The sequence below is a fragment of the Hemiscyllium ocellatum genome, chromosome 33 (genome assembly GCF_020745735.1).
Source record: "Hemiscyllium ocellatum isolate sHemOce1 chromosome 33, sHemOce1.pat.X.cur, whole genome shotgun sequence".
In the NCBI taxonomy this organism is placed as follows: domain Eukaryota; kingdom Metazoa; phylum Chordata; class Chondrichthyes; order Orectolobiformes; family Hemiscylliidae; genus Hemiscyllium; species Hemiscyllium ocellatum.
Genome location: NC_083433.1, coordinates 3,728,157 through 3,980,791, shown reverse-complemented (window position 1 = coordinate 3,980,791; position 252,635 = coordinate 3,728,157). Strand labels below are relative to the sequence as shown.

The window sequence follows — 252,635 nt, the reverse complement described above, 5'->3', positions numbered from 1 at the left end:
GGGTGTGTGTGGGGGGTGTGGGTGTGTGTGGGGGGTGTGGGTGTGTGTGGGGGATGTGGGTGTGGGGGTGGGTGTGGGTGTGGGGGGGTGTGGGGGTGGGTGTGTGTGGGGGGGTGGGTGTGGGGGGTGTGGGTGTGGGGGTGGGTGTGTGTGGGGGGTGTGGGTGTGGGGGTGGGTGTGTGTGGGGGGTGTGGGGGTGGGTGTGTGTGGGGGGTGTGGGGGTGGGTGTGTGTGGGGGGTGTGGGGGTGGGTGTGTGTGGGGGGTGTGGGGGTGGGGGTGTGTGTGTGTGTGGGGGGTGTGGGTGTGGGGGTGGGTGTGTGTGGGGGGTGTGGGTGTGGGGGTGGGTGTGTGTGGGGGGTGTGGGTGTGGGGGTGGGTGTGGGGGTGGGTGTGTGTGGGGGGTGTGGGTGTGGGGGTGTGGGTGTGGGGGTGTGTGTGTGTGGGGGGTGTGGGGGTGGGTGTGTGTGGGGGGTGTGGGGGTGGGTGTGTGTGGGGGGTGTGGGGGTGGGTGTGTGTGGGGGGTGTGGGGGTGGGTGTGTGTGGGGGGTGTGGGGGTGGGGGTGTGTGTGTGTGTGGGGGTGGGGGTGTGTGTGTGTGGGGGGGGGGTGTGGGTGTGGGGGTGGGTGTGTGTGGGGGTGGGTGTGTGTGTGTGTGGGGGGGGTGTGGGTGTGGGGGTGGGTGTGTGTGGGGGTGGGTGTGTGTGTGTGTGTGGGGGGTGTGGGTGTGGGGGTGGGTGTGTGTGGGGGGTGTGGGGGTGGGGGTGTGTGTGTGTGTGGGGGTGGGGGTGTGTGTGTGTGGGGGGGGTGTGGGTGTGGGGGTGGGTGTGTGTGGGGGTGGGTGTGTGTGTGTGTGGGGGGTGTGGGTGTGGGGGTGGGTGTGTGTGGGGGGTGTGTGTGTGTGTGGGGGGGGTGTGTGTGTGGGGGGGTGTGGGTGGGTGTGTGTGTGGGGGGGGTGTGGGTGTGTGTGTGGGGGGGGTGTGGGTGTGTGTGGGGGGGGGTGTGGGTGTGTGTGGGGGGGGTGTGGGTGGGTGTGTGTGTGGGGGGGGTGTGGGTGTGTGTGTGGGGGGGGTGTGGGTGTGTGTGTGTGGGGGGGGTGTGGGTGTGTGTGTGTGTGGGGGGGGTGTGGGTGTGTGTGTGGGGGGGGTGTGGGTGTGTGTGTGGGGGGGGGGTGGGTGTGTGTGTGTGGGGGGGTGGGTGTGTGTGTGTGTGGGGGGGTGGGTGTGTGTGTGTGTGTGGGGGTGTGTGTGTGTGTGTGTGTGGGAGGGGTGTGTGTGTGTGTGTGTGTGGGAGGGGTGTGTGTGTGTGTGTGTGGGAGGGGTGTGTGTGTGTGTGTGTGGGAGGGGTGTGTGTGTGTGTGTGGGAGGGGTGTGTGTGTGTGTGTGTGGGGGGTGTGGGGGTGTGTGTGTGGGGGGGGTGTGGGTGTGTGTGTGTGTGGGGGGGGTGTGGGTGTGTGTGTGTGTGGGGGGGGGTGGGGGTGTGTGTGTGTGGGGGTGTGGGGGTGCGTGTGTGGGTGGGTGTGTTTCTCTCACCCATCTTGAATGCATTTGTGAAATCACAAAAGGATATGACAGGAGGGTGTCCTTTGCTTGTTTCCCCTCCCAATCTGTTGCCTGGATAATTTTCCAACCTTCAGTATTTATCCAGATTTCCTTTTGAATGGAGCTCCTATGAACTTAAACATTTTCAGACAGTGCATTTTCTCAATGACATTAATCTGTGTCCTGACCCTTCTATCATTAGAAACAGTTTCTCCTTATTTCAAACAATGCATGGTTTTGAACATGTTAAATATTCCTGGTCTAAGGAGAACCGTCCCAGCTTCCTGAATCCCTCAAGACACCCAAAGTCCCTCGACCCTGGAACCACTCTGTTAAATCTCCCCTACGTCCTTGCTAAAGCCTAGCAGCTTCTCAAATCTGACCCGATGTTCCAACAAAGACCTAACCAGCGATTCATAAAGATTTAGCATATCCTCCTTATCTCTCCTCTCACTTCAAACACTCTGTCCCCATCTCTCCCTGCCCCAAAGCCTTTGTTTTCATAACAGTCAATGTGATTCAGACATTGGTCTAGAGCCTGGAGGGAAATCACTTTCACATCAAATTACTCATTTTTTAATTTATTGAGCAAAAAAAAATTAAAGTACTGACTATGAAAAGCAAAATGATCATTAGTTTCAGCAGAAAAGCTGTAAACAATTGTTGATTCACAAGTGTGAGATCAGTTGTTGAGATGAATTTGATCAGCAAGTTTGTAGGGATGGGGGCTAATCCAGATTTACTCATTTTTAACATCCCTTCCCCACTGGTAAAGATTGAAGCAACGATTAAGACAGTTCTACAAACAATTTTGTGTTCCTCCCTGCCTGTGGGTTTCAGAGTAAGACTGTCCTATCAGACTGATTGTGAGATCACAGACTAAAGGAGCGAGAGCGGTCTGTATTTCTTTTCTAAAAAATATGAAGAGAAACATAACTAAACTGTTGCAAAATACTTCAGAAAACAAAACCCTAATTTGCTGATTCAGGATAAGGTGTAAATATTCCTGTTCAGCACTGGGACTTGAATTCAAACACAGCCCGGGAAGTAATGGAAATCAATTAAATTATTTTTTTTCAGTGTATTTTTGTTAACCAGTTGCTAAGCCGGTAGGAATTGGAGGACAAATAAAGGTGAGAAGCAAAATAACTTTGGACAAAACCATATTTCAAGGTAATTGACATTAAAGAGAGATGAGACTTTCTTCCAGTGCACTATGTTGGTGTGACTTGGGCAGGTGAAGCAGATTTAATAGGGACTTTGACAAAGATGAACTGAATAAATAATTGCAAGGGAGATTGGGTTTTGTAGGGCTGAAGAGGAACACTAGACAGCAGGACCATTTGGCTTGTTCAGAGAGCCAGTACCAACAATAGACTGAATGCCCCCCTCACCCCCTAAACTATAAGATAGTCCATCCATCAAGTTCAGGCAAGGGAATGGGATAATCTTCACTGCTCCCTAAAAGTAACACCACAATCACACCAAAAAAATGGATACTGGGATTTGGACACAGAATGGGTCAGGGAGGCTGAGTTGGGGAGATTGCATCCCCTTGCAGTGACTTGGACAGGAGGTGGACACTGCCTCTGTGTACCTGCCAACAAAATATCAAGGGACAAAGGAGACTCACAAAGAGAACCTCTGGGATTTCTACAGAATGTTTCTCAGACACTCAAAGTTCCAAAACACTCACCAGTTGTGGTTCTGCTCGCCGAGCTGGAAGTTTTTGCTGCAAACGTTTCGTTCCCTGGCTAGGGAACATCATCAGTGCTGTTGGAGCCTCGTGTGAAGCGCTTCAGGGAACGAAACGTTTGCAGCAAAAACTTCCAGCTCGGCGAGCAGAACCACAACAACGGATACCCGAGCTACAAATCTTCAATCAGATTTTACTCACCAGACAATGAAATACTATTGAAGGTGTAGTCGCTGTTATGAACTATAGATTAGGCAGTTAATGTCTGTGCTCCATCTCCCACACCCAGCACATCTGACCAGAAGGTCTGTATTTATTGATGTGGTTTGAGGGATATTCATCAGGACTCAGAGGAGAATTCCCTCCAATCACACAATTTGTGTCGTAAAATATTACAATTCCACTTGTGAGGCAAGGGGACACCTCAGAAAAACAAGAAAGGTCAACATATCTGATAGTTCAGCACTGACCCTCCAACAGCGCGGCGCTCCCTCAGCACTGACCCTCCGACAGTGCAGCGCTCCCTCAGCACTGACCCTCCGACAGCGCGGCGCTCCCTCAGCACTGACCCTCCGACAGTGTAGCGCTCCCTCAGCACTGACCCTCCGACAGCGCGGCGCTCCCTCAGCACTGACCCTCCGACAGCGCGGCGCTCCCTCAGCACTGACCCTCCAACAGTGTTTCTGGAACTTGTACCTGATCCATCAGAAAGCAAAACACTGGGGATGCTGGAAATCTGAAACCAACTCTCAGAATGCTGGACAAACTCAGCAGGTCTGGTCCCAGCAGTGGAGAGAGAAGCAGAGTTAACGTTTTGAGTCCAGTATAACACTTTGTCAGGACGGAGTCAGCAGTGTTCTGTGCTCTAAAGAAAAACAATTGGACTCGAAACCTTAACTCTGTCTCTCACTCCACAGATGCTGCCAGACCTGCTGAGTTTATGAAATTTGCCTGGTTTATGGATTGCTAGTCCACTGAACAACCCCTCACCTCTGCTAGAACAAAAGAAATAGGAGCGGGAGTAGGCCATTCTGCCCCTCAAACCTGTCCCACCATTCTGGATGATCTCGCCAACACCACCTCCCCACATTGTCCTTTATGTCATAAATATCTAGAAATCCATTCAACTCTTTCTTGAGGATACTGAACTTCCCCATGTCTCTGGGGCAGATGGTTCCACAGACCACCATCCTTTCTGAGCAGAGAAATCCCTCCTCATCTCAGTCCAAAATGGCCTGGGCTGGAGAAAGACAGTTTGAAATGTATACCTCATGGTCACAGGAGCGCAGCAACAGATGAGATCCCCAGGGCCTGAAACTGGCTGTGATTGTGGTCTTGTGATTTCTCAACCTTTCCCTGAGCTAACTTCAGACAGAGGAGCTCTGTTCCTTAAAATAAATACCTATGAGAGAGCCATCGGCCTGGAATTCAGACCAGTTACTTGGATGGTCTTTTATAAACTGGCTGCAAACTTTACCGTTTGCGGTATATAACATCACCCAAATAGAATTATAGCCCTGTTACTCCCTCCGATGGTATCTGTTATTTTAATAAAAAGTTACGGTTTATTTTATGCATGCAGACAGCACTGAGGCCTAGAGAGAGGGCCCATATGGGTGGAGGCAGCAAGGGATCGAGACTGGAACAGCCACACACAGCACTGGGGCTCGCAGATCGCGGGCAGAATGTCCTTGCAAAAATATGTTTGATGGCAGAGGGCCAGGGAATTAGTACGGTGTCAGTAATCACTGTGATGCTCTGTTCTCATAAGTTTCTAGTTAAGCCACACACACACACACACAGGTCGCTGTTTATTTAAATTTAAGTCAAAGCTACATTCTTCCTGCCCTCAATGTGTTTATTCCACATATTTTTAAAAGTGTCCCCCTCCCAGTTTCCCTCCCCACCCTGTCGCTCCGTGCAACAGTCTGTACGTCCTCACTAAATGGGGCCTGTTCTCCTGAGCGATCTGAGTGGGGATGGGGGTGGGGGGGGAGGGAGGGGGGTTCTCCGCAGTGAACGGGGCCAGGATTTACGGCTCAGCCAACGCCACCAGCGTCAGACCAGCCGGGGATCGTTTACATGGAGCTGGTTGTGGGATCCTGCTGTGTACAAACAGTCTGCTGCCGTCACCACATCACACAACACTGACTGTGTGTCCAGAAACATTGTGTTGTCGTCTGTGCTCTGGGACATTCCGAGGCTGTGAAAGATGGCGAAAAAATGAGAGGGGGGGTCGATGAAAAAGTTTAATTGCTTGCACATTGGTGAACACCCAGCCTCTGAAATTTCCTCCCTAACCTCCCAGTCCACCCCAATTTCATGCCCTCCCCCGACCCCGTTAAGATGCTCCTATAAGATTGGCCAAGCTTTTGGCGGTGGGACTGAATATTTCCTGCTGTGTCTCAGTGTTACACTCTGCTCCTGAGAAGCACCTTGGGCCATTGGAATAGAGGGGGTTCTATATAAATGCAAGTCATTGTTGTTTTCATCACACCATCCAATCAGTTCAGTTGCTGCAAACACTTTTGCACAGATGGGGTTAAGCCTTATTAAGCATTTGCAGAATGGTTACGCACTGCAGTAATTGTCATAATGTCTGAATATTTTAGACAGAGCTGGGGATGAGTGAGCAACGATTCTCACACACACTTACTGGGATGGGGTGGGGGTGGGGGCGGGGGTGTGATGCCTTGTTGGTGGGTCTGTTACATTTCAGGCACTGAAAAACAAATCACCGTCTTCACCGCCCTGACCCAGCAGGACAGCCATGTATCAGAACCAACTGGCAACCACCTGATCCACGTCCCAAGCCAATGAAACAAGCAGTGACAGCTCCAGACAGAACACTGCAAAACCACAGGCCAACTTCAACTCAATCACAACCCATCCCCATAAACACCAGGCCTTACTGGGACAATGTGAGATCAAGCCATCCCAATGTATTCATTGGGTAAAATGTCTGGGAGAAAACGCCGAATAAAGTACTGACGGAGGGTCAGTGCTGAGGGAGTGCCGCTCTGTCGGAGGGTCAGTGCTGAGGGAGTGCCGCACTGTCGGAGAGTCAGTGCTGAGGGAGTGGGTACTGTCGGAGGGTCAGTGCTGAGGGAGTGCCGCACTGTCGGAGGGTCAGTGCTGAGGGAGTGCCGCATTGTCGGAGGGTCAGTGCTGAGGGAATGCCACACTGTCGGAGGGTCAGTGCTGAGGGAGTGCCGCACTGTCGGAGGGTCAGTGCTGAGGGAGCGCCACACTGTCGGAGGGTCAGTGCTGAGGGAATGCTGCACTGTCGGAGGGTCAGTGCTGAGGGAGTGCCGCACTGTCGGAGGGTCAGTGCTGAGGGAGTGCTGCACTGTCGGAGGGTCAGTGCTGAGGGAATGCTGCACTGTCGGAGGGTCAGTGCTGAGGGAGGGCCGCACTGTCGGAGAGTCAGTGCTGAGGGAGTGGGTACTGTCGGAGGGTCAGTGCTGAGGGAGTGCCGCACTGTCGGAGAGTTAGTGCTGAGGGAATGCCACACTGTCGGAGGGTCAGTGCTGAGGGAGTGCCGCACTGTCGGAGGGTCAGTGCTGAGGGAGCGCCGCACTGTCGGAGGGTCAGTGCTGAGGGAGTGCCGCACTGTCGGAGGGTCAGTGCTGAGGGAGGGCCGCACTGTCGGAGAGTCAGTGCTGAGGGAGTGGGTACTGTCGGAGGGTCAGTGCTGAGGTAGTGCCACACTGTCGGAGGGTCAGTGCTGAGGGAGTGCCGCATTGTCGGAGGGTCAGTGCTGAGGGAATGCCACACTGTCGGAGGGTCAGTGCTGAGGGAGTGCTGCACTGTCGGAGGGTCAGTGCTGAGGGAGCGCCACACTGTCGGAGGGTCAGTGCTGAGGGAATGCTGCACTGTCGGAGGGTCAGTGCTGAGGGAGTGCCGCACTGTCGGAGGGTCAGTGCTGAGGGAGCGCCGCACTGTCGGAGGGTCAGTGCTGAGGGAATGCTGCTCTGTCGGAGGGTCAGTGCTGAGGGAGGGCCACACTGTCGGAGGGTCAGTGCTGAGGGAATGCTGCACTGTTGGAGGGTCAGTGCTGAGGGAGTGCTGCACTGTCGGAGGGTCAGTGCTGAGGGAGCGCCGCACTGTCGGAGGGTCAGTGCTGAGGGAATGCTGCACTGTCGGAGGGTCAGTGCTGAGGGAGGGCCGCACTGTCGGAGGGTCAGTGCTGAGGGAATGCTGCACTGTCGGAGGGTCAGTGCTGAGGGAGTGCCGCACTGTCGGAGGGTCAGTGCTGAGGGAGTGCTGCACTGTCGGAGGGTCAGTGCTGAGGGAATGCTGCACTGTCGGAGGGTCAGTGCTGAGGGAGGGCCGCACTGTCGGAGAGTCAGTGCTGAGGGAGTGGGTACTGTCGGAGGGTCAGTGCTGAGGGAGTGCCGCACTGTCGGAGGGTCAGTGCTGAGGGAATGCCACACTGTCGGAGGGTCAGTGCTGAGGGAGTGCCGCACTGTCGGAGGGTCAGTGCTGAGGGAGCGCCGCACTGTCGGAGGGTCAGTGCTGAGGGAGTGCCGCACTGTCGGAGGGTCAGTGCTGAGGGAGGGCCGCACTGTCGGAGAGTCAGTGCTGAGGGAGTGGGTACTGTCGGAGGGTCAGTGCTGAGGTAGTGCCACACTGTCGGAGGGTCAGTGCTGAGGGAGTGCCGCATTGTCGGAGGGTCAGTGCTGAGGGAATGCCACACTGTCGGAGGGTCAGTGCTGAGGGAGTGCTGCACTGTCGGAGGGTCAGTGCTGAGGGAGCGCCACACTGTCGGAGGGTCAGTGCTGAGGGAATGCTGCACTGTCGGAGGGTCAGTGCTGAGGGAGTGCCGCACTGTCGGAGGGTCAGTGCTGAGGGAGCGCCGCACTGTCGGAGGGTCAGTGCTGAGGGAATGCTGCTCTGTCGGAGGGTCAGTGCTGAGGGAGGGCCACACTGTCGGAGGGTCAGTGCTGAGGGAATGCTGCACTGTTGGAGGGTCAGTGCTGAGGGAGTGCTGCACTGTCGGAGGGTCAGTGCTGAGGGAGGGCCGCACTGTCGGAGGGTCAGTGCTGAGGGAATGCTGCACTGTCGGAGGGTCAGTGCTGAGGGAGTGCCGCACTGTCGGAGGGTCAGTGCTGAGGGAGTGCCGCACTGTCGGAGGGTCAGTGCTGAGGGAGCGCCGCACTGTCGGAGGGTCAGTGCTGAGGGAATGCTGCTCTGTCGGAGGGTCAGTGCTGAGGGAGGGCCACACTGTCGGAGGGTCAGTGCTGAGGGAATGCTGCACTGTTGGAGGGTCAGTGCTGAGGGAGTGCTGCACTGTCGGAGGGTCAGTGCTGAGGGAGGGCCGCACTGTCGGAGGGTCAGTGCTGAGGGAATGCTGCACTGTCGGAGGGTCAGTGCTGAGGGAGGGCCGCACTGTCGGAGGATCAGGTCAGTGAAATAGAGTCATATCAGACTTGAAATTTTATCTCTGTATTTTCTCCACAGGTGTTGCCAGACCTGCTGAGCTCCTCCAGCACTTTCTGGTTTTATTTCCAATTTCAGCATCTGGAGTATTTTGTTTTTACTTGAGAGTAAAGGAATTATCTTGCTGAGGCACTTCCTCAGGCAGTAGTGTTGGTCTGAAATCACATGGAGGGCCAGACCAGGTAAGGATGGTGGTGCTTACACAGCATTAATGAACCAGACGGATTCTGAAAGACAGTCTGACAGCCAGCTCCCAGTGATGCTGCCATCTCAGTCTCCCAGTGAGGTACAGAATTTCAAATTCCCAATATTTTGTTAAAGTTTTCCAAATGTACAGGACAGGATTTGAACCATTCAGTCTCAGCCCAATAACACAACACACTGTGGGTAATACCTGCTCCCAGTATCTGAGTTTACTCAGGGATCTATGAGCAACACCCAACAATGAAACTAAATCCCAAAATGGTTATGGAATATTGTCACATTATCCCTTGTCCCACAGACCGCCAGGGGGTGAACTGATGGGATGGAGGCAAATTGGGGTGGGAAGGCATTGTGGAAGGGTCAGGGTTGGGGTTTGAGGGTGGGTGGGATTGATGGAGAAGGATGGGAGGGGATTGAGGGAGAGTGTTGAGAGGTGGGAGGAAGTCGGGATGGAAGGATGTTGAGAGATCAAGGGGAGTCGGGGTGGGAGGGTGTTGAGGGATGGAGTTGGGGTGGGGAGGGGTTGGGGATGGAGGGTGTTGAGGGATGGAGTTGGGTGGGGGGGTTGAGGGATGGAGGGTGTTGAGGGATGGAGTTGAGGTGGGGAGGGGTTGGGGATGGAGGGTGTTGAGGGATGGAGTTGGGTGGGGGGGTTGAGGGATGGAGGGTGTTGAGGGATGGAGTTGGGTGGGGGGGTTGAGGGATGGAGGGTGTTGAGGGATGGAGTTGAGGTGGGGAGGGGTTGAGGGATGGAGGGTGTTGAGGGATAGAGTTGGGTGGGGGGGTTGAGGGATGGAGGCTGTTGAGGGATGGAGTTGGGGTGGGGAGGGGTTGAGGGATGGAGGGTGTTGAGGGATGGAGTTGGGATTGTGGAGAGGTGAGGAGAGTCAGGTTGGGAGGGGGTTTGGGGAGAGCAGGAAGGGGCTGTGGGAGAGTGGGAAGGGATGAAGGGTTTGTGGTACAGAGTCAAGGTGGGAGGGGTTGCTGGAAGATGAGGGTGCTGAGGGAGGGTAGGGGTGAGTCATGGTGGGAGGAGCCTGAGGGTGGTGGGGTTGGGTGTGAAGTCAGGGTGAGGGGGTGTAGGGTCAGGTTGGGAGAGGGCTGAGGGAGGGTAGTTGGGGTGTGGAGTCAGGGTGAGGGTATTGGGGAGGTGTAGGGTCAGGGTGAGGGTATTGGGGAGGTGTAGGGTCAGGGTGAGAGGGGCTGTGTTGGAAGGGGGAGCGGTGTGTTCCTGCCATGTCTGTCCCATTCCCAGCTGAACATGAGTGTGCAATTCAGCGGCAAACCCCTGCGATTGGGGTGAACAAAGAGCTCATTGAGAAAGCTGTGCTGTGGTCAGGAGGGACTGCAGTCTTAACTGTGTACTTACACAATGAGCTGCCTTATCCCAGCAAATCCCACATCAGTAATGTGATTACAGGATTTCAGAATAACCAGGTTAGTTACAATGTCGCTTCGGCACGGATTAACCCCTTCATTGCTCAGCCTGGGAGGAGAACCTGTGGGAATATTGACGGAGCCCCTCACTGCTCTCTCTCTCTCTCTCTCTCTGTCCAGCCAACCTTTCCCGGAAGCTCCTTTCTGAAGCTCGCTGATGTTACACTGAGCTCTGTGTGTGTCAGGCCTGAATGTCTGCTCTCCACCTGTCAGTCCAGGAAATGGGTCCCACTGAGCTGTGCAACCACAGGAGTCAGCAGATGCCTTAACCTGGGAGGTTGTCCGGTTGGGGTGGGTCTTGGCACGCTCACTGGGTAGAGATCGACTGAAGGGCCCCCATCCTTGTCTTCCTCTCCCTTCCCAATCCTGGGGGCAACTGAGGTCAAGTACTGCTGGCCTGGTGCTAACTTTGAAATTCGCCAAGCCTGCACAGTAAATCCAACCTTACAGATATAAGGGTACATGGAAGAAGTTACCGTCAGTCAGACTGAGGGTGAAAGTGTGAAATTCTGAATGGGGAGAGAGAGAACCATAGAATAGAATCCCTATCCCTGAATGCAGGCCATTCAGCCTATCAAGTCCCTATTGACCCCTCCAAAGAGGATCCCGCCCGGACACACTTCCCCAGTCTATCCCTGTAAACCCTGTATTTCCCAGGGACAATCCACCCGAACCTCCACATAGAACATTCCAGCGCAGTACAGGCCCTTCGGCCCTCAATGTTTCGCCGACCTGTGGAACCAATCTGATGCCCATCTAACCAACACTATTCCATTCTCGTCCATATGTTTACCTATTGACCACTTAAATGTCCTTAAAGTTGACAAGTCTACTATTGTTCCATGCCCCTACTACTGTCTGAGGAAAGAAACTATCTTTGACATCTGTCCTAATATCTAATTTCCCTCAATTTAAAGCTATGTCTCCTCGTGCTAGCCATCACCATCTGAGGAAAAAGGCTCTCCCTGTCCACCCTATCTAACCCTCTGATTATTATATGTCTCTGTTAAGTCACCTCTCAACCTTCTTCACTCCAACGAAAACAGCCTCAAGTCCCTCAGCCTTTCCTCAGAAGACCCTCCCACCATACCAGGCAACATCCTGGTAAATCTCCTCTGAACCCTTTCTAATGCTTCCACATCCTTCCTATAATGCGGTGACCAGATCTGTACACAATACTCAAAGTGCAGCCACACCAATTTTGTACAGCTGCAACATGACCTCATGGCTCCGAAACTCAATCCCTCTCCCAATAAAACCTAACATGCCTTCTTAACAACACTAGCAACCTTAGGTGGCAAACTTCAGGGGTCTCTGCACATAGACACCGAGATCTCTCTGCTCATCTACAGTACCAACAATCTTACCATTAGCCCAGGACTCTGCATTCCTGTTGCTCCTTCCAAAGTGAATCACCTCACACTTTTCCACATTTAAATTCCATTTGCCACCTCTCAGCCCAGTCTGCAGCTTATCAATGTCCCTCTGTAGCCTGCAACATCCTTCTGCACTGCTCATAATTCCACGAGCCTTGGTGTCATCTGCAAATTTACTAACCCATCCTTCTCTACCCTCATTCAGGTCAGTTATAAAAATAACAAACAGCAGTGACCCCAAAATAGATCCTTGCGGTACCCCACTAGTAACTGAACTCCAGGATGAACATTTCCCATCAGCCACCAACCCCTGTCTTCTTTCAGCTAGCCAATTTCTGATCCAAACTGCTAAATCACCCTCAATCTCATGCCTCTGTATTTTGTGCAATAGCCTACCATGGGGAACATTATCAAACACCTTACTGAAATCCATACACACCACATCAACTGCTTTATTCTCATCCACCTGTTTAGTCACCTTCTCAAAGAACTGAGTAAGGTTAGTGAGGCTTGACCTACCCTTCACAAAACCATGTTGACTATCCCGAATCAACTTATTCCTGTCTAGATGATTATAAATCCTATCTCTTGTAATCCTTTCCAACACTTTACCCACAACTGAAGTAATGCTCACTGGTCTATAATTACCAGGAATGTCTCTACTCCCCTTCTTGAACAAGGGGACAACATTTGCTAACCTCCTATCTTCTGACACTATTCCTATGGACAATGACGACATAAAGATCAAAGCCAAAGTCTCAGCAATCTCCTCCCAGGCTTCCCAGAGAATCCAAGGATAAATCCCATCGGGCCCAGGAGACTTATGTATCTTCAAACTTTCCAGAATTACTAACTCCTCCTCCTTATGAACTTCAATCGTATCTCGTCTAATAGCCTGCATCTCAGTATTCTCCTCAACAATATTGTCTATTTCCTATGTGAATACTGACGAAAAATATTCATTTAGCACCTCTCCTATCTCCTCGGACTCCATGCACAACTTCCCACTACTCTCCTTGACTGGCCCTAATCTTACTCTAGTCATTTTTTAAATTCCTGACGTACCTATAGAAAGCTTTAGGGTTTTCCTTGATCCTATCTTCCAAAGACTTCTCATGTCCCCTCCTGCTTCTTCTTAGCTCTCTCTTTAGGTCCTTCCTGGCTAACTTATAACTCTCAGGCAGCCTGAGTCTTCAAGTCTCATCTTTACATAAGCCTCCTTCTTCCTCTTGACAAGAGATTCTTATCATCTTTGGACTGTGGGAGGAAATCAGAGCACCCAGAGTAAACCCACACAGACACAGGGAGAACGTGTAAACTCAACACAGACAGTTGCCCGAGGATGGAATCAAACCTGGGTCCCTGGTGCCAAAGGGCAGCAGTGCTATCCCAGACAGAGAGAGAGAGAGTGTTTGGTTCTGGAATCTTCCGTATATGACAGTTGCGATAGATCCAAACAGGAATTCAAGAGAAAGGTTGGGACGCAGAGAGTGGGGAGAAGGTGGACCTCTCACCCACGGGAAGTGGTGATGAGTTAAACTGCTGCATTTAAGAGGAAGCTGGATAAAGACGAGGAAGAAAGGACAATGTGATGTGGGGGAGATGAAGAGGGGCTGGAGCTTAAACATCAGTACAGAGCATTTAGGCCGAAGGATCTGTTTCCTTATTGTATGACTCTATGATACTGTCACTGTATTCATCTCCTAAACTGGGTGTCACCTGGTGCATCCCCATTCCAACTCCATTAGTCAGCATAGAACAGCAGGGCCGAATGGTCTGACATGGTGTTCAGAATGAAGGCTGAAACTTTAACATGCACAGCCTCCAGGGAAACACCTCAAACTCTTCAAAGTGAGTAACTACAATTTGAATTTCTCATGGTCAATCTGTTCTTGAGTATCGGGGGCTCAAGGCTTACGGGGAGAAAGTGGGCGAATGAGGTTGAGAAACTTGTCGGCCATGATTGAAGGTGCAGCAGCCCTTCAATGGGCTGAATGGTGTTATTTCTGTTCCTTTGTCCTTGGGTCCAATACGCCCCTATACCTCATTGGAATACTCTGAGGAGTAACAGTGTTCATTTCCAGGCACTTTCAGTCAGATTAACTGGCCTTACACAGGGTACAGCACCAATTCATCAGGAATAGAAGGAGGGATGGGGTTAAATGAGGAAGTGCACCAACTGGTTTGTGTCCTCTGGAGTTTATAAAGCCAAGTAATCATCTGGGCACAATTTCGAAAGGACAACAGGGCAGAGCAAGAGAAATAATCTACTCTAGCTGGGGAATCCAAAACAAAGCGGCACGGTGGCACAGTGGTTAGCACTGCTGCCTCACAGCCTGAGACCCGGGTTCAATTCCCGACTCAGGCGACTGACTGTGTGGAGTTTGCACGTTCTCCCCGTGTCTGCGTGGGTTTCCTCCGGGTGCTCCGGTTTCCTCCCACAGTCCAAAGATGTGCGGGTCAGGTGAATTGGCCATGCTAAAATTGCCCGTAGTGTTAGGTAAGGGGTAAATGTAGGGGTATGGGTGGGTTGCGCTTCAGCGGGTCGGTGTGGACTTGTTGGGCCGAAGGGCCTGTTTCCACACTGTAAGTAATCTAATCTAATCTAATCAAAAAAAAAGGACAGCTAATACACTGAGGGGAGGATGGGGGCTCATGTGCAGGGTGAACACTAGCACAGAGCAAGAGGGCCAAATGGCTTGCTGTAGTATTTGCAGGGATTTATTGAAAAGTGAAAGGAGATGGAATTTTAAAACTCGGTGAAGATGTTTCCATGTGAAATCAGGGAAGTAATTTATCTTAACACAAAGTGCAATGTCATGGTAACCTGAGCTTGAAGGACTGCGTGTTTATGGGAGTTATTCCGTCAGGCTCAGCCAATAAAGTGTCCACAGCCTGGGCATTAAAACTGAAGATACATAATTTCACCTGTTTTTAAAAAGTCTTGAAACCTGTTCCTTTAGAGTGTGTCAAAACGAAGACTTGTATTTCATACCCTCAGGACCATCCTAGTGCAGTCACTGTCAGAACGTGGGAAACACAGCAGCTTTACTGTGCAAGGTTCCACACACACACACACACACACACATACACACACACTCACACTCACACACACTCTCACACTCACTCACACACACACGCACACACTCTCATACACGTGCACACTCACACACACTCTCACACATGCACACATACACACACACTCTCACACTCACTCACACACACACTCACACTCACTCACACACACGCACTCTCTCACACACACACATGCACTCTCACACACACGCACTCTCACACACACACTCTCACACTCACTCACACACACGCACTCACACACGCACACACACATACTCACTCTCACACACACTCACACTCATATGCACTCTCTCATACACACGCACACACAGACACGCTTACACTCACGCACACACGTACTTACACACTCACATACACTCTCACTCACACACATTACATACACACACATACTCACACACACACATACTCTCTCTCTCTCACACACATTCTCTCTCTTATACACACATTCTCTCACACACTCTCTCACACACACCTTCACTCACTCACACACACAAACACACTCTCACACACACTCCCATACACACTCTCTCACTCACACATACACACTCACACATATGCACTCAGTCTCACTCTCACTCACACATGCACTCTTAAACTCACTCTCACACAGATGCTCTCACACACACGCTCTCACTCTCACATGCAAACACATACATGCTCACACACACACAGATGCTCACACACATATGTATGCACGCATTCTCACATATGCACACACAAACACACTCACACCCTCACACACACCAATGGCATCGTGACTGGGTCACCTGTTGAGATCTTACTGAGTGGCCCATTTCAGATGGTCAACAGATCACTCTGGATTAACCCATGGGGCCATTCCACCCAGATATTATCTGAGTAGAATCTTGGATTAGGGGGTCAAACCCACAATCTTTTGGCTTGGATGAAAGTGCTTTATTCACCAAAGTATAGCCGATCCCTTTTCCTCAAGAGATACAGCCTAATCCGTGCGAGATGCCCAACTCGGAAGTGCTCCTCTCTCTCTGGAAGGATGTGGAGGAGGGATCCACCTTTTCAGAGACTCCTGAAGCTGGATGTAAAAGGCCAGGCAACTGCCCTTTGAATTTGGCAGGTCCTTCAGAAACAGCTCATTCCATTTCAAATGACATAGAATATTACAGCACAGAAACAGGCCATTCAGCCCAACTAGTCCTCGTAATTATGCTCCATGCAATCCTCCTTCCATCACCCTTGTGTGTTTTTTTCCTTATGGGTTTATCTGATTTCCTCTTCAATGTCCCTCGGTTATTCTCCCTGAGGGGGGGAGCGCTCCACATTCCCATTGCACAATCCGCCATACCCCCTGACCCTCTGTCACCTTCAGCCATTCCCCCCCCACCGTTCCCCAAACGGTTAAATTGAGCTGAGATTTGGTCAGGTACATCCCGGCGATGAGGGAACTGTCACTGTGTCTGACATCAATCCTCTCTCTCTGAGTTCTCCCTCACAGATGGGAAGTGTAAGAGATATTTCCAATTGATAGAGGCAGCATGGGTATCAGTGGGAGATGGAACAATGGCTGGTTTTATGAAGCTGTGTGCCTGATATCCCTGGGAAGCCCCTGCAGCCAACTTCTCTCCCGCTCTCCGAAAGGAAATTGGGTGTTTCCATGACAACCAACTCAAGTCCCCTGGAGCACAATGCACCGCCTGTGACACACCAGGGAAGAAAGAAAGTCACCAACAAAAGGAAAGGAGTAAACAATCTGGGGACGGGATCGCTGAGGTGATGTCGTGTTTGCTGCTAAACCATTCGAGCAGGTGGGAGGGGAGATATTAAACCCGAGAACGATACAGCACAGAATGAGGCCACTCTGCTCACAGCGCTGGGGCTGGCCCTTCCCATGAGCCAGCCAATCAGCTGCATCCCTGCGAATCACACCTTTTCAAATATCTAATCCAATTACCTTTCAATCATTCCTGTTCAATCTGATTCTGATATCCCTTCGGGAACTGCGTTCCAGATTGTAAATATATTTTCAAATCCAGACCATATTGTCATCTCCCCCTCAGTTTTTTTTAACAACTATCTTAAGTCTGTATTTTCTTAAAGTCAGAGTCATAGCGGTGTGCAGAACGGAAATAGACCCTTCAGTCCAACTTGTCCATGCTGACCAGATATCCTAAATTAATCTAGTTCTATTTGCCAGCAATTGGCTGAGGTCCCTATAAACCCTTCCTATTCATATACATTTAGATACCTTTTAAATGTTGTAATTGTACCAGCCTCCACCAGCCTCTGGCAGCTCATTCCATACACACACCACCCTCTGTGTGAAAAAGTTGCCCCTTAGGTCCCTTTTAAATCTTGGCCCTCACACCTTAAACCTATGCCCTCCAGGTCTGGACTCCCCTACCCTGGGGGAAAAAAAACACTTTGGCTATTAACCTTGCCTTCATCAGTCAGGGCTTTGAGTGTAAAAGATCTGTCATGTTGCAGCTGTGGGCAGTGCTGGTCACCCACACTATAGGAAGGATGTAGAGGCTTCGGAGATGCTGCAGAGGAGGTTTCCCAGGATGTTGCCTGGATTGGAGCCTATTCACTATAAGAAGAGGTTGGATGCACTAAAATTGTCTTCACCAGAGAGTCAGAGGCTGAGGGGCGATCTGTCGTAGTAAATAAAATTGTGAGGGACACGAACAGGGTGGACAGTCAGAGTCTTTTTTTCCCAGGGGTGAACTGTCAAATACTAGGGGGCATAGCTTTAAGGTGGGGGGGGGGGGGGGGGAGTTTGAAGGAGATGTGCGAGACAAGGTTTTTACACAGGGTTCAGTAGGTGCCTGGAATGTTCTACCAGGGAGGTGGTAGATACACATACAATAGCAATGTTTCAGAGATATTTAGACAGACACATGTAGAGGTAGGGAATAGAGAGACATAGGTAAAAACAATGACTGCAGATGCTGGAAACCAGATTCTGGATCAGTGGTGCTGGAAGAGCACAGCAGTTCAGGCAGCATCCGAGGAGCAGTAAAATCGACAAAAGCCCTTCATCAGAAATAAAATATAGCCCATGTGCAGGCAGATGGGATTAGTTTACAACGGCTTCATGGCCAGCAGAGACATGGTGGGCCGAAGGGCCTATTCCTGTGCTGTACCGTTCTATGTTCTGTACAAATGGGTTGATGAAGCAAAGCTGTTTTCATTTGTGACCAAAACCAGGCTGAGGCCATAAATACAAATAAATCCAACACAGAATTCCATAGAAACAGCTTTGCCCAGAGAGTGGTGAGGGAATATGCAATGCACTACCTTAAAGAATAGTGAGGCAAATATAAAGATCCCCTCCATTAGGTGGGGGCATTAGATGGAGCAGAGTGAGATTTGTATGGTGCATAAATATATAGTCGAGATCAATTGGGCTGAATGGCCTGTTTCTGTGTGGCAAGTAATAAGATGATAAGAAATAGGAGCTGGAATAGGCCATTCAGCCCCTTGAGCTTGTTCAGCTATTCAATAGGGTCATGGCTGAACCAACACTCCTCAAGTCCACTTTCCTGTCCTTTCCCCGTAACCCTTCATTTCCCTCCTGATCAAGAATCGATCTCAGCCTTAAATATACACGAGGCCTCTGCCCCCACAGCTCTCTCGGTGACAAGGAGTTCCAAAGACTCTGAATCCTCTGACAGAAGAGATTCCTCCTCAGCTCAGCCTTAAATTGGTGCCCCTTTATTCTGAGACTGTGCCCGCTGCTCTGAGCCTCTCCCCTGATGGGAAACACCCTCTCAGCATCCACCCCGTCAAACCCCTTCAGACTCCGAGATGTTTCAATGGGATCACCTCCCATTCTTCGAAACTCCAGTGAATAGAATCCCAACCTGTTTAGCCTTTGGTCACCATACAGTCCCTCTTGACCCTAATGTGTAATGCTTCACAATATTTTGACACACCAGTTTCTCCTGTCTTCTCACCTGAGTTTAATACCTCTCCATATTGGAAATGTATCCTTAAGCTACTGGACAATTTCAATAAGCTTCATATCGAACAGCATTTGCCATCAACCTGCCCATCCTCTCTAAGAGCCTTGACATACGTTACAATCTGATCACCCTCCACAGGATCTGTCACTGGCAATTTGATGCCAATGAGTCAGTAACTACACCTCAGTCACAACCTGTGTATTGTAGTCAGTGCACCCAATGTGGCCTACTCAACACTGGAGAAACCAAACGCAGACTGGGTGACCACTTTGTGGAATACCTCCACTACATGCGCAAGCATGACACTGACCTTTGTGTAGCCAGTCATTTTAACACAGCCTGCTGCTTACGCCCACAGATCTGTCCTCGGCACGCTGCAGTGCTCCAGTGAATCCCAGCACAAACTGGAGGAACAACATCTCGCCTTCAGGCAAGGCACTTTACAGCCTTCTGGAGTTAATACTGAGCTCAACACCTTCAAATTGTGAACCCACTCCTTCCCTTTCTTTTAGGTTTCCTTGTTACATTCTCTGTCACCATGTCCTCCCCCCACACTAGTGGGACTGTCTGTCCTTCCCGGTCTGATAGGAGGCACGCCCATTGTTCTGCCATTCTCACATTCTGATCACTTCATCTGAACTATCACCAGCCTTTCTCGCCAGTACTCCATCCACACACACTCCCCCCCCCCACCCCCCAGCCCTGCACAGCATAAAATGCTGCCCCCTCCACACTTCACATCAGCTCTGATGAAGAGTCACCCAGACTCGAAACGTGAGTTTGCTCTCTCTCCATGGACGCTGCCTGACCCGCTGTGATCTCCAGTGGTTTTTGGTTCTCTCAATCATCGGTACTGCTCCAATACAGATCTAAGTGCAATCTCACTCACCAACTATTTCCCTCACCCTGCGCTGCTGACTTTGTCATTAATATTTTTCGGACACTAAATTTTTCAGAACCCATACAAACCACATAGAGATGTACAGCATGGAAACAGACCCTTCGGACCAACCCATCCATGCCGACCAGATATCCCAACCCAATCTAGTCCCACCTGCCAGCACCATGCCCATATCCCTCCAAACCCTTCCTATTCATATACCCATCCAAATGCCTCTTAAATGTTGCAATTGTACCAGCCTCCACCACTTCCTCTGGCAGCTCATTCCATACACGTACCACCCTCTGTGTGAAAACGTTGCCCCTTAGGTCTCTTTTATATCTTTCCCATCTCACTTCTGTTGTTTACAGAGAGACTCCCTTTAAACTATTTAACAATTCTCCTGGGTTAAATAAGAGTGAATTGGTCAATCAATGTTTTGGGCAGGGGCCCTTCATCTGCAATCCATTCCTAATGAAGGGCTCCTGCCCAAAACGCTGATTTTCCTGCTCCTCGGATGCTGCCTGACCTGCTGTGCTTTTCCAGCACCACTCTGATCTTGACTCTGATCTCCAGCATCTGCAGTCCTGAATTGGTGTGCATCATTTATTAAATGATAGTGGCACCACAACTAAGAAAGCACTTTCGGTGTACTGTACTTTCCCAAGGCACTTCACATGAACGTTATCAAAACAAAATTTGATATTCGCATTTCCAAATATAAGTATCTGTCTTTTCTTTATACCAACGGCATATATTTTTGTTCTAGGCTGGGTTTAGTTTGGCACCTCGTGGTTCATGTTGACTCGACAAAGTTCAGGTTGGGCAATTTTTTTCTAAAGGATGAGGTGAATGTGAGCAAAGTGTCTATTTCTGGTTGTGATGGTTCAGAAAATAATGTTGGCCAGGATGCAGGGAGACGTCCCTGTTCCCACACAGTACCACAGAACCCAGAGCACCAACCTGAACCAACAGCAGCCAACATACCTGCTTTAACCACTTATCTGTCGAAAGACATCTCACCTCAGAACAAAGTCCAAGTCCTGAAGTGGGGATTGAACTCCAGGCCATCTGACTCCAAGGGTGACAATGCTACTAACCTGGTCACACAGCTCCAGCTTGTCAGCATTTATCTATTCAGTCAGTATTGGAAACACAGAACCAGGAGGGAGCCATTCAGCCCCTCAAACCTATCCCACTATTCAATGAGATCATGGCTGATCTGTGGCCTAACTCTATACACCTTGGGTCCATCTCCCTTAATACCCCTGCTTAACAAAACCAAAACTAGCTTAGATTTAAAATTAACTCACCTAGCATCAACTGCCATTTGAGGAGAGAGTTCTGAAATTCTCCGACACTGTGGGTGTAGAAATACTTCCTAAAGTCTCTCCTGAATTCTCTGGCCTTAACCTTTAGACTATGACTCATTGTTCTAGAATCACAAACTAGTGGAAATAGATTATCTGCCCTGTCTTTTCCTGCTAATGTGGTGAAGACCCCTTAACCTGCAAAATCTTAGAGAGGGGCCTCAGTCTGGCTTATTCACAGTGCCCAGAGAGGGATTTCCTCAGTTCAAACAGGAAGATTCCCCATATCTGACTCCCAAAACCCCAAGAGACTGCTGCTGACCAGGAGCCTTCATGGACCAGGATGCGTTAATTCTCAGAGTCATAGAAAAGTACAGCACAGAAACAGATCCTTCGGTCCAACTCGTCCATGCCGACCAGATATCCCTAACCTAATCTAGTCTCATTTGCCAGCATTTAGCCCATATTCCTCTAAACCCTTCCTATTCATATACCCATCCTTTTAATTGTACCAGCCTCCACCACTTCCTCTGGCAGCTCATTCCATACACGTGTGAAAAAGTTGCCCCTCAGGTCTCTTTTATATCTTTCCCCTCTCACCCTAAACCTATGCCCTCTAGTTCTGGACTCCCCCAGCCCAGGGAAAAGACTTTGTCTATTTATCCTATCCATGCCCCTCATGATTTTACTCAATTCAACACATTCTGCATCACAGGTTTCTGTGAAGAAGTGACATGAGGACCATATCGATGTGCAGTGGCAGTGTCCTGACCCCTGGACAGGAAGTCCCAGCGCCCCAGAGGTGTGCAATTACATCTCCAAACAGGCTGATTAAGACTATAAGACATAGGAGTGGAAGTAAGGCCATTCGGCCCATCGAGTCCACTCCGCCATTCAATCATGGCTGATGGGCATTTCAACTCCACTTACCAGCGTTCTCCCCGTAGCCCTTAATTCCTTGAGATTATAGAGCCCTTAATTCCTCGAAAAATAGATTATTTTTAAAAAATGAAGTGACACTGAAGTTATGATACCAAAATGCAAAATCTCTCATTTAGTAAAGCATTGACAAGATCCCACATGGTAGACTGGTCGAGAAGATTAAGACACCTGGGATTTGCAGTGAGTTGGTAGTTTGATATAATGTTGGCTTGGTCATAGAAAACAGAGGGTAGTTGTGGAGGGATGCTTTTCTGATTGGAGTTCTGTGACCAATGGTGTTCTGCAAGGGTCAGTGCTGGGGTTGCTGTTGTTTGTAATATATATGAATGATTCGGATAGTTTGCAGACAACAAAAGGTTTGGTGGAGTTGTGGATTGTGAGGAAGGTTGTTAAAGAATACAGTAAGATATAGATCAGTTGGGTGGAGAAATGCCAGATGGAAACCAAGCTCATTCCAAGTGTTCCATCTCAGCGATCACCTTCTCCTTCTGTCTTTCTCACAGACTCTGGGTACTGGAGAAATGTCACTGGACCCGAAATGTTAACTCTGATTTCTCTCCACAGATACTGCTGGATTTCTGATTTCCAACAGCTGTGGTTCTTTGTTGTTTTTTTGTTTAGTGATCTGGTGAATGGTGTTCGAACCCTCAGGTGAAGTTCACATTACCTCTAAAACACGTTGTTTGACATTGATTTCCCATTCGATTCTAGTCTTTGGGGATTTGGAGAGAGCAGCACACCACTGGGTCTGAGTGCATGCTTTCTCTGAGCATGCAGCCAGTTGTGGTTCAAGGGGCAACACTCTCACATGAGTCAGAGGTTCAATCCCGCTCCAGAACATCCAGGATAACACGCCCAGTGCCTGAAGAAGTAGAATCATAAAGTTTTACAGGACAGGAGGCCATTCGACCCATCATGTCTGTACCAGCTCCTGAGCTACCCAGCTAGCCCCACTCTCCAGCCTTATCTCCATAGCCCTCTAACTTCATTCCTTTCAGCCATATATCCAGCTCTCTTTTGAAACCTCCCATGGAATCCCCCTCCCCCACTCTCCCAGGCAGCACATTCCAAATCCCAACATCTCTCGGAGTAAGGAAGCTTCTCTTCATCTCACTCTGAGCTCTCTTGCTGACAATCTAGAAATTGGGTCCCCCATGTTACTGACATACCAACTGGCAGAAACAGAACACCCTCCTTTAACCTGTCGAAACTGATCATCATTTGGAACACCTCAATAAGGTCACTTCTTAATCTTCTCCGCCCCAAGGAGAAGAAGCCTAAATCTCTCTAATCTTTCCTTGTATCTAAAATCCCTCATTCCTGGGACCATTCTGGTATCTCCCCCTAGTACAATCTCCAGGGTTTTAACATCCTTCCTTTACTAAGTGCCCAGAACGGAGCACAATTCTCCAAATGTGGCCTGACTGTTGATTTGTAGAGATGTACTACCACACCCTTGTTTTTATACCCTACGCCTCTATTTATAAACCCTGTGAGGATCCTATAAGCCTTTATAACAACTGTTTCAGCTTGCCTGGTCAGCTTGAACCCAGAGGTCCCCCTGCTCCAGTACTCCCCTCAGAGTTGGATCATCGAGCCTGTATTGTCTCTCAGAGTTGGGTCATCGAGCCTGTATTGTCTCTCGGAGTTGGATCATCGAGCCTGTATTGTCTCTCGGAGTTGGATCATCGAGCCTGTATTGTCTCTCGGAGTTGGATCATCGAGCCTGTATTGTCTCTCAGAGTTGGATCATTGAGCCTGTATTGTCTCTCTGTGTTTCTGCTCCCAGCATGTACCACCTCACGTTTCTCTGCATTGAAATCCATCGGCCAGGAGTCTGCCCATTTGACCTGTACTGTTGGAAGGGCCACTTTTTTGGGTTTGACCTTAATCTGCCATCTCAGGTGGATTTAGAAGATCACAAGGTCAAAACTTCAAATAAGAGCAAGGGAGATGTCCCCAGTGTTCTGACCAATACATGTTTCCCAATCAACACCCACAAAAATAAAATCTCTGATCACTGTCTCACTGATGTCTACAATTTTATTATCATACATCCAATATTACAATAGTGGTCACACTTCGAAAAGTCTTTCCAAAGAAGAGAGTTTGGGAAAGGCACAACGGAAATACAATTTTACGTCAATTCTCAGAGCATCAGAGGGGTCACATTCACCACACAAACTGCTGAGGTTCAAAAAGGAAGTTCAATTAGATTGAGTGGTTCTAAACCGGGAAAGATTGGTGAATATATCATCATAAAATATAGACAAGAAAGCAAAAGGCCCTCAGCCAATCACAATCCCAGGTACAGAGAAAATGTCTGCCAGATTCCAGCAGTTTAACATTGTGTCCACTTGAGGGCGCCCACATTAACAACTCGCCAATGGTTTTTAATTTGAAATAGCTGATTCAGTCTCAAATAAATACTCCTCTTCGATCATACTCAAATCGAAAGGTAACAGTGTGTTCCCCTGACAGCACAGGGTTAGACACAGAGTAAAGCTCCCTCTGCACTATCCCCAGGGTAGGGATAGCGTGATGCCAGTGTACTGGATACACTCTGTTGTTCCTTGTCCTTCCTTGGTCCCTGGGTCTGCCCGAGACTGCCCACTTGTGGCAAATTAACAGCCAGCTCTGCTCCCTTTTGAATTTGGAGCCACACATTTAACATCGAGTCTCTCAAACATGGCACAGAATTCAGAAGCCCTGACAGTTCAGAGGAACGTTTATTTTACAAAAATTCACAGTAAAAACATAAAGAACATTCAAACACAAAGAAGGTGGAAAGTGCCCCAGCAGCGAGTGTGGGTCAATCTGCAATGATCAATTCATCCACTCCCCAGTCCTCGTAGCTACCGTCTGGCAGGTACCTTCGGATAATGATTGGAATTTTCCGTGCTCTGGGAAAAACGAGAGATCTGAATTGACACAACTGGTTCTCACTCAGCTTGTGAAATAGCTGCAGATGACCCATTTATAGCCGACATCGTTGGATAACAGTGTTTATGGTTATGGAAGGAAATGTGCAGTAATATTGTTACTGAGGGTGGCTCTTAGAGTCATAGAAATGTACAGCACAGAGACAGACCTTTCAGTCCAGCTCGTCCATGCCGACCAGATATCCTAAACTAACCTAGTCCCACTTGCCAGCCCTTGGCCCATATCCCTCCAAACCCTTCCTGTCCATGTACCCGCCCAGATGCCTTTTAAATGTTGTAATTGTACCAGCCACCACCACTTCCTCTGGCAGCTCATTCCATACACACACCCTCTGCATGAAAAATTTGCCACTTAGGTCCATTTTAAACAGTAACAGAATATTTAAAACTGTTATCAGAATCACAAACTCTGAGGGGAATAAGGAGAAACCACTTCAAATAGCAGAAAGGTCGTTCAGGGACGCAGACTGAAAGGAGTTGGCAAGGGCTGGCTGAGGTGTTCTTGCAAAACGGAGCTGTCTCAAACAGCAGTGGAAGAAGATTCAGTCGGAACTTTTCCAAAGCAGCTTGGATAATTTATTTGAAGAGAAGGTGCTGCAAGCTGACAGCGATGAGCAGGATGGAAACGGGACAAATATGATCACTTAGGTCTGGCCCGAATGGGCTCCTTCAGTGCTCGCTGATCCTGTGAGCATCGCTACCATTGTGAGGAGAGGAAACTGCAGATTTGTAACCAGGTTATTTAATCTGATAATGGTGTAAGGTTCTAGAAGGAATGGTAGCCCAGGGCAGTGGGATCATACCCAGCCCTCCTCCAAATTTCAGACCTCTGGGGTATTTGTGTCTGAACCAGAAGGGCTGCAGTTTCCAAAGTGCAGCCCCACCTGATGGCTGGAACTCCGCTAAAACCACGTGCCAAGTCTGAGGTGTGAACCTGAAACCTTCCATTCTGAAAGCTGCAGCCATTCAGCCCATCCTGCTTGTACCAGCTCTTTGAGTGAGCAATCAAATTCCTCCCTGAAGCAGCCTGCTGTTATTTTTTTGTGTGAAGCAACTGCACACATAGTGCAGCCTCATGGTCAGGGTCTAACCTCAGGCAGGGGGAGGCACAGCTGAGGAAGGCCATTGGTATCCTGAGCTACTCACACCCAGAAACCAGGAGAGGCTTCGAGGAAGTGACTGATCCTCTCAAAATGGCATGGAACAACGTTGTTATTATGGTAGATACAAGATCAAGGGAACTTAATGTGTAGCTTTAAACCAGGACTCTCGCAGCTACTTTTCTCATTTGTATTTGTCAGATAACTCAATGTTAAGGTTGCAAAGGAAGGCAGGTCTCATTTGAGCCAAGGAGGTGAGGGGCAGATATGACAGAGATGGTTAAAATAATCTATGGTTTTGATATGATAAACTATAATTATAGATTGTTTACCAGTGACAGAGAACATGAGGTTAAGTCATTGCAAAAGAATGAAAGGGGAGATGACAATTGATATGTTTACACAGCACATTGCTGTGGTCTGGGACAGTGTTTGAAAGCGGGTTGCAGGCAGGGTCAATACCCTTTTCAATGGCTCTGGGATAGATACTCAAAACTGGATTAAATTTATCGAGCAATAGGGAAGATGAAGTGGAACAAATTGATGAGTAACCTCTGGGACACAATGGGCCGGATGGTCTCCATGCTGTCACATTTCATTCCCCTCAAGCCTCATGAGACAACTTAAGAAGACCAAACCAGTTAAGACCAGACAATTTAAAGTCAATACAAGGTAAGGTGAGCCAGCCAGAGTGAACGCCCCAGACTAATGCTCACTGCAGACAGACAAACTTAAACTTAATAAACATTTGGAATAAAAAGCTAGTCCAATGGTGGCCGTGTAACAATTGTCATTGTTGTGTAAACATGGTTCATGGGTCCTGCACTGGTGCTGTTACTTACTTCAGCTCCTTCATTGCAATCTGCAAGGGGTCTGTCTCTCCTTCCAGCTCCACCATGACTGGTGCACACATCCTGTGGAGAGACAGAGAGAGAGGGAGTGAGAAGAGGGAAAGGGAGGGAGTGAGTGAGTGAGAGAGAGAGAGAGAGAGGGAGGGAGTGAAAGAGGCAGAGAGAGTGAGAGAGAGGGAAAGGGAGGAAGTGAGAGTGAGAAAGAGTGAGAGAGGGGGAAAGGGAGGAAGTGAGAGGGGGGAAGTGAGAAAGTGAATGAGAGAGAGAGTGAGAGAGAGAGACAGACAGAGAGAGAGAGTGAGAGAGACTAAGGAATCGCAGGTTGCTCAGTTTCTGCATCTTTTAGTAGCTCTGAGCTGGCAAGAATGTCCATGAAACATCAGAGGAGAGCAATTCATCACATCAAAGACCAGACCATCACCTCGAACCATTCTCACCATTCACCTTGATCAGAGCTGACATCCACCTATCCATTTGATAGCACCCATCATGACCCGAACCTTTTCAGCTCAAACACTCACCGATTTCCACTCCTCTGTCCCTGATATCCCTCTCAAATGATTTGTCTCTATCTTTCAGGTTATGACCTGTCGTCATCATAAGTCTCCAAGTCCTGCCATATAGTTGTGCCTCAAACAGACTCTTAACAGATTCTGAGCACTTTTTATTTTGTTTATATCCAGAAGTGCTCTTGGGGTGGCTCAGTGGTTAGCACCAGGGTGCTCCAGTTTCCTCCCACAGTCCAAGGATGTGCAGGTTTGGGTGAATTGGCCATGCAAAATTGCCTATAGTGTTCAGAGATGTGTAGGTTAGGTGCATTAGTCAGGGGGAAATGTGAAGTAACAGGGTAGGGGAATGGGTCTGGGTGGGTTACTCTTCGGAGGGTCAGTGTGAACTTGTTGGACTGAAGGGCCTGTTTCCACACTGTAGGGAATCTATGAACAGATTCCATGTCCAACTAAACAGTTATTTTTACCATCACCAAATCAGCTGCAGTTTATTTTGTCATCTATTAATCACCATGAGTGAATCACCAATTATTTCCAATTAATTAGTTTACTTGCAAAACCTGTAAAAGGCAAGGCAGATGACCAAAGGTGATGGAGATGGAGGAGACTGAGGTATGTACCTTACTGTGGGAGCTAGCTGTATGCCAATTGGTGGCTGAGATTCCTATATTCCAACAATAACTAATTACATCCAAAAGGCACTTTGTTAGCCGTACAGTGCTCTGGGATGTGCCATGGTTGTGGAAAGTGGTGCAGAAATGCCTGTACAGCAGCTCAACATCATCCAGCACAAAGCAGCTGCTGAATTGGAAACACACACACACCCCTACTCCCTCCCCTGCCGACACTCAGGAGTATCAGTGCGTACCGGTTACAAGATGCACTGCAGAAACTCATCAACGATCCTCAGACAGCACCTTCCAAACCCACGACCATATCCATCCAGAAAGACAAGGGCAGTAGGTAAATGGGAATGTTGCCATCCCCCCTGCAAGTTCCCCTCCAAGCCATTCACCATCCTGACTTGGAAATATATCGCCGTTCCTTCACTGTCACTGGGTCCCTCCCTAAGGGCATTGTGGGTCTACCCACAGCAGGTGGGCTGCAGCGGTTCAAGAAAGCAGTTCACCCCCACCTTCTCAAGGGGCAACGAGGGACTGGGCAATAAATACTGGGCCCAACCAGACATGTCCACGTCCTGTGACTGAATAAAGAAAAAGAAAGTTCACCACTAGCTCAGGAACAATGGCCTGGGTGTACTCACGCAATCTGAAGGGCACGTGTGCCCAGTACACGGGCTCGCTCATACTTGGTCATGTATGCCGTCGTGATCCTTTTCTGATTGGCCTGTTGGCCATCTGTTGCGGGAAGAATCTCCACATTCTCGCGGTCTTCCTGAAAGCAGACCGGGGAAATGAGAGGTTAGTTACGGTCATACAGCACACACACACACACACACACACACACACACACACACACACACACACACACACACACACACACACACACACACACACATTCAGAGCTGGGAGTAGGAGCTGTCTCTGCAGCCTCTCTGCCAGACAACCTGACCATCCAGTTCAACTTCATTAAGACAGGGAAGCGGTGAGAGGTGCACCACTGCGTGTTGCTGTTGGATGAAAGATGACCCTCAAGCTGTGCCCAAAACCTCAATCAAACAGATGGTTTTAAGGGAGATTGTAATGAAGGAGAGATGTCGAGACAGGGAGGGAATCCGAGAGACAGGGAGGGAATTCGAGAGACAGGGAGGGAGTTCGAGAGACAGGGAGGGAATCCGAGAGTTTGGGGTCCAGGTAGTTGAAGGCACAACTGCAAATGTGGCGGCATGGTGGCACAGTGGTTAGCACTGCTACCTCACAGCGCCTGAGACCCGGGTTCAATTCCCGACTCAGGCGACTGACTGTGTGGAGTTCGCATGTTCTTCCAGTGTCTGCGTGGGTTTCCTCCCACAGTCCAAAGATGTGCGGGTCAGGTGAATTGGCCATGCTAAATTGCCCGTAGAGTTAGGTAAGGGGTAAATGTAGGGGTATGGGTGGGTTGCGCTTTGGCGGGTCGGTGTGGACTTGTTGGGCCGAAGGGCCTGTTTCCACACTGTAAGTAATCTAATCTAAAAATGGTAGAGTGCTGGAAGTTGGGAACAGGAGGTATGCAGTGATCTGGGAAGGGGCTGTAGGACCAGAGGGAGACAGGGAGGAGTGAGAGAGAATCGAGAGAAAGCTTCTCTGTTGGAACGATGTAGTACGGAGGGGAATATTGCAGGTCGGGCAGCATCCAAGGAACAGGAAACTCGACGTTTCGGGCATAAGCCCTTCATCAGGAATGGTGAAGATTCCTGAATCAGATTCTGGAAGTGTCGACTCTCCTGCTCCTTGGATGCTGCCCGACCTGCTGCGCTTTTCCAGCAACACATTTCCGGCTCCGATCTCCAGCATCTGCAGACCTCACTCTTTACTCGGAGGGGAATGTTGTCTGTTCCAGGCACCCACCTCCTCGGCATTGTCCAGATCATCCATTCCTTCATCTTCATCCGCATCGTCAAAGTCATCTCCATCAAAACTAGAATAAAGGAGAAACAGGTTAAAATGCCCCGGCCCAGAGCGGCCCCTCACACTGCACCAGGGCCCTGCCACTGTGACCCATCCAGCACCAGGGGAGACCATGCGGCCCATCAACACTGGCTCTGAACCTCCAGCTCATCCCCCCTCCCCACCCCCAGCACCAGGGACAGGGACATGGGCTGGGGGGGGGGGGGGGGTCACTGAGCTGGTGCTGATGGGACAGCTCACTTCAACCACAGGGACTCAGCCCGGGCGGAGGGGGGCGCTCACAGCGGGAGGTGCAGGGACTCAGCCCGGGCGGAGGGGGGCGCTCACAGCGGGAGGTGCAGGGACTCAGCCCGGGCGGAGGGGGGCGCTCACAGCGGGAGGTGCAGGGACTCAGCCCGGGCGGAGGGGGGCGCTCGGAGCGGGAGGTGCAGGGACTCAGCCCGGGCGGAGGGGGGCGCTCACAGCGGGAGGTGCAGGGACTCAGCCCGGGCGGAGGGGGGCGCTCACAGCGGGAGGTGCAGGGACTCAGCCCGGGCGGAGGGGGGCGCTGGGAGCGGGACGCCTCAGCTGCTGTCCGTTGGCCTCGGTCGGTGTGTTCACGGAGGTGCTGGTAGATTGAGGTGGGGGAGGGGAGAAGGCGGCGGCGGCGGCCCCCAGGGTGAGCGGGCGGTGTGTCGGTGTGTGTCTGGGGCTTTGTGCTGGAGGCAGCGCGCTCTCGGCGGTCACTAACTTGTCCTCGTTGTCCGACATGATGGCGGCTGCTGCAGTGCAGACTGAGTGGGCCTGAGGAAGGTCCTTCCGGTTCAAGGGTTAACCAGCCGACGTCATCGCGTGGTGCGTGGAGCACCGCCATCTTTGATACTGGCGCCGCGGTCTGCCTGCCTTTCCATTCTGAGAGATTTTGTTTGTTATTCCAGCAAATAATCCCACATTAACATTGTTCAGGACGTTAAGTGAACCATCTTGTTGTTTTAAGAAGAATATGGGTGTACCATTGTGATGCCAAGTGCTGGAAGATGGGATCAGAATGGTTAAGTGGAACTTTTTGACCAGCACATAACTCGAGGGGCCGAAGGGCCTCCTTCTGGGCTGTGAACCTCTGCCGTTATATCGTGACCCACACTGAATAAAAGGTAGTCATTCTAAGGTGTTTGTTTGCAGCTAGTGTTGGGGGAGAGCTGACCCCTGAGCCGCCATATTTGATAAAGGCGGCAGTGACCAGGTGACACTCTACAACTTCAGCACAATGTGGGAAATGGAAAGTGGAGTCGCCTCAATCACTGAATGTAGAGCAGCCTGGGCGGCCCGGATGGTTTCCTCCTTTTGTCTTACGTTGCTCATCCAGCACTGCACCCCAAACATTATCGATCATTTCCCTGCTCCTTGGATGCTGCCTGACCTGCTGCGCTTTTCCAGCATCACATTTTCAGCTCTGATCTCCAGCATCTGCAGACCTCACTTTTTACACTTTTGTTTGGACAGCCTGTCGGACTTTTAAATGAGCGAAAGATAACTGTCCCACAAAGCCTGCACATTATACGGAAAATCCACACGATCTGCAACCTCATTCTTCACGTTAAAGCATTCAAATCAATGACAAAGGGGAGCACGGTTTATGGATGAGAGCTGGAACTAATGGAATATTCACATATACTGTTTTAAAGGAATATAAATGGGGGAAAAAGAACTTAGCGCTGCTTAAGTTGATAAATACTTTGTCATTTAAAACAGGAGCTACAATACAGCTTTGATTAGCTGCACATTGGTAGGCTTTCCTTAATTGGTCAGAGTACTGACTACAGGAATTGGGAGGTCACATTGCGCCTGTGCAGGACATTGGTTAGAGTAAAAAGTGAGGACTGCAGATCAGAGCTGAAAATGTGTTGCTGGAAAAGCGCAGCAGGTCAGGCAGCATCCAAAGAACAGGAAATTCGACGCTTTGGGCCAGAGCCCTTCATCAGGAACGGGCTAAGATAAAAGGTAGGGAGGAGGGACTTGGGGGAGGGGCGATGGAGATGTGATAGGTGGAAGGAGGTCAAGGTGAGGGTGATAGGCCGGAGTGGGGTGGGGGCGGAGAGGTCAGGAAGAAGATTGCAGGTTAGGAGGGCGGTGCTGAGTTGAGGGAACCAACTGAGACAAGGTGGGGGGAGGGGAAATGAGGAAACTGGAGAAATCGGAGTTCATCCCTTGTGGTTGGAGGGTTCCCAGGCGGAAGATGAGGCGCTCCTCCTCCAGCCGTCGTGTTGTTATGGTCTGGCGATGGAGGAGTCCAAGGACCTGCATGTCCTCGGTGGAGTGGGAGGGAGAGTTAAAGTGTTGAGCCACAGGGTGGTTGGGTTGGTTGGTCCAGGCGTCCCAGAGGTATTCCCTGAAGCGTTCCGCAAGTAGGCGGCCCGTCTCCCGAATGTAGAGGAGGCCACATCGGGTGCAGCGGATGCAATAGATGATGTGTGTGGAGGTACAGGTGAACTTGTGGTGGATATGGAAGGATCCCTTGGGGCCTTGGAGGGAAGTGAGGGAGGAGGTGTGGGCGCAAGTTTTACATTTCCTGCGGTTGCAGGGGAAGGTGCCGGGAGTGGAGGTTGGGTTGGTGGGGGGTGTGGACCTGACGAGGGAGTCACGAAGGGAGTGGTCTTTGCGGAACACTGATAGGGGAGGGAAATATATTCCTGGTGGTGGGGTCCGTTTGGAGGTGGCGGAAATGACGGCGGATGATACGCTGTATACGGAGGTTGGTGGGGTGGTAGGCGAGAACCAGTGGGGTTCTGTCTTGGTGGCGGTTGGAGGAGCGGGGCTCAAGGACGGAGGAGATGTGGTGGAGGGCATCGTCGATCAAGTCTGGGGGGAATCTGCGGTCCTTGAAGAAGGAGGCCATCTGGGCTGTGCGGTGTTGGAACTGGTCCTCCTGGGAGCAGATGCGCCGGAGACGAAGGAATTGGGAATATGGGATGGAATTTTTACAGGGGGCAGGGTGGGAGGAGGTGTAGTCCAGGTAGCTGTGGGAGTCAGTCGGTTTATAGTAGATGTCTATGTTGAGTCGGTCGCCTGAGATAGAAATGGAAAGGTCTAGGAAGGGGAGGGAAGAGTCTGAGACAGTCCAGGTGAATTTGAGGTCGGGATGGAAGGTGTTGGTAAAGTTGATGAACTGTTCAACCTCAGGACATTGGTTAGGCCACTATCGGAAAGATGTTGTGAAACTTGAAAGGGTTCAGAAAAGATGTACAAGGATGTTGCCAGGGTTAGAGGATTGGAGTTCTAGGGAGAAACTGAACAGGCTGGGGCTGCTTTTCCTGGAGCATCAGAGGCTGAGGTTTATAAAATTATGAGGGACAGGGTATTTTTCCCTGGGATCAGGGAGTCCAGAACTAGAGGGCATAGGTTTAGGATAAGAGGGGCAAAGATATAAAAGACACCCAAGGGGCAATGTTTTCACACACAGGATGATATGTGTATGGAATAAGCTGCCAGAGGATGTGGTGGAGGCTGGTACAATTGCAACATTTTAGAGGCATTTGGATGGGTATACAAATATAATCAATTAAAATCTTGTTTGTCCAGTAGTGAACTCCTGAAGGTGGCATTTAGCCAGAATATCAGTGTTCCTGCTCCGCAGATGGTGCCTGACCTGCTGTGCTTTTCCAGCACCACTCTGATCTTGACTCTAATCTCCAGCAGCTGCAGTCCTCACTTCTGCCTGTGGTGAACTTAGTCAAGGCTAATAAGTTTCAGTGAAAGGGAAACATATTAAAAACTATTCCAGGAGAGACAATGGATAGTGAGATAGTTTAACCAGGCAAAGATTTGTTGATCAGTAATTCCAGTGAAACCAAGTGGGGAAAATTCCATTCTCCAGTGAGAGTCAATTTTCATTAACAAGCCAAACTTGCTGCAGAATGCTCTACAGTGCTCCGCCATCTAAGTATGTCAGGTATTTAATACTCAGCACATTCGTATCAAGACATTCACAATATGTACACTCCATTTGTTGTAACATCAGGGGAAACACTAAGCAGAAGCCAGGGAAATCGAATCCCTTGAAACTGCACCATACTTCTGGTCACTTCTATTGCTATTAGTAAAGGTCTGAACTGTTTCAAAGTAATATGCTCCTCTTTAGTCATAGTGTACCTGCCTGCCTCCAAAAATCTTAATTCCCTGGCCTATTGTACATTTCCTCCTTAGCCCAGCATTGGTGACTGTGTTGGGATGTTTACATTAAAGAATACTATATAAATGCATGCTGGCAGCCATCGAGGCCCATGACCCACAACCCCCTCAAATAATTTTACCTCGGGATTTGCCTTGTTACATCGGAACTCTGTGTTGCTATCCACGTTTTGACCAGTTACTCAGACTGTTTTTGTCAAAGGCACATTTAGAAATGCATGTTACAGTTAAATATGATAATGGTCAGTGAGAAAATGGGAACACAAAAGAATGTAATAATTTTAACTGCATGAGAGAGGGGGAGAAAGTGAGGACTGTAGGTGCTGGAGATCAGTGTCAAAGAATGTGGTGCTGGAAAAGCACAGCAGGTCAGGCAGCATCAGAGGAGCAGGACAATCGATATTTCAGGCATAAGCTCTTCATCAGCCCTTCCTGATGAAGGGCTCATGCCCAAAACATCGATTCTCCTGCTCCTCAGATGTTGCCTGACTGGTTGTGCTTTTCCAGCACCACAGTCTTCGACTTTTAACTGTAGGAGTTGAATTATGCAGACGGTTGTCTAACAGGCTCCACATATACTTTTGAAGGATAGTCCATAGATGAGGGATGATGTACAATAATCATTTAGCAAAAGGAAGACTGGTCTAATCACCAAATAACATACATCTGCAAATTTATTATGCACCCTAACAATTTGATCAGATTTTGAGAAAGGCATATGCAAAGTCCACAGAAGTACAGCCTTTACATTAAAGATGGGAAGTCCACTGTTCAACCAACAAATAAATCTCCAGGACTTGCATCTTTGTCACACTTTTGGCTAGAAACTAAACTGAACCAGACTAGTTATTCAATACCAAAGCCAAAGTCACTAATACTCCTGGCTTGTCTTGGACGACACTCTTAAAATGTTCCCACGCTAATTTACTGCTTTGCCTGACCCAAATTTCCTAACAAGGCCTCTTGCATTCAACAGGTTTAGATTAGATTACTTACAGTGTGGAAACAGGCCCTTCGGCTCAACAAGTCCACACCAACCCGCCAAAGCGCAACCCACCCATACCCCTTACCTAACACTACAGGCAATTTAGCATGGCCAATTCACCTGACCCGCACATCTTTGGACTGTGGGAGGAAACCGGAGCACCCGGAGGAAACCCACGCAGACACGGGGAGAACGTGCAAACTCCAGTCAGTCGCCTGAGTCGGGAACTGAACCCGGGTCCCTGGCGCTGTGAGGCAGCAGTGCTAACCACTGTGCCACCATGCCACCCTGGTGATGCTATCAGCATATTTTTCTGTAGTTCAGACATTTCTGTTAGGAAAGTGGCACCCTAGAGGGGTAAAGTTTAAAAGTTTTTCTATTCCAATTTCTTTCCACAGTTTACAAGTTAGTCCTGGGATTCTATTCACCATCTATTGCATGGCAAATCTAGATTGATATTTTTGCTGAGCTTTCTTGTTGATCAATAAAAGACCCACTCTAGTTCAGAACACCAAAACCATTTTATCACAGCAAAATGCCTTATTAGTGAAACCCCCATACTGAAAATAAACCAAGATGAGTCAATAAGTTTCTTTACTCAATGTCATCCCTCTTCGGTCATGATTGACCCTCTCCAAGATGGCCTTTCTTTCATGGGCCAAAGTTCCTGAAGCCAAATCTAAGTTGCCCCTGATGGAACCCAAGACTTCTCCTCCAGTGCCTGGTTCAATTTCACACACACTGCTACTACTTGAGGGGCAGTTGGAATAACTGAACATTGCTGTCTCTGAGCAACTCGGTGAAGATTCTAATCAGCACCAAAGAGTGCCAACTCTGGCTTGAAATATCCCTGGAGAACTTGTCATGTCTCCTCCCTCCAACTGCTCCAACCCACACACTGACCACTGGTCACCCAACATACCAACTGTTGCAATCCCAAACCTTCAGCGAGTCAATCAGAAATGGAATATTACCCAATGTGACTATTCTTTACCATCAAACAGCCTTTCTTTCCTATATGTTTATGGTTAAGAATTTTTAAAAATGCTCACTTTTGTTTTCTTTCTGGGTGACACTCCCAGCAGTGCCCTGGAGATTAATCTTCAATTCCTGCCAGCTCCAGGACAACCCTGGAGGATTGATAACCCCAAATGTATGGTGCAATTCATCTCCAAAATGTGTAAAAAAAACACAAGACACCAGAGGTAATGCTTAGCAGCCAAACACAACATGTTTATTCTTTTTTTCAAGAAAAATTATGTAGTCCACTGAAGCAACTGTGTTGCACAATTACAATCACATCTTTAAAACAAACCACGGATAAAAGCAAATTTCAAAATTCTTTATATATATACCTATTAGAACAACTTTTTGTTTTTCAGTTTCAATGAAATGACAGACTTTAATATTTTGCTCTGATATATAAAAGAAATTCACCCTTATTATTCCAGCGACGGGGATACAGTACCAGCTATGGCCAGACCAAGAAATGGAAACTCTCCAGCTTATTTTGTACAAACTACATAGAGCAACACAATTTGTTAATGAACCAGTGATTTTGTTTTTTCTCTCTTATTAAGTACCTATCCTGGTTACAGAATGCATAGTTCTCAGATTTTCTTTTTTCTAATTAAAAGGCAATGGCTCCCACTAATGGGATATTCTTCTCTCTCCCTCCTCCCCCCTCCCTCCCACCCCTCCAGCTGTGGTTAAAAAGTCAGTATCCTTTTAAACAAATTTTTGCAGGTCATTTTTTGTTTTAAATGATGAAATACATTCATTTTCTTTGATACATGCTAGTCTTGTGTGTCTCTCTCTCACTCACTGTTATAATTTGTTTATAGATTATTGCGTTGTCACTGGGATTGTGGAAAACCTTGGCCTCGAACTGTGAAAGCAACATCTAGCTATACAAATCTAGATCCTGCCTTCCCAAATGTAGAATGCTGAGTGTTCATACAACCAGATTTGTATAATACTGGGGTGACATTTTAGTATTCCTGATCAATGCTGATAGTGATAGGAGCAATTTTAAATGATGAATTAGGAGCATTATAAAGTGTATTGGCTTAAGAAAGATTTATTTTTCCTATAGTGTATTGGCACCAATACGCTAAGTAATCCTAGTGACAACAGTGCATTTTATACATACATATATAAATCACACAGATATATATATATATATATAAAAAAATCTTTCCTTCTGAAATCTTTCACACCCACTTCCCTGCGAAACTACACACCGTCACAAAACCTACCTTCAACCCAGAAGAAAAGGAGTTTGGATGACAAGATAATTTTGCACAAAGCCCCGTCAACCACTGTGCCAGGCAGGGCAGGTGTGTTCACAGAACAGCAAATGGCATCAAGTTCATCCTCATCTCCTACCGAATCCCAGCACCAAACCCCCACCCCTCCCTCCCCGAAAAGATGGATTAGTGAGTTACCCATGGCAACCCAATGCGTGGACTGGCTCAAAATGAATTGAGAACTTCTCACCCAGCACTGACAGGTCAGTTGAGGCTATAGGCAATTTCAAGGTCACTGCCACCATGCCTGGGGAGCCAGGCATCCCACTGCGTGTGCTACAGGTTTGCCATGCCGAAATTCAACAATACAAGAAGCAACAATCTGATAGCACCAATACTGAACTGGTACCGGGGCAGGCACGGTAGGAAGTCAGATATCCAAATAACAAACAGACCAATTATCCCGAACACCGAGTTCCATATATTTTTTTTTCTTCAAAACCTATCAAAATACGCACATGCTTAATGTAAGACATATCAGCAAAATCCTCTGCAAATGTTCTAAATTGCTTATTATATAACATTAGGATTCATTTATAAAAACAGAATTCGAGAAATCCTTGGAACCACAGAATTTAAGTTTTTTTTAATATATATAATTCACAGTACTTTCAGAGTAAGTTTTTTAAATCATCTTTTCCTTCTCGGTTGCCAAATTCTACCCTAGATGAGTGATAACATTGTAAAGGTTTATATACAGATCACTTATCTGAACTGACTGCAACTGAAAAAAAATTTCAACTTCTCCTGAGCAGTTCCGATATGCTGCCTCCTTACTGCACTGCGTATAACTGACTGCTGCACCAATACCCAACTAAGGCTGAAATCCCAGACAAGACCATTCTGCAACTTTGAGGGGAGGGAGTCGATTTAACTCCCTGCCATATAGTCCAGTTTCATTGATAATTTCTTACCCCAGTTTACGAGGCAATAAATGTTCCATGGTAACATACACCCTGTAAACTCCAGCAAAGAAGTGTTATTGTTGAATGTCATCATGGTGCAGCAACATAATTTTTTCTTAAAAATCACTGAGTCACAGCAATTGAATCAGGCAAGTGTAAACAGTGTAATTCAATCACCTCCCTCATGCCCCCCACCCCAATCCACAATGGTTTTTTAATGCCTCTATGTACAAGACAGAACCCCACAATGGGTCCAGGCAAAATGCAGCTCATTTTGTACACAAAGTTAATGTGTAGAGAGGCAAGACTGGGGTGGGTGGGTCAAGAGAAGACTGGGGCAGGGGAGGATGAGGCAAGGGTGACTTCATCAGATCAACCGGTCTTAAATCAATCCAAATATCATGTAAACAAAAAAAGTATTATGATGCAGTGAAGCAGAGGGAAGAGGGAGCAGACAGCTACATCCTGGGGACAGCGCAAACAGAGGCTGGAGGCCCTCGCACACTATTGTCAGCACCTTGTCAAAATAATACACACACAACCAAAGTTAAAACCCTAAATTAACATGGGTTAACAACAGCACTGAAACAACATGCGCGGGCGCGCGCACACACACACACAGAGGAATTTCACTTTCTATATTTGGTGCTGAGCTGGTGAACTTAGAAGATACATAGGACAAAAACTTTTACAAAAAAAAAACAATTTTATGACATTCCTTCTCTCGGGCATGATTCAACTCAGAGAGAGAGAGAGAGAGAGAGAGAGAGAGAGAGAGAGAGAGAGAGAAAGACAAATACCTACTCAAAAGTACAGCACGCACCCATCCTACAATTCTGAGTTTAAACTGCCACAAAGGGGAAAAAGTGGAATTGCAAGGAGCAAGATACACATCACATGCAATTAAAACGGAATTTTTTTTTTACAAGTTTGAGTCACCTCTCTGCTCTAACAAAATTCTTAATACTTAACACAAAAAAACTCTTCCTTAATATACACTAAAGATATTGTGCAATATAATACACTTTTAGATCAATGAAATTCGAAGTTTTGTTTTTAGAAAACGATACTGCTTTAAAGGAAATTTCCAAAGCAAAGCCAATTGTTGACTCTGAAAAAGGGAGAATGATTGAGTAGAGGCATAGCTATTACACCCTCAGATGCTGATACATTTAAAATAATGTTATTGTGAAGGGGGAGCTGAAGGACAGTCAAGGCAGACGGCAGAATGTTTTTTTTGTTACTTTACAGCTTTCCACACAACTCCCAACAATGTTATCAAAATTCTCATTTTTGTGTTCGGTTTACCAAATAGTAAACAAACAATGAATATACTTTGCAGTGCTGACAGAAGGAATATCCTGACAGAACACAGCTATGACCTGGATCATTTGATATTGTCTTTAGCAGAAGTTAGCAACCAATCAACAATTCTCAGTCACAACTGTTGATTCAGTTTAGTAAGACATACACTTGTTCAAAAGGCAGAGATTCTCATCACAAATTACCAAAGTGCGATATTCTTTGAAAATCCAAACGGTCAAAGTCAGAAATAAATCAAGGAATCAGGCTGTACAATGGCACTGTTCCCATTAGAAAGATGTGGTATCTGATCCCAACATAACTCCAAATACTCTAACTTAGTTAGGTCTCGAGTTCTCTCTCTTTCTCCCACCGCAACACGCATTAAAAAGGAACCAATTTAAAAGCAATAGTTATGATTGACACTACAACCAATTACAAAAGTGCACACACATTAACTGAAATACTTACAACTGTGCAATCAAACTCTCAGCAGCACATTGCATTCACCTTGAAGGCTTAGCACAGCTCTGGTGCCTAACCAGGATGGTAACCATGCAGTTCCTAACGTTGGCTCTCTGGGCAACATTCTCCTTGCCAGTTACTTCCACATTCCAATCAATGCTACCCCAACAGCCTATGCAACCAGGAACAATACATCATGACTAATCAACTTCCAGAGTACATTTGGAGCACTCTTGTTTTAGAGATTGGAATGAGACTTCAACTTCATTTAGGGATCTCACCCCTCCACTAACAGTACTGTTTTTGATATCAAGGCATAAAACTACCCTCTTCAAATGGGAAATAAATACAACACTGGCTCGTGAATGCTCGTGCTGTGGCCCTACACCATTTAAAATCAATAAATACGACATTAAAAAACGTAAATGCTAAAACTGTACTTTATCAAAATGCAGTTCAGGGACTATAGCCTACCTGATTGATAAGACAAAAACAAGGACCTGAAGTGCTGAGTGCCCTTTGAAGGCACGCCTACATTTTAAATTGGTCCAATTCAAAGTCTATGGGTCTCCAAGGGAAATTGAATGCAAGGCGAATGAGGGTCCAATGACCCTTTAAAGTCAGTCAATAATATGCACTGGGATCATTTGAAAAGTTTGGACGTTTAATCAGTAACATGGAATTAGCTTTTTTTCATTATTTAGTTTCAGGGAAATGGAAAGCTTGCAGCAAAAGATCTGCCCAAAAAGTGCTCAGCAACCAAGTGTGTGTGTGTAATTTTGGCCTTTGGTTGTTGCGATTACAGTCAGCTACAAAGTTCCAGTGAGAAAGGTAGAGCACCAGTGTCACAAAGGGACCAGGACAGTAGGGACACCAAAGGAGGGCAAAACGTGGATCATGGGAAGATCAAGAGACTAGCATTCAAACATGAAAAATAAAATTTGATGAAAAGTATAAAGCAAAGCCATATCAATTGCAGAAAATAACATTTTCCAAGTAGACAGTAACTTTAAAATATAGCATGATAGCTACAATGTAAATAATGGTACTGCACGCTAAAAAAACAAATTGTTATGATACAAGCCAAATTCCTGATGGACTTCAAAATACCTTTTCATCAACTATGCAGACACCACACTGGATCTTTCCACCCCTGAATTTCTCCCAGGGCCTTTGTGTCCTGAAGGTTCCTCCACATTCAAAGATCTGAGAAAGGCAGGAAGCTCACTGTCACCCATTTCCTAACAGCCAGATACCCCACGCCTTCCAAGAAACATGGGCATTGCTTCAGGAGCTGACATTACAGATATCGGATTTGAAAAAGCATCCTTCATGCCCCATTCCTAACGCACCTGTCAGTAACCAGTGTTCTGGGGTCATGGTGCAGTGATCTGCATAGATCAAATTAATGTTACTTATGTAATAGAGAGATTGCCATCAATCTGGGATCAGAACTCCGAATAGGGCTAAATTGCAGAAAAACCTACCAGAATACAAAAGAATTTACAGAATCACTACAAAGAATAAATATAATAAAAAAGCAGCCTTGAAATGTATAGCTGATTTAGTTCACATCTGAAAAAAAAAACAAGAATGCATTTTTCGTTTCCATACTGAAATATTAACCTTTCCTTTTCTTTAAATTGCAAATGGATCACCTGATTTTTGTCATACCTTCTTTCCTAATAGTGTATTTCCAGTCTTTTCTTACTTTATCTTTAGTAACAACCAAACAAAACTGACCTCTGCCTGGTTCCAACAGACTGCACACAGACTACTGGCATACATGTAATCAGGCAGTTTGTCTCCCTATCCCCAGTCCTCAAGATGCTTTGTACAGCTGTAAGTCTGGTTTCTCCTGGGACTGGGACTGTAAAACGTGTCTGCAAGATCACTTTGGGGTTATCAGCAGAATTTAAACCTATTCCAGTTGGTAAAATGTGCCCGGGAAGGGCGCCTCAATTCACACCGTCATACTCCAGTACCCTACAAGCACAACCAATGGTTATATGTTACATTAATTTAAGCTGGCTTTACTGCACAATGACTTATCTTCCACGAGAGACTTGCACCCAGTCAGGAACACCTCTCAATTCGCACCATACTTCCTCATACCAGTTGTCCATAGTATCAACTATTTTATGGTACTTAAAATTTCATGAGAACAAATTTTACTTTAATAAAATCTTTGTAATGGAAGATTCAAATCATTAAGTTACTTCCCAGACATCGTTCATGAAGGGGAAATCCTGAACAAATGTTATTCTGCAAAGTGGTATAAAATTATTACATAATGCATCTTTATATTTTATTTAAATTCCCCACAGTGAAGGAGGACTCTAGGTTGGCTCCTACTTCTGCCAAACAAGGGTTTTGGATCAAACTGAAATATTAGGGAGTATTACAGGCATTAGTGCAAAGTCCCAGAACTCTGCTGTTAAAAGGCCCCCCCATTTTAATTGGCATGATTCAACATTAACCAGTGGCAGTAGATAAAGCAGCAGCAACAGCACAACACAGCGCGAGGTCCACAACTTGGTAGAAACTAGCGATCCTCCCATGCAACTCTCTGAAGTCCCATCTTTCTGAAACACTGCAGGCATGGGGAAAAAAAAAGCAGTGACTGAACAGCTTGAGAAACTACTTGCAGTTCTTTTGACCAGGTCCTGTGAATATCACAGGAAATGGCCCTGTCAAGATGGAACGGCTCAAACTGGTGAGGGGAATGGGGTAGATAAAAACATTGTGCTTACATCAGAATTGTCCTGCTTACTTTCATTAATATTCTGCCTGAAAATAAAACTTCTTAGACATTTTGCTCAGAAGCTGGAAATGGACCAATGTATGTATACATAGAACACTGAATGCCCTGCAGACTGGTCCCAAATCCAGATTGGATTTCAGAACCAGCTTGCCTGAAGATTCAGACAAAAAAGCAGATGTACACAGCCTTGAGTGGACATTTACACCCAGAGTCCAATATTTTAACAAAATTGTCAAGTTAGTAAATGATCCTTGGCATGTTGAGAAAGAATTGGTAGGACACCTCAGTTCTGCCACATCCCACCAGCATAACAAGAATTGCTCTTGCCAGATCAGGCAGAATACACATTAACTTTTGTGGAAGCATATTGCTTGTAATCCAAATATTCTAACAGGACTGCAATGAGGTATTACCATTTAAGTAGATTTCTAGTTATTAGACAGAATTGGAACCGGTGCAACAAAGACTGAAAAGTCTAAATCTCAGAGTCAGACATTAGCTTTTTAATTCCCTCTTTATTTAAAAAAAACATTTTGGGAACTGGCTTTTCCCCTAAAAATTCCTGAGAACTTTAAATTTTAGGAGGAAAAAATTATAGAAGCAGAACAAAATAAAAATGCTAATTAAATTAGAAACAAAACACTGTCAAATGCTCCCAGAGTTACTCCATCTAAAAATACAAAACACATATTTTTGGTCTTTTTAATCCTGTTTGATGGAAGAACGGTTCAACTTTTCTTTTGATTTCTGACTTTTCTATGCCTTGGAAAGAGAATTTATAGGACTGTGCCAACAATATTTGGAAACAAGATTTTTTTTGAAAATCAGTACAGTTCACTTGAATTGCTTAGCTTCCACAAACGTAACTTCTCCAAAACAAAATGTGAACAAAGTGCGATGAATAATGAGTAAATTTCCTTCCTAATCCATCTCATTTTAGATTAGTCAATACAAACACTGCCTCAGTCAATAAACAGAGCAAAAACAAATTTGCAGCTTTTGGTGACTATTACCACATCCACCCGTCTCCTCTATTGGACAGGGTCTGGGCAGCTGGGTCAGATACAGCACTCAACACTAAAATAGAGTATATCCCTGTTCCACCAAACTCAATTGTTACCAGTCTGTTCAATCTGAAACTGGTCATCTCGTTTTAAAAATGCAAAACTCTTCAAAGTATTGGACTCAATAATTCTCGACACAGCCCTAAAGGTTATGTAAACAGGACAAGGCCAAACACATTTGGGCATCTCCCTAATGTTCAAGATTTAACTCCACAAAGTGCTGGAAGAAGACGAAGCACACAGGAGTGAACACGTGTATGGGTTGGTGTGCATATACACACGTCAACAAAACGAGGGAGGTGGGTAGTGTGTATATGATTGGGGTGGGGCATGGCAAATGCAAAATGACCGCAAGTCTGGGTGAACAGGGGAAATGTGAACTGGTTGGCTAATTGAATACAATCCAAAACACAATTAAAGCAGCAATTTCTAATTGCAGCCACTTCTGGTCACTTAATAGATGTGACACTGACGTGGTTCCAAATCCAATCTCTTCAGCAGTTAAAGACGAATGATGAAAGATGTCAAATCTCCCACTCCTTCCTCCCAACGCAAGTCATTGCTTATTTTCCATGTTCACCCCCTCCTCCATCCCACTGCCATACTACATTGCTTTAAGAAAAATTCAACACCTACAGCAAAACAATGAGGACAATTCTTAAAAAATTAAAACAGAAAAAGGTGCAATACTTAGAACAGCATTAAAAACTTTTTTCATATAGTTTCCTAAACAAGTCAATGATTTTCTTACTAGTTTTCACCCAAGTGGGTTTAAACAAGGGGAAAAGAAGGAAAACACACTTTTTAAACTGAACAACATTTGTAAGTAAACGTTTATAATCTTTCATATAGTGATCGACCAGTGAACAAAGGTACTGTCCCTTCTCTTTGTATTCGGTAATTATCTACTTTTAAATGGGACCCAGTACCAGCCGGTGCAGCAGCAGAACTGTGAATATTCTGCTGCCCATTGAGGTGCGCATTGTCTGACTCAGCAAGTGTGTAAACGTGTGCAGGTATAAAGGGTGTGTGTCAGTCCCCAGTGTCTTTGTACACACAATTCAACTGATCAAGTGATTAATTTCAGTGTAGCCTCACGCAATCAACAAGGTCACCAGTAGGCTAGGTCAGTGATAAAGTTATTAATGGAGGAATTCACAGGAGACAGACGCACATACCCTTTCATAATATGCACCTGACTTAACATTTTAAAGAAATACACTTTCAACATCTTTGCTTTATATTTTAAATTGGACCTTTTGTTCGATGTCAGTCACACCAGATCTGTGAAGAGCCTTGGATATGGCCCCTTTGTGCCATGTGTAACATGGCTCCACACAGAAATGCAGACATGTTCTTACATATGGTGTAAACAGTATGTTAAAGCTATTCCTACAAATTCTGATATAACCTTATCCAAGATTTACAGAAATAAAATGTTTGCATACTTCAGATCAGCAAGTATACAGAATGGCCACAAACTGGCTCACTATTACAGATGGATTTTAATCAAAGAAATAAAATGATGGTTTCACTGAAAGGAATGAGTTACATCCAGCAAGGGTCATTATAAGCTGCAAAGCAAGCTCGTTCCCAGAGCTTCCTTTGACTCCAAAATCCCTGTGCAGTTACAGAGAAGCTCTTTTTAAAGAGTGGAGATGCCAGAGACTGTGGGATGTAAACAGCTGGCTGTAAACCAGTATTGCAAACTTACAACAATGAGAGTTTGTGGGAAGCTACCAGCCATTTTGTGAAAGTGTCAATTTACAGGCAGTATGGATGAACATAGGAAGGCTCAAGCCAGCCAAGCTGATTGGATAGCTACATCTAAAATTAAAAAACACAAAAACATATACAAAAGGAGGGAGGACTATATCCATAGGAGTTATTTTTATTACATTACGGCAATACCTTCATTGGATTAGCTAAGTGTTTTGAATACCTCAAGGGGGTGAAGGTGGGGGAAATGACTGACCCACCATGAACCCCCAGTTTACAAAATGATAAAGCTTGTTACAGTACACAATGTAAGTCCCCCCAACACTTTGGAACTGAGTGCAACACGTAAATTTAACTTGAAAACTTCTACACTAATTTTTCTAACCTACGTTATTTTTAAGTGCTTATGTCATTTGAGTGTAGCAGTTTGAGGGCAGCACATTGCCCACTTAAGGAAAAAAAATACTATTGCGTTGCTAAATAATAGCGCGTGATAAACTACTGACAGCACAAGATCAGTTAGCTGCAGCGATAGTGATAAGATGACACCGTCAAATGCGGCAACATCATCACAGCATGTTTTAGGGATGTGCTGTGATATAACTGGATGTGTAAAAATTTACTATTGAAAAATATAATAAGCAGACTTTAAATAGAGCACAAAATAAGTAGCATAGTAGTGAAGGGCTAGGAGCATCTTAATTATCAACTGATATTAGTTAAGACAACTTTTGGTTGGATGAGGGAGGCAATGGAGGAGGGAAGTGGAATAGTATCGCCTTGTAGTAAAGACAGCAAATTTCTGTGGAGCAATAACACTAATTCAGCCCGAAGCCTTAAATCAAAGCAGCTCTGATGTAAATACAGCTCTCCACTCATCGTTTGGAAGATGGACTTAATGCTGAAAAACTTGCTCTTCTTCTTCCCCCCCCACCTCTCCACTGCCCCTACTGAAGGCATTTAGTTCTGCTGAGTCATTGCTTCAGCAGCCACCTTCTCTCTCCCAAAAAGCTATTATTTATCCAGGACCCTAGACATTCAGTATTGGTAGGATATTCAACCACAGAGGGCAGGCATTTCAACTGAGCCCAACCCTGTCTCCACCCACAGCTAGTATGTACAAACCCACTGACGAGGGTTATTGGATAGGGATCACAAATGAGAATCTTGGACAATTTTTTCTACCATCCCTCCTGCCAAGCTTTTGAGGGGGGAGCGAGGTGGGACAGGGACATTAAGATTAATAGCAACCCTTACACCATTGCTGCCTTTTGTGGCCTAGATAAACTAAATCAGCACAGACCAGAAATCAAACCTGAAACACACTCTGATCTGTGAGATTTGGTATTAACCCTGATTGTGCCTTTATTTATTAGGAAGCAGTTGGAGAATTTTGTGCTAAGGTTCCTCTTCCGCCACATGATGCATGCGTGATATTAATACATACAATGCCTAGTGAAAGGCAGGTGCATATGGTGTGTAAAGGGTACATGGCTGGTACTGGTGCATAATAATGTCCTATAACATGTACATAAGCAACCACTAGGTTCAGTATCTGTCCTGGTCAATCACTAGCCTTAATACATGAGGTTCTGTCGCGTCTCCGCTATTGCATGTTAGAGGACGGAAACGTGCCCAGTGCAAAAAAAAAGTTTTAAAAAGCCTGTTTTGTGTATTCAGTAAATGTCCTGTTGCAACAACTTCTCAATACAGGGGGCGGGGGGGGGGGGGAAATCATGTAAGGAAAAACTATACTACTATTTTTAAAAAAAACTTATTTATTTTTGATGGTAAAGTGTACTTCACATTTTTAATGTTGGCGTTCATGATTCAAGTATTTTGAAGTGTGATATGTTTTTTGTTTTTTTTGTTTTTTGTTTTTTTTTGATTAAAAAAAAGTAGCCGAAAATTAGGAGGGAGGTGTCTATGTGCACAAAAGAGACTGTGGATGACCCCCTTAATTTGTTTCACTTTTTTCTTTTTTTTCTCCTTTTTTTTAAACTTGTTTTGAAACTTATTGCAGTTTGAAAAAAAACACATTAGTGCTGCTGTTCAAAAAAGTTCACGAGGTCACAGGTCAAAGGTTGAAAGCTTAAAAGTTCAAATTGAATCAGCCCCTCCGCCCAGGAGGTCACCAGGTAGTAGGGGGGCCGGACTGCCCATTCGGTGCGAATCATCGGAATTCGGGGCTCCCCACAAGCTTGCCGTGTAGCTTGGGGTTGCCCAAAGTGAGGCTCCTGCCAGGTTCCCGCTACCCCTGCCCACTCCTCCGGCACTGTTCCACTGTCCCAGGCCAGACCGCCCGCCAAACGAGTGAAGGCTGCTCCCAACTGGATCCATCTGGCTCTGTCCTGTCTCCAGTGTCTGCCAGCCTGGGGATGGTGTTGATAACTGACCTTGTGCAAAATAGCGGTTGACTTCCTCTTCACTGACGAACTCAGCAAGGATGGTAGTGTTCCCCAACACACACCTGAAAGAAAATATTAAAAAAACTGAGGTCAGAATTACACGTGGCTTGTGGAATTTAGGAACATTGGCCACTTAGAGCCCCTCAAACCTGTAAACATCAAGATCTGCAAGCTACTGTCTTTCCTGCCTTTGTGTCATATGCAATTTTATTGTGTTTTTATTTAGAAGGGAAGCAATAAGAAAGAGAAACTCAGAAAATGAGAGAAATATTCAGCATTAAAACTATTTCAGATGTTATCTGGTGTGCTGCCAGCACTTCCATTTATTATTTTTTTCTTTTCCACTAATTTTTCTTACCTCTTCATCTGGAAATAGGATTTTAATTGAGATCAACATCAACCTTTTAATTTGCATAATCAAGAACTTAGGAGCTGTGAACCCTCACAAGCATTTGAGATTTGGTCATCTCACTCAAGAGAAGTAGCAAGGTAAGATCATTCAAACAAGGAAGGTTCACACAAAGTCACTAAAGGTTTCAGTAGATCTAACTCATGTTGAATATTGCCTCAAGGACACTGGAATCGCAACAACAGCTATTGTCCAAAGTTGAAAAGCAACCATTCTGCTGAAGAGTGAGAATCAAGACATAATGCTGTACATAATGTACCACATGTATCTGGAAGAAAAGAGACGGGACTGTGTTTCAAACTCTATTGAAAATGCACCAAGCAGTTTTAAGCTGCATGTTTTATTTCAGACAATGGCTGATCTGTTGTAGATTACCAGAATTTTCTCCATTCACTCCAGATTACCAGTATTGATAGCTAACAAAGAACAATCTTTTTTAATTTCTGCTAACAGTTCACACACGGGTCTGCTAATTTAGATAAAGATGACCCTGGGAACATTGTTTTGTCAAAATGTTTTGTTTCTCTAAACAGAAGTTTGAAAGGAGGCCTACTTTTAGCAGTTTGAGACTGCTCACACCTTCCTGACTAGAGAACAGTGCCACTGGGTAGGGGGCCATAAGTGGAGGGAGCCATTAAGGAAGAACCATGTCCATATCAAAGCCAGGAACTCACATGTGCAGCGCAGTCTGGGCCTTGATAGCCTCTTGCTTGGTGCTGTATCGGACCAGTGCAGTGCCGTGTGTCAGGTTCAGGTGGAATGTTATCAGCGGGCCATGCTGCATGCAGATTGTTCGCAGGGTGGAGCCATCGATCTAAGAAGAAGTATGTTTAACTTGTTTAGGCAATTATTTTTAAAAACTTGTTTTCCACATACTGAGCCCAGTTAGGGTAAGAATTGTCCAAGTAACTATTCTGTTATATCTAGTTCGACTATAATTACAGTCTATTCTACCTCAGGGACATCACTGTCAAATCACATTTCTCCCCCAGTCCCTTACTCTACTTCCCTCTTCAATCAAAAGATGCTGGGGCCAAATGCCACTATGAATATTATGGGCCTGGAGGTCAAACACAGACCAATGGTCTCAATATCACACTGTGCAGGACATTTATCAAGTCATCCATCAAAAGTGTTTTAAATGTTTGATCATTAAAACAATTCTTAGATCAATGGTATCAGTCAACAAACAATAGAGGTTTCACTTGCACTTCAATAAGGCCTATCCTTTTATCAAAGAAGTCTTTTCTGCTTTGCAACCTGTATTGTCATTAGTTTTGTTTTAATTGATCTTAAAAGAAACATCTTTCTCATGCATTTGCAATTTGTTTCTTAAAAAACAATTCATGACAGAAAGGTCATTAAGAAGCTCAACGCTTTAATATATAAACATTAATTGCCCCCTGTTCAATCATCAAGAGGTTTCTTCTGCATTTCTCAGTATGAAGGGATACCATTCTTTGGGAACACCCGGCCACAACAGGAAGTATGGAAAGGAACCAGAGAAAGGAATACCAATGCTCAAGGCCAAGGACCAATTCCGGAAACATCTGCCAAATGTGTGGTCAGAGATGCAGCTCTAGGATCGGGCTCATCAGCCACCCAAGGACCCACAGAATCCATGACTAGTGACACAGAATTTCCTAGGTGGACAATCATACCCATTAGTGAGTGACTGATGATGATGATCTTCTGTAGTTCTATTTATTTCAGACTTTTGGTACAAAGAGCTTTGCTTTAATCTAGCAATATGAACTGCTTTTATTATTAGGACAAGCAACTTCCAGACTGTCGCTATTAAACAATATTTATTTTGTCATCACTCTACCAATGATGATATCGGGCAAGCATAACACATTATGGAGGCTTCAAATTGCCAGCTCAATACTGTATAACTTAACTGTCCTATTAAGAACAAACTTAACGGAATCCTAAAATATTTCTCCAGCTCTCTGTCTTGTCTTAAATTGCTTCCTTTTTGTTATGCTTTATTTAGGAAGCCAACCACAGCACTACATGACACTGCTCCCCACAAGTTTGCCTTCATGCAACAACAGAGAGAGATTTATTAGCAGTGAAGAGATCTCCTACTCTTGTCCATTTATTGAAAATGCATTTGTTTACACATCAAACTGGATGTTAACTATTATATTTTGCCCAAATCCTGACAGAACTGCAAACACAGCAGGAATTTTAAGTACCTTTGTGATATGCTTCTCATAAATAATCATTTTATAGAATTCCTGTACCTGTGGAGTGAGATTATGAAGAAGAAGCCAGGAGCTGACCCGAACAGATCCACCCGAACTGCCATCACCCCAGTTTGAACCTAAAGAGAAAAGGGAGAAAATTAAGCGTGTTTTCAAAAAGCTGTTTTCCTTCAGAAAAAAACTAGTCACTCAATGACCCTGTCAAGTGATTGATGGGAGCTCATAATTTGACACAGAATTCCAAAGCCCAGATTGAAAGGCATTAACAAGATTAAAGAGTGCCAAAGGACATCGACGTAAATCAGGAGTGCGATTAGTTAATGCTAAACATAAGAAAAAACATAACCATAACATTTTCTCATCCTCAGCATACCGCAAAGTGCTCTTCAGCCTTTAAAATGCAGTCCCAAAGTGGTTCCCAGCTAATTAATTACTTCCAAAGTGCAGTTTTGCTACATGTGAAAATGAAACAGCCAATTCAAATGCAGCAACATATCACAGATATCAACGAGCAAAGCAGTAAATCTGTTCTGGAAGTATTGACTGAGGAATCTTCTGATTTTTTACCAACATCACCTTTTAAGTCCACCTGAGGGTTTTACGTGTGATCCAAATAACAACACCTCTGGTCATGCACCACTCCCTCAAATACTGCATTAAAGGTTCAACATAGATGTACTCATCATTCTGACCACCAGGCGCATACGGACTGGGGCCAAGATGGTAGTGTTACAGGAGTGTCTTTTTTCTTTAGGGAATATAATCTGTTCACTGATCCAAAGTCTAACATTTCCTCTTAATGGCTATACAATCGCTAACATCATATATGATTGTGTCTGTGTGTGTGTGTGTGTGTGTGTGTGTGTGTGTGTGTCTGTGTGTGTGTGTGTGTCTGTGTGTGTGTGTGTGTCTGTGTGTGTGTGTGTGTCTGTGTGTGTGTGTGTGTCTGTGTGTGTGTGTGTGTCTGTGTGTGTGTGTGTGTCTGTGTGTGTGTGTGTGTGTCTGTGTGTGTGTGTATGGGGCGGGGTGAGGGAGGTGGGGAGAAAAGATGTGGTAGACAACAGAATGAGATGAAATACATACAATAGCAGGGTACATACTCAGGGCATATCGCGAGTCCTGCACACCCCACCCTCTGCTGAAACGGGGTGCACCACTACCCCAAAGAGATGACGGGGGCTTCTGATTGGTCAGTCCAGGTGGTGGTCGAGTTGGCGGGTTAGTGTTTTTAGATGACATCTGATTCTTCCACATCCTGGGATGTCCGATTGGATCTGGAGACCACGTTGACTTGAAGTCGTTGAACTTGGCTGCAGGAATATGGATCAAACCCAGTCAAAACAAGAACAAGAAATGGTGAGACTGGGTTATGATGGGATCTCTGAACACATGAAATACTACACAATACTGAAAATATTTTCACTGAAGGTTCAGGTACAAGAAAGAAAGTCTTGATTTTGGCCCTTTCAAATAAAGTGATTTAGAAACTTGTTTAGAAAGTTGATGATATCTTGACTAAAGATTTGCCATGATGGTGAGTGAAAATCAAGTCTTTGGAAGAAAGAACACTTGCATGGACTATTACAAAAATTCATAAAGCTTAAGTGCAAAGGGATCTGGGAGTGCTAGTACAGGATTTTCTAAAGGTTGACTTGCAGGTGGAGTCTGTGGTTAAGAAAGCAAATGTAATGTTGTCATTTAGCTCAAGAGTGTTAGAATGTAAAAGCAGTGTGCGCTACTGAGACTTTATAAAGCTTTGGTTCGACCCCATTTAGAATACTGTGCCCAGTTTTTGGCCCCGCACCTCAGGCAGGACATACTGGCACTGAAACATGTCCAGCAGAGATTCACACAGATTATTCCTGGAATGGTAGACCTAACATACGATGAACGGCTGAGTATCCTGGGATTGTATTTGTTAAAGTTTAGAAGGTTATGGAGAGATCTAATAAAAACTTACAAGATGATGTATGGCTTAGAAAGGGCGGACGTTGGAAAACTGTTAAGCACAGCCTTAGAATTAGAGGGGGTCAATTTAGAACATAAATGAGGAGGCATGCCTTCAGCCAGAGTGTGGTGGGCCTGTGGAATTCATTGCCACAGAGCACAGTGGAGGCAGGGACATTAGATGCCTTCAAGGCAGCGATTGATAATTCCTTGCGAGATTAAGAATTTAAGGGATACGGGGAGAGTGCGGGTAAGTGGCGCTGAAATGCCCAGTAATGATTGAATGGTGGAGTGGACTCGATGGACCGAATGGCCTTACTTCCACTCCTATTTCTTATGGTCTTATAGTTTTAGGTCAGACAAGGTAGAAGGGCAAGGAACAAGTGAACTAACCAAACATTGTATAAACATCCAAAACAGGAGAAGTAAACCATTTGGCCCTCTCGAGCCTGTTCCATCATTCAAATAAGGTTATGGGCAATTGGTTTGTGTTTTGAATTTAGATATGTCTTTGCTAACATTTGATGCTCTTGCCTAAGTAGCATCTAAATCTGTCTTAAGAAATGTTCAAAGACACTGCTTCGACTTCCTTCTAAGACACAGCAAAACTCAAATTGCTTTGCAATGCTGAAGAAAGACAAAGTAGTTGAATGAAACAGGAACAAATGGGAAGGGAGAAGATAGGCAGAAAGATTAAAGGAACATAGGCCCTGATTTTCTGATGAGTAGACAGCTGTTTCTGCAACATAAATGGGAGTTGAGTATCAGGATTAAGCAGAATCCTGACGAAACAGACTGAGGGAATTACTGGCAAATTTAAGACTCCGATGGACAATTCTCCTACGCTTCGGCTCCCCTAGAAGTATCATTGAAATTCAAGAATTCAGTGGGGTTCCGCTGTGAACATTTTTTTAAAAATACCATAGGAGAATTGCCACTCTCTTTGTGTAGCTGAACCAAGGAGATACTATTTACTTATTTGATCTTATTCCGATTGCGCAAATCTGTGTCAGTAACTAGATTAAGAACTTCACTGGTCATGTTTTTCAAGTTTTGATATGTTAAAAGTGTTGGATAAATGCATGTTTAATGACCTTTTAGGAAAAGCCATCTGTAGCAAGCTTCATATCACACAAGATGGATAAAGGTAAGTAACTTGGTCTTGTTCTCCAACAGTTCTTCCAATAACTGTTATTGGAGGTACACAGTGCACTCTGAAAATAAAGTTCAGGCAGTGAGTGATTTAATGCACGCCCCTACCTGAAGTGCTCTGTACGGTGCTGTAGGAGCTGTTTGAGGCACTATAGGACCAGGCACCGGGTGAAGGCAGCGAGGTGTTCAGGGAGGAACTGGACCCTGTGACAGACAAGAGAGATCAACCTTAACTCTCAGCTTAATTCTGCAACGGCAATACAAAAAGACAGGCTTCTAACAACCAGGGCTTTGCTTCAATGGTCAACAGTTTCAAGCAGAGACAGTATAGAAATTTCACATACTACTTTCACACGAATTACAATCATCATGCAGAATTAATGACTGCTCTTTGATACGTGTCGTACGTACCCAAGAAAGGTGACCAGCAACATCATTCTTTCAGACTATTCTTATTTTTCTACTCCACCAGATGGGACTTAAAACCACCAATGAGATACTTTGTCATAGAGTCAATCACTAAGCGCTTCTGTTACGTTTCCTTCGGCATTTATAGTGGCTTGTCTCTGCCACCCGCTGCAGTGGCCGGTGTATTGGGTCCAGGTCGATGTGTTTGTTAATAGAATCTGTGGATGAGTGCCATGCCTCTAGGAATTCCCTGGCTGTTCTCTGTTTGGCTTGCGCTATAATAGTAGTGCTGTCCCAGTCGAATTCATGTTGTTTGTCGTCTGTGTGTGTGGCTACTAAGGATAGCTGGTTGTGTCGTTTCGTGGCTAATTGGTGTTTGTGGATGTGGATCATTAGCGGTCTTCCTGTTTGTCCTATGTAGTGTTTTGTGCAGTCCTTGCATGTGTACAAAATCCCATGCAAGGACTGCACAAAACACTACATAGGACAAACAGGAAGACAGCTCACAACCCGCATCCATGAACACCAACTAGCCATGAAACGACACGACCAGCTACACACACAGACAAACAACATGAATTCGACTGGGACAACGCTGTTTGGCTTGCACTACGATAGTAGAGAACAGCCAGGGAATTCCTAGAGGCATGGCACTCATCCATAGATTCTATTAACAAACACACTGACCTGGACTCAATATACCGGCCACTGCAGCGGACAGCAACTGACAACCGGAAGCGGCAGAGACAAGCCACTATAAATGCCGAAGGAAACATGACAGAAGCGCTTCACAGGAGGCTCCCAAGCACTGAGGATGTCACCTAGAAAGGGGACGAAACGTTTGCAATAAAAACTCCCAGCTCGGCGAACGGCGGCACGGTGGCACAGTGGTTAGCACTGCTGCCTCACAGCGCCTGTAGACCCGGGTTCAATTCCCGACTCAGGCGACTGACTGTGTGGAGTTTGCACGTTCTCCCCGTGTCTGCGTGGGTTTCCTCCGGGTGCTCCGGTTTCCTCCCACAGTCACAAAGATGTGCGGGTCAGGTGAGCTTGGCAATTTAGCTTGGCCAATTAAGTGTTAGGTAAGGGGTAAATGTAGGGGTATGGGTGGGTTGCGCTTCGGCGGGTCGGTGTGGACTTGTTGGGCCGAAGGGCCTGTTTCCACACTGTAAGTCTAATCTAAAAGAACCACAACAACGAGCACCCGAGCTACAAATCTTCTCACAAACTTTGAGTCAATCACTAAATTTAGACACTTCCAAGCTCATATACACTTAAATCCAATAAATTGCCAAATAAAATTTCTCCCCAATGCGACATCACAGAATCAGGTAATGATGGTACTGGTTTTACAAAGTGCAAGAAATTATTAAAATGTCCGACATTATAAGGCTGAGGGGTGAACTTATAGAAGTTTATAAAATCATGAATGGGTGAATTGCCAAGTTTATTCTGGGCGGGGGCAAAACTAGAGGGCATAAGTTTAAATCTTTTCCTTTTCACCTTTGAACAGGGACCTGAGGGATAACTTTTTTTTAAACACAGAGGTTGGTGTATGTATGGAATGAACATCTAAAAGGCACCTGTTCAGCACAGACAAGTTGGACCGCAGGGTCCGTTTCTGTGGTTTTGTTCGCCAAGCTGGGAAGTTGACTTGCAAATGTTTGGTCCCGTCTGGGTGACATCCTCAGTACTTCGGAGCCTCCAGTGAAACGCTGCTGTACTGTCTCTTCTGGAATTTATTTGGTTCTGTTCCTGCTGCTTCTGGTTGCTGTTGTGTGTAGTAGTAGTTGGTATTTTGGGTCTGGGTCCATGCATGGAGACAGTGGATGATTACCATGCTTTTAGAAATTCTGCAGCTGTCCTGAGTTTAGCTTGTCCTATGGTCATTGTGCTGTCCCCTTTGAATTTGTGAGTGTGAGTGTGAGTGTGAGTGTGAGTGTGAGTGAGTGTGAGAGTGTGAGTGTGAGTGAGAGAGAGAGAGAGAAAACTCAGGATAGCTGGTTGTAGCAGGAGAGTACAGCAGTGCTTCACAGGTGACTCCAAAGCACCAAAGATGTCACCTGGATAGGGGACAAAACATCTGCAAATCAACTTCCCAGCTCAGCTAATACCCACAACTACAACAACCAGCACCAAAGTTATAAATCGTTATGCAAACCATGGTCTGTTTCTATGCTGTACATTATGACATTAAAGCTGTAGTTTATTGCCAGTACCAAACATATGTTAGCGTTCTCACAAGCACAGTTGCCAGCTTGAACAATTATAAGGCACTTCATTGCCTCTTTCAACTTAAGCTCAGTGTTGTCATCTCTGTACTATCACTAAGGATGCAAAGTTGTACCATGCAAGATGGAAAGTGCCCTTGCCACAAGATGCACTGACTAATCTCTGTGGAAAGTTGAAAAAATACTGCAGTCTTGGTAAAAAAGGGACAATTGAGTTAATTATTCCTACACTAGCAATCCTAAAATATATTCCAAAACAGGAATTATTGAATGAAGAGAGACAATGCAAGGATTACTGGATCCCAAAGAAGTTTTCCAGCCATTAATTTAAAGCAAAACTAAAAATTCAAAACTGACTTATCTTCTGTCAGCCACATACCTGTGCTCCTGTCCCTGAGAAGTTGGTGTTCTGAGTCCGGGGATGGGGGTGCTGCAGAGCTGTTTATCATGCTCGCTGGCGTCGCATACGGGTCAGATTCAGGGTCAATGTTTTGAAAACCCTTCCATGGCTCCCCAGGGCGGAATTCTGAAACCAAAACAAGTTGACATCACTATTCTTCTCACAATGAGTTGGATGCAGCATGTGAGGAACCAATCAAGACTGACCATCTATTTAACACCACCTTCCTATACGAAACATATCCAATGGATCTAGGGATAAATGTCTAGAAGTTTACCAATCTCTGTCTCTTGATAACTCAATGAAGGGCTTCCCATGTGGGGCAAAGAATTTGAAAAACTCACTGCCCTTAGTGAAGAAATTCCTCATTTCAGTCTTAATGGTATTTCTCTTATTCCAAACCTTGTTTTGAAATGCCTCACTCAGGAGAAATATCCTTTCTGTATCTACCCTTGAGTCCTGTAAGAATTGCATATGTTTCAATGAAGTCACTACTTATTCTTCTAAACTCTGGAGAACACAGGCTAATCGCTCAATCTTTACTCACAGGACAAGCCTGCCATCCAGGAATTAATCCAGTGAAACTGGATTGCAATTCATTTGTGGCATATGTATCCTTCCTTAGGTAGGACTAGAGCAGACCACACTACTCTGGGTGCAGTCTCACCAAGGCTGAAGTTCCAGTCAGACGACTTTGCCTGTACTCAAATCCTGTTCCAATACCATTTGCCTTTCTAATTGCGTACTGCATTTGCAAGTTCACCTTCAGTGACTTATCAACAGGAAGTCCTTTAGACATCAACATTTCCCACACATTCAACATTTAAGAAATGATCAGCATTTGTGAAGAACTTCCACATTTTTCTATATTACTTTCTATCTGCCATGTTAACGTCCGCTCAACCTATCTAAATTCCCTGCAAGTTTATTTGTACCCTCTTCACAATTCTTCAAGTTTGTGTCATCAGTGAATTTGGATATATTACATTTAATCCCACAGCCAGATCATAGATATTAGATTGTAAACAGCTGGGGCCTGAACAAAGACTCAAATTACTCCAAGTCAGAGCCTGCCAACCAGAGAATGATCTCTTCATTCTGATTTGGTTTTTGTCTCTTATTCAATTTTTAATTCATGCCAGTATATTCTCCCTCATGCCAGATGCTCTAATTTTGTTGACTAACTTCTTGTATGGGAGCTTACTGGAACCATTTTGCAAATCCAAACATCCTCCATCCACTGGCTCTCCTTATTCATTCTGTTAGGTGCATCCTCAAAAACAAAACTCTGACTTGTCAAAATGATTTGCTCTTCATAAATCCAAGTTGATTAGGGTTTGTGTAAAGATTTGTAGCTCAAGTGCTAAATGCCATAATTGTGGTTATGTTCACCGAGCTGGGAGGTTGATGAGCAGACATTTTGTCCCGGCTCGATGACACCTTTAGTGCTTTGGAGCCTCCTGTGAAGCACTGCTGTACTGTGTCTAGACAAAGACACACATTAACCTCCCAGCTCAGTGAACACATTCACAAACTATGGCATGTTGGTTACACCCAAACCTTTTTTTTTTTTTAAAAAAATGTTGAATTATCACTTCCTTTATAACATAATCCAACCATGCCTTACTACTACTGTAGACAATAGATTTGTCGTTCCTAACTTTATTTCTCTCTCCTTTCTCATATACTGCTATCTTCTAACATGTTCGAACTGTTGCAGAAATTTGTAAGGTGACCACCAATGGAATCCACTGTCTCTACAGCCAATTCTTTCAATAGTCTGAGATTGAAATCATCAGGCCCAGGGGATTTAACAACTTTCAGGCTTGTTAATTTCTCTATTAGCTTTCAAAATAAAAATAATGGTAATTTATTTCAGTTCTTTGTTCTTGTTAATAATTTTGTTTTCTAATATTTCTGGGAGGATTTTTCTATCTTCTTCCGTAGAGACTGTTTAGTTCTGCCATTCCCTTCTCTGCCTGTAACGGTTTATATTTTCCTTTCCAAATCCTTTCCTCTTCATGTTCTTCAAAATATCTGTTGAAGCTTTTATAAGTTTCTCAAGAGTTTACTTTCATATTCTAACTTCCCTTTGTTTTGGATTTCCTGTGCATATTTCTATAATACTCCCAATCCTCAGGCTTATTACGTTTTGGCAACTATATTAGCTCATGAGGATGACAGGCTCACTGACTGGACAGCACTTCATTGCCCATCCCTAATTGGTCTGGTGAAGGTGGTGTGCTGTCTTCTTGAACTTTGCATTCTGCTTGGCATCCACAATGCTCTGAGAGGTGGACTGCCAGGGTTTTGACTCAGACACTGAAGGAACGGTGATCTTGTTCCAGATCAGGATGTTGAATGGTTGAGAGGGGCTCTTGTGGGCAGGGTGGTGTTCCCAAGTACCTGTTGCCTCTCTAGGTTGTAGGAATTGTGGGTTTGGAAAATACTGTCTAAAGAGCCTTGCTGAATTTCTGCAGTGCATCTATAAATGGTAGGTTTTGCCACAACTGAGAGTCCGTGGTGGAGGCAGCAAATGTTTGTCGATGCGGTGTCAATCAAGCAGACATTGTTCTAAATGGTATCAGCTTCCTGAATGTTATTGGAGCTGCACTTCATCCAGTTAAGTAGGAAACATTCCATCACACTCCAAACTTTGCCTTGAGGTGATTGATAGAATTTGCGATGAGATTACCAAAACGCCCTTTCCCCACTGCACAATACTGAGTTAAAATAACCCATTCTCTAACTGGTTTCTCAATTTATTTATATATTTCATGTATTTATCCTCTAGATATTAGTGTTAATTAGGTTCATCCCGTCCATATGCTGATTGAATTACCCCGATTACTTAATACCCTTGTTATGTGCACCTCAAGTTTCCTGACTTATACCATGCCCTACATTACTACTTTGTTCTGGTGTCCCATAAACAACTATCAAAGTTTGCTTCCCTATAGGGGAACCAATATGATTCTACATCCTGATCTTTCAATCAAAGATCTTCCAAAACCAAATATATTGATCTTATCCTTCAGTAACAGCACTATCCCAAGTCCATTCCCCCAACCTTCTTCAACGTCATATACTCTTAAAATATTCAACTTCCAGCTTTAGTCACCCTGTAGCCACAACTCTAAGGCCAATCAGATCACACCATGTCTATTTATAACGTTAAGAAACGGAAATCCCATTTAACCAACATCTGAGAGTTTGTTTTTGAGGATATAATGAGCATAGGAGATCAGCTGAAGCTGCTCGATATATTTAGATTTTCAGAAAGCATTTGATGTAGTCCAACACGTTAGTAAACAAGATTACAGAACACGGGATTCTTTCGCAGGAGAAGAAATACAATGGTATGGATTGAGAACTGGTAACAAGACAGAAAACAGATTAGGAATAAATGAGTCACTTTACAGGTTGGCAAGCTGTGATTAGTAGGGCACTGCAAGGATATGTGTTTAAATCACAGCTATTCACGATCCATATCGATGATTTGTATGATGTGATTAAAAGCAACATGTCCAAGTTGGGAGACAACAAAACTGGCTGGAGTTGAGGGGACAATGTAAATGCGCATATTGGGAATTTGGAGAGACTAAATGAATGGGCAAATTTTGATGGATAGGATTCAGTGTGGAGAAACGCGAGGTTAACTGCTTTGGTAGGTGGACCAAAATACTGGAACGTGTTGATGTGTCTTGGGAGTCCATCTTTGAGACTTGCCAAAAGTTAACAGAGCACCAGTGAGACCACACTTAGCGTTTTATGTGCACTATTGGGCTCATCTACGGAGAGACATATTCGTCATACAGGGAGTGCAACAAATTCCTGGGATGGACTGATTGTCTGCCTTATAAGGGAAGATTAAATAAGCTGGACCTAGGTTCTAGGGTTGAGAAGAATGAGGGGTGATCACAATCAAACATTCAAAATTCTTAAAGGGATCACAGGTTGGATGCAGGAAGGATATTTGCCCTTGTTGGGTGATCTAAAACCAGGAGATACACCTTGGCAAAATTTAGAATAAAGGAAAAAATAATTTAGGGCTCCGATGAGAAGGAACTCCTTCACTCTGTGGCAAGTCCTTGGAATCCTCTATCCCAGGGGGCCGTGGACTGTCAGTGGTTCAGCATTTTCAATACAGATTGATAGATTTCTACATATTAAAAACATCAAGGAATACAAGGGTAATGTAGTCAAACAGTAGTGAAATAGAAGAGCAGACATGATCACAGCGAATGGTGGCGTGGACACAAAAGCTGAGGGTCTACTCCTGCTCCTATGACTTATGTATTTCCATTTGTGATATTAATCTTTATTGCAAATGCTGCATGCATTCAGATAAAGTGCCTTTATTTTTACCTTAACATTTTTCAATATTAACTCTTTCCCATATTGACATTTATAGCTATGACTTTCCATTTCTGTTTGCACTTTCCTTCCTGTCTTTCCTATCTGAATTTCCTGTCAGGTTCTTATCTTCCTGCAAAACCAGTGTAAACCATTTCCAAAAAGCACTTAGCAAATCTCCCCATGAAGGTATTGGCCTCAGTTCTGCCACAGCTTAATTCAATCTTCCTAGTACAGGTCATACCTACCCAAAACCATTCCCAATGCCTCAGAAATCCAAAACCTTCCCTTTTGCACCAGCCATATATTCACTTACTCTACCATCCTATTTCTGTACTCAACAGCATGTGGCACTGGAATTAATCCTGAGATTAAAGCCTTTGAAGTTCTTTTTAAATCTCTTTTCTAGTTCTCTAAAATTTGCTTTCAGGATCTCATCCCTCTGTTGACTTGTGGATCCTCATAATAACTATTCCTCAGGCTAATTCTCTAGTTCTGAAGGAGCACTGCATTGATTGAGATGCCTGATTTCTCATTCATCTATCATAATTTAGCTTCAGGAGCTGTTCCCCTAGAATTGATTTCTTTTGAGAGCGCTGAGGAACCCAGACAGGGCAAGCGCTGAATTCAGTTCATGTTGTTTAGAAACACCATTTTTCAACTAAACCCAAACTTTTTTTTTCAAATCAGTACATAAAGTAGTTCTGACCTGGAGGCCAACTGGAGCTGCTGGAACCATTTGAGAGCTTCGGGGTGGACCAGTTATCACTTGCAGGACCCGAATGACTGGCCAAAGAGTCACCGGCTATCATTTCATAATAGGGCAAACTATCTCGAGACTTTGGTGGTGCCATGCTGCTCGAAATAGCACCTGCAATAAAAAAGAGGTACAAGAGCAATACACAGATTATTTAGCTGGGTGATCAGAGCTCAAGTGAACCTCTAGTGAAAGCATATATTTGAAATGGTCAAGGGAAGACATGACAAAGCTGAACAAATCCCTACAATACAATGAGAAGTATTATAATTTGATATGGTACAAGTTAGACATTTAACAATGGTGTCTGACACTGCTCAAATTCACAAGTCTAAAGCAGAATCCCCCAGACATCTTCCTATTTGCAATGAAGCATTTTCTCCTGCTCCCAGAAGTCCCCAAAACACAACTAAGATCAGTTCACCTTGTCTCAATTGATTCCGAGGCACATCCTAATCAAATATCCTGATACCCATCAAAAACACACACAACCATTGCAACTTGGAAGCCTGACGTTAACTAGTTCCTAAATGTTCTTGACAAATACTGAGGTTTAGAGCATTTGAAAGAGAAAATAATGTAAATAACACTGACCAAATATCAATTTGAGGATTAAAAGGCAAAATAAAAGAAACAAAGGAAAATTAAAATGTAACTGTTACTAAAAACAGAGTCTTCATTTGAAACAGATTGAAAAAAGGAAGCATGTGGAAGATGGCACCCGTTTTCTGTGCATTAAAGCCCCATACTGGTTTTGGATAGTTACCGTTTTTGAGGGGGTTGTGATCGGGTGGCGGAGTGGCAGGTGAAAGACCCTCCATAGTTGTCCATTGCTTAAGCCGAGATTGCTGAGACTGAGGTTCCTTCATTCCTACAATACTGTTGACGTCTAATTGGTTTACGTTCATATTTGAACCCAGACCTGCAAGTCAAAAGACATTTTGGTACTGTTCACCCAAAATCCATGGGCTATACAAATGGTTTGTGTTCAGAATAAATTTGAAAAAACCAAGATCATCTGATAAGACTCACCCATTGGGTAACCCGGCTGAAGCTGTCCTTTGGTCTGGAAGTCTGGAAGGCCAGAGGGAAGAGAATTAGGCACAACGTTATCCAGGTGCTGCTTGGGTATGCCAGGGTGTGACGGTGAGTGTTTCATCCCAGGGGTGTTATGTCGGTGTTGTTGCTGTTGCTGCTGCTGCAGAGCACTTACAATACGGGCAAGCTGAGAAAAAAAGACCACACAAGTGAGTGTTACAGGTAACTTGAGCATTTCAATCTGAGTAACCTAGCGTGTTCCCCACACTCCATTCTTGAATGTGAGATGTTTTAATAACTGAATGGAAAACAGAGTTGGGAAAAGTTTTCAAGATGGCACCTATAGTGACATACCACAGGGATCAGTGCTGGGGTCACAATTATTTACAATATGTAATGAATTGGACAAAGAAAGTCCATGTACTGTTAGCCAAGCTTGTGGTCAACACAAAAATAGGTGTGAAGACAAGTGGTGAAGATGACACAAAGTATGCATCGGGATAATGGACAAGTGAGCAGTCAAAAACTGGGTAGCTGGAATACAATAAGGAATTGTGAGGTTTTGCACCTTGGCAGGAAGGATTAGGAGTTGAATACAATTTAATTAAAGAAAGACTGCAGAAAACTATGGAAGATGGATGTGGGAGTTCTCATCCATGAATCACAAAAACCTATCATCCAAATTCAACAGGTAATGTGAAAGGCAACTGGAAATCTTGGTCTCTATTTCAAAGGGAATGGAGTACAAGAGTAGGAGAGTTTTGCTCAACCAATACAAGGCACTAGCTGGCTAACAGCTATAATACAGTGAACAGTTTTGTGCCCCTTACCTAGGGAAGGTTATTCCCCCTCTTTCCCTCACTGTTCTCACAAAACTCTCAAACCTCCTGTTGATGCTCACTCTACAAACTCCCATGAGATGAATGTTCACTTAGGCAAGGGCATCTTTAGAATAAGGGAAGGAGGGAAAGAAAGGTGAGCATTTTATAAACTAGTTTTGAAATGTGTATAACTAACTTTTCATATATTAACACCTATTTAAAAACTCTGCATCATCTGATTGTAAGCTTGGAAATATGTTGAGGTACCGCCAGGGTCGCTGGGACAAAATCCTGGAATTCCCTTCCTAACAGCATAGCGGGTTTACCTACACCAAGTGAACTGCAAAGGTTCAAGGCAGCAGCTCATAGGCACTTTCTCCAGGGCAAGTGCAGCTGCACAATAAATGCTGCCCCAGCCATATCCCTTAAACAACTTTAAGAAAGTTTCCATTTCACTGTTCCCCAAACATAAAAATTAAATTTCCACTTATTAAAAGCATCAAGCAACACAAGGGTAGTGTAGTGAAACAGTACTGAAAAAGATCAGATATGATCATACCAAATGGTGGAGTGGACACAAAAGCTGAGGGTCTAGTGCTGCTCCTATTTCTTGTGTATTTCCATTTGTGATATTAATCTTTATTGCAAATGCTACATGAATTCAGATAAAGCACTTTTTTTCCCCTTAACATTCTTCCATATTAACTCTTCTATATTGACATCAGTAGCCATGACCTTCCATTTTTGTTTGCACTTTTCTTCCCGTCTTTCCTATCTGAATTTCCTATCAGATTCTTATCTTCCTGCAAAACTACAAATTAAATTCCCTGTTAGACTTCACCATGAATAGCCCATAGCAAGCAAGGGAATCACAACAGTAAAATTCAACATGTGAGATCAGTATTTAAACCTTTTAAACTGTCTCCAATTAATTGTCAGTGAGCAGAATGCATTCAACCTGCTATTCCTTGTGGATTTAACAAAGTAACACGAACAGAGGAGGGTCAGTGATAAATTTGAAGGGTTATCAAACACACTATAATGCAAAAGGACAAATGTGTATGAGTGTGCCTGGAGGCAGGACTGCTGATACCGGCCTCAATCCCCTCGCCTGAAGTTGTTCTGCATCCAGGTAGATGTATAAAGGGAAATGCAGTTGATTCGCTCTGCTGTTCATCCTGCCTTTCTGTGCCGCATGTCTGTCTGTTGTTTACACCAAGGAATGTATGAATTAGGCTGGAAATCAATGTGGGTGGTGAAACTTCACCACATTGCTATGCAATACCAAGCACTGGTGCAAATAAGACCAATGAAGGAAAGAGTAGATGAATTTTGATATCTTGCATTTGCAATTCTTTTCATTTTGCCAAGTGACCATCTGACCTGAATCACCACAACAGGGCAATCACTCAGATTTGCATGTATCCAGTAGGTGTTGTTTGGTTTTCACCAGTGTGCACATCTAAATTATTTATTTCACTTTTATATATTTTGAAAGTAGTAAATAAATTACCAAATTAAGTTGCTCTGCAACTACTTTAGCTCATTCTTTAAAAGTTAACTAAATTACTGATAATTGCCCACTCAGGTTTATTAAGTTAAAAAGAGGGCACAGGAGCTAACATTGGAGCCAACTAGCTTGTGAAAAAATCCAGAGTGGGATCAACAGGCATCCACAACAGTATGTGGTAACTGCATTCATGGGTAAAAATATTCAACAGGTTCTAAAAATCCAGCTGAATACGGTCACTCCAAGGCTCAACCGAAGAGCAGCAATGATGCCCCAGTAATACCAGTGTTATTTGTGGATTTGACTATTCAGCACTCTACGCTCAAAAGCAGTGACAGTAAGTATCAATAAAGGGAGATGAATTTAAAAATCTCCAGTAATGGAACAAGCATTAATGTCATTTTCTAAACTACTTTTATAAATAAAACAAAACAGTAAGAACGTCAGCATATCGCAGATTCCTAATTTTAAGCATCATTCATACCTGCTGCTCTTGCTGTTGTCGGACAGCAGCGGAGAGCTTTCGTTGGTTCTGCAGCACTTGCTGCTGTTGTTGCTGAATCAAGAGCTGATAAGCCTGTGTAGATGGACAAGATGCTAATGTGAAATGGGCAACAAGTCAGAGTAAAGGCCAGATTCTCTAAGCAATTAAGTTTACTTTGTATTCTCATCAAGGTCCAACTCAGGATGAAAGGTGTATGGAATAAATTGCCTCTTGCAAAATTTAATGAAGCAGGGCTATTTGGCCATGAAGTTAACCACGTCTGCATCTACCACGCTTCAGACATTTTTGACACTACTAGATATGGGCAAAAGTGGAGACACTTTTGATAAAATAATAATTGCTTCACCCAAAGCAGAAAACTCAATTACACGAAGCCATGAACTGAAATACAGATGTGCTCTGCACAGCTTTAACAACATGCTGCAATCATAGGAGAACTTTCACCCTTCAGAATGTCCATCAGCATTGCAATTGTTCTGCATTAACAGGCTAAGTCACACGGAGACTAAACTGAATCAACAAAACTAGTTGACACTGCAACATCATGCTGGAAGAACGTTACTTACCAATTGGAGCTGTGGGAGTTGAGGGAGTTGACTAAGCATAGCTATTTGTTGAGGGGATAACTGAGGACCAAGGCTAAATAGGGCTGGGTTCAGGGCACCATTCGGAGCAGTATGCTTCAACATGGAGGCAGGAACCTACAAAATAAGGAATCCACTTAGCACATTGGTATATTAAAAAGTAGTTATCGCCATTGCAATTTTCTAATCTTGATCGATTTCTCACCAGCATTTTTTGATGCTTCTCAGAAGTGAGGCTACTAATGCTCTCTGCTGAAGCAAGGAGCACATTTTAAACTCTATGGTAAAGAATGTATATTAATAATTGAGAGATGCCAGATAGGCAAAAATTTTCAGCAATTATCATTCAACAAATGATTAAGTAACAAAATTATTTCCAGTTACAGTAACCCAATAATTCAAACAAGTATCCATTGTGAAGTATAGGCCATTCACCTGGGTTGGATTGGAATCTTTATTCAAAAGCTGATATACTCTCTTGAAACTCAAACCCCATCTCCCCCCTCACACTCTATCACCTAAACAAAAATACAAGAGCAGATACAGAAAATACTGAGCTCAGACATAAGCATTGGTTACATACCTGAGGAGGGGGTAGGAACTGTGGAGGCACTTGAGCCCGAAGGTTAGGCTGGGATGAATTCATGGGTTGCACTTGAGGTGTATGCACACCCCTGGATTGTGCTGTGCTACCGCCAAATAAACCATGATTGCCATTCTATGCGAGTGAGAGAGATCGAGAAAAAACAGTAAAGTAATTAAATTTTATTCCAGTGATTGCTTTCGTTTATCACTTAACAAATTCAATGAACCAGGAAGGAAGTCATCACAGGACGCAGTCATTACTGCAATCTTTGCAACTGGTCTCCAAATTCAGTTTACTAGACAACAGAGGAACAGCCTGTATCACAAAAGGTAGTTAAAGAACTAAAGGAAATGTGTTTTTACAGCAAACCTCCACTTATCAAATATGGGTCACAGACACTCAAGTTGGATATACAAATGGCCATTTGGTCCATTATACCGCCTAGTTTCCAAACTGGACTATCTAATTGGCTTATGTGGTTTGTATTTGTCTACCAAGTGCTTACCTAGTTGTTTCCTAAATGCTACAAGCGATTCAGCTTTGAAAGCTGCCTGCACCTACTATGCATTAATCACCATTCTGCACTGGCTTTCTCACCTCTTTTGCAATGGTGGATTGGTTCTACAGTGGACTAGCAGTGTGTTCCATCTGGGCACCTGGCAGGTGAGTGCCAAAATGACAGGCATGTTCCCCTACTGTTGACCCTCTCACGAGCAAAGATTCAGTAAAAAGCCAGAACCTTCTTTGGCTGACCACACTGGCCTGTATTCTCTACTGATCAGTCGGTGTGCTGCCAGAATAGAGGCACCACCACCCTATGAAAGAACTATAAAAAAAGTGTTTCATCCCACCAAGGTATGCTTTGGGGATAACAGTCAATACCAGACTGCTAGATTTTTTTATCCATGGCATAAGTGGAATGGAAATTCTACAAATCCATCATTTAACTTTATGGTCACCTCAGTAAAAGCATCTCTGCTGCAGTAACAGGAATGAGCTATTAAACAGTTGAGAAGAACACAGGTCTCAGGACTGCCGTCTTGCTAGAACGTTTCTAACAGTTTACAACTGTGAACCTCCATCTAGGGAAATGAGGAAACGTAAGGGGTAAATTTACTTCAAGAGAAATTTCTCATTCCCACTATAAGCCTATCAAAACTGGTGTATGAAGATCAATGGAAAATTTGAATGACATTTAGCCCTGAAAGAAATGCACAGATTTAAACCTTTGCATCATTGCAATAAGGAAAATTCAATTCTGCTAGCCCTATAAACAGTAAATCTAGTCACTAGACAATATTTAATGGCACAGTACAAGCCTGTGGAGCACTGTCAGACAGCATATCAAATGTGTTTGTTGTAAATATTTAAGGTTTTTTCTTCTAATTAGTGATCATGAAGTAGTTGTCTTCAACCTTTATCTGCCTATCATGATTGATATAGCTCTAATATAGGAACTCCTGAACTAGTTCAGAGAAGAGAGAGACAGTGACATTAAACCAAAGTCTAACTTGTGTAAAAGGGGTCGAAGAGGTGAAGGTTTAAAATGCTACATAAATTATCAATAACCTTACTCATTAGTGCATCACTTTTGCAATATATAGCAACATGCAGCCAGGAAAAGACACTTAGATTTGCTTGCTTAGAATGGAACTGATTGCACAATGCCACAATATTCCAGTTGGAAGACACATTCAGAATGCAACCCTTACGTGTCTAGCGTTTATATTTTGCATGTTAAGACCAGAGCCGATGCAGCCGAGACTGGCGGTGGGTAGAGCAGTGCCCGAGGGAGACAGCTTGCAGCTCGGAGGGGGGGAGAAGGGCGAGTTAGGTGCCTCATCAGACAGGCACCCATCTTGATTGGAGAAAGGCAAAGTCAGCTGAAGGAGGGTTAGCCAATCAGCATGCAGTTGGGGAGGAAAGGAAGGGAAAAACAGACAAGAAAACAGCACAAAGATGAGTTGAGGGAAGGACAAGAAGAAATATCAAAAAATGAGAAGAGAAAGCAGTTAGGCGTCACACACACATACAGGTAGTGCCTTTTATGTCAAACTTTTATGTATATCATCAACTCGGTACAGAAATCATGTAGTGTTCAAGAATTCTGGATCAATTTTCCTCATTACAGCAAGAATCCAAAATTACACAAATGAACCTTTCCAATATGTCATGCACATAAACTCAGAGCTCTATGTTACAGATGAGCAATGAATCAACTATTTAGCAGACAGGTTATAAAGAATCATACACGTACACAATGATCACATGCTTAACAGTCATAGCTTACTCAAAGTATTTACACCAACAGAATTCAATACTGTCTGAATTTGCCACCATTCACCAAAACTCAGTTAGGGTCAGAGAGTTAAACCGAAATGATTAAAAACCTAATCTGATAATCTTACTAATTTGTGCAATCTGCTTGCAATATTTAGAAAAGTGCTGGTAGGAGAACATTCAGATTTGTTTGGCTAGAACTGACCAGATCATGAATTCAATCTTAATAAGAGAAAGAGGGGAAAGAGGAGATGAGAAACTGGGGGAAAAAAAATCCAGATTCTCCATCTTTGGACAGAATTTACAACTAAATTTGCAGAAACTGATTTGGAAATGACACGGTCTAAAATTAAAACTAATGTCACATTAAATGGAACAAAAAGAAATTCTAATCGATTTGGCTCAGTATTTGCCTGCCTCTGAACCAAGAGACCTATGGACTAAAGTGATAAACTATATTAAAGTCCTAATTGAGATGCTGCACTGCAAAGTTGCTTTCCATTTAATGCGATCGGTTTCTCTCTGTTCCAGTAGGGTTCAGGTAAATATTAAAGATCCCGCAGAATGATTTGAACAGCAATAGTGTTGTTCTGTTTTTCTAGTCAATACTTCCTCTCACTCAACAACTATTAGAGAAAAAATAATAGAAGGGAAAACAAATTATTGACTGCCTGTCTATTCCAGTATATTTCAGACATCCATCTTATCAACTTCTGCTTTTTTGAAAAATTCGGGTGATGTTGACTTCACTGACTGGGCCAGCATTTATTGTCCATCCTTAGTTGCCCTCGAGAAGGTGGTGATAAACTGCCTTATTGAAGCACTGTAACCCATTAAAACGTCGGTGCAAATCAACAATGTTGGTCAGGACTGAGCTCCAGGATTTTGGCCCAGTGACACTAAAGGAATGGTGGTAACATTTTCAAGACAGGATGGTGAATGGCAAGGTGGTGGTGTCCACTTGTGTCATTTATTCTCTTCTGCCTTCTATCCTACCACAAATCGCTCTTTTATGACACCGCCTCCCCTCCCATTCATACACTGTGCTGGCTCCATTCTTGCTTACAGCCTATTACAGCTAAGATTGTTACTCACTCCACAGATGCTGTTTGACCTGATTATTTCTGCATATGTATCTCTTTTTATTAGAAATAGATTATGTTGACTTCTATTCACTGCAGCCTCTGAAAATCATTACTGTGTATAATATGGCTGCTCCTTTAACTATATTAGACAGTCAATACATTTCAAAGAAAACTTTAGGATATTTCAGAAAGTAGTGAGGTACTCTATGGATGTGTATGACTAAATACATGACAACCTTGCAGCACAGCCTTCACCTTCTCAAAATAGGGTCCACTGTCTGCAGTGGGCGAGTCTTTGGAATTTGGTGGCCGGAATCCTGATCGATCCTTCCTCATCATTCCATTGTAATCCATGTTCATTCCCCGTTTGTCAGATTCCAGCTTTTTGTCAGATAGACCAACTAGAAGGACAAAAGGCAGGTTTTAATGATGGTCACCAAACCACTTCCTCTCAGTCAGAAGCAAGAGTAAACGAGTGTTTTTCTGTGTGCATGTACAAGCCATTCTGCTATAACGGGAATTTAGTCAACGCGAATTCATTGTCATGCAATTGACAAATTTGGTACACTTTCTAAAGTACAAATTTTTTAAAAAGCTTTGGCCATAACATGATTGCATCACCAACACTTTCTAAAGTGCGAGTTTTCTTTAATGCGGGGTTGCATAAGAACACAACAATCGCGTTATAGAAGAACAACCCGTATGTAAATCGAGACAGTCGCTATTAACCCACATGGTGTTGTAGCGCAGGTAAAAGGAACTATCAAAAAGGAGAGCTCACTGCTAGCTTCTGGTTAATGATATATGTTATACAACATGACTAGAAACTCTTAAGCACCTTTTCATGCTGTGTGCCAGAATGGATGGTTGCAGATGTGTTAACAAAAATACTCTGGACTGATTAAGCAAAATCTACCTCAATAGCCATTCCCATGACCCCTGCTGGAAACAGGATACGCGCGGAAATGGGAGGGAAGAGGAAGCATTAAAAATGAGATTCTATACTTTCTATGATAAAAATATTCATAACACAAGCAATCTAGAGAAATGTCATCGAATTGAATGTTGACATCTCATCTGCAGGGAAAAGATTGATGTATTGTATTATTGAGTGGCGCCAAATGGTGAAAAAAAATCTTTCACGAAGGAGGGCAGGCATAGGCATCGATTCCCAACCTCAGCACCTTAAATCACTATTAGAATACAAGGAAAGTTTTCTAAAAGCAGTTATAAAGCACATCAACTGCCCAAAATAATCCAACTTCATTCTGTTTAGCACTCACCAACAGCTAAGTCCATTTTGTTACCAACACCATCTTCTGAAGGCTCCCTCTGTGAATGAAACATAACTTGAAATAACAATTAAAAGAATAAACTATTAAAATGAGTTTGGTGGTGCCAGGTCATTACTTTATTTCTTTTAATTACAACATAAGCACCTCCAAACCCATGCACTTTCTTTTGTTTTTAAAGTAACCCAAAAGCAGATTTCTTTTGACAAATTCTAGTCACTGACAAGTTATCTTCCCAGCTTCATTACTTTAAAGGTTTTGGTACATCAGTCAAATGCAGCATTCTCCCTCAAATTACTATACTAGGAACAAGCCAAGCTGCATTAACAAGAAAAAGCAACTTCAACAAAATTATGTATTGAAATTCAGGACAGAAAATAAAAACTACAGACACCACAATGGTTTTATGTTCTGGTTCTGTTCGCCGAGCTGGAAGTTTTTGCTGCAAACGTTTCGTTCCCTCACTAGGGAACATCATCAGTGCTATTGGAGCCTCCTGTGAAGCGCTGCTTTGATGTTTCTTCCGGTATTTATAGTGGTTTGTTCTTGCCGCTTCCGGGTGTCAGTTTCAGCTGTAGTGGTTTGTATATGGGGTCCAGGTCCATGTGTCTGTTAATGGAGTTTGTGGATGAATGCCATGCCTCTAGGAATTCCCTGGCTGTTCTCTGTCTGGCTTGTCCTATGATGGTAGTGTTTTCCCAGTCAAATTCATGTTCCTGGTTGTCTGAGTGTATGGCTACTAGGGATAGCTGGTCGTGTCGTTTTGTGGCTAGCTGATGTTCGTGGATGCGGATTGTTAGCTGTCTTCCTGTTTGTCCTATATAGTGTTTTGTGCAGTCCTTGCATGGTATTTTGTAAACTACGTTAGTTTGGCTCGTGCTGGCTATTGGGTCCTTTGTTCTAGTGAGTTGTTGTCGGAGCGTGGATGTTGGCTTGTGTGCTGTTATGAGTCCTAAGGGTCGCAGTAGTCTGGCCGTCAGTTCTGAGACGCTCCTGACGTGTGGTAGTGTGGCTAGTCCTTTTGGTTGTGGCATGTCCTCGTTCCGTGGTCTATCTCTTAGGCATCTGTTGATAAAGTTGCGTGGGTATCTGTTTTTGGCGAATACCTTGTATAGGTGTTCCTCTTCCTCTTTTCGCAGTTCTGGTGTACTGCAGTGTGTTGTGGCTCTTTTGAATAGTGTCCTGATGCAGCTTCGTTTGTGTGTGTTGGGGTGGTTACTTTCATAGTTTAGGACTTGGTCTGTGTATGTTGGTTTCCCGTGTACCCTTGTGGTGAATTCTCCGTTGGGTGTTCTCTCTACTAACACGTCTAGGAATGGGAGTTGGCTATCCTTTTCCTCTTCTCTCGTGAATCGTATTCCTGTGAGTGTGGCGTTGATAATTCGGTGTGTTTTTTCTATTTCTGTGTTTTTGATGATTACAAAGGTGTCATCGACGTATCTGATCCAGAGTTTGGGTTGGATTTGTCGTAGGGCTGTATGTTCTAACCTTTGCATAACTGCCTCTGCTATGAGTCCCGAGATTGGTGATCCCATGGGTGTTCCATTGATTTGTTCGTATATCTGATTGTTGAATGTAAAGTGTGTGGTGAGGCACAGGTCTAGTAGTTTAAGTATGCCGTCCTTGTTGATAGGTTCGGCCTCCTGTGTTCTGTTATGTATGTCCAGTAGGTTGGCTATTGTTTCTCTGGCTAGGGTTTTGTCAATTGATGTGAACAGTGCCGTCACGTTGAATGATACCATGGTTTCTTCTTTGTCTATGTGTGTATTCCTGATGATGTCCAAGTCCTAAACTATGAAAGTAACCACCCCAACACACACAAACGAAGCTGCATCAGGACACTATTCAAAAGAGCCACAACACACTGCAGTACACCAGAACTGCGAAAAGAGGAAGAGGAACACCTATACAAGGTATTCGCCAAAAACGGATACCCACGCAACTTTATCACCAGATGCCTAAGAGATAGACCACGGAACGAGGACATGCCACAACCAAAAGGACTAGCCACACTACCACACGTCAGGAGCGTCTCAGAACTGACGGCCAGACTACTGCGACCCTTAGGACTCATAACAGCACACAAGCCAACATCCACGCTCCGACAACAACTCACTAGAACAAAGGACCCAATAGCCAGCACGAGCCAAACTAACGTAGTTTACAAAATACCATGCAAGGACTGCACAAAACACTATATAGGACAAACAGGAAGACAGCTAACAATCCGCATCCACGAACATCAGCTAGCCACAAAACGACACGACCAGCTATCCCTAGTAGCCATACACTCAGACAACCAGGAACATGAATTTGACTGGGAAAACACTACCATCATAGGACAAGCCAGACAGAGAACAGCCAGGGAATTCCTAGAGGCATGGCATTCATCCACAAACTCCATTAACAGACACATGGACCTGGACCCCATATACAAACCACTACAGCTGAAACTGACACCCGGAAGCGGCAAGAACAAACCACTATAAATACCGGAAGAAACATCAAAGCAGCGCTTCACAGGAGGCTCCAATAGCACTGATGATGTTCCCTAGCCAGGGAACGAAACGTTTGCAGCATAAACTTCCAGCTCGGCGAACAGAACCACAACAATGGACACCCGAGCTACAAATCTTCAACCAGACTTTAGGTTTTATGTTCACCACTTCTCAGTTTCCCTCCCCACAGTAACCTCCAGCTGAAAATCTCCCCCAGTGACTTAGGTCCTCAGCGTTTTTGTTCTCAATTACAACCCTCTCAACCCACTGAACTCAAATGCTGAAAGTTATAACTAACCGCTACAAACAAATATCTTCCAAAAGTTAGTTTTACATAATAAATTATCAATCTCCAAAAGTTAATACGGCCATTATATTATTGTTCTTCAGAAACCATTAAAGCACAGTATAAGATTACATATTGCAATTAACTTTATTTTTAAAGATAACAAAATGATTGTCTTGAGATTTAAGAAATAAATATCACCCAGTATAACACGTTGCAGCCTGTGAACTTCAACTCAAGAACATGAAACAGCACACACAACTGCAGATCACATTATAATCAATGTCACACTTTCCTCATTACTCAGTCTTGTGACACAAAACATGACAGTGGTATATAACAATTAAATTAACTACAATGAAAACCCTCACCATCAATTCACTCATTTTGTTTATTTTTAAACTGCACAATTACTGATTATTTCTACATGTACCCAATTGATCATTTTGTGATGTGTACCACCAGGATAAGATTCTGGAGGGTACAGTTTTAATGTTGGTGACGACAATAATAAAGACAGCATATTTAGCACAGCAGTCACAAAGTATGTTATATATTAAAGCCTCTAACTACTTCTATATACTGCTAGCATTGAAAAATATATCCGACTAGGAATAGTTCACATTATCAACATGCCTTAATTTTTGCAAAAGGAAATAAAAGAGAAGTGCATTCTCAGTCACTTCTAAATGGCTCACTGATAGCTCCATTTATAATGGTGAGACCTCATCTGGATCATTTTGGATGATACCAGTCACTGTACTTATGAAAGAATGTTAATGCTTTGGAAGCAGTTCAGAGAAGGTTTACTGGACTAATCCCTGAAATGAACGGATTATTTTATGAGGAATGCCGGACAGGCTATGTCTGTATCCTCTGGAGTTTAGAAGAGTCAGAGGTGATTTAGTTGAAACACACAAGATCCTGAGGGGATCTGATCAGAAGAATGTTGAAAACAAGTTTCCTCTTGTGGAACAATCTAGAACTAAGGGTGAGTTTAAAAATAAGGGGGCACCCAATTAAAACAGATGAGGAAGCATTTTATTCTCTCAGAGAACAATGTCTTTAGATTTCCCTTTCTTAAAAGGTAGCAGATGCAAAATCTTTCATTTTTCTTAAGGCAGAGGATTCATAGGGACTATGCAGAAATATAGAATTGGAGTTAAAAGTCAGGTCAGTCATAATATACTGAATGGTAAAATGTGCTCAAAGGGCTGAGTGGCCTACCCTTGTATTGTATTGCATTACAAGCAAAGCATGTTAGTCATGTAATGTCAGAGTACACCTTTCTGTCACAAGGCTTAGAGTAATAAGGTTAGTCAGCAGCAGGCTTAATGTGATAAATTTAAGTAACAATTCAGGTAAATTGATTCTCCAGTGTGTTTAGTAAAGCTGTTCTTACCAGTAATCCCATTTTGGAAAATTGCGTAGAGAGAGGATTTATCCATGTGTCATTGTTTCCACCTTTCATGGAGCCCTGAAGGAGAGATTCTGATTACACTTCATGGTGGCGAAAATGCTGAATGGCCTTTCCTATTTAGATGCTGACAGACATGCTAAACATTACAACATTTGCTAAACTTTCTTCACATGATTTAAAAGAAATCTATGTATATTTCATTTCCAACCCATCCAGCTGATATGAACCCATGTAAACTAAAGCCTCACCACCCCATTCCACGGGATAGCATAAATCAACACTGCAAAGTCATACCTTCTGCTTAATTTCATGGATTATGTTATGAAAAAAACTGACTTCATGATTTGTTAATTTTTTTTTAAAAAAGTTTCCTTTTTTCACTAGAAAAAAGAAAGTCACTACAAAATCGACAAATGGGAATAATACTTGCATGAATGAGCATTATCAAATGCTCTATTAGGTGACACTGTACATTTGTACAAATGCTCCCCTATTTTTCATCACAATCAATTCGCAATTAGACTGTAATCATCCAGTATCAAAACATAATTTAATCAATCATGTCTGAGAGGTGGTTTTCCCTGCCAGCCAGGTATGTAGCTAATCCCATGCTCTACTTGCTCCGCCTTCCCCACAAAATTACCTTCTTCAAAGTATTCCATTTTAAACAGATTCAACTTCAATAGTTATTTGAGTGTTTTCACCATGGTCTTACAAACTTAATATACATCACTCAAAATTTCCCTTTTAATTATTCTGTGTCTGTGTTTAATCTGTGCCAACTAGTATTGTTTAGCTCATTAGGATTCTGCAGACTTTAAAGTATATACAGAAAATCAGCAGTTAACATTTGTAGCCTCACCAAAAATAGCCATGACTTGTTGTAAACTCTTGTACATGGTGACAGAATATGCTGCACACTCAAATGGCTAGAGAATGACAATATATCCAAGCATAGTTCCCAAAAGGAACGATTGGGATTCTTATTTCTGAGGCTATGCTCAGGAATGCCCACACTGAAGTAGTTCTGATCTATCCAGTTAGACTTTCCACGTGTCTTTCTTCTTTAACTGTGTTCATCTTCATCTCTATTTCTTTTTGTGTTTGATGTATCCAAAACCAACAAACTGCCATAGTTCCTTCATCAGGCTATTCCTTATTCCCTGTCGATTCAAACTGAGATACTACTTTGCAGATTGACCACCATTTGATATTCTCACCATATCCTAGGATCCATACTCAATTCCATGCCATGTGAACTTGACCTGCCTTGGCAGAAACAAATTCAGTACTTTATGTTAAAGCTGTTTTGTTCCACATTTCCATTTCAGGGATGTTATAACTTTTAATCCCTGGAATCGTTCCACAGTCTAAGGGTCTTCGAGTACATTTTGTCTTCTGATGCTAATTACCTCAATTTACTTTGTCTCATTAGCAGCGAGGTTACCCTTTCTTTCTGGTATGCAAATTGCATCTTTAAAATGTGAAGACAGTCACAAAGGACTGGATCATACCTCTTTGTTGAGCTAAAGATAGATCTGGGTCCAGTTCTGGGAAGATACTATTAAACTGGAGAGGGTTCAAAACAGATTTAGCAGAAAGTTGCCAGGAATGGAGAGATTGAGTTACAAAGAAAGGTTGGTTAGGCTGGGACTTTTTTCATTGGTGTGTAGGAGGTTGACAGGCAACCAAATGGAAGTTTATATTATAATGCGGGATAGAGAGAGTGTTAATGGCAGCTGTCGTTTCCTGAGGATGGGGGATGGGGGATGGGGGATTTCATGACCGGGGACACATTTTTAAAAGTTATGGAAAGAAAGATTTTCAAACAACATGAGGGAAATTTTTTGCAAAGAAGGTGGTTTGCATGTGGAACAAACATCCTGAGGAAGTGGTGGATGTGGGTATGATTACAACATTTAAAAGACATTTGGATAAGTACATGAATAGGACAGGTTTTGAGGAATATGGGTCCAGCAGCTGGCAGGTAGGACTAGTTTAGTTTGAGAGTACGTTCGGCATGGACTGGTTGGACCGAAGGATCCGTTTCTGTGCTGTGTGACTTTACAGCATTTTAGAACTGATGTTGTGTAGCCCCCAGCATGCAAGCATTTTCCTTGACCAACTGTGATACCCACAATGTGCCATTTAATACCACTAAAACTGAATGACCAACAGCAAAAGGGTAAACAAGGGTAACCCCATGTACGGTATCCATTGCTCTCGATATGGTCTCCTCTACATTGGGGAGACAGGATGCCAACTCGCGGAACGTTTCAGGGAACATCTCTGGGAGACCAAACAGCCTCACAGCCCTGTGGCTGACTATCCCAAGGACATGCCAAGTCCTGGGCTGCCTCCACCGTCAAATCCAAGCCACCCAACACCTGAAGGAAGAACACCTTGGGACCCTCCAAAAACACATCAAACATAGATTTCACCAGTTTCTTCATTTCCCCTCCCCACATCCCATCCCAGATCCAACCCTCCAACTCGAACTGTCCTACTTTCCATCCTCCTTCTCACATCCCCCTCACCCTTCCCTCTAACCATCACCATCTTCTCCCATTACCATCTACCTATCGCGTTCCCAGCTACCATGCCCCCAGCCCACTTCCACCCTCCCATTTATCTCTCAGCCCTCTTTTCCAAACCCTCCCCCCTAAATTCCTTATGCCTGAAAAGTCGATTCGTCAGCTCCTCCGATACCACCTGACCTGTGTTTTTCCAGCACCACACCTTTTGATTATGAAATGGTTTCAGCAAGATTGCCTCATCAAGTATTACCAAACAATCACTAAGAGCCGATTTAAATACACCATGGACGATAAAAGCAGCTGTAATACTAGGACCTGGTGGTACTGGTAATATGTAGAAGTGAGTAAAATACCCTATGCAGTTTCAACAATATTCTTCAGATCTATTCTCAAGAAAGCTTATACTAATGACATGACAACCTGGGTGATCTAATTAATAGTTGTAAAAAACTTTAACGTGTTTGCTGGGAGGCATATTCTAAGTGGAGAAACTAGAAATAGGGTTTATAATCGAATAAGTGGTTGATCATTCAAGACTGAGGTAAGAAATTTCTCTACACGAGAGAACGGTGCTTGGATATGTTGTTGAGACAACGAGGTTTTGCTTCACTGAGGGAATCAACGGAAATGGATAAGGAAGGATATGAAGTTGTTGTAGATGTTTAGTTATTTCATTGAGTCAGTTTAGGAAAGAGGGCATGCTGTCCTACCTATAATGCTATGTCTTATGTTTACTACAACAGTATGTCATTCCTAGTTTTCCGTGATTCCTAAGTGAGGCAGACAAATCAATTTAATGCTGATTAATTTGAACTACATGCAGTGGTGTGCTTACAACCCACAACTGAGGGGCTGTTGAGGTACAGTGGTAATGTCAAAACCTCCGGACTAAAAGGTCTAGGCTCAAGACTCATCCCTTCCAGAGGTGTGACATAACATGTCTGAACAGGTTGATTAAAAATATTTACAACCCACTACTGTATTAAAAACTATGCAAAAGGAGCATTCTTCTTGCCAGAGAGGGAACTGTCGAGTTCACTGGTTTGGGCTGCACTCTCAACACCAGGTCTCAAGTGAAAACCATGATGGCAATGTACTGCAATTCATCTATTTCCCTCCCAGCTTAAAGTGGTACGAAGTCTACAGAACTCTTGCTGAAACCATAATTGCCCACATTTTATAAGTACTTCTGGAGTGAACTAGTCACACCAATTTAAAACAATACGGAGTCACTGGCATACGGGGAGGGAAAGACTGTTCAAATGAGAACATCTATGTAAGTAATCCTTACAAATTAGTTATCATAAAAATCTGTACTGCTTCAATTTCTGATAAAGATTCAAAATGTTCAGGAAAGCCAGGTACATTCACATTGCTGCTAGCATTTAATTAAAATAAAGTGTATGGCGATACATTGTTTTGTAAAATTTATGAATGCAGGCAAAGGAACAAATAACTTCTATATATTGCAAGCATGCACAAGAAACAAATGCTCATAGCTAGAATTCCCCATAGGGACCATGACTAACTTGTTGTATTCTGTTGGAACTGTACCTTCTGAAAAAGTGCTGATTCTAGTCAACAAATGCTTCCATTCAGGTGGTACTAGTCTTTAGGCAACATTGTGTAATTTCCTAGACAGTTCAGTTACAAATTCTTCTGATGATTTATCCCAAGGTTCATTCAGAATCCTTGCCCTCAAAAAACACTGTACCAGGTCAGTTTTCTAGATATGCAAGTGAACAACTGCGAGCACTGAAATGCAAAATACAACTTGGAAATACAAAACAGGTCAACGTATGAAGAAGAAAGCAACATGATTTCAGGTGAGATGCTGGGAGTTCTGATGGGTCCATACTTGAAATGCTAACCAACCTTTCTCTTGCAGATACAGACTGAGCTGGTGTGCCTCCAAAATTGCTCTGTCTGTATTTTTTCTGTCTGCATGACTATTTTTGTCAGGTCAAAATTCAGATCCTATCAAACAGGCATTTGGCAAGTTTACACCTGTTAAGCTATACCATACCTGAAACTGCAGAAATAGCCACACAACAAATTGCCATGTCAGAAAATGACAGAGGTCAACTCAGCCTTCATCTAGACATTGGACTTGAACAAGTTTCCTAGTAGCTGGAGAAAGGTAACTCACTATCATCTTAAGTTTACTAAAATTTTGCCATGCCTACCTTATGAATTTTCTTTCCACTAGAGGTCCAGTTAGTTGAGTTGTAGGGTGAACTACTCTCCTGAGTTCCAGCACTATTCCACAGGCCAATTGAACCATCTTCTTCTTCTTCCCAGCTTGGGGGGCGGGTACTTGCTACAGTAGGTCGATCACCACCACCCCATCCATCTTGCATAGCTTTTGAACCTGAAGAAAAAGATTATTTCAGCATGGACTTGCCCAAATCAAGTGGAATAAAAGCCTCTCAAAATCTACTATAGAAATACAACTCTGGTCAGTTAGTCATTCAAAGTGATGAATAACAGGTGCAGAGTAGGGTGGCTAATGGTCTGAGCGGAGTTCAGCTGATGACAAAAATAATGAGGAGGAAGAAAGGAAAAATGAGCGAAAAGAACTTGCTCTGCTGCATGAACTACTTATAATCTTCTTTTTAAAAAATCAACTAGGAAAACATGCTTTTAAAATATTAAGTCAGTACTTTAAATTTAGTACTTTTATTTTCAAGAAAGGAATGTTATCAGAAATTCCTAGCCTCAGTGATGTAATTAGGTTACTCATTCAAAATGAGCTGACAGTCGGATTCTGAAACCCACTGAAAAATAATCAAGACAATATAAATGGATAGGAGAAAGTGAGGACTACAGATGCTGGAGATCGAAGCTGAAAAATGTGTTGCTGGAAAAGCGCAGCAGGTCAGGCAGCATCCAAGGAGCAGGAGAATCGATGTTTCGGGCATAAGCCCTTCTTCAGGAATCCAATTATGTATATCAATATAAATGGATAGGAAGGTAACCTCTTGCTTTCTGAAAGCAGAGGGATTCTAGAAATCTCCAGTTTGAAAGTCGTGCTTTGAAAATATGGCAACTTTTAATTGATCAAAATTACCTTTTTGCAAGTGATAAAATTTGACTAGGTATTGCTGGACTTGAAGACTATTTTACATAAATGGTTTCTGCTACTTGAGTGCCTCATGCACATGAAATAAATATGACTTGGCTCTAATCTTTCAATGTTACAGTCAGATGATAAATGGTGTTTTACATCCAATAGATAATTAGTGCACTTCATGAGGAAAAAGACATCATCACTTTTTCATAGAAAATCCTGCTACCACGTGAGAAATACCATATCCAAACTCCACCAAAAGGAAGAAAAGTACAACAACACAATACTATAATGTGCCTTGAAATCTAACTTTGCATCCTCTCCAATGGACTCGAAATAATTTAATGGTTTCGGGGAGTTTCTGTAAAATGGTTTACTTAGTGATCAGCCAACATGGCGTTGCTTTGATAAGACAATTCAATGTTACGGAATAACAAACAAAATCCAATGCAACCCTGATCTAGTATCTTTAAAATAAAGAGTTTCTGCTCCAGAAACAGCAGTGTTTGGAATCTTCAAGAACCAACTTAAAGATAGTTTAAGATTGGCAAATCATGAGTTCATTGAAAAGAAGGTTTTCAATTGCTGAAAGGTGTTCCTTGGTATTTGTCCTCTAGTCAGCTTAAAATCTTTTGGCATTTGAGGGGTTTTTGACCATTCTGATGGGACTGCAGGTTTTCTCTTGCTCCCTCATGCCACCACACTTGCACCAAGCATGAAACAGAGTGAGGAGAAAAATCCTCCAGCACCAAATATTTGTGAATATTTTACGAGAATTGACAACCATGTCAAGGATGCTGGGTGGGAAGTATAACTGAAATCGGTCAAAATGTGTATTACCATGCACACACACTGCCTTTTGAGTGAAGTGTTCTGCATTGGTTAGCTGAGATGCAGAGATACAAACTTAACTCCATATTCTTATCTCTCAGTAATGCCAATCAGCCAACACAACAAAAAGTCATCAGCATCCCTTATCTGAAAATGTGTGAAAGCAAGCAAACAAGATTTGCGTCTCACTATTGTTGTCACTCCTATGTACATTTCCTTCAGTCTTGTGGCATATTATCATACATAATTTAATCATTCTAGTAGTCTTTGAACCTATCGGACCACCTGTTACTTTTCTCTTTCCCTTCATCTTAACTGCCTCTAAGTATCTAAAATTATGATCTGAAATGTTTTCAGGTTCTGACAGAAGGTCATTGAACTAAAAGAGCAATTTTGCTTCTCTCTCTAGATGCTGTCTAAATTTCCATCAGTTTATGTTCACATTTCTAATTTCCAGCATTGGCAATATTGTGCTGCATGTGAAAATCTAAGGTTTAGTTGGTGCTGCACATTTGACCTCAAGAAATTAGGAAGAAAGCCACCAACTACCTCAAAAGTTAAACATCACACAACATCAGGTTATAGTCCAACAGGTTTATTTGGAAACACTAGCTTTCAGAGCGCTGCTCCTTCACACAATCACCTGAAGGTGCAGTGCTCTGAAAGCTAGTGCTTCCAAATAAACCTGTTGGACTATAACCTGGTATTGCGTGACTTTTAACTACAAAGTCACCCAAGTCCAATGCCGGTGTCACCAAATCATGGCCAACTACCTCAGACAGAGACAATTCAACCGGCATTATCTGATCTTAAAGTTCAGCACTATGCTAAACTACGAAACTTCATGAACTTTGAAGCTGATGACAAGTGAGTTATTTATTCTCATCAATCACATTTCACTCAAGTGAATGATTTAACTTTTTAAGTTGGACAGCTATTGCAGATGTCATTAGGAAACAGTGATCTTTTTTAAAAATATATCATTTTGTTCATGATTATTGGACTGAATTTTAAGAATTTTGACCTTCAGCTTAAAAATGGTATCATCAAATAAATTAAGAATGAAAAAAGTCGTCAGAATTTGTCCAGTTTCTTGCTCTAGTTCATTGGCTTGATGAATCAGCTGGTAAAGTGTACGAAGATCAGGCAGAAGCAAGTAGTGTCTTCACTGCAATGCCCAATTGATAAATTCAGGTTCATTAACTGAGGAACAGACGCTTGCACAAGCTACCATATATATGTTGGTAAGCACTTTTATTCAGAAGATGTCTGAAAAAAAAACTTTGATGAACTGGACAATAATCAGGTGGCTGATTCTCTCAACCCTGCAGTCATTACCCTCAAGCTGAGGGAGAATCAATGAGAACAACAGGGATGGTGAGTGTCTATAATACTACATTCAAGACTATGTGGCTCTGGAGAAGAGGAAAGAATACTAGAGAGGAAGCAATGGGAAGATCATGCATGGCAGAGGCTTATTTGCAACTCTCATTTTAACTGGGCTCGGATTGCTGCAGAATGCCAATGTTCAGGAACCCAATACCCATGGCCGCATGCACCAATAAATGCAACAGAAAGGTCCAGTTTTGCAATGGTCAGCATTGGTATGGCAGGCAAACATCTTAATAAACAAATCCACCACCCTTTATTTTGGTGGCTTTGAACATCAAAAGTTATAAGCAACATAAAGAATATCAGATGACTACAACTAAGACAGCAAGCTGTGTTACTAAAGATTACAAAGTTTTCATAAACCAAAGACATCAGAAATAATTTGATAGAGCTTTGCTCAAACTGAGCAAATTATCAAATAAAACTGGCTTGAATGAAATTAAAAACTTTAATTAAAAACTATTTATGGAAGATATGCATTTTGACTTAAGACTGCTGGTTGTTATAAATAATGTAAAACCACAACCTCCGTAAAGAATCCAGAGATTCCTCTCCTAGCAAAAGGAGTGAAGTCTGTAGAGCACAAAGATACCTTTGTCTGTGTTTGGACATCAACTTGGACTTCCTGCCATCAGTCTGTGCCTGCTGCCAACATCTTGTGGGGCAGCAACTCAATTCAAAAAAGGGACTGAATATGGAAGAGTGCATCACTCACAGGGGAAATGCATTTTCTCTGATCCCCATATGACAAATTTTGACTGTCAAAATTAGAACAGCAGCCCTATCACCAGCTGTCAAAGAAGTAGATAGTCTATTTTGATGGCCTCTTTATGAAAAGATGGAAGATTACTTTAAGATGGCAACTGAAGAAGGAAAATACAGGCAACAGGTTGAATGGTCTGAGTTGTTAAAAGTGCAGGAATGATTAGCTGGGTCATGTAATTAATCAGAGATGAAAGTGAGAGCTTGTAAAACCAATCAACTTTCTGAAATCTTACACCATTATCCGTGGGGATATGTGCGATGTTACTGGGTACCTAAATTAGTTAGTTAGGTGCAGGCTCCAAATTAGGGGAAATTTGACAAAAAGTAATTGACCTGGGTTGATAACTCTGGAATCTTCAGCATTTCTCTTTGTTTTCCTGCATTATTTCTTCACTGGCAACAAATACTTGAACAGAGGGCCCATAACACCAAATTAATGTTCTTCTCTCTTAAAAGTTTTTGGGAGGCGCAGACCGAATTGGCTATCCTTCATCCAGATAATAAACAGCTACTTTTCTGAAATACAATTCCAGCTTAAGGCATTCCCAAGTGGAGGTCATGGATTATAGTGACAAATTTTCTCTTCAGTTTTCCAAGGGGACACAGCCAACTCACATTCAACAGCTACTGCACTGGGAAAAATTCGTCAACTCAGAACAAGGCATGGTTCAAACAGAGAATTTGCCTGGTTCAAATAGCATTGATTTCACACCAACTACTTTGGCACCTGGGGGCGATCCTGGATATAAATGACTCAGTGTAAAGGACCTCAAGATCCATCACACTGAAGCCCAAATAGATAAGACCATGAGACACAAGCAGAAATTAGGCCATTTAGCCCATCAAATCTGCTCTGCTATTCAATCATGGTTGACAAGTTTCTCAACCCCATCCTCCCACTTTCTCCCTGTAACCCTTGATACTCAAGAATCTCGGTCTTAAAATATACTCAATGACCCGGCCTCCAAACCTCTCTGTGGCAACGAATTCCATAGATTCACCACTCTCTGGCTGAAGGCATTTCTCATCTTTATTCTAAAAGCTCTTCCCTTCCCCTCTCGGATCCTAGTCTCTCCTACCAATGGAAACTACTTCTCAACACCTACTCTAGCCAGGCCATTTATTATTCTGTATGTTTCAATTAGATCTGCCCTCATCCTTCTAAAGCTCCATTGAGTTTAAACCCAGAGTACTCAGACGTTCCTCATATTTTAAGCTTTTCATTTCGGGGACCATTCTCGTGAACCTCCCCTGAACATGCTCCAAGGCCAGTATATCATTCCCGAGATATGGGATCCAAACGTGCACACAATATTCCAAATGTGGTCTGACCAGAGCCTTATAGACCCTCAGAAGTACATCCCTGCTTTTATATTTGAGTCCCCTCAAAATAGATGCCGCCATTGAATTTGCCTTTCTAACTACTGATTCAACCTACAAGTTTTCCTTGAGAGAATCCTGGACTAGAACTCCCAAGTCTCTTTGCACTTCAGACTTCTGAATTTTCTCCCCATTTAGAAAATAGTCCATGTCTCTGTTCTTCCTACCAAAGTGTATGATCTCACATTTTACCACATTGTACTCCATCTGCCACTTCTTTGCCCACTCTCCTGACCTGTCCAAATTGTTCTGCAGCCTCAATGCTACCTGCCCCTCTATCTATCTTTGTATCATCTGCAAACTTAGCCCGAATGCCCTCAGTTCCTTCATCCAGATTATTAATGTATAAAGTGAAAAGTTGTGATCCCAATACTGAGCCTTACAGAACACCACTTGTCACTGGCTGCCATCCTGAGAAGGACACTTTTATCCCCACTCTCTACTTTCTGCCAGACTATCCATGCTAGCACCTTGCCTCTAACATCATGGGCCCTTATCTTACTCAGTAGCCTCCTGTGCAGTACCTTATCAAAATGCCGTCTTTATGTCGAGGTAGATAACATCCATTGGTTCTCCTTAGTATAACCTGTTCATTTCATCAACTGCTAGAATCCTTTGATGAAGTAATCATGCTGATTTTGCCCTATTTTACCATATACTTCCAAGTATTCAGAAGTCTCATTCTTCACTATGAATTCCAGGATCTTACCCATGATAGAGGTTAGGCTGATCAGTCTGTAATTTTCTATCTTTTGCCTTATTCCCTTTTTAAACAAGCGTGTCACATTAGCGATTTTCCAGTCCTCTGGGATCCCGGATTCTAGTGATTCCTGAAAGATCACCACTAATGCCTCCACTCTCTTCAGCTATCTCACTTCGAACTCTGGGGTGTAGTCCATCTGGTCCAGGAGATTTATCCATCTTCAGGCCAGTTTTTCCTAGTACTTTCCCCTTGGTAATGATCAGTATTCTCAGCTCTGCCCCCTCACTCCCTTGAAATTTTGGGATATTACTCATGTCTTCCACCATGAAGATTGATACGAAGTAATCATTCACATCCTCAGCCAGTTCCTTGTTCCCCACTACTACATCTTCAGTGTCATTTTTCAATGGCCCAATGTCCACTTTTGCCTCTTTTCTGCCCTTAACTCTTAACAGCCTTCCTTTATATTGTTGGCTAGCTTACCTTACCCTCATTTAATCTTCTCCCTTTTTTTTTTAAATTGCCCTCTGCTGGTCCTTGTAAGCTTCCCAATCCTCTGGATAATGGTGGTTTTGAATGGGGAGTTAAGTTTAGTACCGCAGTATCTTCCCATTCTTCAGTCATCATGAGGAAGTATTTAAAAATGTAATTTATAAAGCAAAAAATGGTAAAATTTAGAAGATGGGTTATGCTTTCTCTCATCTCTGGACTGGTCCTACAGTTGTAGGCAATTCTTCTGTACCACATCCAAATAATCACACTACTTGCAAATCTGATAGCAAGTACGAGCAGGTTATTCACTCACAATGTGTACTCCAGCTAATGCTGATCCTGCTTCCTCTCTATAGTCTACACATGCATGAACTTTCCAAAGAGAGTAATTAGATAAAGATCTGACATGGAATTTCTGATCAAGCTTCCAATCCTTTGTTAAATCACTTAATCTAAATAAACACAGACTGTACAACTTTGTATCATCAGATTATTAAGTAACATTTTTTACATCTGTACATACTCCTATAACTGTACAATGGACAAATAATAGAGCATCTTACCAGAACTTGATGTGGAACCTCGCCCTGTAACCACATTGGCTGCATTCTGCTCCCGTGGCGCCGGTCCACTTCCAGAGCTCTCACTTTGGGAGTTCTTGTCCCACAGATTCACATTCTTATAGTTGTAGCTGTTGGGATCACCCCAGGCTGAGGTGCCATCATCGATCTCCATTTTTCGGGAGATGGACTGTGGTGAAGGTTCTTCCCATCCAGTAGGTTCTTCTTCCTTTGGCACAACTGGGATGGGTGCAGGTGGCACAGAGGCTGAGCCCCAGCCAGGTCCTGATTGCCGACTCCCTGCAGAGTTTGTGCCCCAAGAGCCAGAGACATCTTGTTGTTTATTCCAATTATTGGCAGCTGTTTTTGATGGCTCACCCCATCCCTGGTGTCGTGTTGGATCCTCCCACCCACTTCTCTGGTTTGAATTAGAGTTACCACCACCCCAAGATCCTACTTCACCACGTCCACTATCGCCCCACCTGGAGTTTGAACTATCCCATCCACCTGCTTTTGGTTGTTCAGCTGGTTGTCCACTTCCGTCACCCCAACCATTGTTGGGGGACCAACCTTGAGTTGGTTGCTGTCTTGCACCCCAACCAGGTTCCTTGATCCTAGGCGCATCATTCCATGACGGTGCCTTCTCTTCTGGTGTTCCACCTCCCCAACCTTGACTATTTTTTGGGTCCACCCATCCACTTGGACTATCAGACTCCATGTTTGAAGACTGTGGAGCATCTCCCCACCCAGAGTTGCAGTGACTGCTTTGACTGGATGCTTCACCCCAGCCCCCTGAGTTAGTGCTCTGAGTGGTGGTGCTCTCCCACCCTTCTGTTCCTCTGTCAGTGCGCCTCTCATTCCTTGGTGACTCCTGCACATCCCAGACTGTGTTCTGTTTAATCTGAGTTTGGCCCCACCCAGTATTTGACAACACTCTAGGATCCAGATCAGACCTACTTATCACAGACTGTATTACCTCCTCCTGGTCAAGGGGATCAGTCTTGTTTAAGCGCCGACCTCCTGGGTGGTTTTCTGAGCCCCCCCTTTTGTTGTTGCTTCGACTACCAGAATCACTCCCAGTGGAACTAGAGGCCTTCACCCAGTTGGAATTTTGGGAGTTCTCTCCTTGGTTTTCTGGGAGGGGATTTACCCTATGATTGTCCCAACCGCCTGTGCCACAATTCTGTTCATTAGGAGTGCCACTCCACTCCCCTTCTGAGCGATTATCAGTCCCTGGCTGTTGCCCCCACAAACCCTGAGCACCACTTGATGCTGTTCTGTTCCCTTTGCCCCAATTTTTTGCTTTGTTGGGGTCTTGCGCCTCAGAGTCCCAAGATCCACTATTACTATCCCATGATTCAGTTCTTGATCTATTCACCAGTAACTGTTTCAAACCAGAGCCAGCCTTTGCTGTATCATCACTGTTGCGTCCACTATTGCCATCAGCTCCTGTACCATTTTGTCCAGAAATTGAATCAGTTCCAGAAGATCCCCAAACTGTATTCCAAGACCCCCCTGTTCCCCGTCCCTCCATAGTTCCTCTAATACTGCCTTCGGATGAGGCTTCAGTGCTCACAGATTGATTCAATACCAAGGGGTTTCCCAAACCCATTCCCATGGGCATGTTCCAGGTCCCATTTCCTGTTGTATCAGACACTCCCTTATTTTGCAAAGGGTTCCCGGTGCTCTGTGAGTTTGCATTCAAAGAGTTAGTGTCGCCATTATTTGGTCCATCAGTGTTAAGAGCTTGAGGCTGTTCTCCAACAGAAGCATTCCATGTAACACCCGCATTTTCCGTTTTTGACTTATTTGCCCAGGCGCTTGCAGAAGTACCATCCTGATCCCTAGGGCTTTGACCTACTGCACTGAGTTGTGCACTGGAGCTTGAAACATCAGTCTCCAAAGTCCCTTTTCCAGAATTGCCCTCCTGACCCAACACTGGCCAGGCTGATGGGTTGATATTTGGGTTCAAAGTCAACCCAAGGCCAGCTCCATCAGGGTTGCTCAAGTTTTTCCAATTGTTAAGTCCGTCTTTGCTCTCCGAAGAGATGGAAGATGCGTGACTGGGTTTAGGCACGAGGCCCATGTTCCAGGCCCCCAATTTACATTCATTCTTTCCGCTCCCAGCAGCAAACTGGTTTGCAGCTCCTTTGCAGCTCCTGGCAGCGCCACTTCCTGGTGGCAGGCTCTTCTCGGAGCCAAAGTTTGAGGCACCTTCGTTGTCTACGTGTTCCGAAGCCGACTCAGAGTCCCTGCCTGTGATGCAAGGCCAAGCCTCCATATCAGACCCGTCTACGATTAACTTATCCCAGCCGTGGTTGAGGTCAGTGCTGGACGATCCAGAACCCCAAGCAGAATTTGCATAATTTGAACCAGCACCCCCAGGGTTAGTGTCTGCAAAAAGAAGCAAATTATGAATAGAGATCCACTTAAGGGAACATTTTAAAACTTCAAGTTTATATTTGAATACAGAACATAACAATGTAGTACAAGCCCTTTTGGCCCACGATTTTGCACCGACCTGTGGAATCAATCTGTGAAGTCCATCTAGCCTACAGTATTCCATTTTCGTCCATATGTTTATCCAATGACCATTTAAATGCCCTAAAAGTTGGTGAGTATACTACTGTTGCAGGCAGCGCGTTCCATATCCCGACTACTGAGTGAGAAACTACCTCTATCACCCCTCAATTTAAAGCTATATCCCCTCATACTAGCCATCACCACCTGAGGAAAAAGGCTCTCACTGTCCATCCTATCTAACCCTGTGATTATATGCTTCGAGTTAATTTATTAGTGGGATATCACAAGGAACTATATTTTGGGTCCACTGTTATTTGTTATTTTATATAAATGACCTGGATGAGGGCATAGAAGGATGAGTTAGTAAATTTGCGGATGACACTATGGTCCGCAGAGTTGTGGATTGTGATGAAGGTTGTTGTAGGTTACAAAGGGACATACTGCTGCAAATGTGTTGCTGGTCAAAGCACAGCAGGCCAGGCAGCATCTCAGGAATAGAGAATTTGACGTTTCGAGCATAAGCCCTTCATCAGTTTACAAAGGGACATAGATAAGCTGCAGAGTTGCGCTGAGAGGTGGCAATTGCAGTTTAATGCAGAAAAAGGGTGAGGTGATTCACTTTGGAAGGAGCAACAGGAATGCAAAGTACTGGGCTAATGGTAAGATTCTCGGTAGTCTGGATGAGAAGAGAGATCTATATCCAGATACACTGATCTATGAAAGTTGCCACCCATGTTGATAGGGTTAATGCAGCATATGGTGTGTAGGCTTTTATTGATAGAGGGATTGAATTTTGGAACCATGCAGTCATGCTGCAGCTGGACAAAACTCTGGTGCGGCCACATTCGGAGTATTGCACACAGTTCTGGTCACCGTATTATAGAAAGGATGCAGAAGCCTTGGAAAGGGTTCAGAGGAAATTTACTAGGATGTTGCCTGGTATGAAGGGAAGGTCTTACGAGGAAAGGCTGAGGGGCTTGAGGCTGTTTGGGAGGGATTTTCAAACTCATTTCTCAGTGACATTCAAACAACATTGAATATTTTACCCATTGGTAATGTAAAAAAGATGAGCAATAGTTAAATTTACAATTTTCTCCAGGTGTTTAAAGAGAAAATGGTATCAGAGCATTAATAATCGCTGGTATACTAACTCACTAGATTCCACTTGCCGTGATCTAGGCTGATGTCAATTAACCAACTTGGAAATTGAAAGCTAGTCTTGGTAATGGTGACCATGAAACGATCAATGTTGTAAAAACCCCTGTGGTTTGCTAATGTCCGATAGGGAAATATACTTGTTCCTTCTCGACCTGGCCTGGATCTGATTCTTACCTGCCCTTTGAAATGGCCTAAAGAACAACTCAGTTCCAGGGTAATTAGCAATGAGCAAACAGCAACAACCACATCAAGACAATTTAAAAATTCAAAAAGCCGTAATATGAAATATTTCAGTGGGTGAATAAGGCAAAGAACATGGTCTGTAGCTGTGGTGAGTTATGGAGACTAAATGGTCACTAGCTAGGCCGTAGCACTCTGCTCAGAGACAAGGCCAGCAGTTGCAGCAAGGTGGGTGCTGCTACAAATGATCTCAAAATGTACACAAAGCAAAAAACTTTAAGCTTCCCACTCATAATTACTATTTAACTTAAGGCTCTTTGCTACTATTCATTCGCCTTTGCTGGAGAATGAACATTAGCTAAAGATAGAGTCCAGCTTGTTTGCACGAAACCTGTTGCCTATTTTCTAAGGATCTGTATCCCTCTGCTCCCTTCCCATTCATGTATCTGTCTAGACACATCTTAAACTGATGCTATCATGCCCGCCTCTACCACCTCCACTGGCAACGTGTGCCAGGCACCCACCACCCTCTGCTGAAAAAAAACTTTCCATGCAAATCTCCCCTAAACCTTTTCTTCTCACTTTGAACTCATGACCCATATTAATTGAGTCCCCCCACGCTGTGGAAAAAGCTTCTTGCTATCCACCCTGTCTATACCGCTCATGATTTTCTAGACTCCCATCAGGTCCCTCCTCAACCTCCATCCTTCTAATGAAAATAATCCTAATCTACTCAACCGGTCTTGATATTTAGTGCCCTCCATACCAGGCAATATCTTCTGAACTCTCTCCAAAGCATCCGCATCCTTTTGATAATGTAGTGAACCAGAACTGTATGCAGTATTCCAAATGTGGCCAAACCAAAGTCATTTACAACTGTAACATGACCAGCCCATTCTTGTACTCAATACCCCTCTTGATGAAGGAAAGCATGCCGTATGCCTTCTTGACCACTCAATTGACTTGCATTGCCACCTTCAGGGAACAATGGACCTGAACACCCAGATATCTCTGTACATCAATTTCCGCCCAAACTTAAACTTGCTAATCAGACTACCTATACATTCCTCCAAATAATTTATGGACATCACAAACAGTGGTCCCTGCACGAATCCCTGTGGAACATCACTGAGAAACTCCCTTTCACTACTACGGTCTCCTGTTGCCCAGCCAGTTCTTTATCCATCTACAAGTGATGGCACCTCCATACCTTTTGGAGGGAAAAAATCTGCAAGTGTATACATTGTTTCTTGCAATGTCACAAGATGTGAAAATATGACCTAGACTTTCCATCCCCTGCTGCAGAAGTTGCAATCCCATCAGATGAGGAAACTGAACTTTTGTATTGTTCTTTTAATTCAGTATTTAAATTGCCCCCTCTCATCCCACGATCATACTCGCAAAATAACATGAGCCGCCTCACAGAATTCAAAAGAAAAAGAGGCTGCACAGTGTCTTTCAAGACAAAAGTGGTCATTTTGCAAATGGAAAACTAGCAAATAACAAATCTAAACTCATCTTTTCCATTAGCGTAGGTTTTTGTTTTAGATTTCTCCACAAAACCTTTAAAGGGAACTCTACTTACCCACTGGTGTACTGCCGTGCTGCAGTGGACAGTTGGGTTGCGTCAATGGTTGTGCAGCGCCAGGGTTTGATCCTGGCAACCCAGGAGGCCCCGCCCCACCTCCAAGAAGCCCACAGGAAGGTGGAGGGGGCTGACCACGTTTTAGTAACACTTTGTGCTCGTGCTGGCGAAATCGAGGAGGCACCTCACGGGGCAGATAGCGGGCGGCGTTCTGTGGCTGGCCGTTGGTGGCCACCGCCCTTTTGGCATTGTTACCACCGTTGGCGGCTGGTGTTGGAACGCTGCCAACTGGGGTGGCAGTTGGAGGCTGGCTTAGGCTTGGCTTCGTCGCTTCGGGCACTAGGGAAATAAAATAGATAACAATTAGTAATTAGGAAAAAAATTCCAGGTATATTAAAAAAAGGGGGGTGGGGGAAGAGAGGGAGACGATTCATTTTATTTTATTTGTGTTATGCACAGCAGTAAAACTCCTTCATGTTTTATCAAATATGATGAAATGTACAGAAAAGTTGGCTCATTGAATTTAAATTTTACTCATGAAGGCAGCAATTGACAAAAGGGCAATGTAGCAATATCGATAATAAGTTAAATAAAATCTCAAAGTATTACAGAATTTGAAATTGCTAAAGAAAGTCAAGAGCAAACAAAAGGGTAATCTAAAGGCAGCAACATACAAGACAAATCTTCTGTTTCTTCACTTGTTCCAGTTTCATCCCTTGTGCTTTAATTCAACTGCCTTCCATTCCAAAAATGTGCCCTCCTGTCTCCCTTGAACCCCACGCCTGTAATTGCTTAAACCTGTAACATCTCTAATCTTTTCCAGTTCTGATGCAAAGGTTAGAATACTAAAACACTTTCTTCACAGATGCAGATTAACCTAAAAGTTTCCAGAATTTACAGCTTTTGTTTGGCATAAATTTGGTTCTGTTGGTAACACTTATGCTTTAGAGGATTCAGTTTTTATATCTCACTTCAGGGTCAAAAGTCACATGACACCCAGTTATACTCCAACAGGTTTATTTGAAATCACAAGCTTTCACAGTGCTACTTCATCATCAGGTGAATTGCCTAGTCCAACACTGGCACCTTCACATCATGGATACCTCACTTCAGGATTTGAACACAAAATCTAGACCAATACTTCAGATTGCTGAGGGAGTTCTGCACCGCCAGAAACACAGCATTTCTGGTACAACACTAAATTAAAGTGTCGTCAATCTGTTCATTTGAATATGAAATACTCTATAATACTACTGAAACAGCAGAGTTATGGTCGATCATAAATGACATACCAAATGACATACATCATGGATCATTAAAACGGTCATTTATCTCATTTTAACGAAGTGGGTCTTTTTTAGATGCAAACTAGCCTGATGTTCTGCAAGTCACTATACTTCAGAAATAGTTCATGTGCTTTGGAAGTGCTCAGTCTTGTACTACACCTCTTAGCTGGACTCCACTAAACTTTGTAAATGGTATTTTTAAGTTTGGTACATCATACAAAGCTATGTAAATTCACAAATTAAAACTTCATCCAGACTATTAGTCTAGCCAAGACACGAAGTGTTTGAGTAGACAAACCAGTGAAACTCATCTGCAAGATTACCAGAGTATTTCCAATATTTGCAATTCCAAATTTTCATATTGTGCTATTCTGGCTGGGTTTCTTTAGAATTCTTTTACCACTTTGAACAGTATGGAGTGTGATGTGGAGAACACATTTGAATACAAGTCTAATTCATTTAGAAAGAGAATTGTGTAAAATACTTACAATAATGTAACAGTTTTAAGAGCTGAGGAGGAAAGAGTTCCAGTGGTTGCATTCTGCTAAATGCTGCCTAACAAGATGTTAAAGTAATCCATTTGGGCAAATAATTTATGGATTAGCAGCCAAAACCATGAAAAATGAGATCACCAATCTGAGTCTAAAAGTGCAAGCATGGTTATCAATAACACTCAAAGAGGCCAAACCATTTTATGATTGATTGATTTTCTTTTCCTGAGATTTCAGAATGTGGGTTGAAATCCAAAACCGTGATAATACCAGAGCGTAAACTCAGATGTTGCAGAGCTTGACAGCAAAAAGGTGGTGATTGGACATAAATCAGCAAATGCTGAGAATACCTCAAATGGGTCTAGAAATCACAGAAAACAGTATTTCAAAAAGGAACAAACCCCTCTCTTCTATTCCATTGCTAATTGACATTACATCGACAATTTTCCTTCTCTCTCAAATTTCCAATGATGGTTTCCTTTTAATCTTTGTAAACATCCTCTTTTTTTTTCACTCAATACCAGTGAATGAGCTGCTCCCATGCCTTTAATTAACACCACTCTGAATCAACCCTAACTTGTAAAACAGCATTACAGAAACTACTCTGTCCAATAATCCTGGCCCTTCTCTTGCAACAGCAGCCCCATATTCCAAAAGACATACCCATATTTAGCCAGTTCAAAGTGAATTGGAAGTATGGCAGCATTCTAGAAACTTTGGTAACGTTCTAAGGATCTGGATTCAAATCCAACTACAGCAGAGCGTGGAACTTTAATTCTAGATTATTGTTGAACTAAAGATGCCATGATCACTATGAAACCATGTCAATTTCCAAAAAAAACAAAAAGTGGTTCACTTAATACCCTTTAGGAAGCAAAGTTGCTGTTCTTCTGGCCTACATATGATTCAAGACTCCAGCAATGTGAATAACCCTTTCCTGCCCTCTAGAATAGCCTCGCAAGCCATTCGGTTGGTAAGAACTGCAAAAAGTCTCAAGAAAATTAGATCATCTGACATCAACAAAGAACCCCTTGGTGGAGAGATCAATAACTGGAGGTATGGATTTAAGCTAAGAAGCAGGAGGTTTAGAGGGTATGTGGGGAAAGAGTTTTCTTTTACAGGGTGGTGGGAATCTAGAACTCATGGCCTGCAAGGGCTGCAGAGGCAGAAACTCTCTATTTTAGTACTCAGACGTACACTTGCAATGCCAAGGAAAACAAGGTTATGGGCCAAGTGTTGGAAAAATTGTTTAGAAGAGTTAGGTGATTGATTTGACCAGCACAGACACGATGGACTGAAGGACCTTTTTCTCTACTATGGACCTCTATGACTCTTAGACATATGATTGGACAACAGCAAACCCAGCCCAGCAGACCCTACAAAAATCATCCTTACCAACGTGATGGCAAAATCTCATGGGGCAATCAAGCAATAGCTTGACAGTTATACTTACAGAATTATATATTATAAACCATATACCAGACAAGAGGACAGGCGCAACAGAAGTGACGGCAAATTGGTATACAGTTAGAGGGAATTGCCCCAGAAGTCTTTGACACTAACTCTGGATCAACTTCCCCTATATGTGGCATGGCTATTCTGTGGTCTAACTCACACTGATTGACAAGCTGGTGTATTAACTTCCACATGAGAAAATTGCCACTTTGCATGGATTTGGAGGCCCACACAGGAGAAATTAAGTTAGGGAAAAATGTTGCTCCAGACTTCATCGTATCATGTCACACATGGGCAAAGAACCCACCTGCTTATTACCAAGTACCATCCCCCTGCCCCTCAGCTGATAAAATCAGTACTCCTCCACACTGAACACCACTTGGAGGAGGCACAGAGTGTGTTAAGGGGGCAGAATGTACTCTGGATGGGAGATTTCAATGTCCATCACCAACAGTGGCCCAGCAGTGCCCATTATTGACAAATTGGTTGAGTCCTGAAAAACACTGCTGTTACACTGGATCTGCAGCAGATGGTGAGGGGAAAAATATATTTGAGGTAAAAACAATGACTGCAGATGCTGGAAACCAGATTCTGGATTAGTGGTGCTGGAAGAGCACAGCAGTTCAGGCAGCATCCAAGGTGCAGCGAAATCGATGTTTCGGGCAAAAGCCCTTCATCAGGCTTTTGCCCGAAACATCGATTTCGCTGCACCTTGGATGCTGCCTGAACTGCTGTGCTCTTCCAGCACCACTAATCCAGAATCCAAAAATATATTTGACTCTATCCTCACCAACTTGCCTGCCATAGATTTATCAGTTCGCTACAGTCGAGCAAAAATGACCATTCACAGCCCTTCTGGAGATAAAGTCCAGTCTTCACATGGAGAATACCTTGCATCATGTAATGAGGCATGATCACTGCAGTAAGTGGGATTGACTTCAAACAGATCCACCAACACAAGTCTGGGTATCCATGAGGCACAGTGGGCCATCACCTACAACACAACTGTACTCCAACAACTCCATCTGCAAACCTATTGGCACATCATATCACCCACTATCAAGGTAGGGAATCAAAAACAAACTACTGGCCAAACTCGGTGGGTCAGGCAGCAAATCCGCATGCATGTCAATTTTTTTTTGGGGGGGGGTGTGCGGTGTAGTGTCTGCATGTGCAGGAGAGGAGAGAGAAAGCAGCAAGTGAGTGCATTGCTGGTAACAGAGTGCAGGGAAAGAAATACGAAAGTGGTAGCAGTCAAGGGCATCATTGGTAACCATCTTCGAGTAAAAAGTGAGGTCTGCAGATGCTGGAGATCAGAGCTGAAAATGTGTTGCTGGTTAAAGCGCAGCAGGTCAGGCAGCATCCAAGGAACAGGAAATTCGACGTTTCGGGCAAAAGCCCTTCATCAGGATTCCTGATGAAGGGCTTTTGCCCGAAACGTCGAATTTCCTGTTCCTTTGATGCTGCCTGACCTGCTGCGCTTTAACCAGCAATACATTTTCAGATCATTGGTAACCAGCCAAGACAGAAGAAAAGCTGAATAAGTGTTAATGAGAACTGAGCACGAGAGAGAATGGTTCATGCTGTGCTGAAAGCAATCTCTGTCATGGCAGGACCAAGTGTAGGGGTAGTTTTAAAAAGAAATGTAGAGGGATGGAATTAGGCTCTAAAATCATTGAACTCAATGTTGAGACAGAGAGGCTAGGGGACCTTGATTCTGTCCTTCCACTTTTTAACCTGACTTTACACCCAGTCCTGTTTTGACAATGGGTTGCTTTTAGCACAGCCAACCCATTCTCTCCTCTCATTACCACTTGTTCAGTTTCTCTTCTGTCTTGACCTATTACCAATAATCCACTTGCTTACTTACTCTGATCTCTCTCTTACTGGGCTGCATCTCCACTTATCTGCTCCCCAACCCCCCAGCAACACCTTCAGCATAAATACTTTTTTTCTAGCTGTTATCAGTTCTGACAGTGTCATCAGACTCAAAACATTAACTAGATTAGATTACCTACAGTATGGAAACAGGCCCTTCGGCCCAACAAGTCTACAGCGACCCTCCGAAGAGCAACCCACCCAGACTCATTCCCCTACATTTATCCCTGACACTGTGGGCAATTTAGCATGGCCAATTCACCTAACCTGCACATCTTTGTGACTGTGGGAGGAAACCAGAGCACCCGGAGGAAACCCACTCAGACACAGGGAGAATGTGCAAACTCCACACAGATAGTTGCCCGGGGTGGGAACTGAACCCAGGTCCCTGGCGCTGTGAGGCAGCAGTGCTAACCACTGAGCCACTCTTCATCGCTTTATCTCCACTGATGCTGCCACATCGGAGTTTTGCCAGCAATTTTGGTTTTTGTTTCAGATCTCCAACATCCATAATCCTTTGTTTTACTGAGGTAGATAATCAACCCTGGTTCAAAGAAAAGTGTAGGAGTACATGTCAGGAGTAGCACCATGCATACCTAAAAATGAGGGGAAGGCACAAAATGGACTAACTTGCACACAAGAAAGCACAAGCAACAAGTTATATGGACAAGGTCATAGAATTTCACATCAATGGGTTAGATCTAAGCTCTGCAGTCCTGTCACATCCAATTGCGACTGATGGTGGAAAATTAAACTCTGGAAGTGGGTCCACAAAAGCTCAAATGATGGCGGAAACCAGTATACTAGTACAAAAAATAATGCTGAAGCATTTGCAACAACCCTGAGCAAGAAGTATGTGAGAATCCATCGCAGCCTCCTCCAGAGATTCCCTGTATCACAAATACCAATCTTGGCCAATTTAATACACTTCACACGATAGTAAACACAGTTGGAGGCAATGTAACATACTGCAAAGGCTCTAGGCCCTAGCAACAACATTGAAGTAGTGTTCCAAAACTTGACATGCCCTGAGCTGATCTGTTCCAGTACAGTTACAACACTGGCATCAAACAACATTGTGCAAAATTACCCACTTATGTCCTGTACACAAACCATAGGACAAATGCAACCTGGTCAATTAGTGCCCCATCAGTGTACTCTTGACCATCAGTAAACAGGTGGACTGTGCATCATCAACAGTGCTACTAAACAGTGCTTCTCAGCAATAAACTGCTCCTGACACACAGTTTGAGTTTAGACAGGGCCGGTCAGTTCCCCAACTCCTTATGGTCTTCGTTCAACAATGGACCAAAAAAAAAAGCTGAATTCTAGAAGCAAATGAGAACGATTGCCCTTCACATCAAGATATTTGACTCAGTACATCAAGGAGTCCTAGCAGTTGATGGGAATCAAAAGGGAAATTGTCCATTGGCCAAAAAGAAAAAACTGTTGCAATTGTGGGTGGGTCAGTCTTTTCAGCTCCAAGACATTTGTACTGGTGTTCCTCACGGTAGTGTCCTAGTCCTAACCACCTTCAATCAGCTATCACATGGCTTCAATAACCACCTTTCATAAGGTCCGAAGTGAGGATTTTCACTAATAACTGCATAATGTTCAGCAACATTCACTTCTCAGATACTCAAGCAGTCCTGTCCAAACACTAAGATCAGATCAACATCTGGAATTGGACTGATAAGTGGCAAGTAATACCGGAATCACACAAGTGCCAGGCAATGATTAGAATCTAACCATCATCCTTTGTCATTCAATAGCATCACTGTCACTTAATTCCACAAAGTTCCCTACATCAATGGACTGCAGCTGTTCGAAAAGGCAGCTCACCAACACCTCTCAATGGCAACCAGGGACAGACAATAAAACTGGGGGGGTGGAGTGTTGCGATAATGTCTCAGCTTCAACTCGAGAAGTGGAATAAGCAATGGGTAAAGAGTTGAGAAAATAAAGCTAAAATCCTCAGCTGTCTCTAATAGATTCCCAGGCAGCAAGCTTCACAGTACTAAAAGTCATACAAGGAAAACGGGAGAATTCTGTTTTACTCATACACTTCTGCACGATAGCTGGAATCACAGTGAAGAGAAAAAAATGCACCATAAGTCAGAGCTCCCAAGAGAGAAAACATAAGTCAAAGTGATGCAAGGTTCCTCAGAATCACTGCCCGCAAAAAGCCCTAGAAGGTTCAACAGCACAGCTCCTGTTTGTCTCTCAGATAATGACTGATCTATTCTGGTTTCTGATATTACTTCAGATTTCCAGCATGAGATTTTAATTTACTCTTAGTAAACCAATTACATTTACTTATATGAGGTGTCACTCTGGTATTGAGGGTTGCTAACAATTCTCACTGCAAACCACAGCACAGTCAAGCCTACAGATTAAGAGACAGATACTTTATCATCTTGAGATCCAAGGTGTTCGGTGCTGACTATGACAGATTTTCAGCTAAGACCAAGGGAACGGCTTGTAACAACAGGGTTTGTTATAATGAGGGCAGACTGAACTTTGACACCGTTCCAAGTGTAAAATAACACTGCGTTGCTGTACTTCATTCACTGATGTAGGACAGTGGTTGATTGTAATACTAGCCATATTGTTGAATGACTGCAAACAAAAATTGTCTATTTGAAATCTTACATGTCCTTTATACTCATATTATGGACGCCTAATTGCACATACTTGGTTTTATAGGATTTAAAATAAGTCTTTTTAAACTCTCAACCTGGTAATACAGGTCTACTTTTACCTCTTGGTTATTTATGAAAAGACTAAGAAAAGATCGTCAGGTCCAACATTAAACAAGTGCAACCTTGCATATTTTTAAAAACTTGTTATTTCTTTTTTGATGGTGATGAGATGAAAGAATGTGCACCCAAGTCAGGAATAAATCTCGGAAATACCAATCCAGCATTCTAAGGAAGGTTCTAAAAGTCCAGACCAACAATTAATCAGACACAAGGCCAACTCCAAGAAAAGGTGGATGAAATAACTGAGACAAGTGGCAAGCACAGTTTCTTTCCTCACAGTAAAGTAGTTTTGGCTCATGATAGCCTTTCAATATTTTTTGTACAAATGCGCATATTTAAAAGGACAGGATATACAGATGCCTATATCTAGAATCAAAACAGAGCAATGCAGCTTATGTAAGTCACACAAGAATAGTGTGCAGCTGAGACATTGGAAGTCTGACAGTATCTCAATAAAGAGTTCCTTCAAGAGAGCGCGGGAGATGTTTGGCTGAGGGGGGGGCCTCCTCTTTTGAAAAGAATCTTGCAGTGTTTTTCAAAAACAGTGCATTCCTGCCAAATTTTACTCACCACTTGAGGCCCTGACTCCTTCATTGCACCAAAGCCAAAAATATGGGTCTCACTGTAGTCAACAGGCAGGATAGAGGAGGTTTTAAAAAAATTATACACACAGCCTAGGACACTACATTACACTGGACTGCATTTCCATGCTGGTTTTTAAAAAAAAAGGCTGCTGCGATGGTGCCCTCTGATGGCCATGTGACATGCCAGAAATTTGGCAATAATTCCTTGCTGGAAGCAAAATTCCCTCATCTCAGTTCCCAGAGAACATTCCTTTAAAATAAAGGAATGAAAGTTTAAAGTGTTTACACTACAGGAATCCAAATAGATTGGTTCAGATAACAAGGAAAATACAACCCTATGGTTTCTTGAGGTTTAGTAGGCAATTCCTCTGATCATTTGGTTTAGCTGCATAGTCTTACAATCACTCACACACCTGGGAAACAGGACAGAAACCAGCAGGAAACAGAGGGAGGTTCCAGAGAGGTTTAAACATGACAGTTCCTATATATGCTTAAGGACTCAGTTTGGTTACATTGTTTTTCATTCACTCCAATGCATGGTGTGCTTATTTATATACATGCATGTACATACACATCAATAAGCATAAAAATAAATTGTTTGAACTTGGTAAAAAAGACGACAAGGTGGTCCCTTACCTTTGGTTTTTTGTTCTGTAACCTGAAAGAGAAAAAAAAACAATTTGGTATCGGTTCCGAGTGACAAATCTACATCAGCAGCAAGATCCTATTCCAGTCTGCCTCAAAATCATCAATTCCACACTGGCTCAGCAATATTATTTTTATTATTTCAGCAGGCTAGAGCTGGGAGTGGAAAGGGAGAGAAAGAGAACTATGAATCATTAAAGTCTTCAGCCACCACTAATAGCCCTCAAAAATTAACAATCCAGAGTTCAGCTAATTTGCAAACTGGTGGGAATGAAATTAGTTAGTCCTGGTGCTCTGCTATTGAAGACATTGTACTTATTGCATTTATTCTGCCTACATTCTAAAAGCATAAATTTTCTGCGTTAGCCTTTAACAGGGTCAAGGGAAATGAGACCAAATTGAAAATTCAAAATTAGAAAAGGTGGCATATGGCAGCTGTCAAAATTGTCATACATCTGAGAAGTTAGAGATATGACAGGATAGATGTTCCTTGTTAGGTCCACACTGCCCACCAACCCACCCTCCACTCCTGGCACCTTCCCTTGTCACTGCAAGTGCAAAACCCGCACCCACACCGCCACCCAAGGCCGCAAAGGATCGTTCCACATCTGAAAGATTTACCTGTACTTCAACACAAGTCATTTACTGTGTCCATTACTCTCGATGTGGTCTCCTCTACTTTGGAGAGACAGGAGGCCAACTTGCAGAACATTTCCGAGAACATTTCTGGGATAACACCGAACAACCCCACCACCCTGTGGACGAGCACTTTTACTATCATAGGGCAAGCCAGACAGAGAACAGCAAGGGAATTCCTAGAGGCATGGCATTCATCCACAAACTCCATCAACAAACACATCGACCTGGACCCAATATACCAACCACTACAGCGGACAACTGAAACTGACACCCGGAAGCGGCAAGGACAGACCACTATAAATATCGGAAGAAACATCAAAGAAGCGTTTCGCAGGAGGCTCCACAGCACTGATGATGTCTCCTAGCCAGGGGACGAAACGTTTGCAACTAAAACCTCCAGCTTGGCGAACAGAACCACTACAACTTTAACTCCCCCTTCCACTCCACCAAGGACATGCAAGTCCTGGGCTTCCTCAACCACCCAACTCTAGCCACCCAAGGTCTGGAGGAAAAACACCTCTCCTTCCTCCTTGGGACCCTCCAACCACATGGGATCAATATGGATTTCACCAGTTTCCACATTTCCCCTCCCCTCACCTTATCCCAGATCCAACCTTAATTAAATTAGATTCAATTCCCTACAGTATGGAAACAGGCCCTTCGGCCCAACCAGTCCACATCGACCCTCCGAACAGTGACCCTCCGAACAGTAACCCACCCAGACCCACTTCCCTCCGACTAATACACTTAATACTATGGGCAATTTAACATGGCCAATTCACCTGACCTGCACATCTTTGGACAGTGGGAGGAAACTGGAGCACCCGGAGGAAACACACACAGACACAGGGAGAACGTGCAAACTCCGCACAGACTGTTGCCTAAGGCTTGGCACTGCCCTCTTGAACTGTCCTACCTGCCCATCTTTCTTCCTACCTATCCATTACACCCCCACCATCAGCCACCTATCGCATTCCCAGCTATCTCCACTCCATTTATCTCTCAGCCAGCACCACACTCTTCGACTCCGATCTTCAGTATTTGCAGGCCTCATTTTCTCAGAGATATTCCTGGGTAATGAACTACAGAATCAGCGTTCCTGGTTATTCAATCACTTGCCAAATTGTTAAGCTTCAAGACAACATCAAGGCAAAACCGTCTTCACCCAATGCAGAGTTCACTAAAGCAGCAAGGGAATCATTATAAAACATATACTGATAACAAAGAAAAACTTGCAGAGCCAACCCCAAAGGTTGTCATGGGCTTAAGTGCATAGGTACAACAAAGGTTACTTAAAATGTACTTCATTTTTGCAGAACCCTGATTTTTTTTTAAGCAAACCCACAGCGTGTGTAAATAGAACTGCAGAAGGTAAAGTGTTATTGGAGATCTTAACCAGTACCACTATGTCTAGTTATTGCAAACACCATTGTGTTCCAAATACAGAAGTGTATGAGTTTAAAAATGGATGAAGTTGAAGGCAGCTTTGTTCGGATCTTGCGCTCTCACTTTTAAGCTGGAAGAAACAAAGTCAGCTAACCACAGTTCAGCTGTTGCCATCATTACGGATTTGGTGTCAAAACATTCAAGTTAAATGCAGACACACTTCATAATGGAACAGTAAAAACTCTTCTTCCACCATTCACCTGCACCAAGCACACAGATTCTTCACAGATCAGTCCAGCAAACAACCTGCTGTCCCACTCAGTTTTTTTTCAACGGGAGTCTCATCCGGAACCTCTTTTAGTAAAATTTAATATGTCAGAATGTTTTTATACAAGTACATCATAGCTAATAATCTAGCCACGATACATCACTGCAGCTAAATATCTGGTGTCAAGGTCAACTACTATTTACTGGTTAAAAAATTAATCCAACGTAGTTTGTTTTCAGAATTTATATAGAAATCAGATATTTAATACTTCAGATGTCTGTGTAGCAGGTAGGTTAGCAAAGATAAAATTGTATTCACAAATACTCTCCGCCTCACGTTTCACAAAAATGGATCAGCAGACTACTATGAGTAGGACACAAACAAATGGAAAAGTGAAGAGAAGATTCATTAGAATGTCACCAGATATGGAAAGGGCTCCATTTGAAAAAAAATGATTAAAGATGTGGGTGATTATGGAGTGAACCTAAAATGAGAAAATAATACTAACTGGTTGGAAAGGGTACAAATTTAAGCTATTAACAAAATGCTTAGAGAAATAATATGAAATCATTTCCACAGACAACTAAAGTAGCTTCTCAACATCATTAGAAAGTTAGATAATTGAGAACAACGTTGAGTATAGGGATTAGGCGGATGTCAGATTACACACGTTAAACTTGCAGAAAAATGCAAAAGAGAAATCTGATGGACTGACTGTCCTTTTAGGACTGGGAAGCAGGAACAATCCATCCAAGTAAGGAATTTATCTTCACCAAAGGGTCACTGACCTACTCCTCAACTACATGCGGGACTGGTCATATTTTGGAGCAAATAGCTAACATGGATTCAGTTCCAGCATTTGAAAATGCTACTGACATGTAAGGCTAGCCCATACTGAAGCTCTGAAACAATATATGCACAATATAATTAACGTAAAATACTTCCAGTCAGGAAGACCCACAGCACCCCCCTTGAACTATCCAGAATGAGGAAGCAGACATTGCAGCCTTAATCTTGCATCAGAAAGTGGGAAATGAGCTTCCAAAAAACAGTAAATAAAAAACCTAAAAACACCATGTAATGAAAATAAGTTTCTTTGTATAGGCACAGTAAACCAATGACCCTGATTATGATACACAGAGTGAGTGAACGTCTTTGTTCACCTCATTTCATGTCTTTTTTTGTTGCAGAACGGAAGACCAACTAAGTCATTATGTACTACATTTTGGCATTAGGGGTTCAAACTACACAATAAATTATATCAATGCATTTCTGAATGGAGTCTTCAAAAGACAAAACTGGAAAAAAAATATATATAAATTGTGCTTAAATTTGGCCAAAACAACAATGATTATAATTACTTGCCATGCAGGCAGCTCCCAATTATCTAATTTCTCTCAACATGCTTAATCTCTCCTACATTATAATCTTCACCACCCATACAGAACATTTAAGTGAAAAATACAAATTCTGGGGCACTGATTTAACAATATGCAAAACCAATTGGACATAGCCAAACAATCTCATATGTCAATCCAACCTGGTTTGTTAAAAGGAAGAGTTTTCCCATCCTAATACAAGATGAATGCCAAAAATGATAAAGAAATTAATGTAGAAAGCACAAAGGCTAGAAGCAAAAAGTGCTCATTGCTCATGAGATTACATTAGACTCATTATTGTGGTGGACTGTAAACAGTCAAGATCCAACACCTTTACCCACCTCCCTGACCCTAAATTTCACAACAATGAATAACGCTGCCTGAACACTAACTGTGTAGTAGGAAGCATCCATGCTCTGAAAAATGTGTTGCTAGAAAAGCACAGGAGGTCAGGCAGCATCCAAGGAGGAGAATCGACGTTTCGGGCATAAGACCTTCTTTATGCTCGAAACGTCGATTCTCCTGCTCCTTGGATGCTGCCCGACCTGCTGCGCTTTTCCAGCAACACACATATTTCAGCTCTGATCTCCAGCATCTGCAATCCTCACTTTCTCCTAGCATCCATGCTCTGTCTTACCATGATACCTTGTGATCAACAACATATTACCAGCATGAAACTTTGTATGTTTTAACTTTGGGTTATGCGGTCAGAGGGAGGAGAAAGACAGTACAAATACACAAATATAGAAGATAGGTGCAGGAGTAGGCCATTCTGCCCTTTGAGCCTGCATCACCATTCAATATAATCACGTGTAATCACGCAATCTCAGTATCCCATTCCTGCCCTCTCTCCACACCCCTTGAACCCTCTAGCTACAAAGACCACATCTAGCTCCCTCCTGAACATATCTAATGAACTGGTCCCAACAGTTTCCTGTGGGAGAGAATTCCAGAGTCACAACTGAGTGATGAAATTCTTCCTCATCTCCGTACTGAATGGCTTACCCCTTATTCTGGATTTCCCCAACATTGGGAACATTATTCCCACATCTACCCTGTAAAATCCTGAAGGGACTAGACATGTTTCTATGAGATCACTCCTCATTCTTGTAAAAACAACAGGTTTTGTACTCTACTTAAATTAGAAATAAACAGAGTTTGGAAGTTGTACTTCATATTCCATATTTTCTTTTTATGAAGCAGCATGATAATCGACATCGACAGCTCCTTTCAGGAAAAGAAAAGAGGGGGCCCCTTGTAAAATGAAGTACCAGTCCAAAATTACTGAGTTCAGTATTCCTTCTAGCTGTCATGGAAACATGAAAACTTGGCTGTTACAAGTTTCCATCGACCCAATGAATGAAAAGACTACCTGGCTAACTTTTACAAACCCACCCACTCCCACAGCTATCTGGACCACGCCACCTCCTGTAAAAAAACGCTATCCCTTATTCCCAATTCCTCAGTCTCCGCTGCATCTGTTCCCACAGGAGGACCAGTTCCACCACAGAACACACCACAGATAGCTTCCTTCTTAGAGGACCGCAACTTCCCATCCCACATAGTCGATGATGCTCCCACTACGTTTCATCCACTTCCTGCACCTCGGCCCTCAAACTCCATCCCTACAACCGCAACAAGGACAGAACCCTCCTGGCCTCACCTTCCATCCTACCAAACTCCGTATACATCGCATCATTCTCTGCCTTTTCCACCAGAGATATAATTCCCTCCCCAGTCGTATTTGCGTTCCGTAAAGACCATTCTCTCTGTGACTCTTGTCAGGTCCACACCCCCCAATAACCCACCCTCCCCTGCTGGCACCTTCCCCTGCCACACAGGAATTGTAAAACCTGCACCCACACCACCTCCCTCACCACCATCCAATGCCCTAAAGGAGCCTTCCACATCCAGAGTTTTACCTACATTTCCACACATCATTTACTATATCTGTTGCTCCCTATGCGGTCTCCTCTACACTGGGGAGACGTGACAGCACTTCAGAGAACATCTCCGGGACACCGGCTCCAACCAACCCCACCACCCTATGGCCGAACACTTCAACTCCCCTCCCACTGCGCCAAGGACATGCACTGGGCCTCCTCCGTCACCACTCCCTAACCACCCGACGCCTGAAGGAAGAACGCTTCATCTCCCACCTCGGGACCCTCCAACCCCAGGGCATCATTGTGGATTCCATCAGTTTCCTCATTGCTCCTCTCCACCCGCCCCCCCCCCACCTTATCCCAGTTCCAACCTTCCAACTAAGCACCGCCCTCATGCCCGACATATCTGCCCATCTTCCTTCCCACCTACCCCCTCCACCCACCTATCATTACCCCCACCTCCATTTACCCATCGCACTCTCCGCTACATTCCCCCTCCTATTTATCTATCCACCCCACTTGGCTCATAGCTTCATTCCTAATGAAGGGCTTTTGCCCAAAACATCAATTCTCCTGCTCCTCAGATGCTGCCTGACCTGCTGTGCTTTTCCAGCACCACAATCTCGCCAAGGTGTTGCCAAAAAGCTCATCCACATATAGATCATTGCTAGAGTAAACAGTCCATATTTGACTGAGTTTAAAGATGATTCTTCAATTCTTCCCACCTTCGAACGAAAGGCAGCACCAACTTGGAATGTTGTGGGCCACTATCTCTGATGAGCCATAAAACAGCCAGAGGAGACAGAAGTGACTACTGGTAGTGACCAGTCAGCCACTAACATTCATAAAAACGGTTCCAGACCTATAACAGACTAGAGACTAGAGACTGCCTATTTACATGTTCTCCCCAAGTCTGCATGAGTTTTCACCAGGTGCTTCAGTTTCCTCCCAAAGTCTGAAGATATGCAGCTTAGGTGGATTGGCCATGGTAAATGCAGGAATAGGGCAGTGGCCTGCATGAGGCCTCTTCAGAGGGTCAGTACAGATGTGATAGGCTGAATGGCCTCTTTCAACACTGTAGGGATTCTATGCCCGACAAACTGGCTCACAGTTCAACCAAGATCAGAAATAACCTGGATTTGAAAGTTGGAAAGCGCACCTTTGGCAAGGTAGAAGTAAGCAACTGCTATGTAGCTAAATGGAGTTCATGCTTTTAGGAGGTAAAAGGTATGAGCAATATCAAGAAAAATTTGCAACATTTACAAGATATTTATTGGAAATAATAGCAATACTGGGAGAGAGGAAAGTAACGATTTGCATTCTGCACAAATCTGATTACAGAACCCAGGCGTCAATAAGGCTTGTGCACTTTTAGCATTAGCAGCTGTCTTGAGGACAGCAGGTAACTTTGAATACTGACAATGTGAAAATGCACTGAAGTTCCACTCAGTCACCTTTGACTATCAAGATGTTTTTATATAGAACTCTCATGAATTTTAAATGGTACAGCAGAGCCTACACAGGATGGACTGACCGATCTAAGGAGAAGGTCACTGTGCTGAATTAGTTATTTGAATGCATTCTCTAATGCCATGTACATTCTTGCCCATTTCATTTCAAGGAGTTTGTCTCTTATTCCACTTCTTTACACTCAAATTTATGGCTCCAATTTCCCAGATCTTTTGTCAATATTCAAATCAATGCACAAGAGGGTTCTAAAGAAACTCCTGGATTTAGAAATCTGCACTAAACAAGGAAAACGATTGAGCCAACTAGCTGATTTCAGAGGTAGCGAAATGCATATATAGCTTGCCCCAATGACATGCTCAGCCCATCAAGCATTTCCCAGTGGACCAATGTAACTCTTTTCAATCCTGTGAGCATAATTTTCTGTGTAATGCTTAAATTGTTAAATTAAGTAAGAACAGTTTGCTTTGTTTTCCTTGCCCATTAGGAATGGAGATAGCAACTTCAATTATTTTCATCCAGTCTTATAACTAGCAGACAAATGAGACTTATGGCCCATCAGTCAAAACCATGTCAGCCCATATCAACACGTTGAAAAGCCAAAGCTTATATGGCTGCACCACTCCTCCCTGCAAACGTGACAAAGATTAAATACAAGAAAAAAGGGTTCAACATCTTTTGCGAGTTGGATTTAAATAGGTGCCAATCATCTTCGGTCTGCTGTATAAAACAGACATCATACCAATATGTTTAAGAATGTAAACACTGCTCAAGTCATTGTGCACATAGTTTAACTCAGTTCTTATGATATCAATACATACTGTAGTATAAGTCATTTTTCTGGCACTTCTCTGCCCTGAAGGCACGGATTTTTATTGAAACTCAATTACTCCAATGCTGAACCTTTTTCAATACCATGCTCAAATGTCGACATTACATGCATAGGTGGCACCATGAACATCAACAACTTTTCATCAAGACCTAAGTTCACAAAGTTCTAAGAAACAGGAGCAGCAGTAAGCCTTTCAAGCCTGATCACTAAGAACAAGACAGTAGGACGTATCGGTTCTCGGTATGCCACTGATAACTACATGGAATATGAACTGCAATTTCTTTTGCAGAGTTACTGGACTCAAAACATCAACTATTTCCCTCTCCACAGATGCTGCAAGACCTACCAAGTTGTTGTGGTTATGTTCACCGAGCTGGGAATTTGTGTTGCAGATGTTTCGTCCCCTGTCTAGGTGACATCCTCAGTGCTTGGGAGCCTCCTGTGAAGTGCTTCTGTGATCTTTCCTCCGGCATTTGTAGTGGTTTGAATCTGTCGCTTCTGGTTGTCAGTTCCAACTGTCCGTTGCAATGGCCAGTATATTGGGTCCAGATCGATGCGTTTATTGATTGAATCTGTGGATGAGTGCCATCCCTCTAGGAATTCCCTGGCTGTTCTGTTTGGCTTGTCCTATAATAGCAGTGTTGTCCCAGTCGAATTCATGTTGCTTGTCATCTATGTGTGTGGCTACTAAGGATAGCTGGTCATGTCGTTTCGTGGCTAGTTGGTGTTCATAGATGCAGATCGTTAGCGGTCATCCTGTTTGTCCTATGTAGTGTTTTGTGCAGTTCTTGCATGGGATTTTGTACACTACGTTGATTTTGCTCATGCTGGGTATCAGGTCCTTCATTCTGGTGAGTTGTTGTCTGAGAGTGGCTGTTGGTTTGTGTGCTGTTATGAGTCCTAGTGGTCGCAGTAGTCTGGCTGTCAGTTCGGAAATGCTCCTGATGTATGGTAGTGTGGCTAGTCCTTTGGGTTATGGCATGTCCTCGTTCCGTTGCCTTTCCCCTTTAAGAAACCCTTTTAAGGGAAAGAGCATTTCCAAACTGACAGCCATACTACTGCGACCACTAGGACTCATAACAGCACATAAACCAACAGCCACTCTCAGACAACTCACCAGAACGAAGGACCCAATACCCAGCATGAGCAAAACCAATGTAGTGTACAAAATCCCACGCAAGGACTGCACAAAACACTACAGAGGACAAACAGGATGACCACTAATGATCCGTGTCCATGAACACCAACTAGCCACGAAACGACACGATCAGCTATCCTTAGTAGCCATACATGCAGATGACAAGCAACATGAATTCGACTGGGACAACATGACGGTTATAGGACAAGCCAAACAATAAACAGCCAGGGAATTCCTAGAGGGATGGCACTCATCCACAGATTCAAATCAATAAGCATATCGATCTGGACCCAATATACCGACCACTGCAACGGACGGTTGGAACTGTCAACCAGAAGCGACAGATTCAAACCACTACAAATGCCGGAGGAAAGATCACAGAAGCGCTTCACAGGAGGCCCCAAGCACTGAGGATGTCACCTAGACAGGGGAAGAAACGTCTGCAACAGAAATTCCCAGCTCAGCGAACGGAACCACAACAACGAGCACCCGAGCTACAAATCTTCTCACAAACTCTGAAGACCTACCAAGTTTCTCTCGCACTTTGTTTTTATTTTTAGATTCCCAGCATCCATAGTATTTCATATTTGAACACCCAAATGACAGTCACCAATTTCTGAAAGCTGAACAATTCCAGCTTGCCCTGAATGCCCAACAGTTGTAGCTTGTCACAGCTAGATCTGTCCACACTCTTCGCCCTCATACATCATAGTGGAGAGCTGATCCCAACCCCAGCCAATGCAATTTAAAAAAAAAACACAGCAGGGATCACAGATAGTAATTAGAAGTGGACATTTAATACTGCATCTGTCACTATAAATTCAGCAATAAATAGAAAGTCAATCAGATGTACCTGACCTGTATAACTCATTGGATAAGATCACAATCCTGCCCCTTTGCTTAGGGGCAGGAAGTGGACCTTCTGGTCAACCTAAACACATTACAGAGATTACAATAAACACACCCCTTCTGATTACACGACAATAGATTACTCTCCAATGCCTGAGAGACAAGTGTTGCATTGCAAACACCAACCTCAGTGTCACAGGTTGTGATGCAAGGTGATATACTTGGAATATAAAATTTATTTTCAAGTTTGGACTTTGAACTTACAGCATGTGGGTTTTGCATCGATGTGTAGGCTGAATGATTAACTTGTCAGTATTTCTGGAGCCAGTTCTATTTTATTTATCAGAATGTATGAGAGACAGGGAGAGCGAGAGAGTTTGTTCCTGAAGTAATAACAGAAATGCGTTTGTCTGTGTGTTTTACCATTGGATGGAATAAACACAAAGAAATCACTGGTTTTTGATCTTGGGTTAGGTCCATAACTTTGAAAGCTCTTCTTTTCAGTTTGCAGAAGTCCCAAAAATTAAATTTAAGAAACAGTTTCTCCTGGTGAAAGGATTTAGTTTAGAACTGTTAAGAAAATGGTGATTGGAGTGCAAGAATGTTAGTTTGAAACTCCAGACCAGAAGTGCTTGGTTAAGGCCCTGAGTGGGATATTTGAAGCGGAGAAAGCTTCAGTTATGTGAGCAATTCAAGGAAGAGCCGTTCAAATGCTCAAAACCAGGAGTGGAAAGAAACAGATAAGTCAAAATTTGCAGATTTGGATATGCTAAAGAAGGGAGATCTCGCTCTGGTGTTAACAGTACTGTAAAGTGAGTGTTGGAATGGATGGGATGGTACTTAACCATATATTTCATAACTATACAAATTGCGTTGTATGTAAACAGTTCGATTTATTTTTCTTTCTGCTTAATAAACTTATCTTTAAAATCAACCTGCAGCATTGTATATTTGTGTTACAGTATAAGTCTACTTTAAAGTGATCTATGAAGTCGGATTTCAATCAGAAATCACATGTGCCCAATAGCTATTTTAGATGGAATCATAAAAGGTACATAGTTTCCTTACTTGGATTAGAAAAGATACTCCCAATTTCAAGTGAAGGAGAACATAATCATTTGATTTGGGAGGGGACAAATTTAAAAACTGCAGGCAGGAACATGAGAATCATGGGGAAGGAAACTTACAATGAATTTGTGCTATGGAGAAGCAGATCAGGAGAAAAAGGACTGGATTACATGTACAAGAACAGATAGACATAGCTGACATTAATTTGCTAGCAATAGATGGGAAATCCATCAGGGGAAAAAGAAATATATGGCCCTGAACAGTGCCTCAGGAAATAATCTAATTATCAAGTAACCCACACAGAGGCACCACAGGACTTAAGACTAAGCAACTGTCTGGAGGCAAAAGAGTCAGGAAACTCCATGCTAAGAACAGCCAAATTGCAATGGAGCTGAAAATTAGGAATAGGATGGAAAAATGGCCAACTACAATAGAAAAAGTCAACTTGGGACAGGCATTCTTGTAAGGATCAGGAGCAAAGTCAGGCACCATGAGTGGATAAGACAATTTGAGGAGAAAAACAATTTAAAAGTCGAAAAAAACTATACACAAAGCATAGAACAGATACAGAGCTGAAAAAAGATAAAAGATAAAGATCTTAGCCTGCCTGGCACATTCTCCTCATTCCTGATGAAGGGCGCTGGCCCGAAACGTCGAATTTCCTGTTCCTTGGATGCTGCCTGACCTGCTGTGTTTTAACCAGCAACACATTTTCAGCTCTGATCTCCAGCATCTGCAGACCTCACTTTTTACTCGAAGATAGAACAGATACAGACCACTTCAAAAAAGGAAGTTAACAGGGAAAAGACTAATAAAAATACTTAGTAATAAAGCAAAAATAAATTGCTCTCAAGATTTAAAAACAGTTCAAGTAATTTTGTGACTAGAAACATGATAAAAGGTAAAAGGAGGTTAAGAAGCCAGTGAATGACTAATATAGAAATTGAAGCTTATGTAAGAAAGGTTAAAAAGTAATATCAAGCTCTGTAAATATATTCACAGAAAGCAGACAATTAAGGAGATGATAGGGCTCACATAACACCAGTCTTTTAAAAGGAATATAGAGTGCCAAAAAAAAAGCTGGTGAGCCACCCAGTGTTGGTGAGGTAGTAGAGCATTAGAAGGCACCCTGAAAAGGTCATTAAACACTGGTGTTCAGCTAAGGGATAGTATGGAGTTACTGGGAGAGAGAACCTACCCTGCAGAATCTCAACCTTGTAAAGGCAGATATCTGTGCATTTCAACAAAGTATTTAAGGGACTTGAAAATAAACAGGAAAATGGAGTGGAGGCAGGACATCAGCCATGACAAATTAAAAAAGCAGAACACAATCAAAAAGGATGGTGAGGCCTACTAATGCACTTATTTCTTGCATTCACAAGTATTCAATTAACAAGGTTGGAAAGCACAAATAATGGCAAATATTAGAGACAGACAGAAAATGATTGAAGTAGAAACAGCAAATAGAACTCTGATCATGACCCACAATAAGTAGCCAGGTCATTTCTGTTTACAGCATAAAAATAATTGGTCGCAGCTCAAGGGAATTAGTATGGTGCAATAAATGTTGAACTTGCCAGTAATGCTCACATCTCGTGAACAAATAGGAAAAGATGTTGGGGCTGAAGCCAGAAATATTTAATTTGCAGTGACACTAAATTGGGAAGAAATAGTCATCCAAATAATAAGATTTGCTCACCACATAAAGGATTCCAGATAGGTCAGGCAATGGCCCATAGAGTGGCAAACTACAATTAATAAATAAACACAAAGCAATGCTCCGGATAGGTAAAACGGACATCAGCAACAGTAACTAAATGGTTATCTACAAATCGACTCAACATAAGATGAAATGAAAGCGCAGGTGATCAGCTCCCTTAAATTAACTGTGCAGTGATCAGTAACATGACTGAAAGTAAAGGTTAAAAGATGTACAGAGGGACAGAGCACAAATCCTAAGAGGTAATAGAGTCTCTGCAGAAAGCATGGCTAATTCTGGAGTTCTGCATACATTTCTGTTTACCCTTTACTGTAGTAAAGTTACCCAGACGCAAGAACTAGTACAGGAAAGGGCAAATAAAAATGCTGATCTTATATTCAAGCCAGTGATTATACATTTAGGACAGAATCCTGAGAACGGACGGTTCCTCAGGGTATAAAGAGTCAGGACTTCAAATAATACTTTAAGGATTGCCACACACTCCAGAAACAGGGATCGTGGATTCTAGGTGAAAAAGAGGAAAGAAAATAGTTGAGATTGAACAAAGGGTGGCTAATATGATGAATGGGAGGTTGTGGGAGACTGTGCAGAAACTTTAAGAGCAATTCAGACAATTATTTGAAGGAGTAAGTAACAAAAATAAATAATTTGTGGGACTAATCAGGTGGATTGTAGAATTGTTTGATCCTACACCCTTAATGCTGTGCTATCAAATTTTATCCATCTGGACTAGTATAGTATAAGAAAAAAACGTACAGAAATAGTAATGCAAACTAGCACTACTTTATTGACAGATGCAAGCGATTTGTTACAAAATGTGTGTACATATCAGCGAAAAGGAGCAGACATGCAGTCTCACCTTCTGAGTGGCGTCTTTCTTTTTCTTGTCCTCTTTTTTCCTTTTCTTTTCTTCCATTAACTGTTCTTCCTTTTCTTCTTCCTTCTCTCTGTAAAGAAACGCACAAAAAAAGAACCTTGACTTTATTAAAGCAGGAACAAGTATTCAAAATGGGGGAAAAATAAATCAGAAAAGGCTGGAATTACAAAGCAGGACTGTCAACACTGGAAACTGAAAGGTTAATCTGTCTTTTCTCTTTGCAGATTCTAAGGAACCAGCTGCGTGCATCTAAATTTTCACTGAGGTTTTCCATCACAAATTCACCATCAGAAGAATTATTAGGTACTGGACTAGAAGCAGCCGTAATTAATTTTAATAATTCTCTTGATTAAGTCAGTGGTCAATTTCTTCATAATTGCTTGGAAAGGGTAAATATTATTTTACAGAAAATTCCACTGGTATGACACAGTGAAAAAAAAATTAGCCAAGAAGGGGCCCAACCTACACAAATATTTGCTCCAAGTTAACCTTGTGAAGCAAAGCTCCACTAAATCATTACAAAGACACAATTTAGTTAGCTTGCAGTTTCTATTGTCAAAAGTAGCATAGCGTAGGAGTTACTTGCAGCGCCCTAATCCCCAACCTGTGCCCATGACAGGCTTGCTGCTTCATGAGTATATGGGCTGCCATTTGACTCACGTACCTGTGGGATATTGCAAGAATGGGATTCAGTGCTGCTCTTCTAGCTGTCAAGTGAGAAAAAGCCAGGGAATGCTATTAGAAGCCATGCAGTAAACAAATGGGATTTATTAAAAATAAAGAACCAAAGTATTAATGACACATAGAAACAAGAAAAGGCCATTCAGCCCTTCAAACACCCTGCTAAGTTAGATCATGGCTGATTTGCCACTCAAATTTTATTTACATGCTCTAGCTCCATAACCTTGATAGCCCTTTTACACATACTGTGATGTGACAAGAGTTTCAGACTCACTTCTGTTCATGGATGCCACCTCAGAATAAGCAGCACTCATTTAGAGCAGAGAATCAGGCTACAGTGTATGTTAACATTCCACACAGCCAAAAACTAACACCTTCTGGGTCAAGGATGTGCTTGCTACTAATTGAACCAAATTCAACAGGAGGGGAAAAGGAGGGGAAAAGAAATTAAAACAACGTTGTTATATTCTATAGCTTTTGTTTACAGAGAAGGGTTATTCTTGATATCAATGTGTTTTGAACAATAAGTACTACGTCCCTTCCCCTTAAAATGAGGCTTGTAAATGTGATGAAAGGTTGAATACTCAATTTGTTAACATGCCTTATTCCAAAGGATGGCAAACTTGCTGTATGTTACCAGAATTTACTGTTTTTATTTAAAGTCAATTAATTTGCTTAAACTAGCTAAATAGTCTACAGACACAGTATTCTTAGAGGGATGAGGCTCAAACAGAACAGGCGGTGGGATTTTCTAATGTACTATGCTATTCACATCTGCATCTCAGACTGTTAACAGATGTTTGGCTGGCTCCATTTTTCTATTACCTTGATGACTAACTGGTTTGTTCAATGGATCAGCTATTTTATAAGCGTTTCAATTTCTTCTAAATCAATACTTTCAGGGTTTTTACAATTCACTCCAGATAAATGAAATATATATATAATTCATGGCAACATCAGATCCAAATTACAAACTTTATTTCAGTTTAAGATTATACATTCAGATCCAAAAACAGAAACGCTGAAGCAGGTCAAGGATGTCCAAAGCATTGCACTATCTTCCCAGATTTGTCACACTTCATAAGTGACTCGAGGCAAAGGCAAATTTTTAAAAGGGCTAGTGACATTGAATGTCTGGAGTCAAATATAGCTCAGACCAGGTAAGGACAGTCGTCTTCTTTCCCTGGCAGACGTTAGTGAGTCAGAGGAGTCTTTATAACAATTAGCAATGGCGTTGTGGCACAATTATTCAGATGAGTTTTCATCTCCAGATGTATTGAGCAGCTCACACCCTAACCCCAAACATCCAAACTTAAAAGGTGTCACCAAAGTGTAGTGTGTTTATAGCGAAATTCCTCCATTTGTTATAAGAATTTCATTGAGCCTGTCAATTTCCGCGCTCAATGGTGAAGCATGTTTTTCTTTGATCCAAATACTTTCCGCCAATTACATTCCATCAAAAGGATAGGTGCTACTTAAACAGTACAATGCATTGACACAATTTTTGATCTTGGTATTCTTTTAAATTATCACTATTTTCCAATTTAAATAATTTTGCAACTTTTTCTGTCACTACAGTTGAGGCCCGAGCCATTAAATGAATTTGCAAAGATTCACTTTTCTGAACGTGTGGAACTGCAGCTATCCCAGGCTCTTAAACAATCTCCAATTCACATAACTATCTTTGCTCAAGGAGGGAAATTAATTCAGGTTGTATCAAACCAGATGCAAGCTGGTACAACCCCAATGAAAGTAATAACCCACAATTCAGTACTAATTGCCAATCTTACTCAGGAGACATATGGATAGTATTACAACACTGAGTAAACCCCCTGCTTAATTTATACCAGCAACACAGAAAAGATTTATTTTGTGCAATAATCTGAAAATTCGAGAGGCCAAGAACTAGTTAAAAAAGTAACAACTTTATTTCTTAAAATATAACCGAGAATAATTAACTAACAACTATTTACAACTCCTTCCTCTAACCTATCTTTTACTTTCCCTTCTATAATACTAGTCAGATAACATCCACGGTTAGGATTTACTAAATAATTCAAATTTCAAAACTAGACAGTTGTCAAACCTTCTCTCTATACGTTCCTCTGTAGACTTACTCTCCAGGTCAGTGTTCATGTTTTTCTCTGTGCAAACTCTTTCTCTAGACAGATAACTCAGAGTTTGACTAGCAGCCTACATCTGATCTTTTGGCAGTTCTCCCCTCAATTGTTCAATTTTTCCCAATCTTCTACCTCCAAAGCATCAGATTGTGTTATTGGCTTTTAATATTGTTAATATACTAAATTCAAACTTGATTAGAGTTTGCTATTTTCCAGGGTATAATTTAAACTAATTCGCCTAATTCAAACTTGTTTTTTTGTCTCCAGGCAACTAGCTACTGGACCAAAAGGATACATTGTATATTGTTTAGAACACTACAGGTAGTTCTGCTAGCTTTTAAAAAGGTACAGTACACCCACAACTTCATAACAATGGCTGGTATGGAAAATTCAAGTGTCACAATAACTGAAGTTGTGGTGAAAGTAAGTTACTGGACCAGAGCAGAGTGGTTTTCACTCTACATTAAATTTGGTCAGACAATCTCGGCAGTGTCACTGGTCTAGCAATCTAGAGGCCCAGTCTGGGGTAATGGGTTCAAATTCCTTCACAATAGCTGGTGGAATTTAAATTCAATAAATAAATCTGGAGTTGAAAACTCATCTTAATAATTGTGCCAAGAAATCATTGCTAATTGTCATAAAGACTCCTATGACTCACAAACATCCGACAGGAAAAGAAGTCTACTGTCCTTAGCTGGTCTGAGCTACATGTGACTCCAAACTCTCAATGTCACTAGCCCTTCATTGCCCTGTGAAATAGTTTAGCTAGCTACTCAGTTCAAGAGCAACTGGGATGGATAACAAATGCTAGCCTTGCCGATGATGCCTATAGCCCAAGAAAGAATTAAAAGCCTGATTTGGCAACGATACCAGATACACAAAGCAGGAAAGTGCTGCTGTATTTTAGTAATGGTCCTCAATTTGGGGAATGAAAAATTTGACTACTATTTATTTCTTCCTTCAAAAATAAACACTCGCCTTTTCATTACTGCCTATATCAGCGAGTGCCGGATATAGGGACACAGGGACTTTAGTACTCAGCATTTCCAGCTGGTAACACGCAATAAGAATGGCTTACATGAATCTGCTTTGTAAGTTGCAGAAAAAAAGCTGCTGCGATAGCAGTTCAGTGAAGCGTTTGTACACGAGACAGACATCACAGCATAGTAAATATAAAAGGGATGCTTTATTTCACACCATTGCTGTTACAATGAATCTTACTGAGTAGGTCTGGTTTAAATAAATGTTTTGTGCAATGACAATACGTTGCAGATAGTAGCATACTTGCAACATTGAAATGCACCTGTTTGAGAAACAAACTCATTCATCCACAGCAAAAGAACAGCTTCTGTTCTATTACTGAAACCTCACCTTCATCTCAAATTTCTCAGCACCTTAAACTCTCGTGCGCATGACTGGAGCAAGGGAACCGAAGAATGAGAGGTGGCTGCAAAAATGTTACTGAGTGTAGACTGCGTTGCATAGTTAGAAAACGGCAAGGGCTTTACACTAGCTCTGGTGATACAGGCTACTAGTTTTGTGGTGTGAACTTTAAGCAAGATAAACAAGAGTCTGTAATAGGTGCATCCTGAAACATGCATCAAAAACATCAACCTGTAGTTACACAGGTAAAGAACTAATATTCATTTGCTTATCAACGAGAACTTGAATAATAGAGTGGGAAATCACAACTCAGTTTTATCAAAGATATAATGAACACCATAACTGCACCCCTCTGAAAGATCAGCCAACATACGAGGTGAAGAATATTAACAGGCACATCTTGTCTTTATGATTCAGCCATAATGGCTATTTGCTCAAGTATACAACACCTAGTAAAGAACTACTACAATTAAACAACGTGGAAGTGTGTGCTATTGTACAGAAATGTTTTTACAACTAAAGCTTCCATATTGCAATATCATTGGTTAAAAACAGAACATTACATTTTTCTAGTTTTCATTTTACTTAAAATTTGGCTATATACAGGTCACTGTACTCTCAAAGCTGAAAATGTATTGCTGGAAAAGTGCAGCAGGTCAGGCAGCATCCAAGGAGCAGGAGAATCGACGTTTCGGGCATGAGCTCTTCTTCAGAAGAAGGGCTGAAACGTAGATTCTCCTGCTCGTTGGATGCTGCCTGACCTGCTGCGCTTTTCCAGCAACACATTTTCAGCTCTGATCTCCAGCATCTGCATCCTCACTTTCTCTTACTGTACTCTCAAATGCAGGAAACAAGTTGAAGTGGTAACAGGTTAGAGGGTTTCTGATAATGTGATAAGGTATGATGCAATACTTTGAATTGAGACACGCAAATCCGTTTCTGAACGCTTCAGCCTCCCTGACATAATTTGTCTCTCTTATCCTGTGTACACATGCTGCGAACAGATGGTCTTTTCCCGAAAATAACAGCAAGTACTTTGGATTTCGAAAAAAAAATGCTCTTTGCAACTTGGGAGATAATCAAAGTTAATGGGCTGACAAAAGAAGAGGCTGTTTTGAATCAATCTTGCAGCATAAGATTCTACGACATAAAATGTGTATTTGCATCAGCTTGACAATATCCATTTTGCTATGGAGAAGGTATTTACACTTTTCAATGGAGCCTAGGTCTGCATTATGTTAACATCTCACATTAATGCTGTAAAGCACTCCAATTTGTCATCGGTCAGGCTCAAACAGGGTAGACCAATGCACAGTATGGCATTTATTTCTGCACTCGAGTGTCACAGCAATTCCTCCCCATGTTAAAGAAGAGAATCAAAAATTGGGTTCCACATCATATCCAGCAAAGGAAGGCGACTTCAGTTGTTGGAGTTCAATCACCTCAAGCCCATGACATCGCTCCAGAAGGGTCACTCAACCTGAAACATCAACTCTGATTTCCCTCCACAAATGCTGCTCGACCTGCTGAGTTTTTCCAGCAATTTGTTATTGTCATCACTACAGAAGTTTCAGTTAAAAATCACAACACCAGGATATAGTCCAACAGGTTTAATTGGAAGCACACTAGGTTTCGGAGCGACGTTCCTTCATCAGGTGATTGCCGGCATCTCCAAATCATGAAGTTTCTCAGAACAGTATCCTAGATCCAACATCTTCCTTCCATAAAATCAGAAGAGGATATGTTCATGATGAACACACAATATTGAGTTTCATTCACAACTCCTCAGACATCAAAGCATTCTCTGCTCATATGCAACAAGACCTTGACAGGGAGGCTGGTGCGCGAGTTTCCCTCTGATTCTCACACCATTCTAACTTGGAACCATAACACAGTTCCTACACAGTCATTACATTAAAATCCTGAAACTCCCAAATCACTGTCTCTACGCTACATGGACTGCAGCTGTTCAAGGTGGCAGCTCCTTATATCTTCTCAAGTGAAATAAACGCTGAGCAACACTGATGAAAGAGTGTATTTTTGGAAAATATTTCAGCACAGGACATCAAAATTGGGACAATGTGGAAGACAGGAATGTGCAATATAAATTGCAAATGGATTATTATTAACATTGTAACCCACAAAGGGATTTTTGTGCCTATTGCATCTACTGGATAGCACCCACTGAGCCATGACAGGTACAGAATGAAGGCAATCCAAATTAACCTGCTTATGCAAGCAATTACCTGTAAGAACAAACAGAAGAGCTGAATACCTGTGAAAAAAGTGATAATCCTTGAAAGCATTTGACCAAACTGAGAAATAGGTGAAAGTTCTTTATGGTGTCATCCCATTGCCCCCTCAGTTGAAGCAAAACGCTCAGGGACACAATATAGTCTTAACTCCTTCATCTTTAGTCCGGGCCCTGGAGGGAAGAGAGAACGATTGCCCAAATGTGGGGACATGAGTTCACGGTCTTCTCTGGAATAATTCGATTAGATTAGATTACTTCCAGAGTGGAAACAGGCCCTTCGGCCTAACAAGTCCACACCGACCCTCTGTATAGCAACCCACCCAGACCCTTTGCCTTACATTTACTCCTTCACCTAATACTATGGCAATTTAGCATAGCCAATTCACCTAACCTGCACATCTTTGGACTGTGGGAGGAAACTGGAGGACACTGAGCAAACCCACCCACCCCGGACACGGCGGGGGCGGGTTGAGGAATACACACAGACAGTTGCCTGAATCAGGAATTGAACCCGCATCTCTGGCGTTGTGAGGCAGCAGTGCTAACCACTGTGCCATGCTCAGCTGAACCTCTTGTTTCACAAAACTCAGGCCTCGACTCTTTCCCTACCTGCTCATACACAATGCACATTCTCAGTGGCACATGATAATGTCTCTAACCTCTCAGACAGGAGTCCTGGATTCAAATCTCAAATGCTGCAGAGGTGCATCATAACATCTCTGAACAAGTTGATTAGAAAATGCATATCAAAAAATCGTTTTACTGTCTGGAGTCATACCACAAGGGTTATCAGAGCTCTTTTGGGAAAGTGGTGGAGACCCTATCAGTGAGCAGAAGGACTGGGTTCAAGTACCACTTGATCGAGAGTTATATCACAACACACCCAGACAGGTTGATTAAAAATATCTACACAATATAAACTACATTATCTTCTTCATCATTCTGTTAAGGATTCGTGTGGTACAGTGGTAATGCCCCTTCTATTAAGCCCAGGTTCATGTCCAATCTGAACCATTTCTGAACAGGTTAATTAGAAAATCTCATAGTATACAAAGATAGATGGTTATGGGCACTGGACGTCACTCAGGCACATGGCGTGGTGTTGAATCACATTACTTACCTCTAGAACAGATGGGTCTTTAACCTGGGCCTCCTAGCCCAGAAAGGGCACTACCACTGTACCACAGCAGCCTTTAGCTCTTTATGATAGCTATTTTCCAATCAGCTTGTGCAAAAGCAAAAATAGGAATTGCTTGAAAAACTCAGCAGGTCCAGCATCATTTGTAGAGAGAAAGCAGCATTAACGTTTTGAGTGCAGTGACTTCTTTAGAACGTAATTCAGAGATGTTAACACAAACCTCTGGAGTGTGTTACTTTAGTAAGACATTCACCAAGGTTCCTCGTGGGAGATTGGTTAGCACGGTTTAGATCTCATGGAATACAGGGAGAACTAGCCATTTGGATACAGAACTGGCAGGAGGCAAAGGGTGGTGGTGGAAGGTTGCTTTTCAGACTTGAGGCCTGTGACCAGTGGAGTACCACAAAAATCAGTATTGGATCCAATGGCTTTTCGTCATTTATATAAATGATTTGGATGTGAAACTTAGGAGTTATAATTAGTAAATTTGCAAAATACACCAAAATTGGAGGTGTAGTGGACATCCAAGGAGGTCACCACAGAGGACAATGGGATCTTGATCAGATGGACCAATGGGCTGAGGAGACACAGATGAAGTTCAATTTAGATAAATGCAAGGTGCGGCAGTTTTAAAAGGCAAATCAGAGTCAGATTTATACATTTAATGGTAATGTCCCGGAGAAGTGTTGTTGAACAAAGACCTTGGAGTGCAGGTTCATAGCTCCTTGAAAGTGGAATCACAGGTAGATAGGTTAGTGAAGGCAGAGTTTGATATGTTTTCTTTTATTGGTCAGAGCATTGAGTATAGGAGTTGGGAGGTCATGTTGCGACTGTACAGGACGTTGGTTAGGCTGCTTTTGGAATATTGCATGCAAACTCTGGTCTCCTTCCTATCGGAAAGATGCTGCGAAACTTGAGAGGTCTGAACAGATTTACAAGGACGTCGCCGGGGTTGGAGGATTTGAGCTCTAGGGAAAGGATGGCTAGGTTGGGGCTGTTTTCCCTGGAGCTTTAGAGGCGGAGGGGTGAACTTATAGAGGTTTGTAAAATCATGAGGGGCATAGATAGGATAAATAGACAAGGTTTTTTCCCTGGGATGGGAGAGTCCAGAACTAGAGAGCACAGGTTTCGGGAGAGAGGGGAAAGATAAACAAGGGACCTAAAGGGCAACTTTTTCACTCAGAAGGTGGTGTGTGTATGGAATGAGCTGCCAGAGGAAGTGGTGGAGGCTGGTACAATTACAACATTTAAAAGGCATCTGGATGGGTCTATGAATAGGAAGGGTTTAGAGGGATATGGGCCAAGTGCTGGCAAATGGGACTAGATTAGGTTGGGATGACTGGTTGGCATGGATGAGTTGGACATCTCTACGACTCTGACGGGACTGGAGCCTGGATCTGTTGGTTCAGAGTAGGTACATAACCATTGCACAAGGGCTTCTAGTTCTTTGTGGTAGGTATTTTTAATCATCAACTTTTTAAGGAATGTGATTACAGGTCTCTGGAACAGGTGGGAATTGAACATGGGCCTTTTGGCTCAGACATAAGGGTGCTACCACCATGCCACAAAATGGTCCCCCTCCACAAAATGGCAATACCCTGAACCCAATGAGCTTCAACTGCCTTCTTTCCACCATAAGGTTAGAGATGAGCACATTCATTAAGACTGCTGAATACCACACCCCCAGAGATGACAAAAGAGACTATTCCTGCATGTAGCAAGACATGCTGAGTGGTAAGTGACATTTATGTCATACAAGTTATGGACAATGATCATCTCCAAAGCAGAATCTAATAATCAGCCCTTGACATTCAATACTGTTTCTATGTTCAAAACCCCTATGGTTGCACTAGCAACTTTGTAACTGATCAAGGAACATAGGCATTGTGGCTACAACAAGTCAGAGGCTGTGTTTCTGCGACAGGTAACTCTCCTCCTGACTCCCCCAATGACTTACCACTGTCTACAAGAGTCAGGACTATAATGGTCAACTCTCCACTTGCCAAGATGAACACAGTTCCAACTATACTCCACAGCACCCAAACATTTGATCAGCTCTCCAAGCCCCACCTTCAACATTCATTTCCTCAACCATCATCACACCAAGCTGCAAGGTATCCCACCCATATAAAAAAAATGCCAAAAGGCAACAGACTTCTTTAACAGTATCTTCCAAACTAGCGACTTCTATCACCTGCAAGGAAACAGGTAGAAGAGCATGGGAAAACAACCACATTCTGCCAATAAAATGCAACAGCCATTCCTTAAAGTGGTTCAAAATTCAGCAAGTCCCTATTGAGCATCACTATGGAAACATCTTCACAGCATGGAATCTACTAGTTGAAGGTGGGAGCTTACCATCAGCTCAAGGGCAATTAAAAGATGGGTAATAAATTTGGCCTTTCCAACAATGACCATAAATAGTTAATGAATTTACAAATCTCCACTATGTTATATATAGTGATTATTTTTTGGGGGGGTAGAAGAGGGAGAATGCAATAGTGCATGGCTACAAGTTTAATACTGTTTGCAGAATACATCATTTAGAACTTGAATCAATTTGCACGTAATCACTATTTTTTAAATAATCACAACCAATTCCCATCTTGTTCAGAATTATCATAGAATAAATAGACATAAGCTTAACAATTTACCTAACACAGAAGCTGCAAATGTGTTGCTGGTCAAAGCACAGCAGGTTAGGCAGCATCTCAGGAATAGAGAATTCGACGTTTCGAGCATAAGCCCTTCATCAGGAATAAGAGAGAGAGAGCCAAGCAGGCTGAGATAAAAGGTAGGGAGGAGAGAGGGACTCACTGAAATCCTTGTAGAGGGAGGAAGAGAGCTTCTTCAAGGAAGGCATCCTTGTAAGAGGATTCGCAGTAGGTTAAAATCTTCAAGTAAAAAATGAGGTCTGCAGATGCTGGAGATCACAGCTGCAAATGTGTTGCTGGTCAAAGCACAGCAGGTTAGGCAGCATCTCAGGAATAGAGAATTCGACGTTTCGAGCATAAGCCCTTCATCAGGAATAAGAGAGAGAGAGCCAAGCAGGCTGAGATAAAAGGTAGGGAGGAGAGAGGGACTCACTGAAATCCTTGTAGAGGGAGGAAGAGCGCTTCTTCAAGGAAGGCATTTTTTACCTAACACAGAAGCTCTTGATAATTTAAGATATGCATAGCACTACCAAATCCAAGTAAAATCTTGGGCAGGTTACTGCATGCAATTTTCTGAAAAAAATCTTTCCTGGATGACAGAATACACTAGATCAATATGTTCAAATCCTAGACAGGCAGGATGAACCGCTTCATTTAGCGGAAGAACTTCAAGTAGAATAAAACTAAAACAGTCCTGATCCTGATCAAAACTGAAGAGTACTTACATCAGAAAACTATACTGAACATTGAAACTCAATTCAACAAACTTACAGTTAAGGAACCAGAACAGAGAATAATAAACAGCTAATGGAAATGGTCTAGTGATGTGAAAGATTATGTCCATTAGGACTTGCTATCATGGCTTAAAATCAAACATTCTACTGTATCGAACAATAGCTGTACTAGCACCATAAAAATGAAATCCCCGCTTCAATCAGGATAACAGAAGGAAAGGCCTGGAAATAGGGTATTTTCTTATGCTCTTGCAGCAGAGTGACTCGAAGTTTTCTCAACGTGAAATAAAAACATTTAATCTCCCAAATACATTTATACTGTGATACTTCAGTTCTTCATCTCAATCTATATCTGCCACCAGAAGACCCTCATCTTGTACAAATCAAAATTTTTGCTGAAAGTACATTGCAAGTTCTGAGGGAAAGGAATCTACAATTGCACTTTGATGCTTTCAGTAGTTCAGGAGGACATGGTACAAGAATTACCCCATTAAAACCTACAATACGAACTGAAAAAAAACTACAATTATAAGCCAAGCCATTTTACTAATACCAGACTGTTAGTACTAAGAAAATAGAAAAATTGCAGCACCCGCAATCTCTAAACAATAAATATCCTAGTTCAAGCCAGTAACTAGTTGTGTTATTGATCTATCTTCAATAATTTGCCACCCTCATTCCCATCAAAAGTGCACCTTTTACTGACAGGATCGCAGCCACAAGACTCCCAAAAACTAGAGAATTGACAGCAATTTTATATTTAGGTTCTGCCTCTCATTAGATTAGATTACTTAGTGTGGAAACAGGCCGTTCGGCCCAACAAGTCCACACTGACCCTCCGAAGAGCAACCCGCCCAGAACCAATCCCTACATTAACCCCTTCACTTAACACCACGGCAATTTTAGCATGGTCAATTCACCTAACCTACACATCTTTGCACTGTGGGAGGAAACCCACACAGACATGGGGAGAATGTGCAAACTTCACACAGACAGTTGCCTGAGGCAGGAGTTGAACCCAGGTCTCTGGCACTGTGATGCAGCAGTGCTAACCACTGTGCCACCCAGAAGTCAACTCTCAATGTAAAAGGACAGTGGCAAGTAATTGTCTTCAATTAACCAATGGGCTACAGAGCTAGGACAATTCCATGAAGTCACTGAATACAAAAAGAAAATACAGATCATCTTTTTTATTTCAATAAACACCATTATATACTCACATGGTCAAACATCATTATTTCACACATGAAGAGGACCTAAGTTACAGGAAGTCCAACATGAGCACAGTCACCAATAGTGTCCGGGACTTCTGCCACTTTGAAAGCTCTCTGCCGAGAAATTTGAGCATGAATATCAGCAAGACCTTGGGAAGTGAGCAGCCAAATGAAGTTCAATCCTGATCCCACCTGCTGACAACTTTTCTAAAGGGTGAAAATGGGTGATAAGCGAGAGCCGATTTCTCTTGTCTCGTCACAAAAACACTGATGTCAACCACCTCCACAGATAAGGTCAGATAGCTCAGCAGAGATTGGACTGAAATCCCATATCAGGTACAGCATTTACCAATGATGCCATCAAGGAACTAAGTAATTTAGGAATTCAAGTTCCATTGTTAACACAATCAAGCAATGAACACCTGCTTTAACACAGCAGAGATTTAACAAATAGAGATACTCATGCATCATAGAGGAAATCAAATTCTGCAGTGTGCCAACTAGTAGAGAACCAGAAGAGGATTTCTGGATTGAAGAATATTATCCTGTTTTAATGGACACTAGGTTATCACACAATCTTGACAATCTTGGATTATAGTCACAATAAATTTTTCAACCAGCACATTTGAAAACTCTTAGTAACAAAAATGAATGGAAAACAAACAAACAGTTACACTGGGGAAAAAGAACTCCATTTCTCAACATAAATTTTGAAAAATCTCATTTTTACCCCACAGATTTCAGTTGAATACTTCAGTTGTAATATTAGCAGAGGAAAGCTGAATAGGTTCATGATTTTCCTTAGCCTATCTCATTGGAGGAATGAAGCTAGGGCAGTGAATAGATGTCATTTTCACAATTACCTTTCACTAGATAATATGAATATTAATCCATGGCCAATTTTTCCATTACAGAATGAATGGACTTTGAATGAAATGACAGTGCTCCTGCATATGAGCAGACAAATTAGGAGCAGAAAGAGGCCGTGCATTGGCTTGAGCTGATTCCACCATAAGATCATGGCTAACATGATTATACCATGTTCCTACCTAGCCTCCAATAAACAAAACTAGTTGCTTAACAAGCATCTATCTACATCAGCCTTAAAAACATCCAAAGATGCTGCTTTAAATATTTTTTGAGAAATTAAGCTCCAAACACTCAACTCTATGGGAAGATATTCTCCTCACTGGTCTAAAATAGGCAAACTCTCATTTTGAAATAATGACTACTAGTTCCAGATTCCTGCCACAGCAGGAAAATCTCCTCTCCGTATCAACCCTGTCAAGACTCTTTAGGGTATTATATGCTTCTATCAAGTTAACTCTCTTCTGAATTCCAACAAATACTAAACTGGTCTGGCGAACCTTCTCTCATTTAAAATAAAAAACACCCCACTCCAGGTATTAGTCCGGTAAACCTTCACTGAATTGTTCCCAATGCTCTTACATCCTTCTGTAAATAAAGAGACAATATTAAACACAGTACCTTATGACATTATACTATACACACTGCTCCAGATATGATCTCACCAATGTCCTTTATATAAAACTTTGGTTTGCCATAATAAAGTGATAAAATACATTTAATTACTTGCTGTAACTAGTTTGATATTAACTTTTTTAAAAAAGTTACATCATGAATAATTGGCCTTTTTCCCTAACTGTTACACATCTATTCTGTGAATTGCAATTCCAAAATATCATAAAACAACTATTGACCTTCTATTATCCTAATTTGTCAATTCATTTTAACTACATCTGAATGACTTCAAAATTGTCCTGTTGTATTTAAAAATATAAGTATCAGACTCTCTCTTCTCTCCCCCCTAACTGAATGCAAAATTCAATCATATTATAATCACTGTTACCCAAGGTCACCTTCACCACGAGGTCAGTGATTTGTCTCCTCACATGTGCTATAAGCTAGGTCACTGGCCCATTCCAGAATGCGTTGCTCCAAGGAACTACTCTAAATATATTCTGTGAACTCCTCACTGAGGCTATCATTGTCCATGTGATTTTTTTTCCAATCCAGATGTTTAAAATGATTAAAATCTTCCATGATCATCACCATAGCTTAGAGTCATAGAGATGTACAGCATGGAAAGAAACCCTTTGGTTCAACTCATCCATGCCGACCAGCTATCCCAACCCAATCTAGTCCCACCTGCGAGCACCTGGCCCATATCCCGCCAAACCCTTCCTATTCATATATCCATCCAAATGCCTCTTAAATGTTGCAATTGTACCAGCCTCCACCACTTCCTCTGGCAGCTCATTCCATACACGTACCACCCTCTGCGTGAAAAAGTTGCCCCTTGGGTCCCTTTTATATCTTTCCCCTCTCACCCTAAACTTATGCCCTCTAGTTCTGGACTCCCCTACCCCAGGGATAAGACTTTGTCTATTTATCCTATTCATGCCCCTCATGATTTTGTAAACCTCTATAAGGTCACCCCTCAGTCTCTGACACTCCAGGGAAAATAGTCCCAGCCTGTTCAGCTTCTCCCTATTGCTCAAGTCCTCCAACCCTGACAACATCCTTATAAATCTTTTCTGAATCTTTGCAAGTTTCACAACATCCACATGCTGACAAGCTCCTATTATTTCTTCTTTATACTCCGTCCCACTGCCTTGTTGCTGTTAGGGCACCTGTCAAAGTGATTTCTTGCCATTATCATTTTTCATCTTTACTCACACTGCTTCTACACCCCAGTTTTATGAACTTAGGTCACTCCTTTCTAAAATGCTAAAACCATCATTAATTAACAGAGCCATCGTTCCACCTTTCCAAGCTTCCTATTACTCCTAAATGTCACATATTCTTGAATATTCAGATTCCAATTCTGTCGCCATGTCCCTGCAATGCCCATCAAACTGTACTCATGTTATTCGTGCTTGCTCACCCATTTGATTTCAAATGCTACATGCATTCAGATAAAGCAGCAGATAAAGATTTTTATCCTTTACTTGGAAATCTCCAGTCTTACCTGTTGATTTGCTCAGGTTTGAACTGATTATCCCTTCCGGTCTTAGATGTGAACGTAGAAAGCACAATTAGTAAGTTTGCACATGATACAAAATGGCATTGTTGATAGTGAGGAGAATGGTCTGAGAATGTCTGATATTGATCAGTTGGTGCATTGGGCAGAGCAATGGAAGATGGAATTTAATCCTAATTAAGTGTGACGTCATGCATTATTGAACACCCACTAAGGACATACACAACAAAGGCTGTGTCTCTCGGGAGCACTGGAGAACAAAGGAACCTGGGCATATATATCCATACACCTCTGAAGGCGTGAGCACAGGTAGACAAGGTGGTTAAAAAAATGCATAAGGAATGCTTGCCTTCATTAGCCAGAGCACAAGATGTAGGAGCAAGGAAGACATCTTACAAATTTATAAAGCATTGGTCAGGATGGAATGCGGTGTTCGGTTTGGGTCACCATGCTATCAGAAGGCCTGATGCACTTGAGGGTGTAGAGGATATTCACCAGGACTTTGCCAACTGACTTATACAAAACTAAGAGACAGTCAGGAGTCCGTGAGAATTTTTACCCAATGGCAGATGTGTCTAAGACCAGATGGCATAAATTTAAGTTGGAGTAATAAATGGTTAAAGGAGATTTGAAAAATAGGTTTTTCAGAGAGGGTGACAAAAATACAGAATGCGCTGCCTAATGGGGTGGTGGACACAGCTGTTTTTGCAACATTTAAGTAGCACTTGGATGATCACTTAAAATGCCAGGACATAGTATGGTATGGACCAAGTGCAGCGAAATGCTGTTTGTTGGTGAGCATAGACATGATGGACCAAAGGGCCTGTATCTATGCTGCATAACTCTACCACAGTCTATCATTTCTCATGTTAATTGTCTTTCTAGCATACTCTCTACTCTCGATTTATCAAATCTTCCCAAATTCAATTTCTTGACCCTACTATTTAACTTAAATCCTCTTTACTTTCTTAATTATGTAGCTCACTGGAATTCCAGTTGGTTCAGATGTAGACCATCCCAATAATATAGCCACCAGTTTCTGCAGTAATAGTGCCAGTGCCTCACGCACAAGAACCCACTTTTACCTCATCAATCTTTGAGCTGTACAATAATTGCTCTAATCTTATTTGCCTGGTGCTAATTTGTACATGGCCCAGGCAATAATCCAGAGATTACCATCATTGAGATTTTGCTGCTTAATTTAAGTCAAGCTCCTTACACTAGTTACTGGAAACTCTTCCAGCATCTATAATAGCTAATACCAACATGAACCATCGCAACTGGATCCCCAGTCACAGTGCAGGCCCTTCAAGAGCTTGGCCTCAGGAAGGCAAAATGATCTTCATAACTCTCTCTTTTGTAGTATATATTGCTATATACTGAATATAGCAAAAATGTACTTAACCTGGGCAGACCGTAATTCAGTTCAGGCATAAGTAGTTCTTCTATAACCTGATAGTTACATTCCTGTGCGACCTAGTATTATAGAAAAATCAAGCTTTAGAAACAGCGCTTAGTGTTGGCGATGTAATCTTGTTACAGCCAATACGTTCTAAAATTTCCACACTTTTTCTAAAGTGTCCCCAATTGCATAATAGCAAATTCACATTAACAAAACGGGCATTACAGTAGAAACACCTTATCTCGACAATTAATGTTAAAAATCAGACAACACCACGTTATAGTCTAACAGGTTTAATTGGAAGCACCCTAGCTTTGGGAGCGTCGCTCCTTCATCAGGTGATAGCCTGATGAAAGACTATCACCTGATGAAGGAGCGACGCTCTGAAAGCTAGGGTGCTTCCAATTTAACCTGTTGGACTATAACCTGGTGTGTTGTGATTTTTAACTTTGTACACCCCAGTCCAACACCGGCATCTCCAAATCATGTCTACAATTAAAGATTGACTAAAGGAAACAATACAAGGAGGCAATGAAAATAGCCTCAAATTTGTGAGAACACAGAGCATTTGACCTGAAAATTAAAAGGCATTCTAAATGGATCATTTCTCTGATTCACAACATTAGGAAGCCAAGTCAATAAAGTCTACCGGGTTAGCCTTTGGCTAGATGCCACTGAGCTCAGTGGGAACCCTTTCCACTCGTGAATACTTCCCAACCTTATTTCCAAAACTCTATAATATAAAGCATATAGCCAGAAAGGAGTCAAAAATTCCAAATTCATTACTCATCATGGAATCGATTAAAATAATTGTGGAAGGGAAAGCCTGAAAAGGGAACATTGTTAGAAAATTGGGGTCAATATCAGTGCAAACAATTATAATCCCCTCAGTCCATGCTAACTGATTTGTGATCTATCCCAACCAGGGTGACCAATAATACTTTACTACTACTTTGGCCAACATCAGCTAATTCAGCTTGGACCAAGAATCAAACTTGTGACCTCCATGGCATGCTGCACTCTCTATGATGGAATGGCCAGTCACATCAATGGAGCAAAATGGTTGCTGCAGCTTCACTGCAATTGTACTCTGCATAGTTTTTCGAAGTATTTGTTCTTTATACCTGCGTAAAGCCCCTCAGGTTGCATGCACCAGGGAACGCCTGGTGTTAAAAGTAAATGTATGTTGTAACTATAACTGGTAATGGCATGTGAAGGGAGGCCCATTTTCTGTATTCGAAGAAACCAAGCTGTAATGCACTCCAAGTATATTCAAATTTAAAACTCATGTATTTTTATAAATGTTATGATTAAAGTATATTTTTGAAAACAGTTGAGCTTTAATTATCGCACATTACGAACACATTATCTAAACAATGACACTTCATTTCCCTTTACAAATGAGTTTCTAACAATGAAGAACCTTATTCTGGATCAGGTTTTTCTTTCTTTTTGGTAATCTCTACTGCAATTGAAGAATTCCACTTCTGCAGAACGAAAAGCCAGAACCAGACCACATAATTGTGTGAGCAAATTTTTGAACCATGTTTTGTTGCAACAGCAAAACTTTCGGTAGACGGCATTACCCTGTTCAACTACAGTCCACAGCAAAGAAAGTTATATATAGCAGCCTGAACCCAGCTGCTCCAGTTAGGAAAGTGTTGCAGCAATGCAACAGAAGCTGAGACAAGATGACACTGCACCTTAAGTAATATCCAAATTTAGATTCCTCCAAAAAGTCAAAATGCATAGTTTGCGTACATTGGTAGTGAGAACATTACGTTGAGTGTCAATTTTTGCCTATTATTTCAAGGTTTAATTCAAAGGATTTTCCTGTAAAAAGAAAATTACTGTTCAAAAAACATTTTTCTGGCACAGATCTTGGAGTCATAGTCTCCAAACAGGATTCAAACCCTGAATGACTGGAAAATGGATTACTGTGACAGCAAACAAACAATTTGTGAATCTTTTGGCAGAAACAGTCCAGCCAGACCCCAGAAGAAAAATCACCATCATAAATATTTCAATGTTACACTGGTGTGTGGAAACTGTCCGAATGTATCTGTTTGAGTTTTGAAAAATAGCCAGTAGCACAATAACGTATTGTCCTGGAGTTGCGTTTGAACAAATATTATGAGCTGTATAAAAATAGGTTGAAGCAATGAGTTGTTGGTCGATGACTGATGATACTATGAAAGAGAAAACAGTAAAGGTGAACTAAAAGTTAAACATATCAAACATTTACAACCGATGTGACTTTCCCCATTTGCACATTCCTAGATCAGCATCACCACAGAATCAGGATTTCAATTTACAGAACCATATCAAGGTTTTCTAAAAGCACATCCTTCTGGTTACATTTAGTTTCGGTGGCACAGTGGTTAGCACTGCTGCCTCACAGCGCCTGTAGACCTGGGTTCAATTCCTGACTCAGGCGACTGACTGTGTGGAGTTTGCACGTTCTCCCCGTGTCTGCGTGGGTTTCCTCCGGGTGCTCCGGTTTCCTCCCACAGTCCAAAGATGTGCGGGTCAGGTGAATTGGCCAAGCTAAATTGCCCGTAGTGTTAGGTAAGGGGTAAATGTAGGGGTAGGGGTATGGGTGGGTTGCGCTTCGGCGGGTCGGTGTGGACTTGTTGGGCCGAAGGGCCTGTTTCCACACTGTAAAGTCTAATCTAAAAAAAAGTTCACAACTGTTTACACAAAGGTACTATTAAAATGCATGCTGGCAAAGAGACATCACTGTATCACAAGAAATTTCAGAGTTTAACAGACTTCTAACATTCCACAAAAGCTTCCATAATAGGTTAAAATTACACCACAACAGGCGGAGGTAAAGCAAAGACATCAGTTTTAGCACAAACATCCCACAGACAAGTCGCGCACAAAAGAAAAAAGAATCAAAGAAAGCAATGTTATTTTGCTTTAAAAATCAAATATTCACATTGCAAAAATCTCTCAATTTTATAACAGTAGTTCTTCACATTATCTAGCAAAGTTAAGGATAAGAGCAGATGGGTACTGAGTTGACTGCATCGATATTCCTTTCTACTCCCTCTTTCCACCAAAACAAATCTCTCTAGAATGTTTTCCTGGGTTACAGTAACTTCGAATAGATGCCAGAATTTTTAATCAAATTGCAATCATCTCCTCCTTGTTCTCACTAAACAGAAATTGTAACAGTAATCGCTAAACAGTGATCAGGAACACAATACTCAGTCCTCCCTGCTCACCAACCAGCACACCCACTCTCCCCAGCTTGGGTATTCTGAGCAGGTTGTTACTTTGACTTCAATTAGTTGAGCTAGCCTGGCACAAATTGGAAAATGGACTCAAACTCCTTCCAACTATACGACTCAGAGCTTGCTCATAACTAGAATGTTCATCAAGATACAATTGCATTTATATAGATCAAAACATGAAAACAAGCATTCTATACATTTTGGCTTCATTCATATTTTATGAAGTTCTCTCATAAAACTAGTCATTTGCTCAGATAACAACAGTATTCACTTAAGAAATAAATGGGATATTCAGACAACACATGATACTGGCACCATTGTTGAGCAAATGGAAAGCTGTCTGCACAGTAAGGTGGATATAATTTTTGTTGTACTAATTACCTTTACGATTTATGATATAAATAATAGGTGGGTGAGAGTTAAGGGCAATAAAAGTAACCATTCAAAGCTTTTCTTACAAAGATGTGCTATCAGAATACATTCAAAGTTTGGGAGAAGATTTGTAGCTCGGGGGTTCATGTTGAACACCAACTAGCCACGAAACGACACGACCAGCTATCCTTAGTAGCCACATACGCAGATGACAAGCAACATGAATTCGACTAGGACAACACGACTGTTATAGGACAAGCCAAACAGAACAGCCAGGGAATTCCTAGAGGCATGGCACTCATCCACAGATTCAATCAATAAGCACATCGACCTGGACCCAATATACCGACCACTGCAGCGGACAGCTGAAAGCTGACAACCGGAAGCAGCTGATTCAAACCACTACAAATGTCGGAGGAAAGATCACAGAAGCACCTCACAGGAGGCTCACAAGCACTGAGGGCATCACCTAGACAGGGGACGAAACGTCTGCAACACAGATTCCCAGCTCGGCGAACACAATCACATGGCTGTTTTCGACACATCTCTTCCCACCTGCCAATATTCTCTCAAAGAATCTTTGTTGCTGGTTACTGTAGTTTAAATTACCACTGTTACAAAGGAATTTGAGATGCCAAACTGCACAGTAAACCAGGACTTGAATAAAACACAATTTTTACTAAAATATTGAGAGCAAAGGTCATCGCATTCCACTGATCTTTTAACGTTCACTCGAGTACAGCTTACTTGCAAATAAATATAATTAACTCCCAGTTTGTGCTGAATCAGCTGGTCTCAGTCAACAAGGCAGACAGAACACTGCAGCAAGGCCAAGATTAAGAGGGACTAAATAAGTAACAGCCATTGCCCCCATTACTGTAAGACGTTTGCAACTGACTTTACACTAATTAGTTCTGGAAAAAATCACATGCTTAGGTACCTAGTGCCCTGCTCACGGATCCCAACTAGTTTCACAAAAAGATTTTGCACTTGGGTGAGGCAACAATACTGTAAATATCTTTAAAATCATAACATGGAAAATTATTTATAATTTCATAAACCAAGAGAAAAAAGTTGTCATGTGAATTTCAGCCAAAATTGCTCTTTTAAGAGTAACCATGCTACCCTGATGAGATTAGATAACTAATCTGTACAAAGAAAGCACCTATATTCACTGAGATGGTAAAGGTCATGATTTAGTGAGGGTGGTTGGAGGAATACACATTCGTAGAACTTATTTGTTCTTAAAAAAGTGATTCGCCCCATTTCCCATAACATCTTTATAGGAATACCATTTCAAAAGAACATAACTACAATGATGCCCCCGCCAATGATAGCTAAGCAAATATTTAAAGACATCTGATGCAAAAAAGTGTATAAACTCCCAAAGAGGATACTCAAGTAAAGTGCAACTTTACTTGTTTGAAAATCAAAAAGGTACAGAAGTCTAACACAGAATGTAACAGAAGCCCAAGAAAACAAAAAGCAACAAATCTTAGCATTAGCACATTACTAAAAAGCAGAGACGAGACAGAATCCAGTCCAATAAATATACATTACAGAGAGTGGGGCTAAGGTTGGTATAATTAAAGATAAGTGGACCTAGACTCCAAGTTTACATGTCAACAATGGGAGCAATCTTCAATGCAGGTATGGGCTAAGAAAGCCACCCCCTTGAAACAAAATTGTTTCCAAGACCTCTTAAGAGTCTACCTGTGTAACATTTGTCTAAAATATTTTTTAAAATAAGAAAAGTTTCCCAGGGGTTGAAGCAGTTACAATCCAACTCCAAAGCCCAACTCAAATTTCAACTGGCAACACAGGCGGAGGTAAATACAGACACTTTTTCAGGTCACTGCTTTTATGTAGCAGCCACATCCTGGAACACTTGACACTAAGACATTTCCTGCTCATATTGAAACAATTAAAGCTATGACTCGTAGAAGTAAAACTGAAAAGAAAAAAATCCAGCAGTGTACTTCGATAATTTCTTCCTTCAATTTACTTAACTGTAAAGATTTTGACTAGGGAGGTAAAGATGCCTAAAGTTTGATACTGAAGTAGTAATCTAGGTCATGGGTTTCACACACATTTATGAAATGGAGTTCAGTAACCCTGATATTTTGTAGAAAAAACAAATTACATAACTAGAATGTTAGTTAGTTACAGTTAGCACACTTCTCCAAACAACAAGGTTTTTGGTTCAGGTCTTACTTCACAGGTCCAGCTCAAAGACTCAGGTGCTCCAGTGCAGCAGAAGGAAAATTGCAACGTTGGGGGGTGCTAGAAATGTTAGCTAAGGTCCTAGAGTGAATGTATAAGATCCCACAGCATTATTCTGAAGAGGAGTAGGGAAGCAATCTGCAGTATCTTGGTCAATATGTGTCCCACAAAACAATTTTAGAAACATTATTTATCGTTAATACATTGCAGTTTATGGGAGTTTGCTGAGTGAAAAATCAACTGCCATCTACACTATCAAGCGTATTTCATTAGCTGTAAGGACTTTGGATGGTCACGTAGAGAGCTTTATAAATGTGGCTCTTTATCCAACAAAGAGCTATTACCTCCATCTATAATGATCTTAGCGCTGACTCCATCTCTTGCTACTTTAATTATTATACCCCACATGGTAACAAATATCAAATACAGAAACATCACTTCATCTGGTGACTTGGCTCCAGCTCATAATACATCAGCTACGTGTTTCTTCTGAAATAAAGTGACCAGATTTTAACATCTACAAAATCCTCTGCAGTGTAGTGGCATTGATGGGTGTGAGGGCTGATCCAGAGCAAAAGTGACCTTGCTCCATTTTAATCAAATTCAACTTCTGAAAGATAAGTAACAAACCCAAACTTCAACCGAGAAGTTTAAACCTATCTAATTTCCTTCAGAAACCGCCAGTGCAGCAGAAACAGGAAATGATAGATAGTTAATCCACAGCAAACACAATACTTTTGTGTGCAATGTTCAAGCAGAATGACAGCTTAAAACTGCATTTCTATTTTACCATCAATGCTTAAGATCGCCTCTTTCATTTAACTGCTATAACATGTGCAGTATCACATTTTGTAGCTCATGTTAACCACATTTGTTTTAATTACATTTACACAAACTATTTTCCTGTGAAACCATTTCCAAAGCCTATTTTTCAAGCATCAATCCACCTGTTAGAAACAAACCTGCCTGTAGCCAGTCTCAGACTGACGTACCCACATCAAGCCATCCTATACTGTTTCGTTATAACATATTTCCACTCAGCAGCCATTCAATTTATCCACCCCTCCCTTCTTCTAATAAATGGACCTGGACAATTGCCAGCTTCCCCTCACCTCTCTGCATGAAAGCAGCTCTTCTTTTTACCCACCTTCTTTTAATGATGGCTCTACAAGGCACTGCTACACACAGTCTCTCATTCACCCACTCAGATGTGCAAACAACCAAATCAGCAGAGGTGCAGAATAAAATGGCAGTAAGCAGATACAGCCGATCAGGGAGAGAGAAAAATGCTGCATCAGCTCAAACAGGAGGACAGAGTTAGAAAACATAAAGCCAAGCGACTACATTGTGTTAAGTGGCAGAGATGTATACATAGGAGATGCTTGCTTAGCAACCCATTTTAAACAATTTCAGATGTATAAGAGCTGTAGTAGTCACACAGCAGCTTACATAAACCCCAGGATTTTAAAAAATATCCATCATTCATAACACAAACTGCCATAGTCAAGCTGAGATTTTTTTTTGTTTAAAATTTCAATTGTATCCCTTTTAGCATCAAGGTTTTGTCCCTCATTAGGGTACAACGTCATAGGCACCAACCACCCACTGTTACCTTGATATGTTGCTGTCCTTTACCTGCAAACTTGAGTGCGCAAAGCAGCCTATTTTAAGTATGGAGGAAATCACAGCCAAGTTCAATGCTGTCCTCAGCCAGCTTGTATGCACACACAGTGTAGCAGGAGCCAGTGAGCTCAAGGGAAGGAACCTTGGCTTATTTCCACCATCCTTTTTTTAAATCAGCTATTGGAGCTAACCAAATCATGGTCTCGAGCAAAATTCTCATCCAATCACAGAATTCCAGATTAGCTAAAAAGTTTGCAGTTGTTAATGATACCCTCTCCTTCTACTGAACTTTTAAATTATCTGCCTGTCTCCCATTTCAATACAATATTTTAAAATTCATTTTATTTGTTTCCTGCTACAGAGAATGTGTATCGGGTATGAGCAGATAGGGAAAGAGTTAAGTTTAGCGAAATGAGGTTCAGCTGAACATGACTCCGATCAGATAAGAACTTGCAGTTAACAATGGGATGCTGGAGGTAAGGGCAATGGGTTAACAAGATGGAAAAGCATTCATCATGTAGAGCCATTTAACAATATTAGAAGCATTCAGTACATAAGCTCAGTTTAACAAGCTGAAAAGTATGCATTATGTGAAGCCAGTTAAGGTTAAGAATATTCATTGTGTAACAGCAGATGGCTTAATCTTTACTGTTGATGCTTGTGACTGTAACGGTCACTCAATCAATATATATGTTGCCTTATCTGGATGCTCCTCTCTGTAAAATGGCTGTAATTAATAAGAAATTATTCCAGAGAAGATTGTGAACTCATGTCCCTGTGCTCATGGGCAATCGTTCTCTCTCCCTCCAGGGTCCGTAATGAAGATGAAGGAGATAAAACTATACTGTGTCACTCAGCATTTTGTTTCGACGGTGGGGGCGGGGGGGAAACAGAACACTATTACTGGCTCTGCCTTTTCATGATCAGTGCAACATACTCTCTCTGGTTTCTTGTTCCTAAAATATCTACAAAACAGATTATTTTACAAAAATAGTTATAGTCAGGAACAACAGCACAAAAGAAAATGCAACTTCTTGGCATTATTAAAAGAAACACAGTAATTATTAAAAAGAAAGATAGAAAGAGACAAACCAGGAATCCTCAGGCCAGACAATCAACCTCAGTGGTGGTAACGTTATTAACAAAGAAAATTTACAGCCCAGGAACATGCCCTTTGGCCCTCCAAGCAACAGCTGATCCAAATCCACTGTCTAAACCTATGGCCCAATTCCTAAGCATCCATATCCCTCGATTCCCCACCCACTCATGCATCTGCCCAAGCACATCTTAACTGAATTTACCGTGCCTGCCTCTACTGACAACGCATTCCAGACACCTACCACCCTCTGTGTAAAGTACTTCCCACCTATATCCTCAAACTTTTCTCTCCTCACCTTGAACAAGTGACCTCTCATTATTGAATCCCTCACCCTGGGAAAAAGCTCATCTCTATATACTCTGCCTATACCCTTCATGCTTTTGTAGACCTCAATCAGGTCCCCCCTTATCTCCTTTTTTCTAATGAAAAGAATCCTAATCTACTCAACCTCTCTTCATAGCTAGCACCTTCCATACCAGACAACATCCTCATAAACCTTCTCTGCACCCTCTCCAAAGCGTCCAAGTTCTTTTGGTAACGTGGCAACCAGAATTGTTCACAGAATTCTAAATGCGGCCGAAACTAAAGTCCTGTACAATTTTAACATGACCTGCCAGCTCTATTACTCAATACCCCGTCTGATGAAGGCAAGCATACCATATGCTTTCTTGACAACTCTATCCAACTATGCAGCCACCTTCAGGGTACAATGGCCATGAACTCCCAGATCTCTCTGCTCATCAACTTTTCCCAATGCTCTTCCATTTAGAGTATAGTTCACTCTAGAATTCAACCTTCCAAAATGCACACCTCACATCTGCCTGGAAGACCTTCCAGAACGCATCACATTTACCTGAATTAGAAAGAATTCTGAGAGACAGATTATCTACGCTTGGAGAGGTACTGATTAACCAGGGATAGTCATCATGGGCAAGGGAAGACAATATTTGGTAAGTTTGGTACAGGAACATTTCTGTAACTGGAAGTGTGCTTCCTGTAGAGTTACACAGGGCTTAGTGTTTGGGACTTTACAGTGTTATTTGAACTTTAATGTAGCAAGGTACAATCAAGAAATTTGCAGATGGTACAAAATTCAGTATATCGATAAAGTGTGAGGAAGGGAGCCATAAACTGCAAGAGGATATTAACAGCCTGATCAGTTGGGCAGAGCAGCATGTGCTAACAAGACAAGGGATTAGACTATCAATGGTAGGGCCCTGGAAAGTACTGGACTTCAGAGACTTTGGTGTCTACATCTACAGATTTTTGAAGGTAGCAGGGCAGGGAGAGAAGGTGGTTAAGAAAGGATATGGGATATTTTCTTTTATTAGCTGAAGTACAAGGAAGTTAGGGTGGAACTGATAACATACACATTAGATCACAGTTGAAAGTATTGCACACAGCTCTGGTCAATACATGATAGGAAGGATGCGACAGCATTACAAAGGGTGCAAAGCAGAACTACCAGAATGCTGTCTGTTTTGGTGGGTCTGATCTTCAAGGAAAAATTATTAAATCTGGGGTTCTTTTCCACAGAGCCGCAAAAGTTGAGAGGGGGCATGGTAGAGATGTGCAAGGTTATGAAAGGCATTGTGTGTGGATAAGAAGGCACTTTTTCCAGCAATACAGGAGTCAATAATCAAGGGCATAGATTTAAGGTACAAGTTAGAATGCCCAGAGGACAGTTGAGAAGACGTTTTCAGTCAAGGGTGGACAGATTCTGGAACTTTTTAACCTGAAAAGGTGGGTAGAGTCAAAACGTCTCACATTTAGGCAGTACATAGATATTCATTTGCCTTGCCATAGCCTCCAGGGCTACGAGCTAAAAGCTGGAGAACAAGGTTAGCAGAAAACAGGACTGATCTTTGTTGACCACTGCAGGTAGAATGGGTGAAGTGGCTTTGTGCTTTAGCCATGCAGTAGATTTTTACCGTTTATTTTTAAAAAGCTTGCCTTGAAGAGGGTCAAAAGGAGGAAGAAGATCCAACTTTAGTCTGTTTTCTTTTTAAAAATTACATGGACTTCAACGATAGAGTCATAGGGATGTACAGCATGGAAAGAGACCCCTCTGTCCAACTCGTCCATGTCGACCAGATACCGCAAACCAATCTAGTCTCACTTGCCAGCACCCTGCCCATATCCCTCCAAACCCTTCCTATTCATATACCTACCCAAATGCCTTTTAAATGTTGCATTTGTACTAGCCTCCACGACCTCCTCTGGCAGCTTATTCCATACACACACCACCCTCTGTGCGAAAACATTGCCTCTACGTCTCTTTTATATCTTTCCCCTCTCACCCTAAACCTATGCCCTCTAGTTCTGGACTCCCCCACCACAGGGTAAAGATTTTGCCTATTTATCCTATCCATGCCCCTCATGATTTTGTAAACCTCTATAAGGTCACCCCTCAACCTCCAACGCTACATGGAAAACAGCCCCAGCCTGTTCAGCCTCGCCCTATAGCTCAATTCCTCCAACCCTGGTAACATCCTTATAAATATCTTTTCTGAACCCTTTCAAGTTTCATAACATCTTTACAATAGGAAGGAGACCAGAATTGCACGCAATAGTCCAACAGTAGCCTAAACCAATGTCCTGTACAGACGTAACATGACCTCCCAACTCCTGTACTCGATACTCTGACCAAGAAAGGAAACCATATCAAACGCCTTCTTTACTATCCTATCTACCTGCGACTTCACTTTCAAGGAACTATGAACCTGCAATTAGTGTAATTCAGTTTAGAATCATTCACAGCTCTCTTACTAATTTTAAGGAAATTCCATGCTGTTTATAAGATACAGTAACAAAATGAGCTTTAAAAACCAATTATTTGATTCTATGCCCTAAGTATTAAACATGTGCCATCCTCTACACCCTTTCAGAGCATGTATTAATTGATTGCTAGCTATTCCATTCTCACCTGTCTGAAGGTAAACAGCAGGCAGAATTGTTGGCCCATGAAATGAATTTTGCTGGTTTCAGTTGGTCAAACACCAACTTCCCTGCTTCTAATTTCTTCATTTTCTGGATTTCTGAATAATTCGACTGGAATCAATTACAAATGAAATGTCTAGCTAATAGAACTTTTTTTTTGGTAAGTATTGTTGCAAAAATCACAGTTCGAAATAGTGCTGTCAAACCGAGGTTGTGAACGTACAGTTTGGATTTTTAGAAGTTCACAACCTCGTAAAATTGAGAACTTAATCCAGTATGATCCATTTTGATTTCAACACTGAAAACAGAGGGAAACAAAGCAATACGCAGGACAGCACATTAGAAGCAGCAAGAGAAGAAAGTTCACTAATTAAAAAAAAGAGCAAGAAGCTCATACAACAGATTGAAGTTTATGTCAAGACTGAGAACATTTTAAATCTGGACCATGGCAAAGTGCCTAGATGTTATCAGCTGAATTTCAGTATAACTTCCATGTCCAGGATTCATTTATGCTGCTTTAATTTACATTCAATGGCATCTGCACTCTCGAACACACCAGACTGAGATATTAAGGGATTAATTTACTCTGTGACCTTCAAGAAATTGGATGTCCTACCTGTAGGGTGACATGTTTCTCTATCTTGCAGGTACCATGTTAAAAAAAAAATTATATTGTCATCTCCTATTATTCAGAGTAAAAAATTTGCATTATCATCCCCTGTTCAGAATCATAAGAACATTGCAGTTAGAATTCTGACTACTCCCTGAAGTCTAAAAAACTATTTACACCAGATCTTGCTATTAAAGAATAATCTAAATTACATTGTTTCTGGATATTATCAGGTCACTGCATTATGTCTTGAGTGGCATGTAACTGTGGGTTGTCTGGTGGGCATTAATGACTGCAATGAGAGATTTTGTATAAAGGAAGAACTGTTCCTTGTTTAGAGCAACCTCCCGACATGGCTTCGCAACCGTTGCAAAGCCGTATTAAGGGTTCTTCCAAAGCTTGTACTTGCTTAATAAATTTTGGCTGTTCACAGAAGTTGGCATATTGCAGCTGCATCACGTATGTAAGAATCACAAGAAAAAATACCTAACAAGACCAGTAATCAACTGTTCTGCTCTACGTAATTTACAATATAAAAGTAATTAAATGCAATTCAAAAATTACCACAAAATAAGGAAAACAAGTGATAAATAAAAGAAACTCTTTGCTAGCCAGATATTGGGAGCTTACTGAAACATGGACTCCAATGTATTCATGAAACCAAATCAAAACCATGCCACTTTTATAACCACTCTCCCTTGAACAAAGTAGAAGGAAGTGTTTAGGGGCTATTTGCTCCTGTTGATGGCCAGTAACCAGTATTACCACAAATAGTGTTACAATCGAAATTCACATATAATTGTGGTTCTGATATGTTGATTCGTTTACAAGTCAAGGAAGCATAAGATATGAGATTTAAGTTTTTGGACCCAAAACTACAGATTTTGTTTTGCTATTGGACCATCCCTGATTTGAAAAAAATGGAGGGAGTCAGTATTGGCAGAGAATTATTTTACTTTGAAGTTGTTTACTCAACAGAACGCGAGTTATCCAAAGGGATGCTTACTGTGCTAAAGGACCCAAGGTGGTCAGGAGCTGAACTGCTGGAGACAAATGCAGATGATAATTTATTTACATATTAAGGTTATAACAATCTGGCATATACTGCGTGAAAGGGGAGTGGAAGCAGATTCAAAAGCAACTTCCACAAGTAACTGTTTAGATACTTGGTTGGCAAAATGTTTCAGGTCTACTGGGAATGAACAAGTAGTGAAACTAATTCAGCAGCTGTTTCAAAGAACTGGCATGAACAAGGCGAATAGCCTCCAGAGATAATCTTAAAAATTACAATGGCTCTCTTGATGGTTGAGATTAAATGTACATCTCATTTCAGCTTCGGTCACTGATCTTAGCCAAAGCTAAAGCTGACCTCAATATTACCTGGCTTGGGATTACGAGAGAAATATGGCATAATTTCTGCAGTTACTTCTCTCTGGCAGAGATGTGCATGGCTCTGGACACTGTAGGAGTACAGATCTGGGCTCAGCTGTAATGCCAGCATGACAATGAACCAACAGCACGCTACCTTTGTTCTCACATACAGGAGTACAATTCTAAGCAAAAATAATAAACATTCCTGAAATGTACACTAGACAGTAATAAATCAAATCAAATGCTAAATTTTATCTCAGCCGTGTTACTTGTGTTTTCTGGCTATTATTTGTGTCAGAATAGTCCTTATATGACCTTTACAAACGTCAACGAGTATTTACTAATATAGCATATTCCTGTCTAAACAGCTGGATAATAGATATTGCCTGGATAGTCTGCACAAATGGAGAATACATGGCAGGATGGGTGCAATAAGTTCCCTAATCTCAAACTTTACATAACGATAGAATTAGGTATCCACAACTATTTGGAGTAACTATGCCCAATTCTTTACTAGATCACAAATTAATTACATTACAAATAATATTAAGATACATGGACGGTGTTATACTTGCATACGCAGAGATGGTAAGGCTGATAAGATTTCCCCCCCCCGGCACAAACAAGGTGGAGGTGGGCACAGTCTCTCAGTACGAATGTTATTCCTTGCTGACTTTCTTCCCAAGATCCTTCATTCCAATATTTCAGCTGTACCTTCTACACCATTGCAGTTTCTCAGCCTGAAGTTGCTTAGCTGTAAAAGTTTCTAATTTTATTCTGTTAGCCACATTCACATGGAAGTTGGTGAAGATAGAATCATACAACATGAAAACAGACCTTCAGCCTAACTTGTCCATGCTGACCACGTTTCCTAAACTGAACTGGTCCCATATCCCTCGAAAACTTTCCCACCCATACACCTATCCACAATAGCTTTTAAATGTTGTAATTGTACTCGCCTCTACCAGTTCCCATATACATATACCACCTTGTGTGAAAAGGGCTTAGGCCCCTTTTAAGTCTTTCCTTTCTCATCTTGAATCAAAGTCTTCTAGTCTTGGGCATCCCACTCTGGGGCAAAGACCTTGGCTAATCACCTTATCTCTGTCCTTCATGATTTTATAAACATCTATAAAGGTCATCCCTCAGCCTCTTACGCTCCAGGGAAAGATGTCTGAGCATATCCAGCCTCAAACCTTCTAATCTTTGTAACATCCTTGTAAATCTTCTTTGCACTCTTCTCAGTTTAATAGCAGGTCAAAGCGAATTATAAGGCCAGACGTGGCTTTACCAATGTTTTGTGCAGCCATGGACTTGAAACCCCAACTTCTTCACTCAATGCTCTTCTGACCAATGAAGGTAAATATGCCAAATGCCTTCTTCAACACCATCCACCTGTGACACCATTTTCAAGGAATTACATACCTTCACCCTTATGTCTCACTGCTCGGCAACACTCCTCAGGGAGTTACTATTAACTGTGAAGGTTCTGCCCTGGTTTGTCTTATCAAAATGCAACACCTCAAATTAAACTCCATCCATCAGTCCTCGGCCCACAGTGGCCCAGTTGATCAAGATTCTGTTTCTACACTTAGATAACCTTCTTACCCATCCATAAATTTTAGTGTCATCCACAAACTTACTAACCATGCCTCCTATATTCACATCCAAAATCATTTATATAAACAAACAACCAACTGTGGACTCAGCACCGATCCTACATCTGAAAAACAACCCTCTACCACCACCCTGTTCATTCACTCATTTCATTTAGGTTCCTTATCAATAGATTAGATTCCCCTACAATGTAGAAACAGGCCCTTCGGCCCAACAAATCCACACTGACCCTCCGAAGAGTTACTCATCCAGAATCATTTCTCTGACTAATGCACCTCACACTATGGACAATATTGGAATGGCCAATTCACCTAACCTGCACATCTTTGGACTGTGGGAGGAAACTGGAGCACCCAGAGGAAAACCACGCAGACACGGGGAGAACGTGCAAAATCCACACAGACAGTCGCCCGAGGCTGGAATCGAACCCAGGTCCCTAGCGCTGTGAGGCAGCAGTGCTAACCACTGAGCTACCGTGCTGCCCTAAATAGGTAAGATAACAAATGCACCTCATTTAATTCAAACGCAAGTCCGAGACAAAAGCACACAGGCTAACTTAATATGCATTTTTAAAAATATACCAATCATGTATATTCTCGTTCTGAAAACAAGCTGATCTTTATTTGTGTAAGTTATTAATTTCTGTTATGATCACACAATGAGCATTTCTGTACAAAAAGCATTATTTCGTTCAATGTAATTTCAGCCTACGAACTCTAAAGTTCACTCAGAACATTCAGATTAGAATGTTTAGATTACTTAGTGTGGAAACTGGCCCTTCAGCCCAACAAGTCCACACTGACCCGCCAAAGCACAACCCACCCAGACCCATTCCCTGACATTTACCCCTTCACCTAACACTATGGGCAATTTAGTGTGGCCAATCCGCCTAACCTGCACATTTTTGGATTGTGGGAGGAAACCGGAGCACCCGGAGGAAACCCACGCAGTCACAGGGAGAACGTGCAAACTCCACACAGAGAGTCGCGTGAGGCGGGAACTGAACCCGGGTCTCTGGCGCTGTGAGGCAGCAGTGCTAACCACTGTGCCACCGTGCTGTCCATAATGTCTCAGATATGCAGCTATAGTCAGCGCTAAAAAAAATTATGAGCCAATTGTTGGTGCTGGCATTTCAGCTTCACAGACCTACTTCTCAGCTGGGCAATTCTGATTCAGACCAAAAGACAGTTTAGTCTCAGAGTTGATCACAATGGAACCTAACACTAGCAAATTTGTGCGCCCTGGTTCCTTCCCTCATGCCTTCAATATTGAGAGTGCAGTTCTCTCGTCTGTTTTCGCCGCTGCTTTCTCAAGGCCCCTGCAATCTAATCCAGCATCAGCAGAACAAACTGGTTTGAGACATAGTTCCAACAGGCTACCCCTCATCAGTGCTATTTCATGCCTTTTTACCCCTCTCCAACCATACATAACTGCATTTGCTGTCGCTGCTTTCATACTAATCAACTGACTTGATCAGTGAAGATCTGATAATACAAGACCACGCAATCTGTGCAAAAGTGATGCTAAGGTGCAAAATTGGTACTGATGCTCATTCACAAAGGAGAAACCAGCTTCCACATATATGACAGAGGGAGTAGATTTCTAGTCTAATCTGCAATATAAATCTAGGGGGGCAATGGTTCCTCAAAAATAGGAAATCAAAAAACAAACAAACAGATGCAAACAGCTCAATCAGCATTCAAGCAAACAGCACTGACGTCCCAGACTTCGTTGCCAGGCACAAATGGCCTAAGAAACAACCCACTGTAAACTGAAAATTCCACACATGCCATAAATGATATGATTTAAAAAGCAGATCCCTGTAAACTACTGTGTGCATAACTGTGACTATGGTATTACATTTCCTACACACACCATTCAAACAAAAACATTTCACCTCATCACATTTATCCCCAATGAAACAAACATCTACATCTACCCACATTGGATTTATTTTTAAAAGCACATTGCACAATTTTATATATTTCACTTACAGTTGATTGATACCATCAAAAATCTGAGTTTTGAGTGAAGCTCTTTCAAGTTTGGATGGTACCTGACACTAGACTTTGAGCCCTCAAAGTGAAATTCTAGAAGAACCTGGAGTTAATTCCCCCATCCCAAACACTGATTCACTTTAGAAGGGCAGCACTACAAAGCTATTCTTAAAACTTGCTAACATAAAATAAAAAGTATTCTGAACGAATCTGAGAGACAGCATGGTGGACACTGATTACAATTACTGGTTAGTCAAAGCAAAAGTGTAGATTAGAGTGGTGCTAGAAAAGCACAGCAGGTCAGGCAGCATCCGAGAAGCAGGAAAAATCAACGTTTCGGGCAAAAGCCCTTCATCACCAGCTCCATTCCTGATGAAGGACTTTTGCCCGAAACGTCGATTTTCCTGCTCTTCAGATGCTGCTTGACCTGCTGTGCTTTTCCAGCACCACTCTAATCTGAACTGTGGTTTCCAGCATCTGCAGTCGTCACTTCTGCCTATTGTAAAGCTAAAGTCCTGCCATAAGGAGACAGTCCCCTCCCTCTATAAAGAAATCACTTTCGCTATTATTGCGACTATCTCTGAGCAACTAAGGGCAGGCAGATTAAAGCACTCCATATAACTATTTACACGAGCCTATGATTTCTCAATTGCAGGCAACTGCTCTTATCTATTAGGCCATTTGCAATATTGTTTACTGTGGAGAGGTGGAGGGGGGTGGTGGTTGGGAAGTCCTCAGAGCGCATGACAGCCGGAAACAAGGCATACCGTACTTTACATGGCCTTCAAAAAAAAACTTAGTATACACATTTCACAGTGGCAGTTACAGGAAATTAAAGTCCACTGTGAACTTGCTCATTTGCACAAAGAATCAAGAGTCTGCCAGCCGTGCTCACATCTATGGCTTTTAGAGTTATACGGCTCGGCAGCCAGTTAAACATGGTAGCAGCTTTTGGAGTCACTGTCTGTTAAATCAATTCTTTTAAAAAGAAAACCTGGCTGCTCCACTCAAAATCAATCCGGTTTAAAATTCCGCCTATTAACAGCTTTTCAGCGCTGAATTGCAACAAATCCCTTGCAATCACAATAAGCTAGTTTCCCGCAGTGCTTTAAGTAAGTTTAACCAGTTACTCGGCCGTTTACAAGAAATGCAATTGGTTAGAAATCGTCCTTACCCGTCAAAAAAAAAACAAACCTCTCTCCGCAGCCAAATGACGGTTGCAAGGGCAATCCTTCCTTTGCTGCCTCACCGTTTAATTCAAGAGCTCATAAACAGCAGTTGAGAGCCAACTGCTTCGAAAAAAATAACTTGGCGTTCACAGGTCTGTCGCGGTAGACTTGATCGAAAATGCATCAGTAGCTAATTTGCAGCATGGCTGCATTTCGCTAAATTTTCAACCTCGTTGACTTTTGCAAAGGAACAGCATCTTTAAACTTTAAAGCCACCATCTTTTTTTTCCCTCCCCTCCCACCCGTCTGCATAAAATGGCTGTGGCTTTTTTTTTAAAAAATTAGGTTCCATCCCCTTTGCTCCCTGCAGCCAGACACAGTCTAAACAGTGTTTTGGGGCGGGGGAGAAAGGAAGAGAAAGAGTTTCTTTTCTACAAAAAAACCCCACAGAAACAAGATTCAACCACAAACCTCATAAAGTGCAACAGTGCAAGAATCCAGCAAGTTGAGGCATTCGAGGCAAAATCAAAGATGAGAAAATTAAGCAAAAAAAACTGATTATTTTCCTTCTTTTTTTTAAAAAACAACGTTCAAAAGCCAGTAGAGACTGTGTCGGCCATTTTGGCAGGAACTTGGGAGCCAGCTTCTGTGGGAAGCTTTTATTTGTGACCTTCAGAGAGAGGCTCTCATGTGATCGCTGGTCCCGTCAGTCAAACCGGGAGGGAGGAGGAGGACGCTCAACTCCACCTTCTCCGACAGCACAGGAACTCCAATAGGGAGGCTGCATGTTCTAGCAAGCAGCAGAACCCCGCAAAGTTAATCCCTTTGCGTACAGCACCAGAGCACCCTGCAACTTAGCAACGTCATTAACTCTTTTACCACCGTCCTGCTGCAATCGGGCTGTTCACTGGATAGGCAGCAGCAATTTCTTTCAGCCTGCAGTGCACCACAGACACAAGTGAACTTTCCCCATTGTCTGGTCTGTACACGATGTGAATTAGCAGCAACAACTTTTGTGCTGTTCACAATACTATGTTCAAGCGGAAGGTTCTAGGGGACGCTAGTGTTGAAGGCCCTTTTCCCAGCGTGCTACAATGAAAGGAAAACGCCTCATTTGTAAATCTCTCTTTAGATCAACACCGACTGTATTTTTTCCCTTTTCATGAAATCTGAATGCTGCACGCAAAACTAGACCCATTTTGCCAACATTGAATTACGAACTAGCATCCTCCCAATTTCATCCTTGATGAATAAAGGATGCAAAGGTTCACCAGGCTAATACCAAGCATGGAGGGTTTGTCTTGAAGACTAAAATAGGTAGGAACTGTACTAATTTCCTATCTGTGGATTGCACCTTTGCTGTGATGAACAGGTTTGTGCATTCCTTTGATCACAACAGCAATACCATTAAGGGTTATTGACTCCTGGCAAAGCAATCCATGATGGTAACATTGGTGTAAGATACTCATGTGGCATGAACGGCTGCAAGGGCAGACGAAAGCTGAAGCAATGGGGAGATCTTCTAGGAGAAAGTGAGGACTGCAGATGCTGGAGATCAGAGCTGAAAATGTGTTGCTGGCAAAGGGCTGAAGAAGGGCTCATGCCTGAAATGTCGATTCTCCTGCTCCTTGGATGTTGCCTGACTTGCTGTGCTTTTCCAGCAACACATTTTCAGCAATGGGGAGATCCCCAAATGTTGCCTTGTCACTGGGACTGGATCCAACTGCTGTCAAAAACTAATCTGTCTGATGTGCAACAGCATTTCACATTTAAAAATGCCCTACACAAGGCATCAACTCCTCACCCACACACAGCACAAACATTTCAGTAAGAGTAGACAGGGACAGGATTAAGAGATCTGAAAACCCTTAGCTTCAGGCTGGCACCAAGGCGATGGAGTTTGACTCAGTCCTTTCACTCTTCGAATAGGAATAGGAGAGGGTTTTGGAATCTTTCTTTACAACTGAGCAGGCCTCTTCAGATTCCATTCTGCTCTCTCCACACAGAAGGGACGTGAAGATTCTGACATCACAATCTGGAAACACTTGCCAAATTTGTCAAAGTCATACATACGTATAGCACAGAAACAGACTCTTCGGTTCAACTCGTCACGCTGACCAGATATCCCAGATGTCTACTGCCTAATCTTGAAGAAGTTCTCCTCTCGCTACTCCCAGTCACAAGCCTCCAACTCGGCACTGCCTTTCTGATCTGTCCTTCACTTCCTCCTTTGACCTATCACCTTCACCCACCTATCGCTTTCCCAGCTACCTCCCATTAATCTCTCAGCCCCGACCCATAAGCCTCATTCCTGATAAAGGGCTTATGCCCGAAACAACATTTCTCCTTGCTCCTAGGATGCCGCCTGAACGGCTGTGCTTTTCCAGCACCACACTCTCGACTCTGATCTCCAGCATCTGCAGTCCTCACTTCCTCCTGACCAGATTTCCCATTTGCCAGTATCCAGCCCAAATCCCTCCAAACCCTTCCTATTCATATACCCTTTTAAATGTTGTAATTGTACCAGCCTCTGCCACTTCCTCTGGCAGCTCATTCCATACACGCACCACCCTCTGCGTGAAAAAGTTGCCCTTTTATATCTTTCCCCTCTCACCCTAAACCTATGCCCTCTAGTTCTGAACTCCCCCAACCTAAGGAAAAGACATTGTCTATTTGTCCTATCCATGTCCCTCAAAACTTAATAAAAAACTTCTATAAGGTCACCCCTCAGCTTCTGATGCTTCAGGGAAAATACCCCTTGCCTATTCAACCTCTCCCTGTAGCTCAAATCCTCCAACCTGGCAACATCCTTGTAAATCTTTTCTGAACCCTTTTAAAAGTTTCACAACAACATCCTTCCAATAGGAAGGAAAACAGAACTGCACGCAATATTCCAATAGTGGCCTAACCAATGTCCTTCACAGACACAACAGAACCTCCCAACCCCTAAACGCAATGCTCTGACCAATAAAGGAAAGCAGACCAAACGCAGTCTTCACTATCCTATCTATCTGCGACTCCACTTTCAAGGAGCTATGAACCTGCACTCCAAGGTCTCTTTGTTCTGCAACACTCCCTAGAACCTTACCTTTAAGTGTAAACGTCCTGCTAAGATTTGCTTTCCCAAAATGCAACACCTCACATTTATCTGAATTAAACTCCATCTGCTACTCCTCAACCCATTAGCCCATCTGATCAAGATCCCGTTGTAATCTGAGGAAACCCGGTGTCCACTACACTTCTAATTTTAGTGTCATCTGCAAACTTACTAACTGTACCTCCTATGTTCACATCCAAATCATTTATATAAATGATGAAAAGCAGTGGACCCAGAATGGATCCTTGTTGCACTTCACTGGTCAGAGGCCTCCAGTCTGAAAAACTCCACCACTACCTTCTATCTTCGAGACAGTTCTGTATCCAAATGGCTAGTTCCTCCTGTATTCCATGAGATCTAACCTTGCTAATCAGTCTCCCATGGGGAACCTTGCCAAATGCCTTACTAAAGTCCATATCAATCACATCCACCGTTCTGCCCTCATCAGTCTTTTTTGTTACCTCTTCAAAAAACTCAAATCAAGTTCATGAGACATGATTTCCCACGCACAAATCCACATTGACTATCCCTAATCAGTCCTTACCTTTCCAAATATATTTAAATCTTGTCCGTCAGGATTCCCTCCAGCAACCTGCCCACCACTGATGTCAAGCTCACCCATCTATAGTTCCCTGACTTGTCCTTACCACCTTTCCTAAACAGTGGGACCGCGTTAGCCAACCTCCAGTCTTCTGGCACCTCACCTGTGGCTATTGATAATACAAATATCTCAGTAAGAGGCCCAGCAATCACCTCTCCAGCTTCCCACAGAGTTCTAGGGTATCAAGTCCTGGGGAGTTATTTACCGTTATGCATTTTAAGACATCCAGCACAACCTCCTCTGTAATATGGACATTTTTCAAGACGTCATCATCCATTTCCCTACATTCTATATAGAGTCATAGAAAGGTACAGCACAGAAACAGACCCTTCGGGCCAACTTGTCCATGCTGACCAGATATCCCAACCCAATCTAGTCCCAACAGCCAACATCCGACCCATACCCCTCCAAACCCTTCCTATTCATATACCCATCCAAATGCCTTTTAAATGTTGCAATTGTACTAGCCTCCACCACTTCCTCTGGCAGATCATTCCATACACACACCACCCTCTGCATGAAAAAGTTGCCCCTTAGGTCTCTTATATCTTTCCCCGCTCACCCTAAACCTATGCCCTCTAGTTTTGGACTCCCCCACACCAGGGAAAAGACTTTGCCTATTTATCCTATCCATGTCCCTCATGATTTCGTAAACCTCTATAAAATCAACCCTCAGCCTCTGACACTCCAGGGAAAACAGCCCCAGCCTATTCGACCTCTCCCTATAGCTCAAATCCTCCAACCCTGGCAACATCCTTGTTATTCTTTTCTGAACCCTTTTAGGTTTCACAGCATCTTCCATAGGAAGGAAATCAGAATTGCACGTAATGTTCCAACTGTGGCTTAACCAATGCCATGTACAGTCGTAACATGACCTCCCAACTCCTGTCTTCAATACTCTGACCAATAAAGGAAAGCATACCAAATGCCACCCATCTACCTGCGACTCCACTTTCAAGGAGCTATGAACCTACACTCCAAGATCTCTTTGTTCAGCAACACTCCTTAGGACTTATACATTTAATGGGAAGGTCCTGCTAAGATTTGCTTTCCCAAAATGAGCACCTCGCATTTATCTAAATTAAACTCCATCTGCCAGTTCTCAGCCCATTGGCCCATCTGATCAAAATCTCATTGTAATCGGAGGTAACCTTCTTCACTGTCCACTACACCTCCAATTTTGGTGTCATCAGCAAACTTACTAACTTTACCTCTTACGCTCCCATCCAAATCAATTATATAAATGATGAAAAATAGTGGACCCAGCACCGATCCTTGTGGCACTCCACTGGTCACAGGCCTCCAGACTGAAAAACAACCCTCCATCACCACCCTCTGTCTTCTACATTTGAGCCAGCTCTGTATCCAAATAGCAAGTTCTCCTTGTATTTCACAAGTCTCCCATGGGGAACCTTGTCAAATCCCTTATTGAAGTCCATATAGATCACATCTACCACTCTGCCCTCATCAATCATCTTTGTTACTTCTTCAAAAAACTCAATCAAGTTTGAGAGACATGATTTCCCACGCTCTTCCATGCCATTTTCCACAGTCAACACTGATGCAAAATACTCATTTAATATCTCCCCCACCTCCTGCGGCTCCATACAAAGGCCACCTTGCTGATCTTTTGAGGACCATATTCTCTCCAGCTTTTCCTTTCACCCTAACAGGAATATACTGTCTCTGGACACTCTATCTCATTTCTGAAGGCTTCCCATTTTCCAGCCTTCCCTTTACCTGCGAACATCTGCCTCCAAATCAGCTTTTGAAAGTTCTTGCCTGATACTATCAAAATTAGCCTTCCTACAATTTAGAGGTCGGAGGTGCAACTCTAAAGATCAGGCTCATCAGCCATGGAGGGATCCACAGAACCCATTACCAATGACATGGAATTTCCTATGTGGAGAATCATACTGTTAGCGAGTGATTGCCAATGAAGACACACACTCTGCCATTTAGGAGAATGCGGCAACACTATTGAAACATTTCAGATTCTATGGGGTCTTAACAGTATACAACAGAAATGTTGTTTCCTCCTGTGGGACAGCCTAGAACAAGGAGGCATAATCTCAGAAATATGAGGTCACACATTTAAAACAGAAAATAGGGAATTTCTTCTCTCAAAGAACAGTGACTCTGTGGAGCTCTTTACTGCAGAGGCGAGTTGAGACAGGGTCATTAAGTACAGTCAGTTCTTCTGTAACATGATGGTTGCATTCTTGTGCAACCCTGCATTATAGAAAAATCATGCTTTAGAAACAGCATTTAAAATGTTGGCACTGTAATTGCATCATAGCCAACATGTTTAGAAAGTTCGTGCTTTCGAAACAGCGGCCTGCCCACCCCATTCATCAATCGCGTTACAGCGAATTTGCACTGACGAAATATGCATTCAAGGTTTTAAGTCAGTATGGGAATCAGGGTTATAGGAAAAAGACAAGAAAGCGAAGTTGAAGATTATCAAATCAGTCGTGATCTCATTGAGTGGAAATGCAGATTCTATGGGCTGATTGGCCTACTTCTGCTCCTACATCTTATGGTTATCGCGATGTGAAGTTGTGGCCACAATCAGATCAATCATGATCAGCCATTAAATGGCAGAGCAAGTTAGAGAGACTAAATTGCCAATGCCTGTTCCTAATTGTATGTTTATACATTCATCAGAAATGAGCACCCTTAAAAAAAGTAAACAATGCTTGACTTAAGTTTCCAACATAATATTGAACCTTATTTTGTCATGATCAATATTTCCCAAATACTCCCCCATTCTGATATCCTCCACTTGGCTTGCCTCAATTTTTAGGTCCAGTTCCAGCACTGATCTTCCCTGGTGGCCTGGAAATATACTGTTTCAAGAAGTTCTCTTGCACTCATTGTAGGATTTTCCCCTCTTCCCTGCCCCGCCGCCGCCCCCCCCCCCCCCCCCACGTCCTATTTTTCCCCAAACTACCCTTGGGTAATCAAAAACCACCAACTATCACAATCCTACTTGTCCTGCAGATTTCCATAATCTACCTATAAATGCACTCTTCTACTTTCTCTCGACTATTTGGAGGTCTATAATAAATACCTAAATAGGTCATTGCTCCCATCCCATCTCTCACCTTCAACCATTTGGTTTCTAATTCCGGAACTGCACCTTGTGCAAGGGTTATGATATTTTCTTTGATCAAGACTGCTCCCTTTTTACTCTTTCTGATTCTACTAAAAACCTGGTAACCTGCAATATTAAGTATCCAATGCTGTTCTGGCTTGAGCCACATGTCTGTCAATGCTACTCTGTCACATTCACCTGGAGCAATTTCAGTTTCCAGTTGCCCAATTCTATTCACTATACTCTGGGCATTTACATACTAAACAACTATTTAACTCTGCCCTTATCTCTTTGTGGCCCATTGGAAGGTGACTATTTATGGTCACTACCAACACTCAAGCTTTCCCTCACTTCTTTTTCCCTGTTCTCCATCTTCTCTCTTTTGCCCCCACTGGAACTTACAATAAAAGAAAGGGCCACCACTCTGACTTACTAGTTTAAATCTAGCCCTAGTACACTATTACACTCTCAGCTAGGAGATTAGTTCCATTCCTACTCAGGTGAAGCCCATCTCTTCTCAACAGTTTCCTCCTTTCCCATATGTGATCCCAATGTTCCAAAAATCTAAACCTCTCCTACACCATGCCTCAGACCACATATTTACTTCGCTGATCTGCCTTTGCCTAAAATGGGAAGCTCCTGGCACAGGTTGTAGTCCTAAGATTACCACCCTAGAGGTCGTGTTTCAGCCTACTCCCTTGAAACGGATCCTGCAAGATCTCCAAGCTGTCTCGCCTTATGTCACTGGTTCCCACATAAACCACAACCATTTGTTACTAATCTTTCTATAAGTTTATCCAGCTGCTCAATTATATCCTGAACCCTTGCACCCAGGAGGCAACGGACCATAGGGCACTCACAACCTTGGATGCAAACTAGGCTATTTATCCCTTGAACTGATATCACTTTTCTAGAATGCAAACCAGCCTTCCCCCCCCTTTTCCCAGAGTGTCCTTAGACATTATGGCACTGTATTTTTCCCCTAGAATCCTGTCGCTCACTGCACAGGCATTTAAAATTTCATGTCTGCTAGCTTAAAATCCTGGGTTTCCTGGATATGTGACCTCTTTTCCTTTTGGTGAATGGTCAGTCACTCACCTGCCATCTTTACACTCTGCATGCCTATCACTATGTGGAGTGATCACTCTCTGGTACAGCTATTCCAGAAACTTCTCTCCTCTTCACTGGGCACCAGGGTGCTCCGGTTTCCGCCCACAGTCCAAAAATGTGCAGGTTAAGTGAATTGGCCATGCTAAATTTCCCTTAGTGTTAGGTGCAGGGGTAAATGTAGGGGAATGGGTCTGGGTGGGTGCACTTCGGCGAGTCGGTGTGGATTCATTGGGCCGAAAAGCCTGTTTCCACACTAAGTAATGTAATGTAATCTAAAACATGTTGTCCAGGGGCTGCTACCCTCTGGCATTTCATGCAAATGTGACTGTCCTGATGTCTTGTGGATCAAAAATTGCTCACATTTTATATGCCCACACACACCATAAGCAGACCATTTTGAATGATGGAGATGACAACAGTGGGCTGAAAAGATGTAGATTGCACCGGTCTCTATTTTCTCTGGGCCCTCTTAGCCAGTGACCTTTCTGTTCATCACTTCTTCTGATATATCTTCAAATGGTGGGTTACCAGAGGTCCTGGCCATTGATGGATTTCACCCAGCTGTCTGAAATCTCAAATCTTTGCTTCACATGCTCTTCTAGCAGCAACATAGTCAATGAGCAGATCATGATCAGATGACAATGTGATGAACATTGTTTAGCCACCACAAACATTGTTAGTTTAGTAATATTTGCACGTTCATTGAATTAGCATGTTTTAAGACCTCAGAATCAGTGATCTTCTTCCCAACAAAAGTTACCGAGGGAACATCAGAATCAGTGAAAGTAGAAACTTTTCACCTGTGTCATATGTTGTCTAGGCCTTGCTACTATAGATTAGTGCACAGAGGACACAAGCTTAGGAGGCTCAGAGTTTGGAGTTTGCCATCAAATTAATGTTTCACACTCAATTTTCATTTTGATATCAGGGTAGACTCTCAAATATTTAATATGATTTATGTTTTGCAATGAAAATGTGTTCAAAGACTATCAAAATAGAGAAAATCTCACTGAAACTAGTTCCAAAAAAAAAGACTGTTTCCTTCTACTGAAAATCTGAAAGAAAGACTGACAGACCACCTTCCTCTGCAAACGAGTACAATCAGAGGATTCTTGCATTTGAGAGTTAGAGCATGAGTGGAAACAACTTTGAGGCAGAGAATTGCTCTGGCAGGAAGTTTGGTGGATAAATGTGAAAGAATATGGAAACTCAGGAGAATTGTAACCACACTTGTGGTCCACCTAACACCTACAATTCCTCAAAACCTTAAGCCTTGTTATATATTTACATATTGAACCTCACTCGGTGATTGTTTTCTTTTAGTTACCCACAATGTACCCAATTTTATAGCTCATGATAATAATTTTTTCTAAACATACCAACTGATAATAGGTTAGTTTCCAAAATGATGACATTTCGTACATGCTGCAAGACAATGCCATAACATGACATTAAGTATCAAGGTTTACAATTCATTGTGACCACAAACAAAGCAAATATGCCCCTACATTTGGAATTGGTAAACTCGAAGATACCTAGTTTGAAACTGTTGGCTACAAACCAGCAGTAATCCTGTTGAAATTAATCTGTTAAGCCATCTCCAGCTGGCTTGAAATTTTAAAATCACATCCAGAGGGTTGCAAGTTTCTGACATGGGTCTTTATACAACAGAACAGGCCGATTTTCAATCATCAGGATGTCCTGTGGGAGATTGGGTTCCAAAGTGCAGGATTTACTTCTTTCTCTTTTGTCCGTGCTGATGATTAGATTAGATTACTTACAGTGTGGAAACAGGCCCTACGGCCCAACAAGCCCACACCGACCCTCCGAAGAGCAACCCACCCAGACCCATTCCCCTACATTTACCCCTTCACCTAACACTGTGGGCAATTTTAGCATGACCAATTCACCTAACCTGCACATTTTTGGACTGTGCCATTTAACAGTTGAGAAAACAGGACTCTTTTGGACACATAAGCAAAACAACAGAGCTTATGCCTGAAACGTCGACTCTCCTGCTCTTCAGACACTGCGTGATGTGCTGTGCTTTTCCAGAGCCACATCTTTTGTCTCAGATCTCCAGCATCTGCAGTCCTCACTTTCTCCAATACAATCCACAAAGTTGATTTTGCAGGAGTTGCATCTGAATGCTTGTGGTGGTGGTTTCAACAAGGACATTAGCCTTAGTTCAACAAACCTCCTATTGAATCTGGAGAATGTGACTGATGCATTTTTTTATTTATTCATTTTGTGCGACATTGGCATTTATCCCTGTCCCTAGTTGCCCCTTGAGAAGGTGGGGGTGAGCTGCTTTCTTGAACCACTGCAATCCACCTGCTGTGGGTTGGCCTGCAATGCCCTTAGGGAGGGAATTCCAGGATCTTGATCCAGCGACACTGAAGAATGCCGATATATTTCCAAGTCAGGATGGTGAGTGGCTTGGAGGCGAACTTGAAATTGGTGATGTCCCCATATATCTGCTGCCCTTGTCCTTCGAGATAAAAGTGGTCGTGGATTTAGAAAGTGCTGTCTGTGGTGAATTTCTGCAGTGCATCTTGTACACACTGCCACTACTAAGCGTCAGCAGTGTATGCAATGCCAATCAAACGGGCTGCTTTGTCCCGGGTCATGTCAAGCTTCACGAGTGTTGTTGAGGCTGCACTCATCCAGGCAATTGGGGAATATTCCATTTCACTCTTGACTTGGGCCTTGTAGATGATGGATAGACTTTCAGGATTCAGAAGAGGAGTTAATCATTGCAGTGCTCCTAGCCTCTGACCTGTTCTTGTAGCCACTGCATTTATGTGGTGAGTCCAGTTGGATTTCTGATCAATGAAAACTCCCAGGATGTTGATAGTGGGGGATTCAGTGATGGTAACACCATTGAATGTTAAGGGGCAGTGGTTACATTGTCTCTTATTAGTGATAATCATACTCTGGCATTTGTGTGAATGCTACTTACCACTTCTCAGCCCAGGCCTGGATATTGTCCAGACCTTATTGCATTTGGGCACTACTGTTTCAGAGTCTGAGGTGTCGTGACTGGTGCTGACCATGGTGCAATCATCAGCAAACATCCCCACTTCCGACTTTATGATGCAGGGAAGGCATTCTGATAGAATTTCTCTAGTTCGTCTCATTGATACACTGTACTTTGACGTGATGACAAGTGTCTGTTCATAAAGTTGTTCAGTGCCTTTGTTGTCAAACAATTACTGCCATAGTTTGTAGAAGCCTACTAGGCACAGCTGACCCAGCGTTGAACCTCCTCATCGATGCTGGCTTTTGACAGAAGTGACAGCCAAGATATGACAAGTGGTCAACTTATTCCCAAGTCACTCCTTAATTATATATGGAGGTAGAACATTTGGCTGACCAGGTGTGGATTTGAGAGTTTTGTTTTATGAACATTGAAGGATAGTCTAAGTCTCTTGTATGCAGAATTGAAAAGATTAAGAGCAGCTTGCAAACCTTTTGCAAAGTGGGCTGCTGTACTGCAGTCATCCACAAACAGTTGATCACATATTTAGTGGTCAGTTTAGTTTTGGCAACGAGGCAAGTGGGGTTAAAAAGTTTTCCATCCAGACAGTATTAATGATGACAGAGGGTTGATCTTTGATGTGGTGAATAGCCACTTCATAGGTAAATAGTAAATAGGACTGGAGTTAATAACTGATCAAATTATTGCTTCTAATGATTATCTTAACATACCATAAAAGCAACTTAAATATGCATAAAGTTGTAGTGATTGGAACGACATTGGCCAAGTGGTTCTCAGGATACATAAGTTCATAAGATATAGGAAAGAATTAGGCCATTTGGCCCATTGAGTCTGCTCCGCCATTCGATCATAACTGATATGCTCCTCACCCCCATTTTCCTGCTTTCTCTCCATATCCCTTCAATTCACTATCAATTAAACATCTGTCTAATTCCTCCTTAAATTTACTCACTGTTCCAACATCCACCACACTTTGACATAGCAAATTCCACAGATTCATAACCCTTTGAGAGTTGTAGTTTCTCCTCAACTCTGTTTTAAATTTGCTACCCCTTATCCTAAGACAAAACCTTTCATCCTAGAATGCCCTACAAGAGGAAGCAACTGCTCCATTTTTATTTTATTCACATCTTTTATCATTTTGGATACCCCAATTTGATTTCACCTCAATCTAAATTCCAGACTGTATAGGCCTAAACTGTTCAATCGTTCTTCATACGAGAAACCCCTCATCTCTGGAATCAATCTAGTGAACCTCCTCTGAACTGCCTCCAATGCCACTACATCTTTCCTCAAATAGGGGACCAAAACTGTGCAGTGCGGTCTCACCAATGCCTTGCAAAATTGCAACAATACTTCCTTACCGTTATGTTCCATTCCTTTAGCTATAAAAGCCAATATTCCATTCACTTTCTTTATTATCTGCTGTACCTGCACGCTAGTTTTCTGTGACTGAAACAAGTACCTGCATTGGAGCATTCCAAAGTCTCTCCTCATTTAGATAATAGGTCGCCTTCCCATTTTTCTGATCAAAATGCATGACTTCACACTTATCCAGATTAAATGCTATCTGCCATATTTCGGCACACTCTCCCAACTTATCTACATCCATTTGTAAGGTTATTATTTCCTCATTGCAATTTACCATGCTGCTTATTTTTTGTGTCATCTGCAAATTTGGCAAGAGAGCCTTATATCCCTGTATCCAACTCATTCATAGGAGCTCCTTGATTGGGGCTGTTAACCTGGTCCAATTAGGGAGTCCTGAATGACATATAAACAGGAGCTTCAGGGATGTGTGCACTACAGGATCAACATCATATGCTGTACACGTGTAGGTAACGGGTGACTTGGTGATGGGATACCAGCCTTCATGAAGTTATTTCAAAATCCTTTGTCAGAAGGCCAGTTGGACAATGACTGGGTTCATTACTCAATGAGATAGCTCTTCATCATCAACCAATAACATTTTCTTTCCCATAGCTGATATTTTTATTATAAAAACATTGAAAGGATTTAAATACCAACCATGACTTTTCTTTCAGCCGCTGTTCGCAGCAATGCCCGAATTTAAAGTTCCTGGTGAATACAGGACAAATGTGGAGTGTAGCAACCCCCACAGATGCATGCTTTTCAGGATTGAGATTGAAAGAGCAGAGTTTAATGAATCAAGGGGTCATGATTACCTCCTCATATAGACAAACAGGTAACAATGGTTGCTATTGTGTTTAGCCAGGCAGACCATAAAGCCACACTTTCAATTTCGGTTGGAAATTCTGTAATTTTCCCTCAAAGGCCTTCACCTAGACACAGGACAACAAAAAATAAATTCATTGCAAGTTACCAATTTTTATCAGATTATCCAGTGGTACCAGCCAGATAAAGCATACAGATTCAAAGATTGTCTCCGTTCTTCCAAAAGGTAACCAGTGATAAATGCTCATGAACACAGTGAGAGCTTGAAAAATTGAAAAACTTGAAACGGTGAAAATTGGGCATCTTCGGCACCAAGAGAAAATAAGCTGTGTTTCTATATAATTGGCTCATTAACCTACCATATCCTTGACATATTGCCTGTCCCTATTGCTCACAAGAAAAATGGTGGTGGTGCATTTTCTTGAATCAATGAGTGGTCCAGATACACAGTGTACTAAGGAAGAAGTTCCAGGATACGGACAACAGTGATGAAAGAGCAGCCTATATTTTTTCAAATCAGGATGACAGGCTTGGAGAAGAACCTGTAGGTAGTGTTTTTCAATATACATTTTGGTCCAGTAGGTGGTAAAAATGAAGCCCATTTTACAAATGGTACACACTTCTGCCACCGTATACTAGTAATATAGTGTAATGAATGCTTCATGTTCAAAGTTTGTGCGAAGATTTGTAACTCGGGTGCTTGTTGTAGTGGTTCTGTTCACCGAGCTGGAAGTTTTTGTTGCAAACGTTTCGTCCCCTGGCTAGGAGACATCATCAGTGCTCTTTTCGCAGTTCTGGTGAATTCACCACAAGGGTACACAGGAAAACAACACACACAGAGCAAGTCCTAAACTATGAAAGTAACCACCCCAACACACACAAACGAAGCTGCATCAGGACACTATTCAAAAGAGCTACAACACACTGCAGTACACCAGAACTGCGAAAAGAGGAAGAGGAACACCTATACAAGGTATTCGCCAAAAACGGATACCCACGCAACTTTATCAACAGATGCCTAAGAGATAGACCACGGAACGAGGACATGCCACAACCAAAAGGACTAGCCACACTACCATACATCAGGAGCGTTTCAGAACTGACAGCCAGACTACTGCGACCCCTAGGACTCATAACGGCACACAAACCAACAGCCACGCTCAGACAACAACTCACTAGAACAAAGGAGCCAATACCCAACATGAGCAAAACTAATGTAGTTTATAAAAAACCATGCAAGGTCTGCACAAAACACTATATAGGACAAACAGGAAGACAGCTAACAATCCGCATACATGAACACCAACTAGCCACGAAACGACACGACCAGCTATCCCTAGTAGCCACACACTCAGACAACAAGCAACATGAATTCGACTGGGAAAACACTACTATCATAGGGCAAGCCAGACAGAGAACAGCCAGGGAATTCCTAGAGGCATGGCATTCATCCACAAACTCCATCAACAGACACATCGACCTGGACCCAATATACCAATCACTACAGCAGACAGCTGAAACTGACACCTGGAAGCAGCAAGGACAGACCACTATAAATGCCGGAAGAAACATCAAAGAAGCGCTTCGCAGAAGGCTCCAGAGCACTGATGATGTCTCCTAGCCAGGGGACGAAACGTTTGCAACAAAAACTTCCAGCTCGGCGAACAGAACCACTACAGAATGCTTCATGTGTTGGATAGGTTACCAGTCAGATAAATTGGCAGTCTTCAGTCAATTTAATTCACTCCACACAAAATCAAGAAATAGTTGGAGGCAGTGAGTGCTGCAAAGGCTACCAGCAACTGACAACATTCTAATAATAGTGCTGAAACCTTGTGCTCCAGAACTGGCTGCACCCAAAGTCAAGCTGTTCCAGTACAGCTACAACACATCTACCTAAAAATACGGAAAATTGCTAGATATGTTCTACACATAAAATGCAGGTCTAATCCAACCTAGCCAATTACCACCCCATCAGTCTACTCTCGATCATCAGTAAAGTGATGGAAGGGATCAACAGTGCTAACAAGCAGCACCTGCTCAGCAATAACCTGTTTGCTGACACCCAGTTTGGGTTCCATGAGGACCACTCAGCTCCTACCCTCATTAAAGTCTTATTCAAACATGGACAAAAGAATTTCAGGGGTGAGGTGAGAGCGACAGCCCAAGATATCAATGTCATTTTTGACTGAGTGAGGCATTAAGGAGCCCTAGCAAAACTGGAATCCACCGCTCTGCCTTAATCAATCCTCTTCATTACTTTTTCAAAAAACTCCAGTTCTTGAGACATGATTTCACAAGCACAAAGCCATGATGACTATCCCTAATCAGTTCTTGCCTTTCCAAATATATGTACATCCTGTCCCTCAGGATTCCCTCTAACAACTTGCCCACCACTGATGTCAGGCTCACAAGTCTACAGTTCCCTGGCTTTTCCTTACCACCTTTCTTGAAGAGTGGCACCACGTTAGCCAACCTCCAATCTTCGGCACTTCACCTGTGACTATCTATGATACAAATACCTCAGCATGGGGCACTGCAATCACTTCACTTGCTTCCCAAGAGTTCTAGGGTACACCTGATCAGGTCCTGGGGATTTAACCACTTTTATGCACTTTAAGACATCGAGCACCACCTCCTCTATAATATGGACATTTTTCAAGCTGTCACTATTTATTTCCCCACATCTCTGTAGGGAATGTACAGCACGGAAGTAGACCCTTCGGTCCAACTCATCCATGCCGACCAAATATCCCAAACTAATCTAGTCCCATTTGAGAGCACTTGGCCAACATCCTTCTAAACTGTTCAGATTCATATACCCTTCCAGATGCCTTTTAAATGCTGTAATTGTAATAGCCTCCACCACTTCCTCTGGCAGCTCATTCCATACACTCACCACCCTCTGTGTGAAAATGTTGACCCTTAGGTCCCTTTTATCTGTTTCCCCTCTCACCCTAATCCTATGCCCTCTAGTTCTGGACTCTCCTACCCCTGGGAAGAGACTGTCTATTTATCCTATCCTTCATGATTTTATAAACCTCTAAGGTCACTCCTCAGCCTCCGACGCTCCAGGAAAAACAGCACCAGCCTAGTCAACCTCTTCCTAGAGCTCAAATCCTCCAAACCTGGCAACATCCTTGTGAATCTTTTCTGAACCCTTTCAAGTTTCACTGTTCCATGTCCTTCTCCACAGTAAACACTGGTGCAAAATATTTGTTTAGTATCTCCCCCATCTCCTGTGTTAACACACACAGGCTGCCCTGTTGATTCTCTCGCTAGTTACCCTTTTGTCCTTAATATATTTATAAAATCCAATCTACATGTACTTCAGTAAAGCATTCAACAAGGTTTCTCATGTTGGACTGGTTAACAAGGTTAGATCACATGGAATACAGGAAGAACTAGCCATTTGAATACAGAACTGGATTGAAGGTAGAAGACAGAAGGTAGTGGTGGAGGGTTGTTTTTCAGACTGGAGGCCTGTGACCAGTGGCGTGTGCCACAAGGATCGGTGCGAGGTTCACTGTTTTTCGTAATTTATACAACTGATTTGGATGTGAACATAGGAGGTATAGTTAGGAAGTCTGCAGATGACACCAAAATTGGAGGTGTAGCGGACAGCGAAGAAGGTTACCTCAGAGTACAATGGGATCTTGACCAGATGGGCCAATGGGCTGAGGAGTGGCAGATGGAGTTTAATTTAGATATGCATGAGGTGCCGCATTTTAGAAAGGCAAATCAGAACAGAACTTGTACACTTCGGTAAGATCCTGGGGAGTGTTGCTGAACAAAGAGACCTTGAAGTGCAAGTTCATAGTTCCTTGAAAGTGGAGTTGCAGGTAGCTAAGATAGTGAAGGCAGCATTTGGCATTCTTTCCTTTATTCGAGAGAGTTGGAGTATAGGAGTTGGGAGGTCATGTTGCGACTGTACATTAGTTAGGCCACTTTTGAAATTCTGGTCTCTCTCCTGTCAGAAGGATGCTGCGAAACTTGAAAGGGTTCAGAAAAGATTTACAAGGATGTTGCCAAGGTTGGAAGATTTGAACCACAAAGAGAGAACCACAAAGAAAATGTGGCCATTTTCCCTGGAGCATCAGAAGCTGAGAGACCTTACAGAGGTTTATAAAATCATGAGGGGCATGGATCGGATAAATAGACAAGATCTTTCCCCCGGACTGGGGGAGTCCTGAACCAGAGGGCATAGGTTTAGTGTGAGAGGGAAAAAATCTGAAAGGGACCTAAGGGGCAAATTTTCATGCAGAGGGAGATGCGCGTATATAATGAGCTGCTAAAGGTGGTGGTGGAGGCTGTTCCAATTACAACATTTAGAAGGCATCTGGATGGGTTGGTGGATAGGAAGGGTTTAAATGGATATGGACCAAGTGCTAGCAAACGGGACTAGATTATGTTAGGCTAGGCTATCTGGTCGGCATGGATGTGTTGGACCAAAGGGTCTGTTTCCGTATTGTACATCTCTATGACAACGGAGTCAATGGGACTTGGAGAAAACATTCTGATGGTTGGAGTCATACCTGGCACAAAGGAAGATGGTTTTGGCTGTTGAAAGTCAGTCATCTCAGCTCCAGGAATTCTCTACAGGAATTCCTCAGGGTACTCTCTGAGGCCTAACCACCTTCGGCTGCTTCATTAATGACCTTCCCTCCATTACAAGGTCAGAAGTAGGGATGTTCACCAATGACTGCATGATGTTCAGCACCATTCACAACTCCTCAGATACAATCCATGTATGAATGCAACAAATGCAGGACAATATCCAGGCTTCGGCTGAAAAGTGGCAAGTCACTTGCATGCCACACAAATGCTAGGCAATGACACCACCAATAAGACAATCTAACTATTGCACGTTGATAGTTCCATTCAATGGCACTAACATCATGGAATCCCCTATTAACATCCTGGGGGTTGCCACTGACCCGAAACTGAACTGAACTCACCATATAAATAAATAGTTACAAGAACAAGTCAGAGGCTAGGAATTCTGCAGTGTGAACTCACTTTCTGACTCCTTACAAAGCACAAGTCAGAAGTGTAATTCACGAAGCTACTTACCACGCAATACAAAGCAGTGCATTTGATAATATAGATACGATGCCATTCAGTCACTCCACCACCAATTCTTGTACCATCTGCTAGATGGAGATAGTGAGGACAGCAGATGTTGTAGAGACAGAGTCAAGAAGCATGGTGCTGGACGAAGCCCAGAAGGTCAGGCAGCATTCAAGCAGCAGGAAAGTCTACATTTCAAAGGGCCCAGCCCAAATCGCCAACTCTCCTGCTCTTTGGATGCTGCCTGGTCTGCTGCACTTTTCCAGAGCCACTCTGACATCATCTACAAGATGCACTGCAGCAAGTCAAAGATGCTTAGCTAGCACCTTCCACGACCACTTCCATCCAGAAGGATGAGGGCAGCGGATTATGGGACCACCACCAGCTGCAAATTCCTCTCCAAGTCACTTACATCCTGTCTTGAGAGGTACAATCGCCACTCCTTCACTGTTGACAGGTCAAATTCCTGAAATTCCCTAAGGTAACTGTGGGTTTACCTACAGCACACAGACTGCGCGTTTCAATGAGGCAACACACCAAAACCTTCTCAATGGGCAGACAATAAATGCTGACATAGGTAGTGATGCCTGCATCCTAGAGTTAATTTTAAAAAGTTGCTGTGTCATGGACAATATTGAACATTGTTTGACTGGATTACACTCATGTGGACAGAATCCAAATATTCTATTACACTCCTGATTTATACTTTGTAAATGATGAAAAAGTTTAGGGAGTCAGGTGGTGAGAGTTACTAGTCACAATCCGATTTTTTTTGTAGCCTCTCTACATATACAGAGAGAAAGTGAGGACTGCAGATGCTAGAGATCAGGGCTGAAAATGTGTTGCTGGAAAAGCGCAGCAAGTCAGGCAGCATCCAAGGAGCAGGAGAATCGACGTTTCGGGCATAAGCCCTTCTTCAGGAAGGGCTCATTCCTGAAGGGCTCATGCCCAAAACGTCGACTCTCCTGTTCCTTGGATGCTGCCTGACCTGCTGCGCGTCTCTACATATACAGTCAATCAAGTTGTTTCTGGTCAACTGTGACCTTCAGGATTGATGTTGAGGGCTCGGTGAGGCTTATGCCTTTAAATATCATGGGGTAGTGGTTTGACAATGTGGAGATAGTCAAAAATTATACGAAACCAGGTTATAGTCCAACAAGTGTATTTGAAACCGGAAGCTTTCAGAGCCCCTGCTCCTTCCTCAGGTAGCTAGAGAGATCACAACTGACACAGAATTTCTAAGTAAAAGATTCAAAGGGTCATCCAACTTATGTGAACGTATTGAACGTACCTCCACAATTTGGATATAGTCCTTGCCTGGTAACTGTATACCATGAATGTTACATGCCAGTTACCAGCGCAAAACTCACTGCTTTTGAGCCTAAAGTGCTTCATCATCTAAGAAATATTGTCCGTTTCCACATGAAAAATCAAAAAGAAATTACAACTCGAAGATAGCATTGTTGAAACCAGGAAGCAAAGGAAATTACATTCCACAGAAAGTGAAAATATAAAATGAACTTCATTTAATCCAAAGCAGCGCATCAATCCACTATGTTCAAGGTTGGATACATACACAGAATAATCATGCAGTGCTGAACAAAATTAATTGTGCAAAATCAATTGCAAAGTTGAGTATCACCCTCAACATCCAAAAGGTTAAATGTTAAAAAATGTTGTTTTTCTTGGCAAAACTAATTCACAAAATGCTCTACAATTTTTCTGCCTCTTCTACTAAACAGTAGAAATTGGCAAGAAAACAATATGTCCAGTATTACACATTTCAGGGTTAAGAGAATTATAAGATGTTACATTCGAACACAAGATGTTCTGTGCTATTTTTGTTTAACCTTACAGTATATAGAACGTTTTAGGAACAGGAAAAGTCCATTACGGTCAAACATGACTAGGTTCTTATTAAAACCTCAGCTAACCATTTTCTTACAACATCCTAACTCCTTCCTTTGCAAAAAAAAGTACCTGTCTCTTGAATCCATGTGAATGATCTGGTTTGGTGACCTTCCTTAAGCTCAAATGTTCACCCAAATTTCCCCTCACATCACCAACATAACTCGTTTTGAAATTTTTGATGTCTAGGATTTTTCCCCTTCAGAAAACAATCAGCCTGAACAACCTCACCAAACAACCCAACAGCCATGTGATTTTATCACTTCAGGTCTGAACAGACATCAAATGCTCTACATCAACCAGTAAACACAACTTTCACTCAGTTTCTAAGACCCTTAATACCTTGCCTTTAACTCTTCACAAGCAGGGCTGAAGAAAGGTTATACTTGACAGAAGTTGGAAAACTGCAGAATGCACGTTCACAAAAGCTGCAATCCAAGAAACAAACAGGGGGCATGATTGTGAGCTGAAGATGTTAAACTCCCAAAGGGTGTAATGTGCCAAACTGAAAGATTAGGTGCTGTTCCTTGAGCTTTGAACAGCATAAGTGGTCAGGGATAAAAATAAGAATATGGGGCAATAGCAGTAACATTCATGACACAAATGTCCGGTTATTACTATTTCCAACATTTAAACTATCTCCCCATGATGTTCAATGCCATTGAAAAATCGCAGAATCCCCACAATCAAAATCCTGGGGATTACCATTGACCAGACACACAAACAGCCAATGATCACAGAAAAAGCTCAAAATAAGAAGTAACCTATTTAAGACTGAGATGAGGAGGAATTTCTTCCCTCAGGTGAAGACGACTCTTTGGAAATCTTCACCCATAGGACTACAGAGTTTCAGTTGAGTATACTCAAGATAGAAAGATAGATTTCAGGATATTGAAGTTAAGGTCATGGGGACAATGAAGAAAAATGGCAGGGAAGCAGAAGATAACCATGATCCAGTTGAATGGTGAAACAGACCCAAGGTGTTTAATGGTCTTCTCCTGCTCCTATTTCCAATGTTCTTAAGGAACAAAGCAGGATAAGATAGAGAAATTAGCCAGACGACCAGAAACTCAAAGTCATGCATGCAGACTGAACGGAGTTCTTCTCAATTTGCATTTGGTCACTCTAAAGTAAAAAGGGCTTCATCAGCAGCAGTGAATACAGTAAAAGTAAATTGTGTTTCACTGAGAAAGAGCATCTGGGGCCTTGGATAGTGAGAGTGGGAATGTAAAAGGTAAAGGGCAGATGCTGCATCTCCCTCATTTGTACTGAAAAGGTGAGGCAGGAGAGGTAAGAAAACGATCGAGGAATGGACCAGAATGCTGTAGCGGGAATGGTCCCATTCAAATGTCGAAAGGTAAGAGAAGGATGCATTTTGCACGGCCAGAATTAGAGCCAGCTGTTTGACATCAAGCTCTTGGAAACCTTACTCAAGTATGACCAGCTCCTTGCTCCTTTAAGATGTTTAGCAAGACTGGCTAGTGCTTGCTACATAGGACAAACAGCCAGGAATCTACAAAGCCTTTAAATGCTTCTACAGCAATCCTTTCATATCAGTAATCTCCTAGGAAAGGAAAAAAAGGAGTGTTTTGTCAGTTGTAGCCTTGAAAGAGGCCATGCAAAATAAGGGCAAAACAATTCCCTCCTGATAGCTACTTGGCTGCCTATGAAAAGAGTTTCAAGTATTCTGTTCCTTTCTCACATAGGTATTTAATGAGGTGACAAGTGAACACTCTCTCCAAGAAACTCATCAATTTGCAAATGCTTTCATCCTCCTTCGCTGCACTGATTACTCATTACTAAACAGTGATATACTCATCTGTCAGTAAGACATCAAGAATTCAAAGTTGAATAGCCTTTTCATTAGCATCGGTCAAATGTTTTGTGAAAACAAATAAGTTTTGTTAAAATAAAAATCTGAAATAAAAATATATTGGCAACGTACAGTACCTGGTGAACATGGCTGCATGCCAATCAGGATTATAGGTGGTCCAAATAGAAAATTAAAAAGGCCAGAACAGATTTAAACTTCGGAACTTTGAACAGTAGAGAAGCGCTTCCCAAACTTTTTCCCAACACGACCCCATTTTGAGGTTTGAAAGGTCTCATGACCCCTCAGTGAGTGATGGAAGAGGTGGAGAAATACTTGGGGGAGGGTATCGGCCATTGCTGTCATGAAGTTCGCAACACCTAAATTTTAAGCTGGTAATGCCACTTGGTATTCTGATCTCTACTTTGAAAGGTCGTGCAGTGGAGTCTGGAAAGGGCATTGTAAAATTTTGATTTTTCACAGTACTGCTACAGAATTACTCACCGTCCCTTGATTTAGTGTTATCCATCATTGGACCAAATTGTGTCAACAGTGCTTGGATACCAGTTCGTGCTCCAATTCCTTGCATGCAGAGCAATGCCAGAAAGGTCAGTAATCAGAGGACAGGTTTCAGTACATAATGCATAGAAGAAAAAGCCATTCAGCCTAATTGGAGTATAGCAGCACTTAATCTTCACATAAATCACCACCTCTTCTCATCCTATTAACATATGAATCTATTCTTTTCTTACTCATATATACTTAATTAACTTTCTTTTAGATGTCTCCAAAAACTGACATATACTGTTCCCTCAATTGCTAGCAAAAGTTTCTGCTGTATTCAGTTCTTATTTTTTTAGTGAGCATCTTATTTAGTTTAATTCTGCTCCACAAATTTAAATATTGCATCAGTCCACATCAATCCTTGGCCTAGAGAGTGGTTATATCTATTGGAGCTCTAAGTCATTTTAATAAGGATTGGTAAAATAACTCAAAGCAAAATGAAAGAACACCAACAGTGAGTTATAACGATGCAGAACACACTGTCTGAAAGGACTATGGAAGCAACTTCAATTGTGAACATTCAAAGGGGATTAATAAATATTCAAAGGGTAAAACCCTACATAAATTCTGTGTCCTATGATCCTGTCCCACTAGCTACCCGACAAAGGAGCAGCACTCTGAAAGCTTATACTTTCAAATACAGAGGAACCTCAATTATCTGGCATTCGATTATCCGGCAAGAGCACAAGGTCCCATTGCTTGGCTAAACTAAGTTATCCAGCATTTGATTATGAGGTTATGTGATTTTGAACTTTATTATAAAACTAATTTTATAAATGCTTTTTCAAAGAGCTGGCATGGTGGATAAAATGACCCTTCAGAGATGCATCCTTCTATGACTTTTTAAAAGATGCACATGTATGGAAGTCCACTTTAATATAAGACAGTGCACAACAGCAATAAATCATTTTAAATTGTTGCAGAATAATTGAACTTGGGAATCTCAGCTGCCAAAACTTACATTTTAACAACTCACTGCTTTTAACATCTCATCTACAAAGAAACATCTGTGACCTCACCTATGCAATTCAAGGCATTGTGCCCAGGAGAATTCACTCATCTATTTTAACCACCATTACACTGGCATAACTGGTTTACTGAGGGTAAGGTTTCCTCGGGTTCGCTGTTCAATTAGTAATTGAGTGTGGAAGAATGTTCCTGCATTTTTCTACCCAAAGTCTTATACCTGTAAATGTTGCCCCTTTGCAGCTGAGAAGAGAGAAAATTATAATTTCTATATTTTCAACTGGGGAAAACAGTTGGGATAAGAGTTTTCAGGTAGGACTGTAAACGTCAAGAAGATTGTATAAATACAATAGAAATAAGGAAATAAAAAAATAAATTGTGGCTAATTGGAAGTTAAGCAGAATACCTTATTCAGAGACAGGGTCACTAACAATTTCAAGGAAAAGACAGCTAATATTTCAAATACAGATCCTTTGTCAGAAAGGGCAGCTGCATCTTGTTTTTTTTCAAACATTTTTCAGCCTTTCCAACTTCAGTCACCAATACTCATTTCACTTCAATTTAGCAAAACAGACAAATATGATTACTTTTTCAGAAAAGGATAATGCCCTTTCCTAAACATCAACCTATAGGTTTGAGGTAAGGTCTTTCAGTTTATACAGTATGGTTTGCTGCACCACATACTAATACTTAGCATTAGTTCAGATAAACAGCTGTACTGTATAGAATCCTGTATAGGTTGGGATTTGATTCAAGCAACCATTTCTCATCATTCCCTCTACTCTCTAATGGAAAAAGTGCTACGTTACTGTACAACTGGGAATTGGTGCTTTACAAACAACTTAGCCGATGCTGTGATTGAACCAATGTTAATTTAGCACACGCACCTGCAACAGTCAAGATTTCCAGCTACACACAGTTAATTCAAGGATTCTGTAAGATGAAATTTTACACAAACATAAATGCAACTGGAGGAGGGAGTCATATCTTTATAGGATCCAGGAATAATTTTGTTAGATGAAGTAACCGATATAAATAGCGAAACGTCAACAAGGTTAGGCAGATTAAAGTAGGTTGATATAACAAAGTCTACATTGCTTCTCAGTACCAAACAGGAACAGTGCAAGCACAAGCACACAGATCTTGCCAGTTTCAAGGAGCATCAGGACATCCTGACAGGGCCTAAAATTGGCAGAAAATGTCAGCACAATTACATATACCTCACAGTACATGTCAGCCTCTGAGATCGGGGCTCTAACTGCTTCAGTGGGGGTGAGGACAATCACAACTTGCCTCTGGTCTTGACCTTACAGTCCACAAAGCCCCAGGAAACTGAGTCAAGAGGCCATAAACATTAAGAAAGCCCAGCTCTGCTTCTTCTGGAAAGTCCAGACATTTCAAATCAATACGTCTTAACTCTTTTCACCTGACCTTTTGCAGACGGAAATAGGCATTCTCTCTACAAGCAAAAGTAATGAAAATCTAATCTAAGCAGACAACAGATAGGCAAATCATGTAGCAGTTAAAGGTGATACAAGGTTGAGGTTTTACAAGCCCTTAGTTAAAAGGGTGAAGAGTGAGTTATATTCCTTTGAGGCCTTGGAAAGAATGTGCAGAGTGGGAGAGAATTCTGATTCAAATGTAGGCAGAGAGAAAATAAACTGAACCCTGAACCAGTTTTACAGCAAATAATTAGTAAAGCCAACAGAATGTCATTTCTCATAAGTGAACTGAATACAAAAGTACAAAGTTTATACTTCAGTTACACAGGGCACGTCCGAGTCCCCATCTCGACTACTATCGACAGAATTGGTCCCATATTTAAGAAAGGATGCAAATGCACTGCAAAAGGTTCAGAGAAAGTTTACTAGACTAGTATCTAGAATGAGCAGATTGTCTTATAAGGAAATATTGGTCAGGCTAGGCTTGTATCCACTGCAGTTCAGAAGGGTAAGAGATGACTGAAAAACATAAGTTTTACACAGTGGGATTTTGACAGGTAGATTTGGAGAGAATATTTCCTCTTATCCAAGAATCTAGAACTAGGGGTCAGTGTTTAAAAACAAGAAATATAATTTAAAGATAAGGCAATTTTTTTCTAATCTCTGAAGGTCAAGAGTTTTTGAAAATCTCTTCCTGAAAAAGTGGTAGAGGTAGATGCAAATAAGGAGAAAGTGAGGACTGCAGATGCTGGAGTACCAGAGTTGAAAAATGCGGTGCTGGAAAAACACAGCAGGCCAGGCAGCATCCAAGGAGCAGGAGAATCGACGTTTCGGGCATAAGCCCTTCTTCAGGAATGAGGCTGATGTGCCAAGCAGGCTGAGATAAAAGGTAGGGGGGAGGGAATTTAGGGGAGGGGCGCTGGGAATACGATAGGTGGAAGGAGGTGAGGGTGATAGGCCGGAGAGGGTGTGGGGGCGGAGAGATGAGGAAGATGATTGCAGGTCAAGAGGGCGGTGCTGAATCCAAGGGTTGGGACTGAGATAAAGGCGGGGGGAGGGGAAATGAGGAAGCTGGAGAAATCTACATTCATCCCATGTGGGTGGAGGGTTCCTAGGCAGAAGATGAGGCGCTGTTCCTCCAGGCGTCGTGTGGCCAGGATCTGGCAATGGAGGAGGCCAAGGAGCTGCATGTCATTGGCAGAGTGGGAGGGGGAGGTAAAGTGTTCAGCCATGGGATGGTTGGTGCGGGTGTCCCAGAGGTGTTCCCTGAAACGTTCCGCAAGTAGGCAGCCTGTCTCCCCAATGTACAGGAGACCACATCAGGTGCAGCGTATATAGTTAATATGTGTGGAGGTGCAGGTGAATTTGCAACGGATATAGAAGGATCCATTGGGGCCTTGGAGGGAGGTGAGGGGGGAGGTGTGGGCGCAAGTTTTGCACTTCTTGCGGTTGCAGGGGAAGGTGCCGGGCGTGGAGGTTGGGTTGGTGGGGGGTGTGGACCTGACGAGGGAGTCGTGGAGGGAGTGGTCTCTCCTGAATGCTGATAGGGGTGGAGAGGGAAATATATCCCTGGTGGTGGGGTCTGTCTGGAGGTGGCAGAAATGACGGAGGATGATATGATGTATCCGGAGGTTGGTGGGGTGGAAGGTGAGGACCAGTGGGGTTCTGTCCTGGTGGCAATTGGAGGGCCGGGGTTCAAGGGCAGAGGTGATACGGTGGAGAGCGTTGTCGATCACGTTGGAGGGGAAATTGCGGTCTTTGAAGAAGGAGGCCATTTGAGTTGTTTGGTAGTGGAATTGGTCCTCCTGGGAGCAAATGCAGCGGAGGCGGAAGAATTGGGAATATGGGATGGCGTTTTTACAAGGAGAAGGGTAGAAGGAGGTGTAATCTAGGTAGCTGTGGGAGTCGGTCAGTTTGTAGTAAATGTCTGTGTTGAGTCGGTCGCCTGAGATAGAAATGGAGAGGTCTAGGAAGGGGAGGGAGGAGTCTGAGACAGTCCAGGTAAATTTGAGGTGGGGTGGAAGGTGTTAGTAAAGTGAATGAACTGTTCAACCTCCTCTTGAGAGCATGAGGTAGCGCCAATACAATCATCGATGTAGCGGAGGAAAAGGTGGGAGGTGGTGCCAGTGTAGCTGTGGAAGATGGACTGTTCCACATATCCAAAGAGGCAGGCATAACTGGGGCACATGCGGGTGCCTATGGCTACTCCTTTGGTTTGGAGGAAGTGGGAGGATTGGAAGGAGAAGTTGTTCAGAGTGAGGACCAGTTCAGTCAGTCGAAGGAGGGTGTCGGTGGAAGGGTACTGGTTGGGTCGGCGGGAGAGGAAGAAGCGGAGGGCTTGGAGGTCTTAGTGATGGGGAATGGAAGTGTATATGGACTGGATGTCCATCGTGAAGATAAGGCGTTGGGGGCCAGGGAAGCGAAAATCATGGAGGAGGTGGAGGGTGTGGGTGGTGTCCTGAACGTAGGTGGGGAGTTCTTGGACTAAGGGGGACAGGACCATGTCGAGGTATGCAGAGAGGAGTTCGGTGACAGGACAGTGTCGAGGTATGCAGAGAGTTTGCCATCAGATCAGTCATGATTTTATTGAATGGCAGATTGAGCTTAACATACTGAACAGCTTGCTCCTGCTACATGTTCATAAGCTCATATGAAACTTAATGACATCCATCAGCTGCCACAAGTTCTTGACATAACACAGTGTTCACTCCACCTTCTTCTCACTTTGTTTGTCCAAAGCCAGGTTCTTAGTGACTGTTTGCTAAATCTCAGAAAAGTGTTGATATTGTTTTTACAACAAGTATGGCAAGGCAAACAGAACTAATTGCCACCTCAGCCAAACAGGGAGTGAAGCTGATGCTTCTGGGATAAATCTGATGAACAGGCTATCTATCGAGACAACTGCTGAGCAAACCAGCGCCTTCAGTGTAGCTACGGCCACCCACTTTGACAGTAATGCATAACAGACCCATTCATTTCTCGACAGAATATGTGCATAAATGACACCATCATTAAAGGTATGTGAGAAACAGACAATTCAAACCCTTGGCACTCTTGGGGGTAGAGAAGGGTTTCAACTAATATATTTGAAGACAGCTGGCCATTTCTGTTGGCCCAATGTCCACCAAAGGCAGCGTGAGTAAGCAATTACTATACAAATTTCCATCACACAAACAATAATTACAGCTTCCATATTCAAAATCAACACTGGACTAATCAGGTACAACAATCTACAATGCACCTAAAACTTCAGGTCATGATGTCCTGATATTGGGGTGATTACAAGTTCCAAGGCAGCAATGGTGAACCCTCTTGTCCTCCCTGCTCTAATAGCTCGGCTCTCCTGCCTCCACCACTCACCGAGGGGTCATGGCAGTTTTCAAGCCTCAAAATGGTGTCATAGTCAGAAAAGGTATAGGAAGCACTGCTCTAGCTGTTCCAATCTCAATCAGAACGGACATCGTATGCAGACATAAGGTGTCAGGAAGAACAGAAACCAATCTAATCCCTTAGTAGGGTTTCACAGAAAAACATCTTCACTGAATCAATATGACAGATTTAAGATATATCTATATTTCAAAGTCGCTAAAAGCAGCATACTCAAAAGGTTACATATGATCATAAGAACTGAAAGCAGAAGTAGGCCACCCGGCTATGCTTTCCATTTCATACAACTATATTGACTGTCTGATTACTTTGAATTTCACTAAGTGCCCTGCTAAAATCAGTCATAATAGCATCTAACACCTCCCTTTGACAGATGCTAAGTGGCCTGTAGATTGCTGCTTTGTTTACAGTCAATGGTTTCCAATCGAATAAAACCCTTTTCATATTTAGGAAATTTTGGAAATTTAATTACTGCATTAATTAACTCGCTAGCCACTCTAAGACCATAGGATGTGCTCCATTAGGGTCTCAGGGTCTGTCAGCTCACAACTTCAACAATAGGCTCAGTACCACTTTGGGTGATTGTTATTATCTGGAGTTCCTCCCTCTCTTCCATTTCCTGATGTGCAGCTATGTTACTCATATCCTCTGTAGTCAAAACCAATGCAAAATACTGTTTCAATTTATTTACTATCTTTATATTCTCCATTATTAGTTCTCCACAATCTGGTATAGGACCAATGCTCACTAACTCTTTTCTAAATAGCCATTAAAACTCTTACTGTTTCACATTTAGCAATAACTTTCTCTTGTATCCTATTTTTTCCTTAACACTTTAGCCACTCTCTCATTAGAATGCAGCAATTCAGTACATTCTGAAATTATCCTTTAAAATGACTGCTGTTGCATCACTGTTGATCTCTCCCTTACCTGCATTTGACACCACTTTAGCTAGTTCCGCCTTCACACCATAACTTTTTTTTTAAAAAGTTTAAAATGTGAAACGTGAACTCACTTTCTCCTCCCTCAAACAATGTAAAAGTCAATCATTTGTGCTGCCAATAGCTCAGAGCGCCTTCACCATAAGGTCACAAATTAAAATCAATCTTTTTCTACAATAAAACTAACTCGCTGGCTGAGTACAGAATATGTTACTCTAAAGAACCTTTTTGGCATAATTTCTATGAACTCATTTGGGTTACCTTTGTCCATTTGCCTTTTCTAGTCTGCAATTTCTCCAATTCCTGACAAGCCACATTATGAAGAAAGTAGAGGGGGTTTCTAATTAACTAACTGAGACAAAGGACTACCTTCCTGATCAGCCACCATTGTTTCTTCCATTTCATTCCATCCTTACTGTTAGAGGCCTGTACACCTCTCCCACAAGTGAGTTCTTACCTTATCATTTGTCCACTCTACCCAAACTTGGTTTCCTAAATTTAAGTCATTCCTTTTCTGTTGTGCTAATACCATTAATTAAGAGACACTCCCTTCTGAAACATTGTCTTAGCTTTCTGTTCTTCGTTAACATCATGTAACCTTCAATAATTTAGATTTTAAACAATAACGTTCAGCAACCATGTCTCTGTGATGACCAGCACAGTTTGCTTCTTTCTATTTGTGCTCAGTTCAATTTTGTTTCAAATGCTGATTTGTGATTCAAAGCCAGTGGTTTTGTCTTTTTATTTTAGCAACTTCTCATCTCACCTGTTGATTTGTTGAGATTTGTATCGTCAATCTCTTTTGTCACAGTCCATTTATCATTTCCTATATTCATATCTCTCTCTCTCTCTCTTACTTGGTCTCTACTTTGTGGTTAATTATCAGATCATTCAAAATTTCATCTTTTGTACCCATTATTTAGTTAAAAACCCTCTCTACGTCCTTAGTAATGCTGCTCACTGATCCCATCATGGTCCAGGAGTAAACCATCCCATTAACACAGCTTCCTACTTTCCTTCAGTGGTGCCAGTGCTCCAAAAATCAGAACCAATTCTACCTCATCAGACTTTGGAGAAACGGATGCATGACTCAATCTTTTTTTGACCTGCTCCAAATTGCATGTAGCTCAGGTAGCACAGAATATGACTTTTGCAGCTCTGCTTCTCAGTTTGTGGCTAGCTCCTTAAATTGACTATGCAAAACTTCTTCCCCTGGTCTGGTTAGTTCACTGGTACTTATCTGAATCGTTAAGGCTGGATCATATCCTGGCACAAGACAGGTGACACAGACTTCTGGACTCTCACTCTTTAATGCACAGAATTATTACTATTTAAAATGATGAGGTCACTGATTTGATGACAGTGTGTTTGAAAGCCAAGATGATCCTCTAAAGAAAGGCCTGATTAAACATCCCGTGGTCTCAAGTTAGCACAACACAATACAATGATGAAATCACTGTGACTGTAAAGTCTTTCCACTTAGCACCATAAACACAAGTATAATCAGATAATAGATTAGACTGGCTGTGTAGAAAAGGGTTCAAGCCAGGAGTCTCTTTTGAGTATTATTCTAACAGTATGTTACCCTAAATATTGTTCATAAAGTTATAGGGTTTCGATGTATTTCAAGGGTATTAAGGCATATGGAGCCAAGGCAGGCACAGAGTTACAATAAGAATGTGGCACTGAAAAACAGAACTGGGCTGATGGCCTACTCCTATTCCTACATCTCAATACATCACATGTGTCAATAACAACTGCTCTAAAGGTGTATCCTGAACTTTGCCAATCTTTCCAAGGCATTTGGTGGGACAGGGATGCTGTAAAATTCCCATTGTTGGTCCATACTATTGGGCTGAGAGCATGAACTAGCCCACATCCAAAAGTAAACGACAAGTCCAACCACAAATATTCATGGTGTTAATAAATTACATTGACACAAAACAAAATCACCTGAAAAGATGATGCTTTCCTGCTTTAGAGGCAGCTTGGGTGGTAAACATTATATCATAACCCAACTACTAACACAGCCACATTGATTACTCACTGCTTGCTCTCTTCGACGGGGGATTCAGATGTGTCGTCGTGTTCATCTCGGGTAAAATCCTCACATTCTGCCTATAACAGAAATAAGGAAATGTGAACAAGATTAACACAAGAGCTTTTGTAAAACTTACGCACATCATTTTAAATTTTATATACTTCTTTAACATCTCTTTGAATCACCTACTCTAGACTATAGCATTTAAGCTTCTCTCATTGTCCTTCACACAGTTCAGCCAGTTCATAGAGGGATCAGATTTGCTATTTTTCTAGGTAACTTTTCTAACACAAAGAAACTTCTAGAGTTTGATTCATAATGGTCTATTCTTCTTAATGAGACTTTGTTGTGTTTCTACTTTGTAGGAATTTGTTTTCAAAAAATTCAAAGAAACCAGCTGTATTTTACTGTGTCTAGATGCACCTTCCAAAGACAAAGCCACTACTTGGCCCAGTGGCCATTATTGCAATCCTGGGAACTGAATTCCTGCCCCATAATAAAAAGCATTCTCCATTTCAATCAAGAGCTGCTATGTAACTACAGATATGTAGGAACGTGCAATTTATAAATACAGACATTGAGTAAAAAAACAAAGAAGTTATGAAGAACTGTAATAATACAGTGGTTCAGCATCAACAATTTCTGGACATTGCATTCTTCAAAAGGACGGGATGATTTTGGAGAAGGAGAAAAACAGATTTATGAGAAAGGTTCCAGATATAAGGGTCTTCGGTCACGTGAATCAACTGTAGAATCTGGAGCTATTCTCCTTAAAAAGATGGGGAGGAGATTGCAAGGTGTTGCCCAACAGCTTGAGAGGCCTAGAAGATAGAAATTCTTCTCAATGGTGCACAAATTGGGAATAAAAGGAGACTAATTTAAGGGAGTTTGGCAAAAGTATGGACAACAACACGAGCAGAAATATTTTTATGCAGCAGTTAGTTAGGATCTGAAATGCACCTCCTGAAAGGTTGAAACATGCGAATTTAATCAAGGCTTTAAAAAGGAAATTGTTTAAACATATGAAGTGAGAAATATTGTAGGCTACAGGGAAATGGCAGTGGAGCAAAAGTACCTGAACTGCTCTTGCATAGACTTGAAATGGTTGCAACAGAGAAGAAAGCCATTTGGCTTCTCAAATCCATGCTATGATGCTCCTCAGAATCTGACACAACCTCAAATAGTTACATCTCCCCTTCAATGCAATTAAACATTTTAAGGCACTACTCAATACGAAATAAAACAAAGAGTCAGTGAGCCAAAGGAAGAAAACAAGCTGAAGGGTAGTGAGAGACGTAGGAAAGGAATTCCAGCGTTTATGCTCAGAAAACTGAACCCCAGCCACCAGTGGTGGAGAAATTATAACTGAGAATGCACAAAAGGGCAAAATGAAAGGACTGTTATCGCAGAGTCACAGGTCTAAAAGACATTACAGTTATAGGGAAGGACAAGGTCATGGAAGGATTGGAAAACAAGAATGAAAATTTTATATCAAGATGTTGTTTAAACAGGAGCCAATGTAAGGCAGCAAACATAGTGATAACAGTAAAAATGGGTTAATTACATACAATAATTATTCTAAAGATATGAAAGAATTGGTAAATTGGCCAACATTTGTCACTCTAACACCAAAATTGGCCAAAACGTTTGGCTATAACAACATTTTACAACTGATCACTTGCCTGCAAAGTGGTTTTAATTTACCAGAAACTTGAAAGACATTTATAAATTGCATGTGGTCTCTCGATTTTTTTTCGAAATCTGAAATCTCACATAAAAATTCCTCCTATTTAAATTCCTGAAATGAGCAGCAAACCTATTGATACCACGCTGTGAATCAAAGATAATTAATTTCCAAATACCTATTTTAGCAGCTTGGGCTAATCTATTCCTCTACAGCCAATGTTTAAGATCTATTCATAAATTTCACTGAAAGAACAGAGATGGTGGATTGGACCAATGTGAGACATAATTTCAGTAAGGTTGGGAATTTTAAACTATAATTGTGCTTTGTACAGTCATAGGAAAAAGTAAAAACAAAACTATGAAATCAACAGCACAGGCCAGCTATAACAGTATGGTTCTTCTATTTATCTCAGAATGACACGACACAAAGACTTAGTTGAAAAATGTGGCGCTGGAAAAGCACAGCATTTCAGGCAGCATCCGAGGAGAAGAAGAGTCAACATTTCAGGCATAAGCCCTTCATCAGGAATATGTGGGGATTTGGGGGGGGGGGGGGGGGGGGGGGGAGTAGATGGGAAGGCAATATGTACATGCAGGCAGAGGGTGGTAGTGGTGGGTCCAAGCAGATAGGTGGGAAGGAAGATGGACAGGTAGGACAGTGTCTAGTTAGAGGTCGACATCACCAGTTTCCTATCTCCCCTCCCCCACCTCATCCCAGATACAACCCTTCAATCCGGCACTGCCCTTTTGAACTGTCCTACCTGTTCATCTTTCTTCCCATCTATCTGTTCCACCCTCCCCTCCGACCTATCACTATCACTCCCCCCGCCGCCCCCCACCCTCCCGCATCTACCTACCGCCTTCCTAGCTACCTCTATGACACCAAAATTGGAGGTGTAGTGGACAGCAAAGAGGGTTACCTCAGATTACAACAGGATCTGGACCAGATAGGCCAATGGGCTGAGAAGTGGCAGATAGAGTTTAATTTGGATAAATGCGAGATGCTGCATTTTGGGAAAGCAAATCTTAGCATGACTTATACACTTAATGGTAAGGTCCTAGGGAGTGTTGCTGAACAAAGAGATCTTGGAGTGCAGGTTCATAGCTCCTTGAAAATGGAGTTGCAGGTAGATAGGGTAGTGAAGGCGGTGTTTGGTATGCTTTCCTTTATTGGTCAGAGTCTTGAGTACAGGAGTGGGAGGTCACGTTGCAGCTGTACAGGACATTGGTTAAGGCCACTGTTGGAATATTGCGTGCAATTCTGGTCTCCTTCCTATCGGAAAGATGTTGTGAAACTTGAAAGGGTTCAGAAAAGATTTACAAGGATGTTGCCAGGGTGAGGGTGAACAGGCTGGAACTGTTTTCCCTGGAGCGTCGGAGGCTGACGGGTGACCTTGTAGAGGTTTACAAAATTATGAGGGGCATGGATAGGATAAATAGACAAAGTCTTTTCCCTGGGGTCAGGGAGCCCAGAACTAGAGGGCATAGGTTTAGGGTGAGAGGGGAAAGATGTAAAACAGACCTACGGGCCAACTTTCATACAGAGAGTGGTACGGGTATGGAATGAGCTGCCAGAGGAAGTGGTGGAGGCTGGTACAATTGCAACATTTAAGAGGCATTTGGATGGGTATATGAATAGGAAGGGTTTGGAGGGATATGGGCCGGGTGATGGCAGGTGGGACTAGATTGGGTTGGGATATCTGGTCAGCATGGATGGGTTTCACCGAAGGCTCTGTTTCCATGCTGTACATCTCCATGACTCTACCCTCTTATTTACCTCTCAGCCCCCTTCCCCCTCCACAGTCCTGAAGGGCTTATGCTCAAAATGCTGAATCCCCTGCTCCTCTGATGCTGCCTGATCTGCTGTGCTTTTCCAGCGCTACACTTTTAAACTCAGATCTCCAGCCCTCAGTTTCTATAAAAAGGCTTAATTTTGCATTTTAAAAAAAACTGGGATGCACAGGTTGAATTCCTTATCACACAGAAGTGTGTTTCCAACTGAAATTACATGTACAACACAATCTAATTTGAAGGCTATTGGTAAACTTGCAGTCAGTCAGTCATGGAAGAGTTATAGCTGCAAAAGAGTAAATTATCTTGAACTTTCAATGACAGAATGCATACAAATTCATAAAAAAACTTTTCATGTCAAGACTTTACTGTTAAATTACATCTTCCAGCTGCCTACACTCATTGACCCCATTAGGATTTCACCTCTTTACAATAAACCTGCTAATTCCTACTGATCACAAGGCCCAGTGACAAATAAGATTAACTCAGGACAGCTATATTGCACTTGCACTCGCCTCAGTAAATCAACTGCCAGCTTCACTGGGTTACAATCAATCAGACTGATGATAGAAATTATATCTTCACACCTTAGCAAACAGGGATTTTTTTAAACTGGCTTTTTGACCTCAATCTATGTGGCAGGCATAGCACCAGCACAGCAGAAAGCCATGAAGCAGCAGCTATAGTCTACACTTGTTAAATAAACTATCAGTTCAGAATTAGGTCTCTTCAGCAAGAGAATGGCAGTCACCTGTTGTCCTTCAAACAAGACTGGAGTATAAGTGAAAAGTCAAAGATAATGTACCTCTTGGCATTTTGACAACTCAACTCCTCTTGCCTTTTATACTCTACAACTCAAGAAATTAAGGTACTTGTTTAATGGAAGTCTAAAGATTTGTTCAGAGGCCATAAAGTTATACCTCAAGCATGGTAACATGAAGCCACTAAAACCACAAAGTAACAGGCACTGCACACTCATGCTGGGAACACAACAGCTGTTGCCACTACATCTACAGACAGAGAAAATCATAACTTAAAGTTAGCAATTTATGGAATACTGTCCCAGATTGATGTCAGCTGAAGCTCTGCTCCTTTTTGATGAGCTTAACACTTTTTAAAAAAAAGATACTGCAGGGGTTTTCAACTGCATTCTTTGGTCAACTGATCCCTCAGAATCTCGCCTTTAAATGCACCCCTCCCTTGAGCAATCCATCTCATTTGTATTTAGTTCTTAGTCACTGGATAGTCCTATTTGAATTTCAGCACATCTGGGAGGGTCTTAGAGCTATTACCTCGTCAGCAGTCAAGTCTGAATCAGAATACTAATTATTTATTGCATTATGCAGATTAGTGAGCACATGAATTGAAACTTTAAATATTGCTTATTCACAACCACCTGATGAAGGAGGAGCATTCCAAAAACTAGTGCTTCCAAATAAAGCTGTTGGGACTATAACATAGTATTGTGCAATTTTTAACTTTGTATGCCCCAGTCCAACACTAGCACCTCCAAACCAAATCTTAAATATTGCTCAGAGTTTCCATGGTATGTTTCAAGCAGCCACAACTACAAGAGCAAGGCAACCTTGCACTGGGAGATGAATTAGATTAGAGAAAATCCATAACCTCATGGTAACTACCCAATTTTACCAACTCTTTTATTTAGCCTGTAGCCAGTTTCAAGGAACACGTTATTAAAGCCATAAGGTACATCCTGCTAACATGCGGCTTTATACAAGAAAAGAAACAAAACTGCATGAAAGCAAAATCTATTCCAAACTTTAGAAATTAATAACATAATAACAGAATTGAGCTAACTACTAGAATTCTGTTTTCCTGGAAAGAAAAGCTGCAGGTATAGGCACAAGGAGGGAACGTGTCCTACCTGAATCTCCGCCTTGACATCCTGTTCCTTGGTCAATATGTGCAGCTCCTCTGTCATCTTCTCCATCTCCTGGAAATAGAAGAGTATTGGTCATTTCAGATTGTCCTGTCAATAAATTAAAGACCAGAGCCCATAAGTAGCTCAGCAACAAGGTGCAAGAGTTGGAGTCAGCCAGATCTGTCATTATACGAGTGATTACAGGAAAGGAAAAGGAAGAGAGAAATAGTAGGGAGAAAATAAACACATATAAATTCAAAACGAGAGAAAGATTAAGAGGTAACAGAGGAAAAAGCCAAAGCAAGAGATATGGCAGCAACTACAAAACACTGGAACATCAATGGGTAATAAAGTAGACAAAAAGTGGGTGAAGGCACTAATTCTACAGACCCAAGATGCACAATGACAGGACCTGCATACCAGAAAAAGCTATTGTAAGTGAACATGTGAGTACCACATCTTATAATGTCAGCCTGGTTCAATTGCTAGAAATTTCATGCATCAGAAGGATTACAAGATCTGGACAGCATTCAGTCTTGGGACAATAATTGGCAACTATCACGCTACACGAATAGCCCATTATTATGTCCATCTCAACCAAGACAGGAAATAACCCTTGACATTCAATGCACTGCCATGGTTAAATCCTTCATTGTCAATACCACTGATGAGAAATTGATTGAACTAGCCACTCACTGGCTCCACCACTGATAAAACTGCTGCCACTTCGTATAATTTAGACGATGCACGGTAGTTAAGGTGGAGTTTAAACTAATTTGGCAGGAGGAAGGAATAGGGATTGAAGACACATTAGAAAAAGTTTAGAAGGCACAAGGGAGCACAGCTAGGCTGGTTGGAATTTATTTTAACGCAAGGTGGTCTTCTGAGTAATGAAGGTGTTTTGAAGCTGCTAATCATCACATTGGGACACAATATCAATGTTATTATGGAGACATGATTGATGAAGGGGCAGGATACACCAATGCCACCTTTTAAACAAAAATAATGAGTTTAGATTTCCCACAGCTTTCCTGTGTGCAACTACAATACTGATACAGCTTGGTTTTGCACGTCTTGTATACAACCTATTTTTCTTTAAATAAAAATGGTGGGAGGAGAGTAGTGTGGATCTTGCATCTGCTCCAGAGTTGGATTTTTCTTGTGATTGTCCTCATTTTCTACAGCATAAGCAAAAAAAATTATTTTAGAATTATTTTTGAAACTTTTATAGTCCAAATAAAAGGAATAGAAAATGTGAGAAAGGAGAGATTGCATTACTGGGAGGTCAGGACATGTCTGTCCATGTGTTTGTCAAGGTGTCAATGGCTCCACAGAGTATTTTTGTGTGCGCACACAGAAGTCAGATTGTCTTTTGCAACTGGTTTGTCAAGGGCTCATTATTAGTGTTTTAAATAATACTGGGGAGCAGCTTCCTGGATCCATTATTTTTGTAAGGCTAAATCTAAGAGTTGAAGGGATCAACATACCTTTACTCAGAGCTAGAGACTGATAGAAGATTGGAGCAAGAGGCAGTTTTCAGTAGCTGGGAGTTTAGACTAAGTGTTGGATATTAAGAATTTAAATTTTTTGTTCTCTTTTGCATGCTGAAAATAAAAACTGTAAATAAGGGAAGGGTACATTTTTTTTAAAAAAAGGTTATACTTAGAGCTTTTTCTGTTACGGTTTATAATATATAATATAGGTAATAAGCTCCTCCAGCTATGTCAGCAGCTATCTGTCTACAAACAATGAATTTGAGAAAGGTGTGGGTCCTTTCAGGTAAGTCTACTTTAGCAATTTTTTTTAAGGGGCAATTATGGCAGTCAATGGAGTGGCACACTTCTCCTGTCAGATGTGGTAGATTAGGGAACAGTTGCCTTTTTCTGGAGACTATGTTTGCAGGAGGGGAGTTTGGATCCATGTCATATCAGACCATTTAGATCAACTGGAGGGGCAGCTGGAGTCACTGAGGAGCACGCAAGAGGCACAGAATGTAATGGCTTGTAGATTGAGATAGGTGGTAATACAGCAGGTTCTGTCAGATAAATGAGTGACTGTCAGGAGCATAGGTAGTAGTGCAGGAGTCTCCTGTGGCTATCCCTCTCTGTAACAGATACACTGTTTTAGGTACTGTAAAGTGGGTGGTTGGGGTGGGGCGTACACAGGTGGTGTTGCAGTACTGATCAAGGAGTCAGATGTTGCAATAAGGGGGAGATATCTTATTAAGTTTCTAAATTGCAGCCACATGGCTAAAACTTTAAAACAACATAAAGACAAAAAAAAGGGGCAACCATATTATTAGAAGTGTACTATAGATCCTCAGACATGGAGAAACAGGAGAGCAGATATGTAGAAAAATCTCAAAAGTAAAAATATTTGGAAAATAACAGGAGATTTAAACTTCCTCTATGTTAAGTGGGATAGAAAAAATATGAAAGGCTTAAAAGGGACAAAATTCTTAAAATGCATCCAAGTGAGCCTTTTAAGCCAGATTGTGCAAAGTCCAACAAGTGGGAGATGTCATACTGCATCTAACTTTAGGAAACAAAGCCAGGCAAGTGGTAGAAACATTAGTGAGAAAGCATTTCAGCTATACTAACAATAACACAGCAAGATTTAAGGCACCTATGGACAAAGATGGCCGGGAAATAAGGAGGTGATTTTATTATGACAAGGCAGATGTGGCCAAAGTGGAGTGGGAGCAGTTACTTTTAAGAAAATCTAGAGTACCGGGTATCATTCAAAAAGGAATGAGTGAGATTGCAGGGCCAATAGGGTCCCAGAAAGGTGAAGAGTGGGACAACAAGTCAAGATAAATGTACAGAATTACAGAAGGAAAACAGACAAGTTAATGGTAAACACTGAGGGTTCAAAAGACTGGAAGCACAAGGGACATTTAGGAAGTGCAGAAGGTTGCTTTAGAAAATAAATTAGGAGAATAATGAGGGTGAATAAGCAAACTCCAGCAAGTAAAATTAAGGAAAATTCAAAAGATGTTTATAGGTACACGAGGAGCAAGGTTTGCAGGAAAGACTGGTCAAGAAGGTAAATAGCCAGGGCAATTGGACCCAAAACTGGCTTAGTGGCAAGAGGCAGAGAGTAATGGTTGATGGTTGCTTCTGTAATTGGCAGCCTGTAGTGTATTACAGGGTTCAGTGCAGTTTGCAGTGTACATTAATGATCTAGACACTTGAAAGCCTATAACATACAGGCTTATGGGCCGACTGCTGGAAAAATAAGTTAGAGTTGATAGCTGATGGATGATTGGCCAGCTATTACAGGCCAAGAACATTTTTTCCATGCTGTATGATCCAAAGACTCAATAATTTTCCTTCAAAGCATTTTCAAATCTGCAACCCCTATAACTTAGAGGAACAAGGACAGCACATGCAAGTGAACACCATCACATGCACACTTCCACTTATACAGGCCACATACCCTTCAGATTTGGGAACTACATTTTTGTTCCTTCACTGTCACTAGATCTAAATCCTGGAACTCCCTTCCTAGTTGCACTATGGATCTAACTACCCGACACAAACTGCAGCAGTTCAAGGCAGCAGCTCATCGCCACCTTCTCAAAAAGAAAATCATATTTAAGCAATAAACGTTAACCTAGCCAGCAAGATGTGGAATATGGTTTAAATACACAACTTAAGAATTGCTCTCACAGGATGCCTCCATCATGTGAAATTCTGCAACCGTTTGTTTTGAAAATTGTGAATTTAAACCCAAGCTCAGATCTCAAGTATGCAATCCAAACTACACCACAGTGCATTACAGAGTGTTGAATTACTATGGGATCATTATTTACAGAAGGATGAGAGAGACATTAACTTCAGATTTAGGAATTAAAAATCCTAGAATATTATAACGAAATGCATGGTATTCATATGGCCTGAGCAAAATCATGCCTCATCTAATACCACAAAAAAGTTTCATTGGCTGTTCAGCCCGATACAAAAGGACTACCATATAATCTCATCTATTGCAACTTTTAATTATGTCACCACTAGGAGTAAAGCCTGGGCCCTAAACTGTGGAGTTTCATCCTTAAACCTCCCCATCTCTGCCTTTGATTTTAAGATTCTCCTTAAAACCTCCCTTTTGACCAAGATTTTGGTCTTTGCACCTAATTTTGTGGTGACTTCTGGGCTTGGTATATTTATTTCATGCTGCTGTGAAACACAATTTATAACATATAATAATACATTAAAAGGACATGTTAAAGAAACAATATAAATGAAGTTGTTGCAGATTAGCATATTAAATTTAATTACTGCAAATGAAAAGCTTCAAGATTTTTCGAGTAAACATACTGCCTGGTAATGTGGAGGGAGGTAGGTTCATTTGAAGCATAGATAGAAATGGTGCGCACAATTATGGGAAAAAGGCAGGAGATTGATACTAGAATTCGTTCCAACATGATGGGTCAATAGCCTTCTTTCTGTGTCTAACAATTCTGTGGTCCTATGATGTAATTACATATAACACCAGTTTATTGCCCAACCAGTTTAGTTGAAACCACCAGCTTTGAGAGCACTGCTCCTTTGTCAGATGAAGTCCAACACTGGTGCCTCCACATCATAATTATATATAGACAGCTACTTACTATTCAGCACCATTAACTAGAAACAGAGAACAACTAGGTTAAAGTCAGCCAGAGAACAACATATTATAAGTGATTATTGGATTCTATACACAGGAAAAATAAAACTCTCACTGATCTCAATTCAGTGTGGACCAGAAATAAGATGATCAGCATCAGATTCAGCTCTGACTATCCGACGATAGAAAGGTCAGTAGTGTTTACTCGTCAGGCTCATATCTGCTAAATGAGCACTTCCATGTGAGAGACCAGTAGGTGCCCAAAATATTAGTAAGAGTCAACCCCATCAGAAGAGCGAAGAAAAGCAGTGACAAACAAACACCTGTACAACAGACAGGTTGAGGGAAGGTGGGGAAGGAGAACTGGAAGGAGAATGCAAAAGATTATAAAACAAAAAGAAACTCTAAACAAATGCAGCAATACTGATAGGGAACAGTGAATTAGTAGAAAAAGGATGTTGCTGTGAAGGTTGGTCATCAGATTTTTATACAAGCGATCTACTTTTGAAGTGAATGGTTTGCAAATATCTCATAATAGAAGCTATTTCACCAGAGCAAGGCAAATCAAATTCATATTATGATCCCACCCTCAACACCCCTGTCAGCAAGGCGCAATTGTGAAAGGTAAGGAGAAATTAGATGCAAATGTAGTATTTTATTTGTTCAGACTTGCCCTCACTCCACCACACTGCTTCAATTCCTTCCAGATCAGAAACAATTGCAAATTGACTGCTAGAATTACTAATGTTTGTTGCTGGGGATGCTCCTAGAAGACTGACTCTTCCATCATTAATCAACAGGGAGGCAGTGACATAGTAGCAGTATCACAAATCCTGAACCACTGGATAATGTTCTAGGAATACAAATTTGAATGCCAACACAGCAGATAGTGAAATCTGAATTCAATAAAAATCTGGAATATAAAACTGCTTCATAAAGAGGAGAAATAAGGGACAGCAGCTTCTGAAATATGGTCAAAGTGTACTGAATTAGCAACTTCATAAAAAAGAGAGCCTGCATGAGGAAGGCACTCACAATAGGAAATAGAAACTGGCAGCAAAGAGAGTGGCACAACACACTGAAAAATAAAAACCAGCAAGACAGCCATTTCCCTGCTTCTACTTGTCAGAGCCAATGTGTGACATCACAGAAAAACAGGTAGGTGATTGGTGAGTTTTTCTTCTGTCTCATTTGATTGACCAAGTTATAAATTATTACAGGAGACATTACAGCAGAAGAGTACAGTTAAGAAATACATTTAAAATATTTAACATCTAAACTAATAGTGATCTTTCAAGCATCACTGGAATCAGGGAGAGTGCAGAGGACCGTAAAATTGTGAATGTAACCACCCCCAACTGTTTAAGAATGGACTTAACATATGAGGAATGTTTGAGGACTCTGGGACTGTACTTGATGGATTTGGGGAGGGGGGGGCGGGCGGAAAGAGAGAGGGGAGGGATCTGACTGAAACTTACAGAACACTGAACGGCCTTGACAGAGTGGACGGTGGGAAGATGTTGGAGAGGCGAGGGCCCGAGTGCACAGTCTCAGAATAAAGGGAAGAGGCTTTAGAACAGAGATAAGAATAAATTTCTTTAGCCAGAGAGTGGTGAATCTGTGGAATTCATTGCCACAGAAGGCTGTGGAGGCCAGGTTGTTGAGTATATTTAAAACAGAGATAGATTGATCCTCTTGGCAATCAAGAACCTAAGGTTACGGGGAGAAAGCAGGAAAATGGGGTTGAAAAATCTATCAGCCATGACCGAATGATGGAAGCAAACTGAATGGCCTAATTCTGCTCCTGCGTCTTATGGTCTTAAATATTTTAATACAGTCGGTTCTGCTATAATGAGTGCTTCGTCAATGTGCATTGGTTTAATACAATTGAAGAATTTAAACAGTTATTTGTAGAATGTGAACTTTCCTTACCTGTATTGGCTATAACGCGATTCCAACTCCATTAGTTTAAATGCCATAGCTATTGCGCAAATTTCTGATAATAAGAGATCGCACAAGAACGGAACTATTGTGTTATATCAGAACCGACTGTAGAACAGAGGTAAATGGACAGGCAATCTGTTGCAGTTGTAGTATATGTAGCAGGTGGGTTCCAGTACAATCTACAGAGACCACACTTGCAGCATGGGTTGGCTACTCAAGAAATTCAATCAGCATATTGACAGAACAAATCCGATGGGTAAGAGTAACAGTGAAGACATATTTGTAGAGGGGATCACAGATTATTTTGTAGAGTATAACTTTACAGAGCCTACCTGGGAATTTTTTAAAAATCAAGTAATATATAATGAGATATGAATAAGAGATCTCAGTTATGGATCCTCTAGGAGGTAGTGACCACAATGAGTAGAATTTCAAATGCAGTTTGAGCAGGGGTGAAATAATTACGCAGAGGCCAGGCCCTGTCACTAAGTCACACTTTATTTAGTAGTGCTCAGTACACTGGGAGTCAGTCCTCAACTGAGGAGATTCTAATCTCCTGGTTATATTTTTTTTCTTTTTGTGAATTTCTTTTTTTCTACTACTGCCTAACTGCTTTTCTTTCTTCCCCAGCACCCATGTTGAATCTCTTGGTTATTCTTTTTCCCACAAAGGCTGGTATTCTGTCACCAAATCACCTTTCATTCACACGTGGAGAGTCCTTGACACTGATCCAGCTTGCAGAGTGACCTGAACCTCTGACACTCCTGTTTATTTTTTTCTCTCTGACTCACCCATTTTCGCCTAACTGCAGTAGTGCTTTTTTTCCCCCAGCACCCATGTTGAATTGCATTTTTTTTAAACTTTTTTTTCCCCACACACTACCGCCTAACTGCAGTAGTGCTTATTTTTCTTCCTCAGCACCCATGTTGAATCTCCTGGTTATATTGGTAAGCTGAGGTTCTCCTGATTGGCCCAGGTTAACAACTCCAATTAAGAACCTCAGTCAATGAGGTCCACCTGGTCCCGATCACTACATCCCTCCCCTACCTAAGTCTAGGGATGGAGGCCTTGTCTTTTGCTTGTAGCTTCTCTTGCTATACTTTTGCCCCAGTTGTGGTTCCTCTGACTTGGACACGTGCAGGATGTACAAAGTTGTGATATTAAAGAGTTAACTTGCACTGCTGAAAATTGGATGGCCTGAGGATAAGATAGGATGCCTCTAAATTACAGCAAGATTGCAAGAAATCACATCATCTCCTGTTATTTAAAGCCATTTGCATTTTCATCTCCTATTTAAATTTTCATCCCCTATTCAGAAATCAATAAGAACATTATAGTTGGAACTTGACTACTCTACTATAGTTACAAAAATAAATATGATTTGCAACAGATTTGATTATATTATTTCTGGAGATGGTCAGATCACTGCATTGTGTCTTGAGTAGCATGTGACTGTGGGGGGACGGCTGGGAGTTGTCTTGTGGGCATTACTAACTGCAACGTAAAGATTTTATATAAAGGAAGGACTGTTTCAGTTGATCAGGGAGAGCTTTTGGCACAAGCCCTGCGAGGTGTTAAAAATTTCTCCAGAAAGTTTGTACAGTATTGTGCTTCATAAAATTCAGTTGTTGTTCTTAGAGGTTGGCGTATTGCAGTTGCATCAAGTGTGTAAGAATCTCAGGAAAAAAGAACCTCACACAGTGGCCCATCTCTTGCATCCGGAATGTCTCAGGAGAGTTTATTCCTCTTCTGATTGCATCCATTTCGGTCTCCGAGGTTTCCTCGACACTAGAGGGAGGGGGAGCACCTGTGCTTTCTGAAAGACCTTCCGGCTATTCTGCAAGGCCTGCCCCATTTGCAAGGTAACAGCTTTCACATGATCCACGTGTTTGTTCAGGACTGCATCCCCTACTTGAACTTTCTAACTCACAGGACCTGATCGCGCATCAACCTCACCTTGCACCCATACAGGGCTATTTGTATTGTTTCGACATCAAACTTCATCACCCGAATTAAACGGTCTCTCGCTTACAAGCAGCACTTGACGAGCATTGCCGCTCTTGCTGCCGTTTCACTCTCTCCCCCAAGTGTGGAAATATCAGGTTCAACCTGGTGTGATGTCTTCTCCCCATCAGCAACTCCACTGGAACTCTATTATTCCATGTGGGGTGGTCCTATAATCAAATGGTAACCAGGTCGGTTTGGTATCAATTGACACTTTAGGTGGCTTCTTTAGGCCTGCCTTCAATGTTTGGACAACTCTTTCAGCTAAACCATTGGGTAATGGATGGTATGGAGCTGTCCTTATGTGCCACATGCCATTTAACTTGAGGAAATATTCAAATCCTCTGCTGGTAAATGACATCCCATGGTCCATGACCAGTACTTCTGGGATTCCATTTATCGCAAATGATGCTTACAGCTTCTCAGTCATCATTCTGGAGTTTGCTGAATGAACCTTATGCACATCCAACCACTTTCGATGGGCATCCACAATGACCATAAGCATTGAGTTCATGAAAGGACTGGCATTGTCAAAATGCAACAAGTTCAGGGTTTACACCTGGCCTTTCCCACAAATGTGGGTTGTTGCTGGTGGCAATTTTTGTCCTTCTTGGCACTCTAGGCACTGTCCCACCAACACAGCCATATTGACATCCAACTCTGGCCACTAAACATAGGTTCTTGTTAGCATCTTCATCTTGGAAATCCCTGGATGACCCTGGTGAAGTGCAGTCAGTATCTGGCGGTGACCTTTACTCAGGAAAATCACCCTTGCTCCCCACAGTAATTTGCTATCCTCTACACTGATCTTGTCTCACCAGGTCCAAAACGGCTTCAATCCTTGTTGCGATGGCCTTTCTGATTCCCTCATTATCACCAGCAGTTTCAATTTCATATTCGGGCAGCAAATACAGTGGCTCGCTGGCCCAATTCCTAAAGAACTGTTTAGCCACTTGGCCAGGCTTAGTCTAGGGACCCTATACTCAGGACATGCCCTACGTGTGATTGCCTACATTTGGTGCCTCCCAAACTCGATCAGGCAGGAGAGGGGGTTCACTTCCGTAGGGATACCCTGTAGTTCCTATGCTCCACACGACGCAATTTCTAATGACAAAGCAAGCAGCTGTGCCTATTGGAAGTATTATTGGGCTTCAGCTAGTGGACACTTCTGCACAATTATGTCATTAATCCCACAAACCAAAAGGATCTCTCAGCATCACATTAAGACTTAACCCAAAATCACATGTCTCTGCCAGTCATTGTAACCTCATCAAAAATCCCAAATGGATTCCCCCGGTTCTCTAACAGCCAAATAAAACTGATAGCTTCTCAGGATAGGAGGTGGTATGAGGTCATAATATTCCTAAACCAACTCTATCAACTTCTAAAAGCTTTTAGTGTCTGGTGCTTCTGGGTAAGTTAAGACCCTTATAACCGAAAAGGCTGTGGGTCCACATGCAGTCATCTTCCCCAATGTCTTTTGCCCAGAAAAAATGTTGCATTCATTCCACATACCGGGTCCAGTCTTCAACAGCAGGGTCAAATGAGTCAACCTTCCCAAATAGAGGCATGATGCTAGAAAGGTTTACCACAACTCTAAGATGATAGTTGTAAGCAAATGTTCTTCAGGCACATACTGTTTTCTCCCATCGCCACTGAAATAACTGCACAGAGGCTGGGTTCCATCATCAAGTAACCTTGTATTTACTAGTATATGGTACACTGTCTGTGACAGTCCTTAACTGAGGAGATTCTAACCTACTGGTTATATTGGGAGGAAGTGAGGACTGCAGATGCTGGAGATCAGAGCTGAAAATGTGTTGCTGGAAAAGCGCAGGTCAGGCAGCATCCAAGGAGCAGGAGAATCATTTCTGAAGGGCTCATGCCCGTAACGTCGATTCTTCTGCTCCTTGGATGCTGCCTGACCTCCTCGCTTTTCCAGCAACACATTTTCAGTACTGGTTTTATTGGTCAGGCAAAGCTTTTCTGATTGACTGAGATTCTTGATAGATTTGGAGATGCCGGTGTTGGACTGGCATTGTATATCTTGGTCAATGAGGTCCACCTGGTGCCAATCACTACAGAGGACATCAAACCAGTGTCTTCAACTTAGTTAAGGGGAATTGCAGGGGTATGAAGAAAGAATTATCTAAACTGGGCTGGGAAAATAGACTTGAGGAAAGGTGAATGGATGAGTAGTTGGAGCAAACATTTATTCTGGCCAAAAAGGAAGGAATCAATGAGAAGAATTAACCTCTTGGTCAATGCACAGATGACGAATCTGGATGTATTGAGTTTCTTTCAGCTTAGAAAGACATAACTAGTAGATACTGCCACAAGTATTAGTCACAGGGCCTCAAATTATTTACTACCATCGCTCATCACTTAGAGGAGGAGACATAATACAATGTATTCAAATTTTCTGATGTTACAACAAAATAATAGGTTGGAGAGCAAGTCGCAATGAGGATATAAAGAGTTTGCAAGGAGATATTGGTAGGAAAAATCAAAAAGGTAGATTATTATTTAATTAGACAATCTCCAAAAAAAAGCAGCACAGAGGAATCAGTATTCTAATGCATGAAACAAAAGCTTAGCATGCAAGTGCAGCAAATAATTAAGGTTGCAAATAGAATTATGGTTAGGGCATTGGAGTTTAAAAAGGGAGGTCTTGTTACAATTGTAAACGGTTTGGAGCGCCGATACCTGGAATACAGTATACAGGTTGGTTTCCCACATTTAGGGGATGATATATTGGCATTAAAAACAATTCAAAAAGAGATTCACCAATCTGATTCCTGGGATGAAGTGGGTGACTTATCAAGAATGGCTAAACAAATTAAGCCTTGGTTAATCAAAATTTAGAAGAATAAGGGATGTTCTTTATTATGAAGATGTGGTTGTACTATACCTTTAAGAAGGTTAAAAGCTAGCAGAACTACCTAACAGCACCAATAGTTCTGAACAAGATAAACGTAACCTTTTGGTCTAGCACTTAGTGTAGCTGGTTGCCTGGAGACAAAAACACATTTGAATTAGGCCATTCAGTTTAAATTTCACCCCAATCAAATTTGAATTTAGTATATTGACAATATTAAAATCCAATAACATAATCCGATGCTTTGGGGGTATAAGACTGGGAAAAATTGAACAGTTGGGGAAGAACTGCCAAGGCACCAGCATGTACAGAGTGCCCGAAACACAGCTCTCTTAAAGGTACATTTATCTATCAACAATCCGTGAAAGAGAAATCCTGAGAAGAAAATCTCTAGAGGAAGATACAACGGGAAGATTCAACAGCTGCCTGGTTTTGAGATTTGAAGTTTTGGTAAATCTTAATCGGGGGTTTTATCGGACTAGTATTATAGAAAGGAAAGTAAAAGATAGGTTAGAGGAAGGCATTGTAAATAGCTGTTAATTAATTATTCTGTTATACTTTAAGAAATAATATTGTTACTTTTTATTTTAACCAGTTCTTGGCCTCTAATTTTCATAGATTACTGCACAGGGATAATATAGACAATATAGAAGGTGCGGTTAGTAAGTTTGCAGATAACATCAAAATTGTGGTATAGTGGACCGTGAAGGTAGTTATCCAAGAGTAAAACCACCTTGATCAATTTAGTCAATGGGGTGAAGAGTGACAGATGGAGCTTAATTTGGATTGCATTTTGGTAAAACAAGCAAGGGTAGGACTTACACAATTAAAAGTAGGGTCTTGGGTAGTGTTGTAGAACAGAGACCTGAGGGTTCAGGTACTGTTACAATACAGGATAAACCGTCCTGCTTATTTTAATCCAGCAACACAGAAAAGATTTATCCCGTATAGTAATCTGTTAAAATTCAATCGGCCAGGAACTAGTTAAAGTAACAATTTTATTTCTTAAAGTATAACAGAGAATAATTAACTAACAACTATTTACAACTCCTTCCTCTAACCTATCTTTTACTTTCCCCTTCTACAATACTAGTCCGATTAAATCTCCGATTAAGATTTATAAAACAAAACTTCTTATCTCAAAACCAGGCTCTTCTCTGTATTCCTGTCTTGTTTTCTTCTTGGGGGTTCTGCTTCACAGGTTACTGATCAATAAAGGTACCTTCAAGAGAGCTATTTTTCAGTTAGTCTTTTTACATGCTGGGGGTTGGGCTGTTCTCCTCTCAACTGTTCAACTTTCCCTAGTCTTATACACCCCCCAACCCCCCAAAGCATTGGATTGTGCCATTGGCTTTTAAGTTCAGCACCCATGGGGATGGCCTCAACCAGGACCTTGAGTTCATGTCACACTACAGGTAACCCCATTGCACTACACACACTCACCCAAGCGCACACATACACATAAAAGTTTGGGGGGGTGAATTTGTACTTGCAGAATTACATTTTACTTTGCTCAAAAACTGCATGAATCCATGTAAGATTCTGGAAATCAGTTTTTTAGATTAGAATTAGTCTGACCATTGTGGCACAAACAGCTTCACACAGAAAGCTAACACCTTCAATACATTATCTGGGCTGACATGACAGCAATTATTAAAATTCAGAGGAAAAAAAGTCCAAGCCTATTCAGTTTCTCCTTATAATTCAAATCCTCCATTCCCAGCAACATACTGGTAAGTCACTTCTGAACTCTCTAACTTTTGCCTTAAAAATATTCAGAGACCCCCTACCCCCAGATGCCAAGAATTCCGAAGTGATACAACTCTTAAAGAAAAATAATTCCCTTATTTCTGTCCTAAAAAGAGAGAACTCCATTTTTAAAACAGTGTCCACGAGTTCTAGATCAGCCACAAAATAAACATACTTTCTACATCCTTGTCAAAACTTTTCAGGATCATTTAAACTTCAGTCAAAACAACCCTTGTTCTTCTGAATACAGTGAAAGCAAGCCTAACCCATCCAATATTTCTTCATAAACAATTTGTTCATTCTAGGTATCAATAGAATAAATCATCTCCAAACATCCTCCCTTAACTGAGGTCAAAACTACAATCAGTTTTCAAGATGTGATCTCACTAATAACGTCCTGTATTGCCAGTACATAACATTCTTAGTTTTAAATGTTCAATTCTTCTTGTAATAAACACACACATCTCTTTAGCCATCCTGATTATGCGCTATACCCACGAACCAACTTCTAGTGCCTCATGCACTAGAATACCTAGTTCCCCCACACCTCGAAATTCTGCATTCATTCTCCATTTAACTAACCTTTAAAAAATTCTTACTGCCAAACCAAACTCCTTCAAATTTTCTCTCATACTCTAGACTTTTACAAAATGACAACCTATATTAGTCCATATCCTTGATATTTTAGCTTCACATCATAGTTTCATACCCATCTTTATGCCATCTGCAAATTGTGAGCTTTCACCGATGTCACTGATATTAATTGTAAGAGGCTGAGGGCCCATCACAGATTCCTACAGGACACCATTCATCACCTTCTGCCTGAAAAAGATCCATTTGCATACACATTTTATTTTCTAGCTAGCCATCTTCTAACCATATCAGTATATTACCCCCACTCCTACTTTGCGCAAAGTGTGAAATCTCATCAAATGTCTTCTAGAAATCAAAGTACATTACATCAACAGGTTTGTCTTTAATCACAGCGCACATTATTCCTTCAAAAGAATTTCAATAAACTGGGTCAACATGATTTTCCTTTGACTAAACCATGCTGACTCCTTTCAATTATCTTGAGTTTTTCCAATTGCCGAGTTATAACCTCCTTAGTGACAGATTTTTAACACCTTCCTCACAACTGACGTTAAGCTAATGCACCTACACTTTCCTGCCTCCATCCCTTTTTGATTTCAGGAGTTATATTTGCTACTTGCCAGATTGATGGATCTTTTTCTAAAATCTAATGAAACATTGGAAAATTGAGAACACCATCTACATTAGCCACTCTTCACCCAAGGATGAAGTTCATTGGACCTGAAGATTCAACAACCCACAGCTCCATCAGTGTTTTCAGTACCACTTTAGTGACTATAATTTCACCATAATCTTCTTCCTTCAACCTCCTGATTCACAAATATTACTTAGATTTTTAAAAATATCATTCATTTTGAAGACAAAAGCAAAATATTTATTCATTTTATTCACTTTTTTATAATCTATTACCTCTCCATTCTCACCCTCCAAAGGACCAATACTCACTTTACTTGTACTTACTTTTTTTCCTTGTTACATACCTGTAGATTCATTTGCAAGCAATTCATTATTTCATTTTCCTGGATCCCACTCAGCTGAGTATCCACTTACTGTCAAATTTAAAATTTTTCTCACTGGTCCTGCGGCCTCCTTCTGTCCTTTCAGGAGCACCCCTCACCACGTCTATCCATCCTTTCCACAGGGACAACTTTTCTCCTATTGATTACCCCAGGGAATGAATTTTCATAGCCATTTTGGGTACATTTTTATAGCGTTCCTGTTTATTTTAGAGTATTGGTTAAAATTAGAGGTTACAGCACATTAATTTGGTGTTTTATTTGATATATTGTTGAATGTTTTAGAATGTATTAGATGGTCTCAGCAATTATTGTAAGATTGGTCACGGAGGTCAAAATATGTGTAGAGTTTCCCAAACAAGCTGTCAGACATGGATTGGCCTGATGTCTCCTCAGCCAGATAGAAGTTTCTTAAAAAAAGCAAAAAGTGCTGAATTGAAAAGAATATTTTCCAGACAGGACAGGCGAAGTGACCTACTTTTGCTCTTGCATCTTATGGTCTTATGATCAAAGTCACATACTTCCTGACTTGGAAATATGTTGTCATCTTCAGCATGGCAGGTTCGCATTTCCCAAATTTTCTCCCACTATCACTGCATGTTGATGGTTGGCAAGGTACAGAGAACATAGAACAATACAGCGCAGAACAGGCCCTTCGGCCCTCCATGTTGCACCAACCTGTGAACTATTCTCAGCTCATCCCCCTACACTATCCCAAAATCATTCACGTTCTTATCTAAGATTGTTTAAATCTCCCTAATATGGCTGAGTTGACTCCAAGATCCCTCTGCACGTCCACACTAAGAAGAATCTTTCTATTGACCCATACTCTGCTTTCCCGTTATTCTTCACAAAGTGCATCACCTCACATTTAGCTGCATTGAGCTACACTTGCCACCTTCAGCCCAATTCTGCAGTTTATCCAAGTCCCCCTGCAACCTGTAACATTCTTCCAAACTATCCACTACTCTACCTACTTTAGTGTCATCTGCAAATTTACTAATCCATCCAGCTACGCCTGCATCTAAGTCATTTATGAAAATGACAAACAGCAGTGGTCCCAAAACAGATCCTTGTGACACACCATGAGTAGAGGGAAGGGAGAAAATCTATAAGACTGGGGACAAAGTAGGAATGAGGTGCTCAGCTCCACAGCAGCCATTGCTTTCTCAGAACTCATGTTCCCACACTTTCAGCTTCAAAAAAATTCTTTCACGGGATCAGAGCATTACTGCTTAGCCAGTATTTATTACCCATCCCTACTTACCCTTAGATAGTGCTCTTGAGCTGCATCCTTGAACTGCTGCAGTCTAATAGGTACGAATAGCCCACAATGCCATTAGGGAGGAAGTTGCAGGATTCTGATTCATCAATGGTGTATTTCCAAGTCGGTGATCTCTTCATCTAAGTTATTGGTATAAATTATGACAAGTTGAGGGCCCACCACAGATCCCTGCAAAATCCCACTTGTCAGTCATTTACACACACATTTATTTCCAGCTAATCAACCTTCTTTCCAATGCCAGTATATTACACCACTCTTACTTTGCATAATATGCAGAATCTCATCAAATGTCTTCACTCACTCCACTAATGCACAGTACGTACTGCTGCTACTATCTACAAGATGTACTGCAGATTTAACCAAAGATCCTTAGATAGCAATTTCCAAACCCATGACCGCTTCCATCTAGGAGGAGAGGGCAGAATATATATGGGAACGCCACTCGTAAACCTCCAAGCCACCTACTATCCTGACTTGGAAATAGATCACTGTTCCTTCACTGTCGCTGGGTCAAAATCCTGAAATGCCCTCCCTAAAGCCATTGTGGGTCAACCAACAGCACTCGGACTACTGCAGTTCAATGCAGCAGCTCACCATTGCCTTCTGAAGGGTTGACGAGTGATAGGCAATAAGTACAAGACCAGCCAGTGACACCCACATCCCAGGAGTGAATAATAATGATTAAATGATTTTAAAAAAGCTTATTCGTGGCTTCTCTAGTGGTCAAGTGGATTTATCCATAACATGCCTCTGACTTCCAGACAAGCATGATCCCAGAGTTAATTTCTGATTTGTGTTAATTCAGGTAGATATGTGGTAGGAATGATACTGATCCCTTGATTAGGAAATGGAAAAATGGTCCAAAGCCCAGTGGTGGAAATGCAACTACAGACATGCTGAAAACTTCAGTTTTAATTGTACTTGTCTGTGAAGCTGATCAATTTCAAGGAGAAACAGGAATCAAGCATTTGAACACTTTCAGCAAGACCAAGAGATGGAACGGGATAAAATTACAAAAAAACTTTGCATATTGCTAAACATAAAAACAATGCCAGATACTGGCGGACTAGGGCACTGAAAACATTCATGTGACAGTAAACAAGCCAAATAGGATTCTGGATTGTACAGGGTCTAGAATACATTACGATTCATAAATTGAGATACTGAGCCCATCTCTCTTTCGATTTATTTTCCGCCTGAACTGGAGAAGTGCATGAAATACAATATTTTACTGCATGTGTCTTTGCAAAGGGTGCATTTATGGGATGTTACTCTATTGTGGGCAGCACGGTGGCACAGTGGTTAGCACTGCTGCCTCACAGCGCCGGAGACCTGGGTTCAATTCCCAACTCAGGCGACTGACTGTGCGGAGCTTGCACGTTCTCCCAGTGTCTGCGTGGGTTTCCTCTGGGTCCGGTTTCCTCCCACAGTCCAAAGATGTGCGGGTCAGGTGAATTGCCCGTAGTGTTAGGTAAGGGTATGGATATGGGTGGGTTGCGCTTCGGTGGGTCGGTGTGGACTTGTTGGGCCGAAGGGCCTGTTTCCACACTGTAAGTAATCTAATCTAATCTAATCTAAAACAAAGTTGCTGTTTAGCAGTTAAATAATCTACTACTCTTAAATTTTCCAATAGAGTTAAGTTATTCCGATTTCTTCTTTCTTTTGTTTATTTTAACTAAAGTATATGAATAAAGTGTGTTTTGCTTCAAGACGGGTAGTTTCACCAATCAAATTGCATACAGAATGCCATGCCTGGCACTTGCCTTTTAAACAAGAAAAAGGTTAGGGTCTAGGCTACCTATTTAATACATTTTTTTGGGGGGGTGGGGGGGGGGGGGTTTGGTCTGGTCCATAACAATAGCAATTGACTTCCTGTCCGACACCCAGTATCAGACATTTCAGCTTCAAACAGATACCACACAAGTCAATTTGTGCACGTCAAAAGGAGACTCATAGAAGAGTCAAAATCCTTCAAAGGTATGAAGCTGAACAAGAACCTCGAGAAAGTTTTACTTTAAACCTAGGGACTGACATGAAGGGCCAAAAGAGGAAGATGAGTGGACAGATAAGATAAAAGCATTTTACATCAATTATATTAAACATTTCAAATGAATTCCCAGGGAGGCAATAACGTCCAAGAACAACACGGATTTTGAGGAGTCAGATGTGCATTTAGTGAGCAAAATCAATTGAAAGATTACAGACAGTGAATTTTTTTGCCTTGAACTTTGTAGCCAGCCAAATGCTTCAAAATGATTTTGTTTTGAGAGTCTGTAAAAATTGGTAAGGGAAGAAATTACAACTATTTTGAGAACATTGTGATACATCAATTATCTTAGCTTTACTGGTAGATTTCCATGCCAAGAGATGGAAGATTAGTCTTCAAGTTCCACTCAGTCAACTCATTCACGAAGATGATTTTTTTTTTGGGGGGGGGGGGGGGCGGATGTGGAGGAGATGAGTTGGTGATAACAACCACAATCTAAAAACATGCATAAACCAATGTGTTGGCTTGAAGAAAAATTTGCAGTTACGTAGCAAGTTATCATACTTAAGACAAAGCTCTGCACATACAATGAATTAGTTCGCAGTGCAGGTTGGCTGCTATACAGAAAACATTATACATTTAGGAAAGATGTTACAACGTAACAGCGCAGTACAGGCCCTTTGGCCCTCAATTTCACGCCGACTTGTGAAACCAATCTAAATCCAGTATGTGGATGTACCTACTAGAGAAGGTTCAAAACTTGACCTTCTCTTGGGAAATAAGGCAGGGCAGATAACAGAGGTATCAATGGGGGAGCACTTTGGGACCAGCAACCATAATTCTATGAGCTTTAGAATAGTTATAGAATAGGATTAGACTGGATCTAAAAGTTGAAGTTCTAAATTAGAGGAAGGCCAATTTTAATGGTATTAGGCAAGAACATTCAAAGTTGATTGGGGGCAGATGTTTGCAGGTAAAGGGACAGCTGGAAAATAGGAATCCTTCAAACATGAGATACCGAGAGTCCAGAGACACTATGTTCCTGTTAGGGTGAACAACGAGCCTGCTAAGTGTAGGGAATGCTGCATGACTAGGGAAATTAAGATTTTGGTCAAGAATAAGAAGGAAGCATATATGTCAGGTACTGACAGGATAGATTGAGTGAATCCTTAGAAGAGTATAAAGGCAGTAGGAGTATACTTAAGAGGGAAATCAGGAAGGCAAAATGGGGACATCAGATAGCTTTGGCAAATAGGATTAAGGAGAATCCAAAGCAATTCTACAAATACATTAAGGACAAGTGGGTAACTAGAGAAAGAAGAGGGACACTTAAAGATCAGCAAGGCACCTATGTGTGGTACTGCAAGAGATGGGGAGACACTAAACAAGTATTTTCCATCAGTGTATACTGTGGAGATGGATATGGAAAATAGAGAATGTGGTGAAATAGCGACATCTTGGAAATTGTCCATATTACACAGACAGGGATGCTGGACTTCTGAAAATGCATAAAGGTAGATAAATTCCTGGGACCTGATCAGGCGTACCCAAGAATTCTGTGGGAAGCTAGGGAAGTGATTGCAGGACCTATTGCGGAGATATTTGTATCATTGATAGCCACAGGTGAGTGCCAGAAGACTGGAGGCTGGTTAACATGGTGCCACTATTTAAGAAAGGTGGAAAGGAAAAGCCAGGAGAAAGCGAGGACTGCAGATGCCGGAGTCAAGACTGTGTTGCTGGAAAAGCACAGCAGGTCAAGCAGCATCCGAGGAGCAGGAGAATCAACATTTTGGGCATAAGCCCTTCAGAAGGGCTTAAGCTCAAAACGTCAATTCTTCTGCTCGGAAGGAAAAGCCAGGAAACTATAGACCATTGAGCCTGACATTGGTGATGGGCAGGTTGTTGGAGGGAATCCTGAGGGACAGAACAGGATTTACAGGGATTTGGAAAGGCAATGACTGATAACAGCGAGGCAACATGGCTTTGTGCGTGGGAAATCCTGTCTCATGAACTTGATCGACGTTTGTGAAGAAGTAACAAAGAGGATTGAAGAGGGAAGAGTGGTAGACATAAATAGTGGTAATGAAGTGGTAGACTTCAATAAAACATTCAACGAGGTTTCTCATGGTAGACTGGTTAGTAAGGTTAGATCACATGGAATAGAGGGAGAACTAGTTATGTGGATGCAGAACTGGCTCGAAGGTCGAAGACAGAGGGTGGTGGTGGAGGGTTGTTTTTCAGACTGGAGGCCTGTGCCACAAGCATCAGTGATGGGTCCACTGCTTTTCATCATTTATACAAATAATTTGTATGTGAACCTATGGTTAGTAAATTTGCAGATGACACCAATATAGGAAGTGTAGTGGGCAGTGAAGAAGGTTACCTCAGAGTACAACAGGATCTTGATCAGATGAGTCAATGGGCTGAGGAGTAGCAGATGGAATTTAATTTAGATAAATGTGAGGTGCTGCATTTTGGAAAGCCACATCAGGGCAGAACTTGAACACTTAACAGTACGATCCTGAGGAATGTTGCTGAACAAAGAGACCTTTGGAGTGCAGGTTCACAGTTCCTTGAAAGTGGAGTCAAAGGCAGATAGGATAGTGAAGGAGGCATTTGGTAAGCTTGCACTTGTTGGTCAGTGCATTCAGTACAGGAGTTGGGAGGTCACATTGTGGTTATACAGGACATTGATTAGGCCACTATTGGAAAACGGCATGTAATTCTGGTCTCCCTCCTTTCAGAAGGATGTTGTGAAACTTGGAAGGGTTCAGCTAAGATTGACAAGGATATTGCCAGGGTTGAAGGGTTTGAGCTACAGGGAAAACTGAACAGACTGCCGCCATTTTCCCTGGAGTGTCAGAGGCTGAGGGGTTATCTTGTGGAGGTTTATAAACCATGAGGTGCATGGATAGGGTAAGTAGACATAGTCTTTTTCCCAGGGTGGGTTAGTCCAAAACTAGAGGGTAGAGGTTAAAGTTGAGAAGGGCAAGATTTTCAAAGGACCTAAAGGGCAACTTGATCACACAGAAGATGATGCATGTATGGAATGAGCTGCCAGAGGAAGTGGTGGAGGCTGATACAATTACAACATTTAAAAGGCATCTGGGATGCTTATATGAACAGGAAGGTTTAAAGGGATAAAGGGCCAAATGCTGGCAAACAGGACTAGATTTATTTAGGATATCTGGTCGGAATGGACGAGTTGAACCAAAGGGTCTGTTTAGTGTTGTACATCTCTATGACAAATATGGCCGACATTTTATGCATAGCAAGATTCTACAAATAGTAGTGAAATAAATGCCAAGGTTTGGTTTTGATTAAGGGAGGAATACTGGCTGAGGATCTCATTTTCTGCTTTGTAGAATACTGAGAGATCTTGAATGTCCATTTAATCATTGCCATAATAGACCTTCATTCAATCTCCTGTCTGAAGGATACATGCAAGTCTGAATAGTTTTGACAGAGGCTGGTCCCCAGGCTGGAGAGCCCAGAATGAGGTCACAGTCAAAGGATAGGAGCTGGTCATTTCAGACCGAGATCAGGAAAGATTTCTTTACTCATAAGGTTGTGAATCTCTGGAACTCTCTGACCTAGTGGGTTGTAGATACACAGTATATTCAAGACTACTGAAACATTTTTGGATTTTGAGATTTGAGGGAATGTACAGTTGGATTCAAGGATCAGCTGTAACATCGAATAGTTAAGCAGACCCCTCAGCAATGCACTGAAATTATGGAGTGTCAATTGAAACCTCAGCTTTTTGACTCAGCAGCAAGGATACTACACAAAAACCAATTGAGATAGAAGAGAATTATTTGAATTGTTGATTTTCTTTAACTTAAGCATTTAGCTACAAAAATAAAAACTATTCATAAGCAATTCAATACAAAATCCCAAACTTTCTTAACCTCCAGCTTTTCCCCCGGTGATATAAGAACAGGTAAAAAGTCAAAGGGTAAAAGAGAATTGCAATAATGCTTGAATTTTCATAATTTATATTGTGAAAAACTCCAGTGTTGCAGTATTTATCTGAAACAATAAAATATCTCAGTTATTATTTTTCCCCACTCTTTAAATTGCATTTTAAGCTGCAAGGGCAAGGAGTCTACCTGAGTCAACAAAGGTAATTCTTCAGTCACTGGGAATGGACCAGACTAGGTGAACTTCAGCTACCCCTCCTTCCCTATCCTGCACATCATATTTTCACTTCTCCCAAATTCTGAGAAGTCAAAGAACTGAGAAAAAGTACATTATTCAGATAATCATTGAGGGACTGGACATAGGGGATGTAATTACCATGTAATGATCTATGACTGAGAATCTGGGTACAACAAAAACATAGCATCAACTGTACTCCTAACTCATCATTACAGCTCACCAAATACAACAGCAATCAATTAGCAATGTCTTCATTGAAGACCATCCAAAAAACTAAAGCAATCAAAACAAGGACAACTTTTTGTCCAATTGCTCATGCCCTTGTCAGCTGATGTTCAGAACAAGCCCTGGCAGAGTGCGTTAGCAGGCTCTACAACCACTCTTGTGCCAAGGTGAAACCCCAATATCCACAAACACAACAGAAGTCACAAAACAATGTCTGGTACTAGGAATTATGAATATTTTCCCCACTTCTCAGTCCCAGAACATGAAGGTTAATTGTAACGTTCCTAACCTTGCTCCTGTTGAAAAACCATGTAAACAAAAACTATGCCCCTAGACTAACCTGAAAAATCAAAATATCATTGAACATTACTGAATAAAGCTGAAGAACTCTTACACTCTTACCATGAAGGTCTTGAGACACGCTTGTTGGCGCCTTGACCCGTCATTAACCTGCATGAGAAGGATTTCTGTGCAAATATCCGCAAACACTTTTGTACAAACACTGTTTGGAAGGAAAAACATTTCAACAGGTTAGAACAGAAAATAAAGCCATCAGAAACACATATCAATCAAACAGTTTATATGGGCCAGTTAGACACCCACACGATTACAAACATTGAAGCCAAGTTGTCCAGGACTTTAGTGTCTTCCTCATATTCCAACTACATATTCTCGAATCAGGGAAAATAGGCACTCAATGTCAAGTAAGGATCCTAAGCAGACACGGAGGAAAGCTCATACTACTTTGCCCCAATAATATACCTCAATATCAACATTAGAAGAATGCACTTCTGTTTGACACCGACTCCATTTGCAACACAAATATCACGTTATAGCCCAACAAGATTATTTGAAATCACAAGCTTTCGGAGTTTAGCTCCTAGGTGAGGGGGCTATACTCCAAAAGCTTGTGATTTCAAATAAACCTGTTGGACAATAAGCTGGTGTCATGCAACTTCTGACTTTGTACGCCCCAGTCCAACACTGACACCCCCACATAATTTGCAATACCAGCTACTCTTACAGTACCAGTGAAACATTCAATATAGAACAGCCTCAACACCCTAATGTCAAATGTACAGACGTTTAAGGAACTCAAGTCTTTATGCAGAAGAAAATCTAACTCAAATACCAATTTATTGAAGGACACTATTCCTACAGCACTAAGAATTCATTAAACCAAAAAGCTTCTACTTTATTTGTCTTGCTACTATACCAGTTGGAGTATAAAACAAAGTCTTCAATATGGTTTTGGGGAATAATTCTTTCACACTCAAACACTGAGCATTATTTAAATATGTAAATTTTACCTGTGACAGTTTTCAAGGGCGTCTATAGCCCAACAGATCTTCTCTTCTGACTACATATGGTGCAAACACTCTGCAACATAAAGAAAAGATTATTAACAAAGTATACTTATTTGGTAATGCAGATCTCAATTATTACTGGTTCATTTCTTAAGAAAATGCATTGACCAATCAAGTTGCCAGGTTTAAACAAAGTTTGACAGCTCACATCATCCAACTGAAACAGAGTCCATTTGCTAACCAATAAGCACTCTCAATTTATACAGTAATGTAGCCTCTGTTTTGCATTGGTATTTCTTGCAATTGCCCTGTCGTTTGCAAGACCAAAAGCTTTGACAAAATGTGCTCATCTTTAGCAAAATTTTACTTATTTCAGTGGGTTTCCATTTGTGCAACACAATATTTCATCCAAAACTTTAAGGTCCTGTAAAACAGCTCTTTTGATACCCAAACAGCCATGGTCAGAATGTTGGCTCAGTGGTTAACATTGCTGCTTCCAAGGTTGCAGGTTCGATTCCACCCTCAGGTGGCTGTCTGTGTGACATTTGCACATTCTCTCGTGTCTGCCTGGGTTTCCTCCAGGTGCTCTGGTTTCGTCACAGAATCCAAAGATGTGCAGGTCAGGTGGACTGGGCATGGAACATTACCCATAGAGTCCAGGGCTGTGCAGACTATGTGGATTGGTGATCAAATACAGGGTTACATGCATGGGGTGAGTCTGGATGGGATGCCCTTTGGAGAGTCAGAGATGTACAGGATGGAAACAGACCCTTCAACTCGTCCCTGCCCCAGACATCCTAACCTAATCTAGTCCCATTTGCCAGCACTTGGCCCATATCCCTCTAAGTTGAAAATGTGTTGCTGGTTAAAGCACAGCAGGTTAGGCAGCATCCAAGGAATAGGAAATTCGACGTTTCGGGCATAAGCCCTTCATCAGGAATGAGGAGAGTGTGCCAAGCAGGCTAAGATAAAAGGTAGGGAGGAGGGACTTGGGGGAGGGGCGATGGAGATGTGATAGGTGGAAGGAGGTCAAGGTGAGGGTGATAGGCTGGAGTAGGGTGGGGGCAGAGAGGTCAGGAAGAAGATTGCAGGTTAGGAGGGCAGTGCTGAGTTGAGGGAACCGACTGAGACAAGGTGGGGGGAGGGGAAATGAGGAAACTGGAGAAATCGGAGTTCATCCCTTGTGGTTGGAGGGTTCCCAGGCGGAAGATGAGGTGCTCCTCCTCCAGCCGTCGTGTTGTTATGTTCTGCCGGTGGAGGAGTCCAAGGACCTGCGTGTCCTCGGTGGAGTGGGAGGGAGAGTTAAAGTGTTGAGCCACGGGGTGGTTGGGTTGGTTGGTCCAGGCATCCCTGAGGTGTTCTCTGAAGCGTTCCGCCAATAGGCGGCCCGTCTCCCCAATATAGAGGAGGCCACATCGGGTGCAGCGGATGCAATAGATGATATATCCCTCTAAACCTTCCTATTCGTATACCCATCCAGATGCCTTTCAAAATGCTGTAATTGTGACAGCCTCCAGCATTTCCTCGGACAGCTCATTCCATACACGCACCACACTCTGCGTGAAAATGTTGCCCCTCAGGTCTCTTTTATATCTTTCCCTATTCATCCTAAACCTATGCCCTATAGTTCTGGACTCCCCCACCCAGGGAAAAGACCTTGTCTATGTACCGTATGCATGCCCCTCATGATTTTATAAAGCTCTAAGGTCATCCTTCAGCCTCCGAGGCTCCAGGGAAACCAGCCCCAGCCTATTCATCCTCTCCCTATAGATCAAGTTCTCCAACCTTGGCAACATCCTTGTAAATCTTTTCTGAACACTTTCAAGTTTCACAACATCCTTCCAATAGGAAGGAGAGCAGAATTGCACACAGTATTCCAAAAATGGCCTAACCAATGTCTTGTGCAGTTGCAACATGACCTCCAAACTCCTACACTCTGTGCTCTGACCAATAAAGGAAAGCATACCAAACGCCTTCTTCATGATCCAATCTACCCAAGACTCTACTTTCAAAGAACAATGAACCTGCACTCCAAGATCTTTGTTCGCAACACTCCGCAGGACCTTACCATTAAGTGTATAACACAAGAACCTTGTTGAACACCTTACTGAAGCTAACTATCCCTGATCAGTCCTGCCTTTCCAAATACATGTAAATCCTGCCCCTCAGGATTCCCTCCAATAACTTGCCCACCACCGATGTCAGGCTCACCAATCTATAGTTCCCTGGCTTGTCCTGACCAACTTTCTTAAATAATGGCACCATGTTAGCCAAGGTCCAGTCTTCCAGCACCTCACCTGTGACTATCGATGATACAAATATCTCAGCAAGAGGCCCAGCAATCACTTCTCTAGCTTCCCACAGAGTTCTAGGGTACATCTGATCAGGTCTTGGGGATTTAACCACTTTTACGCATTTTAAGATATCCAGCACCACCACCTCTGTAATATGGACATTTTTCAAGATGTCATCATCTATTTCCCCACATTCTCTATCTTCCATGTCCTTCTCCACAGTAAGCACTGATGCAAAATACTTGTTTACTATCTCCCCCATATCCTGCGGCTCCACACATAGACTGCCTTGCTGATCTTTGAGAGAAGAAGGCTTTAGCCCAAAACATCAACTCACTTGCTCCTTGGATGCTGCCTCACCTGCTGTGCTTTTCCAGCACTACACACTCTACTCTAATCTCCAGCACTTTCACCGAGCTGATCTTTGAGGGGCCATATGGTGTCCCTAGTTACTCTTTTGTCCTTTAACATATTTATCAAATCCCTTTGGATTCTCCTTCACCCATTTGCCAAAGCTACCTCACTTCCTCTTTTCGTGCTTTTTATACTCCTGCTGCCTTTATACTCTAAGGATTCATTCGATCTCTCCTGTCCATACCTGATATATGCTTCCTTCCTTTCCCTTAATCAAGACCTCAATTTTTCTAGTCATCCAGCTTTTCCTTTCTCCCTAACAGGAAGATACTGTCTCTAGACTCTCATTATCTCATTTTTGAAGGCTTCCCATTTTCCAGCCAGCCCTTTACCTGTGAACATCTGTCCCCCAATCAGCTTTTGAAAGTTCTGGCCTAATACTGTCAAAATTAGCCTTCCTCCAATTTAGAACTTCAACTTTTAGATCTGGTCTATCCTTTTCCATCACTATTTTAAAACTAATAGAATTATGGTTGCAGGTCCCAAAGTGCTCCCCCAATGATACCTTGGTCACCTGCCCTGTCTTATTTCCCAAGCGTAGGTCAAGTTTTGCACCTTCTCTAATAGATATATTCACATATTGAATCAGAAAATTTTCTTGTACACACTTAAATTCCTCTCCATCTAAACCCTTAACACTATGGCAGCCCCAGTCTATGTTTGGAAAGTTCAATGCGGACATACATACACATAATCTTCACATACAATCCTCAATGAGTGATAACAAGTTACTCAAGGTGAGCAGGGGAACAGCTGAAAAGTCATAGTTCAATGCAGTGCTCAGCCTCTGTTGCATTGTGCATTCCTAATTCAAGCTTATTAGAGGGCAAACAAACTCAATCCAAAAGGTACTTTTGTTCGACATCTATTCTAAATGCAAAACCAGCCACTCTTACAGTATCAATGAAACATTCATACAGAACAGCCCCAACAACTTAGAGTCAAATGTAAAAAATACAAAATGCAAGTGACACCCATAATTTATTCAAGTGTTTTTGCATTAGACCAAGTCACCCAAGATCAGATAACTCAACAAAAGTCAGAAATCAAACTTGCAATCTATCTTCCCATATCATACCTTAATTTAACAGGATGAGTTTCATGATCTGTATCAAACATTATTTGTTTCACTGGAACCAATGTTTATAAAGTCTGAAAGACGGTGTGCTTTCCAGGACAAGATTGGGGTCAGGAATAGATTTTCTTACATACACACACCCCAATGTCTCTCATTCACACACACCACCATCCCCATAAATCACGTTCAAGAAGGATACCTTACTGTCTCTAAGTTTCTTGTTAAAGTAGAGGGGAAATTACTACCCAGTGAGGCATATTGAAATTTTAAAATTATGTTGCTAGAAAAGCGCAGCAGGTCAGGCAGCATCAAAGGAACAGGAGAATCGACGTTTCGGGCATAAGCTTCTATATTCCTGAAGAAGGGCTTATGCCTGAAACGTCGATTTTCCTGTTCCTTTGATGCTGCCTGAACTGCTGTGCTTTTCCAGCAACACATTTTGAAGCTCTGATCTCCAGCATCTGCAGTCCTCACTTTCTCCTAGTCATATTGAAATGACTGATTTTAATTCAAACTTTGATCAAAATCAGAAGCCTTCATGCTTCTAGGAATGAGCCTCTCACCATTTCCCAAAGACTGTGATGAACATTTCAAATCCTTATGCAAGTCACTTGTTTCATGCTGTATATAAATATACATACATTTTCAACTTCACAAAGCATTAACACTACTCTTTTCAAATATTTACTATTTAAATCTATGAGCAGGACAGCACTTGCTTCAACTGATATCTTTGCTTAGAGTACATTCTAAGCTATGTTTTTCTGTTATCATAAACAAACCGGATTTTGCTTGTGCACATTTAGGCCACTGACACACTTAAATAGTACTTCCCTACAATATGACAGTGACAACATTCCGAAAGTAAAATGCTTCTGGGACGATCCAAGAATTTGAATCTTGCTGTATAAACACAAACTATATACTCATGTAGGAACATATAAATTAGGTGTAGGAATAGGCTGGTCGCCCCACTAGCCTGCTCCACAATCTGACCACAGTTTCAACTTCACTCTTCCACATAACCATGAAAGAATCTCAACTATAAAAGGGAATTAAAGGCAAGATTGGATAACTTTTGAAGTGACCCCAATTCCACCTCTCTCTGGGGCAGAGAATTCCAAAGACTCACCACTCCTTTACAAAAGGTGTCCTGAATGGAAACTCTATCTTTAAGCTATGTCCCATCGTTCTAATCTCCACTAGAGAGGGAACTGTCCTTCCAGTAACCATCCAGTCAGGTTCCCTCAGAACTTTGAATGTGTTAATGAATACAGGCCAATCTGTCCAACCTCCCTGAAAGCAACCTCACTCCCAAACCCAATATCAGATATCAGTCAAGTCAATCAATCAGTTATGAACTATTTCTAACAGATTTACATCCTATTCTACATAAGGAAACCACAACAGTATGCACTACTCCAGATGTGGCCTTCATACAACTGTAGCAAAATATCCTTATTTTATATTCCATTTGCCTCCCTGATCACTTGCTGCATCTCCCCGCCAATCTTTCATAATTCATTTGCCAGGACAGCCAGATCTCTTTGTACCTCAGTTCTGCAATATTAAATGTAGCAAATTAAATCTTCAATATTACATGGTTCTGTTAAATTATATTTATTCAGCTAAATCGTGTCTGTTGATGGCAACGTACTTTGAAAACACTGTCCTAACAGTTTGACATGCTTTATGAATAATCTTTTAATTCACCACCTCAAATCTTTCTCACCAGTGACAGTCTTTTACCATGTGTACTTTGCAATGATGCTGCAAGGTTCAAAATATCTTTACAAATTTGGAATGGTAAAATCCATACTTGTACAGAGTTCTTTCCATAGATCATTCTAGGCAAATTTCCCACTCCCACTATTACAAACACTGCAATCCCAGTGACAATACCACATATATTAAAAGCAATCTACAGGGATTAAAAGGCAATGCTTGACAATTTTAAATCATGCTTTGAATTAATCTGTTTTTGAAGAAAATTGAAATTCTATCATTCATTGCTGACCATCTCCTGTGCAACACAAATTACATACACTGGGGTACAAGGAGTTCAAGAATATTTTCCCACATTTGTTGCTCAACTTATTCCAAATGTTATCAACAAGCCTCAACATCTCCTTCATTCTGCTACCAGAACACCATGGCTGCAGTGCGCAACATCTATAGGGTGCTACAGCAGTTTAATTTAGAAAAATGTGAAGTGTTGCATCTTGGTAAGGCAAATCAGGGCAGGACTTGTACACTTAATAGTAAGGTCCTGGGTGTGTTGCTGAACAAAGAGGCCTTGGGGTGCAGGCTCATAGTTCTTTGAAAGTGGAGGCACAGGTAGACAGGGTAGTGAATGCAACGTTTGGTACACTTGCCTTAAATGGTCAGTACATTGAGTATAGGAGTTGCAATTGAACAGGACATTGATTAGGCCACTTTTGGAACACTGTGTTCAGTTCTAGTCTCCCTGCTCTAGGAAATACATAGTTAAACTTGAAAGGGTTCAGAAAAGATTTACAACAATGTTGCCAGGGTTGGAGGGTTTGAACTTCAGGAAGAGGCTGGGGCTGTTTCCCGGGAGTGCCAGAGGCCGAGAGGTGACCTTAAAGAAGTTTTTAAAATCATGAGTGGCATGGATAGTATGAATAGACAAGGTCTTTTCCCCAGGGTAGAGGAAAACTTAGAAGGCATAGGTTTAAGGTGAGAATGGAAAGATTTAAAAGGGACCTGGGGGCAACGTTTTCATGCTGAAGGTGGTGCTTTACTGGAATGAGTTGCCATACATGCTGGTGCCAGCTGGTACAATTACATTTAAAAGACATCTGGTTGGGTACATGAAGAAGGATTTAAGAGGTATACAGGCCAAATTCTGGCAAATAGTACTAGATTAATTTAGGGTATCTGGTCAGCATGGATGAGTTGGGTCTGTTTCCGTTCTGTATGACTCCAGGCTCTGTAGCAACTAGCCAAAGCTTTGTTGATAGTACCTCCCAAACATACACTACCTACAACCTATTACTTGATAGTCACATGAAAATCAAGTTTCACTGTAGTCAGTCATACCTCCAAAGTCTGCAGTATAAATATTGCTCATCATCTCTTTCAAGGCAACTATACTTCAACAGAAAGTACCAGTTTTGCGAGCAACACTCAAATCCAAAGAGTCAAATTTGAAAAAGTTAAATTAATCTTGTAGTTATGACTATTTAACTATATATAAAGTACAATTATTCCTCTGCCCAAAGTCAAAAATTACTACTTCTAATTTTCAAGTGATTCGTTTGAAGTATTTTAAAAAGAATGGTTCTATTGGTTTGTCTACCTACTTCTAGACTACCATTTGTTTATTTCACATTCATTCCCACATTCATCTTGACCACACTACTTCTAATTATCACAGCACACAGTCCTTGGAACTAAGGAAATTAAAATCTGTATGTAACAAGTATGAATGAAAAAAGTTTAGTCATGACATTTTATTCACTTTCCCAAAATGCTAACTTTACCTATTTCCCACTATATCACGTAACCAGATCTTAGCCACATTTTTGGCAACAGGTACCAGCTGCTGATTTGTCACATATATAAAAATATGCTGCTCGACATCTCGCTTCTCGTCTTCATAACCCCATTCCTGATTTCAGCAAACAACTGTGAAGCAATGTTGTAGTCTTACGTTCTTTATCTGGTTAAGTATCTGATATGTTCTCTCTTCAATGACACCCACATCATTTATTCTTGAAGTTAAAAAGGGTATGGATTACTATGATGAATAGTTGATATGGATAATAGCTTCATTCACTCTGGAGACCACTTTTTTATTTAAGCCTATCACGAATCCCAGTGAATCCATTAAATCACCTCAAGAAGGCAAAAACATCAGAGCAAAGTCTCCCACGATGATGATGATGTCCTGTGAATGCTCTCCTTGATTCCCAAAATAGTCTTGTGCACATGCAAATGATTACTTTCTACTGACTGAGCTGAAGAATACACATTCTGGACTGGAAACCTCAAATGTTAGTATTTTATTTACGATTTTCACCAGTGGCTCTGAAACAGGGCTTTTAAATTTTCATTTAGCAAAGGTAGTGTTTGGCTGAGCTCAAAGAAAAAGGCAGCAATTCAGTTTTGACTCCTCCTGTTTACTGTGCAACGATACCAGCTGAAAAACATATGCAGCTGAATGTTGCATGAAGACTATACTGTATCAGTCAAATAATACGACTATGTTTTCATACAAGGTTCATTCTCAGAGAATGGCCATTTAGATGAAGTACCACATCCAGCGTGAAGTTTATGAATCAATACTGTAGCAGGTAAAGAGGAGAAAAGAAAGTGGAATCCATATTAAAAAGGAAAAGAATGACATGGAGCAACATAGAGGTGGTGTGCAAGGATCCTAGAAATAGAAGAGGGACAATATCTAGTATTAAAGTGACAAATACAGATTGTTTTAATCACTATACTTAAGAGCAACTTCTGAGACAGAAGTTGTGTCCTTAAAAGTTACCCTAATATGATCATTAAATGCAAAAATCCTGTAATGTTGTAAATGCAAATATAAACAATGCACAGTGAAATAAAATCACGTTTAAAAACAAAACATTACACTCAATTACTAATGCAGACCACGTCTCCAAACAGGTTGGTTTTCTCTTAGGGAATAAAAAGCGAAACTATTTTGTTATACAAATTTGTATAGGTAAGGATCTAATAACCAAGATTCTTCCTAAATATGGCTTGTTTCTATGCCCACAACCCTTTGCCACCACCTTAAGGAAGGGTACTTTTTTTTAAAAAAAATCCATTGTATATTCTTTTCATTCCATTTTAACGCTCACCCATCTCGAGCGCGTGTCTCAACCAATGAGACAACGGTAAAATAGGACAAAAGACCGCTCCATCAGTTGAAAGCCAGCAAATATTTGGGAGAGGAAAACAACAACAAAACATAAACACACATGAAAACGCACACACAGCGGGAACTTGAAAAATGGCAACAAAATTCTGTCTCCCTCTCTCTGTAGTAAAACAGTTTTCGCTGGGTGCTGGGGTCCTGGCGACTGGTCGCTCGCAGACATCGCCTCCCCAAAACACAACACTGCTTTGCATACGCTTAATTGCTGTCACACACACTTGGCAGTTTGCCCACCTCATAACCAAGCAGACTGCAGTCATTGGAAGGTGGGAGGAGGCGGAGAAGGAAAGGGAGCAGCAACCTGTGCAGTTTTCACAACACTGTACTGAAAGAATTATGACGAGGGAACTGTTCAGGAGAAAATGGAGGATGGAATTGAGTGTTGCAGTGCAGGCAGAACTTTATTAACCCCTTGGCTGCCATAGCACAGGCTTCAGTTTGAATTAAAATACATATTCAGAGGGATTTGTGAACAAACCATAAGCTACCTTTATGTATTTCAGCTAAAATCAAGATCACCTCCTGGAAATAAAAATTCTCGGTCAAGAGAGAGTTTGATCTCAGTTTTTCTGAGCCTAAGCAGGGGCATATATCAATTATTATTCCTACTGAAAAAGGGTACTTAAGCTTTGGGACAAGAATAGAATTGGGCTTAATTATATGTGCTTCATCTACTCCCCACTTAAAGATGAACAATGGCCAGCCTATTAGCTAAATTACACTTCCAGGTTGACTATCTCCTTTTTCTTCACCTCTAGACAATCTTTGAATGTGGACATGTTTTCATCTCAACCACTGACAGTAAAAATGAATTCTATAGTTCTAATCCTGCAAAGAGGATTCACTTGTTATGTGTTCCAAACCCTACATTTAATCCTGTAGCTGTGGCATGTGCCTCAAAATCCTTCCACATTTAGAAGCAAATCTGCATCGATTTTGTCTCATTCTCTTTTTATTTAAACTGCTACTGTACCACCCCATGATCTGCTCTGTTCTAATAAGAAAATAAGAATTTCCATGTCTTCCTTCATATGTGCACCTTTTCAAAATTCCACAAATATGGAAGTTAATCTGACATAACTTTCACACATTTACCAGTCTACTAAAAGCCTAGGAACAGCACAATATCCAAAACAATTACAAGAAATAGCAAGCAAAATAAGCATTAACACCCAGAACACAGGAGTTTGTACTGAAGCACCATTTCTTTCATGTTTTATACTGCATTGAAAGATAAAAATAATAATTGTTATTTTTAATTTCATTATTCCCAATTAACTCTGAAATGCTCTGCTGAAAAATATAAAATCATAAGACTTCAATAAAGTTAGGAAACCATAGCCCAGGCTGATGAAAACCACCCCACACACTGCTGGCTGCAAAGACTGGATTAAATTCAAGGTTACAGGGGTACAAAGTATATGGAACCAATTATCCAATCTTTCTACTGTGGGAACTCTCAAAGTTATTCCTAAATTTTACAGTTTAGGAGATTATTATTTGGCTTACACTCATGTACACATACATGCATAAAGCAACCAGTTAAGTGCCATCTAATTCCCCCATATGCATTAACATGTGGAATTTTAAGTTCCCTTGAACACTGACAAGTTTTTAAAAAAACAAATATTATGTGTTAATTCAGAATGCCAAAGAATGCTAACCTACTAAACCAGCTAATGCTCAAATTTTGAAACAATGCCACTGAGCTGTTTTAGAATGGCAGGACTAACAAACATGATCCCAATTCACAAAGTGTGAATGCCTGCATACTCCTTTCATTCCGTTCAATGTTTTGGGCGAAAGGATTCTCCTCTGCATTCTTTGGCTTTGTATACTACACAAACTGACCCAAACACACATTTCTCAAAAGAGTCAGAGCAAATAGTAAAGTTACCATAGGGCTGCTCTCTCATTAGAAAAAGATAACTAGTGGTGAGTTTAACCCAAGAGTCACCATCTCTCAGGGGAGGGAAGAAGTTGAGAAGGATAATGCGTCACAGTAGCCTCAGCCACTGCAGGAATTGAACCCATGCTATAGAGATCACACTTCATAGCAAATGAACCAACCAAGCTAACCAACATCCACATCAACATAATACACTGATCTGAAGTGGTGTAGATGACCCTTCATTCAATTCTTGCCCCATCTATAATTAGCTGACCTTAGATGATATGCACATGGATAATGGTGAAAATTCCATTATTATCGAGCAAGCTGACACTCACTATTTACGTTCACATAACTCTGCAGTACTGACAGTGTGTTACACTCTTGGGACATTTTAAATGTTAAATCAAGGCTGGGTCTTCCCTCTCAAGTAGACTTAAAAGTTCCCATGACACTATTTCAAAGTAGAGCATGGAAATTCTCGTCAGTGTATCGGTTAATATTCATCCTAAAGCTACAATCACTAAAACAGATTACTTAGTCACTGCCGCAATATGGTTTGCGGAACCGTGCTTAAATTGGCTGGCATGTCATGCACACTACCAGTACAACCACTTCAGATACACTCAACTGACTGCAAAATATTTTGGAAAATTCTGAAGTCATGAAGTGTGAATTCTTCTTCACACAAAACAAACAATCACTTGAGCAAGAGACTGGACATCAGCCACCAACCATGAAGCTTGTACCCCAGGAGTCAACACATTCAGAATAGGGAAAAAAAAGTTAACAGAACAAAAAAAAGACTCCAAATTCATCAATACCTTACAAGAAAGATGCAACAGTAACAGTACTGGCCATCAACCAAAACTCTACACCTAGGGATCAGGCTAAGAACTCAAGACAACCTTTTAACTGACATCATCAAATGCTATTTTAACAAAACCCAAAAGCAACCAACAATGAGACAGACAGGTGACCCAAATGCCAAAGCAAGCAGATGCTCGGATACAAAGGGTGTGTGCTACTAAGTTTATCATCAAAACTTTAATGTAAACTGGAAAGTGATCACAAGGTGAAATAGTGAATTTTGCTAATAATTTTTGTACTGTATTATAAATCACAAGAAGTACAATGAAGTAATTAGGTTACGGCTCATGCACCTAGCTTCTAGTATAGTGTCACATTTTATGAAAGTATGAAAAAGCAGAAGGCATATCAAACAAGAATGCAAGAGAGAGGCGACAACAACAAGAAGCAGGAAGGATGATTTTCTTCTCAACTTTCAATATTTTAATATTTAATTATTGCATAATTTCTCTCAATTTATTCTCACTCCAGATATTGTGTATTTGTGGCTCTGTCATTGGACTAGTACTATAACAGAAAGGTTCAGGTTAATGTTGTGGGGTCATGGGTTTAAATTCCAACACAACAATGGAACGATGAAATTTAAATTCAATTAATAATTATGGAATTGAAGACTAGTTTCACGGTCACCGTTACTGATACTGTCAATTGTCATTTAAAAAACATTTGGTTGCACTTTAAGAAGGAATTCTGGTATCCTTACTTGATCTGGCTTATACGTGACTCCAAATTCTGAGCAGCCTCTGAAATTAATTGGCTAGCTTTTACAAAGGCTAATAATTACATTCAAAGATGTGCCTTTCGAGATGACCATATGCCAGAGAAGATTTAAAGAAATGCATCTAATCAGAATCAAAAGTCTAGTGTATTGCTGGAGCCACAATTATTTACAATATGTATTTAATAACGAGTAACAGAATATACGATCACCAATCTTGATGACAAGATAGATGGAAAGGTAAATAGTAAGGATGACAAAGTCTACAGAGAGCTATAGACAGGACAAGTGAGTGGACTAAAACTTGGTAAATAGAATAATTGTGGGGGAAAAAAAAAGGGAGTTTCGGCACTTTTGCAGGCAAATAGACCTGAATATTATTTAAATGGAAAAAGACTGCAGATAGCTGTAGCACAGAAGAGCATGAGATTCACTGTGCACAAATCACAAAAAGCGAGCATCCATGTTCAGGAGGTAATAGGGAAGATAAATGAAATGTTGGCCTTTATTTCCAAAGAAGTGGAGTTGAAAAGCAGGGAGGTTTTCCTAAAACAATGCAAGACACTAGTTAGCCCCTAGTTCGAATACTATGAACAGCTGTGGTCCCCTTATGTAAGGAGAGATAATCTGCCACCGGATCTCTAAGTTGATACAAACAAAAGAACTGCAGATGTTGGAAATGAGAAACAAAAACAAATTGCTAGAAAAGCTCAGCTGGTCTGGCAGCATCTGCAATGATTGAACTGAGCAAAGAATACAAAGTTACAGCTGCCCAGGTGGTGTACAAAAGCATGATCAGCATTAGATTTGAACTTTGAGAAGTCCATTCAGCAGTCTAGAAGGGGAAGAAGCTGTTCTTTAACATATTGGCATGTGTATTTAAGCTTTCCTATCTTCTGCCTCACTGAAGAGGTTGGAAGAAATCATAACCTGGTTGGGTGGGGTCTTTGACAATTTGGCTGCTTTTCTGTGGGATCTCGGTAATCCAAGATGGAGGATGAGAGAAAAAAAAGGTGGCTGTAAGAGCTGCTCCTTTTTTGGAGGAACTTTAGATTTTGGAGGTAATTTCTTCGAATTCCAGGAGCAGCAATTACTATTTTATATGCTGTTGCAATGTTTGACCCAAGGAAATAATGAGGAAAGAGATCAATCGGAGACTGGTACTGTTGGGAAAAGGAGCAAGTCAAACAGTCAGGGCAGGAAGGAACAAGGCAAAGAACAAGGTAGGGCTGATCAATTAAACTGCATTTACTTCAATGCAGGGAAGGCAGATGACCTCAGGGCATGGTTAGGAACATGGACTGGGATATCATAGCAATCACAGAAATGTGGCTCAGGTATGGACAGGACTGGCAGCTTAATGTTCCAGGATACAAATGCGATAGGAAGCATAGAAAGGGGGGTGGGGGGGGGGGCAATAGAGGAGAGGGAGTGACATTTCTGATAAAGGCATAGCATAACTGCTGGACTTAGGGAGGATATTCCTAGGAATACATCCAGGGAACTTATTTGGGTGGAACTGAGAAATAAGAAAGGATCATCTTATTGGGATTGTATTATAGACACCCTAATAGGCAGTGGGAAATTGAGAAACAAATTGAGGAGATTGCTGTTATCTGTAAGAACAATAGGGTGTCCATGGTAGGGGATTTTCACTTTCCAAATGTCAACTGAGACTGCTATAGTGTAAAGGGTTTAGATGGAGAGGAATTTGTTAACATTACAGAAGGTGCAAATCTTGACCTACTCTTGGCAAATAAGGCAGGGCAGGTAACTGATGTGTCAGTGGGGGAGCATTTGGGGGCCCCATGGCCATAATTCTATTAGATTTAAAATAGCGATGGAAAAGCATAGACAAGACTGAAAACTTGAAGTTATAATTTGGAGGAAGGCTAATTTTGACTGTATTAGGTAAGAAAGTTCAAAAGATGAATGGGGGCAGATGTTCACAGGTAAAGAAATGGCTGGAAAATGGGAAGCCTTCAAAAATGCGATGACAGTCCAGAGTCAGTATATTCCTATTAGGGTGAAAAGGAAAGATTGGTAAGTGTAGGAAATGCTGGATGACTAGACAAATTGGGGTTTTGGTTAACAAAAAGAAAGAAGTATATGTCAGGTACAACCAGAAAAGGCCAAGAGATTCCTTAGAGGAGTATAAAGACAGAAGGAGTCTACTTAAGAGGGAAATCAGGAGGGCAAAAAGGGGACATCAGATAGCTTTGGCCAATAGGGTTATAAGGAGAATCCACAGAGATTTGATAAATACATTAAGGATAAAAGGGTAACTAGGGAGAGATCAGCAAGGCAGCCTGTGTGTGGAGCTGGAGGAGATAATAAGCGAGTATTTTGAATCAATGTTTACTGAGGAGGAGGACATGGAAGAAACGGAATGTGGGGAAATAGATGATGACATCTTCAAAAATGTCCATATTGCAGAGATGCTGGATGTCTTGAAACACATAAAAGTAGATAAATCCCCAGGATCTGATCAGGTGTATCCTAGAACTCTGGTGAGAAGTGAGGGAAGTGATTGCTGGGCCCCTTGCTGAGAAATTTGTAACATTGATACTCACAGGTGAGGGGCCAGAAGACTGGAAGTTGGCTATTGTGGTGCCATTATTTAAGGTGGGAAAGAAAATTCAGGGAACTATAGAGTGGTGAGCCTGACATTGGTGATGGACAAGTTATTTGAGGGAATCCTGAGAGACTGAGTTGATATGTACTTGGAAAGGCAAGAACTAATTAGGTATAGTCAACATGGCTTTGTGCATTGGAAATCATGTCTTAAAAACTTGAGTTTTTTTGAAGAAGCAACAGAGGATGGATGAAAACAGAGCGATAGGTGTGATGTATATGGACTTCAGTAAGACATTCGACAAGGTTCCTCATGGGAGACATGTTAGCAAGGTTAGATCTCATGGAAAATAGGGGGAATTAACCATCTGGACACGGAACTGGCTTGAAGGTATAAGACAGAGGGTGGTGGTGGAAAGCTGTTTTTCAGACTGGAGACCTCTAACCAGTGTTGTGTGCCACAAGGATCCATGCTGGGTTCACTGCTTTTCATCATTTATATAACTGATTTAGATGTGAACATAGGAGGTATAGTTGGTAGGTTTGCAGATGACACCAAAATTGGAGGTGTAGTGGACAGCAAAGAAGGTTATCTCAGAATACAATGGGATCTTGATCAGATGGGCCAATGGGCTGAGGAGTGGCAGACGGAGTTTAATTTAGATAAATGAGAGGTGCTGCATTTTGGAAAAGCAAATCTTAGCAGGATGTATACACTTCATGGTAAGGTCCTGGGGAGTGTTGCTGAACAGAGATCTTGGAGTACAGGTTCACAGTTCCTTGAAAGCACAGTCACAGGTAGATAGGATAAGTGAAGGCAGCATTTGATCTGCTTTCCTTTATTGCTCAGAGCACTGATTATAGGAGTTGCGAGGTCACGTTGCGGCTGTACAGGATGTTGTGAAATTTGAAAGGGTTCAGAAAAGGTTTATAAGGACATTACTAGGGTGGGAGGATTTCAGCTCTAGGGAGAGGCTGAATAGCTTGAGGTTGTATTCCCTGGAGCGTCAGAGGCTGAGGAATGACCGGATAGATGTTTATAAAATCATGAGGGGCATGGACAGGATAAATAGATAACGTCTTTTCTCTGGGGTGGGGGAAAGAGTTCAGAACTAGAGGGCATAGGTTTAGGGTGAGAGAGGGGCAAGACATAAAAAGGGACCCGAGGGAAACTTTTTCATGCAAAGATTGGTGCGTGAATAAAATGACCTTCCAGAGGAAGTGGTAGAGGCTGGTACAATACAGCATTTAAAAGACATCTGGATGGGTATATGAATAGGAAGGGATTACAGGAATATGGGCCAACCGCCTGCAAATGGGACTAGTTTAGGTTAGGACATCTGGTCGGCGCGGACCAGTTGGACTAAAAGGTCTGTTTCTGTGCTGTACATCTCTATGACTCTATAAGAAGTGTAGATGGAATCAATGGATGAGAGTTTGGCTTGTGTGGTGGTTTAGACTGTGTTCACAACTTTCTGTAGTTTCTTCCAGTCCTGGGCAAAGCAATTTCCATACCAAGCTAAGAAGCACCCAGATAAAATGTTTTCTAACTTGCATTTGTAAAAGTTGGTGAGAGTCCTTATGGACATGCCAAATTTCCTTAGCCTCCTTAGGAAGAGGCATTATTGTGCTCTGTCGTATGATCGGTCCAGGATAGATTGTTTGTTATCACCACTCCCAGAAATTTGATGCTCTTAACTCTCAGCTCCATTGATGTTGGTAGGGGCAAAGATGATCAGCTCTTTGGTTTTGCTGATATTGTGGGAGAAATTGTTATCTTTGTACCACAACACTAAGCATTCTATCTTTCCTGCTGAACTATCAACTCCTCCACGAGTAAGAAGAAAATTGAGAAACAAATATGTACGGAGATCTCCCATAAGCTTAATCAGGTTGTAATAATGTGGGATTTTAATTTTACAAACATTGACTGGGGCTACTATAGTGTTGAAGGTTTGGATAGTGAAGAATTTGTCACGTGTTCAAGAAAATTTTCTTTATCAATATGCGAATGCTCCTACTAGAGGAGCAAATCTAGACCTTCTTTTGGACAATAAGACTGAAGTTAAGGTGGGTGAACACTTTGGCAATCATAACTCTATTAATTTCAAAATGGTTATGGAAAACGATAAGTCTTCCATAAAAGTTAAAGCTTTTAATTGTAGTAAGGTAAATTTTAATGGTATGAGGCAAGAACTTTCTAAAGTTGATTGGAGTAGACTGTTTGCAGGTAAAAAGATGCCTGACAAGTGGAAGGCTTTCAAGGATGTGACGATAAAAGTTCAGAGGCATTTTGTTCCTGTTAGAGTGAAGGGTACATCTAGTAAGATTAAGGAACAATGAACGAATAAAGCTATTGAGGTTCCAATCAAGAACAAGAAAAAAAATATTTTATTAGATATTGACAACTTGGTTCAACTTAATCTCTAAATAAAGTGTGTAGGGGCATTCTTAAGAGAGAAATCAGGAAGGCAAAGAGGGGATATGAGATATCACTGGCAGATTTGGTTAAGTGTAATCCAATGAGATTCTGTAAATATATTAAGAGCAAAAGGGTAACTCAACAGAGGGTAGGGCCTCAAAAATTTAGGTTGTCATCTTTGCATTGAACGCCAGGAGATGTGAGAGATACTAAATAAATACATTTTAGCAGTTTTTACTATGTAGAAAGAAATGGAGTCTAGAAAATGCAGAGAGATAAGCTTTGATGTTTTAAAAAACAGTTCACATTACAGAAGAGGAAGTGCAGGAGGTCTTACAGAATAGAAAGGTGGATAAATCTCTGGAACCTGATCTAATGTATCCCGGAACGTTGTGGGAAGGAAGTAAGTTATGAGACTCCTTGCAGAAATATTGGCATCACCTGCAAGTACAAGTGAGGTGCCTGATGATTGGAGGGTGGCTAATGTTGTACTTTTGTTTAAGAAAGGTTGTAAGGAAAAATCAGGGAACTAAAGACCTTAAGAGTTAGACTTCGGTTGTGGGTAAATTGTTGGAAGTGATTGTAAAAGATAGGATTTATGGATTTTTAGAGGGAAAAATTGTTTAGCAATACTCAGTATGATTTTGTGAGAGGAAAATCATGTCTCAAAAAAATTGATTGAGTTTTTTGAGCAAGTTACCAAAAGTATTGATGATGACAAAGCAGTTGTTGCTTATTTAGAATTTAGTAAAGCCTTTGACAAGATTCCACATGGTGCCTTAATTAGTCAAGTCACATGAGATTCTGAATGAGCTTGCCAATTGGATACATAATTGGCTTAAAACCGCAGGAGACAAAGTAATAGTGGAAGGTTGCTTTTCAGATGGAGACTGTGACCAGTGTTCGACATGGATCAGCTCTGGATCCTCTTTTGTTTGTCATTTATATACAGAGGAACCTTGATTATCCAGCAAGATCGCAAGGTTTCAATGCTTGGCTAAACTAGATTATCCGGCATTTGATTAACCTAACGAAATACTCCAGAAATACTCCCGATCCGTGTCCTTCAAGATTGCTCTGTAAATTATCTGGATGAGAATATAGAAGACATGGTTAGTAAGTTTGCAGATGACACCAAAATTAGTGGCATAGTATACAATGAAGAAGGTTAGCGAGTTTGGAGAAGATTTGTTGTTCAGGTTAAGGTTCTGGATGCAACTTTTCTCACTGAGCTGGAAGATTCGTTTTCAGACTAGGTAACATCATGGAGCCTCTGATGAAGCGCTGTTGCTATGTCCCACTTTCTATTTGTGATTAGGTTTCCATGGGTTGGTGATGTAATTTCCTGTGTTGGTGATATCATTTCCTCCTCTTATTCTCAAATGGTGGTAGATAGCGTCCAAATCGATCCTTTTGTTGATAGAGTTCCATTTGGAATGCCATGCTTCTAGGAATTCTTGTACATGTCTGCTTGGCTTGTCTTAGGATGTCCCAGTCAAAGTGATGTCCTTCCTCATCTGTACATAAGGATACTAGTGATAGTGGGTCCACTATTCTGGCTTTTCGAAAAAAAATCAGAGTTAATTAATTGGGTCCAGTGACCCTTCCTCAGAATAGACTTCTGAGGAAGGGTCATTGGACCTGAAATGTCAACTGATTTGTCTCCACAGACGTTGCCAGCCCTGCCGAGCTTTCCAGCAATTTTTGTTTCGTCGCTATTTTGGGTTTAGTGTCAGAAATTACCAACTTACTGCATTTAAATGCCCCCGTTCCCATCCAAGTGTCATGCTTGTGAGCTAGCCAATCATATCCAATTAGCATACAGAAGTTAAAAATCGATTATGCACCAGCTCACGGTAGAGCTGAAGCCAATTTGGAAATCTGGAAACTATTAATGTGTATATCATAGATGTGGAAATAAAAGTTGATATTATTGAGCAGGAAGATAAACAATTGTACTCAGACAACAACAATAAAACACATGGTAGAGGAGTATAATATGGCTGAACATAAAATTCGAGCAGCCAAAGAAAAAGTTGATTCATAACGATACGACTCTAACTGTGCCAATTATCACAGGTGAATACAAGAAGTCTCCAAGTCAGATTTATTTATGCAAAATTGACTTGTTATCACCTATCAGTAACTGCACTGAACACTAGAATAATGTTTGAGTGGAATAAGGTATTGCATCCTATTACTGGCCACTGGCAGTAGTCAGAAGGAACACATTTCCCTGATGGGAAGAGACTGGCTTCAGAATACAGCTGTTTTTATGTCACAACATTAAGAAAAACATTTCTTGCTTAAGCAGAGAAGAAGTAGATCATAAAGAGAGATATGCTTTTAAATGCACATAATGTTTTATAACTCATTTCATCCCTTGCAACCTGAGAGACATCCTGATTTAGGTGCTTCAAACATAATTTATTCTCTTAATTCAAAGTTTTAACAGAATCATGTTTGGATTTACTGTTTCCTAAAAATCATTTTTCAATTGTCATCGCTATTAAAATTCTCATTAGAAATACATCAATGCAAATTGTCCTATTAAAAAGACCTAGAACACCACCAAAATGTATGGGCTTACTTAACTGGCATTATTTATAAATTTTTACTATTTCCAATAATTGGATGTATTCTTCAGTAGTTGGCCTCTCCCAGAAAGCCCAGGTTAACTTGTCATAATCCTTGTAATGGCAACAATGGATCTATATATATTTTAAAAAATTAAATTTAAAAGGCATCCCCACCCAATATGGATCTCAAGACAATGATTCTGGAGTAAGAACCACATTAACTAACAAATGAGCTCACCAGGAATTGGAATCTTTACCACACCAATGCACCAGCCTTGAACCAGAAAAATGTCATGGCTCAGTTGTGCACATGCTGGACACAACAGCGCAGCCCAAGTGCTCACCCACAACTGCTTGTGACATCTTGTCAGTCAGCAGCAGTTACATTCTAAGAAAATATAGTTAGACTTGGCCAAGTTATTTACATTAGGATCAGAGTACATCTGACATTAACATGTCTAATGGCCTACACTTTACAATAATCAACAAGCCAGGGAATCAACATTCAATGAAGAGCAGAGGGGGCATATAAGGATTATACTTAATAATGAGGTACAAAACTTGTTTAAGCTACAACATAGGACCATTTGTATGCCAAACCAGAGAAGCAGGCTGTGATAGACAAAATTAAGTGATCCACACACAATGGATCAGATTTAAGCTCTGCAGTTGAGTGAAGATCTGCTTTCTAATTTAGCCAAAAGAGAAGTATTTGGTAAGACAAATTTGTCAATCAATTAGAATTAATTGAGAAGAGCAAAGAACTGTGTATTATGCTTTCATGCAACATGGTGACTGCAGTGTTCCAGAGCATAGTGAATCAGGTATTCAGTGGGATAAGAGTAGTATGCTGCTTTTAGATAACACGCTAACTAGTAGTTAGTCAGAGAAAACACACTGCGGGGATGAACAAAGTTATAACTCAACTTCAAGATCACAGGAAAGCTTAAAAAACATTTTGTTCTTGGTGTAACATACCCAGGTACCAAACAGATGAAGGTATCCATCTCATGAGAAGACTAAGAGAATTTTGAAAGCAGAGATAACAGACAGCAAAGAATTTAATACATTCATTGAGACTGTTGTGTCTTATCTTAAGTTCAACTGCATTCACTCCAATGCATCAATTGCTCAAAGAGCAAAAGATTGGGAGTGGTCTGTAGAGTGTCAAAAAGCATTTAAACAAGACAGTACTGACTACCAAAGTTGTTTTAGTCCACTGTTATCCCAAGAAGTAATTGATTTTAGGTTATGATGCTTCGCCACAAGGGTTAGGGATACTGTTATTACCTCACATAATACTACATAGTATGGAAATAACTAAAACATCTGTTTCAAATTATTTTAACAACGTCAGACAGCAAAGTACTCAAGTTGAGAAGTTTCAGCGAATTTTGAGAAGATTTGGAGAGAAGGTTTGAGAAGTTTCAGTCAATGAAAAGCAGATAAATGTTGAATAATGCCTAATTTGGGGCATCACAAATGTAAAACTTGAGAGTTTAAAGATTTGGCTTGCCAGATTATTATTTTATCCCAACATATATGTTTAAGTCAGAAGAGTGTCTGGACCCAGGCTCAATTCCCACCTCGGTCTGTGTGGAGTTTGCACATTCTCCCTGTGTCTGTGTGGGTTTCCTCCGGGTGCTCCGGTTTCCTCCAACAATCCAAAGATGTACAGATGAGGTGAATTGGCCATACTAAATTGCCCATTGTGTTAGGTGCATTAGTCAGGGGTAAAATATAGCGTACGGGAATGAGTCTGGGAGGGTTACTCTTTGGAAGGTTTATGTGGACTTGTTGGGCCAAATGGCCTGTTTCCATACTATAGGAGATCTTTAAAAAAGTTTGAAATATCTGAGTCATACACATTCTAATACTGAATACTGTCACAGCATCAAAATAAATGATGGTGCAGAAAGAAGGGTATAGATGTTGAAAAGCTCTTTATGGAGTTTATATAAGATGACAAATTTGGCATTAATTTCCATATTTCTCTTTGAACAATCTGAACATTTTCCTGCTCTCTTATCGAACAACCCTCCAGACTACAACAGGTTGCTCATCTTACGAATTAGTATTTAAATATGCCACTGAAACAAGATTTGGTTTGCTTAAGATGAAGTTCAAAATCGCCCAATACCAGGTTATAGTCCAACAGGTTTATTTGGAAGCACTAGCTTTCGAAGTGCTGCCTCTTCATTGCTTCAAAAGCTAGTGGTTCCAAATAAACTTGTTGGACTATAACCTGGTGTTGTGTGAATTTTAACTTTGCCCACCCCAGTCCAACACTGGCTCCTCCAAATCATTGCTTAAGATGGACACCAGCAGAAAAGTAAATGATAAAGCAGCTGAAGCAAAGATGAATCATGATACATGAAACATTGACAGTTCAGTACTGTCAGAAGGTCATGGTGAAAAACCAGGGCGAAAAGGGAAAGTATGTAATTTAAGATATTGTAAAGAGATTGGTTGCTTTTACATATCTTGAAGAGAGATTCTGTCAGTGTCTTGTAAACCAGTTGCTTCAAAGAGGAAATCTGACAGAGGAACCCCCTATATAGTTCAAGTTCCTTTTACAGTTCCAAGTGAAAGTTAGAAAACGAAGTGAGAAACCCAAAGGAACAAAAAGCTTACCAATATCACAGAATTCATCGATAGGCAAAGTGAGTCAGGGTCTTTGAGTAAAACAAATCACTGTCACAGTCAAAACCATTTAACAGAAGAATCAATAGTCAAATTTAAATCAGAGATTTTGACAGGATAGAGCACATGGATAGAAATATCAGAAAGAAAGAAAAACCAAATAGGTTAAATGAAGTTATGTAGGCAAAAGAATTTTTTTTTATAAATACTGACCAAATACCATTTTCCATGAAACACATACTAGTATGCATGTCAGTCTCTCAATATCAGTCATATGCTTTGGTTGTCTCTACGTTAACAAAAAAAATTGTACCACTTGCTAAATTTCAACTGCTGTTAACATTGATTTCATTCTATTATATCTGGGAAATTAAGTGGATTAAAAGATAAAATAGTATGTACAAGATTTCTTAAGTGGATAGGGATTGCAGCTTACTGCAAAATCTAGATATTTTGTTACATTGCCCTCTATTGAGGTATAAATAAAGTTAGCGCAACAAGAGCAGCCTACAGTCATACTCATTACAATACAGTACATTAAGATTGTGGGTTTCAATCCCACTTCAGAAACTTGGTCACAAAAGTCACACTCCAATGCTGCACTGAGAGGGACAAATGTCTTTCAGAATAAAAAGGTTAAACTAAGGTTCCTCCTAAACTCAAGTGGATGTAAAAGATCCCATTACACTACAAGAAGAGCTGGAGAGTTTTCCTGGGTCCTCACAAATATTTATCTCACCAAAATCAAAAGAACAGGTCTGTTCATTTGCACAAAGCTGTTTGTGGGAGCTTGGCATGCACACAATGGCTGCCACATTTCCTACATTACTAGAGCGACGACACTTCAAAAGCACTTAATTGATTGTAAACTGTTCACAAGTCAGGAAAATGCTGATTTTTTTTTTCTTCACAGACTTTTTTCAGTCTTGTATGCTTGCCAAGAAAGTAAAAAACAGTGTGCAGTAGATTAGCAATTCACAAGATCAGTGGAATGCTGCATTTCCATGCCACCAGGTGGTGGTAAGGGCAACAGACCACAAAATAACTAATTGAACATTATTAATTGGAACTTCAGGAAGTATATACAAATAAAACATGAAACTAATTTATTTTGTGACAGCTAAATTTATAACATCTCAATTATTCTCAGTCCTGTTCACCCGTCTCCATTACACTCACTGACCTACAATGGCTCCAGTCTGGCACTGGCTCAACTTTAAAAATCCTCATCCTTGCTTTCACATCCCTTCAGTGCCACACCACTCCCAACTCTCATCTTCTCTAACCCTACAATTCTCCAAGATTTCCGCATTTGAGTATCCTGATTTTAATCAATCTACCTTTAGTGAACATTTCTCCAGCTGTCTAGGCCCAGGCTCCCAACACTCTCCACTGTTCTTCCATCCTTTACGAGGCCTACTTCTTTAACCAAGTTTTTAGTCATCTACTTCGACCAGATATCCTAAACTAATCTAGTCCCATTTGCCAGCACTTGGCCCATAGCCCTCTAAACCCTCCCTAGTCACACACCCATCCAGATGCCCTTTAAATGTTGTAAATATACCAGCCTCCATCATTTCCTCGAGCAGCTCATTCTATACATGAAATACCTACTGCTTGAAAAAGTTGCCCCTTCTCATCCTCAACCAATGCCTTCTAGTTCTGGACCACCCCCACACCCCCAACCCACAGAAAAGACCTTGTCTATTTACCCTGTCCATGCCCTTCATGATTTTATAAACCTCCATAAAGTCACCCCCTCAGCCACCAAAGCTCCAGGGAAAACAGCCGCAGCCTATTCAGCCTCTTCCCTATAACTCAAACACTCCAATCCTGGCAACATCCTCTTACAGAGAAACCTCAATTATCTGAATATCAATTATCCGAATTTCGGATTATCTGAAGATGATCTCAAGGTCCCAATAGAAACATTACATCAAAGACAGGTTTCCAACACTGATCGCATCTTTCATTTAGTGATTAAAAGTGAACTCAGCTGACTGAAATGCGACATCGATGGGAGTGCAGGCACTGTCTCTAAATGACTGACCTTCTGTCCTCCCTCCCTAGAGTTCCACATAGGGGTGTCCCCTAAACCCCCCTTCCCCAGATAATCTCTCCAACATTGTCCAGTACAGGGCAAAAGTGGAACCTGTCAAAATGTTGGAGTAAAACGTTGCGTGTGCGCGCGCGCGCGGGCGCTCTATTTGAAGACTCACCTCTTCCCCCCTACCCCCACCAAAAGGTAGCAGTCTTACTGTTGGGGTCCAGTCTGGCTGCCCTGGAGGTGGGGGACATGCAAGACACAGGAGGCAGGGTAGTCGGGTCGGTGGGGACAGATGGGTGGTGTTGGATGGCGGACAAGGGATGAGGGTGCGGTGGGTGTGGATGAGGTGCGGGGTTGGGGGTAGGCAGGGGCAGAGTTGGACGGGGTTGGGGGCGGGCAGGGTGGGGTGGTGTTGGACAGGGTTGGGGGTGCAGACTGGGGCTCACGTGCAGTGTGCTGCTGCCTCGTCTCCTGAACAGGGAGAGGACTTAACAAAAAAACTCCAAGTCCCAGAAGAAAGGGATTGAATCAATTAACCAAATAATCAATTATCCGTACGAAATACTGCCCACCCACCCACCCAACTATGAACCTGCACTCCAAGGCCTCTTTATTCAGCAACACTCCCCAGAACCTTACCATTAAGTCCTAGGAAGGACCACTTAACTGGAAGCAGTCGCAACCCACTCCACCGGATCACACAAATCTAAGAAACCTGCAAGGAAACAGGGTAAGCATGCTGGCCTCTAGTAAGACTGAGGCTACGTAGTTTCAAGAGCCCCCCCCCCCCCACCCCCGACAGAAGGTCAGGCTGATTGACTTATCCGAGGACGCGGTATGGTCCATACGATGGATACAAAAACAAAGGTTGGAGGGGTTTGCTTTTTAAATCAACACTTGTGATGCACGGACATTGCAACCCTGGGCAGCCAATGCTTCGCAAACCTCGAATTCCTCATCATCAAATGCTGCCCCTTCCATATACCACAGGAATTTACCACTGCTATACTGGCTGCTGTGTACATATCACCACAAACAAGGATTGAGGAAGCTCTGGATTTGCTGTACTCCACCACTAACACCCTGGAGACTGAACACCCTAAGGCCCTGTTTATTGTTACTGGTGATTTCAATCAAGCCAATCTAAGGTGTTATCCATGTACCACCAGAACATTACCTGCCGCACCAGGGGCCCTGAACATTTTAGACCACTGCTACACTGTAAAAGATGCCTACTGCTCCATTCTCCACCCTCATTTTGGGAACTCTGACCACAATGTCGTATTTCTTCTCTCGATTTAAAGGCAAAAGCTCAAGCAGGAGGACCCCTCACAGATAAAGATCCAGTGCTGGTCAGTGGAAGCAGAGGATCAACTCCGGTGCTGTTTGGAATCGGCTGATTGGGCCATGTTCAAACAGTCCACAGGTACCCTGGTCAGGTATACCACCACCAGAGATTTTATCAGCAAGTGTGTGGAGGACTGCATACTGAGCAATTCAATCCAGGTGTTCCCCAACAGGAGACCCTCGATGAATCATACAGAGCCTGCTACAAACTATGTGTGAGGCCTTCAGATCAGAAGACCCACTCAAATGTAAGGAATCTAAGTATGACCTTCGCAGAGCCATTAAGATAGCCAGGGACCAATACCGATCCAAACTAGAGACCCAGCGACTATGGCAAGGACTGAGTGACATCATAGGTTCAAAAAAAAAGAGTCAGTTCAAGAGAGCTGACGATGACATATCCCTCCCAGACCATTTCAACGCCTGCTATGCTCGCTTTGAGCAGAATTTTGGCAGAGAGGTAGCACCTATTCCGACACGTCCTGACAAACCTATCCTAACAGTCACTGCATCAGAGGTCAGATCAGTTTTCCTGTGCATTAATCCAAGGAAAGTGATGGGAACAGACAGAGTACCAGGCTGTGCACTCAGAACATGTGCAGATCGACTGGCAGAGGTCTTCCCGGGCATCTTCAGCCTCTCCCTGCAGCAGGCCACTGTCCCTGCCTGTTTCAATAATGCCAACATTATCCCTGTGCCTAAGGAGGCTCATGCAGCATGTCTCAATGACTACCACCCAGTGGCCCTAACTTCAGAAGTAAAAAGTGCTTTGAAAGGTTGGTCATGGCATTAAACAATTCCAGCCACCCCACTACCTCTGACCCACTCCTATTTGCCTATCAGACCAACAGATCCACGTCAGATGCCATATCACTTGTCCTTCACTCGACCCTAGAACATCCTGACATGAAGAACAGCTACATAAGAATCCTACTCATTGAAGGCTGAACTGTAATCAACACTATTATCCCCTTGAGACTGAGTTCTAAACTTAGTGATCTCAGACTAAGCCCCAGTCTCTGCAACTGGGTTTCCTGACCCACAGGCCACAATCAGTGAAGATTAGGGACAATATTTCATCCTCACTAACACTCAACACTGGAACCCCCTCCAGGGGTGCATACTCAGCCCCCCTACTGTACTCACTGCATACCCATGACTGTGTTGCCAAATACCAGACTAATGCAATTTACAAGCTCGCTGATGACATCACCATATTCGGTCAAACCTCACATGGCAACGAAACAGACTACAGACAGGAGGTGGAAGACCTGGAAAAATGGTGCACTGAACTAGCTCCCAATGCCAGCAAAACCAAGGAACTCATTACTGACTTTCGGTGGGATATTACTCATGCCCCCCTGCACATTAACAGCACAGAGGTGGAATGAGTGGAGACTGTCAAGCTCCTGGGAGTGGTCATCCACAACAAGCTTTCTTGGACTGTTCATGTGGACACACTGGTTACAAAGGCCCAACAACGTCTCCTTTTCCTCAGGCAGCTGAGGAAATTTGACATGACAGCAAATAACTTCGCCAACTTTTATAGGTGTGCCACTGAGAGCATTCTGTCTGGATGTATCACTACCTGGTATGGTAACTGTACCATTCAAGATCGGAGATGGTTACAGAGAATGGTGAACTCAGCCCTCACAATCACAAAGGCTAACCTCCCATCTACAGAATTCATCTACCAGGCCCACTGTCAAGGGCAGGCCACCAGCATTTTCAAAGATCCATCCCAACCTAGCAATGCTTTTCCACAACCTCTACCATCGAGAAGATACAGAAGCCTGAACACATGCACCAGCCGGTTTCGAAACAGTTACTCCCCTACTGTTGTTAGAATACTGAATGGACTCACAAACTTTTAGTATCTGTGTTTTTGCCACTGTTTACCTATCATTTACTTATCTATGCTATCTAATTATGCGATCTGCCTGTAGTGCTCGCAAGACAAACGTTTTCATTGTGCCTTGGCACACGGACAATAAATTCAACTCAATCCAATTAAGTGTATAAGTCCTGCTCTGATTTACCTTTCCAAAATGCAGCACCTCACATTTATCTAAATTAAACTCCATCTGCCAATCCTCAGCCCATTGGCCCATTTGACCAAGATCCCGTTGTACTCTGAGGTAACCTTCTTCGCTGTCCACTACACCTCAAATCTGCAAACTTATTAACTAAATCTATGTTCACATCCAAATCATTTAAAGAAGTGACGAAAAGCAGTGGATCACGTACCAAAGGGTCTGTTTCCGTGCTGTACATTTCTCTGACTCTATGCTTACATGGCTTGCTCCCATGCAACCTTGGGATGGTTTACCACTCTATAAAGGCGCTATATAAATCTAAGTCGTTGTAAGTATAAAAACTGCTCTGCCAAATCTAACAATGAAATAAAATCATTTCAATGACACAAGTTGATCACCATTTGTTGCCATACTCCCTGGTCCCAAATACCTGGTTATTTTTGGGTCTGCTGAACTAATACATCTGAAACTGCACCAACAACCAAAACAGTGGTGGAGTTTTAAGATAATGGTTTCTTCTATTATTATGCTGTACAACAAAAAGAGCATGCTAAACAAAAAGAGCATTAGCCAATCGACCACAGGGATGAAAGGACAAAAGTAAACTTGCACAAAACTGTTGGTAATGCGCATTTTTACGTTTCTTTCTAGAAACTCTTCCCTCAACTTCGTAAATGTGCATAGCAGCACAGTCATGCACTCCACAATATACAGTATTTCAGAAGGGAAAGTGAGGTCTGCAGATGCTGGAGATCAGAGCCGAAAATGTGTTGCTGGAAAAGCGCAGCAGGTCAGGCAGCATCCAGGGAACAGGAAATTCGGCGTTTCGGGCATAAGCCCTTCTTCAGGAATGATTCCTGAAGAAGGGCTTATGCCCGAAACGCCGAATTTCCTGTTCCCTGGATGCTGCCTGACCTGCTGCGCTTTTCCAGCAACACATTTTCAGCACAGTATTTCAGAACAATTGAGTGACTCGAGCTAAGCACTATATTAAAGACCACCATCAAAGTAAGCAAGTCAACAGATACAAAAGAAATTTTGATCCAGGTATTAAAAAACTGACAACGATCAGATATTTTAAAAACAGGTGACACAATATACGACTCCCTCACCAATTTTCACCCAGAAACTCTGGCTAAGCTAAGCTGTGAGACAGTCATAGAGTCAAACAGCATGGAAACAAACCTTTTAGGTTAACTTGTCCACGCTGACCAATCTGACCTAGTCGTTTTGGACCAAATCCCTCTAAATCCTTCCTATTCACATTCCCATCCAGAAGGATGAAAGTGGAATAGTGAAGACTAGATAGGCTTCAGATTGGTTCCACAGGTCTGTGCAACAACAAGGGCCAAAGGGCCTGTAATGCACTGAAATGTTCTATGTCTTTTAAATATTATAATTGTACTTGTTTCTACCACTTCCTCTAGCAGATCGTTCCTCTGCATGAAAAAGTTACCCCTCAGGTCCTTTTTAAATCTTTCCCCTCCCACCTTAAACCTACACCCAATAGTTTTGGATTCCCCCAACCTAAGACCTTGGCTATTCACCCAATCCATGCCCGTCATGATTATATAAACATCTATATGGTCACCCCTCACAGCCTCCAATGATCCAAGGAAAATTTTTATTGCAAAAATACAAGTCCATAAAGAGGCTAACATTCCAATGCAGTTTTGAGGGAGCACTGCACTATTGGCGTACAAAATGTTTGGATAACATGTTATACCAAGGTCCGTTCTCCTTTAAAGTCCTATGGTTGTTATTTTTAAGAACAGGGAAGTTCTCCGCAGTGTTGTGGCCAACATTCACCCCATAACCAAGATTATTTTGTGTACCTATTTTTTATTTTACAGGCCTGGGCAGCAATGTTGTGACCCAACAAATAATTAAAACGTGCCTAAACTCAAAAATACACCCGACTTTCGAATGATGACAATGGTACAGCAACTGGCAGATATTTGACACAAAAAAGTGCAGAGGTCAAATGAAAATATTGAAAGCAAAGTTCTTGGCGTACCAGACATTTTACAATGTTGCAATAAGCCCGAACACAGTTTGGAGGGACGTGGGATTGGGGGTACAAGGTTGACTTGAAATGGAAAAGGTTCCTTGTAGAAGTTTCATTGCAGAATTTCAATGGCACAAAATGATTATAGACTGCACAGCTAAATAATCTACTGTTAAATTTCAATTCTATCAATTTAAAACTCAACGCCAGTCATACAAACTTGAAAATGATTTGGCTAGTTTACATTAAAAATATATCGGAGTCAATGGTCAGTGCACACTAACTGCACAAAGTGGAAAAAAAAGGACTTGCTTTTACATAGTACCTTTTAAGCCCACAAGACACTAAGTCACATTCTAAACCGAACCACCTTAATGTCCCTCATCAATAATCTTACCAGCAACCAAAGGCAGAAGTGGAAATATCACTGAATTATTTGCAGTGTCTCATATACTAAAGTAGTAATTGCCCGCATGCAGCAAGATGATGTCAATATTCATTCTTGGGCAGTTAAATGGAAAATAACATTGATATTATATGTCCCATAAGTGCCAGATGATGGTCATCTCCAACCAGAGAATTAAACCACCTGCCCTTGACATCAAACAGCATTAGCATTGCTGAATGCCTCACTGATAGTAAATTGAATTGGACCAGCCAAAAAAGCAACAGCTGATCAGAGGACAAGAATTCTGAAACCAGTAACTCATCTTGTGACTCCCCAAAATCTGGCTGCAGCTTCAATAGTGCTCCAGAAGCGTGACACCATTCAAATCAAAGAAGCTTGCAAGATTGGTACTTCATTTTACATTTACTTCCACCAGGACGACAGTGGAATCTATTACATACAAGATGTATTGCAGTAACCCAAAGCTACCTAGACAGTACTAACAGTGACCTCGACCACCTGGGAAAACCAGGAGAGTGGATGATCAAAAGCACCCAGACACCATCCCATCTTGGAAATATTCCACCACTCACTGGGTCAAAATCCTGGAGCTCATTCCCAAACAATACTGTGTTTACTTATGCCAGGTGGACTACAGAGATTCAACTAGGTGGCTCATTACCTTCTCAAAGACAATTAGGATAGGTAACAATAGTTGGCCTATTCAGCAACACCCACAATCTGTGGAAGAATGTAATAATTAAATGCTTCATTAATAAATTTGGTAAGTGCATGTTATCCAGTAGAACTCAAGTGAATTTCAAACCCCCAGTTTTACTTTCAATGCAATTATACCTCATGATATCATTCCAAGACTCAAAGACTCTCATCCTGACACTAAGACCTGACTGTGAACTTACACGGTTAGTCCCTTCTTAATCTGTCACCCCATGTCTTGCCGAAAACATACAAAACACTAGACAGATCACCTAAGATTGCAGAAAACAGGTTTTAGTCCCCTTATCAAAGGGGAGGCATCTTGACATCAGAGGCAGTCCACAGAAAGCTTTCTAGGTTGATCCAAGGTATGGAAGGATTGTATTTTCAAAAGGATAGCCTGTACCCACTGGAGTTTAGAAAAATGAGATAACCTCATTGAAACGTACAAAATTCTTAGACAGTTTGACAGTGTAGATACCGAGACATTGTTTCCCATTCTGGGAGACATTAGGACCAGAGGGCATAATAGCATGGTAAGCAGTTTCCCTTTAAACAAAAATGAGGAAACACGTCTTCTCTCAGAATAGTGAATCTGTGGAATTCTTTGCTACAAAAGGCTGTGGAGGCGTAAATTTTAAAAAATCTGTCCATCTCAGTCTTGAATAATCAGAAGGGAAGTCAAGGATTTTGCAGAAATGGATGGAAAGTGGATTTGAGTATGATCAAATCAGCCATGATCTCACTGAATGGCAACGCAGACTTGATGGGCTGAATACTTCTACGACTACATTTCATTATGTTACACATAATAAACCAGTACATAGGCTCAACAGTATTCTGTAGTTTTGTTGTACTGTATTGATTTCAAACTTCTGTTCAAAATACTGAGGGGCATTTTGAGACGTTCCAAATTGTTAAGTTATCAATACTTAAACTTTGCACAGAGCTCAGATGAAGGGATGTGAACAAATGGAACAAAGCAGGCCTAAAGGAAGGTTAAATGAATCAGAAAAAAAGGGACTGCCCAGGAGGTGAAGGAGCTAATAACACCAATTATGAGGATGAGGAGGTGCCAGTGTTGGACTGGGGTGGGCAAAGTTTAAAGAAAAAATCACACACCAGGTCATAGTCTAACAGGTTTATTTGGAAGCACTAGCTTTCTTAGCACTGCTCCTTCATCAGGTAGCTGTGGAGCAGGATAATAAGATAGGCTTTATCGCAAAACATCACAGTGTCATGCAACTGAAACGATATATTGAACAAACCTAAATTGCTGTTAAGTCTTTCATCTTTTAGAATGGATTAATATGTAAATCCCAGAACTTCTTTTCAGTCACATTTTCGAGATAACTTAAGGTTTTATTAAAAAAAGGTGACATCCCAGCTCAGACAATTATTAAAAAGGTGTGAGGTTAGAGTCTGTCTTTATCCTAATATAGAGTCAGATTGGTTCCATTTCCAAAGTAGAAATTTATAAAATATTACATGGACTGACTGTCTACATTGACAACCTGCAGGTTGTGTGTTTTTTGAGCAAAATAGAATGTATCTGCAATGCAAATTCACCCCACAGACTTGTGTGCACGCGCACGGACATGTGATAGAGAGGGAGACAGTGTGAGTGCATGTGAGAACGTGTACCAAGCATGCACACACAAACACAGGGTGTGAGAGTATGACAGAGAATAAGCACGTGAGAGAGTGTGTGTATTGGGTGAGTGCGAGTGTGTGTATGTGTGTGTCAGCGAGGGAGAGGGAGTTTAGCATAGTGGGGTCACCTGTAGTGTGACATGAACCCAAGATGCCAGTTGAGGCCATCCTCATGGGTACATGGGTCAGATGACAGCACTTTTTTTTAATATATAAAACCTTAATTATCTCAAGAATGTGACTTAAAAGTAGTTCTGGGATTTACATATTAATGAACCCAAACTGTAACCCATTCTAAATGATGAAAGTGTTAACAGCAATCTAGGTTTGTTCAATATAGTATTTTAGTTGCATGACAATGATCTTTTGCTATAAATTCCGTGTTTTACGATCCTGCTCCACAGCAACCTGATGAAGGAGCAGTGGTCCAAAAGCTAATACTCCCAAATAAACCTGTTGGACTATAACCTGATGTTGTGAGATATTTAGTTTTCAGATGGAATAGAAAATTAGTTGGGTGAGAAAATCAAAGGATGTCGCAACTGTTTTCTCTGTAGCAACTCTGGCACCAGATCTCAATTTTTTTGATGCTCTTTACAGGACAAACTTTTAGAGTATGTCAAGCACAACATGGACACAGAGGGTGGGTTCGAAGAAAGAGAAAGAGAATGAAGGGGCCAGGAACATGAAGAACAGTCATGAGAAAGCATGCTTACAACTTCTGATGGCAGAGAAAGAATTGGTAGAGAAGGAGGAGAAGGATTGGGTTGGGAGGTTATAAAGAATAAAAACATAGTGGCTGGAGGAATGACTACCAAAATAGCGAATTAGCAGCATCTGAGCAAAAGTGTGCACAGGTGCACAAAGTTATAGATAACGTGGAGCAAAGTTTTGCAACAGTGCTAACAGATTACTTAATATTGTGTTGTCTCGTGGTTTACGCTTAAAACATTTGTCAAATCCCAAATGGAGAACAGATCATCGTTTCAGAATAGGGCAAGCCTCATCTAAAACGGAATCCTAAAGGTTCAGATAATGCACTGACAAGATTTCTTCCCTCCAAATTGTTGACCAGGATGAAATCAAACAAAACGGTACAAGACCAAATGCTGATCAAGTAAACTAAATCTTAATTGCATCCAGTTCCTATTTTAATTCTAGAATTATTTTGGTTTTCATGTTGCATTTTTCTTTAGTGCCTCGTGCTCCAAGAGGTGTATCACAAATGTCTGAAGGGGGGCAATTGGAAAATATCAAAACAAAGAGACTAATCTTTGCATTCAAACTAGTTGTCACAATGCTTCTGATGAAAACGTTGATAAAATTTTTAATAATTCGACGTGATATTAAGTTAAGATTCATTAGATACATATATGGGAGGGGGAAAGAGGGAGGGAGGGAAGGGGGGGAAGAGGGAGGGGGGGGAAGAGGGAGGAAAGGGGGAAACGGGGGGGAGAAAAGGGATGGGGGGAAAGGGGAGGGGGGGGAAAGGGGAGGGGGGGAGAAGGGGAGGGGGGGAAAGGGGAGGGGGGGAAAGGGGAGGGGGGGAAAGGGGAGGGGGGGGAAGAAGGGGAGGGGGGGGAGAAGGGGAGGGGGGGAGAAGGGGAGGGGGGGGAGAAGGGGAGGGGGGAGAAGGGGAGGGGGGGAGAAGGGGAGGGGGGGGAGAAGGGGAGGGGGGGAGAAGGGGAGGGGGGGAGAAGGGGAGGGGGGGAGAAGGGGAGGGGGGGAGAAGGGGAGGGGGGGGAGAAGGGGAGGGGGGGAGAAGGGGAGGGGGGGAGAAGGGGAGGGGGGGAGAAGGGGAGGGGGGGGAGAAGGGGAGGGGGGGGAGAAGGGGAGGGGGGGAGAAGGGGAGGGGGGGGAGAAGGGGAGGGGGGGGAGAAGGGGAGGGGGGGAGAAGGGGAGGGGGGGGAGAAGGGGAGGGGGGGGAGAAGGGGAGGGGGGGAGAAGGGGAGGGGGGGAGGAGGAGGGGGGAGGGGGTGGAGATGGGGGGAGGGGGTGGAGGAGGGGGGAGGGGGTGGAGGAGGGGGGAGGGGGTGGAGGAGGGGGGAGGGGGTGGAGGAGGGGGGAGCAGGGGCGATGGGGAGGAGGAGGGGGGACACGAGGAGGAGGAGGAGGAGGGGGGACACGAGGAGGAGGAGGAGGAGGGGGGACACGAGGAGGAGGAGGAGGAGGAGGAGGGGGGACACGAGGAGGAGGAGGAGGAGGGGGGACACGAGGAGGAGGAGGAGGGGGGGACGACGAGGGGGAGGGGGGACGACGAGGGGGAGGGGGGACGACGAGGGGGAGGGGGGACGACGAGGGGGAGGGGGGGACGACGAGGGGGAGGGGGGGACGACGAGGGGGAGGGGGGGACGACGAGGGGGAGGGGGGGACGACGAGGGGGAGGGGGGGACGACGAGGGGGAGGGGGGGACGACGAGGGGGAGGGGGGGACGACGAGGGGGAGGGGGGGACGACGAGGGGGAGGGGGGGACGACGAGGGGGAGGGGGGGACGACGAGGGGGAGGGGGGGACGACGAGGGGGAGGGGGGACGACGAGGGGGAGGGGGGACGACGAGGGGGAGGGGGGGACGACGAGGGGGAGGGGGGGACGACGAGGGGGAGGGGGGGACGACGAGGGGGAGGGGGGGACGACGAGGGGGAGGGGGGGACGACGAGGGGGAGGGGGGGACGACGAGGGGGGGGGGACGAGGAGGAGGAGGGGGGGACGAGGAGGAGGAGGGGGGGACGAGGAGGAGGAGGGGGGGACGAGGAGGAGGAGGGGGGGACGAGGAGGAGGAGGGGGGGACGAGGAGGAGGAGGGGGGGACGAGGAGGAGGAGGGGGGGACGAGGAGGAGGAGGGGGGGACGAGGAGGAGGAGGGGGGGACGAGGAGGAGGAGGGGGGGACGAGGAGGAGGAGGGGGGGACGAGGAGGAGGGGGGGACGAGGAGGAGGAGGGGCGAACGAGGAGGGGGCTGAGGGGATAGGGGGGCTGAGGGGGTAGGGGGGCTGAGGGGGTAGGGGGGCTGAGGGGGTAGGGGGGCTGAGGGGGTAGGGATTGCGGGGGTGAGGGGGATGAAGGGTGGGGGGCGGTGAAGGGTGAGGGATGGGGGTGGGGGTGGTGAGGGGTGAGGGATGGGGGGTGGGGGCGGTGAGCAGTGGGGGGGATGCGGAGTGGTGGGGAGGGGAGAGAGTTGGGGGAAGTGGAAGTGGGTGGGCGGGGTGAGGGGTGAGAGTGGAGGTGGTGAAGGTGGAGGGGGGTGAATGCGTGGGGTGAGGGGGTGGGGGAGTGGGTGAGGGGGTGGATTGAAGGTGAGGTGTGAGTGAGGTGGGGGGGTCGGGGGGGGTGATGGTGGTGGGAGTGGAGGGGGTTGTGAGGAATGAGAGGGGGTTCAGATTCCGACGTTAGCGGGGGGAGGGGCACCAGCCCGCCCTGGGACGGGAGGAGAATAACTGTCAGATCGGGGGCGGGGGGCGGTGGGCCTATGGACCTCACGGCGCCTCATTAACCTTGACCCTGACCCTGACCCCGACCCCGACCCCGACCCCGGACACTAACTCCTCACAAACAAACGATGGGCTCAGAGTTACCGCTAACCGCGGCTCCCGCAGAATCTTCTGGAACTCTGTCCTTCGGGCGGCCACGCTCCCGGTTATCCCACTGACTCCTGAAGTCTCCGATTCCACTCGCTCTCCTCAGGAATTTTCTCTCCTCGCTCAGCAACACGAAACGGGGCAGGGAATTCGCTGAGAAACTTTCTCGGTGAGCATCACAACACAACACAACTCCGCCACTTAGCAACGCCCCCCTCTGCCGCTACCACGACCACTATTCGCTCCCAGTGCTCGGCCTTCCACCCAGCCTCTTTGTCCTATTGAATAAGAGGAACGTCTATCAAGGATATTCCCTAATAGGATTGGTTTAACGTCACGTCTATCAAGCTATCCCGCCTCAGTCGATGTACTATTGGGTAGTAAAGATGCCATTCAAATGTCAGTCCCGCCTTTTTAAAAATCCGTCCGAACTATCAGCCCACTTCGACATCCTATTGGGTAAGTAAATGCCAATCACAGCAGTGGTGTTCTATTATTGGTTTGTGGAGAAGTCAACCATACCTCCCGACCACCCCCTTCCTTTGAAGGCTCCCATTTGTCATTATCAGCATTACCTCATTCCTATCCGGTGGTTTCATTGCTCTATCGCTTTGTCCATCACCGTGGCAGGCGGTAACACGCCCCACCGAATCCTGGATTGGTCATCCGATGATCGACCCGCCCAAAACGCGGGTGCCGATTGGCTGATCATGCTGTCTGTCAGATGAGGTTGCGCGGGTTGTTTACCTCGCCTTTGGATTTTGTCGTAGAAGCCGTCGCGTAATCGTTGAGTGAATGTTTTTAGCCTCTAATTCAGAGGTAAAATACAAGAACACCATTCTAATAGAGGACAATAGATAATAGAGGTGTTAATGGAGCATTTCCACCTATAAGGACTTTGCTATGTTTAATGCCTTATACGCTTTAGAAATTTATTGTGCCACAAGCTCAAAAGGCTGTGAAAAACGATGCGGACGGGAGGGTTTTATTTTCACTTTACAGCAGGTGAAATACTATTACAACAAGCACAAAGAATACTGAAGAACCCCAACAGATAAGGCAGCCTCTGTGGAAAGAGAAACAAAGTTAACGTTTTGAGTCAGGTATGACTCTTCTGAAGAATTTTCTATCCTTAAGCTGTGACCCCCCCAGTTCTGAAATCCCCAGTCATCAGGAACATCCTTTCTTTGCATTTACCTTGTCTAATGGATAGGGTGAACAGCCAAAGTCTTATCCCCACGTTAGAGGAGTCCAAAAGTAGAGGCCATAAGTTTAAAAGTGATAAGGGAAAGATTTAAAAGGCACCAAAGGCGCAACGTTTTCACCCAGAGGGTGGAGCATGTGTGGAATGAGCTGCCAGAGGAAGTGGTACAATTACAACATTTAAAAGACATCTGAATAGGAAGGGTTTAGATGAGTATGGCCAAATGTTTGGAAATGGGACAAGATTAATTTAGGATATCTGGTTGGGATGGATGAGTTGGTCCGAAGGGCCTGTCTCCATGCTGTAAATCTCTATGTACCTACTTGAATCCTCTCACTTTGAATGCCTACATACTATTTGCCTTCTTGCTACACCTGAATTTTTACAATCAGTAGCTGGCGAACAAGGATTCCCAGGTGTCCATCACTTCCCCAATTCCCAATCTATCGTCATTCTGGTAATAGTCTGCCCTCCTGTTTTGCTACTCAAATGGATAACCTCACATTTGTCCAAACTATATCTGAACTGCCAATAATTACCCACTCATAGAGTCATGGAGATGTACAGAACGAAAACCCTTTGGTCCAACCAATCCATGCCGGCTAGATATCCCAACTCAATCTAGATCCACCTACCAGTGCCTGGCCTATATCCCTCCAAACCCTTCCTATTCATATACCCATCCAGATGCCTTTTAAATGTTGCAATTGTACCAACCTCCACCATTTCCTCTGGCAGCTCATTCCATACACATACCACCCTCTGCGTGAAAAAGTTGCCCCTTAGGTCTCTTTAAAATCTTTCCCCTCTCACCCTAAACCTATGCCCTCTAGTTCTGGACTCCCCACCCCAGGGAAATGACTTTGTCTATTTATCCTTTCCATGCCCGTCATAATTTTGTAAACCTCTACTCAACTAGTCAAAATTATTTGGAATATTGTGTGCAATTCTGGTCTCCTTCCTATCAGAAAGATGTTGTGAAACTTGAAATGGTTCAGAAAAGATTTACAAGGATGTTGCCAGGTTGGAGGATTTGAGCTATAGGGAGAGGCTGAACAGACTGGGGCTGTTTTCCCTGGAGCTTCGCATGCTGAGGGATGACCTTATAGAGGTTTACAAAATTATGAGGGACATGGATAGGGTAAATAGGCAAAGTATTTTCCCTGGGATCGGGGAGTCCAGAATTAGAGGGCATAGGTTTAGGGTGAGAGAGGAAAGATATAAAAGAGACCTAAGGGTCAATTTTTTCACACAGAGGGTGGTACGTGTATGGAATGAGCTGCCAGAGGAAGTGGTGGAGGCTAGTACAATTGCAACATTTAAGAGGCATTTGGTTGGGCATATGAATAGGAAGGGTTTGGAGGGATATGGGCCGGGTGCTGGCAGGTGGGACTAGATTAGGTTGGGATATCTGGTCAGAATGGACGGGTTGGACCGAAGGGTCTGTTTCCATGCTTTACATCTCTATGACTATGCAGTCAACAACTTTCTTAACCTTGTTTTCAACTCCCTTCCCATGACCTCACCCCTCCCTACTTCCGTAAATTTCTCCACAACTCTCTGAAATCTGTGCACTCTTCTTTTGTTGACGTCATGATTTTCCCTAACCTCAATCTCACCGTTATGATTAGCTTTGACTTCAGCTTCCTATTGCCTCTCCACATTTCTAATTCTTTTTACCCTTTTAAACCATAAAAACTTACCTAGTTTACAAAACGTTTGGCCACTATCAAATCTGATCTTATAACCCTGTTGTGGACTACTTAAGAACATTTTATGATGTTAAAAGTCAATGTATGAATAGAAGATATGAGCAGTGAGAGCGCTACCCAATGACAAGAATTGATCATTTTGATTTTATTCAAACGTAAGGTATGGACATCACTAGCAAGGTCAATATTTATTGTCCAGTCCTAATAGTGCTTGAAAAGGTGGTGGTTAGTCACTGTATTGAATAAGCCCTGTGTGTTTTATGTACACCCACAGTGCTATTAGGGTGGGAAATGAAGAATTTGGTTTTGAATTGAATGTAAACTGTAGGAGAAGGAAAGAATCTGTGTTGAAAAAAGTTATGGTTGTGTGCCTGGGAAAAAGAGACAAGAGGTAGGAGGTGCTGCAATGAGTTTTACTTCAGCATAATGGGGATTCAGGGTGAAGAAACAACATGAATATGTATTTGCTTCTCAAAAAGAAAGAGAGAGAAAAGCTCAGAGAAGTAAATGCCACAGTGGAAACGGAGAAACACTGAAAATTGGAGGAGGAGTCGGCCATTCAATCCTTTGAATCTGTTCTGCCGTTCAATATCCTGGCTGATCATCCAACTCAGTTCCCTGTTCCCACTTTCTCCCCATACCCTTTAATTGCTCTAGCCCCAAGAACTATATCTAACTTCTTCTTGACAACATTTAATGTTGCAGCCTCAACTGCTTTCTGTGGCAGAGAATTCCACAGGCTCCCCACACTATGGGTGAAGACATTTCTCGTCATCTCAGTCCTAAATGGCCTGTCCCATATCCTTAGACTGTGACCCCTGGTTCTGGTCATTGGGAACATCCTCCCTGTATTTATCCCATCTAGTCCTGTTCCATTATTACAGAATTTTATGAGATCCCTCCTCATTGTTCCAAACTCCAGTGAACAAAGTTCTAGCCAACCCAATCTCTCTTCAACAGTGTCATTGAAAACATAAAGATTTAGGGTTATGAAGAGCGATTTAAGACACTGGAACTATTTTCATTTGAACACAGAAAGCTGAAGAAATTTAATAAACAACTTCCAAACTCTTTTTCTGTCTCCACTTGACAAGAATCAAATACAAATGCTTGAGAATAGGCTATTAAAATTTCTTCAGCTTACTGTGTTCCAGTGAAAATAATTCCAGTATCTCAAATCTCTTTCTGACATTGTTAACTGCCACCCACCATCACCATAGCTTCAAAATTCTTATCCTTGTTTTATAATTGCTGTGTGTTTAATCTCAACTACCTATTGCATCTCTGCCAAGTCTCCAGCTGCCTAGATCCTAAACTTTGGAATTCCCTCCCTAAACCTCTTGATCACTATCCCCTTCTATAAGACCTACACTCTTTAAAGCCAACATCTTTCACCAAACTCTTGATTCTTGTGTTCTAATGTCTCCTTATGTAGCTTGGTAGAGTATTACATCTTTGTTTCATATGCGCTACTGGAAAGCATAGAGCCATAGAGATATACACCATGGAAACATGCAGATATCTCAACCCAATGCAGTCCCACCTACCAGCACCATATCCCTCCAAACCCTTCCTATTCATATACCCATCCAGATGCCTTTTAAATATTGCAATTGTACCAGCCTCCACCACATCCTCTGGCAGTTCATTCCATACACATACCACCCTCTGTGTGAAAATGTTGCCTCTTACAACTCTTTTATATCTTTCCTCCCCACCCTAAACCTATGCCCTCTAGTTCTGGACTCCCCTATCCCGGGAAAAGACTTTGTCTATTTGCCCTATCCATGCCCCTCATAATTTTATAGACCTTTATAAGGCCTTGAGATGTTTTGAATATGATAAAGGTACAATACAAATGCCTGATATTGTTGACATTTTGCTGTTTCTCCCTGATACTCTATCCACCCGGTTGTGAAATATAATAAAATAATTACATGTTGCAGGATTCCTCTCTTCTGACCTTCTCTCGTAACTTAATATTTATATTGCCAATTCTCAGTTTCTGATCAATGGTAATGCCCAAGATGTGGATCATGAAAGATTCAGTGATGATAACAATGCTAAGTGTTAAGAGGTGATGGTTAGATTCTATCTTGTTGGAAATTTGAAGGTGGATATTGTCAAGGCCAGTTCTCAAACAGCACCTGCTCAACAATAACCTGCTTTCTGACGCTCAGTCTGAGTTGTGCCAGGACATCTCAGATCCTGACAACATTACAGCATTTGCTCAAGCAAGGACAAAAGAGCTAAGTTCCAGAGGTGAAACAAGAGTGACTGTACTTGATGTTGAGGCTGCAGTAGGGTTAACCCTTACACTATCACACTTGACTGAGTGCATGAAGAGGCCCTTGCAAAACTCAAGTCATAGGAATCAGGTGCAAAAACTCCACTGGTTTGAATCATACTAGCACAAAGGATCATGATGGTGATTATTAGATGTTTATCATCTCAGCTCTAGGACCTCTTTGAAGGAGTTCCTCAGGGTAGTGTTTTCAGCTCATCCATCTTCAACTTTTAATTAACGACTGTCGCTTCATCAGAAATGGGAATGTTTGCTCATGATTCCACAATGTTCAGTGCAATTTGCAACTCCAAAGGTACGGACGCAGTCCATGCCCAAGTGCAGCAATCCTGGATAATACAAGTGATAAGTAACATTTGCACCAGATGTGTGCCAGGCAAAGACCACCTCCAAGAAGAGAGACATTCAATGGCATTACCATCGCAAAATTTCCTACTATCAACATCCTGGGAGTCTGCATCAGCCACATAAATACAGTGGCTGCAACACCAGGTTAGAGATTAGATTACTTACAGTGTGGAAACAGGCCCTTCGGCTCAACAAATCCACACCGACCCGCCGAAGCGCAA

The 252,635-nt window shown here is 42.4% G+C and overlaps 2 protein-coding genes across 8 annotated transcripts; both read right to left on the bottom strand.

The window, feature by feature from the left end:
- Positions 1–23,886: 23,886 nt before the first annotated feature.
- On the bottom strand, positions 23,887–30,632 carry polr2f (RNA polymerase II, I and III subunit F). Its single transcript, XM_060849257.1, has 5 exons — positions 30,561–30,632; positions 29,771–29,840; positions 28,528–28,658; positions 26,746–26,817; positions 23,887–24,764 (listed from the first exon to the last, which is right to left on the bottom strand). The coding sequence occupies exons 1-5, from the start codon at positions 30,578–30,580 to the stop codon at positions 24,674–24,676; spliced, it is 384 nt and encodes a 127-aa protein (XP_060705240.1). The 5' UTR covers positions 30,581–30,632; the 3' UTR covers positions 23,887–24,673.
- A 5,593-nt stretch (positions 30,633–36,225) lies between these two features.
- Positions 36,226–247,037, bottom strand: tnrc6ba (trinucleotide repeat containing adaptor 6Ba). 7 transcript variants are annotated; one of them, XM_060849553.1, is made up of 25 exons: positions 246,843–247,037; positions 210,675–210,744; positions 209,767–209,866; positions 186,917–186,985; positions 181,561–181,631; positions 115,462–115,549; positions 101,962–101,983; positions 92,870–93,208; positions 87,427–89,817; positions 80,417–80,601; positions 75,676–75,750; positions 71,481–71,529; positions 70,453–70,598; positions 66,830–66,964; positions 66,229–66,363; positions 65,642–65,734; positions 62,821–63,013; positions 62,555–62,710; positions 61,741–61,902; positions 56,655–56,801; positions 53,745–53,840; positions 51,638–51,847; positions 50,577–50,656; positions 49,002–49,141; positions 36,226–47,980 (listed from the first exon to the last, which is right to left on the bottom strand). In XM_060849553.1, exons 3-25 carry the CDS (start codon positions 209,818–209,820, stop codon positions 47,611–47,613), a joined length of 5,406 nt encoding a protein of 1,801 aa, XP_060705536.1. In that variant the 5' UTR covers positions 209,821–209,866; positions 210,675–210,744; positions 246,843–247,037; the 3' UTR covers positions 36,226–47,610. The 7 variants fall into 7 exon arrangements, with proteins under 7 accessions (XP_060705536.1, XP_060705537.1, XP_060705540.1 ...); XM_060849554.1 differs by having other exon boundaries at positions 246,850–247,037; XM_060849557.1 differs by lacking the exons at positions 210,675–210,744; positions 246,843–247,037 and adding exons at positions 116,144–116,186; positions 202,974–203,110 and having other exon boundaries at positions 209,767–209,849.
- Between the last annotated feature and the right edge of the window lie 5,598 nt (positions 247,038–252,635).

Bases quoted from the DNA above. Each gene is read 5' to 3' on its own strand.
- polr2f (XM_060849257.1), bottom strand. From the start codon at position 30,580: ATGTCGGACAACGAGGACAA. The intron at 28,659-29,770 runs GTGGGTGCCTGG...GTCTGCTTTCAG, and splicing joins ATCTGGACAATGCCGAGGAG to GAAGACCGCGAGAATGTGGA. The intron at 26,818-28,527 runs GTGAGTACACCC...GTCTCTCCACAG, and splicing joins ACACGTGCCCTTCAGATTGC to GATGTGTGCACCAGTCATGG.
- tnrc6ba (XM_060849553.1), bottom strand. From the start codon at position 209,820: ATGCAGGTTAATGACGGGTCAAGGCGCCAACAAGCGTGTCTCAAGACC. The intron at 186,986-209,766 runs GTAAGAGTGTAA...TTCTATTTCCAG, and splicing joins CGTGTCTCAAGACCTTCATG to GAGATGGAGAAGATGACAGA. The intron at 63,014-65,641 runs GTATGAATGATG...TTTTTTTCTCAG, and splicing joins GACAACAGCAAGAGCAGCAG to CTTGCCCGTATTGTAAGTGC.